Source organism: Pinus tabuliformis, chromosome 1_1 (genome assembly GCF_031772625.1).
Source record: "Pinus tabuliformis cultivar Carrire ecotype Pingquan chromosome 1_1, CPIR1, whole genome shotgun sequence".
Taxonomy (NCBI): domain Eukaryota; kingdom Viridiplantae; phylum Streptophyta; class Pinopsida; order Pinales; family Pinaceae; genus Pinus; species Pinus tabuliformis.
Window position 1 is genome coordinate 303118904 of NC_142297.1, and position 288358 is coordinate 303407261.

Below are 288358 nucleotides of genomic sequence, written 5' to 3' on the forward strand. Positions count from 1 at the left end.
GAAAATCCTTAGATCCATCAGACCCCAGCCCCCGAGCTTTTTTGGCAATGTAAGGAGATTCAGTTTTGTTAGGTGGATTTGGCCTCTATTTGCTTTTGCACCGCAAATATAGTTGGCGGAGATCCTCTTCATGGCATGTATGATACTGGATAGGAGGAGATAAAGATGGGCCCAATATACCGCCATTTGCATCAAGACAGATTGGGTGAGGATGACTCTACCTCCCAATGATAAATATCTATTTTCCCACAACGAAATCTTGCTATAAAATCTCTCTACTAGCCTTCTCCAATCATTCTTTGAATAAGCCTTAGCTTTTATGCGGAACCCCAGATACTTGATTCCATCGGACAATGGTCTTGTTTCTATCCCGAAGAGCTATGCGATCCATAAGGTCATGTCCCAGTCAGTTCCATTGTGGTACAGGATCGATTTGGCCTTGTTAATAACAAGCCTAGACGCCTTTTGGAAACGGTCAAGAATATTCTTAATGCAAGCCCAGGATGCTTTTGACAACATTGCAAATAACAGGACGTCATCAATGAACAGATTATGAGAAATGAAAATATGCTTGCATATCTTGACCGAAGCATACGCTTTTTCCTCCACTACTTGGTTGATGTGAAAAATCAAGGAGTTCATAGCCAATATAAAAAGGAGAGGCGACAGTGGGCAGCCCTGACGAAAACCCCTTTCTGCTCAAAAATATGAGGAGGGAACACCATTAAAAATGACAGCAAAGTTAACATTTTCTATACATGCCATAATCCATCGAATAGGGCTGGGCTTCATACCGATTTTCGCCAAGAGACTTTGCATAAATACCCAATCCAATACATCATAAGCTTTCTGGAGGTCGATCTTCATAATAGCAGCTTCTGTTTTATGCAAGAACATAGAATGTAAGCATTCCTGTGTGCTAGCTACAACATCTAAAATATTTCGGCCCTTTAAAAAAGCATGTTGATTTGGAGATAGATAGGATGCCAGCGTCACTTTGATTCTTTCAGATATGATCTTTGTAATAATCTTGAATGTAATGTTGCATAAGGAAATCAGCTGAAGTCCCGAAAAGTTTCATGCTCTCCCTTCTTTGGGATAAGAGCAATCAGAGTGGAAGAAGTGTGGTTGTGAATACAACCCGATATTCTGGAGGCTTCCACGATACTGAGCAGATCGGCTTTGAAGAGGTCAAAGAAATGGATCAAGAAATAAATTGTCCATCTGTCAAGATCGGGGGATTTGTCTTTCTTGAAAGACTTCATAACTCCGAGAAGTTCATTTTCAGTGACCCGCTGGAACAGAGCTTTATTCTTCTCCTCATCAAACATTTCCGGAACCAAGTCGATGCCCCAAAGAATATCCCTGCAAGCTATATCTTTTCTACTGCAGTACTGTTCCTTGAAAAAACTAACTGTCTGTTTCGTGATATCCTCCTGTGAAAACACGTACGCGCCCTTATCATCCTTTATTTTCCATATTGAGTTTTTGGCTCTCCTTGCATTAGCATAGTTATGGAAAAACTTCTTGTTTTTATCTCCTTCCTGGATCCATAAAGCTCCGCTTTTGAGCCTCCATTTTGCTTCCTCCTTTTGCAACAGATTGAATTTATCCTTCTCCAAATTCCTTAATCGGCACTTCATCTCAAAAGAGCACGAGGCATATTCTGTTGATCCCAGCAGCAAGTCCAGCTCTTTTTGAATCCTCTGTAATTCTTTTCTATCTTTCTGACGCTTGAGAATCTGCCATTTTTTCACCTTTCCCCTGATCTCGGCCAATTTTTCTCTGAAAGTAGAGAAAATGAGGAGTTTGTCCCTTTCCTTAATCTCTTTCCATGCATTTTGAGTGTATTCGTTGAAGGCAGAATCCTGGAGGAGACCTCTGTCAAACTTAAAAGAGTAACCCAATCTGAGTTGATTTCCAGGCCATGATAATAGAATGGGGCTGTGATCGAAGATCATAATATTTTCCACAGATAAGCTTGGCATACCCAATTTTTCAAGGATGCTGCTATGTACAAAGAACCAGTCTAATCTTTTTGCTATATAGGCCTTGTCGGTCCTGCCATTTTTCCATGTCGGTTTCATCACCCCAAGAGTAATATCTACCATATTCCTATTGAGCATCTCTATATTAATGAGATCAGCAAGTACATTGTTTAACTTCCCCTGGCCCCATACCTCTTCAGATCTCAGAGCAGCGTTTAGATCGCCAAAAATAAGGAGATGATCGATGTCAAACAGATCTGTTGCAAAAATGCTTTTCCAGAAGGGAACACGGTTTTTATATGGTGCATAAATATTAAGAAAATTGATGGGAGATTCGCATCCTCTGATAGAAGCCACTATAATAATCCCTGCACAACACTTGTACGCCTTAGCTCTTACACGATTTGGATCCCATAGAGTAGCCATGCCCCCTAATAAACCACGAGCCTCTGTAGCAACCATGTACCATGTAGGGGGCATTTTCCTGAAGTATGTTAAAGTATCCTCCCGGCTATGCATGGTTTCCTGGATGAGGATTATACCAGGCCTGGAATGAAAAAAGAAATTTTTTAGCGTTATGAATTTGGGATCAACGCCAAGACCCCTAATATTCAGAGATATGATAGGGATCATTTTGATGAATGGCCATCTAGACTTGCTCTAAGTGGCTGTGAATCAGAAATATCATAGATAGGCACCTCAACCAAAGACAAATTTCTAATTCTTGCATCAGTTACTGTAGTTCTCCCTCTAAAGTGTTTACTGCCACCCCTACTCTTCTTCCGGACCGTAATACTCCTTGATGAATTCGGACTGATGTCTCTAGCTCGATGGATTTCGAATGAAGCAAATGATCCAGATCACTGTCATAAAGATTGACAGGCGATGAAGCAGGGGAATTTAGAGGGGTAGGCACGACACACTGTTCTTTTCCTCTATTGAGGCCCAGTCCAGAGCTATCAGGTTGCGACAATGATGATGAGATAGGAATGGGAATAGTACCCACAGAAAATTCCTCCCCCTTCAATATCCGGAGATGAGAGTCAGGTAAAAATTCCTTCTGATTCATGGGGCGCGGCGATGGGACAGGCATATCCTCTCTTGGCTCGGGAATGGGGGATCTTTGGATCCGAGACAAACTGCAATTGACAGGGCTTATTGAAGTATTTGGACATTCAGGAAAGGACTCTAGGGGCACGGCCGGATCAACAGATTGATCACGAGGGGGCTCAGGATCACTGGGACAGTGAAGCGGGATACTCAGGGAGGATGGAGGAGATGGTGAATCATGTCCGAACGACTTTTTCCTATCCCGTCTAAAACCATAAAATTTGACACTGGGACAGTTTTTGACTAAGTGGCCCATTTTGCGACAAGCAGCACACCTAAAAGGAATACCCCAGAAATCCAATCTTTGATTAATAATCTGATTTTTCCAACTAATCTCAATATGGTCAGGATAACCACCCCTAAATGGCTTTTGAATGAGAATCCATGCGATTCTTTTGTCCTTTTCACCCAAGCACCATGGATCAACATAGATGAAACGTCCTATAGCATTGCCAATCACCTCCAGAGTTTCACTGGACCAGAGCTCTAGGGGAAGGTTGGGGCATTTCACCCATATAAGATTATTCATGGGGGTATTTTTCAAAGGATTAAAGCCGATATACCATCTGTACAGAGCAAGAAAACTCCTTTTGAAAACCCATGGCTGACTCTGGATGGCTTCGGCATCAGCAGCACTTAAGAAGTGGAAACAATACCACTCTCTCATAAGACTTGATATGACCGGGACGTAGCCAATGACTGGTTTCCAGAAGTTAGCCAGCCATTTCCTCATGTCAGAATCAGACATTTCAGGGAAATGCCACTTTCCAATAAGTGCCAAGTTCTGTAGGCTCTCTATTCTATCGTCTAACTGCGCATGCTCAATTCTTATCGCCGGCAGAGGGGGGGAAGTTTTGGCAGGCTTGTGCAGCTTATTATAGTTGTGACTTTTACCCCCAATGCTTTTACCTCGATGTGACATAGATGGTTTGACCACCAAGTCATCTAAAGTTGATCTCCAATCCCCTGCCAAAGCAGCAGCACCCCAGGCTTGTTCAGCCTCCACGGTGGCATTGATAAGGTCTTCCGTGGCGATGGCGTCAGAGACCCCCTCCATGCACCGCCAAAAAATTCCCTCGAGATATGAGGACAATCTAGATAGATCCAATTCCAGAAAAGTACCAAAAACTAATGGAACCTGCCAACCGAAACCTGCCTCGTCCTATGGGAAGTAAATATCAAAGCGGATGCGGGTACAGAATAAGGACTATGAGAGAGAGATATGCAGGGCAATTCATAAAAGATCCTTCTGCAAATGATGTCCTGAGAGTGACATCTATTGCCACCCAGGATCCCAAAAAGGATATATCAAGGATTTAGATGTAAGGGCACGTACAGGGATTAACTCAAAACATAATGCCTAGACCAATTTAAAAAATCCGGGGGAGGACGATAACATGACCGGTCATCGGAAAAAATTCCGAAGGGGAGGAAAGACCAAAGAAACCGGGACTCGATTCCAAGACCTCTGGAAAAACACTATGTGCTATGAAGAAGGTTCATCACAGTCCAGACAGCAACAATAAACCTTAAAGATGCACCACCAATATCCTATCTTAAACCTTACGTCTGTGCAAGGTTTATATATGACAATTGAATTTCTAAGTCTAAGAAAAATAGCTTTTATCATCCTGAAATTTCTTCATCAAAACCAGAGATAGGCATAGTTGTTCATATAACACTTAATGTAGAAAAACTGAAGCTAGGACGAAAACCATACATCTTCCATGAAATTCAAATAACAGAGAAAATAATAATGTGAAAGACGTGTAGCAGAGATAAAGAAATAAACAGTCACTCACCTGAAGCGAGAGCCAAGACACCCCGAACGTGAGCTCCAGATGAAACAAACACCAGACGTCCAGCCAGCGTCGCAATAAAAGATAATATTTATGAAGAGTATAGGATTAAAGGGGCCATGCTGCGCAGGAGCCGAACGCAGAAGGGAGGCATAAAAATTGGTCTGCGCAGGAACCGGTATAAGGAAAAAGGAAGATGGGTGACGGAAGATGACCAGCGCAGAGGCGAAGCACAAAAAGGGTGGCGGAAAGACCTGTGCATAAGCTGGTTAAGGAAAAAAAGACATAAATTTTTACTTGTAGCTGAACGCAGAATGGATGGGCTGCAAAAAGGCAGAAAGGTGACGGACGATGACCAGTACAGGGGACAAGCACAGAAAGGGTGGCGAAAAAACATGCGCAGAATCTGGTTAAGGTAAAAAGACAGAAATTTTAACTTGACCCAAATATAGACACCTACACCCAACATTCGCTCCGCATGCATGGGGGACGTGTCGATGAGATGAGGGCCCTCGCGCAGGCCATTGATTGGTTCATGCTTTGCCGGAGGTTGGACGTCTCAGGCCAGGATTGGGTAGCTTAGGATCCCTTGGTGCTGGTGGCTCACCTGGTTCCCACGTCGCAAGCGCTCGCTCCGCTCTCCCTACTTGTCAATCCTCGACATTGTTGTTATCTCGATGTCAAATATTAAATTGTTATGCATTTATAATTAAATTTAAATATAGTTATGGAATCATTATTTTAATTTATATGGTAAAATGGATGTTATTTATAACTACTATTTATATGTTATTTATTTTAATTTAAAATGTATATTATGATTTTCTTTCATCTAAAATATTAATCATTAATTTATTAATTAAGGAATTTAGACTTCTGTGATCCATAACATTGTTTAGATAATCTTCGGCAAAATCACATAACCAATCTTTTGTCGACGCGTTTCGAACCAACCAGTGTGGTTCATAGGCAGGTTTGTCCTATTATTATGAGTGTTTAAGTCATTATAGGTTTTGTTTTAGTTTCGGGCTTCCTGGTGTATTACCTTAACTTGTTTTTGATTCTATTGGGCAATTTATAATTAAATTTGATTTTTTCCATATTTCATCTTTAGAATCGGGTTTCCCTTTAACTTATGTCTAATAATTAATTTTTGGAAGAATTAATATTTAAATATATATATATGGATTATTAATGAATATAGAATATTTAAGGGTATATTATGATATACCAATATTATTAGTGTTAATATATTTAAACTTGAAATATTGAATTAATACTGAATATTTGACCATTTGTTTAATAGATATTTACGATATACCATTATTATTAGTTACACTTTGATTATGGACTTTAACAACCCTATAATCTGATATTTACCTTAAGGAGCTAAATTCTAGGAATAATTATGATTTGGTTGGAATTATAAATTATCAAGTAGATTATTTAATAAACATATATAACTTACTAAATTTAAATTTGAACAGACCATTATATTTAAATAATAGATAAAAATAATATATTCTAAAGATCTATCTTACCATTATTACCAATTACCTAATAGTGTTTATTACTTTTTTAGAAAAATATATTGGAATAATATCAAATATAAATAAATGTGAAATGACTAATATAACTAGATTATTAAGATATGGTATTACCTAGGAATTCTCTTAATATTTAATATTAGATTTATTTATTTTTAAATTAACTCCGTTATTAATTTTTTTTTTAAATATTAACTAATTTGACTAGGGTCATTGGTCAAAATTAGCCGTTGGAGTCTCTGCACCTCTATTTAATCAAGCTTAGCTAGATTGGTTCTTCAACTTGTCCTGACGATGAACCACACTGGTTGGTTCGAAACGCGTCGACAAAAGATTGGTTATGTGATTTTGCCGAAGATTATCTAAATAACATTAATTTATTAATAAAAACAAAATTACAATATAAAAAGATTGAATTTAGAAAAATATTCGTCTAATGTCTGCACATCTATCCTAGAGTGGGATGTATAGTGCCCGTGGGCACAATGATATCAAATTGAAATTACATTAAATATATTAAATTGGAATAACAAAGTTTATTGAGTAATTAGTTTATTTTTTTAATTTAAGTTTTAGAAAACAATTGGAAGAGAAGGTATTAAATTTTAAATATAAATTTGATGTAGTTAGTAATATAAATTAATGTAAAAAAAAAAAAAAAATATTAATTTAAATAATTTAGTTTTTCTAAATCATTTTAGAATTAAAATGTTTAAATATATTGTACCTTAAAGTTCTAAGTTAATTTTCTTTTATACATATATATAATATTAGCATCGTTAATATTATTTTGTTGTTAGGGTTGGTAGATCATCCTTTTTCATTAGTTTAGAAAGAAAAATTACACCATATAGATTGGCTAGGTGGCCTCAACTTGCCTAGTGGGAAACCAAGTCTATTGGCCACTTATTTGCATTCTATGTCATCTAGTAACAAAAGAGCTACAATATTTATATCCAAAATATATAAGTCTCAGATTCATGTCCATACTCTAGATATGTACCTACACATATACTTGCATATGGAAATGTAAAAGCTATCCGGATATATAAACAAACCTAACAAGAGAGGTTTTTTAGTCATGTTATTCAGCAGAAGCTGATTGTACTAGGGCTGGGTTTTTGGCATTCGTTCTTGGCAGCTCGGTCTATTCCAAGATACAAGGGATGTGCCTCTCAATTCTACCTAGTCTAACATCCTGCTTGTGCAGTTGAAACTGCACCTTCTGGAATTCCTGTTTATAATTTGGCATGCCTTGGATAATGATAGCCATGCCCACCGAAATCTACTCCACAGACTTACCCAGCATGATTTTCATCAACCAGCATAGATATAGGGTCTTCTTGAATTGAGTGATTATGTCCCTTGTGTTGCCACAAGGGTTCTCCAATACTCGATTTTTGTATTCGTCGCGCTTTCCTGTTTAACTTCTTCTTCCCATTCCTCTATAATTTCATGAATTCCTTCATTTCTACTTTCACGATATGCCTTTTCCGCCTCACTAATTAGTCTTTCCATATATTTCCTACCTTTGTGGACCTCAGACATGCCCGGGTCCATGTCCCTTCTGGTCACTTGGTCCCATCTTCCATGACCACAGTTTTTCGCAGGACGATCGATATTCTCATTGTCCCAGCCCTGTTCATTGCAACAAGTCATTAACCAATGATAGTTAAACGTAATATAATCGAAGTCTTGCACCTCAGTGTTAATATTACAACTTGCCAACCTGCCTTGTTCCTCCCCTTCCCCATCAATTATAGTGCTAGTCCCTTCGTGGTCATAGGTCAATTCCCTGGAGGGGGCCGACCCACTACCATCCCTAGTGGTAGCCCTTCGCCGTAAACACCTCCTCTCGGCCTCAAGCAAGTTAGCTTTCGCTCCCTAGTTACAGGTTGGTGAGTGCTGCCTCTTTCCCTCATTCAACCAATCAAGGAAAGCATACCCTTTCCCCTCTGCCCAGGATGCAAACAAAGCACCCAACCCATTCATCCCCGCATCCCTGAGCCCCATGATGCCGCCATCGCCTATCTTCCTATCATATTCAGCTCCGTTCCCTTGCCAGACTTCCCACCCATAATTCTTGACCTTTACCCTCCTGCTGAGGTTTCTACCTATCTCCCTACGGCTACACATGCATCTAAAGCAAGGGCTATCACCCAAATTGTGGGTGGGTTGGAAAACTCTACCCCCTGGGCCTGTCTCTCTACCTAAACCCACAGGACCCCTTCGAGCTGCACCACTCGGCCCTCTGTCCAGTATCCCCAGGATTCCCATGCAGGAAAGAAGGATTTCGAAGCTAAGGGAAATGGATATAATACCAAGCGGGTGCAAGAGATAGACACAAGACCAGGCAAATGGCACCAGCCTCCACCCCCAATTCTTCCAACGATGCTCAATTTCACAATTCTCACCCATAATACTTCCCCTCTCCCTCAAACGAAAACCAGAACAGGTCAACATTGTAAGGGCTGAGAGATATCCGAATACATACCAGTTAACTACTGCAAAGAGCCGATATGCTTGGTGCTACGGTTGGCATCACAGAACCCATCCGTTGCACCCGTCTCCCCATCCACGAGTGATCCAAACAACAATACCCGACTACCTCCCTTCCAAACAACAATACCCGACTACCTCCCTTCACTGCTGTTAAGGCCAACACTATCATAACTCTCATTGCCACCTTTTCCATCTTCCTTGCATTGCATCATGCAAAGGGCCACTACACCCATCACCTCGAGCGTGTTGGGGGTAGTGGTACTGTACTCAGGGGTACAATTCATTAATCCTTTACTCGACTTCCCAACCACCGACTCGCACCCCTATTGGGGTATTAACATTGTTAATATTATTCATATTACTAAAGGGAATTAAATCTAAAGAAGGAGGATCTCATTTTTTCCACCAACATAATAAATAAATCCCATTGATATGCTACTTTGTTAAATAAATTTATAGCATTAATCATTATAAAAAAACAAAACCCTAAAATGATAACAAATTTTATGTTTGTATTTCCATGGCTATGACTGATTTCCTAACTTAAAGATGATCACAAAGAACAATTGTCTTTTATGTAACTTATGTTGTGAATCAACCAATCATGCCTTGAATCTCTTCATTCAAGTTTTGCTGAAGGAATCCAACTTCGTGAAGAGTCCAACTTCATGAACTTCTTCCTGGTTGGAATTTTATTGCTTAATGACTTGCTAAATAATAAATTCAAGAGTGTGGATAGATTACGGACCTTTCTTCATTGAAGAGTGCGTAGTGCTCTTAGTGGTTATACTTGAATCGATCGTGTGTAAGCATGGACGGATAGGGAAACTACCCAAAGAAAAATAAGCGATCTCATTACAGCATGAAGATGAGGTGAAAATTCTGTTTGTAGTAAAATAAAAAAGAGGTAGAGAAGCTAAAGCTATTGGGGTTTTGGTACCCGTAGTATTGGGCCAAGGTACCAAATCAGGGTCAATGTTTCAATATTATATTGGGGTTTTTTATTACTTCCCATTTTACCAAGGTGGATATAAGTGCATTGGTTTCTCTATTCTCAATAAAATGAATGTGATAATTAATCTAACAAAAATATAACAATAATTATTACAATTAAATAAAAATATTAATTAAAAATATTAATGTGTTTAATATAGGTTATAATAAAAACTTATTGTAACATGAAAAAAAATATTAATCTTATTGTAAAATGGATTATTTTGCTAAATAAAATTTTTTTATACATTCATTTCCCCATCTAATCAGAATATGAACTTATTAGATTTGGAATAATTTCAAATTCCTAAAAATTGGTGGGGAGGGAGCCATATGGCACGAATATAATTTAATTTGAGAAAAAAAATCACACATCCTATTGTAAAATGGACCATTTTTCTAAATAAAACTTGCATATATATATATATATATATATATATATATATATATATATATATATATTAATTTCCTCATCTAATTAGAATATGACCTTATTAGAATTGGAATAATCCCAAATCCCTAGGAAATTAGTGGGCAGGAGCCACAAGGCGCAAATATAACTTTTTAAATGTATTAAAAATAAATGCAACCTAACAAACTTTGTAGCACACTACAACCGTTGATAAGCACTAAGACTAAACATAGGCTGAACATATTCCCTTGATAATAAGCATTAAAACTAAACATATGTTAAACATATTCCTTTGGAATCAATCTAGACTATCAATTAAAAAAAAACCAACAAATCCTCATCCACCTTAAATTGTAATAAAAAACTTTAGACAATTACTGAATTATAATTTTAATCCATTCTTCCGTTACTACATTTTCCAAAAACCACTGTACAAAGTTAAAAAAATAAAAACTAAAAAAATAACCTAACGAAACAAACCCAAAAATGCCTCTCTAACATGATTTTAACTTTTCAAATTCCTTGATCTTTTGGTGCAAGGCAACACAAAACTAATACTATCAATAAATCACAACATTGCCCATTAGAGTGAATTGATACATTGTTTGTTACTTCATGGTCCATGATTCAAGCAAGTACAGTGATTATCATGAGTACATTTTATGGGAGTATTTCTTTTCTGTGGTAATACATCAAGCCTTTTTTTCCCATTATTACGTCGCTATTTTCCATGGCCCAGTGTAAGTAATAATGTTGCTAGTTTTCTTCTATCAAGTTTAACTCTTTTACGTGATAATTATCACGGGTTTTGGTGGTTTAAAATGCTTTCTATATATAATAATATATTAAATTATATTTGAAAATTTTTGTATTTTTTCTAAATTTATCTAAAATAACATAAACATACTAAAAAAAAATTACATTAGGTTTTTTGATCAAGTTGTGGTCATTGTTTAAAATTTAATATCTTTATAGGTCGGTTTTTCTGATGTATGACTATGAATATGTATTTTTGTTGGAGATAATGGAGAAAGTTAAACCTAGAAAGCTGTTATAGTGATGATAGGATTGAGACTCTAACTTTAGATCTCAGATCCTAATATTCAAGGAGTGGTTCAAACCACCTCATTATGTGAAAGCCTATATGTGCTAGGTTGTTCTCCACATATAAACATAGCGTGTATTGCATGAGTGTGTGTACACTCTCCAGGTATCTCACTTGGAGAGCCATTTAATTAATAGAACATTGAATTTTATCATGGTATCAGAGCTACAGGAAGGAGAGGCCTGTATGCTGAGTTGAGGGACGATACATAGTCGTTAGGAAGTTGAAGAGTTATTGCGACAGTACTGTTGATCTCTTCACGTGAATTTTATTTTTCGCATCATCACAGGATTGTGATGTACTTCTGCGACGATCATCGCAAGAATCCCATGTACAGCTGCGACGATCATGCTAGCTGTGCTTTTTTTCTTCTTTTAAAGGGATGCGTGTATCACAAAGCCGCGTGGAAAACTTCCATTGCAGCGTGAGAGGACTGTGTTGTGATGTGGAGGTCAAGCCGGAGGCCCACTTGTGTTAGTTTCAATCCACGAGATCGCAGCACCAGAGATCGGAGCAGCGGTGGCATCTTGAGTCTGTGGTGGTGGCCTGCATATCAGAATCCCCTAAGACGCTTGGTCTGAAGCAGCGGCTCCCTTGAAAGAGGATTTCCTTTGTAAAGCCTCATTTTCCATGTGTTGTGGTCTTTGCCTTACAGTCAGAGCAATCTCATTGACAAGATGATTTAAAGATATGTATTTTTTTTCGTTGTTGAAGAGATCTGAAAAATCAATTGGGATCTGAAAACCAATTGGGTAAATTTTCTTGAAAATTATTATATGCCACAGAAAATGCGGTATTTTTTTCTTTTCATTTGAACCCATCTTCAGAAATATGTGCATCAGAATTAGATATTGATAGTGTTTCCAGCTTGTAAGAGGTCGTTTAGTTACTCGTCGCCAGAGCCGAGGGCACTAAGACCTGTGTGGCATAGAAGCCACAGTCTACAAGGTTCTACAGTTGAAGAGCTGCCAAAGGGAGAAGTTTCCTGCTTGTGAGGTAATAGGGTTGTTGGAGCTCGTTAGAGGACTGTGTGGAGTCAAAAAGAAATCTCAAAGCGAGATAAGTTGGACTGTTTTCAATATGGCTGCACTTTTAGACATATTTGATCCTGATGATATCTTTTTCATAAGGCATAGTGGTTTTATTAATGACCACGATTATCAAGAGATTCTATATGTTCTGAAACAACGTGAGACTGAAAACTCACGAGTTGTTTTTCAGGAAGAATGTGAAGAGGAACAAAGTGTTGAAGATCAATGGGACGAGTCAGATGAAGCTGATTGCAAAGATGTGGCAGAAGAAAACAAAACTGATGAGAATTTAAATTGTAATGATCCCATATTTGATTGTGAAACTGAAGATGCAATGATGGGTGATGAATGTGTGCCTGTAACTGAAATTTGTGATGATGAAAACACATCCATTATTGTAGAACCTGAAAGTTTTCCTGATGCAGAAATCAAGTTTGATGAGATTTATATACCTCATGATGAGTGGATCAATTTGATGATTGAAGAACATCTTATTGATGAATTACTGTTTGGTGAGAAGAAAGGCCTATCCTCACATATAGATCAAATGCAGAACATGCCTGCAGCAGCAGAACTGAGTGAAGAGGCTGAAGGCATAACTGTGACAGCAGAAAGGGATAAAGTAGGGAGAGATGGTGAAATGAAAGCTCTCTTGAAGGAGCAGGAAGATGAAAGTAAATGTGGTCCTCTTTATAAATCTAACATCGTTTTTTGTGCAGATGTTGGGAGGCAAGAAACAACAACGAATTTTGAAGAAGAATTGAAGTTTCTTGAAGCATGGCTAGAAACACCATGTCTTTATGAAGTTAACAAAGAAGTTGCATTAATGAATGGTGAAGACATCATCGTTGATGTTCAGATAGTTGACACCAGAAATAGTGAGAAGGAAAATTCTCCTATCCAGCCTGCCATAATTTTGAGAAGGACGAGAACAAGAATTCAAGTGTTCCTTCACAGGGGAAGAAATGAGGTGAAGATACATCACTATCTCATGGCGAGGAAAGTGAAGATGAAGCCTCGACTCAAGATGAACAAGCATGGACTCTCAAGCAAGAAGACAAAAATGAAAACTCTGTTACCAAGTTTTTTCATGTGTTTAATTGTAAGCCTAGCTGAGACTAGACCAACAGGCATGTGTTATTGTTCAATACCCTTTCTCCATTAAGGGGGAGTGTTGGAGATAATGGAGAAAGCTAAACCTAGAAAGCTGTTATAGTGATGATAGGATTGAGACTCTAACTTTAGATCTCAGATCCTAATATTCAGGGAGTGGTTCAAACCACCTCATTGTGTGAAAGCCTATATGTACTAGGTTGTTCTCCACATAGAAACATAGTGTGTATTGCATGAGTGTGTGTACACTCTCCAGGTATCTCACCTGGAGAGCCATTTAATTAATAGAACATCAAATTTTATCAATTTCCACTTTGCATAGAAAACCAGTGGAAGCTATCAAGCGTGGTTAACAGTGTAGAAATTATCTGGTAGCGTGGAAATTTTACCACTGTTATTTTTTTTCTCGGGGCGTGGTGGAAGGGAATTTCATTTGTGGATATGGTTGAGAATGTACATCAAGATCAATATGTGGATGGGCATTATCAAACATTTATTAATACTTTATATTGTTAAAATATTTTAATATTTAGAAAATTATATATATATATATATTAATGTTTTTACGCATTTTAAGTTTTATAATGATTTTAACATTGATTTTTATTAAAAATATCTTTCTTAAACTTATAGAAAAAGTGGAGAAAAAAATATTATCTTTTTATATGAAAAAACATTTATAAGGAAGATGTCTTTATGTAATATTACATTTAAACATAATAAAATAATATTTTAAATATTTTTAAGTTGACCATAAAAATATATAAAGTAATCAAAAATATTTTTTCCCCATTGTACTTTATTCAATTTTTAATATAGTATTGATATATAGTATTTAAATAAATTAAAATCCATATGAATTATAAATAAAATATTTAAAGATCATAGCTCTTATTTTATTAATGCAAGAGTATATGTAACATTAAAAAAATTATTAATAACAAAAATGATTTAATGCAAAAGATATAATAAGTAAATGAAAGTTTGAAAATAAAAAATAAAAAATAAAAAATTAATGGTTAAAACATTTCATTGGTATGTTTTTAAGGTGAATGACATATGTAATTCATTATATTGATAGGTGTTAAGTGTTTTTTAATGAATTTTAATAAATTGGTATGCCACATTTAAAAAAATATTAATAAAAAATCAAATTTCATGTAAATATCTATTTATTTATTGAGAGATTGTCCTATATTGTATAAAGCAAATGAAAAGAAAATATTTTATTAGTGTGTTACTAAAAATGAAGCTATGTGTAATTCTTTACATGTTTAGCATGGAGTTGACACATGACATATATAAATAACCATCATAAATCCATATTAACTCAGGATCTATCAAGTAGAGGAAGATATTAAATCTTTCAAGATATACACGTTTTTTCAAATTTTATATTTCAAAAAATGTTTACACCTCAAACAATTTAATCCCTCTCACTTGATAAACGAAATTAACATGGAATTTAATCCCTCTCACTTGATAAACGAAATTAACATGGATATATGAAAGTGATAATATAAAATCATATCATATATATTAATATAATATAACCGAATAAGGTGAAAATTATTTAAATAAAATAATCTCACACGATAAAAATAATTAAATCCAAAAATAAAAATGGCATAAAATAAAAAATATGGTAAATAGCTAATTGGTATAAAAGAATAAAAGTAAACATGAAACCATTAAATAAAGAGATCTCCTCTTCTTCCTATCTATTCTACACTAGCATGTTTTATGAAAAGTTGGACAATTTTTTCATTAAGCATTTGAAAATGCGGATTATCTCTTTTATTGAGGAATTGATTTGGTTTTGGCTATGTAATTATCTATAGTTTGAGTCCCATTGCTTTATTAAACAGAAAAATTCTTACAATTTTATTTTATGGTTGATTGGTCCGCTGGCTTAACTAAGCTTTACGCTATGGAACCATGCTATTTTCCTACCTCAACCGGATGCAATGACAAAGCTTACATACGTCGAGATTCACTATTTGAGGAACATATGCAACAGACAGTGGCTGCTACACAAATCTTTCAACAAAAGCCTAGAAATACACCTCAGGGAGAGCAGAGGCCGGATAGATGAGACATTCAGAGAGAGAGGGGCTAGGTTGAGCCATTCACGCTGGTCAGGTAGTGCCTTTCAGGAAGGGGAGGGGCAACAGTTCAATCGGCATTACACACCCTAGGGAATCCAACCCCAGCACTAGAACGGGGGACCCTTACCCCCTTGACCTGGGGAAAACCCAGGAAGGCCACTATCCAGGCGAATCAACTATGTGCAGTGAACGACTATGTGCAGTGTTTTACTATGTGCATGCAGTGAACAGCGACTATGTCAACCCCGGCATGGTACGGTACAGTACGGCACTATGAGCGACACTGTTAGTGAATCACAGCTAGCGATACCATCACACCAAGAGCGATTTCAAACAGCTCATTATATACGATTCACCATTGGAGGATCATACGTAATACATAGCCATACTAGCAGCCTCACATAAACACCATAAGCCATACAGCCCATAGCTATACATAGCCATATATCGCCATATAGCATATCGAGCATAGCGTAGAAAATAGAGTATATAAAGAACAGGCACGCCGCGCGTTAGAAGTTCCACTGTAGTCATGCCACTTCGCCTCATAGACTCTTTAGACTTTCTCTTGCGGAGCTAGGAAATCTTGTACGCGCAGGAACCTGGGACACCCCACTAAGCGGTAGATAGTCATTCGTGTGCCCTCCATCTTCTTCTTTCTTCTTCTGTAGGAGAAGCAAAGATGGCAGCATCTATTACAGGTGCATATCCAGTTCCATCTCTAGGGCCATAGCCCGTTTCAGAAACAAAAAGCATATCAATATCCAGCAAAAGATCCCGAGACAGGTGAAACCCAAACCTTAGATTCTCTTTCGTCCCTCTATGTCCGGCCGGTTTCATTATCTTTCCTCTCTTTATGGGAGGGAAACTCTTTTCATTCTTTTACCAAAATGGATGAATGAAGCATCCGACGAATAGATAGAGGGGGATTCGTTTTATATATGTGTAATATGACATATATAAGGAATGATGAGCCAGCCGCCAGCGTGAAGCATGTGTAGCAGATCGAGAAGTTGAACGGCCAGCAAACTCAGAAGACATTAAGTCTCGATCAATCAATCACTATCTGGCATCAGCTATGTTCCTTCCTTGCGGGCACTACCGGAGACTAGCACTCTGCTGTGTGTGTCTGGCGCATGATCCTCCTCGACAGGTGCCTTGTAAGTAAGCATTGTCGAATCATCCCTTCAATCCAAGTTGATGTAGTAACCTTGTGATCCGTACCGGTAAGTGAGGAGGTAGGGTCGAGGGTAGATACCAACATGGGGGGTTTAGATTATACCTTGCATTGGGGCGCTATATTAGCCCACGTATTGGGACGTGATAGAACTTGAAGTATAAAGAAAGCTCTAAGCATCAAGTGCATCAACAACCTGTATCGACTATTGTCTATCGGCACTGATCGGCACTGATCTACAGCTATGCTCTCTCCCGTGTTCGGCTAGCGGCAGCTCACACACTGTTCTGGGGTCTCGGCTATCGGCAGACTGGCAATGACGGGTGAGGATGGGCTATTGGTTCACAGACAGATAAGTAATCCATCGGTTCGCAAACAGACAATAAGAATCAATCGATCGGTTCACCGAATCATTGGGGCAGGAAAGTGGATTTTCTTCTTAATAAACTATACCCCTTTACAACGTTTCTATATTATAGCTGAGCATAGCCAATAGCTGTTCCAGATAGGTTTAGATGCCGCTACTCAATGACAGGTGGTGATTCGATGACAGGATTTCAGTACTCGACACTTGGATATCGACTGCATCAACACTTGGGATCAACTTTTGGGATCGGCACTCCTGGGATTTCCTACCGGCATTGACACTTCCCTGTGTCAACCAACTGGGGGGAATGTCAAACTGTGACTGATGGTGTCTCGGCTCTCGGCACTGCTCTTAAGGCACTTCTTCCTGGGCACGTACTGATTGTCAAAAATGGCCTATTGGGCTTATGGGGCACGTATAACTGGGCACGAAGAACACTAACTTAAAGGTCACATGGGGCTATTGGTGAACAGTGCATTCATTCATTGCTGGGAAAATGGGTGTAACATAATCTCTCTCGTCCGGTGGACCACCTCCCCCACACATCCGATCCATCCAATCCATCCGATCCATCTATCCCACCAGCTTCGGCCCCAGCTAACAAGCTCCCCAGCAAGCTCCCCACCCAGCAAGCTCGACCAACAAGCCAGACCACGTAATAAATCCTAGCGAGGCCACCTCACTATCTTGGGCGGGCCCCTACCCCAAAAGAGCACCCCAGGCCATCAGGTTTCATATTGTTTAGTCTCGTATGTACAGTTGAATCAGTCGATGAACTGCTAAGAGCAAAGATGGAGGCAGGCACAGGTGACCAAGTGGCAGAGGTGAGGTACACAGCTTACTTGGGTTTTCGTGGCGATCAAACGCATTATTTAGGCCATTTCAGCGATTCAAGTAATAAGCCCTCCACCCCGAATCTAGCCCTTTGGCCCACACCCAGATGAACGAATAGGTAGGTAGGGTGAGTGATGCTCCTTCAATCGAGAAGGGTTCGGGATAAGGTCATCAACAAACGAATGCGGTTATGGATAGGTAGTCGAGAGATAAAGGAAAGATGGGTACAATGAAAATCAGATTGGCTGGCTAAGGTTGCAGAACAAATACATATTGGTTGGAAGAAGCGGCTGGTCGGGCCTTTCTCTTCATCTTTAGAGACCGGGCTAATACTTTTTTTCAGCCCTGTCGGAATATATCACTAACGTCACAAAGCGGTTTCGCATTCAATAGTTACTTATGCACCGCGAGCTAGTAGGTCACCTCCTCTCGGGCGGGCATGATCGATCCTAATCTACTATTTCGTTCGTCGAGCCTACGATTCCACTCCATTTCCACTGCGCGCCCTCCGCTTCCCGTTCCAAGCAGTATTTAGTGTTGTTCGTACAATTCTACATAACACCGGTCATAATTTGTGTAGGCTTGAGCGAGCATAGCGAAGGGTTCTCCTTTTCCCGTAACGAGAAGGTTATACCTTCTTGAAAGGTTTCAGGGATCAAGGAATGAATTGATTGAGCGAAGGACCCTCCCACCTAGTTACCTGGCACGCTAACTCTGCTTTACTATAACGTTCGCTAACTAATGGAATAGAGTGTGTTGGTAAAAAGAAGGTGGGTGGGTTGGTTGGGTGATCGTACTTAAGTAATGCAAGTAAGCAAGGCGCGCTAGCAATGTTTCAAAGTGCCCATCCAAGAAGCCCTTCCTTCAAGGATAAGGGGTCTTACTTTATGAAACCATGTGGCACTTTTTCAGGGTATTTGTCTGTTAAGAAACAAAAGATGAGGATCGCAAAGAGAATCTAATCCTAAGGGTAGAGTATAAATCCTATCTATTCAGAAGAAGGTGCGCAACAATAAGATTCCCGTAAGAAGGTACCAGGGGGCAGACACCCAGGGGTGGTTCCGGTCAATCCAATAAGCATTCATTCATTAAGTGCTATAGGGAGAAGGCAGGTCTAGGTCTTAATGTGGTTAACTATGCAGGTGGAGGCATGAAAAGAAAGGTAGGTCTATTCCTCTCCCTCACCCATATGAATGAGTGAGCCCTCCTTACTCTCCCTGGCTTTAGCCCCTCCCCCCCCATTCAGGCACTATCCTGCCTGAATGGCTCACCCATATGAGCCATCCTTCCTCTCCCTGGCTCCTCTGCCCCTCCCCCCCCCATTCAGGCACTATCCTGCCCTGCCTGAATGGCTCAACCTAGCCCCTCTCCCTTAGGTTTCTAGGCCTTTTTTGGTTCATACAGCCATTGTCAGTTGCATATGATCCTCAACAGGTTCATCGTATCTCAGGAGCTGTAGTAACTCGCTCTTGGTGTGAGAAGGTCTCACTTAGCCCTTTCCCACGCACATAGCCATGGTCCCATGCACATAGCCGTCGTTCACTGCGTATTCGCGCCCCTTGCTTGCTCCACCCACGAGCTAGGCAACTCACTGTAGCAACACGTCCAGCCATTCTATTTCCTTTCTGATTCGACAATGCATAATGACATATATAATATATTGGGATTGGGAAGCCACTGCTGCTCGAGCAAGTCAGTCATCTGATTTCATTTGAATGAGAAGGGAACGAACGACTATACTTGCGTGATTCAATTTACTTATTTTTTTTGACTTAATTTGGGGGGCAAATAAGTAACTAAAAAAGAGTTCGACAGGCTCACGATGGCGGCCTTAACAGTCGAGCGATGGCGGCCTTTTAGTTCTTCAAGTTCCTCTCCTTATCAGTCGAGCCCCTCACCCATCGGAATGAGTGAGTGACTCCGTACTTCAAAGTCTTCTTGAATAGAGGAAGAATATCATAAGTAATGGTATGCCTACCTTTATTCCATCCAAGCTCTTTTTGTAGAAGAGGAATAAGGTAAGGGATGGCCTGGTAAAGATAAGGACCTTAGGGGCTATGGTTCCCCTACGGAACCCTTACTTAACGAAGAAAGGAAGTATTTACCTACAATAAATAACGTCCAATTGCCCGGCCGGAAATAAGAAAAGGCCAAGGAGAAAGAAAGTAGTACACAATACCAAACTGTCTCAAATCCGCCTATATAAAATACGCCTATAACGCCTTATTTACTGTATCAAATACGTGCCCTCCTTATTTATTTATGTAAGTAACGTGTGCCTTGCCATGCCGTAACGTGCGTGTTTCCGAACGAGGGCCTTGCTCTGATGAGCTTATTAACCAGACACGTGCATGGCCAATCCATCCATCGATGGTTGGAAAGTGAGGTCAAATTTCATAAAAAGAGCCATTGAAGCGGTTTTCTCAAATGCCTTATAAAGTCGAGTTCCCCGCCCGTGGATAGGAACGGGTGGAAACGCCTAAAGTGCAAGCTTTGGTCTAAACCCTTAGTAGTGCTTCCTTCCATTAGATCCGGCATCTCTTACCGGCTCTTATTGTCTTCGGTTTCTTGGATCCTACCATCTCGAAGTATTCCAATTCTCTGGGATCCGTGGGACAAGGTGGGACTCGCACGCCTTTCCTTTTGGGTGGTTTCGGTTCTCTGGGCAATCAGTTCCCTTTCCAGGCTTGTCCATTAACCGGATTCCCCTCGGGGGATACTGATAACCCTCCTTGTCACCCTTCCACAAGGATTCACGTGCTTGATTCTAAATATTGATCCCAAACCCCCTCTCCCCAACATCCATCTGATCCGTATACCTAGTAAATGATTCCCCCATAAGGAGCATCGATTTGGGAATATCAGATGGAAGGGCTCCGGTTCACCCGCACGGTTAGGTGTGACCTTTGGAGACTGTCGCGGACGACTATAACGGCTTAATAGCCCCTCTCCGGAGTAAGCCTAGTTCAGATGCATTTGTGGCGAGCTAGAATTGATTCGGTTTAGAGCTCTCTCCATGGATTGAAGTGCTAGACTGGGGAAGCATGCCCCTTCAAGTTGAGCCGTGGACAACCCGGGAGACTCATCCCTGTCACTCTGGTCTAGCTCAGCGTTATGTCTTATCCGGAAGACCATACAGAAGGCATGAAGTACATTTTCTCCCGGGGTGGTTACATTGTTTTGAACCGAGAAACAGAGAGAAACGTGCCCCCCAGCGCCCACCTAGTATAGATTCTTTGATTCAGAGATCTGAGAGAGATGTACTACCTTTCCAGCTCTCGACTGAGAGATCTGTACTACCTTTACAGCTCTCAATCAGACCGAAACCGGCTTTTCGGGGCCGAAGGACCGCCTGCCTTTCATGCTTGGGCAACCCAGCATCACGAACAGACGGAAAGGTGGGTACCTGGGGATTCGAACCCCAATTCACCCTTATTGAAAGAATAGAATTCTAACCTAGAGGTGAATTCATTTTACTTATTGGGTGGGGGGGCGGTGGTCGAGCCATGCTTACGCATCCTCTCCATAAAAAAATACATCGAATTCTTCCTAGATGTCATATATGAAAATGAAAAGAAAGTGATGGTCCGGAGGGTCTTGCGCTTCCGAGTGCAAGGACCCGACAGGGGGCTCGACTGATAAGGAGAGGAATTAGATCATTTTCTTCTTATTTACGCGAATGTACTTATTTCTCCCAAAGGAGATAGTCTGTGAAATATGATCAAATCACGAATTTCGCCATTGAATTCAAGATTGGGACTGGAACTCTTGGTTGACCTAGTACCGGAGGAAGGACTTCCGTTGTTATATACGTAATTTCGCCATAAAAAAGATGAGACAAATATTACGTTGCCGTAACAAATTCACAAATCTGCTCTGCACCCGGGACCCCTATAGGTTCTTGGGAAGACTTGGTGAAGATTCTGTCCCCCTAATGCATACCCAGGTAGGCCCACCAAAAGCATACCCAGGTAGGCTCACTATACAGATGCATAGCTCAGGTAGGCCTATAACCTACCCCTAACCCACGCAGGATGCGTCCCCTGGTATGTAAGGTTCTATTGATTTTTATACTAATTATTTAAAAATAGGAAATGAATCAAAGTGGTAATAAGTTTTTGTTTTTAATGAAGGAATGTATGAATAGAAAGGTAATTTAAAAATAGATTTTTTAAAAAGGGGCCAGTTTCCTTGCAGAATCAATATATTAGGTTATTTGTACAAATATTTACATATATTTATGTCACATCAATCACATCCATCAAATACACATATTGCTGCACAGCAGCATCACAAATTGTGGATCGAATTTGGGCGGGGAGCGAGTCAGCCGTCAGACCCGCAGTTGAACCATACACTCGCGTGCAATTTAAAAATAGATTATCTTATGGTATTGGTGGAAGTAGATTCACTTCATCAAATAGCCCGGTATTGGCGAAAGTAGGTTCGCTTCATCAAATAGCATTGGGCTAGTTGGAAGAACCATTTGTCATTCCCTAATTGTTGATATAAATAATAATAATAATAATAATAATAATTTAATATTTGATTTGAAAATTATCAAATCAAAATAAATATTTAATTCAAAACTATCAAAATCCAATGTTGATTTCTATATCAATTATTAACATTAATTTATATATACGTAAAAATTTAGCCATGACTATTTAACTGTGATTTAAGCAAATGTAAATTCCCAGTATAGGTTATATAACTATGATATTAAATTGAAATTGCATTTATATGTATAATAATAAATATTATAAAGTACGTATAAAAGTGTTATTGAGTAACTAGTTTAATTTTTTTAAATCAAGTTTTAGAAAATGCAATTTCAATCATCTTTTATGTAACTGACCCATCTTTTGAATGAATGAGTAATCCTTGAATGACTTCATTGAGGTAAGCTTTGTTGAAGAAGTCTCACTTCATCAACTTCTTCCTGGTTGGGATTTTGTTAGTCAATGTCTTGCTAAATATTTACTATGAATACAAGAAAATAATAAATTTAGAGATGGATAGATTACTGACCCTTCTTCATTGAAAAATACTTATCGCTCCTAGTTGTTACAGGATTGAATCAATTGTGTCTAAGCAAGGACTGATAGGAAAACTACCCAAAAAAGAATACGTGATCTCATATTACAGGAATGGAGATTATCTGAAAATTCTGCCTTCAATAAAATAAAAAAGAGGTAGACCTGTGAAAGCGTTGTAATCCTTGCTGAAAGAAGTTGCCATTATACAGCTTTGACTCCAACTGAAACTATTATGGTCCATTCTTCCGTTTCTCTCCACAGGAGTTAATGGCTGTTGCTGTTCTTGATTGTAAGGCTTGAATGTCGTCGCATGCATATATTCAGTTTGCCATGGAGAGGGGAGAAAGAGCTGGAGTAGTTGGTCTCACAAAGCTGATCTATGGAATTGTTGAGGCATTCGGGTCTGTCTTTTCTCCTTGGGGGAAACTTCTTCGGGGAATCACTCCAATGTCAGAGCCATAGACATTGGAGTCATCTTGCAATACCTTCAACAATGGGACGTTCGAGCTTTTAATTATCACAATTCGGAATTAAGTTTTAGTTTTAGAAATTCTTGCCAATGGTTTGAATTTTATTGTCTTTGTTTGCGGATTTTTATTCCATTTCTAAGTTTAATCATTAATCATGGGGGATTTTCTCTTTGTTGGTTTTCGGATTTTTATTCCATATCTAAGTTTAATTGTTTAATTATTTTGGGAATTTTTTTTTTTTTTTTTTTAATTAAATTCATTTATTTTTCTTTATCTTTCTTTCTTCTGGTTCCTCTATTCTTTTATTTTGTTACTAAAATGGAAAAACGATAAAACGATAAAAGACAATTAAATGAGAAATATTTTAACAATTAAATGAGAAATAGAATTTGGAAGTTTCACAGAAGAAACCAATAAAGCTAAAAATACACAAGAAAATAATGAAAAACATAAAACAAAGCTTTCTTCATCATCGGTAATTGTAAACACATTATGAAAATGAAAAAATCACACTACAATGTCATAAATTCACAATTTGAATTATGATAATTCAAAATATGATAATATGTGCGTACCTGTAATTCAAAATATAATCAAACGTGCGTATTTGTGTGTTATTCTCTATATAAATTATTGAAACCAAGTTACCAAACATAAGTGAAAATTTTTACAACACCACACAGGGCTTAATCCATGAGTTCTATATGTGAGTTGGTGGTGATATTGTAAAATTTGATTCCATAACTTTCTTTTCATCAAATGATGAGAATCCTAACCCACTTTATAATATAATGAAAATCTAAGGACAAACATGTTGAAGGAAATGCAACTAGGTTCTTCATAAATATACTTTTGATATTTGTATTTATTCAAGAAAAAAAATATTTTTTTTATAATATATGTCAATGAGTTTCTTGCTCATTGAAGTAGGTCCATCACATGTCAAAGTGCTATAGGTGAGTCAAAGAGTCAAAAGAATTATGTTCAAGACCTTACTGGTATGTTACGTTATGTATATTTATGTATAAAAGTCAAAGAAGACACCTCCAAGCAAAGTCAAGTATCCTCCAAGAAAAGACATCATCAAAAGAAGCAATGGAAAAATTAAAAGCACCTACTGCAGCAAAGAAAATCAAGTCGGCATCAAAGCAACAAGTCGGCCTTCAAGTCAGCCTAAAGGAGGGACAGACCTCTATATATAGAGGTTGTCCACTCCCTCAAAAGACAACACACCCCCTCTGAAATATGCGAAGGTATAAGGCAAGAAAAGGATAACAAGAGGACAAGAAAAGGGTCTCTAAGGTAGTGAAGAAAGGAAGAATAAAATCAAAGTGTTAAAGGGCTAGTTATAGCCACACGTGCGAGGAAAGAAGAGTTGTCTCCACGGTTATGACAATTGTAACTTACAGTTTACCATATCTCATTATTTGGGGTTCAAACTAGGACTAAAAGGCTTCTCTCTCAACTGTGGCAAAAAGGTATGCAAGCGAAGGGAGTAAGAGAAGTCTAACATAGTTCTTGTGACGAGATTCCCTCACACATGTGGAGAATTAGGGTTGCATTGTTGCTGCTCTAAGTCTGCAGTACTTGCAAAAGAAGGCTCAGTTGAGAAGAAACAAAGTCATCTCCTGAAGTTAGAAAGGTTCCATCATAAGCGAAGGAAGAAAAAGGTCAAGAGACATTATAGAGCATATAATAAAAGGTCTCTATAGTTGCGAGAAGAAGTGTCGAAGGAAGAAAGATAAAGTGCTGGAAGGAGGAGGACAAAGTGTTGTAAGAAAAAGTAATCTTGAAATAACTTGACTTGTGCTTGAAGGATCTTCTAGTGAAGGGTTTAGGGTTTGGCATTGATCAAGAAAGAAGCTTCAATAAGAGAAAACTTACCAAAGGGTTTTCCTCTCAAGAGAAGAGAGGTTTTGGCCCTGGAAGAGAGCCAACATCTTGTGTTATTGTTCTTATGTTTTGATAGAATTTTGATGAAGTACACACACATGCATTAATAAGAAGAAGAAGATTAAGCTAAAAATAAAAAGTAAAAAGACTCCACCAATTGTTATAAAGCAAAGATGAATCACACTACACCTAATTTTCCCTAGATTCTTCAACATCGTATCAGAGTTAAGGTGACACATCAAGGAAAGGGCAACTCAAGAACACTCATCAAGGAAAGAAATCTACAAGGTCGAAGCATCAAGCGAAATCTACTCAAGGAAAATAAGGCGTATCACCTATCATTCATCAAGAAATACTACATAGCAAGAAGCAGAGCCTTACATAAAGACACCTATAATGAAGAGCATATTGAAGTAGGACCTACATCAATCTACAAGTCATCAAGAAAATCTCATCATCAAGCAAGTCCACTTGGAGAAGGAAACTTGAAGAACATCAAGATCCTAGGAAAGACAAGCCATCAAGATATATCAAGTAAGTATATGTTCCCTTTTGAATATACATCAATGCCTTTTTGCAAGGAAAGCAAAAAAATGGTAGGTACCAATAACTTTCTTGCATGGAAGAAGAGGATTGGTTTACTTCTCAAGGAGAGTGAGCTCCTAGAACATGTCAAAGGTAATATCTCTATCCCTGCTAAGAAAAAAACTGAAGCCTTAGCTAAGTACAATAAGGATGAGACAAGAGCTCAAAGGATTCTAATAGAGTCAATCAAAGACTCTCTCATTCCTTATGTCTCCAAATTTAAAACATCAAAAGAAATTTATCATAAGCTAGTAGAGCTAGTCTCGGTATCCACAACCAGAGAAGTAATATCTCTAAGGAATGAATTGTACAAGATGAAGATAACAAAGGAAGGAATAGCTCCCTATTTCATGAAAATATCTAAAATGAGAGATCAACTTCAATATCTTGGGGAAGTCATGTCTAACATAAAGATGACAACTGTAGTACTCAATGCTCTACCTGAGAATTGGGGCAACTTCACATCAAGCATATATGCCAAGAAGGAAGCAACCACACTCAGTGAAATGTGGTCTCTATGCAGGACAAAGGAAACCAAACTTAAAGAAAAGGAAGATGTGGGATCAAAGGAGCAAGCATTCAGTACCATGCCCAAAAGAAAGGGTAAATTTGGTCCACGAAGAACGAACAACAAAGACATGTCCAAAATACAATATTTTGGATGCCAAGAATATGGAAACTACAAAAGTAATTGTCCTAATCTTAAGAAGGACAACAACAACAAAAGGAAAATGGAATAAGCTCATGTGACTCAAAAAATGAAATAAGAAAACAAGAAGCAAAAGAAGGAAGATCCTCAGGATCTCTACTATGACTTGGTCAAACTCTTTACTTCAAGTATTTTTTTCAAAGTTTTGAGTAGGATAGGAGCATGTAGAAATAAAATAAAGTTGCATGGCTAGAAACATCTTCTAGAATCTAGAAGCATGAAATACACAGAGTTCTAAATACTCATGAAGATGTAGAATTTATAATGAGAATAAAAATGCATGCGTAGAAATATATTCTAGAATATAGGAGCATTGTAGATATAGCTCAAGATATTCATGTAGAAAGAGCATACCTAGTATAGGACCTCATCCGCGCTGAAAGGAAAATTGATCATGATTAAGAATCTTAGAAGACATCTATCATCAAAAAGAAAAGAAACTTTTGCAAGGCAAGGGTATTTAAGATCCTATGATGGAATCTTCAAAAGAGGGTTCATAAACCAAAGAAAATGTCTCATTGGGAATCCCATTCATGGGATTCAAGAAAAGGATGATATGTAGGAAAGCTAAGATGAAGCAAGAAGGACCACCCCAATGACAACCAAATGAAGCTAAGATGATCAAAGGAGAATCAAGATGAGGTATGTATGCATAAAAGTTTAATCATGTTATGATTTGTATATTATTGAGTCATGGGAATAGTTCTATAACTGATCAAGTATGAAAGAAACTCTTTCACCAAGAACATGCTCGAAGGCATGTACTACAATCCAATGAATGTGAACAAAATAATATGATCACATAAGGAGTATAATATTGCTGACTACGAAGCAAGAAGAAATGCTAACTAGTCTAGGAAGTAAGCAATGAAGAAACACTCTCACAAGAAGCATAAGATGGTTGACCCATCTATCTAAGAAGAAGCGAATGAAGAAAGATATCAAGCATGTGAAGAACACCATGATCATCGAGAATCACTATCTGACAATATACTCTAAATATATCTCCTGAAAGAAGGAAGAACAACTCTGACAAAGGAAGGAAGGACCCTTGACACCTATTAAGGCCTTAGACATATGAAGATTCAGATAAAAAATTCTACTCTACAAATATGTCGTGATGAAGAAGCCATCCAGCAAAAGGAAAAGTAATGTTGAAGCAATATTAAGATCAAGTCATGATGGGATACAAGGTCGAAGCATGTAAACAAGCAAGTAAAATGAAGCATCCATGAGAAGAGAATTATGAAGCATGGACATATGACAAAGGAGTAGCCATATGAAAAGAAAACCTGATTTATGGCAAGAAATACACTTTCCACGAAGGAAGTAATGACATGAAAAACCAATAAGGAAAGTTATTAATGGATGGTTCCCTACCTAGAAGAAGTTCAAATAAATATGACATCAAGCAGCTGAAGGACCCATGAAGAAGAAGCATTTTATGAATGAAAGAGTCCCTAGTTAAGAAGGAGATCTGACAAGTCCCTAATCAAGGGGGAGTTTTGGATCTCCCATGATTACAAAGGACCGACATTTGTGTTTTTCCATCTCATGGGTCATGCACTACACCAGGACGAACATCCGTAAGTCTAGATGAAGGCCATGAATGGAAATATAGACAGAACATAGACACAACATTCTTGTCTTCACTTGGGAAGAAATAATGGGAGGATTGGGCAATCATATTGCATCTGATACTCTTTGAGGATGTGTAGGGCATCCAAGACAAGAGTAGGCAAGAGGACCGGTATTCTTTGAGGGTTGGAAACCGAAGATAAAAATAGTCCTAGAAGGTCATACTCAGAGAACACCAAGGTGGGTATGTACCTTGAGAGACAATGATGAAGGTGTCTCTAAATCATTGGTCTCGCCAGCATTGTAGCTCATGATCTTATGAAGAGATGGATCTGTTAGTCAAGGCCTTGTACTACGACAATGTTGATTGATATGATGCTATAACAGATGGATTGCAAATCTTCTTTCCCTTATGTGAATTCTGGAGAGATTGATAGTAGTCAAACACCTTGTAATGTCATATGAATAACTCCCTAGTTAAGAGGGAGTGTTGAAGGAAATGTAACTAGGTTTGGTCTTCATAAATGTACTTTTGACATTTGTATTTATTCAAGAAAATAAATATTATTTTTATAATATATGTCAATGAGTTTCTTGCTCATTGAAGTAGGTCTAGCACATGTCAAAGTGCTATAGGTGAGTCAAAAAGTCAAAAGAATTATGTTGAATACCTTAAGGGTATGTTACATTGTGTATATTTATGTAAAAAGTGAAAGAAAACACCTCCAAGCAAACTCAAGTATCCTCCAAGAAAAGACATCATCAAAAGAAACAATGGCATCGTTAAAAGCAGCTACTGCAGCAAAGAAAATAAAGTTGGCCTCAAAGCAGCAAGTCAGCCTTCAAGTCAGCCTAAAGGAGGGACAAACCTTTATATATAGAGGTTGTCCACTCCCTCAAAATACAATGCATTCCTCGCTGAAATCTGCGAAGGTACAAGACAAGAAAAGGGTAACAAGAGCACAAGAAAAGGGTATCCAAGGTAGCGAAGAAAGGAAGAAGAAAACCAAAGTGTTAAAGGGTAGTTATAGCCAAACATGTGAGGAAAGAAGAGTAGTCTCTGTAATTATGACAGTTGTAACTTAAAGTTTACCATACCTCATTGTTTAGGGTTCAAACTAGGCCTACAAGGCCTCTCACTCAAGCATGGAAGAAGGGTATGCAAGCAAATGGAGTAGGAGAAGTCTAACATAGTTCTTGTGAGGAGATTCCCTCACACGTGTAAAGAATTAGGGTTGCATTGCTGCTATTCTAAGTCTGCAATATTTGGAAAAGAAGGCTTGGCTGAGAAGAAACAAAGTCGTCTCTTGAAGTTAGAAAGGCTCCATCACAAGCGATGGAAGAAAAAGGTCAAGGGACATTCTAGATTGTATAATAGAAGGTCTCTACAATTGTTGGAAGAAGTGTCGAAGGAAGAATGATGAAGTGTTGGAAGGAGGAGGACAAAGTGTTGTAAGAAAAAGTAATCTTGAAAGAACTTGAATTTTGCTTGGAGGATCTTCTAGTCAAGGGTATAGGGTTTGGCATTAATCAAGAAAGAAGCTTCAATAAGAGAAAACTTACCGAAGGGTTTTCCTCTCAAGAGAGGAAAGGTTTTGGCCTTGTCAGAGAGCCAACATCTTGTGTTCTTGTTCTTATGTTTTGATAGCAGCTTGATGAAGTAACACACATGTATTAATAATAAGAAGAAGAAGATTAAGCTAATAAGAAAAGGAAAAAAAACTCCACAAATTGTTATCAAGCAAAGAAGAATCACACTAAACCTAATTTTCCCTAGTTTTTTCAACAAAACAGAGCATTGAAGATGATGACATCATAAACAACATTGATGCAGTATGAAATAATGAGAAACCAACACATGTAATGAAACATAATAACACATTAAACATTATATCTAATTATTCAACTTTATAAATAAAAAAAATTAAATATGTTTTTTAATGACTTTGAAATATCATTAGAAATTGTTGGAATATAATATATAAGCTGGTTAAATTTTTATAATTTCCTTCGAACAATTTCATGATTTTGAATTTAATTATGTATTATAAATATATTTTAGATCACAAAATATAATAATGCAATTCTAATGAAGAAATGAACAAATAACATTTTACCAAAAACAACATTAATATAAAAATAAAAATAAAAAGGGAATGTAAAATAATGTAAAAACAAAAATAACAAAAAAAAAATATGTTGCATAAAGGGATGCTTTTCATCTATATACTAGTTGAAATTTCAAGGCTTAAACTGCTAACTTTCCCTACTTATATAGGATGTCCTAACTTAAGTTATATAGTATATCCCATCACCTACTTCTTCATTTTATAAATTTGTCCACAACTAGACAGATGATGTTTTTTGCAAACTGTTTGATTAATGTCACTCGAAAAACAAATAAATCATGAGTTGTTTAATTATCTTACCAAATACTTACAAAGCTATTTGACTGGGGGTGTGAAGCTAACTATGGCTCCTTTCCATACTCACTTCCTCCTCTCTTATTCTCGTATCTTAGCTATGCATTGGTTTCACCTATTGAACCTGTTTTCCTCTCAACAGTTTAAATTTTCCTCAAAACTTTCCTTACCAGAAAAGGAAACTAGTTTGCATGAAGTGTGTTTTGCATTCAGTTTGATTTTGGAAAAAGAGTTAATAGAACCTTGCGTGAGTTAGGATAGGAAACTATGAAATGAAGGAGAAACCAAATCATTGCAGGGAGAACCAAAGAATGTTTTGTATCAGTTCACTGTAAGTAAAAAATAGTTTCATGAAAAACTAGTTTCTCACCGATAAAAATGAGAACAAGTGTAGAAAATGATGTTTTATGTGTCATATCATTTCTATTTCTTTTTTTAATGGAATGGTGGCTACCTCCCTTTTTTTTATAATAGAACTCTCAAAGTCCGCCTGGTTCCTTTTTTCCATTCTAGGTTCACTCTCCTATACATTTCCCTTCTACCACGCACTTTGGTTCTTTCCACCCCAGCCATTTCTCAACTCTTTTGTAGCCATAGCTTATTCACCCTATTAGGAAATTGTTCCTTTCACCTAGCTTGTTAGAGTGGTCCTTCTTTATTTCCCCACCCCCCATTTTATTCCCTCCATCATCGTTAGATGGAGATCATTAGGGCCTCAACATAATGTAGATGGTGACGACCTGATCTCACCCCCCCTTCTAATACTAGTACATCTCTTGTTCACCACACATCAGGCCAAGTATCTACTATGGTAAACGTGTTACTCCATATGGACATAATCCTTGTAGCTATCCAAAGGGTTATTTCTGATGTGGAGAACAAGTCAAGTAATCTCAAGGATTCATCCTTTACGAACACATAGAGAAGGAGAGAACATAATGGATACCTGATGTTGGGAATTCTTCCAAATCTGGAACAACCTCCTATATGTAAATTGTCATTCTGTACTGGAACATAAAAAATAAAAACCCTTATGGGAAGAGTCCTCATAGAAATTGAATACACACAATAAGAGTAATCATATGCATGATAGAGCTACTCGAGAAAGTTGATAAACTTAATAGAAATTTCATACTTCTTTCTAAGAACCTAAAAAATGTGGATTTTTCCTCATTCGACATTGATAGAGAGCCACATCCATTAGATCCAGAGGATATATGTGCATAATGAAGACCAACATGCCAACATTGTGCCTCAACGCTCTACTTTAATGTTGTTTTAATGTTTTTAAGTATAGTATGTGATTTTTATGTTATGATCCATTCAAGTTTATAGATAATTTAAACTTATGTCACTGGTATAATTTCCCAAATAACATACCAATAAAAAAATGATGAATATATATTTTTGTTTTTTAAAATAATATGAATAATTTTCTCTTTTCCCAAAAAAAAAAAAAGTTAAAACTTTTACTCTAAGCCGTAATGTTCTAATTCAAGGTGACACAAGCTAATACTTCGAAAATTAGAGTGTCTATCTTCATGAATTAATTTATACACAGATGGTTACTTCATAATTCATGCACTTATAGTAATTATCATTAGTCCACTTTATTATAGGTGTAAACATTTCCTCAAGTTCTACACTCCAAAAAGAAGGTTTACGCCTCGAGGGATTTGATCCCTCTCGACGCATGATAGATCCATTGTTAGATGGATCTAAGTTGGTTCCAATTGAGGGAAACAATGTCACATTTTTAGATTATCATTATTATGTATATTATTGAGATTAACTTCAAAATTCACATTATGTTTTCTTTGCTTGGCATGACCATATAATTCTCTTATTTAATTTAGTCTATGTTGCTTGCCTTTAATGGTTTGTACTTCTGTGCTTGGATGCTTTGAGTGGTTTGTGTATTTGGATTTGGATGATAATGTTTTTGAATGTTACAGTTGTTGTGTAATATATTTATACGTGTATGTAATTACTTATTAGTGATTAGTTGGTGATGAAGAAGGGAGACAATCTAGTCAATATTTTGTAGGAGGATTGATACTGCACACTTATTTCATTTAAGTTTAGGTATCACAACTTCTGACAACTAATTAATTCTCAAGAGTGTCCCTCCAGGTATTACTAAATATATCTTGAAGAGTAGTTTGAATAATTTATTACATCAAGATTACTCTCGAAATATTTTTTTTCTTTTCTAATGTTTGAAATAATTTATTTCCTTCAAGAATATTTTGATAATTTTTTATCTATAGTCTATTTAGCAAAGTCAAGAAATAATATATTTTTGATTTTTTTGAATGAGTGGCTAGAATTATAAAATATTTACATTATTTATTTCTCCAAAAAATTATAGCAACTCCTTCAAGAATATTGATTTGTTTTGAATGTTTGTAAATATATATTTTCCTCTTATAAATATTATGAATGCATTATTATATGCAATTATTTATTAGTAATTTTGAATATATGTGATTTTGAATATGTTTTGAATATATGTAATTGCTTATTAGTAATTAGTTGGTGATCTAGAAAGGATGCGATGTTGTTAAGGTTTAATTTTCACTTTGCGCAAGGATTGATTTTTCACATCTATTTCATTTCGGTATCGCAAATTTTGATAGCTAATTAATTCTAAATAGTGTCCTTTTAGGTATTACTATCTATATCTTGAAAATATTGTTTCTTAATAATATAAAATGTCAATATTAACAACATATAATGCATCTAATGCAAGAAATCAAATAAGATTAGAAAAAATCTACACTAAAAGAAATGCATCTAATGCAAGCAATCAAATGAGATTAGAAATAAACATTTACACCGAAATCAATGCATTCAGTGAAAGCAATCAAATAGGATTAGAAATCCAAATCTACACTAAAATAAATGCATCTAGTGAAAGCAATCAAACAGGATTAGAAATAAATATCTATGTTGAATTCAATGCATCTTGAGAAAGGAATCAAATAGGATTAGAAATCAACATCTACACTGAAATCAATGTATCTAGAGAAAGTAATTGAATAGAATTCTAAGAAAACATCATCTACACTCAAATTGATGATCTAGTGCAAGAAATATTCTTCCCTCTCTCTCCTTTCCATCTAATCTTGAAAAATATTTTTATTACTTTACAGTTTCAAGAGTAACAACATCCAATCCATGTAATGTGAGCAATCAAATAGGATTAGAAAACAACATTTACACTGAAATTAATGCGTCTAATGCAAGCAATCAAATAAGATTAGAAATCAAAATCTACACTGAAATCAATGTATCTAGTGAAAGCAATCAAATATAATTATAAATCAACATCTACATGGAAATCAATGCACCTAGTGAACGCAATCGAATAGGGTTATAAATAACCATCTACACTAAAATCAATGCATCTAGAGAAAACAATCAAATAGGATTAGAAATATACATCTACATTGAAATCAATGCATTTAGTGCAAAGAATCAAATATAATTAGAAATCAAGATCTACACTGAAATAAATGCATCTAGTGCAAGCAACCAAATAGGATTATAAACCATCATCTACACTGAAATGAATGCATCTTGTGCAAGAAATTTGCTTCCCTCTATCCCCCCTCCATCTATATTTATATCTCCCTTCATCTTTCCTTCTTTGTCTCTCTATCTCACTCCCCCCCCAAACACACACACACTCTCTCTCCATATATATCTATCTCTCCCTCCCTCCCTCCCTCTCTCTACCTCTCTCTTCTTCCCTCTCTTCACCTCCCATCTATATCTCTATCTCCTACCCCCTCTCCTTCCTCTCTCTATATCACCCCCAAAGCATACCCACTCTTTCTCCATATCTATCTCTCTCTCCCTATCTCTTCCTCTCCCTCTCCCTCTCTCCCCCTTCTATTTATCTTCAATCTTGCTCTCCTCTCTTCCTCTCTCTCTCTTCCTTATCACTCCCTATCTCTCTCCACCTTTCTATATATATTTATTTCTTCTTACCTACCTCTCTCTCCCCCTCCAAATCACTCTCTCTCCCTCACTCTCTCATATCTCTCATTTCCTCTCTCTCTTCCTTCCTCTATGTCCCTTTCTCTCCCACCTCACTCTATCCCCCACCATCTCTCTCTTCTCCCTCCAACTCTGTCACGATCTGTCCCCCTCTCTCCTCTCTCATTCTCTCCCCCCTTCCTTCCATCTATCCTGGTTTGTCTCTCTATTTCACCCCAAAACATTCGCACTCTCTCTCCACTTTTCCCTCTCTTTGTACTTATTATTCACTCCCTCTCTCCCCCTCCAAATCCATCTCTTTATCCCTCCCTCTCTCCTCCTCTCTCTAGTCCTTCCCCTCTCTCCCTTTATCTCTGATCAGGCTCATCATTCGATAAATATATGGACCTTAATACACCTCCAAGCTTACTAAAATAAGCTCTTATCATAATTCCTTACATGTTTTAGTTATATTTTGCTTAATGAGATTAGTAAAAGTAAGATGTTATGTCTAGTGGTCTAATGTGCATTTATTGCATGTTTTTTTGGAGCAAATTATGGAAAATTATGGCTAATTAAGGTGCAGGAACTCGAATGAGACAAGAAGGAGATATTATAGGAGATGGATCTTACTCATTAAATCCTCACCCATTCGAAGATCCCTCAATCAAATCACACTAGCTCAGATTTGCAGGTAGCTGAGTCATGATGATCATTGGCAGTCGATCTAGTGATAGTTAAGAACTATTTTATCTTGAGATTGGGAGCCAAGCCTCTCTAGATTTAAGGAAGTTGTTGGAAACTTCAGTTGTATAAATAAACAGGCCTAGAGCCTCATTAGGATTCAATTTTTTTTATGCAAGATAACTAAGAAATTTCGAGTTCAATGATTGTGACAAAACAATGTCATGTATTTTTTTGATATGTTAATGAAAATGAGAATTCCCTTGATCCAACACTGAGTTGACTTAGAGGGATGAAGCTCATTCAACCCAAAAAGACAGAATTCTGGTTTCTTAGAAATTTAGGGATTTTCTGTTAATTAGGCCAGCATCTTTCAGTTTTCAAAGATAGGTTGTAGTTGTCATTTCTGATATCTTCATCTTTGTATTATATTTCATGGTGTTTTCACAATAGGCTGCAAGCATTTCCATGCATGAACTAGGCAAATAAATGATGAAATTCTGCTTTCCTATGTTGATGTAAACCTCTCTTGTTTTGACATGATTTATGGGTAAATGCCAACAATGATGTGTATATTGCAGGAGTTTCAATAGTGCAGGAAGACCTCATATCAGTAGCCTCAGCCTAACCTTACCCATCCATGATCGCCAAAAGCCACTAAGTCCATAATCTGAGTTATCATTTCACAAGGACAACTTGCCATGCTTGTTGAGCAAATCCAACCATCATACAACTTTGGTTTGAGTTCTGAGGGAGTCCTAACCACTTCCTTGCCTTATTCCTTCCCTCACTCACCTTCCCTAAGCCCCATACCACTATCCAAATCACTCCTTATGCTTTCAGCTTGTTCCTGTAGGAAAATAGGGGATCTTGTAGGTGAATTAGGACATCCTGTAGACATCCTGTAGGACGACCTATAGTGGCCTGTTTTGAGCCCGATTTGTGAGAAATGCATCACGAAAGATAGGAGAAGACCCCTTCTTTCCTCCGAAGCCTTCTGACCCATCACAACCATCTCTCTCCACACCTAACCCACCTTCCATACAATCAAGAAGAATTAGCATTCATGTTTCACAAAAAAAAGACAAAAAGAAAAAGGTTGTTATGCTTATTCATGTGCACAGCAGTTAAGTGTTTGATTAGAATAGGTTGCATTCTTATGTTAGTTATAATTTCACATGTGTTAGCCTAGAATTCTTCTGAAGCACGGTATCTTAACAAGTAGCTAGATGAGTTGTGTGTTTTGAGCATCTATTTCAGTCTTTCTTTATTGTAGTAGATAGCATTTCAATTCTTTCAATTAGGGTAGAATTCCCCTTTCTCAATTGGTAATCAAACTTCTTATGAATCAATAGAAGGCTAGTTTGAGAATCCCTAGTGGCCTATCTCTAGCTCAGTAATGGAAAAAGAGTGAACCCATTGCATCTACTTGTGTATACAACATTGTCACCTTCAAGTTTGTATGAACCCCGGGTTGATGAAGTAAAGTTGGTAGCCCCAGGAGTTGCAACATTCTTGCTGCAATACTGGTGCTCATCAATCTCCTACATCCCTCTCTCTCCCCCCATCTCTCTCTCTCTCTCTCTCTCTCTCTCTCTCTCTCTCTCTCTTTGCCTTATAACCTTGTCACTACCTCTCTCCCCCCGCTCTCTCTCTCGCTCTCTATCTCCCCTCCAACCTTGTCACTATCTCTCCCCCTCCATCTTTGTATCTCCCACTCTTTCTCTTACCCTTATATCCCTCTCTTGCTCCTCTCTTTCTCTCTTCCTCTCTATCTTCATTCCTCCTCTTCTCTCTCCTTCATTGTATCTCCTCCTCTCCCTTGTCATTCCCTGTATCTCTCCACCTCTATCACTCTATGTCTTTGTTCTTCACTCCATATATATCTAGAATTAATATATATCATGACATATTAATATATATTATAATATAAAAAATTTAATATTATATTAAATTTAATATTGCATTAATCCAAATTTATTAAATTTAATTATATTAATATTAATATTAAATATAATATTAATATTATAATATCAATATTAGATTTAATGATGTTTTTTACATGGCACGATAACAAAATGTATAATAAAAATGCATTAAATTAATATTTTTAAATATTACAACTTTGATACAGAAATATTTATGTCTTTAAAGATTTTAATATATCTTTGTGATATGGCTTTTTATTTTAAAGATTCATGTTACAAATGTTTAGTTAAAAGAAATATTAAAAGATTTTGGAGCAATGTTATCAATTCTTTGTGTTGAATTAACCCTTTTTCGTTTTCTTTGAGAAATGACATTGGCTTTAGTAAAGAGTAAAAATATTTAAAATTTTACTTAATTTAGAATTTTAATGTGGTAAAAAAAAATTTTAAAGGTAAATTTACGATCCATTCAAATTGAGGTATATGATAAAGGAACTATTAAAATCATGAGATAAGTTACTATCCATTCAAATAAATAGTTATATTTTAATAATTAATCTTATTCCATTAAGAATATTAAAAAGTTATATATAATTTAAGATTGGCCAACATTAGCGAAAACTACTTTTATTAATTTTTGAGGACACGACATACTTACCCATTGGGGTCATACTGGGTTGTAGAATGCACCTCTCAGTGCAAAAAGTTGTGCTTTATGCTATATTAATGTGCATGTATACTAGATGAAAAAATTAAAGATAAGTAAATCTAGGTGTGATTTATGCTATATTAATGTGCATGTACACTAACACCACCCTTAAGCATAACTTAGGTGAATATGATGCAAGATGGATGAGTCTAGACAATAAGACCATTTTAGGTACCCATATATACAATGGATGAATGAGGAAAGAGGAAAAAATCAATGGGAGCCAACCCCCCCCTCAAAATATGATGCAAAATTAAAGGAAAAGACAATTCCTAGAGAGTTGCGTCCTTCACCACCAAACGATCCCGTGGAAAGTAAAACATATGCTTAGTAAAAGTCTTGGTAAAGATGTTGGAAGTCTATACATAACTAGGACAATATTGTAAATCGATGGTCCCATCATGAATCAATCCTATAATGTAGTGCATGTCGTACTCAATATGTTTGGTCCATTGTCATTACATTGGAACTTTGAAAAACTTTATGGTACTGTGATTGTCGCATCGTATCAAAGTCAAATGATCGATAATGACACCAAAATCAGAAAGGAAATGTTACAACCAAATGGCCTAAATGGTGGCATTGACTACTCCTCTGTACTCGACCTTTGTTGATGATAACGCAATGACGACATGCTTCTTGCTTAACCAATAAATTGGGTCAAACTCAAAATAAGTGCATAGATGGAGGTGGACTACTCTACAAATGGATCAGGAGGAAGAAGTTTCCCTTTCAAAAGTAGTGGTATCAACTTCCATGTTTGGATCAAGGATGGATTCTGCTTATCCATGGTTGCATGCCAATATGGATTCCCTGCAACTTCAACTTGTGTTTGACGATCAAATTCATGTACGATAGATTCATGTATGAGAATGCCTTACTCTAGGGATGCATGCATGTGAAAGTATGGATTTAGAGATGCATGCATGTGTAAGAATTCCTTCCTCTCTATGGACACATGCATGTACATCCATAGTATTATAGATGACCCCTTGGATGCATGCATGGCCATGCATGACTCTGTGATTGAGAGTGTATGTGGGGTAGCATCAAATTGAACCTCACTATATCTACATCATCAACATCATCAACATCATCAATAATAGAGGAATTAAAGTCCTCTTCTATGATTTCAAAAGTAGTGTCTCCATCTATAGTTGATTTCCCATCAATAGTGGAGGAAGATATTTCCTCTTGTGTGACATCTTCATTATTGAATGGGATAAAATTTTCATCTGTAATAGCTAAATGAGCAACAGAAGAAGCAAATTCTTCATGTGCAATGTTGTCTCGATTATATATGTCAATATTGTTGAAAACTTCTTCACCAGTTTCATGCCTTCTATGATAGATCAAGCTCTCTATCTCCAAATGGTATTCTTCGATATAATGTTCATCACCATATAATCCTTTCAATGTAGTCCATATTTCATGTGACAAATTAATATTTATGATCTAATAACTAATACCACGAGACAAAGATAGACACAATCTTACATATTCCATGTCAAATCTGTTAAGCCAATCGAACATTGGTTTTGTCTCAATTCCCGTGACTATCTAGTACAAGCCTTTGCTCCTAAGATGAAGCAATATCATCAAATTCCATTCATAGTAATTGTACGGAGTGAGAATCACAGAAGTTGGGAATTCCATTATTTCACCAATTCAATTCTCTGACAAATTTTGACACCTTTAATTTGTGTAAAATTATGTCACTTTCAATCTCCTAGTAGTTTCGAATGCTTTGATCTTCAACCCTACAAAAAATTGTTCATGCACCTTCTCTAAGGCCCTCATCAATCTGATACCATGCTAAATTATTATAGCATGCACAGTTAAAGGCCTAACAGGAGAATAATGCAATAAAATTGTAAGAATTAAAAAAAAATAGAAGAGAGAATGAATTTTGTATAATCACTTGTGATGAAAGAATCAATACATAAAGAAGCTAAGTTAAATTTAACTACATGCAAGCACTAAAGCTATGTAAAGCTAGGTAAAAATAAGTGTTCTTTATGCTATGTTACTGTGCATGTACACCACATGAAAGCACTACATATAAGTCAAATTAAGTATGTTTTATGATAATTTAATGTGAATGTACACCAACAATGACAACCTCGAGTAATGCAGGAATTTGAAATCTAAAACACTTGTTAAATTTGACAATTTATGCAATTATAGTGCCCATTTTGATCGTTTTAACAAAACAATGTTGACGAATCAAATCTTGTTTAACTATATTTGACAGGGAAATCACCCCACCATAAGTAATTTTCCCATCAAACTCCATACCTAAGTGTACATAGATGAGGTATATGGTTCATAACAAAAAAAAACCCATCCCATTTTTCTTCAAGGTGTCTTATAGTGCACTCTAAGTGGTACGAGCGGTTAGGTCTAACAATTATCATTTATGACATATTACTCTGGCACGAGCAGATGATGTAGAGAATTCGTCCTCTAAATTTCATCTGGTTATCAATATTTGTGGAGATATAGTTCCATTACTGCATGTGGGCAGCATGTGCCAACCCTTAGATTTAGCCAAGTAAAAAATCCAATGGGTGGCATATACTACCCCCATGCATTAATAGAGCTATAGCTCCAAAAATATTGGTTTCGCTTTCATCTCACCCTGTATTTGAATTTCAAGTTCGCTCTATAGTCGGGCTCAGAATTCCAAGCTCATCCTATAGCTAGGTACAACGGTTGTTCTTTTAAATGAGCATTTAGTTTATTTGGATTGTTGTTTCATTTAAATTTTACTCTACTCTAATGTTATTTTTATGGGGGAGGGGAAATTAATATTATTAAATTCATTACCTAGAATGTAAAATTTACAAGTCATCAAATCATTCATGGTAAGAGACAAATCCTTGTCAAGTGAACTGGAATCCATTTTTAACAGGGAATATTGTCTATCAAATTAAAAGAAATGAGAACAACATTGATAAAATAAAAATTATATAGAGAATGAACCTTGCTCCCATTATTATAATACTGATCAAAGATTAAAAATTATAGAAGTCATCATTGTAGTTGCCAGTGAAAAATCAATTGATTAAATATTAGTAATTTTACCAATAGTTTAAAATAATTAATTAAAGGAAAATAAAATGTGTAAATTTTCGAAATATTTGTGTAACTTTTCACAGCTCAAATTATCAATTGATTAAATATTAGTAATTTTACAAGTAGCTTAAAATAATTAACTAAAGGAGAAAAAATGTGTAAATTTTCATAGTTTGAATTTGTGTGGTTAATATTGCTTCCAAAATGAATCATATGAATTGTGGAAATATCCAATGTTTTTAATAAACCTTTCATTTATAGAGTATAAACCTTCCACTTAACAATTGGAAAATATTGAGTTTATATTACTAATTTGTTTTCTTAAATGATAGACTAATGAAAAAAAATTGTTAATGTATATTTGTGCTTTTAAAAATAATATGAACACTATTGTTAAATCAAACTCAAAGCCTTATAGTCAGTTTTTGCTCTCAAGTTATTTGTTGTAGCTCCGTGATTGGTTCACTCCTTCTCCGGGACAGAGGTTGATAATTTCATCATTTCCGGTCTGCCGGTTTCTTGTCTCTCATGATTGTACTATATTTTACTCAATAGAAATAGTTTAATTTTACTGAGAAAAAAAAAAACTCAAAGCCTTATCTTCTAGTGCAAAGTGACACAAACTAATTGTGAATAGATTATAATGTCTATTTTCCTCAATTGATACATTGATTGTTACTTAATGATTCATGCACTTATAATGATTATTATTAGTCCACTAATGATTATCATTAGTTCACTTTATTGAATTTTTTTATTTTTGGTGGTAATAATTAAACCATTTTCCCCATCATTGTAGGTATATCTTTTTTCCCATTCTAATTAATAATGTGTCTATTGTCTCCCCAATGGGGGTGCACGGATCCCAGGATAATGTGTATTGAGGAGATATATTGAGCCCATACAGGCATATCATATTTCAATAAGGAAAGCATGGGGATTTATTCCCCTGCATAAGCGTGGGAGATATTGCAATTGAAAAGGTTGGCAATAATTGAGTTTAACAATTTGGCTTTAAGTTCTCTATGTAATGGAAACTATGGGTATCGACAATGTGTTTTTTCGTTTGTGGAGTTGTCTTCTCTATCTAGGGAGGGTTGGCACTCTGGAGGGCGCTCAAGGTATGCAACTTGTTGGAATTTACCTTAGTAATTTGGTGACATTGGAATTTTGGTTGGATGATATCCTGGGTGGCATCCATTGGGAGGACTTGGTGAGTGTGACTCTCTGTAAATTCCCCTCAGTGTTCATGGTTTAGTTCAAATACCTCATGGTGGCTCTAGATGGTAATCTTGTTGATTTTTTCAGAAGAAAAAAATGACATACTTTTTTTAGTAAAAATTAGTTAAATATGCTTTATATTGTCTATGATGATCCGATTTGTATCCCCAATTACAATATCCCTCAAAAACGTTCTATGATAACATAAAGTCTACTTATTTGTCCCTCTTTCTGTTAAAATAACTTTCTAATACATATTTTTATCTTTAGCATTACATCCATTCCATTTCATCGTAAGAATCAATTTTTTCCTTAAAAAAATGCAAAACAAGACAGTTGACCAACAAAAAAACAAGACAATTGATCAACACAAATTTTGTAGGATCTATCTCATTGTATCTATAGAATTTTGATAATCACTGAATTTTGTAGTGTTCCATTGACAAAACTTGAAAATTTGATCTTTCTTGGTGATCCCGAACACCCTTCCTGTGAAAAATAATTCAATACTTTGTTCTGCTCCCTATAGATATAGGCGGCAATCTCCTAAAATTCTTCTCCAGTGTCCTAATACATTGCATCCAATTAGAGATTAACATTGGTTCAAAATGTGAAAGCCTCGGAACCTAGTTAATGATCACTTTTGAATCTCCAAACACATCTATGTCATCAATGTCAAGCCATTTAGTACATATGAGGACTCCCCAAACAACTATAAGCTCAACGCGAATGTTAGTACCAGTGCCACTTGCCCACTAGAAATGGTAAAACATTCCAGGCCTTAGGACAATATAAGCTCCACAGCCAAAAATCATTCCTAATGATGCACTGTCAAAGTATCTGATTGGGAATCTAGAACCAACCTCCTTAAACTTGATAGATCTCTTAGCCAGGATCTTCTTTCTTGGGTCTATCTCCTTAAAAAAATAAACAATCTTCAAACATGTGCCTCTCACAATTGTCTCAATGTATTAAAAAATATTTGCATTTCGGCTTCTTCATATTCCCCAAAGAATATAAAAGGATAGAGCACTATATTGTTTATATTCCTCAAACCAATGAGTGATACATTTCTCAATCGAACTCGTACCCCAGACCGTAAGAAGATTGAGCATATGCATAACCATGCACCAAACATAAATCATGAAAGGACATGTGAGAAAAATATGTCCCACATCCTCATTATCTGTCATGCATAAATCAGATCTTCAAGGTCTTAAAAGACCTCTTTTAAGGAGAATTTCCCAAGTGAGAATCTTGTTACATAAAACCAAGCATCAAAAACACTTTAATTTTTTTGGAATATCCCATTTCCAACATTTCTGAAACCATTAATAGTCATCCTTCGAGCTACTATCTAGAAAGACCACAGTGTATATCTATTTTACTGAAATTTTTCCCTTATATACATGACCCTCACATGACCTATGATCCCCTTCATTAGATAAAGTAATAACTACTAAGCTTACCTATAAAGTATTCTTATCCCATTCACTAGATAAAGGTTCTGTGAGGCCAATCTCTCTAGCATTGAGCCAAGAGTGTGAAACAGGAAAATAAAAATAATCAACATAAATTTGGTTAAGAAATAAAATACCAATGTTATGTATATGCCTTAGAAGAGGGGAAAATAGCGAATGGTCACCAACCAAACCTTTAATTGCATCCAATCCAATCTCAACCTTTGTACCTGAACCCACCTCCCATATTAGACTCCCAAGTAACCAATGTTTTATCTTCATCATACTCCACCAAATATATGATATTTCCTTTTTCATGTGCTCCTTCTGTGATCTAAATATCATTTTTTTTTTTAATATTTCTCATTTATAATTTGTTGCCATAAAACCTTTGTTGCTTAAATGCCTCCATAAATTCTTTATCAGCAATGCCCTCTTGAAACATTTTGTATCCTTTGTACCCCAACCACTGGCTACCACCTTACAAGAAATCATGACAAGGCGAGCAAAATGTATTTTCCTCATGTTACCCGGCCCAACCCAAAGAAACTTGGTAATGATAGAGTTGATTTTACGAATGACCTCTTTTGGCATATTTTAGAGATGCATCCAATACACTGATATATTTTGTAAAACAAAATTTGTTAATACACACCTCCTACCGAAAGAGAGCCACCTATTTGTCCACAAAGTCAACTTCTTTTCAAGTTTTCTAAACATCCAATCCCAATCCTTATTTCCATAATTGTTTTCTTTTAACATAAAACTGAGATATCAAAAACCATCATGCATAGAGATCATACTTACCTCATTTATTCTAGTAATCTCCATGATCGTTGCCTCATATTTGGATGTCGATATCAAATTTCATTATTTTTGTTCATAAATAAGCTTGATGCCTCAACAAAAGAAAAAAGAATCTATTTAAAGTATACCATTATGTAACCATGACCTCTCCTATGAAGAGGAAATCATCCACAAACATCAAATGTATAAGGATAATGTTCATTTTCAACCTACAACCTTTAATTAAGCCCTTAGAGTGGTGATCCTCAATCATCTCGCTCAGTTAGTCAATAACTAGCGGAAATAAAAGTGGAGACAATGCACATCCCTGTCTGAGACCCCTCAATGGCTTAAAAAATGTTTTAGGGAGGCTATTAATGAATGACCACAAAATTAACTGAAATAAAACAATCCATTATCCACTCTATAACCTATACTCTGATCCCAATCTTATGGAGAATCAACCATAAAAATTCTCAGTCCACACTATCATATGCTTTAACCAAGTCTATCCTAAACAAGCATGCTTCCATATTATGGGAATTAATATAATCGAGACATTCTTGAATCATAGCAACTACATCTTGTATATGGATCTGGTCTAGAAAACCAAAGTGCTTCGAAGAAATATGTTTTGACAAAGTGGAATCAAACCTATTAGTAAGTAATTTAGAAATTATTTTGTACATCAAGTTAGATAATGGAATGGGACTGAAATCCACAAAGGTAGAAGGCCTCAAAATTTAGGAATAAGGGTAATGAATGTGGCATGAATAGAGCCTGCAAACGAGCATAGAATATCGGATTACCATTCCGCCTCATGAAGATCATTAATCATTAGATAGAAAAATGTAAAAATAAATCCACACACCATCCATTTGTACCAAGGCTTTTATCCCTGGAACATGCTTTCAGGGCCTCTACTACTTCATCCTTAGAAATTGGCCTCCCTAAGTGATCACTATCCTTGACATCAAATATTCTTGGAAAGTGGTGAATGAAATCCATTTGATTCAAGTATAGTTTTAACTTTCTCTTTCTTTGAATTTTTTTTCTAAAATAATTCACTGCCGCTTGTTGTCTTTTTTATTGTGATGTGATATATTTACCCTCTCCATCCCAAATGCCCTAGTATAAATTTTCCTTTCTTCTTTTTGATGCATGACTATGAAATAACCTGGTATTTTTATCTCCTTCCACCATCCAAATGACTCTGCTCTTCAACCATAATTCCTCCTCCTTCATCTTAAAAAATTTCCTCTTTCTCTCCTTTAAAACCAATAATCTCTTTTTTGTGATCTCTGAGAAATAATATGTGATCTGACGGGTCATTCAAAGTCATCATTTCATAGTCTATGTTGATCAATTCTAAAAAAAATTCCTTTTTTCCTCCTTTTCCAGCTTTGAATTACCTTTTTTTTAATAATTTTAGTTTATAATTGATAGCTTCCATCCTGTTATGCACCGGAAAAGTGAGAGGCTTATTCCAAGAGGTTTTGACTAGATCATTGAAATTCTTTTTTTTTTTAACCAAGAATGGTTAAACATAAAAAGAAAATCCTTTCAGTCATTTTCACCTGACCACATTAGGAAAACAGGATCATGATCAAACATATTTGAAAAAATAACCCATGAGTTAAAATTTATCAGGGTGCCCTCCAAATCTAATTGAATAAAGAAATGGTCCAATCTCTTTGAAATCACTTATGTCTTGATATGACCATTCCTCCCTGTGGGTTTATTTGAGAAAAAGATGATTTCCTTCATCATATTTATATTAAATAATTTCTTTAAAATATGTTCCCAACATATCTACCTTTCTCTTAGTCCCCCAAACCTCATCAAAATCCATAGTCACATTAACATTTCCAACGAAAATTAATGAACTCAAATCCCTCGAACCACATTGATTGATATGATCCCACAAATATTTCATTTAGAATAAGGGGAATATATATTGATAATGCATAAATGAGTAGGAAATCCTATCAGAATGATCCCTGCAAAGGAAAGAAATTCCTGAAGGTTAATAAGTTTGGGATGCTAGATGGCCGCCAAAACCCTCGAGTGGGTAGATGCATTGGTCACGCATTTATTACACTCAAGGCAAATTTTTAACAGTAGATCCCATGCCTTCTCTCAGTTAACCATCGTCTCCTGGAGGACCATAACAACAAGTGATGGGTCCCATCAATAGGTATATTATAATCCCATTCAACCATCCTCCAACCTATAATTTATCATTTTCTCACATTAATGAACATCGTTTTGGCCATAATGTATTTAATACTAACATTAAAGTATGTTTTCCATTCTTCATGGCCTAATGTGGTTAATGTGTATGAAAAAGAGAAAATTTTAGTACATTTATGATGTAGATCCACATTGGAGGAATCCATAAGAAGTGTAGGAGGCTTCTCCCCGGTATTTGCTCTCCTTTGGCTTGAAGTGATCCTTAGAATCACTCGTTTAAACTCATCTACTACTCGAGGTCTACTGGCCGCCAATGAACTCAAGTGAACGCGAGGATATAAGGGAGATAAATCCATTTTTTTATAATTTTTGGAGTGAAGAAACCATCCTTCCAAGGAGGTTTCCACTTAGTCCTCTTTGTATAAATAAATAGGCATAAGGTATCACTAGGATTGGAATTTTTTAGCAATGAAGAGCTATCAAGCACTAGGAACCTGAGTCTATCATTGCATGATAAATTTGAACAACATTTTATGTCAATGAAAGTATATTATCTCTTCACATCTGTTTTTTTTTCATAGGGTTGTGTCCCCTTGTATTAGGGCCTAACCCAGTGGTTCTAGTTCCTCTTTATGTGTCTTATTTATGCATTTTTTTAGTGTCAACATTTCCTTCCTTATTTGAGTAGGAGTTATTTGCTAGAAAAGTTGTGGTTGTAGGCTTTATTACCACCTATCTTGTGGGACGTGTGGTTGAGGAGCCTACAACAACAAGCAAAAATATGTGACTACTTTCGTTAGCAATTTTCTAGGCTTTAGTTCATTACCTCTTACATAATCTATTTCTGCAATCTAGGAGTTAAAATAATCTTTTTCAAGTTTTCATGTATGTAGGTTAGGTTCATGTTGTGAGGTTAAATGGTTCTTAATGAAATAAAATCCTTCTTTGTTCGATTTCATAAAATTTGAGTCATCCTGACGCATGTCAAATACATCTAAACATAGGGCCTGCAATAATAAATGACACATTATAATACCAAAAATATACTCAAATTTACCTAATAACAAAATGCATATAAAATCCCAAAATAATTAATTAATGAAAATATTTACAAGAGAAATCATGGCCCAATGACTTGCCTCTCATTCCTCACACTCACTCACACACTTCTACATCTTACTTGCCTCATGGGTTGTCCTCAATTTATAGAAATGGATTAGAACCCATGTAGGTTCTAGATCCCTAAACAAACTCCAACGATATCTCTCTTGATCTCTAAAATCTCTCATCCAAATCCTTATCCCTAGATAAGAGCTAACTAATCCATAATCCTCTCAAACCTTCCACATTACTCTAGAATCTTCTCTTATTTACAAGAATTAGCATTCTCTCTTAAAAACTATATAAAAATACAATAATTATTTAAATCCCCACTTTACAAACTAACTCCTCTAGTAAACAAATGACCGAGGTTAGATGCTCCTACATCACATCCTTTCTTGCTTAGCTCATTTTGCTGCAATTTGATTATCATTTTAAGTGCAAGAAAATGGATTGTTGTTGGTCTACAGGTACTATCAGTGGCTTGCAGGGTTGGCACACTCATCCTACATCCCCCTTGTCATTATCAACCCCTTCTTGGTCATCCCATATTGCCCTCAAAATTCTTCCATTGATACCATATTTTTGGGTTATTTGAGGGACACCGTGTGCATTTGGTTTTGTGCAAGATGGGCCTCTTAGAGGCACTAGGATTGGAAAAGGCCTCACGCATACCTCCTATACCCTTACCTACACTTTCCCATCTTCAAACCACATTTTCCATGCTCACAATGCTCATGCGATCAATCCTCTAGCAAAACAAGGCAATCTTGTGGCATGCTCTAGCAATCCTATAGCAGTCCCTAAACTAGACCATATTTGACCAAAAGCTTGGTTTTTTCCCCTTAGTCTTGAATAATGACCCCTAGGCTCTCAATCCATGATTGAGGAGGGCCTAAGACAAATTTTAACTTGTCTTTTTCTTACTTCAAGCACAATTTTGCAGTTAGGATTAGGTCAGAGATTTCTAAATTGAATGATAATGATGATTTTCTCATGAAATGCATATGAGCTATGTTACTCTAGTCAAGTTCCTTTGAACACATTAATTAAGAGCGTGAATTTCCAATGTAAATTATATTAGACTTATTTCTCAAATTCATGCTCTTATAATTTCAATTACAAAGTGTTGTTCTTGCATAGGATTGGTTTCTTTTCAAAGCAACTTTTCACATTTTTCAATTAGACTAATGATTCACATTGTTGCAAGTAGCACAAGATTTACATTCTGCAATTAGACAAGTACTTTTCATTCCTGCAATTAGCATAGCCTTTACATTCTTGCAACTAGGGTTAGACTTTACATTTGATGAATGACACTTTCCATTTCTGCAAGTAGAGCAATTATTTTTCATTCCTGCAGTTAGAGTAGAACTTTCTTTTTCATGCAATTCCCTTCCTTGAGCTAGCTAAAAGAGTGGTCTTTTGTATGCCTTGATCTGGTCCATTGATTGAAGGTGGCATGAGTATAAATTTACCTACTGTGCATACAACATTGTGACCCCTTAAGTTTGTACGAACCCTCTGGGTTGATAATCAAAGTTGGTAGCCTTGGGAGTCTCAAAAATCTTGTTGTGATACTAGGGCTTGTCAACAAGTATCTACAATTTATTAAACAGTAAAGGGAATGTATTTTGAGGTCGATCTTAATCCTATTGAAAGAAATACTGATCATTAAGGTGGGAAAGTGATTGGTGAAATCCCTCTAAGGACCAAGGATTTGGAGAAATCAAAGACCATAATTTCTTCAGAAAGATGCCAATGATTGATGGAATGAAGATAGTTCTTCCTCAACCTCAAGAAAGGACAAGTTTAACGCAAAGGTTAGTGGGGAGCAAGAGGACACCTTTTTAAATTTTGTACCCTCTTTTTTACAGTAGTCACATTCTTCCTCAAATTACGGCTTACAATAGCTACATTTGTTGGGAAGAAAGATTTTTTGATGGTCAAATTTTACAACCCAACCTACTCCATCTGAGACAATAAAACAAATTATGAATCCTAAAAAATAGGAGAGGAGAGCCTCCCTTGGAATGACCTAAATCTAATAGGAGGAGAGAAAGGTTTCCTAAAAAAGTGTAACCCATCTTCCCCTTCCCTGACTATTTCAATAGAGGGAGACTCAAGGTAAGTCAGGATTGATCCACCAACAACTGCGTGAGGGATAGAGTCATGAGACAAAGCATTAGAAATACCCTATTTTCCAGATCGAATACTAGGGTTTACACACGTGGAAGTTTTAACATTATTATGAACATCATGTACCAAATGATTTAAATCCATTTTATCATAAAAACCATATGATATTGAATCATCATTATTTGAAGATGGATCATATTAAGGGTTACCTATACCCTTTGTTCCGAGATTATCCATATGACAATGCATATCCCGAGAATGGTGATCCTTTTCCTGTAACCCATAATCACCTCACTGGGAGCTAATCTTGTTGATACTATTCCTTTGAGAATTTTACAGCTTATTGTGTGGGTAATTTATGTTCGAATTAAAATTTGGGGGTGCCTTCAAGTGGTGTTAGTCTTGTTTCCTTACTTTTCTTTGTTGTTGAGATTTGTTGGAGATAAGGGTGTATTTTGGTTCCTTCAGGTGTCAATGGGAGGCTAGGTAAGATGTAATTCGCATTTTGGAAGTGCTAGTTGGTTCAATTTCATGTTTAATGTTTGTTAGTCCTATCCTTCGGATGATTCCATGTTTGGGCAGCCTTCTCTTTTACTTTTCTATGTCAGAGGCCGTGGCCATGGTTGCGACTTTCGTGCCTCTTGGTGTCTCATTGGCTAGGGAGCATTATGGTGTTCGGGTATAGAATTAAGACACATTGTCATGTCTTAGTATCTTTTTAACAGTCTCTATCTGGAAGAGGGAAGCTGGTTCTACGTGGTGGTGGGGGCTATTGACAATTGGGTAGTCATTTTCAATGATGATATGCCTCCTATGTAGAAGAGTGGTAGACGTGCCTCTATCAATCAAGGAGGGAGGAGAGTACTCTCGTTGGGGCTCCTCGCGATGTGTAGAAAATCTTGTATATTCGCAAGCTCATGAAATGTACTAAAGCACAAGACAAGAATCTACTTCTACTTTCAACCTGCGGAAGCCAATAGATCAATGAAAACAATACGAACAAGAAGAAGATAAATAAATGGAACATAACACAATATGTATCTGGGGAAGCCACTTCTCAAAACCCTTCTATTTGTATTACATATATAAGAAATATGAGTGAAGATACAAAGCTTGTTTTCACAAGAACAATTCTACACAAGTATGCTCAACTCTCTTAGCTCACAAACTAGCTCAAGCCAAATCCTTAGCCTATTCAGCAACTCTTGAATACCATAATCTCTTTCGTAATTCCTAGGATGAATAACCCATATTTAAAGGGAATTCATGCTTCCAAAACTGTGCAATCCAAACATAGGTCCTTCTCTGATGGCATGCATGATATTACAACTTAGTAAATCACACAACTAATAGTACATTGTCCTTGCACTTTAGTCTCAACTGGGTCTTTCTCAGAATTGACATGCATGAGTTTCTGATGACGGTATATTCAGTTAACTAGAGTGACACTTATGGATGCACTAGTGCACCAAATAACTGTTAGCTCTCTATTGGTTCCATAAACAGTTTGGAACTAATTTAGGTGAACATAACTCAGTAAACTGAGTGATCTAATTACATATTACAATTAAACTCATCCCGGACCCCTAAAATTTAGGGAGAACATATACATGACTTCAGAAAGACTTCCAACTGGAAATTCCTAAGCTAATTAAGCGAATTAAACTTAATTAACTATTTACAAGTTGCTATGAGAATAGAATTCGATTTTAATTCTCGGTTTAATTTAAGGACAAATGAAACTGGAATTTCTTGTTGCCATTTCTCAAAACTCCCTCTCAACAAGAAAGGGATTATGAGCTACCCCGATCCCGTCTCTGTGAAACTCAAATTTACATCTTCACAATGCCTTTATCGAAATGTCAACATCTTGCTCCTCCATGGGAATGTACTCTAACAACATGATCTGCCTCAATACACAATCTCTGAGATGATGATAGCGCATATCAATATGCTTTGACCGATCATGAAAAATTGGATTTTCATACAGTTTGACAAAACTCTCATTATCGTAATAAATCGCAGTTGGATCCATCTGCTGACTAAACAAACCAACCAACATCTTCCTCATTCAGATGCCGTCACATGTTTCCTGACTCGCATCCATGTACTCTGCCTCTCCCAAACTGAGTGCAACTAATCTTTGTTTCCTACTATACGAAGAAATTGTCGCTGACCGGAAGACCCCTCTTGATGTTCTCTTCCGGTCATATGGACTCCCTGCCCAATCTTCATTGGTGAAGCCTTGAAGCTTCACTCCCTATGTCCATCTGTACCATAATCCATACTAAGAAGTGCCCCTGAGGTATCTAAACACATGCTTTGCACCTTAAAATACAGCTTGGTAGGCCTAACCATCGCTTGACTAAGTTGGTTAACTTCATAAAAAATATCTAGTCATGATTTCACCAAGTACATGAGTGAACCCACAAGCTTCCTGTAAACAACAGCTTCCACTACTTCCCTTGAAGTAGCATCCCCATTCCTCCAGTTACTTGCTAGAGGAGTCTCCATGTGTTTGTTGCTCCCCATGCAGAATCTCTTGAGTATCTCATTGGCATACTTTCCCTGAGACAAAAATAACTCCCCATCTCCCTACCATACCTCCATGCCAAGAAAGTAATGCATGAGCCCCATGTCCTTCATCTCAAGCTCTCTTGCAAGGTCCTCATTGCAATATTTGATTAGTTGATCATCACCTGTCAGTATGAGATCATCAACATAAAGTACAATGATCAATAGCTTACCTTCCACCACTATGTGGTACAGGTTCGCATCCACTTCCCTCTTTGTGAAGTCCAACCCGATGAATTACCTATCTATCCTAGTGTACCCAACACAGGGTGCTTGCTTAAGCCCATACAATGTTCTCTTGAGCCGACGCACATGCTAGTCACAGTCAAAGGTCTCAAAACCTTCAAGCTTCTCTATGTACACCTATTCCTCAATCATGCCATTAAGGAAGGTTGTCTTTACAAGCATCTAATGTATCTTCCAATCCATCTGTGTTGATAGTGCCAATATAGATCTGAGCGATGAGTACCTTGCAATAGGAGCAAAGGTATCATCATAGTCAATCCCCTCTACCCATGAAAAGACATGGGCCACAAATATAGCCTTATGATTCTCCACACCACCATCTGTAGCTAGCTTTACCTTGTAAAGCCAATGGGATCTCACCATTGACTTTTCCTTTGGTCTCGGGACCACATCCCAAACATTGTTACGAACTATGGATTCATACTTCTCAACCATGGCATCAACCCAAAACAGCTATTGCATTGCTTCCTTAAAGTAATATGGCTCTATCACAGCACATTCGCTCATAAGAGCCATGTACCCAGTGTACCTCTCAGGTGACCTCCTCTTCCTACCCTAAGAAGTGGGTGCTCCCACATTCTCCTGTGCATCATCCAACAATTTGTGAGCATCTCTAGTGCACACTCTTCCCTCTCTGGAAGACTCTGCCCGAGTGGATGTCTCCACTCCAGGATCCTCTACATGTGGTTTCTCCACATCAATCTGAGGCTCTTCAACCTTAGGGTCTAAAATCTCCTCATCCACTTGTAGCTCAATCTCCCTCTCAATGAAAACTCGCATGGCCTTCTCCTCATCGAACCTAACATCCCTGCGAACCACTTCCATCTTGTTGATTGGAAAGTACACCCGATAGTTGTGAGGTGTATTAGTGTACCCCACAAATATCCCCAACTCTGTTTTTGGCTCAAGATTCTTCCATGCATCTTTGGTCACATGGAAGTATGTCGATGACCCAAAAATCTTGAAGTGACCAACATCTGGCCTCTTACCGGAATAAGCCTCCTCTAGTGTCTTCATCTCAAGTATTTGATGTGTGTTATGGTTATTAACATAAATTTTTTTGTTGCATGCCTTAACCCACAAGTGTATTGGTAGGCCCTGATCATGCAACATCACCCTCACTGCCCCTACTATGCTTTTGTTATTCCTCTTGGCCACCCCATTCTATTGAGGGTTATGGGGTGCTGTCAACTCTAGTTTAATCCCTTCCACTGCATAGAAGTTCTTAAACACATTTGGGACATATTCACAACCGTTATCACTCTGCACAACTTTAACCTTCTTCTCTGAATCTTTCTCCACCAATGCTTTAAACTCACAAAACTTTGTGAAAGTTTAATCCATTTTTTTGCATGAAAAATATCCATCATTTTCAAGAAAAGTCATCAACAAATATAACATAATACCTGTGTTTGGTCGTGGATGCTGTCGAGAATAGTCCACACACATCTAAATGGACTTTCTCTAGAATATCCTCTGCTCGACTATCTTTGTCGCAAAAGGAAGACTTGGTGTACTTTCCCAAAGTGCACCCCTTGAATGTATCAAATTGCTCAAGCATACCTTTGGGAAGACTGGAATAGATCTGCTGCAATATCTTCAAAGCCCCATGATGCAAGTGGCCCAATTGCCTCTGCCACAACTTGCCAACGCATCAGATCTACACCCTTTCTACTTTTGTGCTCAAATCATCACACTCCTCTACTTCCAGCTTATAGAGATTCTTCACCTGAATCCATATCTTCTTTACTTGACTCGTGGCTATGTTTTGAAGGAAGGCATTTCCTTTAAACAAGATCACATCATAGCCTCTATCCTCAAGCATGGTAGCAGATACCAAGTTCTTCTTGAACTAGGAACATACATAACATTCTTCAAGGTGAGTGGATCCCCATGCTCCCTCTGAAAATTAATCGTGCCCAATCTAATAACACTATACTTCCCATCGTCACCCATCTCGATATGCATCTGGATATCTTTCTCCTGTAAGTCACTACATAACTCTTTGTCGCCAGTCATGTGGAATGAATCTCCGTTGGATAAGTACCATACTTTTCCCATCATTGATGACACCATGCATGCAATGAGGAAAAATTCCAATTCGAATTGAGAGGCCAAAGCCTCACTCGCCACTCCTCCTGAAGAATTGTTCTTAGACTTCTTAAGTGGAAAATTTGTAGTAAAAGGGCTCAACTCATGATAATGAAAGCACTTAACTTTTGTTGTGTATTTCTTCTTATCTCCATGATAAGAATATGATTTTTAATGGTAAGCTTTCCCTTTCCCCTTCTTCACCTTAATCTCTAAGGCACAGTTCTCTTCATCATTAGTCTTTGATGAAGAGCCATCCCTGGTGTTCCTCCTGATCTCCTCCTGCATCAAATCCGACCACAGTCGTTCCAAATCTGGCAGGTTCTCCCGACCATTGGCAGATTCCTGATAACTATGCCAACTCTTCGGGAGTCCTGGAAGAGGAAGTCTCACCATATCATCCTCGACAACCATGATTCCAACAATTCCAAGTTCATCATGACACTGAGTGAACTTGGTCAAGTATTTTGGAATTGTCTCGCCTTTCTCCATTTTGATTTTTCAAAGTTTGTCATTTATTGTTAATTTCATTTGTTCACTTCTGTTATGATACAAGTCTGTGAATGTTTTCCACATAGTATGCAGAGTTTCCTTACCATGGATACTTGAGACAATGTTGTCTCGAACTCCCTCAAGCATTATCCCCCTCGCCTTCACCACACACTTCTTCCATTAGACCAAATTTTGTGCATCTGATGTTGTTGGCTTAGGAATTTCTTGATCAATGATTTCCTTAAGCCATTATCCTCTAGCACAGGCTCCATTTTGTCCCTCCAGGCTATAAAATTCAAGTTTCCTTCCAAGGCATACTCAAGCCGCAAACCGTAGAATGCCATCTGCCGAGCTTGAAGTATGTATTGCAAATTCGAATTTTACCTGTAATCCAAAACTCAAAACTTTACAATCTCCTCTAGTATAATGTTCTAAGATCCAATACCATGTAGAAAATCCTGTAGATTCTTAATCTCATGCAATGGACTAAAGCACGAGAAAAGAATCTACTTCTACTTTCAACCAACGGAAGCCAATAAATTGATGAAAACAATAAGAACAAGAAGAAGATAAATCAATGGCACATAACACAAGAAGTATTTGGGGAAAGCCACTGCTCAAAAACCCGCTATCTGTATTGCATATATCATAAATATGAGTGAAGATACAAAGTTTGTTCTCACAAGAACAATTCCACACAAGTATGCTCAACTCTCTTAGCTCAGAAGCTAGCTCAAGCCAAATCCTTAGCCTATTCAGCAGCTCTCCAAGCCCCTAATCTCTTTCGTAATTCCTAGGATGAATAGCCCTTATTTAAAGGGAATTCATGCTTCCAAAACTATGCAATCCAAACATAGGTCATTCTCTGATTACATGCATAATTTACAACTCATTAAATCACCCCTAATCTCTTTCATAATTCCTATGATGAATAGCCCGTATTTAAATGGAATTCATGCTTCCAAAACTGCGCAATCTGAGCATAGGTCATTCTTTGATTGTACGCATGATATTTACAACTCAGTAAACCACAAAACTAATGGTACATTGTCCCTACACTCTAGTCTCAACTGGGTATTTCTCATAATCGACATGCATGAGTTTCTGATGAGGGAATCTTCACTTAACTAGAGTGACACGTGGATGCACTAGTGCACAAACTCACTGTTAACTCTCTATTAGTTCCACAAACAGTTTGGAGCTAATTTAACTGAACATAACTCAGTAAATTGAGTGATCTAATTACAACTCACAATTTAACACATCCTGGAACCCTAAAACTTAGGGACAACATATACATGACTTCAGAATGACTTCCAACTTGAAATTCCTAAGCTAATTAAATTAATTAAACTCAATTAACTATTTACAAGTTGCTATGAGAATAGAATTCCATTTTAATTCTTAGTTTAATTCAAGGACAAATTAAACTGGAATTTCTTGTTGCCATTTCTCAACATGATGCTCAATCACCTCGGATCCTCCTGCTCCTCGGTCCTTCTCTCATGGTTAGACAAATTCCCATCGTCATAATGCTTTAGATTCGCTAGTTCAATGCCTCCCCTTGAGCATACAACAACTCAACAAAGTTTGATAGGTCACCTCCAACTTACTCATTGGCAGCTTCATGATGAGTTTGCAAGCCTTTGGCGAAGTTAATGTCGCTTATTGGAGAAACTGGAGCGTTTGGATGACACACTGACCCACAAGGAAGGTCACATGCACTGTGATTACAAGTTGCCTTTGTCTCCTCGAGCAAATGCAGATAATCCAACTCCAGCTAACTCAGACGAATAAAAATTATCATTAGGTGTTCATTGTAATGAGTGTATTTTGGTTTTTTTCATGTTATTTTTTGGTCATCTTGGGTCCTATCCTTATTATCTCAATTTTTGGGTTTTGAATTGTTGACTAACAATTCTGGTAGGGAATAAAAACGAAAAATTTTGTAGATGTATTGCAAATTTTGTAGATGTACTTGGAAAATTTAACTTTAAGAATTAATAAAAAATTTAACTTTAAGAATTAATAAAAAATTATAATAATAACGATATATAACTATTTTTTATCTATATAATTTACTTCTTTTATGTTTTAAAGTTATTTTTAAAATTAATTTATATTTTTTTAAAATTTGATATATATATAGATATACACACTAACTAAATTATATAGATTTTATCCATTCAAATATATGATTTTAACTAATCTTTATCCAATTTTCAATCCAAATTAATCGTAATATTAAAAAAACACTACAGTTTTCATTTCTTTTTAATTCCATTGGTGCTTTTCCCTCCTCCTTCAAAATTTAACATTGTTATAGGTCTGTGTTCCTCGCTGTTACATGAATGACTATGAATATGTATTTTCAATTTGTCACAAAATAAAAGGAAACACTCAAACGTGGCTAACATAGAAATTTCCTGCTAATGTGGAAATCTTAGCACTGTTATTTTCTTTTTGAGAAAAAGTGGAGTGAAGCGAATTTCATTTGTGGATGCACTTCCGTATGTAGGGAGGGATACTGGGGGATATTTGGGGCGTGAATTCTGGCTGTGAAATGAGTTCCGTATGTCGATATTTATCGACATGTTGTTGGTACTTATTATTCAGTAGATATATATATTTTTTGTGTAGTCTATCGAAGCGGAAGAGTTGCTGGGAAATTTATGGAAATTTTTGTCATATTTAGAAAAAATCTGGCAAGGATTTTTGTAAATCCAAGTTATAGTTGTTAAACTTCAAAATTTTAAGTGACTTGGACGTTTTTGATGTTGCTAAATCCATTTCCACCAACAAAAATAGGATTTTTTGAATTTTTTTGCCCAGATTCCGACCACTTTTAATAGTCCTCCAACTCCTATATTTTTGTGTGAAACAACTCAAGAAAACCATGGTAGTCCACGATGACCATCCATATATTACTCAAAATGAAAAAATGACCATAAAATCACAATGGATGACAATGAAAAGGAATGAAATGAGGGCAATCATCCATATAGGAGGGAATTGTTTTAGAATTTTTTAGTCATATTATTATTTTTTGTAATTTAAAATTATTTTTTACTCATAAATATTTAAATTTTAGAAAATTAATTTAAATTTGTGGTTCCAACACATCACTGCATAGTTATAAACGAATTCTAAAAAAATATACTTAAAAAAACTCCAAAACCTATAATAAATAAATTATAATAAACAAAAACCCAATTCCATTTTTCAAGGTGCAGTACAGCGGCCAGCCTTCTCTGAGTTGTACGACCGTCCGCATCTGTCAATTACGAGAGTCAACATCTGTCAATTATGTACGAACAGATGAGGTATAGAGTTCGTCCTCTGGAATTTGAAGTTCGCGAATCGCCGACGTTAGTTTTTCGGGGTGGTACAGGGGGAGTTAATATTATTAAAATATAAATTCATTACCTCTAATGTAAAATGTGTAGCTCATCATCTCAGCCATGGTGAGAGACAAATCCTCGTAGATAATGTTGCCGATCCATTAAAAAATTGCGATAAACATGGTTCCAAAAGATGCAAATAATGTGACTAGAAAATAAAAATTATATAGAGAACGAACCGTGCTCCCAATTATTAGAGTTATTAATCTATGATTAGCAATTAGCGAAGTCATCATGGTAGAGGTAATTGTAAAATCAATTGATTGAATGCCATTGGTTATATCAAGGGTTTAAAATAATTAATTATAACAGAAAAAATAGATTTGAAAAGGTAAGTTTTTATAGTTTGAATTCATGTTGTCAACTTGTAAAATGAACCATATATAGTGTGGAAATGTCCAAAGTTTTTAAGAAACCACCCGCCTAGTAACAAATCAAGCTATTGAATACTACTTCCTATTATAAAATTCTATAACCTAATTGTATACAATATATTATTATAAAATTGTTGTATTCTAATAATGGGAAAAAAATATTAATTTGGTATTAAAGCAAACAATAATAAAAAAATAGATGTGACGAAGAGAGGTTATTATATGAGAATAGTATTATGTTGACGGTGATGGACCTGCCAACATGTAAAAGGATTTCTCCGGTAAGAAGTCCCCATTAGACCTCAAGCTATTTGGTGTAGGAGTCCCAATAGTGGGTTGTGCAATAATGCCTTGACCGCGGTTTTACACAGAGGCAAGTAATATGTCCATGTTGGTAGCAAGGGTGTGACATATGTGGTAAGTCAAGGAAGGTGCATGAACGGTCCTAACACACGGAAAGTGAGGTGAGTGCGCCCCTTGGAAACCTGTGATAGCATAGAGTTAAGAAGGGAACACACGAGCAAAGATGCATCACAACATGGAAGGAAAGTTAGCTAGCAATCCAAAGTGATGGTTAAACCAACAACACATTTCAGAAAGATTCATACATACATATACAAAAATAGCTACACATGCATGCATAAGCAAATAGATACATATATCATTTAGAGTACTCAAGATAGTTGAAATACAATACAACATATGCATGAAACATGTTGGCTCTATTATATTAAGAAGTGTAAGTTCTAGTCATACAATACATCCATGTCTAACCACTAGTTTCGACAACGAAACGTTACAACCACAACCGCGTGCTCCTCCAAAGAGATATACTAGCTCTGCGCAGTGGAGAAGCCAAGGCTCATTACAATACTTTCCAAGCTTTCTCTAAGAAATTCCTATTGGAAGCTTGGCTGACCAAAAGCCTCAACAATGAATTATGAGGGACTATTTATAGGAAAGGGCAGGGAAAATTTTAAGAACCACCCTAAATTTATATGTATAATAAATGGGCAAATCCCCATGATACATAGGAAAAATGGGAGGCAATTTTATCAATAATATAATATGAATATATATATATATATATATTTGGCAGATCTCTCACTAGATTATATTATCCTGTAAAGTCATGGCGAATCTTTTACTGAATTATAAAATCTTGTAAGATCTTGGAAAATCTTTCACTGAATAATAAAACATTGTGAAGTCTTGGTGAATGTTTTGTTAATGTATGAAACCATAAATGATAATAGGAAAACATATTCATTACACTGTAATATAACAACATACATGTTTGGAAAAAAGAAACATAATTTTTTCTTCCTACAAACAATGTTGCAAGTTTCAGTGGCTGTGTTTGTCAAGGTTCTTGCTATAAATTCTTTCATATCCTTCTATTAGTTTTGATAATATTCCACAACAAAGTTTTTGTAGGTGTTGATCTTGACCACTAGTTCTGTCAAGGTAGGAGAGAGTAATCTTTTCTCTACCACTTTTGTCAAGCTATTAAATTTCTTTCTTATTCTATAGACTCCGACTGCGAGATAAAAAAAGCACATCAAGTTTGTTTACCCCAACACGCTAACAAGTAGCAAGCCCCAACTATATAATATAAGAAAGTAGTAGGTATCCCAAAGGCCTAAAGGAGGTTTAATGGAAAGAAATGATAGTTGTCAGAAACCTTCCAATCAATATATAAATATATAAATGTAGAATTATTATTATTTTAATTGGAAATATTCAATTAAATAATAAAATTTAATTACCTCTCTCCCAATCTAAATTGCTTATTAGCATAATTCACTACCTTCATACGTCTTGCATTTTTTAACAGCGTTGTAACATTTGGATTAATTTCCTTTTTGGTGCACAATCTCCGCCTTTTAGGACAATTGAGAATGTTTGAAAAATGGTGGGAAATCTATGGAAAGATTGATAAGATTTCAATGTTTTGAATTTTTTTTTGTTAAATCAGAAAAACCAATATTAATGGAGATATTGATGTTTTTTACTAAATTTTGTGAAGTGACTAAATGTAGCTTTAATGATCACCTTAAGATGTTTTTTACAATATAATTTCCTAAGTCTATTTAATATCTTCATTATCATAAAAACCAATCTATATCCATCTTAACTCCACATCTACCACTCTTAGAGGGATGAAATCTATTTATCCCTAAGATGGATCTAATCTGATAGAATTTCCCCTTTAAATAGTCTATGCTCACATGAATACCATGGTATTACCATGGGTTAATACCATGGGTTATCATAAACCTGGAACTTAAAAACTACTATTAGTAATTTATAAAAATTACTAAAATTAATAATTGACTTTTTATTTTTTTTTAATTTTAACCAAAGTTAAAATGTTTAAGTGACATTAAATTAAAAGATCCATTTTACTCTTAATCTACCAAGCCCCGAGAGGGATCAAATATTTTTTCACTCTATGCTAGTTTGCATATCACGATACTTGATCCCATGGATCTATGCTGGTTCAATTCCCCCTTTAAATAGGCTACATTCCACGTGAATACCATGGGTCAATACCATGTGCCATCTTACTTTTATTAATACTAATATTAGGGTTAATAATGTTTTTTTGCATGGTATTAATAATAATTTGGTCCCTCTCGGGGCTTAGTAGATCCAGAGTAAAGAAAGATCTATGCTGGTTTAATTCCCCCCTTTAAATAGGCTACATTCCACGTGAATACCATGGGTCAATACCATGTGCCATCTCTATTTTTATTAATACTAATATTAGAGCTAATAATGTATTTTTGCATGGTATTAATAATAATTTGGCCCATGGTATTTGGCCCATAGGCTTCAAATAATATAACGCATTTCTTTAGTGTAATATAATGTGACTTATGGAGTAAATATAGAAAAATGTTTTATTTATTTACCACATCTCTTGTTTATTTATATTTTTATTTATTTACCATACCTTTGGAGTAAGTATAAAAAAAGGTTTTATTTATTTGCCATACCTCCATTTTATTTATACTTTTATTTATTGGGACCAAATACAAGCTCCCAAACCACCTCCCAAACGAAGCGAATTGGGTCAAATGAGTCTTTTCATAGTTTATCCGCCTTTTTTTGGGCTAAAATGAAAAAAAGTAATTATTTTTTAAATAAAAGTTGGGCTAAATATATGAAATGGGTGTTTTATAAAAATTTTGCCCCTCTAAAATGAAAATCCCATTAAATTTCGCCGTTGGGTTAAAATTCGCCCCTAAAATCAACCAGGGCAAAGAGTGGGGTGATCCTTGACATTCCCCTTTGTGACCATTCATCTATCCTCACAACTCTTCAACTACTCTATGACTGTTACATTCAACTATCAACACTTTAACTTCCACTTGACAAGATGATACATTACAATGCACATGTACCCATGTGAGACAAAATGGTTTGACCAAGACATCATTGACACTCGGACCGTTGTGATGAGACCAAATCTTTGACTTCCTTGTGTTGGTTGAAGGTGGTGAGCTCATGCCAAGCTTGGTTGTCCGTGATGGTGTCCTTGCGCTCAATGGTGACATCTTGTTGAAAGAAAACTCTTGCCTCCGTTGCATCTCTGTACACTAATATGGCTCCTCTGTCCGACTTGTCTGATAACATGCGCATGGTTGTCTTGAGTGTCTGTGCTCATCTCAAGGTATGTGCTGGTGACCATGCGAATCAACTTGTCGAAGTACATGTTCAGCTCCAGTCAGACTTGCTTCTTGTCTTTCCCTCGCTGAGTGTGCCAAATGGATGGGATCGCATGTGTGTGCAAAATGACATGCATGTTGCTGAAATCCCTTGCATGAGATTAACAACACTGCTCACGTTGTTTTCTTTGTGCCAACTACTGGGATGGATCTATAACTTGTATGGGCGCAGTTTCATTCGTCTATGCATGTTGCACCCCCTGATGTACCTGCTCCTATTGCAACTCATTCTCTCACATGCACATCTCCTGTTCTTACTTGAGTTGTTGCTTCAACACATGCAACTCCTTCTCTGTTCGTTTCTCTGCCCTTGCATGATCGTCTTGTCATGCCATCACCTCATAGCCTCGATCTCTAAGGTTTTTTCCGTCATGAGTAGATCTACATTGAACTTGCAGCTTTTCTATGCCTCTATGATGTCAACAACATTCCTCTTCCATTCGTCGCGTACAGGTATGCTGCCTTCTGTTGCTGCTGATGGTGTTTCTCGTTGTGATGCTACTGCCATATCATCTTGATGTCCTTGTCTACGAAAAACTTGATGTCTTCATAGGTAGGAAAGCTCATAGACACTTGCTTGGCTGCAACCCCTATTGTGCTCTCAACGGTGTCCTTTGACTCTACTTTTTTGAAGGCCATTGTACTTGTGCTGCTGAGAGACATATGAACACCTGTCATGCCTAGAGACATAGCAATACTCATGGCAAGCAATCTGTCAGTTGAAAACCGAAATGAACATGAGAACTGACTTGCAACATCCCTATGTGACTGATCATGAAGGTTGTTTCCGCTAGGAGGTCAGGAGGCTGACTGTCAAAACTGCATAAGACATAGGTCGAGTTGTTAGGAGACTGACTCACTGCTAGAACTGCATAATGCACAACCCAACCAAGCCTGTTAAGGATTAAAACTACGGAATACACAATTTTAGTCAATAGTGACATGCAACCAGCAAACTGCATTGTGTAGTTTCTGCGGCCAGTAAGACACTGCTTCCAAGAATTGTGCAATGTAAGTCTGGAGGTCAGTGTTGGGCCAAACTTGCGTAATTTCTGGAGGGAAGGTAGGGCCTTCGCTTACGGAAATGCACAGTGCTAGCCAGGCAGGGAACGGTCCAGGGCAAGGCAGCCCAGATCTGCCGATGGGCGACTGAAAACATGAGAAGTCTGGATGCATGGTGAGATGAGTGCAAACAAGAGTGAATGATCATTCATGCAAACAACAAGTGAAGGATTCAAAAAATGGGAAAGCATGCATGTGTGTGAAGCTAATAGCCGCAACGACGACCATCCATGCAAAACAATGTCATGCATGCGACAGCAGTGAGATGCGAACGAAAAATGAAACGGTGCTTCTACAAGCTAACATACATCAAAATGACAGAAAGAGCTCACTGAAATCAAGAAGACAACACTCACAGGAAGCGAAACACAAAAAGAGACACAAACGCAACGAAAGACATGAAAAGCGGGCTTACCCCCAAAACAACTGAGCTGAATGTATCAACGACTCCTAGATTCAATGTGATGTTAGAGCTGTGAGAGCTTTATAGTGTATGGTTGATGAGTTTTGATAAAACCAAGGTTATGAAGCGCATGCCACAAATATAGGAAAAGTGATGCTTGGTGGGAGGTTGCTGAAATGATCCTTGCATGTAACCTCCAGCTGTTAAAAATAGATCCATGAATCAAGGGATGCCTTTGCATGTTGCCTTGGGAAAAGTAGTCCATTCATGCAAATCAGTTTTTCTCGATCCTGGAGGGAACCGCTCAACCCGAAGGTACATATATCGGTCTGCAAGCCTGGGATGGAAATCTATGCAATTTCTGGGGTGAGCAGAGATGTTTGTCCTAGAGGGATTGCACAATTTCTAGGAGGAATAAGGGACTGCCTCCTAGGATTGCGCAATTTCTGGGATGAGCAGCTGTACTAGGTGGATTTGCAGAATTTCTGTTAACTGCTGGGCTAGTTGTCCTAGAGTAATTGCACAATTTCTTAGCTGGGAAGCTAACTGCTGCTTAGAATTGTGTAATTTTCAGCTGAGTAGTCCTCCTGGGCTGGATTGTGCAGTTTTTCTAGTGAAGGTTGACAGGCAGCATTGCGCAATTCTGGAGCCCAGCAGGTTGTGAGCCAGGATTGCATAATTACTTGAGAAAAGGCTTGTTCCCCTCCATAATTGCACAATTTCTTGAGGGAGCTGGTTAGCTTGCTCCTGGACCAAGTCTAGAGAAACAACCTGTGAGGGGGATGCAACAAGCTATCATGCACAGGTTGGCCATCTTCTAGAAAACCACTGAAGCTTGTGTACTTCACACTGCAAGACATGCTGCTAAAGATGGTTAGTAGCGAGGCTCCAAAATGAAGCTAAGGCAAAATTTTGTAGGGTGGTTGTAGTGGCTACAACACTTATGGACACACTGGTAGAACTTGAGCTCTCTGAATGGATCTTTTTCATGAAAAACAAGTCTAACACCTCTGGAAGTATTGTTTAGTTATCAATTCGTCTTGGTTTCCACACTCACTTGATTGTAAGATCTATCATCTGTCAAGCCCTTGGCTGATCAACACACATTCAAAGCCAAGCCAACACATTTGTTTTGATTGGGGATGAGGGGTATATTGGTGCGCAAGCAGTATAGTAGTCAGAGTTTTAATTTCATCTCTGGTGTTGCTCCACTGCCAGCAGGCCTGGACAGTACCTCGGCGGAGTCACGCATGAACACAAGCATCGATCCGCTGCTAGCGAGCCTGGTTAGTACCTCGGTAGAGTTTCTTGCATCACCTCTCTGTGCAGGAAGCTTCTCTCTTATTTCTCCTTATTCATTCCTCATTTTTTTTGGAAACTTTTCACTTTTTCACTTTTTCATTTTTCATTTTCATAATTGTGCATAACACTTATTCATTTCAGAGGCGGAAGAGGGATCCCGACTTATTGAGAGAAGAAGAGGTTGTTCCTTCAAAGAAGTAGTTTATGTATACCTTTGATGTGCTTGTTAAGGTTTTCCCCCTCACCTTACTCTACTTGACTGAGCTGACAAGGATTAACCCAAAAACAACCGACTAGAGTAGGTGATACTAGTTAGTGTGCAAGCGTTGTGTTCTCACCAAGGGTCACTTTGAACAGTATGTATTTTCCATTGATGTATCATGGATTGAAGACAACAAGTTATTACATAACAGAGCAGACAACATATACATAAATGTTGATGGATATACAAATCCTCTTGTACTTTACCTAGCTTGTTTCAAGAGTCACACACGGTTCATACGAAACTAACCTACGGACAATAACAAGCAAACAAACCAAAAAGCAAAGCAAGTTGTAGAAACAAATGTGAAAGCGAAGCGAGTAAGCAAACAAACAAGCAAGCAAACAAACACACAAAGAAGGAAGAAAACATGCATGCAAGCAAACAACTCAAAAGAAAACACCACTCTTACGCCTAAGCTAAGAGTGCATGGGCCTTATCATGTGAAGTGATATTTCCAATGCATCCATAGGCGCATTGGTTGACCCATGTTGGTGAAGGCATGGTTTGCGAATAAGACAAATATGTGAACCGGAAAACAAGAAATATATAATAGTGAAAACAAACACACTCCAAGTTTACAAGCATCCACAGAACAAAAATGAGTGAAAGCGCATGACATGCACTTTGTGGACTTGCCATGGTGTTGTGATACACTGCGTGCAGATGTTGTGTGTATGCATTCTATTGACTGTGAGATGCAAGAAAACATGAGAAAGGTAGACCACTTAGCTTTTGTAAGTGTGCTTGTTGTGTAAGATTCCCCCAATGCATTACCGATGGGACCGTGTAGTTCGAGTGGAGGAAGTGAAATCTGAGTGTTATATTGATCTTGAATGAAAAGCAGAGATCGATGAGGAGCCTTGCGTGTTTCAACAATTTCCTGATCAGGAGTGGAACCAACCTCAGGATAGTGAGGACCTGACATAACCATCAGCTCAGGCTGAAGTGCCTTGACAGTTCGTGGGGTTTCGAATTCATTGACAGAAAGATCATCATAGACCAGTGTCATAGACAGATTAACAACAATTGAATCAACATCGTGATCGAATGAAGAAGTGGAAAGATCACGAAAACCAAGATCAGAAAATTCACGATGTTTGTTAGCATCCTCATGATTTGTTGAATTAGGTAGAGGGGTAGATGAGAAGCAAATATTTTCACCCTCTATGTTTTCAAAAATGACAGCTGATAGATTGGATGGATTTCTAGACGAAGATGCGTCCTCTCTGCACTATAATGACAAAATTACATCCAACGTGTCCTGTGAACGATCAGAAGTAGAAACATCTAGAAATGAGTTTTCATAGGAGAAATCAATAGTGGCAAAATCACAAGGGATGTCAGGATAGAGCGGGTGAGGCATAGATGGAAGGGATTCATCCTTCACTGTGGGTTATTCTTTACATTCCCCCACACACTCAACATGAATGATGGTGCAGGTTGGCTGCACAACACTAACTCCATCAACAACTTGATCCTTGTTCACAATAGGTGAGGAGTCCGGAATGGAAGAACAGAAGACAATACAATCTAAAGTATCAAAAGAACGTGGGGATGGGGGTTGAGGGAACGAATCCACGTGACAACGAACAAGCTTGCGAGCCAAATCTGCACAAATATTAAGAGCAGGTGGGGTGGGAGGATGTGACAGTTCAACAGATGTGTATGCATAATCTCCCACATCACTTTGCAGTAGTGGAGCTGTTTGATTAGGTGAAGGCGGACAATCACTTTTGACATCAACTATGCCTGCCTGTGATTGTGCAACTCCATCACAGAAGTGTGCTGAGCGGGATCCGATTGATTTCAATAATTGTGGATTTTCGGATATGTAAATAAGATACTCAAATATTTCATCGATAAATTCCCAATCAATTTCATCTTCGGGAAATCAGTATGTGAGATTACAAAAGCGTGTGTAAAATTGTTCAATGGATTCATCAGGTGCTTTTCATAATTTCATAATTTCTTGATGGATTTCTTTACGGTTAAAGTGATTGAAAGAACAATCTATCTCTGCAACCAAAGGAACAAGAGAATGAATAGATTTTTCAGGCAGCGTGGCACACTAGTGCATTGGGTGCCCTCGAAGCATGTAAATGAATAACGCGTAGGTCATGTAATCTTAAAAGGTTCCATGTCTTTCGCATGAGCCTACAACGTCGACCATGTGCCTAACCAAGACTATGTGGCCTCCACCATCGTATGTTTTATTTGGCAATTTATCCGAGAGATTTTCTGAGATAATGAAGTCATTTCCATAAGACATACACTCCGGAAGAGAAACTTTATAGTTATTCATGATAGATATGTAGAGACTCCAAACATATGTGAGGACTCAGGTTGTCATCTGGCACTCCTTCTAGCGCAAAAATGTTGACGGTGCTGGACCCGCCAACATATCAGGGGATCTCCTTGGTAAGAAGTCCCAATTAGACCTCAGACCGTTTGGTGTAGGAGCCCCAACATTGGGTCATACAGTAATGCCTTGACCGTAGTTTCGCATAGAGGCAAGTAAGATGTCCCTATTGCTAGCAAGGGTGTGACATATGCAGTAAGTCAAGGAAGGTGCATGAACGATCCTAACACATAGAAATTGAGGTGGGTGCACCCCTTGGAAACCTGTGATAACATGGAGTTAAGAAGGGAACACATGTGCAAAGATGCCTCACAACATGGAAGGAAAGTTAGTTAGCAATACAAAGTGATGGTTAAAATAACAACACATTTCAAAAGGATTCAAACATACATATATAGAAATAGCTACAGATGCATGCGTAAGCAAACAAATACATATATCATTTAGAGTACTCAAGATAGTCGAAATACAATACAACATATACATGAAACCTGTTGGTTCTGTTATATTAAGAAGTGTAAGTTTCGGTCATACAATACATCCATGTCCAACCACCAGTTTTGACAGTGGAACGTTACAGCCACAACCGCTTGCTCCTCCAAAGAGATATACTAGCTCTGTGCAGTAGAGAAGCTAAGGCTCATTATAATAATGTCCAAGCTTTCTCTAAGATATTCCTACCGGGTGCTTGGTTGACCAAAAGCCTCAACAATGAGTTATGAGGGAATATTTATAGAAAAGGGTGGGGTGACACTTGACATTCCCTTTTGTGACCGTTCATCTATATTCATGACTCTTCAACTACTCTATGACTGTTACATTCAACTGTCGACACTTGAACTTCCACTTGACAAGACGTTACATTACAATGCACATGTACTCATGTGAGACAAAATGGCTTGAGCAAGCCATGCAAGACATCATTGACACTCGAACTGTTGTGGTGAAATAAACTCTTTGACATCCTTGTGCTGGTTGAATATGGTGAGCTCATGTCAAGCTTGGTCGTCTGTGATGGTGTCCATGCACTCAATGGTGACATTCTGCTAAAAATGGATTCTTGCCTCCATTGCATCTGGGTACACTGATATGGCTCCTCTTTTCGACTCGTGTGATAACATGCACATGGTTGTCTTGAGTGAAACTAGACCAGCAACATACTAATGCAAAGTGTCTGTGCTGATATCCAAGTATGTGTTGGTGACCATGTGCATCAACTTGTCGAAGTACATGTTGAGCTCCAATTAGACTTGCTTCTTATCTTCGCCTTGGTGAGTGTGCAAAATGGGTGGGATCGCATGCGTGCACACAATGAAATGCATGTTGCTGAATTTCCTTTCATGCGATTAATAACACTGCTCACCTTGTCTGCTCCGTGCCAGCTGCTGGGATGGATCTATAACTTGTATGGGCACAATTTCATCTGTCTATGCATGTTGCACCCCCTACTGTACCTGTTCCTGCTGCAACTCATTCTCTCATATGTGCAGCTCCTGTTCTTCCTTGAGTTGCTGCTTCAACACATGCAACTCATTCTCTGTTCCTTTCTCTTCCCTCGCACGATCGCCTTGTCGCGCCATCACCTCATAGCCTCAATCTCCAAACTTGCTTTCGTCATGAGTGGATTAACTTTGAACTTGCATCTTTGCTTTGCCTTTATGCTATGAAAAACCTTCCTCTTCCATTCGTCACGTGTAGATATGTTGCCTTTTGCTGTTGTTGATGGTGCTTCTCGTTGTGATGCTGCTACCATATCATCTTGATGTCCTTGTCTACGAACAACTTGGTGCCTTCATAGATAGGCAAGCTCATAGACACTTGCTTGGCTGCAACCCCTATTGTGCTCTCAACGATGTCCTTTGACTCTGCTCTTCTAAAGGCCATTGTACTTGTGATGCTGAGAGACAGACGAACGCCTGTGATGCCTAGAGACATAAATACTCATGGCAAATAATCTGTTAGTTGAAAACTAAAATGAACTTAAGAACTGACTTGCAACATACATGTGTGACTGATCATGAAGGTTGTGGTAATTTCCGCCAGGACGTCGGGAGACTGACTGCCAAAAATGCGCAAGGCATAGTCCGGGTTGTTAGGAGGTTGACTGAATACTAGAACTACACAATGCATAGCCCAGCCTGACCTGTTGAGGACTAAAAATAAGCAATGTTCAATTTCAGTTAGCAGTGACATGCAACCAGCAAACTACATTGCGGAGTTTCTGGGGCCAACAGGACACTGCCTCCAAGAATTGCACAATGCAAGTCTGGAGGTTAGTTTTGGGCCAGACTTGTGCAATTTCTGGAGGGAAGGAAGGGCCTTTGCTTCCGGAAATGCGCAGTGCTAGCTGGGCAGGGCACGATCCGGGCCAAGGCAGCCAAGACCGACCGACAGGCAACTGAAAACATGAGAAGTCTAGATACATGGTGAGATGAGTGCAAAAAAGTGTGAATGATCATTCATGCAAACAACAAGTGCATGATTAAGAAAACGAGAAAGAATGCATGTGTGTGAAGTGAGTCGCCGCAATGACAACCACCCGTGAAAAACAATGTCATGCATGCGACAACGATGATATGCAAACAAAAACTGAAATGGTGCTTCTACAAGCTAACATACATCAAAACGATAACAATTGTTCACTGAAATCAAGGAGATAAACACTCACATGAAGCGAAATAGAAAAAGCGACAGAAACGCAATGCAAGACATGAAAACTGGGCTTACTAGCAAAACATCTGAGCTGAATGTGCCGACGAATCCTAGATGCAATGTGGGATGTCAGAGCTGCAAGGTCGATGTGAGGAATAAGCACTTTAGCATCTAGTTGAAGCGTTTTGATAAAAATGAGGTTGTTACGCGCATGCCACAAATCTAGGAAAATCGACACTAGGTTGCTAAAATGATCCTTGCATGTAACCTCCAGCAAGCAAACCAGTTGTGCTTGGTCCCAGCGGGAACCAATCAATTTTGACTAGCTGTTGGGCTGACTGTCCAAGAGAGATTGCGCAATTTCTGGTTTGAGCAGTTGACTGCTGCCCAGAATTGCACAATTTCTGGGTTGAGTAGTCATGCTGGGCTAGATTGCACAGTTTTTCCAGTGAAGGTTGACAGGCAGGATTGCGTAATTCTGGAGCCCAATAGGTTATCAGTCAGGATTGTGCAATTTCTGGAGGGAAGACTGGTTCCCCTCTAAAATTGCGCAATTTCTTGAGGGAGCTGCTCAACTTGCAGATGGACCGAGTTCAAAGAAACAACCTGTGAGGCGGATGCAACAAGTTATCATGCACACACTGACTATCTGCTAGAAAACTACTTAAGCTTGTGTACTTGACAGTGAAAGACATGTTGCTGAAGATAATTGGCAGGGAGGTTCCAAAACGAATCTAAGGAAAAAATTTGGAGGGTGGTTGTATCTGCTACAACATATTACTATTAAATTAGCAATTAATAATATATCATATTAAGGTATGCATTTCAACAATTTTATTAATATTTTATGTTAGTATTATTAGTGTTGTTATGTATTAACAAGTTAATGTTTTTGCAATAATAATAGTTATATTATTATTATATTTTAATTAAGTAATGTTTTTTAATTTATTAATATAGTGTTAATTGTTATATTATTTTTATATGTTAATAATAAAGAAAGAGAAGAATAAAACGATGGAGTTATGATTAAGTTCAATTATGATTATTTTATTAATTGTTGTTGTTATTAGATATTAAAGTATTAATCATAGTTACCAAATTCGGCCGTACTGCCGAAAAAAATTCGAAAGTTCGTTGATTCGATTCGATTTGCGAATTAATTCTAAAATTAGTGTTCGATTCGGTGCACTAAATATCACGTTCAGGATTAAGAATCCACGCCTCTGACGAAAATAGGAAATTCCAGGAATTTACCGCTGACATTGCTTCCACGTTCAGGATTAAGAATCCACGCCTCTGACGAAAATAGGAAAGTCCAGGAATTTACCGCTGACATTGCTTCTGAGAAAAGAAAATATTATACTCTTAAACTGGTTCTTAGCCCACACTTCCATAACTTCATGAAAGGCCTCGTCTAAATAACTTTTTACATGCAATCAATGAGTGGTTTAATGCGTTAATGTTATTGTACATTTCTAATAGAGATTCTAGTTTCCAATTTATATTTCAAAACTTATTTTAGATTTAGGAAATAGCATAAGAATATGGTTACTAAATGATAATGTTACTTGTCAGTTTATGCAATAAGAAATTTACAGTAAATTTAGCAAGTTTTTAATGAAATATAAGTATAATATATATATAATTTGTAAATTGGTAGATTTATTAAATTTAAAGAAATATATTTTAAAAATAGAAATATTGCATAAATTATATTAGTAAAAAGCAGAAACACTGCTTGAATTATATTAGTAAAAAACAGAAATACTGCTTGAATTATATTAGTAAATGGATTTTTTTAATTAAGATTTTAAGTATTAAAGTATACATGTTAACATTTTTTATTATTTTTAATTAAGTATTAAGTATTAAATCATACAATTAACATTTTGTATTATACTAAATAAAAGATGTTGTTACTATACCTTATAAATTAGAGGGGAGTTTGGTTTGAAAAATAAATAATTAGCAATTGATAATATAAGCACATATTTTTAAAGACTGTTTGCACACACTTAATATACCATTTCATTATGAACATAAAATACTTAATAATGTGGAATTTATGTGGTTCATTGTAATATATTATTTCTTGAAAATTCACTCTATATTGAATGTCATAATTTGTAGTGCAAGTGGGTGAATGAATCAATACAAAAGTTCTTAAAACTTACCATTTTACTTGCTATTTTAAATATAAAACAAAGCTAATTGGTTCAATATATAATTTTATTTGTAATATTTATAATTGAAACAATTTTAAAAGAGTTTTTTTTGTTTTCAATGTTATAATTGTATACTTAAATTATTTAAAATATTGGAATAAGAAGTATACTGTCGAATTTTTCCTGTATTAAATTTTAAGTAACCGAATTTTTTCGGTACCGAATCGAATTCGAATTCGAATTCGAACTTGGTAACTATGGTATTAATTAGATAAAAATATACTCAGTGGAGGGGGTGCAATTAGATTTAAAGAAAGTGCAAAAGAGAAAGGAAAGAAGTAGAAAACAATGAAGAAGGATAGAAAAAATGAAGAGAAAGAATTAAAACGAAAAAGGGGATGACAAGACTAGGTGGTATTTCTAAAGAGATGTGTTAGAGTTATTGTTGTTAATTTGTAGTTATCACCATTGAAATCATTAGAGTGTTTTTCAATTTTGACGATATATCTAATCATGTGATAAAAAGACAAACTTTTAGTATTATCAAATTTAATAAGATGCCTAGATTTAAGATGCCTAGATTTAAGATAATCTTTAGCAATACCAAATTTAATTAAAAAAATTATTTGGATGGTAAATATTATTTTTTTAATATATAAAATGATTATAATTAAGATCCATTAAAATAAGATGCCTAGATTTAAGAGAATGTTTAGCAATACCAAATTTAATTAAAAATTATTTAGATGGTAAATATTATTTTTTTAATATATAAAATGATTATAATTAAGATCCATTAAAATAAAATATATTTTATAAGATCTTTGAAAAATTAACAATTGTTCTGATTTTTTTAAAGTTTTTTTGTTTATATATATTTGAAAAGCATTAACCAAATGTTGTAAAAATCTCTATAATTAAATTAAATAAAAAGAACAATATCTCTGTATAAAAATCATCCTCAGCTTTGATTTTTTTAATAAGATTGGTTTAATACTTACAACTCCATCTTCTACTCGATAAGGAAAACCAATATGGTACAGTCTTTTCAAAGAGTTATCTAATATTTCTCATTCTCAACTTTGATTTTTTTAATAAGATTCGTTTAATACTTTCAACTCTAGGAAAACCAGTTATCTAATATTTATATGTATATGTAGTCTATGTATATTTATATGTATAGTTATCTAATATGTATATGTAGTCTTTCCAAACAGTTATCTAATATTTATCTTCTCTTCTTCCATGATTCTTGATGCCAAGAGGTAATATACATATACATGCGCCTCTTCTCCTATAGCCGGACTGCTCAACTTGTAGTTTGTTTGACACTGGATGGCTTCCACACTAGATCAACCAATATTACTCTGAAAGACCCAGTAAAAGGAATGCCCCATAAAAGGCATGCATGACACGAGCCTCCCCATTACAGACCCCCAAAAGACGCCTGCTTCTGCAAATTCAAAATGATGGATGCAACTTGACATCGCCACAGAATCATTCAATGCCAGTAGAGAGGGCAGTGAGATACGTAGAGACCACAGAATCATTCAATGCCAGTAGATAGGGTAGTGAGATACGTAGAGACCATTTCTGTGTAGTTAACAAAACAATTCTGCTGTTGTCTACTCTTCCAAATCACTTACAATATTTAAGCTGCAACGACAACGCCAGTGTACAACTAAATTTTGTTAGATAATAAACACAACAAATTTCCTCTATTATAAAAATATTTATAATGATAATTCCATTGTAAATATCACGAAATTGCAATAGTAAGAAGGATATGACTATTTATTAAGAGTTTATAATCTGTAATGAATAGTAAGAAGGATATGACTATTTATTAAGAGTTTATAATCTGTAATGAATAATTGGGCAAATATTTATGCAATAAAAAGATAATTGAAAATTTTGTAATAAAAAACTAAATAGAGTTTTCGAGTTTATATAAAAAACAAATAAATAGAATTTTTAATTTATTTTAATATAGTATAATATTTTAAAACACATATTGGCTAAAATGCTGATAGCTATTTTTGAAGAGAGAAATAGCTGTTATATAAATTTTCCAAATCTATCACGAGAACTTGAAAGAATGACCTTTAACATGGAGAAAGAACCATATAAGTCCAACATCTTAAACCTAAAAGATGAAGTGCTAAAACGTTTTCAGCCCCCGTCATCAACTTCCTATATACGCAACATTTTACATAAGATCCCTAAACCATCATTTATTTTGAGAAATTTGGTATTTCAAAGATGAACCAAAATCACTTTATTAATAAAATAAGTATATCATTTTAAGATGTTATTCTTAAAGTGTTTTGTTTTTGAACAAGGTGAAATGATTTTATATATCAGGCAGAAAAAAAAGGAAGTGGATTCATTCAATGTATAATGTAAGAGTAAAAGTGTATATTGATATGTGACGTTGTCTAGAATGTAGATCAAGACTAATGATTATTATTAAGCTTTTTGTTAACATTATGTTTTTTTTTTCAAGTAATTTAGGCATTGGTGAGGAAGCTTTTGTTAATATTATGTTTTTTTTTGAAATTTTGGTATTGGTGAAAAAAACATCTAAATAGGGGGTAAATGAAAAGTGACTTAACATTTAGTAGTTTTTAACAATGCACTCCATCACCATCTATCCAAGACTCCTACACATAAAGCCAAGTCTCATAAAATAATGTAAAAATCATCAAATATATATTCATAAATTATATTATCTCCACAAGGCATTTATTAACACTTTTATATTATGTTTGTAAAATATTTAATATTTAGAAAATATACATTCAGTTTTGTCATTTTATTTTAAATTCTTACTCCTATTTTGGCTTTTCAAGAAAAAGGTGTATGGATTTTTTTTTAAAGATACTTGTCTAGAGCAAACAATTATAATTATTATGTTTCTAATTACTATATTTTCAATAAAGACAAATAAATAATTGTAACACATCACTATACTATATAAAAAAAAAATTGTTTTATTAAATTATCTCTTAGTAATATTGAATATTACCTTAATCTCTTGCATTTATATCGAATATTAACATAATCTCTTGCGTTTATTTCACTGTAATGTCCATGCATATAATTGAAAAGATTCAACTTGATTAGAAAGGGTTATTAAACTGTGAATTTATGGTCGTCCGACGAACTACATGAGCCACTAGCTCTGCCCCACCAGGCACTTGCTTGAAAACTGTGGCAATAACACCACCCAGACATCGTGTTGTGATGTGGCACTGCTGCTTGAGGTTCAGCGTTAATGCTGACAACCAGGCCTGCTGCTAGAGGGCCAGGGCATTAATGGAAAGGTTTTTCCACCGTAAGATCCATGGTGGATGGATTCGACGGTTCCAACACTTCCTGCTAACCCTAAGCATCTCCTCCATCTGTCAAACTCGCTCATTTCTCATTTGGGTGTGGAATTTCCCGAGTATTGTGGCTCTGCAACTCTGTTAAGGTCAGTAGGGAATACTATGGCGGTTCTACGAATATTTTTAGGGTTGATAGGGGGCACCATGCTGGCACCAAACCTCCATGTTTTGTCGTCCTCAGGCGAGCTCTTAGGTAAGATTGTAAGGGTTTCTGCTATACTCTGAACTCAGTTTAATTTCCTCGTTTCGAACAAAAAGATGATGAAGGTTACTTATGTTGTAGGTGTGCTCTTCGAGTGCTACCTCGTTCCTCCAGCCAAATCACAAAACATGAGGAAGGTCTTTCCTCCGAGGTAAGGGCTTCAGGTTTGCACTGAGAAATCCTTTGTTTCTTTTTTTGTTTTTCCTGTAGAGAGGGTTAACTATCTCATGGTGACTATAGGTCTTTGGCTCTCCCTCACCTAGAGCGACTCTTTCTCAGGTAAGAAGGAAACTTAAAAAAATGTTTTGGTCTTATATCTGGTTTAAAAATTGTTCACGAAATCCAAGGTTTAATCCTCTGGTTTTCCCTTGCAGGTAAACCCTCTGTCCAACGTCTTTCTTGAAGCGTAGTTGTGGAAGGCACCCTAACAGCGTACTCATCTTCTGTGTCTTCAGGTTGGTCTGCCATGAAACCCTCTAACGACATTGGAAAGGGGAATTTTACTTCGTTTGTTTTGTCTACTGTTGAAGTAGTTAAGGGTTTTTATAATTTAGTGGATGAGAGGGTTTACTGGCTTTAAGTCCATCTCGGCCAAACCTTCGTTGCATAAATAGTTTTTAGCTTCCCTTAAGAGGGTTGCCTTGATGCACAGCTTGGCTATTTGCTTTTTTGGTTGTTTATGGGTGCTCAACTTGGCTGCGCGATATCCTCACTGTGTATTTATATTTATGACTCGAATGGTTTATAAATTATAATGTTGTACTCGGGATATTGTTTCTCTATTTATTTGAAGTTTAATGGTTTCATTTAAACTCTGTTGATATGAGGTCGGTTGGCTTTCAGTCCTTCCTTCTAGATTGGACAAAGATTTGAAATGGACCATAAGTTTTATGTCATGATTATATATGTATTCAGCATTTTGATTGATGATTAAATGGAAGAAAAGTCTGATAGCTTTGGACTGATTGTCGCCCTTCATATGTTGAAAGGATTCCAATGTTGTTTAATTGTAGCGATAGGGTTCCATCCGATTTATGCATTACATTAATATGATTTATGGTTCTATTCTCAGATAGTTGTTGTTTCTTGTTATTCTTAAACTTATTTCTATTGCTATAATCTCAGATTTGCTATGAGAAGGAATTATCTTACAGGAATTTTGAGATTGTTTTCTCTATCATTGCTTGAGACAGTAGTGTGCTGTTTATCTTATGTTCCTATGAATAAACAGTTAAAGCTTAGAATGAAATTAATAGTATCAATATTTTTCGGTCATCTGTTTAATAGATTGTATCATTGCGTTACCTCAACCAAGAGAACATAATCCTAATAAAAGATAGAATATCCTTACTACTTTTTTATTCTTAATACAACATAATGTGCTTAAACATTTAACTATAACAATGATTTTATGTTCCTCATTGAAAATAATGCCTTTCTAGGAATTAAATAATAAGCCCAGAGTTGGTCACTTATCTGTTTATGATTGTTTTAGAGTTGTATAAATACTTTCTGTTTTTCTAGAAGGTCTCACCACCCAGTGATGGAGCTGGCAATTACGTTCAGCGTTCCCCTATGAGCACTTCCTGCTCCTGACAATTACTAAGCGTACACAATCTAGTATCTTGGGCTTCAGGGCTATTGTCCAGCCTCAAGTCGCATATGAGTTTGACTATTAGCCATAATTTTGTTTCCCACTCGTTACTTGTGTCGAGCTTAAGGAAAAATCTGAGTAGCCTCCCCTCCTTCTATCTGTCTCCCTTTCTCCATTCTTTTCCCTCTTTTGGGGAGGAAAGGTGGAAACTGTCTCTAACTGTCCAAGGAGTTATGTAACTGGTTTCATTCACTTTTCTTAACAAATTGTTTAAATTCTTTAGATAAAAAGATTATAATGTTCTGGCTTTTCCAGCCTTAATTATTTAACAAATTGTGTTAAGAAAAAATAAAAGTTTTTGAAGTACTGCATAAAAGTTGGTAACAAAAATAGATTCTTGTGTAACAGAGGGTGTTATATCTTCCCCCCCTATGAGGAACACCGTCTCTAGTGTTCTTTTAAGAAAATAATGTCGGATAGGCTTTCAGCATGGTCTCTTATTCTTCCCAAGTAGCCTCTTTCGGGCCAAAGTGATTCTGTTGCACTTTAACCTGGACGATGGCTCACTTCCGCAAGGTGGTTTCTCTCCAATCGAGAATACAAAAAGGTAATGCCATAAAATCTCCCTCTGGTTTGACCTGCACAATTTACAATTTGTTGTTAGAATTGTACCAAAACAACAATTCAATGTCACATATTCAATTGTTTTATTATATGTATATTTTTCGAGTTATTTATATGATGAGGGTTGTATACATATTTTTTTAGCAAAGAGACATGGAAGACATTTTGGACTCGGATGTGGCCGGGGAGTGCTAATTTCTATGCCATTGGTCCAATTCATTCTAGTATTTGCAACGGTCCACAGTATCGGGGTTCCAGGTTGGCACAACCCTTCTGCGATAAAGTGGTTTTCTGGGGTTTAACTTTCAAGTACACATGATCCCCAAACTGAAATTCTTTATGAGTCCTTTTTTTATCTACATAAATCTTTTGCCTATCTTGAGCGACTTTTAGGTTCTGGCAGATCTTTTTCATTGTGGCCTCCATTTTAGCTAACATATCAGGACCCAATGCTAACTTATTAACCAGGCTATTCCAATCTATGGGTACTCGACACTTTATTCCATACAACACCTCAAAAGGGCTCATGCCTAATGATTCTTGATGGCCATTATTATAGGCGAACTCTACCATATGGAGGTAGTCCTCCCACTTGTGTAGTTGTTGCATTACAAACATCCTTAACATGTCTTCCAGGACTTGATTCACTCATTATATCTGGACATTCATATGTGGATGGTAGGAAGTTCTGGATTCAATTTGAGTACCTAACCTAGTAAAGAGGGTTTTCCAAATGTGGATGTAAATTTTACATCTTTGTCAGAAATTACTACCCTGGGTATCTCGTGTAATCGAAAAATTTCCCTCATGAATATATCTATGATTTCTATAGTCTTGTAGGTCGATTTCACAAGTATGAAATGGGTGGTTTTTCTTAGCTTATCCACTTCAACCATAATTGAGTCATGCTTCTTCTTAGTGCGGGGTAGTCCTGTGATGAAATCTAGAGTGACCGTTTCCCATTTCCACTCAGGGATGGGTAACGGTTGTAATAGGTTAGCAGGATGTTGATGCTCTACCTTCACCAACTGACACTCTAAACACTTTGATAAGTATTTTGCAACATCTTTCCTTAAACCTGGCCAGAAATAATTTTTCTTGATGGCTAACAAAAGTTTCTAGTATCCTGGGTGAGCGATGTAAGGCTTCCTATGAAATTCATCCAGTAACAATTGTTTGACAGAATTTTGGTTGGGAACATAAATCCTGTTTCTGAATGTTAAAAATTTATCAAAGGTTATAAAATAATCAGACTGTTTCCCCCTCTTTTGATCCTCTGATGCTTGCTGCCAAAGGAATGCGTATTCTGGGTCTTTGAGGGATGCTTCCTTGATGATTTCAGGAAGGTTAGATTGTATTTGACTGAATTGTATTTCGTAGACACAATGCATTTTCCTACTTAATGCGTCGGCCACTCGATTCTCTTTTCCTTTAAGGTGCTTCATTTCGAAGTCAAATTCACTCAAGAATGTGGTCCACCTAGCTTGCCGAGCATTTAAACTAGATTGGTTAAAGAAATTTGTTAGGCTACTATGATCAGTTAATAACATAAATTTCTTTCCTAGGAGGTAGTGCCGCCACATTTTAAGTGCGTGCACTACTGCGGTTAACTCCAGATCGTATGCAGAGTATCGTTGCTCATAGTCCTTCAGTTTCCGTGATTCATAGGCTATGACTTTTCCTTCTTGTGTTAATACCCCACCGACACCCTCCTTACTTGCATCTGTGCATACCACAAATGATTTTTCCGGATCTTCTACCTTTAGCACCAGTGCAGTGGTAAGTAATTTCTTTAACTGCTCAAAACTTCACTGACAATCCACTATCCAACGCCCCTTTTTCTGTAGCAAGGTCATAGGAAAAGCTATTTTTGAAAAGCCTTTAATGAATTGGTGGTAATAACCTGCCAAGCCCAAAAAGGATCTAATGTCAGCAACATTTTTCAGAGTTGTCCATTCCATTATAGTTTTGATCTTTTCTGGATCTACCGCTATTCCCTCAGCTGATATAACATGGCCTAAGTACTGAATCTAGTCTTTGTAAAAATCGCACTTGCTATACTTAACATACAACTGATTGTTTAGAAAAATCTTTGGCGAAATCACATAATTGATCATTTGTCGACGCGTTTCGAACCAACTAGTGTGGTTCATCGTCAGGACAAGTTGAAGATACAGATCCAGTATAGCGAGTTAAATAGTCCAAGCAGAGACTCCAACGGCTAAAAAGACTAACGGCTATTTTTCAACTTAAGGACCCAGTCAAACCCCTTTAACTAAATTAATATTAATATTCTTTATAATTATTATTATACTACTAGAGCTAAGTAAACTGGGTAAAAATTAACTAGATCAGAGGTTATTAATCTATTTATATATTTAATATATAATTATATATAATATTTTTCAATACCTAATATAATACTATATTTAATATTTAGTTTTTAAATTATTAGAAAACTATAATTTTTACTAAAAATTGAATTAGATCAATGATTAGTTATCAAAACTAAACCATTTATTTATTTAAAATATATTAATTTTATATATATATATATATATATATATATATATATATATATATAAAAGTATATATATAAATTAATATATTACCATACCTAACATTTTAATATATTATTAGAATGTTAGGTATGGTAATATATTAATTTATATATACTTTTATATATATATATATATATATATATATATATATATATAAAATTAATATATTTTAAATAAATAAATGGTTTAGTTTTGATAACTAACCATTGATCTAATTCAATTTTTAGTAAAAATTATAGTTTTCTAATAATTTAAAAACTAAATATTAAATATAGTATTATATTAGGTATTGAAAAATATTATATATAATTATATATTAAATATATAAATAGATTAATAACCTCTGATCTAGTTAATTTTTACCCAGTTTACTTAGCTCTAGTAGTATAATAATAATTATAAAGAATATTAATATTAATTTCGTTAAAGGGGTTTGACTGGGTCCTTAAGTTGAAAAATAGCTGTTAGTCTTTTTAGCCGTTGGAGTCTCTGCTTGGACTATTTAACTCGCTATACTGGATCTGTATCTTCAACTTGTCCTGACGATGAACCACACTAGTTGGTTCGAAACGCGTCGACAAATGATCAATTATGTGATTTCGCCAAAGATTTTTCTAAACAAACGTTATGGATCACAGAAGTCTAAATTCCCTTATACAACTGATTGTGTCAAAAAATCTGCAAGACTATTCTCAAGTGATTCTCATGCTCCTCTTGATTTTTTGAATAAATTAATATATCATCAATAAAAATCAGTACAAATTTATCTAGAAAAGGCTGAAAAATGTCGTGCATCAGGCTCATGAAAGTGGTTGGGGCATTGGTAAGGCCGAAAGGCAGCACTACGAACTCGTAATGACCATAACGAGTTCAGAATGCGGTTTTGCAAATGAATTCATCCTTTATTCTAATCTGGTGGCAAACAGACCTTCGATCGATTATTGAGAATACGATAGCCCCATGCACTTGATCAAATAAATCGTCAATATGAGGTAAATGGTACTTATTTTTTACAGTCAGTTTATTTAGTTGACGATAATCGATGGATAGCCTTAAGGTCTCATCCTTCTTTCAAACAAGCAACACAGGGGTTCCCCAAGGAGATACACTAGGGTGAATGTACCCTTTATCTAAAAGTTCCTGAAGCTGCATTTTGAGTTCTGTTAACTCTGGAATGCTCATGTGGTAGGGAGCTTTCGAAACAGGAGCTGCTCCAGGTATTAGTTCAATGGTAAAATCAATATCACGTCTAGGTGGCAATCCAGGGATGGATTCAGGAAACACATCCACAAAATCCTGAATTACAGGAATATTCTCCAATGAAGTCATCTTATTTTTGTCATTAGAGTATCCTACTTGGACAACATAAATCTAGCAGCCCTTTCTAATGCATCTTCCTAGCTGGTTAGCAGTAATAGGACGTAATTTAATGTTTTTCTTGATTCCTTGAATTTCCTTTCTTTTCCCCGACTCTGTGAGGTAGCTTACAGATTTATCTTTACAATCCACTAGGGACCAACACCCTTCCAACCAGTCCATCCCTATTAGTACATCGTATGAACCTAAGGGAAGTATATTTAGATCAACATGGATGGGTTGTCCTGAAACTGTTATAGGGCAGTTTTCTGTTTTCGCAGATACCTTTCTCTTAGTTCTGGTGGCTAGCTGAACTAGCCAAGATTTCTTAAATTTGCTGCTTGGCAGCTGACATTTCTCTACCACTTTGGGACTAATGTAACTTAGGCTAGCACCCGGATCAAATAAAATAGAAACAGGTTGATCAACAATCATACCTTCGCACTCGATCATGGTGGGCTGGTATTTTTCTTGATGATCGTCCAAAGTGGCATTAATTCTGGGCATAATTCTTGCTATATCTCCAACTTTAGAGGCTTCTTCCATATTTCAAATTTGCTTTGTTCAAGCTTTTTGCGGGCAGTTCTTGTAGTAATGAGATTCCCCACATCCCCAACATTGTAGAGGTTGTTTTGGTGGTTGATCAGTCGCATGTTTAATAATTCCGTCTGTTTGTCTATTTTCGGTGTATGCTGGGACCTTGGGCGGGTTCCTCGTAAACTTCCCAAAAGTTCTTTGCTGATTACTCCTTCCATTTACAACTTTCTGTTTTCTATTTGGGGGTATATTCTTCATTCTTCTACCTGAAGCTCCTTTGGGTGCTTCACTTTTCTGTTTCATTTGCTGATAACAACTATTGGTTTTACGTACCCCATCATCCATTGTTCTATGACAGTCAAATTCTAACTTTTCCTTCATAAAATTGGGTAGACTGCTAATAAACCACTGAATTTTGGATTTTTCCTCTTGCATGTACGGGACATATCATAATAGGGAGGTGAATCGATTAACATATTCACCCATGGTGAAGGTCCCCAACCTTAATTCATGGAACTCCTTTACTTTTTCATAATAGTAAGGTTCAGTCAAATATTTGTCCTTAAAATGTTTATGGAATTCTTGCCATGTCAGTTGTTCTTCATTAATCTTTCTCACAATTTTAATTTCTTCCCACCAGAGGGTGGCCTTTCCCCTTAATTGGGAAACTTCCAATTGTGCTTTAAGTTTGTCAGTATATTCTTAAATCTGAAAATATTTACGCATATTAGTCAACCATGCTTCAGCTACCTCTTTAGATTCTCCTTCGAAAAGCGACAATTTTATTTTTTTGATCTCACCTTGTAATTCCATCTTCTATCTTTTGGTCTTTCTTTGGTCGGAAACATTATTTGAATGCCCCTCTTCATCCTTCTTATGTCCCTTTCCTGATTCTGCATTTTCCTCACCATGGTGGGTTGTTGGGGTCCTCTCTCTATCCTTTGTACTGGGGTCTGGTCCTTGTTGATTCTGTCAGTCAGATAGACTTTTGTGAATATTTTCCTGCTCCCGCCTTAGTGGTTCGATATCTATCCTCAAATTCATCATTTATGTACGTAGTTGTTGCATAGTTTCAAGCAGGGCAGCATTGGCTTGCTAGGATTCTTCTCCTAGTTGTATCCATATATCCAGATTGGCCTCAATGTAAGGCACTTCCGGCTGGTTTGGTAATCTGGGGCTCCTTTGCATTTCTGTTCGTTGGTGCTGAATTCTGTCTCTATGTTGACATTTACCAAAATCAATTGTTTATTACATAGGTATAAGTATTATGTAACTTAATTAAATGTGTAATACCTATCCCAAAAGTCTCAGTGTGAGAGCTTTGGCTCTAATACCATTTGTAACCCTCATCGCTATACTATATAAAAAAAATTGTTTTCATTAAAATGTCTCTTAAAGTAATATTGAATATTATCCTAATCTCTTGAATTTATTTAACCGTAATGTCCATGCATATAATTGAAAAGATTCAACTTGATTGGAAAGGGTTATTAAAGTGTGAATTTATGGTTGTTCGGTGAACTACATGAGCCATTGGCTCTGCACCACTAGGCACTTGCTCGAAAACTATGGCAATAACACCACCTAGACAACATGTTGTGATGTGGTGTTGCCGCTTGACGTTCAGCTTTAATGTTGATAGCCCGGCTTGCTGACAGAGGGGCAAGGAATTAATGGAAAGGTTTTTCCACTTAAGATCCATGGTGGATGGATCCAATAGTTCCAACACTCCTTGCTAACCCTAACCATCTCCTTCATCTGTAAAACTCGTTTATTTCTCATTTGGGTGTGGCATTTCTCGAGTATTGAGGCTCTGTAACTTTTTCAAGATCAGTAGGGAATACTATGGCATTTCTGTTAACATTTTCAAGATTGATAGGGGCACTAGGCCAACACCGAACCTCCATGTTTCGTCGTCCTCAGGCGAGCTCTCAGGTAAGATTGTAAGGGTTTCTGCTATACTCTGAACTTAGATTTAATTTCCTTGCTTAGAAGGAAAACTACTAAAGGTTACTTATGTTGCAGGTGTGCTCTTCGAGTGCTACCTCGTTCCTCCAGCCGAATTGCAAAGCACGAGGAAGGTCTCTCCTCCGAGGTAAGGGCTTTAGGTTTGCACTGAGAAATCCTTTGCCTTTTTTGTTTTTCTTGTAGAGAGGGTTAACTATCTCATGGTGACTACAGGTCTTCGGCTCTCCCTCACCTGAGGTGGCTCTTTCTCAGGTAAGAAGGAAACTTAAAATGTTTTGGTCTTATATCTGGTTAAAAAATTGTTCACGAAATCCAAGGTTTAATCCTCTGGTTTGCCCTTGCAGGTAAACCCTCTGTCCAATGTCTTTCTTGAAGCGTAGCTGTGGAAGGAACCCTAACAGCATACTCATCTTCTATGTCTTCAGGTTGGTCTGCCATGAAACCCTCTAATGACATTGAAAAGGGGAATTTACTTTGTTTGTTTTGTCTACTATTGAGAGTAGTTAAGGGTTTTGATAATTTAGCAGATGAGAGGGTTTGTTGGCTTTAAGTCCAGCTTGGCCAAAACTTCGCTGCGTAAATAGTTTTTAGCTTCCCTTAAGAGGGTTGCCTTGATGCACAGCTTGGCTATTTTCTTTTCTGGTTGTTTATGGGTGCTCAACTCGGCTACGCAATATCCTCACTGTGTATTTATATTTATGACTCAAATGGTTTATAAATTATAATGTTGTACTCGGGATATTGTTTCTCTATTTCTTTGAAGTTTTATGGTTTCATTTAAACTCTGCTGATACGAGGCCGGTTGGCTTTTGGTCCTTCCTTCTGGATTGGACGAAGATCCGAAACAGACCATAACCGCTCTGTCATGATTATATATGTATTCAACATTTTGATTGATGATTAAATGGAAGAAAAGTCTGATAGCTTTGGACTAATTGTTGCCCTTCATATGTTGAATGGATTCCAATGTTGTTTAATTGTAGCGATAGGTTTCCATCTGATTTATGTGTTACATTAATATGATTTATGGTTCTATTCTTAGATAGTTGTTGTTTCTTGTTATTCTTAAACTTATTTCTATTGCTATAATCTCATATTTTCTATGAGAAGGAATTATCTTACAGGAATTTTGAGATTGTTTTCTCTGTCATTGCTTGAGACAATAGTGTGCTATTTATCTTATGTTCCTATGAATAAACAGTTAAAGTTTAGAATGAAATTAACAGTATCAATATTTTTCGGTCATCTGTTTAATAGATTGTATCATTGCGTTACCTCAACCAAGAGAACATAATCCTAATAAAAGATAGAATATACTTACTACTTTTCCATTCTTAATACAACAAAATATACTTAAAGATTTAGCTATAACAATGATTTTATGTTCCTCATTGAAAATAATGCCTTTCTAGGAATTAAATAATAAGGTCAGAGTTGGTCACTTATCTGTTTATGATTGTTTTAGAGTTATATAAATACTTTCTATTTTTCTGGAAGATCTCACCACCCAGCCATGGACCTGGAAATTACGTCCAGCGTCCCCCTCCGAGCACTTCCTGCTCCTGACAGTTACTAGGCATACACAATCTAGTATCTTGGGCTTCAGGACTATTGTCTAGCCTCAAGTCGCATACCAGTTCGACTCTTAGCAATAGTTTTGTTTCCCACTGGTTACTTATGCCCAACTCAAGGAAAAATCTCAGTTGCCTCCCCTCCTTTTGTCTGTCCCCTTTCCGCATTCTTTTCCCTCTTTTGGGGAGGAAAGGTGGCGACTGTTTCTAACTGTCCAAGGAGTTATGTAACTGTTTTCATTCAGTTTTCTTAACAAACTGTTTAAATTATTTAAATAAAAATATCATAATGTTCTGGCTTTTCCAGCCTTAATTCTTTAACAAACTATGTTAAGCAAAAATAAAAGATTTTGAAGTATTGTGTAAAACTTGGTAAAAAAAGTAAATGCTTGTGCAAGAGAGGGTGTTACAATAATAAGTTATGAGTATTGATAATGCAATTAATGTGTATTGTGAATTTCTAGAATATTTTGGAACGTGAGGGATATGGATGACTTGAAATAATTGATCTCACTCATATCATTTGGATTCTGAAATATTTTAGGAATTCACAGTCGAGTATATTTCAGGAATTCAAAATGAGTTAAAGATACTCCTTTGCTTGGGGTAGCTAAATTGACAATGGTGGTGGAAATGAAGATGTAATCTGAGAAAGAAAAAGTAATAAAAATAATAAAATTCAATTTTTTATATTGCAATTTTGTTTTTACTAATAAAATTAGTTATAACTTTTCAAATAAAAGAAAATTATAATATGCATATCATATTAAAATATATAACTAGTAGCTATAAATTAAGATGCATTTAATCCTTTAAATTAAAATAATGATTCCATAAGTATATTTAAATTTAATTAATAAGCACATAAAAGAATGAAGACTAAAACTAAACTTACAATACAACAATATTTTAAACCATAAATATTCACAACCGCTTTTCCATAGATATTATTAAATTGTAAATAGACTTTGTTACAATACAATGTGCCAATACCATGGCTCATCAATACCACATGCCCAAAAACCATATCTCATATCACAATCAAAATATTTTATAAATATTTTTATTTGAATTTAATTTTATAGATTTTTACATTTAAATATATAAAAAAATATTAAAATTACTTTTGAGATCTATCTAATCCTTCTATCACATTAAAATATATAAGCTATATATTAAGATCCCTTTTACCATATAGATTAAGATAACAATTTTATAATGATATTTGAATTTTATTAATAAACACAACAACATAATATTCACATAGTAAGATTCTTAACTATGAATAGTCACCACATGCCCAAAAATCATCTGTCATTATACAATCAAAATAATTTACATTTTTTTTTTTAAATTTTATTTTATTACATTTTTGTGTCAAGAGACACTCTCCAGAAAAAAATTTAAGAGATATTGTAATGTCCTATAATGTTTTTATATCATATAAACATTTTAACTTAATAAAATTACATTAAAAAAAAATAAAAAAAAAATCATTTATTATAATTATCAATTAAAACATTTTAGCTCAGGAAAATTACATAAATGTAATAATTAAATTATATTTGACAATGAATGGCTTCCTAACTAGATTAAATATTGTTTGACCACGAATGCCTTCCAAACTAGATCAAAGTAAAACTTCTGCCCCTAAAATGCAAAATATGAGCCTCCCATTAACAGACATTAATTCGTCTGCTTCTGCAAATTCAAAATGATGGATGTAACATGACATGGCCATTGAATGACTCCTCTCCAGTAGAGAGCATCGTCAGATACACACAAACCTATTCTATGTCGTTAACCAAATAATTCGTTAGGTCAGGATAGGTTGTTGTTATGTTAAAAATAAATTTCAATAAAGTTTTAAAATTAGAACTGTTGTTGTTCTACTCTTCCAGGGCACTTACAATCTTTAAGCTGCAACGACAGTGCTAATATTCAACTAGGTTTTGTTACATAATAAACACTAATCATTTTTTCAATAAAAATAATTCCTATAAAATTAATTCTAGTATAAATAATACTATATTGCAATAGCCAAATTAAATAATTAAATAATGTGGATAATATTTATATATTCTAAGAAATGCATTGAAAATTTTATAATATATGAAAAAATGTAAATAAGTCTTTCTTTTAAAAAGGAGTATGCTTAATATAGGGTTTTATGTACCCTGAAAGTGGAAGCTTAGAAGGGTGATTATGGCACTAGCTAGATCAAGGTGATTTTCACTTAATTTGGTCTCTTGGTTAGCTTTATGAGCGACCCTTTGGGGAGCAGTGAAAAACCTTTGTTTTGAAATATTGTTAATGGAATAAGGGAGAAGTTAGACGATGTTGCAAGCTCATTTGGAGGAAATGTCGACAATGGGGAAATCCTAGTTTGGGAGCTTAATAGCAAGCTCGTTTGAAAGGAAAATGTCTTCATAAAGCAACTTCAAACCTGGAAATTGTTATTCCTAATAACTAGCTAAAGCAATCCAGGTAGTTCATGAAGGATCATGCTTTGATCTACAAGTTCATGGGCATCTGGCCCAAAGAATAGGACAATGTGAAATGGATTCATCTTAAACGGAAGCCAATGGGATTCATGGAATTGAGATTGAGGGACAAAGGATTCTTCATTGTTATCTTTATAGATCTAGAGGATATAAAGGGGGTCTCTGAAAATGGTCCGTATTTTATGAATAATGCGGGAGCTTTCATGAGATTTTGGGAGGAATGTTACAATACATAGAAAGAGCAGTTCTTGGTGGCTCTAATCTGGGTATGCTTATTTTCCCCACCAGATGACTTCTATGAAAAAAATATTTTTGAAAGAAATAGTAATGCCATTGGAGATTTTGTGGAAATGTTGAAGATTATGACGAGGAGAAGGATGCTTCCTATGCCAGGATTTGTGTATAAATGAATATCTCAAAACCCCTACTGGAATTGATAGATATGGAGTACCACGATGAGATATGAACCCAAACCTTAGATTACGAGCATGCCCATTTTAAATCTTGTCGTTCCAAGGATATGGAAAATTAATAAGGGCTTGCTTGATCATAATTGTTGAACTCCACGCAAGCGAATCCCAGGAGAATTCAAACAACTTTTAGGAGGTCTCTTATAAGAAAGGAAAAGAAAATTTCCTTCAGCAGGAAAAACCCTCGTAGGAACCTAGGGATTCGACATACAAGGGTGATTCTAATGCAAACCAATTTATAGTCTTGAATCAAGAGGGAACATATAAGGACACGGGGAAAGAAGGGAAATACAAACCAAAAGATCATCTTATGGAGATGGAAGGTTAAGAAGGTGGAAAAGAGGATAACCCTTCAAAGCGTAAGCCTGAGATAAAGGCAATCGGCAACTCAAATCTTAAAGAATTTCTTACCAATACAAGCATTATATTGGAAGTGGAAGATTGAAAAGAAAATTTAAATGTAGACGAGAAAACAATGCTCGAGTTTCTATAAACTTGGGAAAGAAAAGAGGAAAAGGAAATTTTGATTGAGCAACTGCAACATGTCTTACATATATATGACCATTGGATGATGAATAATGCCCAATAAAAAGGCGGCTTTGTCTCTTCACATATGAGGAAAGGGTTGTTTCAATTGCATAAATCTAAGAGTTAAACACAATCGATCGAAGCATAAAAGTGCAAAAGTCAACAAGGGAAGTTCTTAGAGAAGCAAGGGTATTCCTACTAAACTCAGGTTACATTAATAAGATCAACATTTTATAGAAAAGGAATCAACACTAACATGGAAACAAGTCCAGAAGCAATAGAAGAAAGAAGAAATCCAGTACAATATCAGGGAAAGAGGAAGTTGTTAACATAATAGAGGGAGAAGAAAGCTGCATAGTCAAAGTGGATTCAATCTTCATGCAGGTAACTTTCACAGCAAAAGCAAAAGGAAGCATTGGACACAGGAAACAGAGTGGAGGAAGAGAGAAAAGAATAGGTTGCAGGTAGCAGAATTGAGATCGCAACAAATAGAACAAGAATCGAAGGAAGAATGGGAAATGGGGAGGAAATAAAGAGAAGAGAAGCGGAAGTAGAAACAAGAACAAAGGCAAGGTGCGATGATAGAGGAAACAACCCTCATACAAGTTGATGAGTCAGAACAACAAATAGTTGAGGAAGACAGTGAACAGATGTAGGATTGGGAGCTTTCTCAACAGATTGAGCAACTCATCGAAGCGATAGACATGGAGATGGAACAAGAGCCACAAAATGAAGATATTGACTTGATGTTGAGAGCACTAGAGGTCATCTCTCTCAGTCTCCACCACCTCCAGTGTCAGAACCTATCCCGAGCGAGTAAGAAGACATTTTTTTCCTTGATGATGATTCGGTCATGGATGTGTACAATCTATCATTTGACGAGTTGCAAAAGAAGATTGTATATATGCGGAGGAATCAATGTCTGGATGATCATGCGTCACCTACATTCATTAAGGAAAGGGTGATAGTGCTAGACACCAAAAAGAATCTAACTTCCCTTACCAGAGCCAGCTTGCCCTATGCAGAAGAAACAAACTCAAATGTTAAGTACCTGACATCTGAGAATGAGCAATTGGCAAAGAACTTGCAGGCTGCAAGGAAAGAGGCAGAGCAACTTCAAGCACCAACAAAGAATGTAGTTTCTGCAATGGAGGAGATGAAGGAAGTGATATTCGCTAAAGTATTAACACTTGAGGGTACCATGAGGAAGCTCTATGATAGATTTGTCATCGTGCATAAATAATTTTTCCATACTCATGGCCTACAACAACATAGAAAAGAGTTTGTTGAAACTTCAAGAGAATACATGTTGCCATCGACCATGTACAAGAGTGGACAATACAGTACAAAGGGGCCCCACTTGAATTATTAAAGAAGATGAAGCCACATGCAAAGCTCAAGAAAGAAAAGGTATGGATGTTGATCCAGAACTATGAGCAGCTCACCTCATTCATCAACAGCATACATGCGTCATATGTGTGGTTGTACATTAGTTTGGATGTCATGGTGAAAACACAAAAGGTCCCATCAATCGGTTCCCTCACCAAGGCTAAAACAAAGAACCAAATCCGGCTTGTTACAGGGAAAGGTGTCTATATAGAACTGCTCTATCCCACTAAGGTGTGGCAGCTGCCTTAGAAACAAACAGAGAAAAACTACTTTTGTATTTCCTTTATGAATTATAAATAGAGAGGAATAGAAAGACCAACCTCTGTCTTGCGCTAATCCTTCGATCCGATCCCTCTCTTCTTTGATAGTCCCCAGCTACCTGCTCCCTTGCACGCCCAGCTTCATAAAGTACCCGTAAGATCACAGAAGCATAGCACTATACAAAGACATGGATCTATAATCATAAACAATCTAGGATCAAATGTAAATTGACCATACAAATGTAACAAGCATCAATGATACAAAAGCATGGAGGAAAACTCAAATAGCTTTTATTGATAAAACAAGAAAAGATCCAGGAGGAGTTACAACTGGTTGTTCTGACCCAGCATCAACCTCCCAGCAAAGAAGCCCCTCTTCACCTCAAACAAAGCTTAGATCACCCAACAATCTGATGTTTGTCTCTAGAAACCAACAACAATTCCTTACAATATGCAAATTCTAGCCTCCGGATCTCTGGGATGAGGGATCCATATATAGATATCTGTAAGGGGGATGAGTCAGCTTGTGATTTGATTAGTGTCTTCTCTCTGATAGTTCTTGCTTCCACTTGGAGACTGAGGGCCTCTTACTCATCCTTGGTCGAATTCAGTGAGGCAAGTGTCATAGGAGAAGATTCTGGAAGTTTCCATTGCCTCTCCACCTCGCGGAATGACACTGCCATTTGTCATTTCTCGCCCATCGCACCCCATAGAAGGGACTTTTGAAATGCAACGCACCCTCATAGTGTGGGTGAGATGCAATGCACCTAGCCAGTGGAGCAGCTGCAATGATCCTATTTTGACCAATTCTGAGTAGTTTGTCATGGAGAAATTCTGGGAGAAGCTGTAATCTGTTGACCTTGTTCCTTTAGGGGTTAGAACAACACTTTTAGGGACTTAGGAGCCCTTGGTTTATGGACATTTCATGCTTGGGGTTGCAGGGCACAAAAATGTCTATAACAGTTGCCCCCTAAAGTATGAGGCCGTTAACCTTTTGGTGTCGGGTGAAATGCTTTATTATGAGGATCCGAAGTTCTTTCAATGCTGGGAGGAGACCTGTAATAAGATACAATACAATACATTATCTTCATACTATTTTCATGATCTAGCTAAGGCGGGCATTCCCATGCTCAACTTTATAAATTCATTTTCATGTACATAGGACAGAAAATCGTCCGAGTGTAGACTGATGATTCTAGTAGAGCCATCATCCTTTTGATAGGATGATTATCTATGCTGCAATGATGTACATTTAATGTCTTTAACTCCCTGAATATATATCGTAGCCCGGATGGATGAAACTAGATCCGGGGTCTTCAATCTCGTCCAATCTTCACTCAAAGTACAAGTCGATCCATGTGAGAAATGTTCTGAAGTCGAACATGGAAAGACATCGCTTGATTACCAGTCAATGATGTAAACTGTTAACAAGTGCGAGAGGAATCACCGATAATGATAATAACCCTCAAGGTACTGCAGTACAATTCACGTGGTGTGAATAAAGGACTTGGGGTCGAACACCACGCTAAATCTTTTGGTTGAAGGCCATTGATGTAAACCTGTCGCCGGAAGTGAGAAACTTGCCATTGAGGCATGCAGGCTTCAAAGTACTGAATTGGGTGTTCCTAGATCAACTTCTTGGATAATGAGCTGATGTCGACAAGAAGTGATCCGTCACAGGAGGGCCTTAATGAATCCCACATCAATGACACAGAACGGAGCAAATGATTTTAATGGAGATGAAAACGATCTGGTGATATAAGGTTTAGGTTGGCGGTCATGAAAGAATGGAGTACAATGTATGGTAGTGGGTGAGACATAGGTGAATTCTCTGAATGACTTCTCTTGAACATATCGGCTACACTGATGTGATGGATTGGTAGCATTAACCCCAAATGTGGATGGTATGGCGTGACCGGTGAATGAAACAACCCAGCCCGACTCAGACACGGAGCGGAAGTGTCATGTTCAAGAGCGACTTGCTACCAACAAAGTTTCTTTGAGTTTTCTTCCCAATTTTTCCCCAATCATTGCTGACCAATACCTCTTTATTTTTGTCAAGCTTGAGGAGGATAACATATGCTTTTTCTATAATTTTCCCTTCAGGCAAACCCATCGCTATGTTTTAACGAGCTTAGCGATAGTGAAACTCGTTCTCGTCTATAGACAAGTTTGTCACTATTAATCTTTTTAATGAGTTTAACGACAAAGATAACTTGGTCCTTTTTCAATTTTAGAGAGTCTGAAAAGGAACGTATAGGTAACTCCAAAATTCATTTTTTGTCATCTAATCCCTTAAGTCTGAAAAAGTATAAAACAATACAGAAGGGATGAATTTTCGATACTTTTAACGAGCCGAACAAAACAAGCGCTCGATCTTTTTGTGTAATAATCCCTCAGGTCCAAAAAGATTAAAATCTAGAGGAGGGATAGCACTTCCTGTCCCTTTAACGAGCTGGAGAAGCCAATGGCTCGGAAATCTTTTCATATTTTACGAGTCAGTTGGAAAGAGCTTAAAGGAGACTCGTCTTTTGAGGAACAAGTGATAAAACGGGTAGCAGCTGATTCCAGGTAAGGTTTGGAATTTTCCAATCACGGCAGTGTCACAAGGATGGCTAGTGAGATCACTCTTCGCAGCTGTTCCTCAAAATGGGTAAACAATCAAATGGAGGTGAATGATCGGCCAATGAAAAAGTGGAGGTGACGGTGCAAACACGACCAAGGATTTAATGGCTGAAGTACTACATTCACGATGGTTATTTACCGGGGAATAGTTCATTTTTTAACGAGCTTAAATGCGGGTGGAAACATTTGCTCATGTCTTATGTTTAATTTTAAACGAGCTTGAACTATGTGCTAAAACTGCTCGATGCGGGTTTATTTTTTAACGAGCTTGAACCTTGCGGTAACACTGCTCGATTAATCCAGTCATGTGATAAGAATTTCTCATATAAAAACGGCAACTTTTAGAGATTTTCCCCACATCCTTTCTTTATGCAAGTTAGGAAACGACCAATCCTATGAGTTTAAAGGGTTAGAGGTCCTAAAAATTTAAAAAATAAATAGTCGCTCTTCGCTTGCATGCCAAAAGGCTTGCATGCCCCCAGGTATAAAACAGAGTTTCAAGGTTACCCCTTCTTTAGTCTGTTAAAAAATTTGTTTTACTGAGAGAGGCCTACCTCTTACAAGTTACCAAAGATAGTTCTATTTACGGCGTAAACAAAACACTTCTCCGGCGATGTCTACCGAAATAAACAAAGGTGAGCAGCGATGCCTGCCAACTCACATAACTTTGACAAGAGGATCTTATTCCAGTCCAACTCCCTCTTCCAATCACGGATGGGAGTACGGAGGTCATATTCTCTCGCGGAAACCTACCCTATACCCGAAGTTTTCCTGCCGAAGCAGACCAGGGTGCATGCCCCCTGGGTTTCAGTCATGTCCTCTCGAATCACTCGCGCTCATCGGGTGGACGGACTGGAGATTGAGACATTTCTTGTGTGAAAAGACCATTTAGGGATGGTATATGACTATTTGCTATGCGTGATCCAGGAAATGAAAGCTGGTCTACGAGCTTGACCACTCTTCCTTCGTGCGGAAAACACATCACTCTAAAGAGTGATGAGACAATAGCTCTCATGCAATAAATATAGTCTCGTCCAAGGAGTAGATTGTAATCTAGGGGTCCTTGAACTACTATTATGTTCATGTGAACGGTTTTCCCTCTCAATGTTATGGGCACATTGGGAAGGATCCCTAACGGTCGACTAGTTCCTTTATCAAAACCTATTAGATTTCTCATCTCAGGAAAAAGCGATGGCGAACCAAGCGCTTTCCAAGCAGTTGAGGAAAGGATACTCACAGAAGGCCCCTCATCTATGATGGTACCAGCCATAACCATTCTATATATTTGAACAATAATTCGAAATGGTATACTGGCCAGTAAACGGGGTCTGCCTAGTTGATTCCAATCGAAGGAGACAACTAGGTTGCTTGGAGGTGGGACCGAATAGACGGCCGGGTACGACTCTGACGAACTTCCTTCCTGCGGTAAAGGAACGGGTAAATTGTCCCCATGTTCGTTGGAGTCTGTGCTTATGAAAAGAATTTGGACGGTGTCATCCTTGTTCTCTTCATTGACTGTATCATCTGAAGATGGAACCTCTAAAGGCAAGACCGGGTCAACTGCCACCTCGACCTTTTGACTTTCATCTGGTATGGATTTAGATGGTTTATCTTCAATGATAGGTGCTTCAGCTGACCACCTGAGCGGGCCAGCCGGATTTTCAACTAGTGACGGACTCGGCAAGAGTTTTTTATATCCAGGAGGAAGTCGTAACGATGAAATCGAAAAATCGTCCAAAACTCTTTTAGCTTCGTCTAAGAAGGGACAATGGTGGACGGCATGATCGCCTTCGCACAGTTTACAAGGAAATCTATATTTTCCTTTTTGTCCTGGGGCTTCACTGTCACTAGTTGACGGTGTGTTTTCAACATGATCATCAGAGGTTGACGACACCAGGTTGTGCAAACGAGGAGACCAGTCCCTTAAGATCCGAGGGATGCAAGGACAATCTCTGTGATAGTGGTCTCCTTTGCAAATGACACATGGCGATTTAGGCCTGGTCGGTGCAGTGTGTGGATTTTCGCTAGATGACACTCGTTTGCCCCCATTCGCTTTTGGCTTCTTCTTCTTCTTCTTCTGTTTCTTCTTATTTTCCTTCTTCTCCTTAGGTACTTGATTTTTGGCTTTACCAGCCCCATCAAGCGAAGATGAAGGAGGAGAGGAAGAATTGGAGGAAGTAGAAGGTTGGTTGGTAACTCTGAAGTCGTCTAATTGCTGATTCGATTGTTCAGGAATTGTGGTGTTCTGATTGACAGAGGTCAAGAAAATCCATACAGGCAAACCAATTGTCAGTCCTGGAAGCGACAATGTGGCCATATGGGGTGCACCAACATCTCCCCAAGAGGAGAAGGGACTAGGATTTACTCCAAGGGGAATTCCTTGGTTGGTGGATTCCATTTTCTCAACCCAAGATCAACGTAGGAAAGGGGTAATGAATATTCCGTTTAAAATAAATTTTAGACGCTTTGACACAACTTGTTTTTTCAGTTTTTAAGAGTCGAGAAAAAACAAAAGATGACTCTAGTCACCTTCGATTTTTAATGAGCCTGAAGTGACAAGTGCTCAGATGGACCTTTTCCGTTAAGGAGTCTGAAAAGGAACGAAAGGGATTGCTCTAGAAATCTAGGTAGAGGGAGTACCAAACCAATCGCAAAACTGCAGAATATTTTTTACGGTACGACAGTCAATCTTCCTGAATGTTGTGTTCAGTGCATTGCGATCGATAGGGTGGCAGACACGGCTTACTATGGATAAAGGATTTAAGCCTATAGGGGTCTCCCAAAATATACTCGATGGTACGTGGGAGCACAAGTTCGTAATGGCACTTATTGTCTCAAAGTGGAGGAATCACCCAACCATTAGTGAGAACAACAGTTACCAGGCTTTACGACGCCGTAATACGTCTCTAGCCTAGACCTCTAAATGCTGTGCGTTAAGTTCCAAAGCGTTGTTAGATTCATTGAATTTATTTTAAGTTGATCTTGTTTATGAAGTTTGCCTTTTGGGTTCACCACGAGATGTATATGTAATTCCTAAAATGCAACCTAAGATGATAAATAAACTTTTTATCTCCTTTATGCAATGAAAATCCTAGCTACTAGGGAAAAGAAAGACAAAATCTTTTCACAAAGAGCAAAGAGCACACTGTAAATGCACCTTTCCTAAATCAAGCCAATCAGACTGTCTATATGCAAATGCACATGCATGTATTTGTTTTCGAATTTCTTAGTATATGGATGCTAAAAAGAAAGTTGATGCACAAATCTGAATTTCTTCTCAAGCGACAAATATAAACAAGTTTCTTTTCGAAATCAAAAAATGGAGACGATTACGACACCTTACGATTTTGAAATGAATACTTGTTTTTGACACTAGAAAATTACAAATTCAGACCAAAAGCAACAGTAACAGGATAATCGACCATCAACAACAATCAAACTCTTTCCTAGGACTGAAATTAACACTTACGACAATTTCAAATCAAAGGACGACAGTACCATTATGCTACTTTTGCAAAGGAGAACTGTAAATGATTCAACAAACACACAAAAACATCTACAGTTCTTTTGTACAAAGGAGGCGGAATAACAGTAAGGAAAAGGAGTTTCAAACAGACATATACTGATCACAGGTAGCAAAATTCAGGAATAGAACTGGAACGAATGATCCACAGAAACCACAACTGCACAGAGCTAGTCTGATCAGCGCACCTGTAACACAGAGAATCTGAAATGCAACACAAAAAGTCCACTCGGGAAGTGCGCTGAAATTCAAAATCTCTGAACAGTACCTGCGCTGGGCCAGAAACGAGACTCTGTCCAGTCTCCGGGTCACAGTTTGCAATTCAGTTCTTGGTTTTTGGTCGAGTAAAAAGCAATCAGTAATGCAGGAATCAGGGGTAGATCTAAGGAGGATCTAAGAGCTATCACAAGGGCAATTAGGTAGTTTGTGAATTAGTTGTTTAAATCATAAACAGATCCAGTAGATGGATTGAAGTAGTAGTTGTCTACTTTGCATTTGTTATGGCAAATGCAGTTCGAATGCTACTTATAAGTTTATGAAACAAACAACAAAGATTGATAAACAAACAAACTAATTATGTCCCCAGCGGGGTCGCCATTTTGTTACAGGGAAAAGTGTCTATATAGAACTGCTCTATCCCACTAAGGTGTGACAGCTGACTTAGAAACAAACAGAGAAAAACTACATTTGTATTTCCTTTATGAATTATAAATCGAGAGGAATAGAAAGACCAACCTCTGTCTTGCGCTAATCCTTCGATTCGATCCCTCTCTTCTTTGATAGTCCCCAGCTACCTGCTCCCTTGCATGCCCAGCTTCACAAAGTACCTGTAAGATCACAGAAGCATAGCACTATACAAAGACATGGATCTATAATCATAAACAATCTAGGATCAAATGTAAATTGACCATACAAATGTAACAAGCATCAATGATACAAAAGCATGGAGGAAAACTCAAATATCGTTTATTGATAAAACAAGAAAAGATCCAGGAGGAGTTACAACCGGTTGTTCTGACCCAGCATCAACCTCCCAGCAAAGAAACCCCTCTTCACCTCAAACAAATCTTAGATCACCCAACAATCTGATGTTTGTCTCTAGAAACCAACAGCAATTCCTTACAATATGCAAATTCGAGCCTCCAGATCTCTGGGATGAGGGATCCATATATAGATATCTGTAAGGGGAATGAGTCAGCTTGTGATTTGATTAGTGTCTTCTCTCTGATAGTTCTTGCTTCCACTTGGAGACTGAGGGCCTCTTACTCATCCTTGGTCGAATTCAGTGAGGCAAGTGTCATAGGAGAAGATTCTGGAAGTTTCCATTGCCTCTCCACCTCGCGGAATGACACTGCCAATTTCTCGCCCATCGCACCCCACAGAAGGGCCTTTTGAAATGCAACACACCCTCATAGTGTATTTGGGTGAGATGCAACGCACCTAGCCAGTGGAGCAGCTGCAATGATCCTGTTTTGAGCAATTCTGACTAGTTTCTCATGGAGAACTTCTGGGAGAAGCTGTAATCTGTTGACCTTGTTCCTTTAGCGGTTAGAACAACACTTTTAGGGACTTCGGAGCCCTTGTTTTATGGACATTTCATGCTTGGGGTTGCAGGGCACAAAAATGTCTATAACACGGCTATAGATAGATGAGTACATGGATCAACTAAGACAAGAGGTCACCAGTTGAGCACACATAGCATGTAGAAGTACATTGGTGGTATCGTCATGGTCAAGACCATGTTGCACATGCTTCCGAATGAGTTGGACACAAGTTCCAAGGCCATATACCCATATGCTATGGAGGCAAGATTCTGCTATCAGAAACACATAATCGAGCAGCTTGGGGACATCATCATGCAGTACCAAACTTGGCATTAGTATGTGATCGAGAAGCATCAAGTGGAGTTTGCTGAGTTGGTCTTTCCCTAAACTTCGAATTCATAGTGTTTTGTCTTGTTAGGCTATCTATAGCCTATTTTGTATCACATGGGTATATGTGAAAAATGTAATATTATTTTTAAATATGTTGTAAGTGAAATTCCAAGTGTCATTAGTGGAATGTGAAAGGTCATCATGTTATGTAATGAGTTATTTTAAAAGAAGTTGAAGAGTCATGAGGGAAGTAAAAGAGTCACAAAGGAGAATGTCAAGGTTCTTTATAAATAGAGCCTCTTGAATCATAGAACAGGCTTTTTGGAGCCAAGATTTTGGCTAGGCTTAAGCTTATAAAAGGCTTGGGAGTATTGTGATGAGCCTTGGCTTATCCACAGTGTAGAGTGTATACTTCTTTGGAGGAGCATGTGTTCTTGACTATAATGTTCCACTATTAGAGTTAGTGGTTGTCAATTATGTATGTATGGATGGAACTTTCACTTATAATAATAATATCAAAGCCAACACGCTTTCATGCATATGTTGTTATTGTAGTTAGACTATTCTGGTTTCTCTAGCAATGTATGCTATTTAACTTACACATTTGATTATGAAATTCTTTGTATGAAATCGTACGAATCTTGTTGAATGTGTATAGTTGGATTAACCCATCACTTTAATTTGTGGACTATTCCACATTTTAGTTTATAATTTCATTCCTCTCGTGTGTTCCTTTAAATTTGTGTACTATTACAGGCTTCTAAGGGGCACACTTATTTTCCCCTTCGCGTGTTAGAACCTTTGCATCGCACTTGAATCCCTATAGGGTCACACACTTTCTCTCACCTAAAGTTATCATACTTACCCCTGTGTGCTACCACAGTAAAGGCATTACATTACCACCTAATGTTGGGACTCCTACTCCAAATGGTGTGAGGTCTAGTTGGGACATCGTATCGGGGAAATCCCCTGAATGTTGGCAGGTCCAACATCATCAACATTTATGGCACTAGAAGGAGGGCTAGATGACAAGTTGAGCCCTTGAAGTTTGTTTGAATTTTTTCACATCTTTCATGAATTTTGTCCAAATCACAACCCCAACATGTTTCTTTAACTTTCTTGATTTTGATCTGCCGGCGAGCATTATAGATGACGTGTCCAAATATAAGTTCAATGGTGACAATGGAGCACACTTATTCAGGCACACATTTACCTTCGCTAGCTTCTGTGATAGGCATGATGTCCCCTCAGATGTAATTGCCTGTGGGTTGTTCTCTTTCACGTTCGAAGGGTAGGGAAAATAAATGGTGTCACAAATTTCCCGTGGCCTCTATACACACTTTTGATCACATGTTCAAATAATTATGTTGTTCTTTCATTCTTTATGACCATAAAGAACTTAATCAAAACAATTTAAAATTATGAAAATCACTGGATGATTCTCTTGAGCACTTTCACCATCTCTTTCTTCATTACTATTTTGAATTTCTTGAAGATGAAGTTGACTGGAATTTTCTGGAGGAAATATTTTAGTATCTTGTTCACGTTTCTGAGAATCCACATGTGTTAGAATATTTCAAACCTCTCCCAACCTTACTATTAGAGGTTCAAAATTTGAGATGGACAAGGTTTCTGTCCAAAGTGACCCTCCGTCCTCTTCTCATCAAACGACTCTAGCTCTATAGGTTGAGGTGGAAGAAGTTGAGAATCCACCTGTTGATCTATCACCATCTCCTCCCACCCCACCTGGTAAGGTTTTTTGCGCAGATTTGGACTGTAACCCCTATGGTTCTCATGTAGTCCTATCTCCTCATCTCTATCATTTGGTTCCTCTGATCCTATGGATTTTGGTGTGTTGTGTTCATTCATCTTGTGTTGTGTTCATTCATCTTAGATCTCACATGTGATGCTCACGAGGATAAATTTTAGGATGGAGTTGGTGTTTAATAGCCAACTTGCGCTATGATTTTTTATGAGCATGTGTGGGAGTTTGAATAAGAATCGGCGATGAAGGAAGACCTCATTTTGTCCACACCCCGTCCGCTGTACCCTGACATCTTCCACAATTCTTCCATTTTTGTTCCATCTTCTGAAAATTCATTCCCCGATGTTTCCATTTGCAATCGTTCATAGAAAATGTGGGATGCTAGTTTTTCATTTTATTACGGAAATGACAAATATCTCTTCCCAAATCTAGTCAATCTCTCATCTTACCTTTCTAGAAATATAGAGGGTGAAACTGCTCTTTTTTCATCACACCCTCTTTATGATTCGTCAAATCATGAGGATGTTTTTGTCCATCATCATGAATCTTTTGATCGTGGTTGTCATGATATTTTCGTTCATTCATTTGATCACATTATGATTTTCCTACTGTTGATTTTTCTAAGCCATCGACCTTTGATGATCCACATTTTGATCAATTGGAAACTCCTTAAGTTGTCAAGGCACTTCAAGCTGATCTGATGGTTATGTCAAGTTCTTGTAGCCTTGTGTTTAGTTATACTTTTGATCATCAATCTGTTGAATATTTCCAATCTCCTCATCACTCTCTTGTTTACACTTAAAATCAATATATCTCGTATTTTTCCCATCCTCCACCAGAATCACACGATCCTATCGCTCATGCATTGGAGGAGTCTTATGTAGGAAGCACTATTATGAAGCATCATTTTTCTTCTTTCTTTATTTTTTTTTGTAATTCAAGTTTAAAGGTGTGTACATGATTTTCTTCCATGTGCAATGTGATAGGGCACCATGATACGTCTGCAGAGTGCCTTTCATGCGATTTCTGTTTTTATTTTTCTGTGGATGCATTCAAGATTTGAACATTTGGTTTACATTGTTGTATATTTCTTGTCTGTTGGTTTTCTTGCATATTTTTCTTTTTGACGATGCTCTCGCCAACATGGGCCAACCAATGCGCTGATGGATGCATTGGAAGTATCACTTCACATGAGTTAGCCTATGCTCTTCTTAGGTTAGGGGTAGGAGTAGTGTTTTCTTTTCTTGCTTGTTTCCTGATTTCCTTATCTTATCTTGATTTGTCTTGTTTCTTTCCTTTGTTTGTTTGATTTTGCACTCGTAGGTTAGTTTCCGCATGAAACTATGTTTGGCTTCTTAGACAAGCAGGGTGAAATCCAAGAGGAACTTGCACAACTATCAACTCTTGGCTATCTTTATATTCCCTCTCTTTATGTCAATGTTGCATTTATTCTAGTCAATAATACCCTAATGGAAAATACATTCCTTTTAGAGAGATTCATGGAGAAAACATGATGCTTGCACTCTTAACTAGTACCGCCTAAGCTAATCGGTTTTATATATTCGGCTAAACCTTGTCAAAACTGTCAGGTAGAGTAAGGAGAGGGGGAAGAACTTAACAAGTATGTCATAGGTATATATAAGTATCGTTATTTGAAGGGAAAACCTCTTCTTCTCTCAATAAGTAGAGATCCCACTTCCACCTAATGAAATAAATAAGTGCCTATGCACATTTCTTTGAAAAATTAAAAAATGAAAAAAATAAAATGAACGGTGAAAGAAGAGAAATGCTTCCTGCATAGAGAGGTGAGGCAAGTAACTCTTTTGGAGTACTATCCAGGCTCACTAGAAGTAGAGAAATGTTTTTGTTCCTCAAGGGACTCCATCGGGGTACTATCGAGGCCTGCTGGCAGCAGAGCAACACCAAAGATGAAACTAAAATTCTATTTAATTTATTTTAATATAGTATAATATTTTAAAACACATATTGGCTAAAATGCTAGTAGCTATTTTTGAAGAGAGAAATAGCTGTTATATAAATTTTCCAAATCTATCATGAGAACTTGAAAGAATGACCTTTAACATAGAGAAAGAACCATATAAGTCCAAAATCTTAAACCTAAAAGATGAAGTGCTAAAATGTTTTCAGCCCCCATCATCAACTTCCTATATACGCAACATTTTACATAAGATCTCTAAATCATCATTTATTTTGAGAAATTTGGTATTTCAAAGAGGAACCAAAATCACTATTAATAAAATAAGTATATCATTTTAAGATATTATTCTTAAAGTGTTTTGTTTTTGAACAAGGTGAAATGATTTTATATATCAGGCAGAAAAAAAAGAAGTGGATTCATTCAATGTATAATGTAAGAGTAAAAGTGTATATTGATATGTGATGTTGTCTAGAATGTAGATCAAGACTAATGATTATTATTAAGCTTTTGTTAATATTATGTTTTTTTTTTTTTAAGTAATTTAGGCATTGGTGAGGAAGCCTTTGTTAATATTATGTTTTTTTTTTAAATTTTGGCATTGGTGAAAAAAAGACCCAAATAGGAGGTAATTGAAAAGTGACTTAATATCTAGTAGTTTTTTAACAAAGCATTCCATCACCATCTATCTAAGACGCCTACACATAAAGCCAAGTCTCATAAAATAATGCAAAAATCATCAAATATATATTCATAAATTATATTATCTGCACAAGGCATTTATTAACACTTTCATATTATGTTTGTAAAATATTTAATATTTAAAAAATATACATTCAATTTTGTCATTTTTTAAAAAATTCTTACTCCTATTTTAGCTTTTAAAGAAATAGGTGTATGGATTTTTTTTTAAAGATACTTGTCTAAAGCAAACAGTTATAATTATTATGTTTCCAATTACTATATTTTCAATAAAGACAAATAAATAATTGTAACACATCACTATACTATATAAAAAAAATTGTTTTATTAAATTATCTCTTAAAGTAATATTGAATATTACCTTAATCTCTTGCATTCATACTAAATATTAACATAATCTCTTGCGTTTATTTCACTGTAATGTCCATGCATATAATTGAAAAGATTCAACTTGATTAGAAAGGGTTATTAAACTGTGAATTTATGGTCGTCCGACGAACTACATGAGCCACTAGCTCTGCCCCACCAGGCACTTGCTTGAAAACTGTGGCAATAACACCACCCAGACATCGTGTTGTGATGTGGCACTGCTGCTTGAGGTTCAGCGTTAATGCTGACAACCAGGCCTACTGCTATAGGGCCAGTGCATTAATGGAAAGGTTTTTCCACCGTAAGATCCATGGTGGATGGATCCGATGGTTCCAACACTTCTTGCTAACCCTAAGCATCTCCTCCATCTGTCAAACTTGCTCATTTCTCATTTGGGTGTGGCATTTCCCGAGTATTGTGGCTCTGCAACTCTGTTAAGGTCAGTAGGGAATACTATGGCGGTTCTACGAATATTTTTAGGATTGATAGGGGCACCATGCAAGCACCGAACCTCCATGTTTTGTTGTCCTCAGGCGAGCTCTCAGGTAAGATTATAAGGGTTATTATGCTATACTCTGAACTCATTTTTAATTTCCTCGTTTCGAACAAAAAGCTACTGAAGGTTACTTATATTGTAGGTGGGCTCTTCGAGCGCTAACTCGTTCCTCTAGCTGAATCACAAAACACGAGGAAGGTCTTTTCTTCGAGGTAAGGCTTCAGGTTTGTATTAAGAAATCCTTTGTTTCTTTTTTTGTTTTTCCTGTAGAGAGGGTTAACTATCTCATGGTGACTACAGGTCTTCCTCTCTCCCTCACCTAGAGCGAATGTTTCTCAGGTAAGAAGGAAACTTAAAAAAAATGATTTGGGCTTATATCTGGTTTAAAAATTGTGTACGAAATCCAAGGTTTTAATCCTCTGGTTTGTCCTTGCAGGTAAACCCTCTCTACAACCTCTTTCTTGAAGCATAGTTGTGCAAGGCATCCTAACAGCGTACTCATGTTCTATATCTTCAGGTTGGTCTGCCATGAAACCTTCCAAAGAAATTAGAAAGGGGAATTTTACTTTGTTTTCTTTGTCTACTCTTGAAAGTATTTAAGGTTTTTGATAATTTAGTGGGTGAGAGGGTTTACTGGCTTTAATTCCACTTCGTCCAAACCTTCGTTGCATAAATATTTTTTAGCTTCCCTTAAGAGGGTTGCCTTGACGCCCATCTTGGCTATTTGCTTTTTTGGTTGTTTATGGGTGCTCACATCGGCTACACGATATTCGCACTGTGTATTTATATTTATGACTCAAATGGTTTATAAATTATAATGTTGTACTCGGGATACTGTTTCTCTATTTATTTGAAGTTTATTGTTTCAATGGTTTCATTTAAACTCTGTTGATATGAGGCCGGTTGGCTTTCAGTCCTTCCTTCTAGATTGGACAAAGATCTAAAATGGACCATAACTGCTATGTCATGATTATATATGTATTCAGAATTTTGATTGATGATTAAATGGAAGAAAAGTCTGATAGCTTTGGACTAACTGTCGCCCTCATATGTTGAAAGGATTCCAATGTTGTTTAATTGTAGCGATAGGGTTCCATCCGATTTATGCATTACATTAATATGATTTATGGTTCTATTCTCAGATAGTTGTTGTTCTTGGTTATTTTTAAACTTATTTCTATTGCTAAAATTTGAGATTTGCTATGAGAAGGAATTGTCTTACGTGAGCTTTGAGATTTTTTTCTCTGTCATTGCTTGAGACAGTAGTGTGCTGATTATCTTATGTTCCTATGAATAAACAGTTAAAGCTTAGAATGAAATTAACAGTATCACTATTTTTCAGTCATCTATTTAATAAATTGTATCATTGCGTTACCTCAACCAAGAGAACATAATCCTAATAAAAGATCGAATATCCTTACTACTTTTTTATTCTTAATACAACATAATATGCTTAAACATTTAACTATAACAATGATTTTATGTTCCTCGTTGAAAATAATGCCTTTCTAGGAATTAAATAATAAGCCCAGAGTTGGTCACTTATCTGTTTATGATTGTTTTAGAGTTGTATAAATACTTTCTGTTTTTCTAGAAGGTCTCACCACCCAGTGATGGAGCTGGCAATTATGTCCAGCGTTCCCCCATGAGCACTTCCTGCTCCTGACAATTACTAGGCGTACACAATCTAGTATCTTGGACTTCAGGGCTATTGTCCAGCCTCAAGTCGCATATGAGTTTAACTATTAGCCATAATTTTGTTTCCCACTCATTAGTTGTGTCGAGCTTAAGGAAAAATCTGAGCAGCCTCCCCTCCTTCTATCTGTCCCCCTTTCTCCATTCTTTTCCCTCTTTTGGGGAGGAAAGGTGGCAACTGTCTCTAACTGTCCAAGGAGTTATGTAACTGGTTTCATTCACTTTTCTTAACAAACTGTTTAAATTCTTTAAATAAAAAGATTATAATGTTCTAGCTTTTCCAGCCTTAATTCTTTAACAAACTGTGTTAAGAAAAATAAATGTTTTTGAAGTACTGCATAAAACTTGGTAACAAAAATAAATTCTTGTGTAACAGAGGGTGTTATAGCTTCCCCCCCTATGAGGAACACCGTCTCTAGTGTTCTTTTAAGAAAATAATGTCGGATAGGCTTTTAGCATGGTCTCCTATTCTTCCCAAGTAGCCTCTTTAGGGCCAAATTGATTCTGTTGCACTTTAACCTGGATGATGGCTCGCTTCCGCAAGGTGGTTTCTCTCCAATCGAGAATACAAAGAGGTTCTGCCAGAAACTCTCCCTTTGGTTCGACCTGCACAATTTACAATTTGTTGTTAGAATTGTACCAAAACAACAATTCAATGTCACCTATTCAATTGTTTTATTACTTGTATATTTTCCCAGTTAATTATATGTTGAGGGTTGTATACATATTTTTTTAGCAAAGAGACATGGAAGAAATTTTGGACTTGGATGTGGCCGGGGAGTGCTAATTTCTCTGCCATTGGTCCAATCCGTTCTAGTATTTGCAACAGTCCATAGTACCGGGGTTCCAGGTTGGCGCAACCCTTCCACTGTAAAGTGCTTTTCTGGGGTTTAACTTTCAAGTACACATGATCCCCCAACTGAAATTATTTATGAGTCCTTTTTTTATCTGCATAAATCTTTTTCCTATCCTGAGCGACTTTTAAGTTCTGGCAGACCTTTTTCACTGTGGCCTCCATTTTAGCTAACATATTAGGACCCAATGCTAACTTATTAACCGGGCTATTCCAATCTATGGGTACTCAACACTTTATTCCATACAACACCTCAAAAGGGCTCATGCCTAATGATTCTTGATGGCCATTATTATAGGTGAACTCTACCATATGGAGGTAGTCCTCCCACTTGTGTAGTTGTTGCATTACGAACATCCTCAACATGTCTTCCAGGACTTGATTCACTCATTCTGTCTGGACATTCATATGTGGATGGTAGGAAGTACTGAATTGAATTTGAGTACCTAACCTAGTAAAGAGGGTTTTCCAAAATGTGGATGTAAATTTTACATCTCTGTCAGAAATTACTACCCTGGGTATCTCGTGTAATCGAAAAATTTCCCTCATGAATATATTTGCGATTTCTATAGTCTTGTAGGTGGATTTCACAGGTATGAAATGGGTGGTTTTGCTTAGCTTATCCACTACCACCATAATTGAGTCATGCTGCTTCTTAGTGCGGGGTAGTCCTGTGATGAAATCTAGAGTGATCATCTCCCATTTCCACTCAGGGATGGGTAACGGTTGTAATAAGTTAGCAAGATGTTGATGCTCTTCCTTCAACAACTGACAATCAAAACACCTTGATAAGTATTTTGCAACATATTTCCTTAAAACTGGATAGAAATAATTTTTCTTGATGGTTAACAAAAGTTTCTAGTATCCTGGGTGAGCAATGTAAGGCTTCCTATGAAATTCATCCAGTAACAATTGTTTGACAGAATTTTGGTTGGGAACATAAATCCTGTTTCTGAATGTTAACAATTTGTCAGAGTTTATAACATAATCAGATTGTTTCCCCCTCTTTCGATCCTCTGATGCTTGCTGCCAAAGGAATGCATATTCTGGGTCTTTGAGGGATGCTTCCTTGATGATTTCAGGAAGGTTAGATTGTATTTGATTGAATTGTATTTCGTAGACACAATGCATTTTCCTTCTCAATGCGTTGGCCACTTGATTCTCTTTTCCTTTAAGGTGCTTCATTTTGAAGTCAAATTCACTCAATAATGTGGTCTACCTAGCTTGCAGAGCATTTAAACTAGATTGGTTAAAGAATTTGTTAGGTCGTTATGATCAGTTAATAACAGAAATTTATTTCCTAGGAGGTAGTGCCGCCACATTTTAAGTGCGTGCACTACTGCGGTTAACTCCAGATCGTATGCAGAGTATCGCTGCTCATAGTCCTTCAGTTTCCGTGATTCATAGGCTATGAATTTTCCTTCTTGTGTTAATACCCCACCAATGCCCTCCTTACTTACATCTCTGCATACCACTAATGATTTTTCCAGATCTTCTACCTTTAGCACAGTGAAGTGGTAAGTAATTACTTTAACTACTCAAAAATTCACTGAAAATCCATTATCCAATGCCCCTTTTTCTGTAGCAAGGTCATAGGAAAAGCTATTTTTGAAAAGCCTTTAATGAATTGGCGGTAATAACCTGCCAAGCCCAAAAAGGATCTAATGTCAGCAACATTTTTCGGAGTTGTCCATTCCATTATAGTTTTGATCTTTTCTGGATCTACCACTATTCCCTCAGCTGATATAACATGGCCTAAGTACTGAATCTGGTCTTTGTAAAAATCGCACTTGCTATACTTAGCATACAACTGATTGTCTCACAAAATCTGCAAGACTATTCTCAAGTGCTTCTCATGCTCCTCCTGATTTTTTGAATAAATTAATATATCATCAATAAAAATCAGTACAAATTTATCTAGAAAAGGCTGAAAAATGTCGTGCATTAGGCTCATGAAAGTGGTTGGGGCATTGGTAAGGCCGAAAGGCAGTACTACGAACTCGTAATGACCATAACGAGTTCAGAATGCGGTTTTGCAAATGTCTTCATCCTTTATTCTGATCTGGTGGTAACCAGACCTTAGATCAATTTTTGAGAATACGCTGGCCCCCTGCACTTGATCAAATAAATCATCAATATGAGGTAAATGATACTTATTTTTTACAGTCAGTTTATTTAGCTGACGATAGTCGATGCATAGCCTTAAGGTCCCATCCTTCTTTCGAACAAACAACACAGGGGCTCCCCAAGGAGATACACTAGGGTGAATGTACCCTTTATCTAAAAGTTCCTGAAGCTGCATTTTGAGTTCTGTTAACTCCGGAATGCTCATGTGGTAGGGAGCTTTCAAAACAGGAGCTGCTCCAGGTATTCATTCAATGTTAAAATCAATATCACGTCTAGGTGGAAATCCAGGGATGGATTTAGGAAACACATCCACAAAATCCTGAATTATAGGAATATTCTCCAATGAAGTCATCTTATTTTTGTCATTAGAGTATCCTACTTGGACAACATAAATCTGGCAGCCCTTTCTAATGCATCTTCCTAGCTGGTTAGCAGTAATAGGACGTAATTTAATGTTTTTCTTAATTCCTTGAATTTCATTTCTTTTCCCCGACTCTGTGAGGTAGCTTACAGATTTATCTTTACAGTCCACTAGAGGCCAACACCCTTCTAACCAGTCCATCCCTATTAGTGCATTGTATGAACCTAAGGGACGTATATCTATATCAACATGGATGGGTTGTCCTGAAACTGTTATAGGGCAGTTTTCTGTTTTCGCAGATACCTTTCTCTTAGTTCTGGTGGCTAGCTGACTAGCCAAGATTTCTTAAATTTGCTTCTTGGCAGTTGACATTTCTCTACCACTTTGGGACTAATGTAACTTAGGCTAGCACCCCGATCAAATAAAATAGAAACAAGTTGATCAACAATCATACCTTCGCACTCGATCATGGTGGGCTGGTATTCTTCTTGATGATCATCCAAAGTGGCATTAATTCTGGGCATACTTCTTGCTATATCTCCAACTGTGGAGGCTTCTTGCATATTTGAAAGTTTCTCTGTTCAAGCTTTGTGCGGGCAGTTCTTGTAATAATGAGATTCCCCACATCCCCAACATTGTAGAGGTTGTTTTGGCGGTTGATCAGTCGCAGGTTTAATAATTCCATTTGTCTGTCTATTTTCGGTGTATGCTGGGACCTTGGGCGGGTTCCTGGTAAACTTCCCAAAAGTTCTTTGCTGATTACTCCTTCCATTTACGACTTTTTGTTGTCTATTTGGGGGTAAATTCTTCATTCTTCTACCTAAAGCTCCTTTGGGTGCTTCACTTTTCTGTTTCATTTGCTGATAACAGATATGGGCTTTTCGCACCACATCATCCATTGTTCTAGGATAGTCAAATTCTAACTTTTCCTTCATAAAATTGGGTAGACTGCTAATAAACCACTGAATTTTGGATTTTTCCTCCTGCATGTACGGGACATATCATAATAGGGAGGTGAATCGATTAGCATATTCACTCATGGTGAACGTCCCCAACCTTAATTCATGGAACTCCTTTACTTTTTCATCATAGTAACGTTCAGTCAAATATTTGTCCTTAAAATGTTTATGGAATTCTTGCCACGTCACTTGTTCTTCATCAATCTTTCTCACAATTTTAATTTCTTCCCACTAGAGGGTGGCCTTTCCCCTTAATTGGTAAACTTCCAATTGTGCTTTAAGTTTGTCAGTATATTCATAAATCTGAAAATATTTACCCATGTCAATCAACCATGCTTCAGCTGCCTCTTTAGATTCTCCTTCGAAAAGTGACAGTTTTATTTTTTTGATCTCACCTTGTAATTCCATCTTCTATCTTTTGGTATTTCTTTGGTCGGAAACATTATTTGAATGCCCCTCTTCATCCTCCTTATGTCCCTCTGCTGATTCTGCATTTTCCTCACCATGGTGGGTTGTTGGGGTCCTCTCTCTATCCTCTGTACTGGGGTCTGGTCCTCGTTGATTCTGTCGGTCGGACAAACTTTTGAGAATCTTTTCCTGCTCCTGCCTTAGTCGTTCGTTATCTGTCCTCAAATTCATCATTTATGTACATAGTTGTTGCATAGTTTCAAGCAGGGCAGCATTGGCTTGCTGGGATTCTTCTCCTAGTTGTATCCATATATCCAGATTGGCCTCAACGTAAGGCACTTCCGGCTGGTTTGATAATCTGGGGCTCCTCTGCATTTCTGTTCGTTGGTGCTGACTTCTGTCTCTATGTTCACATTTACCAAACTCAATTGTTTATTACATAGATATAAGTATTTTGTAACTTAATTAAATGTGTAATATCTATCCCATAAGTCTCAGTGTGCGAGCATGGGCTCTGATACCATTTGTAACACTCATCGCTATACTATATAATTTTTTTTATTGAACTGTCACTTAAAGTATTACTGAATATTATCCTAATCTCTTGCATTTATTTAACCGTAATGTCCATGCATATAATTGAAAAGATTCAGCTTGATTGGAAAGGGTTATTAAAGTGTTAATTTATGGTTGTCCGGTGAAACTACATGAGCCATTGGCTCTGCCCCACCAGGCACTTGCTCGAAAACTATGGCAATTACACCACCTGGATAACATATTGTGATGTGGTGCTGCCACTTGAGGTTCAGCTTTAATGCTGATAGCCCGGCCTGCTGCCAGAGGGCCAAGGCATTAATGGAAAGGTTTTTCCACCGTAAGATCCATGGTGGATGGATCCAATAGTTCCAACACTCCCTGCTAACCCTAAGTATCTCCTTCATTTGTAAAACTCATTTATTTCTCATTTGGGTGTGGCATTTCCCAAGTATTGAGGCTCTGTAACTCTGTCAAGATCAGTAGGGAATACTATGGCGTTTCTGTGAATATTTTTAGGATTCATAGGGGCACCATGCCAACACCGAACCTCCGTGTTTCATCGTCCTCAGGCGAGCTCTCAGGTAAGATTGTAAGGGCTATTCTGCTATACTTTGAACTTAGTTTTAATTTCCTTGTTTTGAATGAAAAGCTATTAAAGGTTACTTATGCTGTAGGTGTTCTCTTCGGGCTCTACCTCGTTCCTCCAGCCGAATTGCAAAACACGAGGAAGGTCTTTCCTCCAAGGTAAGGCTTCAGGTTTGCACTGAGAAATCCTTTGTTTCTTTTTTTTTTGTTTTTCTTGTAGAGAGGGTTAAATATCCCATTGTGACTACAGGTCTTTGGCTCTCCCTCACCTGGAGTGGCTCTTTCTCAGGTAAGAAGGAAACATAAAAAAATTGTTTTGGTCTTATATTTGGTTTAAAAGTTGTTTACGAAATCCATGGTTTTAATCCTCTGGTTTGCCCTTGCAGGTAATCCTCTGGTTTGCTTTGTCTACTATTGAAAGTAGTTAACGGTTTTGATAATTTAGTAGGTGAGAGGGTTTATTGGCTTTAAGTCCAGCTCGGCCAAAACTTCGCTGTGTAAATAGTTTTTAGCTTCCCTTATGAGGGTTTCCTTGACACCCAAGTTGGCTATTTTCCTTTTTGGTTGTTTATGGGTGCTCAACTCGGCTGCGCAATATCCGGCTGCGCAATATCTGCACTGTGTATTTATTTTTATGACTCATGGTTTATAAATTAATAATGTTGTACTCGGGATATTGTTTCTCTATTTATTTGAATGCTGATACGAGGCCAGTTGGCTTTCGGTCCTTGCTTCTCTATTGGACGGAGATCCGAAACAAACCATAAGCGCTCTATCATGATCATATATGTGTTCAGCATTTTGATTGATGATTAATTATAAGAGAAGTCTGATAGTTGGACTAACTGTTGCCCTTCATATTTTGAATGGATTCCATTTTTGTTTAATTATAGCGATATGTTTCCATATGATTTATGAATTACATTAATATGATTTATGGTTCTATTCTCAGATAGTTGTTGTTTCTTGTGATTCTTAAACTTATTTCTATTGCTATAATCTCAAATTTTCTATGAGAAGGAATTATCTTACAGGAATTTTGAGATTGTTTTCTCTATCATTGCTTGAGACAGTAGTGTGTTGTTTATCTTATGTTCCTATGAATAAACAGTTAAAGTTTAGAATGAAATTAACAGTATCAATATTTTTTGGTCATCTGTTTAATAGATTGTATCATTGCGTTACCTCAACCAAGAGAACATAATCCTAATAAAAGATAGAATATACTTACTACTTTTCCATTCTTAATACAACAGAATATACTTAAATATTTAGCTATAACAATGATTTTCTGTTCCTCGTTGAAAATAATGCCTTTCTAGGAATTAAATAATAAGCCCAGAGTTGGTCACTTATCTGTTTATGATTGTTTTAGAGTTGTATAAATACTTTCTATTTTTTTGGAAGGTCTCACCACCCAGCCATGGACCTGGAAATTACGTCCAGCATCCCCCTCCGAGCACTTCCTGCTCCTGACAGTTACTAGGCATACACAATCTGGTATCTTGGGCTTTAGGACTATTGTCCATCCTCAAGTCGCATACCAGTTCGACTGTTAGCCATAGTTTTGTTTCCCACTGGTTACTTGTGCCCAGCTCAAGGAAAAATCTCAGTAGCCTCTCCTGCCTTCTGTTTGTCCCCCTTTCCCCATTCTTTTCCCTCTTTTGGGGAGGAAAGGTGGCAACTGTTTCTAACTATCCAAGGAGTTATGTAACTGTTTTCATTCAGTTTTCTTAACAAACTGTTTAAATTCTTTAAATAAAAATATCATAATGTTTTGGCTTTTCCAGCCTTAATTCTTTAACAAACTATGTTAAGCAAAAATAAAAGATTTTGAAGTATTGTGTAAAACTTGGTAAAAAAAAATTAATGCTTGTGCAAGAGAGGGTGTTACAATAATAAGTTATGAGTATTGATACTCCAATTAATGTGGATTGTGAATTTCTAGAATATTTTGGAATATGAGGGATATGGATGACTTGAAATAATTGATCTCACTCATATCATTTGGATTCTGAAATATTTTAGGAATTCACAATCGAGTATATTTCAGGAATTCACAATGAGTTAAAGATACTCCTTTGCTTGGGGTAGCTAAATTGACAATGGTCGTGGAAATGAAGATGTAATGTAAGAAAGAAAAAGCAATAAAAATAATAAAATTTAATTTTTTATATTGCGATTTTGTTTTTACTAATAAAATTAGTTATAACTTTTCAAATAAAAGAAAATTATAATATGCATATCATATTAAAATATATAACTAGTAGCTATAAATTAATATGCATTTAATCCTTTAAATTAAAATAATGATTCCATAAGTATATTTAAATTTAATTAATAAGCACATAAAAGAATGAAGACTAAAACTAAACTTACAATACAACAATATTTTAAACCATGAATATTCACAATGCCTTTTCCATAGATATTATTAATTTGTAAATAGACTTTGTTACAATACAATGTGCCAATACCATGGCTCATCAATACCACATGCCCAAAAACCATATCTCATATCACAATCAAAATATTTTATAAATATTTTTATTTGAATTTAATTTTATAGATTTTTACATTTAAATATATAAAAAAATATTAAAATTACTTTTGAGATCTATCTAATCCTTCTATCACATTAAAATATATAAGCTATATATTAAGATCCCTTTTACCATATAAATTAAAATAATAATTTTATAACGATATTTAAATTTTATTAATAAACACAACAACATAATATTCTCATAGTAAGATTCTTAACTATGGAGAGTCACCACATGCCCAAAAATCATCTCTCATTACACAATCAAAATAATTTACATTTTTTTTTTTAAATTTTATTTTATTACATTTTTGTGTCAAGAGACACTCTCCAAGAAAAAAATTTAAGAGATATTGTAATGTCCTATGATGTCCTTATATCATATAAACATTTTAACTTAATAAAATTACGCTTAAAAAAAGTAAAGTCATTAATTATAATTATTAATTAAAACATTTTAGCTCAAGAAAATTACATAAACTTAATAATTAAATTATATTTCACAATGGATGGCTTCCTAAATAGATTAAATATTGTTGGATCACAAATAGCTTCCAAACTAGATCAAAGTAAAACTTCTTCCCCTAAAATGAAAAATATGAGCCTCCCATTAACATACCCCAAAACAGACATTAGTTCGTCTGCAAATGATGGATGTAACATGACATGGCCATTGAATGACTCTTTTCCAGTAGAGAGCATTGTCAGATACACAGAAACCTGTTTTATGCAGTTAACCAAACAATTCGTTAGGTCATGATAGGTTGTTGTTATGTTAAAAATAAATTTCAATAAAGTTTTAAAATTAGAACTGTTGTTGTTCTACTCTTCCAAGGCTCTTACAATCTTTAAGCTGCAATTTCAGTGCTAATATTCAACTAGGTTTTGTTACATAATAAACACTAATCATTTTTTCAATAAAAAAATGCCTATAAAATTAATTCTAGTATAGCCATATTAAATAATTAAATAATTTGGATAATATTTATATATTCTAAGAAATGCATTGAAAATTTTGTAATATATGAAAAAATGTAAATAAGTCTTTCTTTTAAAAAGGAGTATGCTTAATATAGGGTTTTATGTACTCGGAATGTGGAAGCTTAGAAGGCTGATTATGGCACTAGCCAGATCAAGGTGATTTTCACTTAATTTGTTCTCTTGGTTAGCTTTATGAGTGATCCTTTGGGGAGCAGTGAAAACCCTTTTTTTTGAAATATTGTTAATGGAATAATGGAGAAGTTAGACGACGTTGCAAGCTCATTTGGAGGAAATGTCGACAATGGGGAAATCCTAGTTTTGGGAGCTTAATAGCAAGCTCGTTTGAAAGGAAAATGTCTTCATAAAGCAACTTCAAACCTGGAAATTGTTATTCTTAATAACTAGTTAAAGCAATCCAGGTAGTTCATGAAGGATCATGCTTTGATCTACAAGTTCATGGGCATCTGGCCTAAAGAATAGGACAATGTAAAACGGATTCATCTTAAACAGAAGCCAAAGGGATTCATGGAATTGAGATTGAGGGACAAAGGATTCTTCATTGTTATCTTTATAGATCTGGAGGATAGAAAGGGGGTCTCTGAAAATGATCCATATTTCATGAATAATGCGGGAGCTTTCATGAGATTTTGGGAGGAATGTTACAATACAGAGAAAGAGCAGTTCTTGGTGGCTCTAATTTGGGTATGCTTATTTTCCCTACCAGATGACTTCTATGAAAAAAATATTTTTGAAAGAAATAGTACTGCCATTTGAGATTTTGTGGAAATGTTGAAGATTATGACGAGGAGAAGGATGATTCCTATGCGAGGATTTGTGTATAAATGAATATCTCAAAACCCCTACTGGAATTGATAGATATGGAGTACCACGATGAGATATGAACCCAAACCTTAGATTACGAGCATGCCCAATTTAAATCTTGTCGTTCCAAGGATATGGACAATTAATAAGGGCTTGCTTGATCATAATTATTGAACTCCACGAAAGCGAATCCCAGGAGAATTCAAACAACTTTTAGGAGGTCTCTTATAAGAAAGGAAAAGAAAATTTCCTTCAACAGGAAAAACCCTCGTAGGAACCTAGGGATTCGACATACAAGGGTGATTCTAATGCAAACCAATTTATAGTCTTGAATCAAGAGGGAACATATAAGGACATGGGGAAAGAAGGGAAATACAAACCAAAAGATCATCTTATGGAGATGGAAGGTTAAGAAGGTGGAAAAGAGGATAACCCTTCAAAGCGTAAGCCTGAGATAGAGGCAATCCACAACTCAAATCTTAAAGAATTTCTTACCAATACAAGAATTATATTGGAAGTGGAAGATTGAAAAGAAAATTTAAATGTAGATGAGAAAACAATGCTCGAGTTTCTACAAACTTGGGAAAGAAAAGAGGAAAAGGAAATTTTGATTGAGCAACTGCAGCATGTCTTACATATATATGACCATTGGAGGATGAATAATGCCCAATCAAAAGGCCACTTCGTCTCTTCACATATGAGGAAAGGGTCGTCTCAATTGCATAAATCCAAGAGTTAATCGATCGAAGCATAAAAGTGCACAAGTAAACAAGGGAAGTTCTTAGAGAAGCAAGGGGATTCCTACTAAACTCAGGTTATATTAATAAGATCAACATTTTATAGAAAAGGAATCAACACTAACATGGAAACAAGTCCAGAAGCAATAGAAGAATGAAGCAATCCAGTACAAGATCAGGGAAAGAGGAAGTTGTTAACATAATAGAGGGAGAAGAAAGCTGCAGAGTCAAAGTGGATTCAATCTTCATGCAGGTAACTTTCACAGCAAAAGCAAAAGGAAGCAAAGGACACAAGAAATAGAGTGGAGGAAGAGAGAAAAGAATAGATTGTAGGTAGCAGAATTGAGATCGCAACAAATAGAACAAGAATCGAAGGAAGAATGGGAAATGAGGAGGAGATAAAGAGAAGAGAAGCGGAAGTAGAAACAAGAACAAAGGCAAGGTGCGATGATAGAGGAAACAACCCTCATACAAGTTAATGAGTCAGAACAACAAATAGTTGAGGAAGACAGTGAACAGATGTAGGATCGAGAGCTTTCTCAATAGATTGAGCAACTCATCGAAGCGATAGACATGGAGATGGAACAAGAGCCACAAAATGAAGATATTGACCTGATGTTGAGAGCACTAGAGGTCATCTCTCTCAGTCTCCGCCACCTCCAGTGTCAGAACCTATCCCAAGCAAGTAAGAAGATATTGTTTTCCTTGATGATGATTCGGTCATGGATGTGTACAATCTATCATTTGACGAGTTGCAAAAGAAGATTGTAGAGATGTGGAGGAATCAATTTCCGGATGATCATGCATCACCTACATTCATTAAGGAAAGGGTGATAGTGTTAGACACCAAAAAGCATCTAACTTCCCTTACCGGAGCCAGCTTGGCCTATGCAGAAGAAACAAACTCAAATGTTAAGTACCTGACATCTGAGAATGAACAATTGGCAAAGAACTTGCAGGTTGCAAGGAAAGGGGCAGAGCAACTTCAAGCACCAACAAAGAATGTAGTTTCTGCAACGGAGGAGATGAAGGAAGTGATATTCGCTGAAGTATCAACACTTGAGGGTACCATGAGGAAGCTCTATGATAGATTTGTCATCGTGCATAAAGAATTTTTCCATACTCATGGCCTACAACAACATAGAAAAGAGTTTGTTGAAACTCTCAAGAAAATACATGCTGCCATCGCCCATGTACAAGAGTGGACAATACAGTACAAAGGGGCCCCACTTGAATTATTAAAGAAGATGAAGCCACATGCAAAGCTCAAGAAAGCAAAGGTCTGGATGTTGATCTAGAACTATGAGCAGCTCACCTTATTCATCAACATCATACATGCGTCATATGTGTGGTTGTACATTAGTTTGGATGTCATGGTGAAAACACACAAGGTCCCATCAATCGGTTCCCTCACCAAGGCTAAACAAAAGAACCAAATCCGGCTATGGATAGATGAGTACATGGATCAACTAAGACAAGAGGTCACCCGTTGAGCACACATAGCATGTAGAAGTACATTGGTGGTATCGTCATGGTCAACACCATGTTGCACATGCTTATGAATGAGTTGGACACAAGTTCGAAGGCCATATACCCATATGCTATGGAGGCAAGATTCTGCTATCAGAAAGACACAATCGAGCAGCTTGGGGACATCATCATGCAGTACCAAACTTGGCATTAGTATGTGATCGAGAAGCACCAAGTGGAGTTTGCCGAGTTGGTCTTTCCCTAAACTTCGAATTCATAGTGTTTTGTCTTGTTAGGCTAGCTATAGCCTATTTTGTATCACATGGGTATATGCGAAAAATGTAATATTATTTTTAAGTAAGTTGTAAGTGAAATTCCAAGTGTCATTAGTGGAATGTGAAAGGTCATAATGTTATGTAATGAGTTATTTTAAAAAAAGTTGAAGAGTCACGAGGGAAGTAAAAGAGTCACAAAGGAGAATGTCAAGGTTCACCCCACCCTTTTTTATAAATAGAGCCTCTTAACTCATAGAACAGGCTTTTTGGAGCCAAGATTTTGGCTAGGCTTAGGCTTATAAAAGGCTTGGGAGTATTGTGATGAGCCTTGGCTTATCCACAGTGTAGAGTGAGTATACTTCTTTGGAGGAGCAAGTGTTCTTGACTGTAATGTTCCACTATTAGAGTTAGTGGTTGTCAATGGTGTATGCATGGATGGAACTTTCACTTATAATAATAATATTAGAGCCAACACGCTTTCATGCATATGTTGTTATTGTAGTTAGACTATTCTGGTTTCTTTAGCAATGTATGTTGTTTAACTTACACATTTTCTTATGAATTTATTTGTATGAAATCGTACGAATCTTGTTGAATGTGTATAGTTGGATTAACCCGTCACTTTAATTTGTGGACTATTCCACATTTTAGTTTGTAATGTCATTCCTCTCGTGTGTTCCTTTAAAGTTGTGTACTATTATAGGCTTCTAAGGGGCACACATCCTTTTCCCCTTCATGTGTTAGAACCTTCGCATTGCACTTGAATCCCTATAGGGTCACACACTTTCTCTCACCTAAAGTTATCATACTTACCCCTGTGTTCTACCACAGTCAAGGCATTACTTTACCACCCAATGTTGGGACTCCTACTCCAAATGGTGTGAGGTCTAGTTGGGACATCGTATCGGGGAAATCCCCTGAATGTTGGCAGGTCCAACATCATCAACATTTATGGCACTAGGAGGGATAGATGACAAGTTGAGCCCTTGAATTTTGTTTGAATTTTTTCACATCTTTCATGAATTCTGTCCAAATCACAACCCCAACATGTTTCTCTAAGTTTCTTGATTTCAATTTGCCGGTGAGCATTATAGATGACGTGTCCAAATATAATTTCAATGGTGACAATGGAGCACACTTATTCAGGCACACAATTACCCTCGCTAGCTTCTATGATAGGCATGATGTCCCCTTAGATGTAATTGCCCGTGGGTTGTTCTCTTTCACGTTCGAAGGGTAGGGAAAATAAATGGTGTCACAAATTTCCCGCGGCCTCTATACACACTTTTGATCACATGTTCAGATAATTATGTTGTTCTTTCATTCTTTATGACCATAAAGAACTTAATCAAAAGAATTTAAAATTATGAAAATCACCGTATGATTCTCTTGAGCACTTTCACCATCTCTTTCTTCATTACTATTATGAATTTCTTGAAGATGAATTTGACTGGAAATTTCTGGAGGAAATATTTTAGTATCTTGTTCACGTTTCTGAGAATCTGCATGTGTTAGAATATTTCAAACCTCTCCCAACATACCTTACTATTAGAGGTTCAAAATTCGAGATGGACAAGGTTTCTGTCCAAAGTGACCCTCCGTCCCCTTCTCATCAAACGACTCTAGCTCTATAGGTCGAGGTGGGCGAAGTTGAGTCCACCTGTTGATCTGTCACCATCTCCTCCCACCCCACCTGGTAAGGCTTTTTGCGCAGATTTGGACTGTAACCCCTATGGTTGTCATGTAGTCCTATCTCCTCATCTCTGTCATTTGGTTCCTCTGATCCTATGGATCTTGGTGTGTTGTGTTCATTCATCTTAGATCTCACATGTGATGCTCACGAGGATAAAGTTTAGGATGGAGTTGGTGTTTAATAGCCAACTTGCGCTATGATTTTTTATGAGCATGTGTGGGAGTCTGAATAAGAATCTGCGATGAAGGAAGACCTCATTTTGTCCACACCTCGTCCGCTGTACCCTGACATCTTCCAAAATTTTTCCATTTTTGTTCCATCTTCTGAAAATTCATTCCCCGATGTTTCCATTTGCAATCATTCGTAGAAAATGTGGGATGCCAGTTTTTCATTTTATTACGGAAATGACAAATATCTCTTCCCAAATCTAGTCAATCTCTCATCTTACCTTTCTAGAAATATAGAGGGTGAAACTGCTCGTTTTTCATCACCCCCTCTTTATGATTCGTCAAATCATGAGGATTTTTTTGTCCATCATCATGAATCTTTTGATCGTGGTGAAACTGCTCGTTTTTCATCACCCCCTCTTATGATTTTCCTACTGTTGATCTTTTTAAGCCATCGAGCTTTGATGATCCACATTTTGATCAATTGGAAACTCCTCAAGTTGTCGAGGCACTTCAAGCTGATCTGATGGTTATGTCAAGTTCTTGTAGCCTTGTGTTTAGTTATACTTCTGATCATCAATCTATTGAATATTTCCAATATCCTCATCACTCTGTTGTTTACACTTAAAATCAATATATTTCGTATTTTTCCCATCCTCCACCAGAATCACACGATCCTATCGCTCATGCATTGGAGGAGTCTTATGTATGAAGCACTATTATGAAGCATCATTTTTCTTCTTTCTTTATTTTTTTTGTAATTCAAGTTTAAAGGTGTGTAGATGATTTTCTTCCATGTGCAATGTGATAGGGCACAATGATACGTCTACAGAGTGCCTTTCATGCGATTTTTGTTTTTATTTTTCTGTGGATGCATTCAAGATTCGAAAATATTGGTTTACATTGTTGTATATTTCTTTTCTGTTGGTTTTCTTGCATATCTTTCTTTTCAACCATGCTCTCGCCAACATGGGCCAACCAATGCGCTGATGGATGCATTGGAAGTATCACTTCACATGAGTTAGCCTACGCTCTTCTTAGGTTAGGGGTAGGAGTAGTGTTTTCTTTTCTTGCTTGTTTCCTGATTTCCTTACCTTATCTTGATTTGTCTTGTTTCTTTCCTTTGTTTGTTTGATTTTGCACTCGTAGGTTAGTTTCCACATGAAACTGTGTTTGGCTTCTTAGACAAGCAGGGTGAAATCCAAGAGGAACTTGCACAACTATCAACCCTTGGCTATCTGTATATTCCCTCTCTTTATGTCAATGTTGCATTTATTCTAGTCAATAATACCCTGATGGAAAATGCATTCCTTTTAGAGAGATTCATGGTGAAATCATGATGCTTGCACTCTTAACTAGTACCGCCTATGCTAATCGGTTTTATATATTCGGTTAAACCTTGTCAGATCTGTTAGGTAGAGTAAGGAGAGGGGGAAGAAATTAACAAGTATGTCATAGGTATATATAAGTATCCTTCTTTGAAGGGAAAACCTCTTATTCTCTCAATAAGTAGAGATCCCACTTCCACCTAATGAAATAAATAAGTGCCTATGCACATTTATTTGAAAAATTAAAAAGTGAAAAAAATAAAATGAAGGGTGAAAGAAGAGAAATGCTTCCTGCATAGAGAGGTGAGGCAAGTAACTCTTTTGGAGTACTATCCAGGCTCACTAGAAGTAGAGAAATGTTTGTGTTCCTCAAGGGACTCCATCGGGGTACTATCGAGGCCTGCTGGCAGCAGAGCAACACCAAAGATGAAACTAAAACTCTGGCAATCTATTTTACTTATGCATCTATATACCCCTCATCCCCAATCGAAACAACTAAGTTAGACTTGGCTTGGTATGTGTGTTGTCAATAAAGAGAATGGTATGGGCTAAATCTTTAACTCAAGCTGAGTGAAGAAGCTATGATGATCAAAGAACTGAAAAATAATTTTGAAAGAGTTAGACTCACTTTTCATGAGACAAGGTCCGTACAAAGAGCTAGAGTTCTACTAGTGTGTCACCAATGTTGTCGTGGATACAACCACCCTCGACAATTTTTCCTATGCTTCATTTTGGAGCCTTTTGCAATGATCCAAGTAATTTTTCTCTGATTGAGCCTCATCCTTTGCATCATGGCTTATGTTTTCTTACCTAGTTTATTTTCTAACCCACAAGTCGATCTCTGCTTAGAAGCTACTTAGTGCATGAGCTAGAGAGTTGCTTGGTTCCTTCCCATAAATACGTAATCTCTGTGGGAAATGCAAGGAATATTTTCCCTAAAAATCATAAATGAAAAAAGGGAAAAAGAATCCCTAGAAAACAGGGATCTATTTTCAGCAGTCCGAAGTAGGCACTTGAGCTATTTTGGAAACTGCCACTAAGTGTCATTTTTTCCTTGATTTTTGGCATTCGCGTCATGAACCCTAAATTGACCAAATATATTTAATAGGCATTTCCAAAGATCATTTTCATATTCTATCTTGGAGCTCTAGAAGTCCCTAGGAGATTAAATAACCTTCGGTGCGATCATCGTCACTTTTCCGAGTGAGTTTTTCTTTTCTAGTCGTTTGCCACTTTTCTTGTCACTTTTTCTTGTTTAGTTTGTGAGAGGGTTGTTTCACTTGTTTCTATGAATGAATGTTGGCGTTTTAACTTTTTTTAGCTTATAGAAGTTTTGTTTCAAGTTTTAGATTTCCTTTCCCAAGTGTCACATGTATTTTTCCGTTTTTGCACTAACGATTTTTGTTGCAGTGACTCCCTTCACATGCTTTGTTTTCCTTCAATTTGATTGGATCCTACACTTTTTTTACTTGCATGAATAATAATTTAGTCATATCTTCACTCAGCATCACATCATCCTTTCGATCTACTCAATTTCAAACTCCCCTTGGGCAGATTTGGGATCCCCTTACCCAGATCTTGCACTTCCTTGCATGCACTACACAATCTGGGAGCTCAAGGCCTTCGACTTGGCCTCTGGAATTGCATAGAGCCTGTCATAGCCTGGCTCCAAATATGCACTACGTAGTTCTCGGAGCCAATCTCCCAGCTTGACCACTGAGATTACACAATGCACAGTCTCTCCCAGGCCCTCGCCTAGACTGAACTGCGCATTACACAGTTTCACTCATTAATCATCAACACTAATTGCTGGGATTGTGTAGTGCATAGTTACCATAGTCATTCAGTCACCCCTATCAATCAAATTTGTACAATACCGCTTATCAGATGCCCTCATTTTTCTTGATCATGTTGTGAAGTTAGATTTGCAAGAGATAATGTTTTCTTACCATGAGTGTACTTTTTGTCCCACGGGTACCACACTCATAAAGAACTTCCTCTAGTGGCCATTGTACCATGGAACTAAAGAGAACTTCTTCAAGAGAGACCACTAAAAGTAGTATTTGGGAAGTAATTGATTAAGCGCCAAGTGCCAGTTAACTTTCCAATATATGCGGACACGCAATTGTTCATAGAAATGGAGTCAACACTAACATGGCAGTAAGTCCAACTGTAGTAGCAGAAGGTAGCAATCCAGTACAATATTAGGGAAAGAGGAAGTTGCTGACATAATAGAGGGGGAACAAATTTGTAGAGTGAAAGTGGCTTCAATCTTCATGCAAGTAGCTTTGGCAAAAAAAGCAAAAGGAAGTATAGGACATGGACAACAAAGCGAAGGAAGAGAGAAAAGCAGTGCTTGCAGGTAGTAGAACTAAGATCACAACAAGTAGAATAAGAACCTAAGGAAGAATGAGATTTGAGGAGTAAAGAATGAGAAGAGAAGCATAAGTAGGAAGAAGAACAAAGGCAAGGCACGTTGATAGAGAAAACAACTCCCATATAGGCTGATGAGTCAAAACAACCAGCAGTTGAGGAAGATATTGAACAGATGCAGGATCCGGAGCTTTCTCACCAAATTGAGCAACTAATCGAAGAAAAAAATATGGAGATGGAATAGGAGCCACAAAATGAAGATACTAACCTTATGTAAAGAGCACAAGAGGGCATCTCTCAGTCTCCACCACCTCTAGTGCTAGAACCTATCCCAAGCGAGCAAGGAGATATTTTTCTCCTTGATGATGATTCGGTCATCGATGTGTACAATCTATCATTTGATGAGTTGCAGAAGAGGATTGTACAAGTGTGGTGGAACTTCACGGATGATCACACATCACCTGCATTCATCAAGGAAAGTGTGATAGTGTCAAACACCAAGAAGCATTTGACTTCCCTTGTCGAAGGAAGCTTTGCCTATGCAGGAGAAACAAGCTCAAATGTTAAGTACTTGACGAACTTGTAGGATGCGAGGAAAGAGGCAGAACAACTTCGAGTACCAACGCAGAATGCAGTTTCCACAATGAAGGAGATGAAGTAAGTGATACTCATTGAAGTATGAACACTTGAGGGTACCATACGGAAGCTCTATGATGTATTTTTCACTTTGCATAAAAAAGTTGTCAATGTGCATGGCCTATAGCAGTAAAGCAAAGAGTTTGTTCAAACTCTCAAGAACATTAATTCTTCCATCGCCCATGTATAAGAGTGGACAATGCAGTACAAAGGGGCCCCTCTTGAATTAGTAAAGAAGATGAGGCCACACACAAAGCTAGAGAAATCAAAGGTTCGAAGGTTGATCTAGAACTATGATCAGCTCGCCCCATTCACCAATAGCATACAGGCCCCAAATGTGTGGTTGTACAATAGTTTGGATGTCATGGTGAGAATGCACAGGATCCCATCAATCGGTTCCCTCACCATGGCTAAACAAAAGAATCAAGTCCAGCTAGAGATCGATGAGTACATGGAGCAACTAAGACGAGAGGTCACCATGCAAGACTTGGAGATGAGTGCACATAACATGCAAAAGTACATTGGTGGCCCCATCATGGTAACAACATGTTGCACATGCTTTAGAACGAGTTTGACACAGGTTCCAAGACCATATATATGGATGATATGGAGGCAAGAGTCTGCTATCAGAAAGACACCATCAAAAATTTTGGCGACATCATCGTGCAATACCAAGCTTGGCATCAATATATGACTAAGAAGCACCAAGTGGAGGTTCCCAAATTGGCCTTTCCCCAAACTTCAGTGTCATAGTGTTTTGTCTTGTTAGGATGTCTCTATCATATTTTGTCTCACATGGGTATGTGTGGAAGATGTAATATTATTTGTAAATATGTTGTAAGTGAAATTCCAAGTGTCATTTTCGAAATGTCAAAGATCATCATGTTATGTAATGAGTTATCACTTACAATCTTTAACCCGCCATGGCAATGCCCACGTTCAACTAAATTTTGTTAAATAATAAACGTTGATAATTTTTCTATAAAAATATTAATAACAATAAATTCATTATAAATAATAACGAAATTGAAATAGCTACAAGTATAGGACTATTTGATTAAGAGTTTATAAGTCATAATATATAATTTGGAAAATATTTATGCAATTTTAAAAATAGATTGATTTTTTTTTAATATTAAAAAGATGATGTTTTTATTTAAATAGGTTTATTTAATATAATATAATACTTTTGTAAAATATAAATTGGTTATAATAGTAGTAGCTATTTTTGAAAAGAGAATTTTTTAAATAAATTTACATAAAAACATTACAGGAAGTTGAAAACATAGTCTTTTAATATTAAAAAAATAAAACCATATAATTTCAAAAACTTAAACCACTAGATGATTATTTATTTTGAAAAAGTTGATATTTCTTTGATGAACAAAAATCCCTTTATTAATAAAATAAGTATTTCATTTTAAGATATTATTAAAGTCTTTGTGGAACAAGGTGACATGATTCTATATATCAGTTCAAAAGGTGGAGTTATTCAAAGTATAATATAAGAATAAATTTGCATATCATCATCTTATGTTGTTGAGAATGTAGTTCAGAAGTAATAATTATTATCAAGAGCTTATTAACACTTTAGCTTATTAAAATATATAATATTTTGAAAATATACATTTAATTTTATGATTTTTTTAACAATCATGTTTATGAAAAACATCTACTCTCACCTTTAAAGAAAAAGGTGTATGGATAATATTATGTTTCAAATTACAATGTTAATCATATTTATAATATTTATTTAATTATTATTATTATATTATATGATTTAATAATATTATTTTTTAATAATTTTTAATTACCAATAAAAATTTAAATTAATATAATATTATATTGGTATTTAAATATGAATGGGAAAAAATGTGATTAATATTAGTAAGCATATAAATTAATTTCATAATTTCTTTAACAATGATGTTTATGAAAAACATCTACTCTCACCTTTAAAGAAAAAGGTGTATGGATAATATTATGTTTCAAATTACAATGTTAATTATATTTATAATATTTATTTAATTATTATTATATTATATGATTTAATAATATTATTTATTTAATTATTTTTAATTATCAGTAACAATTTAAATTAATATAATATTATATTGGTATCTAAATATGAATTGGAAAAAATGTGATTAATATTAGTAAGCATATAAACTAATTTTATGATTTTTTTAACAATGATGTTTATGAAAAACATCTACTTTCACCTTTAAAGAAAAAAGTGTATGGATAATATTATTTTTCAAATTACAATGTTAATCATATTTATAATATTTATTTAATTATTATTGTATTATATGATTTAATAATATTATTTTTTAATAATTTTTAATTATTAATAATAATTTAAATTAATATAAGATTATATTGGTATTTGAATATGAATTGGGAAAAATGTGATTAATATTAGTAAGCATATAAACAAATAACGCATGTAAAAAATTATAAATAACTTATCAATAAAATTAAAATTAAAAAAAAATCATTGTAATTTAATATAATATAAATTTGTAGATGCTAATGCGTGTATTGTTAAGTCACTATATAATGTGAAAGTCACTCGTTAAAAAATCCATGGGTAAGAATCTAATCATGTTTAAATGAGTGCCACACGTAATATAACACAAATTTAAGAATATATATATATAATCATATATTATGATGATGATGATGATGATGATGATGATGATGGTTAACGTCTACTGAGACCAAACAATGATCTATCGGACCTAAATAAACAAATTATTTATTTTGATTTAAGATTTTATTCCTATGCTCAAAAAGCTTGGAGAGAAGCTTCCCGAGCTCACTATAATTTTGACATTGTAAAAGTCTCGGAAGGTCAGTATTGTAACAAAGATTGTGAAATTGAGATCTAATGTGGTTGTACGCAGGGCACTCTAAGAGGAAGTGGTTTTCATCCTCGATGCTCTTATTCTCACATATATGGTAGATCCTTTCCATCCATGGTGTTTTAGGAACTGCCCAACGACCTGTTTCACTATGGAGCTCATGAGAATTCGTTCTAATCTTTGCTATATTAATTTTCTTCTTTGAGATAGTTAAAATAAAGAGATATTTTTTATCTTCTAGGGTGGGGTTGATGACCTTCTTATAATAACTTAATTTTCTTTTAGCCACTAAATCTTTCTCACACCACAATTTTTCTTTGAACTTAGAAGTAACAATATCTTTAATGTTATTTATGTTTTGCAATGGATCATTCTCATTGATCTCCCAATAGTTTAACCAGGCCCTTGTGTCTTTATGCCACCCTCGATTGAGCCTTAGGTGGTTTTGGCTGGAATTTAAAGCTAGCTTAAGAAGTCTATGATCGTCTATGTTATTGAGTTTGTTCTTGTGTAATAGAAACCTAAGCATAGCTAGGCTCTCAATAGGGGAAAGACCTGCTTCTATAAGGAGAATAGGATAGGGTGTATTACTTTTAATTTTCAGGTTATAAGTTATAAAACGCTTCTGGATTTGCTCAATCTTTCTCCATGATTCTCTGGAGATGTTGCAACCCCAAACCTCACAGCCATATAAGATAACAGGAGTGACTAAAGTTTCAAAGAGGAACTTCTTTTTATCCCACATTACGAGGTTTGTTATTTTACAATTATTTTCAAGACCAAAATAAGCTTTCCACCCCCCATTAATCCTTTTCTCAATGCTATGGTTCCAGTTGAGCTTGTGATGGATATCAATTCCTAGGTACTTGTAAGAATACACTTCCTCCAAGTTATTATTGTCGTACATAAAATTAGCGTAAGTGTCCTTCTTGGATTTGATAATCATAACTTTTGTTTTGTTAGTGTTAACAGTCATACCCATGGTAGAGCAGAAATCCTTAAGAAGCTTGAGTTGCTTATCAAGATCAGATGGGCACCTTGCCAAAAGAAAAATATCGTCAGCATAGAGAAGAAGGATAACGACTAACCTAGCTAAGATCGTGCCATCACATCCTGCTTCCTCTAAATAGCCTTCGAGCTTATCGATGTAAATGCCAAATAGGGTAGGGGAGAGGGGAGAGCCTTGTTTAACTCTGATGTTACACTTAATATCTTTCGACCACCCCTCATTGCTCTTTAGCTTGGCAATTACATTCTCATATAACCTTATAGCAGCAGCTCTCAACTCAAGAGGAACCTTTAGCTCTTCTAACCTATTCCAAAGGTTGTATCTAGGAACCGTATCGAAAGCCTTTCTAAAGTCCACAAAGCAACAAAACAAATTATATTTATCATTACGACATTCCTCCGTAATGATCCTAAGCGTAACAAGGTGGTCTGTTGTTGAGTGATGCCTTCTGAATCCTGCTTGGCCTTTAGCCCGCTTACCTTCACTTTCAAGCCATATGCTTAACTTCTTTTCCATAATACTACCATATAACTTGGCTAAGAGAGGGCTGATCATAATTTTCCGATAATTAGAGGGGTTATTTGTATCCCCACTTTTAAAAATAGGGATAATGAGGCTCTCAGTCCAAGGTTTAGGGAACCCTTACTTGACTACTTGATTGAAAAGCTTGTGGATGTGGGGGATGAGGACAGGACCTCCAATTTTTAAGATTTCCGCCTGGTAACCTTCAATGTCCATAGCTTTCCCATTAGCAAGGCGATTAACCCCAAACTTAATGTCTTCTAAAGAGAAAACTTCTTTCGTTGTGAGCAGGGTTTCCAAACTATCCATGACATTTGGAGATTCATAAAGCTTTTTAAGATAGGAATTCCAATCGTGAAGAGCAATTTTATTATTATCCTTAGTCTTCCTAGTCAGAATCTGCCTCCAAAATTTCTTCGGAGCTACCCTAGAGAGGTGTAAGAGATTCTCCTGTCTTTGACGAATGTACTGCCTCTTTTTCCTTTTAGTTAGGGCTTTGTATATTTTTATCTTGTCCATTTTAAGAGATTCATCGACAGCTTCCTTAATTGCTCTCCTCGTACTTTTACAATCTTTGTCATACCATGGATTGGTTTTGCTATTTCTTTTATTATTTGAAACTTCAATTGAGAACTTGTTAATAGAATATGAGAGGGTTGTAGTAAAATTATGATAGAGGTCTTCTATGTTGTGTATACTAGATAAAGGAAGCAAATTAGTTTTTAATTCATTTAGAAAGAGATCATTTTTATTTCTATCAAATATTAAGTTCTTTTGGCTGTAAGTATTATTTTCTATGGGAACTCTATGCATGACAAAATTGAGAGTTATAAGTAAAGGCCTATGATAAGAGTCAGGTTCATGGTCGTTTAAGATGTCAAAATTTATTATTTCGTTGTATAATGGGAGATCGGAAATAACGTAGTCTACCACGCTACTACCAAGTCCGTGGATGCAGGTCATCTTGATGGAATTGGGCCACTTCTTTAGACCATTGCAAATTATGAGATCCTGAGCACTACAGAGCTTGACTAGCTCCGATCCAAACAAATTTTCCCTGAGGTCTTTAGAGCTCCTTTTGTACCTATTAGCCAGAGTAGGGTCTTCGTCTAACCAAAGAGGATTAGGGTTGGAATGATTGCTTAGAATAATAGCTTGGTTGTTTGAAGTTCGAGCATTAAAGTCACCTATTAAAAGGATATTACCGTCATTCCTTAGGCTCGAAATATCATTCTCTAAACCATTGTAAGGGTTAGTTTTATCTAGATTCTTCTTCTTATAGAAGTTAGAATTGATGGGGGGAAATAACATATTGCTATGTAGGACATTTTATTATTAATGTCTCTAATCTCTATCCAACTATATTGGTTGTGAGGGTCATTTTTATAAATCCTAACATGGGGGGAGATGTTCTTCTTAATGTAACAAGCTATTCCCCCAATGCCTCTACGGGAGGATCGCTTGTTCCAGGTAGACCATAGTGTAAAGCCATCTATGCTAGGGACCTTAAATTCTTCGTGCTCCCAAGTTTCAACACGCAAAATAATATCAACGTCATTTGAAATCCAACTTAGCTTGGGGCCTTTATTCCATGGGAAGCCCCGCCAGTTCCAAGAAAGGATCTGAAGCATGTGTAATTGCTATTGATTACTATCTTTTTGGTTTCTATCTCGAATAAAGGCTTTTCTATTTCTGATTATTGCCCATTTTCATTCCTTTCTAGATTCTTTTACCTTTTGAACCTCCTTTCTTAATTCTGCTTGATCTTCTGGAATGAGATATTCATTTATGAATATTCTCGTTCCTTTTAGACTTGAGGTTTTACTAAGTATGTCGTGCTTATGATCAGTGGAGCTCACCTTTATGCGGATTAGTCTTCCTTTATTCTCGGTTAATTTCCCCAACCTTGTTGCTTCTGTGAGACACATTGTTTCAATTTGTAATCTATTATGTAATTCTGTCTGGGCTAAGGCTAAAGTATCCTCATCTACTTCCTCTTTTAAACCGAAGATTATAAGGTTCAAGGTCCTTTTGTTATGTTCGTGGTCTAATTCTATTAATTTTTTCATTTCATCTTTAATTGGTTTGATATCTAACTTATCTACCACATTATTTAGGGTGAGGCGGCTATTAAATTTTTCTTCTAGTTCTTTAATCACGTATTTCATTTTAAGACTCTCTAAAGTATCAACATCTCCTTGCTGGGATGGTTGGTTAGCATCTTGGTTTTGTTTGCCTATAACCTGCAATCTAGTCTCCATTGCCTCCATTTTATTCTCCGGTAGTTCTATTTTATTTTCTATTTGTTTTTGGATCGTGTCTTCAAGATATGCAAATTTATTTTCCAGCATGGCTTCTAAGTCCTTTTGTAGCTTGGCTTCTCTTTCTTATCTACGTTTCTCTAAAGGCTATATATTCATAAAGGCCTTGTAGAGTAACTCTGCTAGGTCTGCCCTTGGTAATCTTTGGTAACTGTGGTGAAATATTCATACTTGAAATTATATGAGCAAACATGTATTAGAAAAAGAAAAAGATAAGGAATGTGTGCACCTAATATCAGCAAACCTAACTGCAGATCGCCCGTGCCCACCGCAGCCCGCAAACTGAAGAATATATGCGAAGAATATATAGAGTACGTTTTTAATTCTTTCACCGAGCCTCAGAACTCTTTCACTGAATATGAGAAGAATATATAAAGTACGTGTTTAACTCTTTCACCGAGCCTCAGAACTCTTTCACCGAAGTATATATAAAGTATGTGTTTAACTCTTTCACCGAGCCTCAAAACTCTTTCACCAAAGAATATATGCGAAGAATATATAGATTAAGAATATATGCCAAGAATATATAGAGTATGTTTTTAACTCTTTCACGGAGCCTCAGAACTCTTTCACGGAAGAATATATGTGAAGAATATATAGAGTAAGAATATATTCCAAGAATATATAGAGTATGATTTTAACTCTTTCACCGAGGCTCAGAACTCTTTCACCGAAGAATATATGCAAAGAATATATAAAGTACGTGTTTAACTCTTTCACCGAGCCTCAGAACTCTTATTATTTTTTAAGATCCACAAAACTACCTCAGAACTCTTTCACCAAAGAATATATGCGAAGAATATATAAAGTGCGTGTTTAACTTTTTCATCGAGCCTCAGAACTCTTTCACCATAACACCATCATCATCAATAACATAATGAGATTAAAAGAATTAAGTAGAATGAAACTTGCATAAACATGTCTTATTAGAAAGAGACCTTTGTATAGTTGATGATTGTTGAATCTTTAGAGTTTATATTGTATGAAAGGAGCCAAAGTAATAACAAGGTTTTAAGTATTAGGTTTTTTCAATTTCTTTTTAACTAAAGCAATAACAAAAAACTTAGGATAATATATATTTTTAATTAAAGTAGATTTAGAATTATAGTTTTTGATTAATTGGAAAGAGAACATTTTGTATTTTATTATAAAATCCCGTGAAAGAAACTATGCAATAGTTCTAGTTGAACATTAAATTTAAAGTAATTCAAGTTCATATGAGATTACAATTTTTATTATTGATTATTAATATTAATAAAAGTTAAAAAAAATAGAAAGTAAAATTTATTTCTTAGTTGTTATAATGCTTCAAAAAGATACCCCTTTAATTAGCATATGTGAAATGTTGTAGTGAAGTGTTAAATAATTTAATAATAATAATAATAAAACATAATGTAGAATCAATGAAAAAATTAATTAGAGAGCAATTTTATTTAATTCAATTTGTTCTATTTTGTTTATCAATAAAAATTTTAACATTTTTGTTGGGAAGAAATTTATAAAATGCCAATTACTACACGATTTCATAAATTTATGTTTAAATTTGATTAATAAACACATAAAAACTCAATACTTATATATATATTGAAATTTTATTATAAAAAATAGTTTTCATTTAAAAATATCTTATTTCTGTAAGTAAGATTAAAGATGAATGTATGCTAACCATGATTAAAAAATGTAAATGCTCAACAATATTATATGTATAATAATAAAATTTTGTTTAGTAACTAATTTATTTTTTTAGTAATTAAATTTTAGAAAGCAATTTAAAAATAATGGAATTAAATTCTAAGTATAAATTTGATATTTTCATTTGAATTCAAAATATATAAACTAATTAAATTTTTTTTTATTAATAATATCTCAACAAATGAAATGTGGGGTGAGGTGAAATGCTCGTTTGAATGCCAACATGATTTTAACTTTCCAGATCCAAGCCAGTCCTAGGTTTCACAAACTAATACTCCCAATAAATTGCATGGGATACACGGTTGATTGTTACATTGATTGTTACTTCGTGAGTCATGGTATCTCTTTTCGGTCGTAACACATCAACGGTTCTTTTTTTCCGTTATTGTGGCGCTATTTTCCATCGAGTGCATTCCTTCGCAAGTGTTGCTGATATGACATGTCTGTCTATGAATATGTATTTTTCACTGTGGGGGCAAAAATAAGAGGAATCACTCACAAGTGGCTAACAAGATTTTCTGGTTGTGTGGAAATTCTAACACTGCAAAATTTTCATTTTCTTGGGGGGCGGGCTTGGAGGGGAATTTCATTTTTGAATCGATTTCTGTACGTCAGAATCTTGGAAGGCTGGGGTCGAGTGAATTTGACTTGTGGGTATGGGTTGAGATGTTGGGATTAGTGATGATATATATATATATATATATAAAGAGACTTAAGGAAAGCCATTGAAGTCGCACAAAATGCGTGGGTGTCAAGAATTCTATTAGAAACAATGACCACCGTCATGTCAAGAGCTAAGTTACACTGACCACGCTCATGACAAGTGACGATGTGATGCTGAAAATAATGATAAAAGTAGATCAATTGTATCTTGGGTGTACGAATAAAACCCCACTTTTCAAGTTGTAGCAAAAATTTCTCTAAGTGGTACGAGCATATACATCTATCCTGTATTACTCAGCAATCTGTTACGAGGAGATGAGGTATACAGCCAGGGTTGCAATTACAAGTTCACGTTGCAGCAGGGTTTGGATTTTCAACCTTAGTTTTGTTTGTGAAATGAAAATTTAATGAATGTTAAATATGTTGAATGATTTTTAGTTTATATTTTATTAGCAATAATCATCTAAGTAGAAGTTGTTGATACCTTATTTTTCTTTTTTCTGTTTTGTTGGGCTAAAGTGATAATAATTTTTCTTTTTTTCCTGTTTTGTTGGGCTAAAGTGATAATAAGTTTTTTTCATTTTAATTAATAAAAATATAAAAAGAAAATTATTAATAATAGTGAAAGTAGATTAATAACTATTACATATTGTTTGGTTAGTTGGAAATAGAATATTTTGTGTTTATTAATTTTTTTTCTCATTTTAATTATTGAGAATATTAAAAAGAAATTAGTATATTGTTTATTATTAGTGAAAGTAGATTTAAAATCATCAAATAGTATTTGGTTAGTTGGAAAGAGAATCTTTTGTATTTTATGATTTTTATTTTTATTTTTTAATTAAGAGGAACTTGGCAGCCAAACAGCGAATAAACCTCCACCGTCTAGTGTCTCTCCTCTCTTCTATTTTTTATTAATAGTTTTTTTTTTTTTTTTATATAAAATACCATAAAAATATTTGTAATAACTTGGGTTGAACATTACATTTAAGTTTTTTTTTTCAATGATAGTTATTTTATTTAATATGACGAATGCATTTTTATTATTAATTATTAATATTAATAAAAAACTTAAGAAATAGAAAATTGAGTTTAATTTTTAGTTACTATAATGGTTGGAGATGATTTTCTAATTAATATATGGGAAATATCATAAATGAGTGTTGATGATGATAATGATGATGATGATGATGTTAAATCAATTAAAAAAAGTAATAAAATAGTAATTAGGATCAATTCAATTTGTTATATTGTAATTTTAATTTTATTAATATGATTATAAACAATTTTTGGAAAAAAACAAATCATAATATGCATATATCATTAAAAGAAATTTAATTACAAGAATTTAATCATATATAACTATAAAATTTCATAACTCTATATTTAAATAATCAATAATCACATAAAAACTAAATAATTACAATATATCCATAATTATAATGTTTTCTAATTAATGTTTTTAATATTGTGTATATACCATTTAAAATTTTAATTAAAAAATTGTAATAATAATAGTAGAGAGAAATACAATTTTTTTCTCAAATTTTATAGTTAAAAATATGTTTTGATCTTATGATATTTGATTTCTCTAAATTTAAATATTGTTAGTGCTTCTTAGATCCAAAATTAAAATAAATAAAAAATATAACTACTTAACGATATTAAAATGCATTTACATCTATTAACAAAATTTATTTAATAACTAATTTATATTTAAAAAAAAAAAAATTTAAAAAACCAATATATAAATATATATATATATATATATATATATATATATATTATCTATGATTTAAACTATACAAATTAATCAATTAATTAAAAAATTGATGAATCAAATTTTTAATAACGTTTTCAGGCTAAAGGATCTGAATCTATCCATAGTGAACCTATCTAAAAGAGTTCCTATTTCATCAAAGACATGTATAAAATTAATAATTTTACATCGTTTTAAATCCAAGCTCAACTTTGTATAACCTTAATATGGTCTAAATTCAATTATGTATAACCTTAATATGATAACCGATTTGAATTACCTCAAATGTATATGCTTATATTTACTGCGTAATTATTGATGGACCTATCAACGATGGGACATAGAAAAATGGTTAATATCTTCAATAAAGAAAAACAAATACTTAATAATAAATTATGAGTATCGATACATTAGCGACCGATTTTCACTTGGAAAAGATACATGTTGCTCTTAGTGGTTACATACCTGAATCGAGTGTATTGGTACGAAAAGATGGATAGAAGACTACCCAATGTGATGTTTTTTTTATAATTCTGAATTACTGTAATTAAATAGTTCCGAATTTATAACACAAAAATAATATTCCTAAAATAGAATATGTGTTGATTTTATTTATAATATAATATGATTTTTAATTTTTTTTTTTATCATGGTTTCAGAGTAATGTTAGAGTAAGCATATTTCATGAAATTAAATAGTTATGATGAGTTATCTACTCATATTTTTGTTGAAAACAAAATCTTAAAAAAAAGGGCCAAAAGGGTATGAGGAATAGGCGAGAAGGAGGAAAAAGTATAGAAGTGGCAATTAGTCGATGGTCAATGGCCAGTGGAGTCTATCTTGGATGACCAGTGGAGTCTATTTTGGAGTTGTGGCTCAGGATTTATGGCTAAGTTTGCTAATGACCAGATAGCTTGGTAGAAACCGTAAAAGACAGTTTTCGATACTGCCTCAGGGCATCTAGTTTAGGGGGAAGGTGTAGTCATGACTGACCTCACGGTTGGTGGGTGGCCTCATGGTTGGTGGGTGGAGTATTGCTCTTCCCTATGGTTTGAGTTTTGTTCAAAGAAATAGGTAAGAAGTTCTTCTTTGTATTTACTATGACGTGAACATTGTGCAAAGAATGTTCATTGTTGAGCATCTAAAAGTATGTTCTTATTTTCCTATGTATTTATGGCAATGAGACACTAGATATATTCTATCCTTTTGGGTAGTTAGATACCCATTATAGTTGGAGTTTAGAAATAACAACTATTAATTGATACTTTGGTGCTTGAAATCAATAAGAAAATAGTCGAAGGATTTTTTTTATTTATTTTTTTATGTTCATTACCATAGAAACAAACCAAGTACATAGAGAATGATAGAAAGCAAAGAAATCTTTCTACATCACTCAAGATCTAAGAACCAAGATATTATAATTTAAACTGAGGAAAAAGATACTTGCAGAACATTAAAAGTATTGGTTACCAAACAAATATCAAGAATTAAAATCAAAAACATCCTCTAGGTAGAAGGGTGCCCTATTCACATAAAAATTTATTTCTTTCAGCCACATGGGCCAAGTAAGTAACAAAAACTGTAAAATACATAATTCCAAACTTGAAACTTAATATCGCATATGGATCGAGTTTCATTTAAAAGAGTCACAACAATAGTCAATATTACTGTAGCAAAGAACCATGGAAAATACTCGAATATGCTAAAGATTAATCTGGAAAATTTAACAGAGCTTGTAAAACAGAAGGCACAATGAAACCCTCCTATTCACATAAAAATATCTTTCTTTCGGCCACATGGGCCACATAAGTAACAAAAACTATAAAATACATAATTTCAAACTTGAAACTTAATATCTCATAGGGACCAAGTTTCATTTAAAAGAGTCACAACAATAGTCAATATTACTACAACAAAGAACCATGGAAAATACTCGAATATGCTAGATATTAATCAGGAAAATTTAACAGAGCTCGTAAAACAGAAGGCACAATGGAACCCTCCAAGATAACAATCAAAAGAGCCTACATAAGTCATTAAGGACTGCGAAATGTCGCGAACAATCCAGTTATATAGTAAAAAATATTAAATATTGAAACAGAGACAAATATCATTTCGTGACACGTTAAATTAAGTTCAATAGTAAAAAAATATTGAAGCTAGTAAACCCAACAGGGGTTTCACCATATATCCCAAAAATTAAAGCTACAAGTTAAATATAAGAGGGTTTATAGAGTAGCAACCCAATAGTTTTAATTTATAAGGATAAATTCAGAAAAAATTAAGTAAATAAGAGTGCAATCCTTCTGCTATGGAGTAATTATGCTAGACAATTCAGTATTAAAATGGTGTAGAACATAGGGTTGAAGCCAACTATATAAGGCATCCATCGTTCTTGAAGGATGGAAATTTTGCAATCCAGACTTGGTTATAATCAATAATGGAAGCGAACTCGATGGATGGGCTTCGCCCGGAAACCCTTCCGACTAAAGAATCTTGCTCATTTACGCTACTTCGTTCTACTACCAATGTCTCTACCATCAAATAACAACCAAAAACAACTTTGGTAAGTGGAAAGAAAGACCACGATGCAAGGAAGTTCAATGAAAATTGAATCTAATAGATTATACCTGATTCCTGGAAGATTAAGTTAGGTTGCCATTAAAATCAACCCTTTATTCCCGTGTGAAAGGGTTTCACTGCAAATATTGTGCATAGATAGTAAATTGGGAATATTGAGCCGCAGGAAAGCACTCTTACGTGTAGTGGAACAACGTACTTTAAATGTCATAAGGGGTTCTAAGATAATGGAGTGGATACCTGTCTCTTGACGAAAACCTGCTCTGCAACCATGAACCCAATTGAACATAAGAGTAACAATAGTGTGACAACGACACGGGGGTAGGGTAAATGCCACATAAACCTTGGGAGAAATCATCAATGTTCGTTGAAGGGACCAAAAGATACACTGTCAATGAAGATCGCATATCGAGGGGGCGGTACAACGTATGGTATCAACTGTAAGCAATGAAAGCCTCCAGAATTCCATTTCCACGAGGAGCTATGGGGGTTAGGTTAGTAGGTTTTTTTTTTTAAATATCAACTTACAAAACCCAATGCAAATATTATGTGAATCATAAGGCGTATACAAAGCACAACTATTGAAAACAATAAATATGCATTTGTTAATGTTCTACACATAAATTCTGGATTGGTATTTACAAATTATATGGTATAGGGAATGTCAACCATGCGATTATTTTACCTCATATATTTCCATCTTAGTTAGATATAAAAAATAGCGTATATCTTTTCTTATTTCAATGTAAAAAAATTGTTTGGATAGTGTATTGTTTAGTGGATACATGACAAGTGGTATCAGAGTAAAGGTTCCACACTAAGGACCTATTTGGATGTTACGAAACTTGTCTTGTGTGTGTTCAACGAGACCCAATACCTAACACGACACAATACCGGTAGAAGAAACTAATTCTGAGTTATTGATTCAGCTGGAAAGAGAATCTCATAATAGAGCGGCTATAATGACGGAAACAATCCAACAATTTTAAGCAGAAATGGTGACTCTCCAAACAGAAAATGAATGACTTGTATGGGAACATGAACGGATTACCAAAATCCTAATGTATAAGTAAAATCCTTGAAATTCAAAACCAAGTTCTGATAATGGTAATCGTGGTGAGTCTGTTGGTTCCCTATAATACTAGTGATTACCCCATTACTATTGTAGTTATACCCCTTATTAATATTGTTGTGCCCCTATTGCCCCCATATTGTTATTATTGTGCCCCATAGAATCTCTCTATTGTTATTTTTGTGGCTTTATATTATTATTGTTAGGTCGGCTGGATTATATTGTGACTCCTTAGACTCCTATATATAGAAAGGAGGTTTCGTCATTTGAATCATCAAAGAATTGTTCATTTATGTAACGTACAGGAGGTTTCACCCTCGAAGAGGCTGAATTCTAAGGCGTTGATCTATCTTTTCTATCTTTTCTTGAGCTGGTTTTATAACATTTGGTATCAGAGCTTTCGATTCTAGGGTTTTGCTGCTCCAAAAAGGTCATCGTGGCATTTTTGCTATAACCTTTTTTCTGCGACGTTTCAGAAGTTGCAAAAAAAAAACCATTTGAGAAGAAATCACGCTGAATCTCGGGTCCAAATTTCAGAGATTTTCGTGCTATATTTGCAGAGATATGATCTGAGGAATTTGGTCTTTTTGCAGACTCCTGAATTACATTCCAAACAAGTGACCTGGGGAAAATCGTCATAACTTTCTCTCTGGGGATCGGATTGAAATTTAGTAAGAAGGTACAGAAAGAGGACAGACTGTAGTTTCTCGTATGCATTTTTTAGATCCAAAGGTTGAAACAGTGACTCGTGCACGTCGTACAAGTTCGCTACTGAACTAGTCTATAATCAAGTCACTGTGGGTGATTTCCCATAACTCTTCCTTGGAGAATCCAATTTGGGTCATACTTGTGGCATTAGAAAGAGGACACAAAGGGCTACTACAGGGCACAAATTCAGAACTAGATGATCGGAAAGTACAGAGATACATCAGAGGCAATATCGAGCTCCTACAAAGTGAAAAAAGGTGTGTAGATTTTCTTAAATTTTTTGTTAAGCTTGGTTTGAAAATTTATTTTGAAGGAATTCAAAGGGCATAATAGAGCATTGTTATCGGTAACTGATGCCTCGAGGAAAGAAAATTCAAACACCTAGTAAGGAACCTGAAAGCTCTAGCATGACTCATGAAGAAGAAGAAGAAGAAGTGCTATATGATATATCAAAATTACAAGAACAAGTGCAACAAGTGTCACTTGCACAAAAAGCAACAGAATCTAAGATGGATGGTTTAAGGAAAGATGTAGAAGCTAAGATGGATGGTTTAAAGAAAGGTGTAGAAGCTAAGATGGATTGTCTAAAGAAAGGCGTAGAAGCTAAAATTGATGGCATGGATGATAAGAAGGAAGAATTGAAGATAAATATGAATAAGTTGCTACAAGAAATGGTCACTAAGGATGAAAGGGTACTAAAGGAAACTCATGATGAGAACAAAAGAAATGTTAATCATGATTCCATAGACTCTAATGTTGGATCGAAGACTCACCATATTCCAAAAATCGATATGAGGAAGTTTGATGGCAAGGATCCCGCCACATGGATATTACAGATGGAGCAATTCTTCGATCTCAATAATGTGCAAAACACACAAAAGGTACGTATGGAAACTTTATATTTGGAACCAAATCAGTTTGTATGGTATCAATGGCTTTGCTCTCGTAAACAATTTATCACTTGGGCAATTTTTACGAAAGAATTGATAGCACATTATCCAGATACAAAAAGCAACACTTTTTTTAGCCAATTGATAAGTCTCAAACAAAAGGGTTCAATAATGGAACACATTGAGGAGTTCCAAAAATTGAACATAAGGGTAAAAGATATTCCAGAGGAGCATAGGATTGATGTGTTCATAGGGTCTTTAAAGGATAATATCCAACATGATGTTCGCCTTTGGGAACCTGATTCATTAGAGAAGGCATTCAGGTTAGCAAGAAAAATGGAAAGCAAAATTATGGCAACCAGGAAGCATACCACTCACAACTATAAAGACGGAAGTGTTGTTGCCCCTAGTCTTCCACAACCTATAAGGTTGACACCACAACAATTGGAAGAAAAAAGAGCAAAAGGGCTTTGTTACACTTGTGATAGCAAATACACTAAAGGTCATAAGTGTGCTGAGAAGAAATTATTCTACATAGATTGTGAAGAGGAAGAAGAAAAGGAGCAAGAAAGGTCAAAAGAAGAGGATATACTCCAGGAACAAAGCCTAGATGAAGAACAAATAAATCCGACCATATCTTGTAATGCATTGGTGGGAATTACCACTCCTCAAACCATCAAGATAGAAGGACAAATCAAGAAGAAAAAGGTAATAGTGTTGATTGATTCAGGAAGCACCCACAATTTTATTCATTGTAAGGTAGCAAAAGAATTGAATTGCTTCCTATATCCAGCACCAGAGTGTCAAGTGATGATTGCAAATGGAGGAACAATAAATTGCTCTGAAAAGTGCCATAATATCAAGCTATCCATGGGAGAATATGTATTGACTAGCCCAATGCTTTCCATTCCAATGGGAGGTGCTGATGTTGTACTAGGAGTCCAATGGCTACAATCCTTGGGTACAATAGCTTTTAATTTTCAAGAAATTTTCATCAAATTTTCTACGGAAGGAAAGGAAGTTGAATTAAGGGGTATTGCAGGGAAACCAGGAAAGATAATCAGCTCTAATGGTATGACAAAGCTTCTAAAAAAGGAGCAAAGAGGTGTAATTGCACAATTATGTTCGCTAGATGTTTCCACATCAGAATCATCTATTTCTCCAGATCTCCAAAAAGTCCTGGACAATCATTCCAAGGTATTTGAGACTCCCAAAGGTCTCCCACCTATGCGTGATCATGATCATGCTATTCATCTGATTCCAGGAAGTGTTCCTCCAAACATCAGGCCGTACAGATATCCCTATGTCCAAAAGAGTGAAATTGAACGTATGGTTGCAGAAATGCTAGAGGCTGGTATAATTCAACCGAGTCAAAGTTCTTTCTCTACTCCAGTAGTATTGGTGCACAAGAAGGATGGATCATGGCGCATGTGTCCAGATTATAGGGAGCTCAACAAGCTCACTATTAAAGATAAGTTCCCCATTCCTGTCATTGATGAATTACTGGATGAATTGCATGGATCAATTTACTTCACCAAGTTGGATCTTCGTTCAGGATATCATCAAATCAGAATGAAGATTGAAGACATTCCGAAAATAGCATTTAGAACTCATGAGGGTCATTATGAATTTTTGGTCATGCCTTTTGGCCTTACCAATGCACCTTCAACATTTCAAGGTTTGATGAATTCAATTTTCAAACCATTCCTTAGAAAATTTGTGTTAGTATTTTTTGATGATATACTAATCTACAGCAAGTCTTGGAAGGATCATGTTGAACATGTTGACAGGGTGCTACAACTATTGGAGGAGAAACAATTATATGCAAAAAGATCCAAATGTTTCTTTGGAGTCCAGGAGGTGGAATATTTGGGTCATATTGTATCTCATGAAGGAGTTAAGGTAGACCCTAGCAAAATTAAAGCCATTAAGGAATGGAAAATCCCCACATCCATAAAGCATCTGCGAGGATTTCTTGGGTTGACAGGGTATTATCGCAAGTTTGTTAAGAATTATGGGAGAATAGCAGCACCTCTAACAACATTATTGAAGAAAGATGCATTTTCATGGACTCCGGAAGCAACAAAGGCCTTTGAACATCTTAAAGAGGCAATGTGCCAAGCACCGGTCTTAGCTACACCGGACTTCACAAAAACCTTTATTGTGGAATGTGATGCTTCAGGAAATGGAATTGGTGTTGTTCTAATGCAAGATGAAAGACCCATTGCTTTTGAAAGTCGTCCAATCAAGGGAAAGTTTTTAAGCAAAGCTATTTATGAGAAGGAAATGTTGGCAATACTCCATGCACTTAAGAAATGGCGACCCTACCTAATGGGAAGACACTTCAAGGTAAAAACGGATCATGATAGCCTTAAATACTTTTTAGAACAAAGATTATCCTCTGAAGAGCAACAAAAGTGGGTCACAAAGATGTTGGGTTATGACTTTGAAATCATCTACAAAAAAGGGAAGCAAAATGTGGTGGCAGATGCACTCTCAAGAAAGGATGAGGATGTGGAAGCATTGTTGTGCGCCATTTCTATTATCCAACCAGATTGGATAAACGAAGCAAAGGAGGAATGGAAGAATGACGAAGAAGTGTGGGCACTTATTCGAAAGTTACAACAAGATTCCAGTACGTCTGATACATTTAGCTGGCAAAATGATTCGTTATGGTACAAAGATCGCTTATACCTCTGTAAGAATTCCCAACTAAAACAAAAGATTCTTATGGAATTGCACACTTCTCCCTTAGGAGGGCACTCAGGATTTTTAAAAACTTACCACAGGGTTAAGAAGGAATTTTTTTGGGATGGCCTTAAATCAGATATTCAAAAGTTTGTGGCGGAATGTTTGGTTTGCCAACAAAATAAAGTTGAAACAATTAAGACACCGGGTCTATTACAACCTTTATCCATTCCAAGCCAACGTTGGGAGGAGGTTTCAATGGATTTTATCACAGGTTTACCCAAGTCTGAGGGAAAGAGTGTCATCATGGTGGTAGTTGACAGACTTACCAAGTATGCACACTTTTGTGCATTATCACATCCATTTAAAGCCAGTACAGTTTCTACTGCATTTATGGAAACAATTCAAAAGCTACATGGAAACCCAAAGATTATTGTAAGTGACAGAGATCCCATTTTCACTGGAAATTTTTGGACATAATTATTTTCTTGTCTTGGTACTCAGTTAGCTCATAGCTCATCTTATCATCCTCAATCTGATGGGAAACTGAGATAGTAAACAAATGTTTGGAAGGATATCTTCGTTGCTTTGTATCTGATAAACAGACACAATGGGTCAAATGGTTGCCTCTGGCTGAATGGTGGTATAACACTTCCTTCCATACAGCAACAAAAATGACCCCATTTATGGCACTTTATGGGTATCAACCACCATCCATCACATCATATTTAAGAGAAAATTCTAAGGTTCAGGCAGTGGAACATCACATCGAACATCAACAAAAGTCCTCCAACTCTTAAAGGATAACCTCGTGTTGGCACAGAATAGAATGAAACAACAGGCAGATCAACATCGCAGTGAAAGAAGTTTTGATGTAGGTGATTGGGTATTCCTATGGCTACAACCATATAAGCAAATGTCCCTCAAGCAAGCTAAGAAGGATAATAAATTATCACCAAAGTATTATGGTCCGTACAAGGTGTTGCAAAAGATTGGTACTATGGCATACAAATTGGAGCTTCCTGCAGCTTCTCGATTGCACCCAGTTTTCCATGTTTCATGTTTAAAGAAGGTTATAGGTGACAAGCTACCAGTTCAAACAATATTGCCAGAACTTGACGAGGAAGGAAAAATTATATTGGAACCGGAAGCAGTCATAGAAACAAGAACTCGACAGCTACGAAATCGATCAATTTTAGAGTATCTTATCAAGTGGAAGAACTTATGCGCTGAAGATTCCACATGGGAGGATGAGAATTTTATGCAGAAGTATCCAGAACTACTCAAGCGTTGAGGACAACACTTTTTTGAAGGAGAGGGGCATGTTGGCTCCCTATAATACTAGTGATTACCCCATTACTATTGTAGTTATACCCCTTATTAATATTGTTGTGCCCCTATTTCCCCCATATTGTTATTACTGTGCCCCATAGAATCCCTCTATTGTTATTTTTGTGGCTTTATATTATTATTGTTAGGTCGGCTGGATTATATTGTGACTCCTTAGACTCCTATATATAGAAAGGAGGTTTTGTCATTTGAATCATCAAAGAATTGTTCATTTATGTAATGTAAAGGAGGTTTCCCCCTCAAAGAGGCTGAATTCTAAGGCGTTGATCTATCTTTTCTTGAGCTGGTTTCATAACAGAGTCTAACCGGAGACAACAGGACTCTATGGTAGAAGGGAGTGAAACTCAAGAGTCCAGAGGTGGTCATAAAACACAAGATAGCAACACTGAGGTGACCTCTGATAGTGATGAGTGTAAAAATAAAAATAAGAGACATAAGGTGGAATTACAAGGAGAATTTAAAAAGATTCAACCCCCAAGCTATGATGGTGAAATATAGGTAGTTGTTGAGTCTTAGTCAATAAAATTAATGAATTACTTTCAAATTTATGATTATGATGAAAATTTAATGGCCCAGTTAGCTGTTTATCAATTACGGGGAATGCCTACCCTCTGGTGGGACGAAATAAAGGTTGTACATGTTCTTAATGAGCAATCAATTACCTTGAATGCATTTCATAAATATTTCCAGAACAAATACATGACAAAATGGTTCTATGACGATAGAGCTAAAGAGTTTCATGAACTACGACTGGGACAGTTTACCATGGATGAGTATGTGGCCAAACTTACCACTTTGTTGTGATATGTACCATATTTATGAGAATAAAAGCTAAGGTGTAGTTATTTGTCAATATTTTGTTGGTAGACATGAAGAAACGACTGGAATTTGAGTACCCCAAAACTATGGATGATGTTGTGGAGAATGCTAGAATCTATTACTAGCAGATGCAGAAAAAGGACATTAACAAAATTTGGACAACAAACAAGGGGCAGAGGGCACCACCGAATAACAGAATTAATTGAATAGGTAACCTCTGAAAGACAGTGAAAGTACAACAGTAGAAACCCATAGAAAGAGATCTGTAGAAAACCTGATTCACAAATGAAAACAAGCCACTGAATCCATCCAACAAAGCTAAAGGCGAGCTAGGACAAAGGCCACCACTATGGTATTGGGCTTGTGGAGAACCTCATTATATTAAAAAATTTCCAATCGTGGGAGGCGGAAGCCAATAGCAAACCTACAGGAGGAATCAACAATGGGTGATATAGCAATAGAAATATGTAAGATTAATGCAGCATTGGAAGACCGCCAAGCAAATTATCAACCCAACATTATTGAAATGGAAGGTAAAATCTTTAAACATGATGTTTTGATTTTGATATATCTTGGTGCCAATCTAAGCTACATAAGTCCTAGAGTAATAGATCTATGTTAGTTACAAACTAAGAAATTTAAAAATCCCTGGATAGTTCTCACCACAGGAGCTAAGTAGCGGGTGTGAACAAAGGTAGAGGATTGTTCCGTTGAAACAACAAATCAAATCATTAAGGTGAATTTAAATATTTTACCTTTAGGTTCATATGACATTTTAATAGGAATGGACTAGATGGAAGCTCATTGGTCTTTAGTAAATTGTAAGGAAAATACTGCCAACATTTTGGATGATGAAGGTATTAGAAGAGAACTGCAGGGTATTAAAAGGCCAGTACAATTAAGACCCATCACTACTTCCTAGCTAGCGAAGTGTTTGAGAAAAGGTTGTCGTATCTATGCAGTATGAGTGGGTTACGCTAAAACTGATAAGTTAGGCCCTGCGTTGAAGAATCTACTGATAATTAAAGAGTTCGTAGGTGTGTTTCCTAAGGAAATACTGGGGCTTCCACCTAAAAGGGATATTGATTTCATCATAGAATTAATGCCTAGAGAAACCCTAGTTTCAAAGGCTCCTTATAGGAGAGTGTGCCCAAACTTATAGAATTGAAAATACAGCTCCAAGAACTGTTGGATGAGAATTACATATGCCCCAGTGTGTCACCTTGGGGAGAACCAATGTTATTTGTAAGGAAAAAAGATGGCACCTTGAGATTATGCATTGATTATCATCAATTAAATAAATTAACCATTAAAAATAAATATCCATTACCTAGAATTGATGACCTATTTCATTAGGTCAAGGGTGCTAAGATATTTTCGAAGATTGACCTAAGATCAGGGTATCATCAAATTTGAATAAAAGAAGAAGATATTGAAAAGACTGCTTTTAGTACCAGTTAATGGCACTATAAATTTGTGGTCCTACCTTTTGGACTGACCAATGCCCTTGCAAAATTTATGAGTTGGATGAATGGAATATTCCATCCATACATGGATAAATTTGTATGAATATTTATTGATGATATATTAATTTACACAAAAAAAATAGAAGATGTTAGGCCCCTATACTACTAGTGTATCCCCTTATTGTTATTAGTACAACCCCCTTATTATATTGTTGTACCCATGTAGTCCCCATATTGTTATTATTATGCCCCATAGAAGCCCACTATTGTTATTATTATGCCCTTACATTATTATTGTTATGTCGGCTCTGATTATATTATGACCCCTTAGACTCCTCTATATAGAAAGGAGGTCTTGTCATTTGTATCATTAAAGAATTGTTCATTTGTGTAATGTAAAGGAGGTTGCCCCCTCGAAGAGGCTTATTTCTAAGGCGTTCATCTATCTTTTTGTGAGCTGGTTCCATAACATTTGGTATCAAAGCAGTGGATTCTAGGGTTTCGCTACTCCAAATAGGTCATCATGGGATTTTTGCTATAACTATTTCACTACGAAGTTTCAAAAGCTAAGAAAAAAACCAATTTGAGATGAAATCGGTCTGAACTTTAGCTCCGAATTTTAGATCCTGTATCACTATATTTTCGGAGATATAGTCTGAGGAAGTTAGGGTTTTTGCAGACCCCCAAATTACATTCCAAATAGGTGACCTGGGGAAAATCATCATAACTTTTGTTTTCAGCATAAGATTGAAATTTTGTAAGTTTCAGAAAGAGGATGGACTGTAGTTTCCTGTTTATATTTTTGAGATCTTAAGGTCAAAATAGTGACACGTGGCACTTCATACAATTTCTCTCTTCTGAAAAGGTCTATAATCAAGTCACCATGGGAGATTTGGCGTAACTCTTCCTTCGAGAATCCAATTTGGATCAGACTGGTGGGATTTGAAAGAGGATGCAAAGGGCTACTGCAGGTCGTGATTTCAGAACTAGAAGATCTGAAATTACAAAGTGACAGTCATTTCAAGATCGAGCTCCTAAAATCAAGACAAAGCGAAATGAGGAAGTTTGATGGCAAGGATCTGGTAAATTGGATACTACAGATGGAGAAATATTTTGATCTACATGGTGTATCACTATTACAAAAGGTATGTACTGCATCTAATTATTCAGAACCGAATCAATTCTTATGGTATAAAGGGCTTTGTTCTTGTAAACCACTTGTCACGTGGTCAATTTTCGTGGAGGAAATGATAGCACAATATGAGGATACAAAGAGAAACTCCTTCTTTAGCCAATTGATAAATATCAAACAAAAGGGTTCAATGGAAGAGGACATTGAAGACTTTTAAAAATTGAATAGAAGGGTAAAGTATATTCTAGAGAAGCAAAGGATTGATGTCTTCATAGGGAATTTAAAGGATAACGTTCAACATGAGGTTCGTTTTTGGGAACCTGATTCATTGGAGGAGGCATTCAAGTTGGAAAGAAAAATTAAAAGCGAAATTATGAAAAGAAGGAATCCCACCACTCATGACTATAATTATGGAAATGTTTCTTCTCCTAGCCTTCCACAACCTACAAGGCTTACACCACAACAATTGGAAGAAAAAAGAGAAAAAGAGCTTTGTTACAATTGTGATAGAAAATGCACTAAAGGTCATAAGTGTGCTGAGAAGAAATTATTTTACATAGAGTATGAAGAGGAGGAAGAAAAGGATCAAGAAACATCAAAAGAAGAGGATATACGCCAGGACCCAACACTAGAGAAAGAAGAAATGAATCCGAACATCTCTTGTAAAGCATTGGTAAGAATTACCACTCAAACCCTCAAGATAGAAGGACATATCAAGAAGAAAAAGGTTCAAGAAGTGAAAGATCACATCGAGAAAGAAGAAATGAATCCAACCATATCTTGTAATGCATTGGCCAGATTACTACTCCTCAAACTATCAAGATAGAAGGACATATCAAGAAGAAAAATGTTCAAGAAGTTAAAGATCACATCGAGCATCAAGAAATGAATCCGACCATATTTTGTAAAGCATTGGAAGAAATTATCACTCAAACTCTCAAGGTAGAAGGAAATATCAAGAAGAAAAAGGTTCAAGCAGTGAAAGATCACATCGAGCATCAACAACAAGTTCTCCAACTTTTAAAGGATAATGCCACTTTAGTCTAGAATGGAATGAAAAACCAAGTATATCAACATCGCAATGGAAAATGTTTTTATGTAGGTGATTGGGTATTTTTACGATTACATCTCAAGCAAGCTATTTATGGGAAGGAAATATTGGCAATACTACATGCACTTAAGAAATGGCTACCTTACCCAATGGGAAGACACTTCAAGGTAAAAATGGAACATGATAGTCCTAAATACTTTTTAAAACAAATATTATCTTTAGAAGAACATAAAAAATGGATCACAAATATGTTGAGTATGACTTTGACATCATCTATAGAAAATGGAAGAAAATTTTTGTTGGAAATGCACTCTCAAGAAAGAATGAGGATGTGGAAGCATTGTTTTGTGCTATTTCTATTATCCAACAAGATTGGATAAACGGAGCAAGGGATGAATGGAAAAAGGACAAAGAAATGTGGCCACTCATTCAAAAGTTGCAGAATATCCTAGTTCCAACAATATTGCCAGAACTTGACAAGGAAGGAAAAGGCATATTGGAACCTGAAGCATTTATAGAAACAAGAACCCGACAGCTACAAAATCGATTAATTTCAGAGTATCTCATCAAGTGGAAGAACTTACCCGCCGAATATTCCACATGAGAGGACAAGAATTTTATACAGAAGCATCAAGAACTACTCAAGCGTTGAGGACAACACTTTTTGAAGGAGAGGGGCATGTTAGGCCCCTATACTACTAATGTAACCTCTTATTCTTATTAGTACAACCCCCTTATTATATCGTTGTACCCATGTAGTCCCCATATTGTTATTATTGTGCCCCATAGAAGCCCACTATTGTTATTATTGTGCCCTTACATTATTATTCTTACATTGGCTTTGATTATATTATGACCCCTTAGACACCTATATATAGAAAGGAGGTCTTGTCATTTGTATCATTCAAGAATTGTTCATTTGTGTAATGTAAATGAGGTTGCCCCCTCGAAGAGGCTTATTTCTAAGGCGTTCATTTATCTTTTATATCTTTTTGAAAAGACTGCTTTTAGTATCCGTTAATGGCACTATAAATTTTTAGTCCTACCTTTTGGACTGACCAATTCCCTTGCAAAATTCATGAGTCGGATGAATGGAATATTCCATCCATACATGGATAAATTTGTATGAATATTTATTGATGATATATCAATTTACACGAAAAATATAGAAGAACATCACCAGCATCTGCAGATTGTGTTACAAGTCCTAAGGGAACACCAATTGTATGCAAAATTCAGTAAATGGGATTTTTTCACAGAAGAGATACAATACTTAGGACACATTGCCACTCAAGAGGGCATAGTGGTGGACCCAGAGAAAATTAAATCCATCATGGAATGGCCCACCCCCAAAAATGTCACAGACATACGATTCTTTCTAGGGTTGGTTGTATATTATCACCAATTTATAAAATGATTTTCGAAGGCATCCTACCCATTGACCCCATTGCAGAGGAAGGGAAAATATTTTAATTGGACTGAGGAGTGGCAACAAAGTTTCGACCAGTTAAGACACTTGTTAACTATCGCGCCAGCCCTTCGAAATAACTGACCCTAGCAAGGAATTTTTGGTGTGTATTGATGCTTGCCAAACATGAATCAGAGGCGTTCTCATGCAAGAAGGTTGTGTAGTGGCATATGAGTCATGGAAATTAAAGGACCATGAATAACACTATTCATCTTATGATATAGAAGTCACTGTAATAATTCATGCATTGAAAATGTGGCGACCCTATCTATTGGGGAAAAATTGTATTCTTATGATAGGTCATAATAGTCTTACAATCTTTTTCCATCAACCAAACTTGAATGCTCAACAGGCACGGTGGACCATGTTCCTAAGAGAATTCGATTTTGAAATTAAGCATTTGAAAGGTAAAGAAAATTGGGTTGCTAATGCCTTAAGTCGAAGATTAAATTGCATCTATGAAATTTCTTGTAGCATAACTAAATTTGATTTCTCAAAACAAATCAAAGAGGCTACCTTGAAGGACCCATAATATCAGTTTTTATGGCAGCAAGTAAAATAGGACAACAGTTCTAAAAGAAATCTAGGATATGATGTCAACAATGATGACATGTTGTTGTATAAAAACCGCATTTATATACCAAATCAACAAATTGTAAAAATATTTATTTTTTATGAATATCACAGAAAACCATACACCACACACCGAGGTTATCAAAAACTAATTACAACAATAAGAAAATATTAGTTTTGGCTAGGTATAAAATCTGTAACAGCCATATACCTAACACAATGCTTAGTTTGCTTCATCATTTACCCATTACTGAGTGGAAATGGGAAATTGTAACTTTAGATTTTATCACTAGAGTGCCAAAATAAAAAAGACATAATGACTCTATAATGGTAGTGGTGGATACTCTGAGCAAGGATGTTCATTTTATTCCAGTTCAGTCAACTTAGAAGGCTCTGCAAATAGTTGACATTTTTATGAGAGAAATTTTTAGGTCGCATGGGATTCCTAAAGTAGTTATCTCAGACCGTGAAGTAAAGTTCACCTCCGCATTTTGGAAGACATTATTCACTAGCCTAGGTACTCAAGTACAGTTCAGTATTTCTTACCATCCACAAATAGATGGACAGACTGAACGCATAAATAGTGTGCTTGAAGATATGCTTAGAATGTATGTAATGCAACAACCCACAAAGTGGGAGGAATGCGTACATCTAGTGGACTTTGCGTACAATAATGCTTATCATGCATCATTGAAAATGAGTCTATTTGAGGTATTTTATGGAAGAAAGTGTTGAATTCTAGTTAACGGGAATAGGCAGGAGGATAAATTTATCTTGGGACCAGATATGCTAAAATATATGGAGACTATAGTGAAAAGAGTACGGTCTAACTTGAAGACCGTGCAAGGCCAAGAAAAGAGTCATGCTGACTGAAAGAGCTCCATGTGGTAAATCATGTTTATTTAAGGGTAAAACTAAAAATAAGTACTGTAAGTTGAAGTGGATATTCTAAATTGGCCCCACGGTTTTGCGGACCTCTCCAAATCATATCAACTATCTTTCCCTAGACATATTCGTGTTCATAACATATTTCATGTTTCCTTACTAAAAAAGATATATACATGATCCTAACCATATAATTCATTGACAAGATGTTCAGGTAGAGTAATTAAATGAATTTAAGTTCCTCTTTTAGATATTTGGTAGTCTTACCATTATCAACCTAATGTGAATGTATTGAATGGAGGTTGAACGGAGGTTAAACCAAGCGAGGAGTTCATGGTCGAACCCCTGTGTATTCTTGATCAAAGAGAAACATTATTACGGAGGCGAGTTATCCACTAGGTTAAGCTGCAATTGTAGCACTTTAGCCCGAAAGAAGCTACCTAGGAGGATGAACAAGTCATTCAAGAATGTTTAGTGTTAGATTGTGAAGAAAAATCTATGGAATGCTCAATTTTGAATTGTGAAAGACTTTGTGGATAATACTAATGAAATAAAACAGTTGAACTGGTTGAGCTAGTTACAGAGGTGTGTAATCGTTAAACACAATACTGCTCAGAGAATTTTAATGAATGGTTAATACACTCCCTTTATCAATTTCCATAAACTTGGGGCTTTCCTAATTGGGTAGTAGTTGGTTAGAATAGGGTCATTTAACTAGTCCATGAAAGACCATAACCCGTTAGCCAGTTTGGAGAAGATAAGGGAACTAGGAGAGTTTAGAAAAGATAAGGGAACTAGGAGGGTTCCACATGAGGAGCGAGGAGTTGTTCTAATCCTTACATCTTGTACTTAATGAAATATGGATAAAACCATTTAGGTTGTACCATAGGAGAGAAATTAACTTTAAGGGTTTGACCAATGGAAAGTTGGAAACTAATCACTAAAATTATAAACTTCAGGTGAATATAGTCCTTGATAAAATATCTGATAAGTGAATTCTTTAACAAAGTAGCTTCATATAAGAGTAGCGAAATCTTTAAACCTAACAACATGCATAACAAAAACAATTCAGGAGCCGAAGCGGAGGAGGTTGCCGAGAAAGAATATTAATGAAAACGGATCCTTGATAAAATATCTGATAAGTGAATTCTTTAACGAAGTAGCTTCATATAAGAGTAGCGAAATCTTTAAACCTAACAACATGCATAACAAAAAAAAAATTAGGAGCCGAAGCCGAGGAGGTTGTCGAGAAAGAAGGAGGTTGAGACCTGGCAGCCGAGAAAGAACCGACAGCTTGGTATGGTCCCCCTTTGGAACTCGGTTTCCAATTAAATTAACATGAAATAATAAACATAACATGGCATAGAAAACTATAGAGTTTTATGAATTACTAAGTTATGCTTCCTTAATGAAAAGGGAAGAGAAATTGTAATGCCGAGGGAAAAATGGTACAAGCTGTAAATGCAAAAACCATTACCATGCCATTTCATTACAAGAAGCAATAACTATGGGAAAAGGGCCAAAATCTCTATAGCCTAGAACTTACACTTCCAAGACAGAGTTACCAAAATTAAAGGCATGAAAATAAAATTTAAGGAGATTTAGTGGCTCCAAATTACTAGTGGGAGCCCATAATTCGGTTCAAACTTAAAATCATTTGAAATTAGAAAATAGTTACGTTTGCAAAGTAATTCAACTAGAACCAGTCAAAGAATGGGAGAAGAAACCCCAACACTTCAACTGTAAGACATAACCATGGGAATCTACATGAGATTACTCATACCCAACTATTTAATTGCTTGTGAGAGGGCACAAAAACTTGGTTAGGTTCATTTCCAACCATGTAAACAAAGAATGCGGGAAGCGAGGTCTCCTACGAAATTACCTAGAAACCCTGTGAGTTTTGTGAAGGCCCTGAACCCTATCGGCGGAGTAAGGAAGATGAAGGAAACCTTGGACTTAACCTAGAGATGTTGACAATCGCATTTTTAAGAACCATCAGAATTAATCAGAATTAAAAAGATTAATGTGGGAAAACCTTGGGGAAAAGTATAATGGGGAATTAGCAAATAACTAGAAACACCAGTCCAAACCCTTACTCTGGGCACGCTAAAGTGCAGAGACACCAAGTGTGCAACGAGACGGGTATGTGGCCAACTCTGCAGGGAAACCTGTAGAAAAACAAATTAATCAGAGATTGTTTAGAGATTCATAGCAAATTCATTAAGGGGAGAAGCCACTGGGTTTACTATCATTATCTCTGGGAAGCCTGGAAAGGCGTAAAACCCTGAAAAGCGACGGGGTTATAGTTCAGTTACCGTAACCTCCCAAGGAAAAATCATGGTCTTTGGATATCGAGTTGAGCCATGTGGATATCTCCACCTGTGCGCTCAACGACCGGCATCTACGGGTAGTAGATGCGTCCATAAAGTTCTGCGTTAAGCTCCAAATTATAATAATAACCAGTTAAAAGAGTGGTAAATGGTGTGCCGCGTGGAGAAGCCATGATAATGATAATGGTTCCAATTCCAAAATCTAAACCCATGTTAATTGTTCCAATTCCAAAATCTAAACATTGAATATATTTGACATATTTAATTAAAAACAAAACGAGTGTAAACTGTAAACTGTAAAGACCTAAGTGCCGTCAGAATAAAGTCACCATGATATTTCGTACTCAAATATATATATTTTTTTACTATAATAATTATGGCCTAGCTGTGGTAATTGAATGAGTGTAATCATGTTACATGTTTCGTTAAACCTAAAATTCAACAAAGGTTCAAAACCATAACTGCTTTTGTTCTTCTCTTCCAAATCACTTACAATCTTTAACCCGCCATGGCAACGCCCACGTTCAACTAAATTTTGTTAAATAATAGACATTGATAAATTTTTTATAAAAATATTAATAACAATAAATTCATTATAAATAATAACGAAATTGAAATAGCTACAAGTATAGGACTATTTGATTAAGAGTTTATAAGTCATAATATATAATTTGGCAAATATTTATGCAATTTTAAAAATAGATTGAAATTTTGTAATATTAAAAAGATGATGTTTTTATTTAAATAGGTTTATTTAATATAATATAATATTTTTGTAAAATATAAATTGGTTATAATGATAGTACCTATTTTTGAAAAGAGAAATTTTTAAATAAATTTACAAAATTATATTACAGGGAGTTGAAAACATAATCTTTTAATATTAAAAAAATAAAACCATGTAATTTCAAAAACTTAAACCTCTAGATGATTATTTATTTTGAGAAAGTTGATATTTCATTGATGAAAAAAAAATCCCTTTATTAATAAAATAAGTATTTCATTTTAAGATGTTATTAAAGCCTTTGTGGAACAAGGTGACATGATTTTATATATCAGTTCAAAAGGTGGAGTTATTCCATGTATAATATAAGAATAAATCTGCATATCAACATCTGATGTTGTTGAGAATGTAGTTCAGAAGTAATAATTATTATCAAAAGCTTATTAACACTATAGGTTATTAAAATATCTAATATTTAGAAAATATACATTTAATTTTATGATTTTTTTAACAATCATGTTTATGAAAAATATTTATTTTCACTTTTAAAGAAAAAAGTGTATGGATAATATTATTTTTCAAATTACAATGTTAATCATATTTATAATATTTATTTAATTATTATTATATTATATGATTTAATAATATTATTTTTTAATAGTTTTTAATTACCAATAACAATTTAAATTAATATAATATTATATTAGTATTTAAATATGAATAGGGAAAAATGTGATTAATATTAGTAAGCATATAAATTAATTTCATAATTTTTTTAACAATGATGCTTATGAAAAACATCTACTCTCACCTTTAAAGAAAAAGGTGTATGGATAATATTATGTTTCAAATTACAATGTTAATCATATTTATAATATTTATTTAATTATTATTATAATATTTATTTAATTATTATTATATTCTATGATTTAATAATATTATTTTTTAATCATTTTTAATTATCAGTAACAATTTAAATTAATATAATATTATATTGGTATCTAAATATGAATTAAGAAAAGTGTGATTAATATTAATAAGCATATAAACTAATTTTATGATTTTTTTAACAATGATGTTTATGAAAAACATCTACTTCCACTTTTAAAGAAAAAAGTGTATGGATAATATTATTTTTCAAATTACAATGTTAATCATATTTATAATATTTATTTCATTATTATTATATTATATGATTTAATAATATTATTTTTTGATAATTTTTAATTATCAATAATAATTTAAATTAATATAATATTATATTGGTATTTAAATATGAATTGGGAAAAATGTGATTAATATTTTTAAGCATATAAACAAATAACACATGTAAAAAATTATAAATAACTTATCAATAAAATTAAAATTAAAAAAAAAGTCATTGTAATTTAATATAATATAGATTTGTAGATGCTAATGGGTGTATTGTTAAGTCACTATATAATGTGAAGGTCACCAGTTAAAAGATCCATGGGTAAAAATCTAATCATGTTAAGAATGAGTGTCACACTTAATATAACACAAATTTAAGAATATATATATATATATATAATAACATCATCATCATCAATAACATAATGAGATTAAAAGAATTAAGTAGAATGAACTTGCATAAACATGTCTTATTAGAAAGAGACCTTTGTATAGTTGATGATTGTTGAATCTTAAAAGTTTATATTTTATGAAAGGAGCCAAAGTAATAACAAGGTTTTAAGTATTAGGTTTTTTCAATTTCTTTTTAACTAATGCAATAACAAAAAATTTAGGATAATATATATTTTTAATTAAAGTAGATTTAGAATTATAGTTTTTGATTAATTGGAAAGAGAACATTTTGTATTTTATTATAAAATCTGGTGAAAGAAACTATGTAATAGTTCTAGTTGAACATTAAATTTAAAGTAATTCAAGTTCATATGAGATTATAATTTTTATTATTGATTATTAATATTAATAAAAGTTAAAAAAATAGAAAATAAAATTTATTTCTTAGTTATTATAATGGCTCAAAAAGATACCCCTTTAATTAGCATACGTGAAATGTTGTAGTGCAGTGTTAAATCAATTAATAGTAATAATAATAAAATATAATGTAGAATCAATTAAAAAATTAATGAGAGAGCAATTTTATTGAATTCAATTTGTTCTATTTTGTCTATTAATAAAATTATTAACATTTTTGTTGGGAAAAAATTATAAACTGTAAATTACTACACGATTTCATAAATTCATGTTTAAATTTGATTAATAAACACATAAAAACCCAATACTTACCATGAATATATATATCTTATATTCATCTAAAAATATAAGATTAAAAATATCTTATTTCTGTAAGTAAGATTAAAGATGAATCTATGCTAACTATGATTAAAAAAATGTAAATGCTCAACAATATCACATGTATAATAATAAAATGTTATTTAATAACTAATTTATTTTTTTGGTAATTACATTTTAGAAAGCAATTTAAAAATAATGGAATTAAATTCTAAATATAAATTTGATATTTTCATTTGAATTCAAAATATATAAACTAATTAAAAAAAATAAATTTATTAATAATATCTCAACAAATGAAATGTGGGGTAGGGTGAAATGCTCGTTTGAATGCCAACATGATTTTAACTTTCCAGATGAATTGGATGGGATACATGGTTGATTGTTACCTTGATTGTTACTTCGTGAGTCATGGTATCTCTTTTCGGTCGTAACACATCAACTGTTCTTTTCTTCCATTATTGTGGCGCTATTTTCCATCGAGTGCATTCCTTAGCAAGTGTTGCTGATATAACATGTCTGTCTATGAATATGTATTTTTCACTGTGGGGGCAAAAATCAGAGGAATCACTCCCAAGTGGCTAACAAGATTTTCTGGTTGTGTGGAAATTCTAACACTGCAAAATTTTCATTTTCTTGGGGGGCGGGCTTGGAGGGGAATTTCATTTTTGAATCGATTTCTGTACGTCAGAATCTTGGAAGGCTGGGGTCGAGTGAATTTGACTTGTGGGTATGGGTTGAGATGTTGGGATTAGTGATGATATATATATAGAGGAAAGCCATTGAAGTCGCACAAAATGCGTGGGTGTCAAGAATTCTATTAGAAACAATGACCACCGTCATGTCAAGAGCTAAGTTACAATGACCACGCTCATGACAAGTGACGATGTGATGCTGAAAATAATGATAAAAGTAGATCAATTGTATCTTGGGTGTACGAATAAAACCCCACTTGTCAAGTTGTAGTAAAAGGCTCTCTAAGTGGTACGCCCATATAGATCTATCCTATATTACTCAGCAATCTGTTACGAGGAGATGAGGTATACAGCCAGGGTTGCAATTACAAGTTCACGTTGCAGCAGGGTTTGGATTTTCAACCTTAGTTTTGTTTGTGAAATGAAAATTTAAAGAATGTTAAATATGTTGAATGATTTTTAGTTTATATTTTATTAGCTAAGTAAAAGTTGTTATACTTTATTTTTCTTTTTTCAGTTTGGTTCGCCTAAAGTGATAATAAGTTTTTTTCATTTTAATTAATAAAAATATTAAAAGAAAATTATTAATAATAGTGAAAGTAGATTAATTATTATTACATATTGTTTGGTTAGTTGGAAATAGAATATTTTGTGTTTATTAAGGAATATTAAAAAGAAATTAGTATATTGTTTATTGTTAGTGAAAATAGATTTATAATCAGTTAGAAAGAGAATCTTTTGTATTTTATGATTTTTGTTTTTATTTTTAATTAAAAGGAACTTGGGAGCCAAGCAGCCAATAAACCTTCAAAGTCTAGTGTCTCTCTTCGTCTATCTAAATTAGATCCCAATCAGGGGATTTGAACCTTGGATCTCTTAGTTATCCATACTCACATTTTTTTGATAGCCAATTGAACCATCCCTAAGACTTCTATTTTTTATTAATAGTTTTTCATATACAATACATAAAAATATTTGTAATAAATTGAGTTGAACTTTGCATTTAAGGTTTTTTTTTAAATGATAGTTATGTTATTTAATATGAGGTATGCATTTTTATTATCAATTATTAATATTAATTAAAAAATAGAAAATAAAATTTAATTTTTAGTAACTGTAATGGTTGGAGATGATTTTCTAATTAATATATGGAAAATGTCATAAAAGAGTGTTAATAATAATAAAGTAATAATAATAGTAATGATGATGCTGCAGCTAAATCAATTAGAAAAATAATAAAATAGTATTTAGGATCAATTCAATTTGTTATATTATAATTTTAATTTTATTAATATAATTATAGTGAGCTCGGGAGGCTTCTCTCCAAGCTTTTTGAGCATAGGAATAAAATCTTAAATCAAAATAAATAATTTGTCTTTTTAGGTCCGATAGATCATTATTTGGTCTCAGCGTACGTTAACGATCATCATCATCATCATCATCATATAAACAATTTTTTGGAAAATAAAATCATAATATGCATATATCATTAAAAGAAATTTAATTACAAGAATTTAATCATATATGGCTATAAGATTTCATAATTCTATATTTAAATTTAATCAATAATCACATACAAACTAAATAATTACAATAAATCCATAATTATAATATTTTTCTAATTAATTTTTTAATATTGTGTATATACCATTTAAAATTTTAATTAAAAAAATTGTGACAATAATAGTTAAGAGAAATATAATTTTTTTCTCAAATTTTATGGTTAAAAAAATGTTTTAATCTTATAATATTTCATCTCTCTAAATTTAAGTATGGTTAGTGCTTCTTAGATCCAAAATTAAAATAAATAAAAAAATATAACTACTTAACTATATTAGAGTGCATTTACATCTATTAACAAAATTTATTAAATAACTAATTTATATTTTTATTTAATAATTAATTTATATTTAAAAAATAATTTTAAAAAACTAATCTAAAAAAATAAAATATAAATTTAATATCCTAACTATGATTTAAACTATACAAATTAATTAAAAAATTGATGAATCATATTTTTAACAACGTTTTCAGGCTAAAGGATCTGAATATATCTAAATCTATCAATAGTGAACCTATCTAAAAGCGTTCCTATTTCATTAAAGACATGTATAAAATTAATAATTTTACATCGTATTAAATCTAAACTCAACTTTGTATAACCTTAATATGATATAAATTCAATTATGTATAACCTTAATATGATAACCGATTTGAATTACCTCAAATGTGTATGTTTATATTTACCTGCGTAATTATTGGTTGACCTATCAACGATGGTACATAGAAAAATGGTTAATATCTTCAATAAAGAAAAACAAATAATTAATAAAAAATTATGAGTATCGATACATAGTGACCCATTTTCACTTGGAAAAAATACATATTGCTCTTAGTTGTTACATACTTGAATCGAGTGTATTGGTACGAAAAGATGGATAGAAGACTACCCATGTGATGTTTTTTTGGTAATTTTGAATTACTGTAATTAAATAGTTTTGTTCAGAATTTATTAGTGAAGTATGCTTAAAAACACAAGGATAATATTTGTAAAATAGAATATGTGTTGATTTTATTTATAATATAATATGATTATCTCTTCTTCTTTTTTTAAATCATGGTTGAAGAGTAATGTTAGAGTAAGTATGTTCCACAAAATTAAGCAGTTATGAGTTATCTACTCATATCTTTGCTGAAAACAAAAGCTTTAAAAAAAGGGCCAAAAGGTATGAGGAATAGGCGAGAAGGAGGAAAAATTATAGAAGTGGAAATTGGTCGATGCTCGATGGCCAGTGGAGTCTATTTTGGAGCTGTGGCTCAGGATTTATGGCTAAGTTTGGTAGTGACCAGATAGCTTAGTAGAAACCGTAAAAGACGGTTTTTGATACTGCCTCAGGGCATCTAGCATAGGGGGAAGGCACAGCCAGGACTGGCCTCATGGTTGGTGGGTGGCCTCATGGTTGTTGGGTGGAGTATTGCTATTTCTTATGGCTTGAATTTTGTTCAAAGAAATAGGTAAGAAGTTCTTCTTTGAATTTACTATGATGTGAACATTGTGGAAAGAATGTTCATTGTTGAGCATCTAAAAGTATGTTCTTGTTTTCCTGTGTATTTATGGCAATGAGATACTGGTTATATTCTTTCCCTTTGGGTAGTTAGATACCCTGTAGAGTTGGAGTTTAGAACTAAGAACTATTAATTGATACTCTGGTACTTGAAATCAATAAGAAAATAATCTAAGGATTTTTTTATGTTCGTTACCATAGAAACAAACCAAGTACATAGAGAATGATAGAAATCAAAGAAATATTTCTACATCAATAAAGATCTAAGAACCAAGATATTATAATTTAAACTGAGGAGAAAATACTTTCAAAATGTTAAAAGTATTGGGTACCAAACAAATATCAAGAAGTAAAATAAAAAACATCCTCTGGGCAGAAGGGTGCCCTATTCACATAAAAATATCTTTCTTTCGGCCACATGGGCTAGGTAAGTAACAAAAACTGTAAAATACATAATTTTGAACTTGAAACTTAATATCGCGTATGGACCGAGTTTCATTTAAAAGAGTCACAACAATAGTCAATATTACTGCAACAAAGAACCATGGAAAATACTCGAATATGCTAAAGATTAATCAGGAAAATTTAACAGAGCTCGTAAAACAGAAGGCACAATGAAACCCTCCTATTCACATAAAAATATCTTTCTTTCGGCCACATGGGCCACATAAGTAACAAAAAATTTAAAATACATAATTTCGAACTTGAAACTTCATATCCCGTATGGACCGAGCTTCATTTAAAAGAGTCACAACAATAGTCAATATTACTGCAGCAAAGAACCATAGAAAATACTCGAATATGCCAGGAAAATTTAACAGAGCTCATAAAATAGAAGGAACAATGAAACCCTCCAAGATAACAATCAACAGAGCCTACATAAGTCATTAAGGACTGCAAAATGTCGTGAACAATCCAGTTATATAGTAAAAAAACTAAATATTAAAACGAAGACAAATATCATTTCGTGACAAGTTAAATTAAGTTCAACAGTAAAAACATATTGAAGGTGGTAAACCCAACAGGGGTTTCACCATATATATCCCAAAAATTAAAGCTACAAGTTAACTATAGTAGGGTTTACAGAGTAGCAACCCAATAGTTTAACTTATAAGAATAAATGCAAAAAAATTAAGTAAATAAGAGTGCAATCCTTCTGCTATGGAGTAATTATGCTAGACAATTCAATATTAATATTTTGTAAAACATAGGGCTAAAGCCAACTGTATAAGGCATCCATCATTCCCAAAGGATGGAAATTTGGCAATCTAGAGTTGGTAGAATCAATAATGGAAGTGAAATCGATGGATGGGATTCGCCTAGAAACCCTTCTGATTGAAGAAGCATGCTAATTTACCCTGCTTCGTTCTACTACCAATGTCTCTGTCATCAAATAACAACCAAAAACAACTTCGGTAAGTGGAAGGGAAGACCATGATGCAAGGAAGTTCAATGAAAATTGAATCTAATAGATTATACCTGATTCCCGGAAGATTAACTTGGGTCACCATTAAAATCAACCCTCTTTTCCTGCATGAAAGGGTTTCACTGCAAATACTATGCATAGATAGTAAATTGGGAATATTAAGCCACATGAAAACACTCTTACGCGCAGTGGATCAACATACTTTTAAAATTCATAAGGGTTTCTACGATAATGGAGTGGATACCTGTCTCTTGACGAAAACCCGCTCTACAACCATGAACCCAATCGAACAGAAGAGTAACGACAATGTGACCGTGATAGGGGGGTAGGGTAAATTCCACATAAACCCTGGGAGAAATCATCAATGTTCGTTGAAGGGACCAAAAGATACACAGTTAATGAAGATCGCATATCGAGGGGGCAGTACAACGTATGGTATCAATTGTAAGCAATGAAAGCCTCCAGAATTCCATTTCCATGAGGAGCTATGGGGGTTAGGTTAGTAGGTTTTATTTTAAAAATATCAACTTACAAAACCCAATGCAAATATTATGTGAATCATAAGGCATATACAAAGCACAACTATTGAAAACAATACATATACATTTGTTAATGTTCTATACATAGGTTCTGGATTGTTATTTACAAATTATATAGTATAGGGAATGTCAACCATGTGATTATTTTAGCTCATATACTTCCATCTTAGTTAGGTATCAAAATATAATGTATATCTTTTCCTATTTCAATGTAAAAAAATTGTTTGGATAGTGTATTATTTAGTGGACACATGACAAGTGGTATCAGAGTAAAGGTTCCACACTGAGGACCTATTTGGATGTTACGAAACTTGTTTTGTGTGTGTGTTCACAAAGAAAGAGAGAAAGAGAGGGAGAAGAAGACAAATTATCTTGAGGAGGAGAAGTGGACTCACCTCTACACTCTCAACGAGGCCCAGTACCTAACATGACATAATACCGGTAGAAGAAACTAATTCTGAGTTATGGATTAAGCTAGAAAGAGAATCTCATAATAGAGCGGCTGTAATGATGGAAACAATCCAAAAGTTTCAAGCAAAAATGGCAACTTTCCAAATAGAAAATGAATGACTTATACGGGAACATGGATGGATTATCAAAAGCCTAATGGATAAGTAAAATCCTTGAAATTCAAAACCAAGTTCTGATAATGGTAATCGGGGTGAGTCTCACTAGAGACAAGAGGACTCTGTGCTAGAAGGGAGTCAAACTCAGGAGTCCGAAGGTGGTCATAAAACACAAGATAGCAATACCGAGGCGACCTCTGATAGTGATGAGCGTAAAAATAAAAATAAGAGACATAAGGTGGAATTACAAGGAGAATTTAAAAAGATTCAACCCCCAAGCTATGATGGTGAAACAGAGGCAGTTGTTGAGTCTTGGTTAATAAAATTAACTAATTACTTTCAAATTTATGATTATGATGAAAATTTAAAGGCCCAGTTAGTTGTTTATCAATTATGGGGAATGGCTACCCTCTGGTGGGACAAAATAAAGGCTGTACATGTTGTTAATGAGCAATCAATTACCTGGAATGCATTTTAGAAATATTTCCGGAACAAATACATGACAAAACGGTTTTATGACAATAGAGCTAAAGAGTTTCACGAACTATGACTAGGACAGTTGACCATGGATGAGTATGTGGCCAAATTTACCACTTTGTTGCGATATGTACCATATTTACGAGAAGAAAAAGCTAAGTTGTAGTTATTTGTCAGCATTTTGTCAACAGACATGAAGAAACGACTGGAATTTGAGTACCCGAAAACTATGGATGATGTTGTGGAGAAGGCCAGAATCTATTACTAGCAGATGCAGAAAAAGGACATTAACAAAATTTAGACAACAAACAAGGGGCAGAGGGCCCCACAGAATAATAGAAGTAATTGAACAGGTAACCTCTGAAATAAAGTCAAAAGACAACAGGGGAAACCCACAGAAAGAGATCTGTAGAAACCCGATTCACAAATGAAAACAGGCCACTAAATCCATCCAACAAAGCTGAAGGCGAGCTAGGACAAAGGCCACCGCTATAGTATTGGGCTTGTGGAGAACCTCATTATATTAAAAAATTTCCACATCATGGGAGGCGGGAGCCGATAGTGAACCTACAGGAGGCATCAACAGTGGGCGATATAGCAAGGGAAATATGTAAGATTAATGCAGCATTGGAAGACCACCAAGCAAATTATCAACCCAACGTGATTGAAATGGAAGGTAAAATCTTTAAACATGATGTTTTGATTTTAATATATCTTGGCGCCAATCTAAGTGACATAAGTCCTAGAGTAGTAGATCTATGTCAGTTACAAGCTAAGAAATTTAAAAATCCCTCGATAGTTCAACTCACCACAGGAGCTAAGCAGTAGGTGTGAACAAAGGTAGAGGATTGTTCCATTGAAACAAGAAATCAAATCATTAAGGTGAATTTAAATATTTTACCTTTAGGTTCGTATGACAATTTAATAGGAATGGACTAGCTGGAAGCTTATTGGTCTTTAGTAAATTGTAAGGAAAATATTGCCAACCTTTTGGGTGATGAAGGTATTAGAAAAGAACGGCAGGGTATTAAAAGGCCAGTACAATTAAGACCCATCATCGCTTCTTAACTAGCAAAGTGTTTGAGAAAAGGTTGTCGTATCTATGCAGTACGAGTGGGTTACGCTAAAACTGATAAGTTAGCCCTGAGTTGAAGAATCTGCCACTAATTCAAGAGTTCGTATATGTGTTTCCTGAGGAAATACTGAGGCTGTCACCTAAAACAGATATCGATTTCATCATAGAATTAATTCCTCGAGCAGCCCTAGTTTCAAAGGCTCCTTATAGGATGAGTGTTCCCGAACTTACAGAATTGAAAATAGAGCTCCAAGAACTATTGGATGAGAATTACATATGCCCCATTTTGTCTCCTTGGGGAGAACCAATGTTATTTGTAAAGGAAAAAAGAGGGCACCTTGAGATTGTCCATTGATTATCGTCAATTAAATAAATTAACCATTAAAAATAAATATCCATTACCTAGAATTGATGACCTATTTGGTCAGGTCAAAGGTGCTAAGATATTTTCGAAGATTGATCTAAGATCAGGGTATCATCAAATCCGAATAAAAGAAGAAGATATTGAAAAGACTGCTTTTAGTACCCGTTAATGACACTATAAATTTGTGGTCCTACCTTTTGGATTGACCAATGCCCTTCCAACATTCATGAGTCTGATGAATGAAATATTCCATCCATACATGGATAAATTTTTATTAATATTTATTGATGATATATTAATTTACTCGAAAAATCTAGAAGAACATCACCAACATCTGTAGATTGTGTTACAAGTCCTAAGGGAACACCAATTGTATGCAAAATTCAGTAAATGGGAATTTTTCAAAGAAGAGATATAATACTTAGGACACATTGCCACGCAAGAGGGCATAGCGGTGGACCCAGAGAAAATTAAATCCATCATGGAATGGCCCACCCCCAAAAATGTCACAGACATACAATCCTTTCTAAGGCTGGTTGTATACTATCACGAGTTTATAAAATGATTTTCGAAGGCATCCTACCCCTTGACCTCATTGCAGAGGAAGGGAAAATATTTTAATTGGACTGAGGAGTGGCAACAAAGTTTCGACCGGTTAAGACACTTGTTAACTACCGCACCAGCCCTCCGAATAACTAACCCTAGAAAGGAATTTTTGGTGTGTATTGATGCTTGCCAAACATAAATCAAAGGCGTTCTCATGCAAGAAGGCCATGTAGTGGCATATGAGTCATGGAAATTAAAGGATCATGAATAACACTATTCATCTTATGATCTAGAAGTCACTGCAATAATTCATGCATTGAAAATGTGGCGACACTATCTATTGGGGAAAAAGTTTATTCTTATGATAGATCATAATAGTCTTACCAACTTTTTCCATCAACCAAAATTGAATGCTCGACAGGCACGGTGGACTGCGTTCCTAAGAGAATTCGATTTTGAAATTAAGCATTTGAAAGGTAAAGAAAATTGGGTTGCTAATGCCTTAAGTCGAAGATTAAATTGCATCTATGAAATTTCTTCTAGCATAATTAAATTTGATTTCTCAAGAAAAATCAAAGAGGCTACCCTGAAGGAACCAAAATATTAGTTTTTATGGCAGCAAGAAAAACAGGACAACAGTTCTAAAAGAAAGCTAGGATATGATGTCAACAGTGATGACATGTTGTTGTATAAAAACCACATTTATATACCAAATCAATAAACTGTAAAAATATTTATTTTTTATGAATTTAAAAGAAAACCATAAGCTGCACATCCAGGTTATCAAAAACTAATTATAGAAATAAGAAAATATTAGTTTTGGCTAGGTATGAAATCTGTAACAGCGATATACCTAGCATAATGCTTAGAATGTCAGCAGTTGAAAGCTCAGCACCAGAATCCAACTGGTTTGCTTCATCCTTCACCCATTACTGAGTGGAAATGGGAAATTGTAACTTTAGATTTTATCACTGGAGTGCTAAAATAAAAAAGATAGAATGACTCTATAATGGTAGTGGTGGATAAACTGAGCAAGGATGCTCATTTTATTCCAGTTCAGTCAACTTAGAAGGTTCTGCAAATAGTTGACATTTTTATGAGAGAAATTTTCAGGTTGCATGGGATTCCTAAAGTGGTTATCTCAGACTGTGAAGTAAAGTTCGCCTCCGTATTTTGGAAGACATTATTCACTGGCCTAGGTACTCAAGTACAGTTCAGTATTGCTTACCATCAACAAATAAATAGACAGACTGAACGCATAAATAGTGTGCTGGAGGATATGCTTAGAATGTATGTAGTGCAACAACCCACAAAATGGGAGGAATGCATACATCTGGTGGACTTTACGTACAATAATGGTTATCATGCATTATCGAAAATGAGTTTATTTGAGGTATTGTATGGAAGAAAGTGTCAAATTCTAGTTAACAGGAATAGCCGGGAGGATAAATTTATCTTGGGACCAGATATGCTAAAAGATATGGAGACTATAGTGAAAAGAGTACGGTCTAACTTGAAGACCGTGCAAAATTGAGAAAAGAGCTATGCTGACTAAAAAATATCTTATCGAGAGTTCCAGGTGGTAAATCATGTTTATTTAAGGGTAAAACTAAAAAGAAGTACTCTAAGTTCGAGTGGATGTTCTAAATTGGCCCCACGGTTTTGCAGACCTTTCCAAATCATTGCATGAATCGGTTTGGTAGCATATCAACTAGCTTTACCTGGACATATTCGTGTTCATAACATATTTCATGTCTCCTTACTAAAAAAATATATACATGATCCTAACCATATAATTCATTGACAAGATGTTCAGGTAGAGTAATTAAATGAATTTAAGTTCCACTTTTAGATATTTGGTAGTCTTACCATTATCAACCTAATGTGAATGTATTGAATGGAGGTTGAACCAAGCGAGGAGTTCGTGGTCGAACCCGTGTGTATTCTCGATCAGAGAGAAACATTATTACGAAAATGAGTTATCCCCAAGGTTAGGTTTCAATGGTAGTACTTTAGCCTAAAGGAAGCTACCTAGGAGGATGAACAAGTCATCCAAGAATATTACCCAAACCCGTTGTGAGGAGAGTGAACACCGGGGATGATGTTACAATCCAGAGGGGAAAGATGTAATGACTCCTGGTAATTCTGAATTACTGTAGTTAAATAGTTTGGTTCAAAGTTATCAGCCAAGTATGGTTAAAAGACAAGGATAATATTTATAAAATGGAACATGTGTTGATTTTATTTATAATATCACATGATTATCTTTTTTTTGTTAACTATGGTGGGAGTGTGATCGTGACCGAGGGGGTGTAGAGTATATGCCACATAAACCCGGGGAGCAATCATCACCGTGCGTTGAAAGCGCCAAAAGATAGATCATCGATGAATATCACATATCAAGGCGGGAGTAGAGCGTATGGTATATAACTGTAAGTAATCGAAACCTTCAAAATTCCATTTACGCCACGAGCTAGGTGGGTTAGGTTAGTAAGTTTTATTTTAAAAAGATCAACTTACAAAACCCAATAAGAATATTATGTAAATTATAAACCATATACAAAACACAACTAAACACAACTATTGAGAAAAATACATACGCATTTGTTCATTTTCTATACATAGATTCTAGATTGGTATTTACCAATTATATGGTATAGGGAATGTCCACCATGCGATTATTTTACATCATATATTTCCATCTTAGTTAGGTATGAAATTATAATGTATACATTTTCCTATTTGATGTAACAAAATTGTTTGGATAGTTTATTATTTAGTGGATACCTCACAACCCACGTAAAAGTAAATAATCTCACATTATCTCCATAGAGATTGGCTGCAAAATTCTGCGTTTGATTAAAAATGATAAGTAAAGCGGTAAAAGCGTAACAATTATGGGTGAAACGAGTTGCCATAATATAATTAATAAGTGTGTTTGTATGGTAATTTATAAGCATTTTATTGTAGTATTCTATAAGTGTGTTTGCTTTATAAGCATTTTATTGTAGAATTTGAAAATATTTCAGAATTTGATACACCAAAACAAAATAATTATTTGATTGTGTTCTTATTCCTCATATTCAAATATATTTCCAAAATCTACCAACTCCATTCTCATTACTTACTTTAGGATAGAGTGTGAGATAGGTGAAACGCACTTTAAATGTCAACCGGATTTTAACTTTTCAGATTCAAGCCAATTCAAGGTGACAAAAACTAATACGCCCAATAAATTACACTGTTGATCTTCCTTGAAATGAACATTGATTGTTACCTTGTGATTCATCGTATCTCTTTTCGGTCGTGACCCATCAATTTTTTTTCCCATTATTGTGTCACTATTTTCGGTCGTAACCCAAATTTTACGCCTCCGGCGTCAAAAATTTACCCATTATTGTGTCTGGCTGATGTAACATGTCTGTCTATGGATATCTATTTTTCACTGTGGGGTCAAAAATCAGAGGAAACACTCACAGGTGGCTAACAAGATGACCATTTGATTTTATTTGCTGCACTGCAGAAATTTTAGCACTGAAAAAATTTCTTTTCTCGGGGGGCGGGCTTGGAGGGGAATTTTATTTGTGAATGGACTTCCGTATGTCGGAATATTGGAAGGCTGAGGAGGCGTAGATTTGAGTTGTGAATATTTAAGTTGAGATGTTGTTGAGAGTAGTGATGGGAAATTGAAATCGCACAAATTACTTGGCGGTCAAGAACTCTATTACAAACAATGACCGCCGTCATGTCAAGGGCTAAATTACAATGACCAGGGTCATGACAAGTGACGATGTTGAAAATAATGATAAAAATAGACAATCATCCACCGAAAGTGTATGAACATCAATGGTAGAGTCTCGGAAATTCCTATTTCCACCACAGATTTTTAATAAATGCTTTCTGACATGTGCGCGGGATAAGGAAATATAACGCGCCCGGTCATGTCTGGAGGAGAAAAAAAAAACGGCGAGCGTTATATTTCCCTATCCCCGCACATGTCAGGAGGCATTTATTAAAAATCTGTGGTGGAAATAGAAATCGCCGTAGAGTCTCGATTGTACAGAGCGTCTAGATCCTTTATTACTTGGCAATCTGATACGAGGAGATGAGGTATCCAGGTAGTATTGGAAATTTAAGTTCAGTTTTCAATAAGTCACTTTTATAATTTATTTTGATTATGGATTTAGCAAGAGTCCGGAGATTAAAACTCAAAAAAAGATTATATATATATATATATATATATATATATATATATATATATATATATTAAATTGTATTTTTCAATACATAAATTGATTTAGTTTTCTGAAAATCTTTTGAATGTATGAAATAAAATATCTTAATATACAATTCCAACACATATTTGTTTTATTCGAAATTAAACTCTATTAAAACAGTAAAAATGTAAAATAATGATAATAGAAATGCTATAATGATAAAATTTATTTTTCCAGTTACTTTATATAGACTTATTATTATCATTATAAACCATATATAGCATATAAATTGTTGGCATTAAAATAATTTAGTTAACATAAATTTTGAGATATTTCATTTATGGATTATATTGTTTTGATTACAATTTTTTTCTATTAATATATTTTTAAATACATTTCAATATTATTTTAAATCTTTTTACTTTCAATTATTTATTCTCTTTGCACATTGAAATATTTTATTGTGGTTCATATATATAAATATATGTTTATGCTTTTCTAAGACAATATTAAAATAAATTAGATAACATGGATATTAAAATCATTTATTAGGTATCTAATTGAAATATGAAAATACAAATAATATCAATTTTATTTGTTTTTCATTTTGATTACATTAAAAGAATTTTAGAACATATCAAATTATTTTATTTCATATGGACGTGGAAATATTTTCTTTATAACTAAGAGTAAGAGTAAGATGCTTCCTTTTATGATGTTGTACTATTAACGACCAATAAAGCAAGCACAATTAGAGTGAGACTACATTTTATAATTCTTTAAAGTAAAACAAAACTAAATATTTATATTTGTTTTCTTATTTTGATTATAGTCAACAATTTTTTTTTTAATTTAAAGAATAATTTTTATTTTTTATTTTAAAAGGGGCACCTGCCAACTCCACATTTAGCATGAACAATTACATATCACCCTCATAGTGGGTTGTATAATGAGTTATCCAGTGGGTTGTATAGTTTCAATTTGTAGAATTACAAGTACATCCCGTAGTTAGATTTAGAAATGAGCTTACTCTCTTTGTGGAATTACAAGTTCATCCCTTAGTTAGATTTAGAATTGAGCTTACTCTCTTTGTGGCTCTAGTAAGGTTACGAATTTCAAGCTTTGGAATTACAAGCTCATCCTGTAGTTAGGTTTGGAATTGAGCTTACTCTATTTATGGGATGAAATTTTGACAAGTGTTAAATATATTGAATGGTTTTTAATTCAAATTTTACTACCAATAACCACAAAAGTTGTTGATACACAATTTTTTCCTTTTCAAAAGTTAAAGTATAATATTAATATATCAACCACTTTGATCTAAGTGGTTGTTGCTAGTTGATGTGGAGGTGTGTGGGGAGGAAAAGTATGGTAGAATATACTTGACCATCATTGATAGCAATTGACCATGTTTGGCTAATGGTTAACCATGGTTGAATATCATTGATGAGGGTTGAACAAGGTTGACTATGGTCAAGAATATTTGAATATCATTGATTATGGTTGATGATGGTTGACAAGGTTGTCTATCGTTGACCATGGATGTCTATGGTAGAATATGGCTGGTCACTTGTAGACCATGGTTAATTGTTGAAGACAATGTTGACCATGGGTGGCAATGGTCAACATATGGTTGACTAAGGTTAATGGGTGTGACTATGGTTATATATGGCTGAAGAAAGTTGGCTATAATTGGGTATGGTTGACCATGTTTGAATATCGTTGACCATAATATGGTTGAATATGGTTTCTAATGGTTACCCAAGGTTCCTTATAGTTGACCATGGTTGACTGTGATTGAATATGGTAAATCAAGGTACACCATGGTTAATTATGGTTCGGCATTCTTGACCAATATTGGTTATGTATGGCCATGGCTAATTATGTTTTACAAAGGGTGACCATATTTAAATATGATTGACCATAGTTGACCTTGTAAACTGTCATTAACTATGTTTTACTATGTAAACTATGTATGACCATCATTAATCATGCCTGACCATGATTAACTATGTTTTCCATGAAAGTTGATAATTGACTATGGTTGTCCATGGTTGAAAATATTTGACCATGATGACCAGGTTATGTGTGTTTACTAGGGTTGAATATTATAGACTATGGTTGACTATGGTTGTCCATGGTTGCTTATGGTAGATCATGACACCCTTATGTGACTATAGTTGATAATGGTTTACCATGTTGACTATGGTTACCTATAGTTAATAATGTTGATTATGGTTGGCTAGGTGTATGAGAGTTGTATATGGTCAATTATGGTCAGTTACAAATCACTATGGTAGACCATGGTTAAATATGGTTACCCATGTTTCTCCACATTTAACTATAGTAGACTATTATAAACTGTAACTCACCTACTTACCCATGCTAATCATGTTTACCCAAGGTTCTTTTTGGCTGACTATAGTTGAGTATGGTTCATCGAGGTAGATCATAGTTAACTATGGAAGACCATGTTGACCAGGGTTTATCATAAATAACCATCAATGGCTAGGTTTTACCATGGTTGACCAATCTTTCCCATGTTTCTCTATAGTTTCCCAATTCTTATAATTTTCACTATGGTTGACCATGTGTGACCATACAAAATGTGTATGACCATGTATGACTACAGGTGACATTCATCAAGGGTTATGTCATCTTGCAACATTCCTTAAGGGTTATGTTCTAATGGAATATTATTGAATGGCTTGAATATTTTATGATGCATTGTAATATTCATTTTATTTCATTGTAATATTAATTTTATTTCTTTTTATTTTTAGGTTATGTCTATTTAGAACATTATGAATTTTTTAGTTTTTCCTACAATGAAATCTCATAATGTTAACTTGAGTTGATACATATCACCTTCCAACCCTTTAATTTCTCAAATGCATATCATGCAATTAATTTTCAAAATTTTTTTATTTTATTATATTGGATATTCCATTAATAATTTTATGGTATTTTGGAATATAGCTTAACTTCTGTTATAATAGGTACTGAAAATCCCTTAGTTTCTCATTCAATTTTGAAGATTCCTTCTTAGAATTTTGAGCCTTGACTGTAATTTGAATTAGAAATTGGTTGATTTTGCTATTTGTTTCAAATTTCATATCTTTAAATTGATCTTCAAATCCCTTCAATAGCATATTTTGTAAATATAGGAGATGTTCTGACTTGTAAGAGTCAATGTAACAAAATCATGAAATTGTCACAAATTTCATAAAATGAGTCTTTTTCTTGTGAATCTAAAAGTTTGTTGTCATATATATGAACATGTTACTAAGTTGGTAACCAATTCAAATTCATCAAATAAAAGTGGGTTTTTGAACATATTACATCTAATTAATAATTAGACATCTATAAAAATGACATTACAAGGATGAGACTCATAAACATCATGACACTTCCACATATATGGTTGTCCTACAATAATATCACAAGATTGTAGTGGGGAAAAATTACACAGTATCTCATCTACAAAGGGATTGATGTCACACTATAGGTCGCACTATTGGTTGATACATATGTCTCATTCATTGCTCCACCAACCAATGGTTTATAACTCAGGGTGTAGTATTATAAACAACTTCAATCCCTTGATGACCTTGGCAAAGAATAGGTTCCTTTGGCTCCCACTATCAATAGTAAAATGTATAGGTCCCCTTCATGCACATCTATCAGTGGAAGAGGCATCCCCCTCTTCAGGCTCCTTTGGCTCCCACTATCAATAGTAAAACATAGTGGTCCCCTTCATGCACATCTATGAGTGGAAGGGACACCTCCCCTCTTCAAGCTCCTTTATCTCTTCTAGCTGGATATTTTTAGTTGAAATTGTAGCACTAAGCTATGCATTGATGATCCACTTTCTTTTATGCCATTTTAAATTAGAATTAGAGACAAAGCACATTTTTTTCCCTTCAATCTCCACCATCAATGATTGTTTCAAGTGACATTCATCATTGTTATGATAGGGGATTCTTGGACACTCGTACTACTTTCTAGACTCATTTTTCAACTTCCTATTACACTTCTTTCCCTATCACTTGGGGTGGTTTTCTTGAGGTTGTATCTCCCTAAATCTATCCCTTATTCTTCGAGTTTGGGTTATCTTTTCTAGGCCTTTTTCTACACTAGAATTATATACCCAAACTCCTACGCATTCCTATTCTTAAATTTCTACTCAATTTTGATAACATATGAGTAAACAACTCCCAATTAGGATATTTCCAAGAAATCCATCTTTGTTTTGTTATACTTGTGTAAACCGCTATAGTACTTTAGAATCAAGTTTCACTCAAAGTATCTACCACCCATAATTAAGTGCAAGGTATGCAAAATACAGGTGTATTCTAACACCTTTTTGTATCTCTAGTCACATAGTCATCTATCTCTTGTACGGGTCATCATAGTTCCCTAGAGGATTAAATTCCTCCATGAGGGCAGCAAAATAAATTCCCATGTGGATCTTGCCTTGAATATTGAAGACTCATATTCCTTTTGTCTCTCCCAATAACCTTCCCCCCATACTTGACTGGGGAAGGGATTTTACGAGCACAAAAGTGAACTTTTCATTGTCATAATTTTTTTTGGAAAGAGTAATAGTCCTCGAATGGATTTAAATTTTCTATAAATAATCTAAATCTATTTGGCCTTCAAATAAGTGGATATCAAGTTAACTTGTGCTGTGGAGGATGTCACACCTTTGAAATGGACACTTGTGGAAGGTGTGTCGATCATTGATGGAAGTTTTTTAGGATATGGGTGAAATTGTGCATCATCACACTCATGTCATGTGAGTGCTTGAGAAACAACATGATAGGATCTCTTTCTTTGTCATATCTCTTTTTTTTTTCCATGGGACGTTCTTAAATGAAACTAGCTTGAGACCCAACTCTATGTAGTCTGATCTCGTCGAGGACATGTACTGAGAAACAAGAAGTTGCATATTGATAGGATCTCCTGCTTTGTCATATTTATTTACTTTTTCCATGGGACATTCTTAAATGAAACTTGCTTGAGACCCAACTCTATGTAGTCTAAGCCCCAAGGGTTAGCTCAATTGGTCAAATAAGTGCCTTGCCATTTGGGAGGTCACAGGGTCAATTCTCCCCAAATCCCTTGGGGTTAGGCCTAGCTATTGGTCGCGGGGATATTTCCATGGACGTAGCGGCCACCCAATGACCGCGAGTCTCTATGAACCACACCTGAATGAAAAAAAAAAAGGAAAATAATTAAACCATAAATTAACCACATACCCATGGATAATTTTAATAAAAAGCATAGTAATTTCTTGAAATACAAACTTGTACATCAATTTCTCGAGGGTGTAAATTTTTCACACAATCTTTGTTTTGCGTACACAATAATTTGTTAGAATGAACTATCTCAAGATTACAACTTTTAACCAATGCCAAAACATGCCATGGCAACCCCTAGCCCCGTGAAATGTCATTTAGGGCTTCAAAACCACTTTAGATGTTTGGGACCCAAAAGACCAAAAGAAACTACTAAAAAATAAAAGATCATTAAATTAGTGTAAAAGATAAACGCCTATCATATCTTCTTGGATCATTTTTTTTGAGAAAATTAATATTTTGATTATAAAACGAAAATCCCTTATAAAAAAAATGAAATAATTTTTGTTTTTAAAATATTATTCTTAAAGATTTTGTAAAACAAAATAGAATGATGCTATATTTTAATTGAAAAAATAAAAATTTTAAATGTGTAATGAAAAAATAAAAGCGTATATTAGCACGTGATGTTGTTCATAATGTACATCAAGATGAATAAGTGAATGGGCATTATCAAACACTTATCAATGCTTTACATTTTGATAGTTAGAAAACTATATATGAATTATATTGTTTTTTCACTATCTTAATTTTATGGTGATTTCAACATTTATGGTTATACAAGAACATTTTAATTTTATGGTGATTACAACATTTATGGTTATCAAGAACATTTTAATTTTATGGTGATTTCAACATTTATGGAAAGAATTAAATCGAATAAAAATGGCAGGAGGGGTTAAAAATATGGTGAGTAGCTGATGGGTATAAAGGAAAAAATAGTGAACATCAACAAACTAAATAAAAAAACTCTTTTTCTTCCCATCTATTTCACACTACCATGTTTTTGGAAAATTTGAACAATTTATTTTTTGAGGATTGGAAAATATATCTCTTTTTATTTTATAGATTTGTATATTAATTATTTAAGAAGGGAAAAAGGCTCTAAATCGTAATAAGTTTTTATTTTATTTTTTAAAGGAAAAATTAATCTAAATAAATTATTATATTTATGGATGGAAATAGATCTACGAGTATGCAATAATATTGGGTTAGTTGGAAAGAGAACGATTTGTTTTTCCCTAATTGTTTAATAATTATAATTTAACATTAGATTTGAAAACGAGTAAACATATATATATTTTTTTAAATATTAATTATTTTATGAGGGATTAAATATTTTTTCATTCTAAAAAAGGTTTGGTAGATTTCGAGTTAAAATGGATCCAGGATAGTTTAATTTTTCCCTTTAAATAGATTACATTATGATGATGATGATGATGGTTAACGTCCACTGAGACCAAATTGGTCTATTGAACCTATAATTTTCTTACTTTCTAATTGTCTGGCTCCTCGTTTTTCTTGGCAAGGTTGGTGTTGTAGCTTTCTTTTTTTCCTCTACCGTCTTCCAACTTTCTTTATCTTGCATCTCCTTCATCTCTTGGGACATTGGTGTCTTAGCTTCGCGATCTATTGTGTTGGTCCTTTTGAAGATAGTCGGAGAAGAAGTTTGGTGTAGGAGATCTGCTTTTCTGTTAAATGAAGATTTATTTTGTGTGGTATTTGAATCCTCATAACTGTTGATGCTTGAGGGATTGTCGAGTTCACTCTTTTGTTGTTGGGCGGGGCTTTCCCCCTGCTTGTCTTGAGAGTTGTTTCTTTCTTGCCTGATTTCTTGTGATTCAGAGTTTTCTCGAGAGTATTCTTCTTTGATGACAATGTAGTGTTCTTTTTGTGCTCCTTCCCACCATGTAGATCTGTGGTGATTTTTTCTAGCATAATATTTCTGGGAGGCTTTTGGGCAGTTTTTAGCTAGGTGGCCTGTCTCAAAGCAAGATCGACATCTGAAGAGGACACTTTCATAATCGAGTTTCTGGTTCCACACATAGTCTTTACTTGTTAGGTGTATTTCAGCTAGGAATCCAGTGTTGAAGTCCATTTCCACACAGATGTGTGCATAGGTGGTTCTGGAACATTCCTCTGTTTCTGGGCACTTGCAGTAAAATTTCCCAATTGCATTTCCAATGGCTTTTAGCGAAGAGAAATTCCAGAGACGTAAGGGCAGGTTTGGCAATCTCACCCAAACTGGTGTTGAGGTTATGACTGTTGTTGAGGGATCGAATGATGGGTTTCATGGCCTCATGAATAGGCTTGATTTTTCCCAAAACCAAGAGCTAGAATCTAGAATACATTGTCTGCTTTCAGGGTGTTCAAAATCTACTATAAAGAAAACCCTAGCACAGGGGTAGATATTAATTGCGTCAGGAATTAGGGGCTTCCATACTTCTGAGATCCAGCTATGGAGAGCTGTCAACCATGGCCAAAAACCATTGAAACGAAAGATTAGGGCACTTTTAGAGAACTTCAAAGCCTCATCGAGTGAGGCCTGGACCACCTAGAGAGTGGGAGCTGGGGCTTCACTGACGATATGGGCAGGAGCTTGGCCCCCAGAGGCGGACGAAACTGAGCCAACAACGATTTTCGCGAAGCTGGGAGCCATCTGGGGAATGTTCTCCTGGGCAACCACAAGATCGACAGATGTAGCACTAGTGCTGAGGACTGCAAAAGGCCACAGAAGATTGCCGAAGGGAAGTGAAGAGCCGTAGATCTGAAGCGTGGAGAAATGCAGAATGAAGAACTGAAGAACCACAATGTGAAGATTTGAAGAGACGTGTGAAGATCTGCGTGTTTGAAGAGTTGCATGAAGATCGCAGATCTCAACCTGATCTATCCGCAGATCTTAGCCTGATCTTCACACTGAGATCTATATATTAAATGCTTATAGCGTTGGGCCACAATATCCAAAAGGATTGAGAACCACATACCACCTGAAATGAAAGTCAAGTTTCGCACTAAAGGAGAGATCTATATCCAAACGTGTTCCATGTATATACCCCATGAAATAATAATAAGCCAATAATTCATACTTTTGAAGCAGCGTGAAGATCTGAAGGGCCGCATGAAGATCTGCGTGTTTGAAGAGCCGTGTGAAGATCCGCAGATCTCAGCCTGAGGTGAAGAGCCGCTGATCGCATAAAAGCCGCGTGAAGATCCGTAGATCTTAGCTTGAGGTGAAGAGCCTGAGGTGAAAATGCATTATTTTTATTTGTATTATTGTTTTATTTTTATAATATTATCTTTATTATTTTATGTTGACCCAGTTAAAAGGTTTACATTCCATAAATCTTTTATTTTATTTTAATTTAATTTATTTTTTATTTTTATGTAATTTGATATAGTCAAAATGTTAAACAAGATATTCCTTTACAATATCTCTACCATAATTTGTTGGGGAATGTCTTTCCATGTAATAAAATTAGAATAAAATATTTATAAAATATGTTAATTTTGAAATGAGTTATGGTTTTTGGGTATGTGGTATTGATAAGACATGGTATTGGCCAATCATATTGTAATAAAGACTATTTACAAAGACTATTTACAAGTTAATAATATCCATGACAAAATTGGGTTATTGTAAGTATTAAGTTGTGATTTACAAAATACAATTAAATAAAAATAAAATAAAATATTTATAATCTTTTGTTCTTTAATTGAGTTAAGGTTTTTGGGTATGTGTATTCATAAGCCATGGTATTGTAAAAAACCTATTTAGAAGTTAATAGTATCCATGATTAAATGAGATAAATAGTCACAATAAAGAATATTGTTTTATTGTAAATATTATTTTTTTTATGAGCTTATTAATTAAATTTAAATACAGAATCACTATTTCAATTTATATGATAAAATAAATGTTAATTTAAAATTTTTATTTATTTTAATGTGAAATGTATACTCTAATTTTATTTTATCTAGATATTATTTATAAATTTATTAATAAAAAAAATTACACTATAAAAAATAAAAATAAATTCACATTAACATAATTATTTAGAAAATATAAATATTTGATTAAAATGAAAAGAAAAATAACTTTATGGGCAAAAACAAGTTGCCATAATATAATTTATAAATATTTTAAATTTAGATATACCAAAACAAGATAATTATTTAATTTTATTCTTATTCCTCATATTCAAATATATTTGCAAAATCAACCATATGAATAAATAACATGAGGCTTTCCACCAACTCAATTCTCATTACTGGCTTTAGGATAGAATGTGAGATAAGTGAAATGCTACTTTAAATATTAACGTAATTTTAACTTTCCATTCAAGCGAGTCCAAGGTGACAAAATCTAATACTCCCAATAAATTACATGGATACAATGTTGATCTTCATTCAATCCCCCATGCGTAAATCCCCCATACTTAAATGTTGATCTTCATTCAATGAACATTGATGGTTACTTCCTTATTCATGGTATCTCTTTTCAGACGTAATCCATCAATTTTTTTATTTGTTTTTCATTATTGAGTTACTATTTTCATCTAGGACATTTTTTACCCTAATGTAATACGCCGGGTTGATATAACATGTATGATTTATGGATATTTATATTTTATTTAGGTGAAAAAGGAAATATTTATAGGTGGTTAACTAATATATATGTATTTTAAATACGGATTTATATGAACAGAAAGGGATCAAATTTTTTCGCGTGTAAATTTTTCTACAGTGAAAAATACAATGTGTTATCTTTTATCATTTAAATTGTATTTTTGAAAGTTAAATAGAGTATATATAGGACCAAATAAAAATTTTAACCATAAAACTTATTTTTTTCTATAAGTACATATATATGAAGTTGATATCGACATAGATTAGTTCGCATAGATCTTCAGATAATTTATTTAAATATCTTGTTGAAATATTTTTGAAGAGTGTAAAATGTAAAAATATTATTCACACATTTTTTTATTTTTTTTTATTTCTAATTACTTTACCGCATTTTTTTTCATTATTTTTCTATTTAGAACATAATTTGTTCATTTTTCATTTCATTTTAAAGGCCCTCTATAGCCAAGTATAGGGTGGATGGGTGAACGTTAGATGTGTGTTAGATGTGTGAGCTTATTTTAGATAAAAGAAAATATAATATGCATATCACATTAAAATATCTAACATATAAATAGTACGTATAAATTAACATTCAATTTACCACAACCATTTTTAAATTTAATTAATAAGGGGATAAGAATATAATATTTACAATATAATAAGATTTTTAATCATAAATATTTAGCATGGATATTATTAACTTTTAAATATGCTTTTTTACAATACCACTGGCCAATACCCAGAAGAGAAAGATAGAGTGAGGTAGGGAGAGAGAGGAGGGAAGAAAACCATAATACCATGGGCTAATACCATGGTTTATCAATACCATGGGCCATCTAGACTTTTGATTATTATGTTATGGATCTCGTTTTTTAATTATTCTGGTATATACCATGGGCCAGTATCATGGCTTATCAATACCACACGTCCAAAAACCAAAACTTATTTCAAAATCAAAATATTGTACAAACACTTTATTTTAATTTAATTTTATAACATTTTTTAATTAAATCTAAAACAAAAAAGGTTATAACTATTCTTGAGGTATATCTAAACCCTCCATCCTCACGGTTACTAATGATATTCCCATAGATATTAAACTGAAGTTTTAATAAATTAAAAGTGAGAATACTTTTATATATACATATGTGAAATTTATATAATATAAATAATATTGTAAGAAACCGAGATAGATATGTGAAATTTATATAATATAAATAATATTGTAAGAAACCGAGATAGACTCATCTTAACCAGAAACTGAAAAAAAAACAAATAAAATTATTTTCCTATTTTCTTGAACACCTTATATGATATTAATCATATTAATCATTTTAAATGATGTTAATCTAAATTCGATTTTTTATAGTCTTAAGATGATAACCTATTTTAATTACATCTAATGTGCATCTTTATATTTACATAGCTAATTCAACTCTATATGTTTATATTTATGTAGCTAATTCAATTTTGTATAACCTTGAGATGATAATTGATTTGATTTTCCTTCCATGTGTATGTTTATATTTACTTAGCTAACCATTTATTGACCTACTGATGATTGATGGCCTAACAAAACGAAAAAGATATTGCTCTTACATGTTACAGACTTAATCGATTGAAAGGATGGATCAAGACTACCCAAATAAAAATACATAATATCACATTATCGCCATGGAGATTAGATGAAAATTCTGCGTTTGATTAAAAAAATGAGAAGTAGACCTTTAAAAGTGTTACAATTATTGGTGAAACAATACATTTTTTTCAGAGAGAATAATCAACATGTATATTATATTAAGGAAATATAATGAGCTGAAACATATAAAGGCGCATTAAGTCAGCCAAAAAACATTCCTAATGACAAAAGAGGGACAGTCTCTGCGCCTATAATAAGACAGATACCGCTGAAAAGAGGTCACAGACCATACCAGAAAACAAAAACCATCATAACCATAATCACAATGGCCATCCAAAAATAAAACAGAGTGTAGAGAAACACATAGGAATAAGCAGAACCATATAGAGAGAAAAGAACATATCAATCCGAAGCAGTCTGAGCAGATATGGAGACCAACACAGAATCAATTGGAGCATTTGACTCCTGAAAAATACGGGCATTTCTCCACTTCCAGAGAAACCAGCAGGTAAGTATAAATATCGATCTCCAAGCTGGACGCTGATCGCCCCACCACTGGAAAGCATCCTGTACAGAGGAGAAAACTTGATGAGGAAAACCATAAGATAATGAAAGGTCATACCATATTTTGGCCGATGCCGGACATTGGAAAAACATGTGGATATTTGATTCAGGCGCTTGACAGCACATGACACATCTACCAGGACCCGTCCACCCTTTTCTTTGCAGTACCTCCCATGTGAGGTTTCTATTGGAGAATACCAACCAGGAAAATAAAATAGCCTTGAGCGGGCACGGAGATTTCCAGAACTTTGAAGGAAAAAAAGGCATAGGAAGCGGCTGCAGAGTTGAAGAGACAGCTGCATATAAATCTTTTACAGAGACAGGCAGAGAGGAGCGCGACTTCGACCATACCAAGACATCATTAGTCCCAGACTGTTTAATTCCTGTGTTTTCAAAACTCTTTACCGCCGATTGCCATAGATGACGCAGAGAGGAAGGCAGATTGAGATCATCAGCGCCCATCCAAACAGGGGTCGATGAGGACCATGCATGAATCAGCTTGTTCCATGTGAAAAGACCCCGGGAGTGCAGGAAGGAGATAAGATCTGGAGAGAGGGATCCTTCCAAACCATGAACAGTGGGGTCCAAACCAATAAGAATACTGGAGCCCGTATTAATGCGCCATCTAAGGAAGACAAAAAAGAGCTCCTGTATCTTTCTGAAGCCCAGCCAAATAGCAGATCCCCTGATGAGCCCAATGATTTCATCAGATACCAGTATACCAGAGGCTTACCTTGGTGAAACAATACATAATAATATGGTTATTTACTTGTATGATAATTTTTTTACAAGTATTTCACTTTATTTCCAAAATATTTCAATTTTTTTAATCACAGCATTTTTGATTTTGCTGTTATTCCTCACACTCAGAAATAAAATCCACCATTAAAATAACAACATTCACATTACGGTTACTACCAGCTTCACCTAATTGCTGTTTTTGTTCTAGGATGAAATGTGGCGTAGGTGAAATCTACCAAAATGATTTCAACTTTTCGGATTCAATTGAGTCCAGGGTGTCACAAACAAATACTCCCAATAGATTACATGCGATACACTGTTGATCTTCCTTGAAATGATGCATTGATTGTTACTTCGTCATTCATGGTATCTCTTTCCGGTCGCAACATATCAACTGTTTCATTTTTCTCCCATGATTCTGCCGCTATTTTCCATCGAGTGATTTCCTTGTTCAAAATTTAACACGTCTTGCTGATATAACCTGTCAGTCTATGAATATGTACTCTCGACTGTGGGGACAAAAATCAGAGGAATCAGTCACACGTGGCTAACAAGAGGGGCATTTGCTTTTATTTTCTGGTAGTGTAGAAATTCTAACACTGCAGAATTTTCCTTTATTGGGGAGCGGGGCTTCGAGGGGAGTTTCATTTGTGAATCGATTTCCGTATGTCGGAATCTGGGATGGCGGGGAGGCGTGAATTTGAGTTGTAGATATTGGTTGAGGTGTTGTTGGGACTAGTGATGATATATATATATATACACGTGTGTGAAGAGCCCTGAGAAAGCCATTGATGTCGCACAAATTGCGTGGGTATCAAGAACTCTATTACCGTCATGTCAAGAGCTAAATTACAATGACCACGGCCATGATGAGTGACGATGTGATGTTGAAAATAATGATGAAAAAAAAGACAAATCATCCACCAAAAGTATCTGAAGATCAATTGTAGAGTCTTGGGTGTACGAATATGAGGTATAGGGTTCGGCCAAAACAAAGCCCCACTTTTGAAGTTGTAATAAAGAGCTCTCTAAGTGGTACGAGCATATACATCTATCCTATATTACTCAGCAATCTGTTACGAGGAGATGAGCTACAGAGCCAGGGTGGGAATTACAACTTCACCTTGTACCCGGGTTTGGATTTTCAGCGTTAATTTGTTTGTGAAATTTCAATGATTATTAGTTTAGATTTTATGCGCAATAAACATTCATGTAAAAGTTGTTGATACATTATTTTTCTTTTTTCTATTTTGTTGAGTCAAAGTGATAATATATATATATATATATTTCATTTTAATTCATATAAATATAAAAAAATTAATACATTGTATATTAGTAGTGAAAGTAGATTCATAATCATCAAATAGTATTTGGTTAGTTGGGAAGAGAATCTTCTCTGTATATTATTAGTGAAAGTAGATTCATAATCATCAAATAGTATTTGGTTAGTTCGAAAGAGAATCTTTTGTGTATATTATTAGTGAAAGTAGATTCATCAAATAGTATTTGGTTAGTTGGAAAGAGAATCTTTTGTGTTTTATTATTTTTATTTTTTAACCTAGAAGAACTTTGCAACCAATTTGAAGTGTGCATCTCTTAGTTAGCACATGGTCACATTATTTTGATAACCAATTGCACTACCCTTAAGATGTTTTTGTTTTATTAATCTTTTTTATATAGAATACCATAAAAATATATGTGATAACTTGAGTTGAACATTACATTTTTTTTTTTTAATGTTAGTTATTATATTTAATATAAGATATGCATTTTTATTATCAATTATTACCTTAATAAAACTAAAAAAAAATAGAAAATAGAGTTTAATTCTTAGTTATTGTGATGGTTGGAGATGATTTTCTAATTAATATATGGGAAATATAGTGTTAAATTAAAAATAATAATAATAAAACATATTCTAAATCAATTAAAAAAGTAATAAGATAGTAATTAGAATCAATTCAATTTGTTATAGTGTAATTTTATTTTTATTAATAAAATTATAAAAAAATTATTTTGAATGAAAAAAAATCATAATATGCATATCTCATTAAAGGAAATTTAAATACCATAATTCATATATATTGGTATAAGATTTCATAACTTTATATTTAAAAATAAACATATAAAAACTAAATACTTCACGAGTTTCTAGTACTTATTTCAGCTTTGCCCAAATTTACATGAAACTTCAAATTTGGAGCCACAATAATAAAATATATTAAAATTTAATATATATTAAAAATAAGTAAAATAAATAATTTATTTCCATCCAAAACTTGCCAATCAAATTCCGTCCCAACAAAGAAACACGTCTAACTCCCAAACCCAAAAAAACGTTGTTATTAGTCAATTATTATGTGATTTCATGCAATGCTATATTATATTCAACTTCGAAAATCAATTTTGGAATTAATAAAATGAAATTAAGACACACACTAATCTTTCTCTTTCTGAGCATCACTGTAATTCCTTGAATCTTATCATTAAAGCTTCAAGATAGACTGTTGAAATTCAAGATTTGCAATCTACTAGATAATGACTGACAATTGTCTATATTGTATTGAAACCTTTGCTACATCTCCACATTTACGTTATATTGTGTTGAAACCTTTGCTACATCTCCACATTTATGTAGTTCATGCAGTCCACCTCTGTGACTTGGCATGTATCACTTAGAAAATAAACAAATGCTACCTTCCCTAGTCAAAATAGGTACCCGAAACATCAAAATCTTCTCAAAAGTAACCAAAACTTCAAAATATATGTTGTAGTGAAGCTCCCGAAAAAATCCAAAGTATCCATTGAAGCTCAGGATGATTTTGCAGCATTTCCTACTAGCTCACAAGCTCTCAGGAGTAGGGAGAGTGGGGTACTTGCTCTCCAATGCCTATGTAAACCTATAATTATATTTTTTAATTAATTTTTTTAATGTTGTATATACATAACATTAAAAAATTTAATTAAAAAATTATGACTCTGAATTTAATAATAGTTAAGAGAAATACCATTTTTTTCTCAAGCTTTATAGTTAAAAAGAGGTTTTTATCTTATAATATGTGATCTCTCTAAGTATTGTTGGTGCTTATTAGATCCAAAGTTAAATAGAAAATGTAAATACTCAATAGTGATGATGATGATTAAAGTCCACTAAAACCAAAATTGCCTATTAACTAATTTATTTATTTAATAACTAAATTATATTTTTCATTTTTTTTTAAAACAAATGTAATTTTTTTTAAATAAAATCTAAATATAAATTTAATATTCTCACTCAAATTTAAACCATAAAATTTATTTTAAAAAATCAAGTTTGTAAGACTAAAAATCTGAATCTATCTAAATCTATCTTATAGTCAACCTATCTAAAAGAGTTTCCCTATTTTATTAAATACATGGTGTGACATTAATCATTTTACATCATATTAAATAGTTTTCCTATTTTAAATACATGGTAGGGCATTAATCATTTTACATCATATACAATCTAAATTCAACTTTGTATAGCCTTATGATGATAACCAATTTGAAGTACCTCAAATGTGTATGTTTATATTTACCTAGCTAATTATTGATTGACCTAGTAACGATTGATGGCCTAAGTTAAAGATGGTCAAATAGAACAATGGTTAATATCTTCAATCAAGACAAACATATAGTAAATTATGAGTATCGATACAATAGTGACCGTTTTTCACTTGGAAAAATATATGTCTCTTAGTTTGTTACAGACTTGAATCGATTGTGTATTTGTAAGAAAGGATGCATAGAAGACTACCCAGATAAAAAAATAGAAAATCTCACATTATAGCCCTAGATCAAAATTCTGCGTTTGATTAAAAATGACAAGTAGACCTGTAAAAGCGTAACAATTATGGGTGAAACGAGTTGGCATAATATAATTTATAACATTGATTGTTACTTCGTGATTCATGATATCTCTTTTCGGTCGTAACCCATCAACTCTTTTTTCCCATTATTCTGTCACTATTTTCCAGCGACTGCATTCTTTACCCAAATTTAACACGTCTGGCTGATGTAACATGCCTGTCTATGGAAATCTATAAATCAGAGGAAAGTCATTGAAATCGCACAAATTACGCGGGTCTCAAAAACTCTATTAAAGACAATTACCACCGTCATGTCAAGAGCTAAATTACAATGACCACGGTCATGACAAGTGACGATATAATGCTGAAAATAATCATAAAAATAGACCATCATCCACCGAAAGTGTATGAAGATCAATCGTAGAGTCTCGATTGTACAGAACGTCTAGATGTATCCTTTATTACTTAGCAATTTAGGAGATGAGGTATACAGGTAGGATAATTTAAATTTATGTTCACTTTTCAATGGATAAATTTTGGAGTTAATGTGAGAGATTTTTTTTAATTATGTATTTAACAAGAGTTGAGAGATTAAATTTTTGAGATGTAAACTTTAAAAAAAATTACATCTCTAAAAATTAGAGAGATCACTTATAGATAATGGTTAAGATTTGGCACATGGAGTAGGCAAGGATGGGAATGCCCTTCAAATTCAATCGGATTTGGCATGAAGATTCAGACATTAACAATATGATTAGAGAATTTTGGACAAGACACAGAGATTCGGAGGCCTCCCCTATGTTGGCGATCTTTGGGAAGCTACATTCCCTCAAATCCACGGTGAAGGAATTGGAACGTGGGAAAAAAAGAAGATGAATAGAGAGCTCATAGACATCAAAGAGGAGTTGGCTAGATTAGGAATGTTTTAGAATTTGGGATGCCCATCTGCAGACCTCTTACTTAACATCAAGAAACTAGAGGAAAATAAGAAAAAGATTCTACACATATAGGAGGTCACCTGGAGATTGAAGAGCAGGGCACTATGGATTCAGGAGGGGGAAAAAAACACCAAATTCTTTCATAGATACGCAAATCATAGAAGAATGGTGAATACCATTTGGGACATCAAGCATCCAAATGGTTGCATGGTATATGACCTTCCAAAGATACAACAAGTGGCAACCACATTCTTTCAACCTGCTTAATAAAAAGTGAGATGTTGAATGCATAGAAGAACATATTTGGGGTACTGATTCATATCCTACCATGTTTGATGAGGAGAAAAATGAAGAATTATACAAGGCTGTCAATTTGGAGGAGATACATGTTGTCCTTAAATCATTCACCAAGGACAAATGCCTTGGCCCAAATGGCTGGATAGTGGAGCTATTTTTTCATTTCTTTGACATTATGGAACCAAACCTACTAAGGATGGTTGAGAAGTTGAGGTTGGGGGGACACATAACACCTGAAATCAACTCCACATACATTGCTCTTATTCCAAAAAAGATTGATACGGGACCTTCAACGACTATCGACCCATCTCATTATGTAATCTAATTTATAAATTGATTTCCAAGATCATAGCTCTCAGAATCAAGAACACTATGTCCACTTACATTACACAGGAGCAATATGGATTCCTACAGGATCAACAGATTCATGATGTTGCTACTACAATGCAGGAGTGTCTACATTCGATACACACTAAGAAGTTGAATGTTGCTGTCATAAAGCTGGATCTCCAAAGGGCATATGACTATGTCGATTGGGCATTCCTACATATTTTTCTACACAAAATCGGCCTCCAAGTACGCAACACTGAATGGATCATGGCTTGTGTTACTAATGTTAGATATGTAGTCATTATTAATGGTTTTTCCACAAGATATTTTGGAGTTGACAGAGGTTTGAGGCAAGGTTGTTCGCTCTCCCCACTTCTATTCATTCTTGCCATGGATGGCCTCAACCATAAAATTAAAAATGCGTGTTTGGGGGGTGAATTCAATGCTCTCAAAGTGGGCAGAGGCATCAACATCTCACATAGTTTCTTTGTAGATGACATTCTGATTTTTGGTATGTTATCGAGGATGGCATGGGCATCCTTACATTATATATTTTACAGGTTTTGGAGGGCTTCGAGAATTCTTATGAATAAGCATAACTCTCTTATTCTATTCGGGGAGGGATATATGGAGGATATAGAACACATCAAAAACATCTTTGGTATGGAGGCTAAACCGATTGGTTTTGGAATGAAATATTTGGGATAAGACATTAAACCAAACAACTATAGAATTAAGGACTCACTATGGATCGTTGAAATATTTCATAAAAAATATTCTACATGGGAACACAGAGGTCCTACACTTGGAGGCAGGGTTACTCTCACTTAGGCAATCCTGCAACAACTTGTGGTATATTGGGAACACTTATACGACCTCCCTACTTGTATTATTCAGAAAATTAATAGAATAATGGTGAAATTTATTTGGGCTGGTTGAGGGAATGCTCATAAATTCCACCATACCAGATTAGATAAGATCACCAAGCCAAAGAGCCACGGGAGATGGGTTTTTTTGAACATCAAATTATTTGGTTGGGCTTTGCTCATTAAAACATTATGGCGTGGACTGTTTGGTAAATGCCTATGGGGGATGCCCTTCGATCCAAATACCTCCAGGGGATCAAGGCCACACACTGGATGCGAGAGGGGCTTGTTAGGAAACCGATTGGTTCCACTATCTGGATTAACTTAAACAAGGTCAAATACTGGCTACTTAAGAGGACATGCTAGATTTTTGGCTCGGGAAGGGATATTATCATTGACAGCGATTGCATACCTGGAAAAAACATGTAAAGTTTCTTCTCAGATAAGCTCACTTGTTGCTTAAATAATAGAGGATATTTCTACTTGCATCAAGCTATCAGTTCATGGACTGGCACCATTATTGTATGGAAGAAAGCAAGGGAAATCACACTACTAGGGGATGTGGCTAGAAATCGAGAACAAATTCTGACAAAGTTGCGCCAATCTGGTATTTGCTGGGCAAAGCTCGAGATCGGATGGGTTGGGAAGGGATTATGAAGTGAGGGTCTATCTCTTTCTCGGACACCTATTAGTACATGAGCACATGCATTCATAACACACAAGAGGTATGTTGGTTCACTATATTTTTTAATATTAAGATTCCAATTAAAATCACCTTATAAACCTGGCTATCATGGAAGAACAAAACCATCACATGGGACAATATGAGGAAGCATAACATCTAGGGTTCAGGTATATATGTTTCATGCAGGCATAAGGAAGAAATCGATTCACATATCTTAATATTTTGCTCGGTGGCTATCTAGATCCGGTAAGAGATCTCCGGTAAACTCTCTTTCCCTTATATTAATCATGTCTCGATTGAAAATTGCTTGTTATGGTGGAGCAGGAATACTAGTCCATGGAGGACCATCCTTCTAGTGACTTTTTGGGAAATCTGGAGATCTAGGAATTTTATTATAATTGAAGGGAAATCTCTCAACATGGATCAAATTGTCAGCACATTTTATCTTTGACGATACCGCTCTTTGTTTCCATTCCTCGGCCAAATCATGACAATTTCATAGCTATTAGGCCGATAAAATCCTAACCAGTAGCTTCTTTGATGGCACAAAACAAAGAGGTAAGTGTGGATGTGGGGTTTGGATCTTCTTTGAAAATAACCAGCAATATAAGATACATTGGGGAGGAGGCAAAGGAACCAACATGAAAGCAAAACTGATGGCCCTATGGGGGCTTCTATGGTTCACAAATTTTCTAAACATTTTGAAACTAAAGATTTTTGGGGATTCATAATCCATCATTAACCATGTGTTGGGAAATTCCCATATTCAACACCCACTTCTACAATACTGGCTCCAGAATATTGAAAATCTCATGGGCACTTTTTAGGAGGTGTCCATTCAACACATTCACAGGGAACACAATTCCATTGTTGATGCCATGTCCAAGCTTGGTATCTCTGCTTCTCAAGATGGTCTGCAGATTGCGCTGGAGATGGAGGGTTGTTCCTACGATGCTGGAATCCTTCCTTTCCTGTGCAGATGGTTACACTTATATTTTCTCTATGTTTGTGCAACTATGGTTTCCATATTTTTCTTTTCCTTTCATATGTTTGGACATTCTTACTACATGTTGTTTTGGACTGGAGAATGGAATTTTTGAGATTGTTTTTTTTGTTATATGCTCTCTAAGAATTATATGTAGTTCATAATTGGATTGTATCCAATTAGGGATATAGGCTAGAAGTTTTAATGTATGGATGGTGGCACATTGGCACTACATGATGCTCCCAATAATCTCGATTAAATGTGTTGGTTTTTGTTTTAATAAAAAACCAACATTTTTTTCACACTGAAAAAAAGAGGAGCAATAATCTCGATTAAATGTGTTGGTTTTTGTTTTAATAAAAAACCAACATTTTTTTCACACTGAAAAAAAGATGACTATATATATATATGTTCATTTTTTAAATTGCATTTTTCAAAAGATAAATGGATTTAGCCCCTTAAAAATCTTTTGAATATTAACATACAATTCACATATATTTGTTTTATTCAAAATTAACCCTTACTAAAATAGTAAAAATGTAAAATAATGATAGTTGAAACACTATAACAATAATAATTTAGTTTTTCAATTACTCTATATTATTATTATTATTATTATTATAAGAGTTAATATGTAAATTGTTGACATTGAAATAATTTAGTTATCATAACCTTTAAGATATTTTATTTATGCATTATATTGTCCACATTACAATTTGTTTTTCTATTAATATATTTTCAATAGATTTCAGTATTACTTTAAATTTTTTACTTTCAATTATTTATTATCTTTGCACATTGAAATATTTTATTGTGGTTCATATGTATAAATATATGTTTATGTTTTTCTAAGTTAATATTAAAATCAATTAATTGACATGGAGATTAAAATTATTTATTTACTTATCTGATTGAAATATGAAAATATAAATAATATAATTATTTTTTTGATTATATTAAAAGATATAAAATTATCTTATTCCATATGGACATGGAAATATTGTATTTATAACTAAGATTAAGAGTTAGACATCTCTTTTGCATCGTGTTGTAATATCAATGACCAATAAAACAAGCACACTTAGTAGGAACAAGCACGAATACGTTTTATAATACTTTTAAGTAAAACAAATTGAATATTTATCTATATATATATATATATATATATATATATATTATTTTGTTTTGTTGGGTTGTGTTATATTCTTTCCACCACTAACCTAAGTAGTGAACCGGGGGGTTAGAGGGGGGACAAAGCCCCCCTTCATTGTGTGGATTGCGTAGTGCGGGGTCACAGGGGGTGGCACCCCCCCTGTCTGGGGGGTTTGAGGGGGGCAGGTAGCACCCCTCTACGTAAAATTCTTTTTGGACCCTATATTAGGTTGGGCGAACCTACCGATGGTTTTCGGTCCATGGTTTTGGACGCCATGGTTTTCGGTCCATGGTATTGGATGCTTCAACATGTATAAATATGTATTGTAACATTGAAAGAAACATAATGAAAAATCAAGCTAGTAGTCCCAGTTTTGGGATCCAGGGGAGAAACTCTGTGTATATGTGTTTTGTGTGTTATGCTCTTGCATTTTTTATTTTATGTGTCTTAGAATTCTGTACAGGGTTAAAACCTACATGTTTATAACCAACATTTTTTTAAATTTAGAGAATATTTTAATTTTATTTTAAAAGAAACATATGTCAACTCCACATTTAACATAAACGGAATTATATATCACCCTCATAATAAGTTGTAGAATAAATTACCTTATAATAAAATTTGGAATTTCAAGCTCATTCTGGAATTTGATATGTGAATATTAGTTGAGATATTGTTGGAATTTGATATATGAATTTTGGTTGAACTCCTAATAAAATATATATATATGAAAGAGACTTTAAAAAGCCATTGAAGTCGCACAAATTACGCAAGTCTCGAGAACTCTATTACACACAATTACCACCCTAATGACAAGTGACGCTTTGATGCTGAAAATAATGATAAAAATAGACCATCATCCACCGAAAGCGTATGAAGATCAATTGTAGAGTCTCGATTGTACGGAGCATCTACATCTATCCTTTATTACTTAGCAATCTGATACGAGGAGATGAGGTACATTGGTAGGATTGGAAATTTAGGTTTAAAGTGAATTTTGGAGGGATTATTAAAGATTTATTTTAATTGTGGATTTAGTAAGAGTTTAGAGATTAAATTTCTTGAGACTCAAATTTCTGTGTTAATATAAAATGCAAAAAAAATTGTATTTTTTTATAATGTAAAATTTAAAAAAATTGTATTTTTTTATAATGTAAAATTTAAAAAAATTGTATTTCTAGAATTGAGTTTTTTGAAAATCTCTTAAATACATAGAATAAAATAGTTTAATATACAATTTTAACATATATTTGTTTCATTTAAAATTAACTCTTTATAAACAGTGAAAATGTAAAATAATGATAATGAAATACTAAACCATATATAAATTGCAAATTGTTGACATTGAAATAATTTAGTTAACATGAGTTTCTATATATTTTATTTATGGATTACATTGTCCACATTACAAATCTTTTTTTTATTAATATATTTTTAGATACATTTCAATATTACTTTAAATCGTTTTACTTTCAATTATTTATTCTCTTTGCACATTGAAATATTTTATTGTGGTTCATATATATACATATATGTTTATGTTTTTCTAAGTTAATATTAAAATAAATTAGTTAACATGGATATTAAAATGGTTTATTTATGTATCCAATTGAAATATGAAAATATAAATAATATCAATTTTATTTGTTTTTTATTTTAATTAATTAAAATATTTTTAAATATATAAAATTATCTTATTTCATATGGACATGGAAATATTTTATGTTGTAATATTAACTATTGATAAAACAAGCAAACAAACATAATTAGAGTGAGACTACCTTTTATAATAATTTTAAGTAAAACAATATAAATATTTGTATTTTTTTATTATTTTTATTATGGCCAACATTTTTTTTTATATTTAAAAAATATTTTATTCTTATTTTAAAGGGGCACGTGTCAACTCCACATTTAGCATGAACAAAATTACATATCACCTTCATAGTAGAATGAGTTATCCTATAGTAAGGTTTGGAATTTGAAGCTTTGGAATTACAAGTTCATCATGTAGTTAGGTTTGGAAGTGCTCAAGAATAGTTGAATATCATTGATTATGTTTGATGATGGTTGGAAAGGTTTCCCAAGGGTTGTGTATGGTTGACCATCGATGTCTATGGTAGAATATGGCTAGTCACTTGTATATCATTGTTAATTATTAAAGACAATGTTGATGATGGGTGGCCACGGTCAACATATGGCTCACTATAGTTAATGGGAGTGACTATGGTTATATATGGTTAATGAAAGTTGGCAATGATTGGCTATGGTTGACCATTTTTTAATATCGTTGACCATAATATGGTTGAGTATTGTTTATAAGGGTTACCCAAGGTTCCTTATAGTTGGCTATGGTTGATTGTGATTGAATATGGTCGATCAAGGTACACCATGGTTAATTATGGTTCATCATTCTTGACCACAACTGACCATGTAAAATCTCATTAACCATGTTTTACCATGTAAAATATGTAAGAACATCTTTGATCATGCCTGACCTTGCTTAACTATGTTTCCCATGAAAGGTGATAATTGACTATGGTTGTCCATGGTTGATAATGCTTGACCATGATGACCACGTTATGTGTGTTTTCTAAGGTTGACTATTATAGAGTAAGGTTGAATATGACTATCCATGGTTTCTTATGGTAGATCATGATTGACTTATGTGACTATAGTCGATAATGGTTGACCATGTTGACTATGGTTACATATGGTTAACAATGTTGATTATGGTTGGCTATGTCTATGAGAATTGAATATCGTCAATTATGGTCAGTTACAGATCACTATGGTAGACCATGGCTAAATATGGTTACCCATGTTTCTCCACATTTCACTGTAGTAGACTATTATAATCTACAACTCACCTACTTACCCATGTTAATCATGTTTACCAAAGGTTGTTCTTGGTTGACTATAATTGAGTATGGTTGATCAAGCTAGACCACAATCAACTATGGAAGACAATGCTGACTAGGGTTTATCATAAATAACCATGGATGGCTATATTTGACCATGGTTGACTGATATTTTCCATGTTTCTCTATAGTTGACCAATTTTTAGAATGTTCACTATGGTTGACCATACAAAATGTGTATGACCATGTATGACCACAAGTGACATTCATGAAGGGTTATGTCATATTGCAACATTCCATAGGGGTTATGTTTTAATGCAATATTGTTGAATAATGTTATGAAACCAGCTCAAGAAAAGATAGAAAAGATAGATCAACGCCTTAGAATTCAGCCTCTTCGATGGGGAAACCTCCTTTACATTACATAAATGAACAATTCTTGGATGATTCAAATGACAAAACCTCCTTTCTATATATAGGAGTTTAAGGAGTCACACTATAACGCAGCCTACCTAACAATAATAATATAAAGCCACAAAAATAACAATAGAGGGATTCTATGGGGCACATTAATAACAATATGGGGACAATAGGGGCACAACAATATTAATAAGGGATGCAACTACAATAGTAATGGGGTAATCACTAGTATTATAGGGACCCAACATGCCCCTCTCCTTCAAAAAAGTGTTGTCCTCAACACTTCAGTAGTTCTGGATGCTTCTGTATAAAATTCTCATCCTCCCATGTGGAATCTTTAGCGGATAAGTTCTTCCACTTAATAAGATACTCTGAAATTGATCGATTTCGTAACTGTCGAGTTCTTGTTTTTGTGACTGCTTCTGGTTCCAATATAATTTTTCCTTCCTCATTAAGTTTTGGCAATATTGTTTGAACTGGGAGCTTGTCACCTATAACCTTCTTTAAACGTGAAATATGGAAAGCTGGGTGCAATCGAGAAGCTATAGGAAGCTCCAATTTGTATGCCATAGTACCAATCTTGTGCAACACCTTGTACGGACCATAATACTTTGGTGATAATTTATTATCCTTCTTAGCTTGCTTGAGGGACATTTGCTTATATGGTTGTAGCCATAGGAATACCCAATCACCTACATCAAAACTTCTTTTGCTGCGATGTTGATCTGCCTATTGTTTCATTCTATTCTGTGCCAACACGAGGTTATCCTTTAAGAGTTGGAGGACTTGTTGTTGATGTTCGATGTGATGTTCCACTGCTTGAACCTTAGAATTTTCTCTTAAATATGATGTGATGGATGGTGGCTGATATCCATAAAGTGCCATAAATGGGGTCATTTTTGTTGTTGTATGGAAGGAAGTGTTATACCACCATTCAGCCAGAGGCAACCATTTGACCCATTGTGTCTGTTTATCAGATACAAAGCAATGAAGATATCCTTCCAAACATTTGTTTACTATCTCAGTTTGCCCATCAGATTGAGGATGATAAGATGAGCTATGAGCTAACTGAGTACCAAGACAAGAAAATAATTATGTCCCAAAATTTCCAGTGAAAATGGGATCTCTGTCACTTACAATAATCTTTGGGTTTCCATGTAGCTTTTGAATTGTTTCCATAAATGCAGTAGAAACTGTACTGGCTTTAAATGGATGTGATAATGCACAAAAGTGTGCATACTTGGTAAGTCTGTCAACTACCACCATGATGACACTCTTTCCCTCAGACTTGGGTAAACCTGTGATAAAATCCATTGAAACCTCCTCCCAACGTTGGCTTGGAATGGATAAAGGTTGTAATAGACCTGGTGTCTTAATTGTTTCAACTTTATTTTGTTGGCAAACCAAACATTTTGCCACAAACTTTTGAATATCTGATTTAAGGCCATCCCAAAAAAATTTCTTCTTAACCCTGTGGTAAGTTTTTAAAAATCCTGAGTGCCCTCCTAAGGGAGAAGTGTGCAATTCCATAAGAATCTTTTGTTTTAGCTGGGAATTCTTACAGAGGTATAAGCGATCTTTGTACCATAACAAATCATTTTTCCAGCTAAATGTATCAGACGTACTGGAATCTTGTTGTAACTTTCGAATAAGTGCCCACACTTCTTCGTCATTCTTCCATTCCTCCCTTGCTTCATTTATCCAATCTGGTTGGATAATAGAAATGGCACACAACAATGCTTCCACATCCTCATCCTTTCTTGAGAGTGCATCTGCCACCACATTTTGCTTCCCTTTTTTGTAGATGATTTCAAAGTCATAACCCAACATCTTTGTGACCCACTTTTGTTGCTCTTCAGAGGATAATCTTTGTTCTAAAAAGTATTTAAGGCTATCATGATCCGTTTTTACCTTGAAGTGTCTTCCCATTAGGTAGGGTCGCCATTTCTTAAGTGCATGGAGTATTGCCAACATTTCCTTCTCATAAATAGCTTTGTGTAAAAACTTTCCCTTGATTGGACGACTTTCAAAAGCAATGGGTCTTTCATCTTGCATTAAAACAACACCAATTCCATTTCCTGAAGCATCACATTCCACAATAAAGGTTTTTGTGAAGTCTGGTGTAGCTAAGACCGGTGCTTGGCACATTGCCTCTTTAAGATGTTCGAAGGCCTTTGTTGCTTCTGGAGTCCATGAAAATGCATCTTTCTTCAATAATGTTGTTAGAGGTGCTGCTATTCTCCCATAATTCTTAACAAACTTGCGATAATACCCTGTCAACCCAAGAAATCCTCGCAGATGCTTTATGGATGTGGGGATTTTCCATTCCTTAATGGCTTTAATTTTGCTAGGGTCTACCTTAACTCCTTCATGAGATACAATATGACCCAGATATTCCACCTCTTGTACTCCAAAGAAACATTTGGATCTTTTTGCATATAATTGTTTCTCCTCCAATAGTTGTAGCACCCTGTCAACATGTTCAACATGATCCTTCCAAGACTTGCTGTAGATTAGTATATCATCAAAAAATACTAACACAAATTTTCTAAGGAATGGTTTGAAAATGGAATTCATCAAACCTTGAAATGTTGAAGGTGCATTGGTAAGGCCAAAAGGCATGACCAAAAATTCATAATGACCCTCATGAGTTCTAAATGCTATTTTCGGAATGTCTTCAGTCTTCATTCTGATTTGATGATATCCTGAACGAAGATCCAACTTGGTGAAGTAAATTGATCCATGCAATTCATCCAGTAATTCATCAATGACAGGAATGGGAAACTTATCTTTAATAGTGAGCTTGTTGAGCTCCCTATAATCCGGACACATGCGCCATGATCCATCCTTCTTGTGCACCAATACTACTGGAGCAGAGAAAGAACTTTGACTCGGTTGAATTATACCAGCCTCTAGCATTTCTGCAACCATACGTTCAATTTCACTCTTTTGGGCATAGGGATATCTGTACGGCCTGATGTTTGGAGGAACACTTCCTGGAATCAGATGAATAGCATGATCATGATCACGAATAGGTGGGAGACCTTTGGGAGTCTCAAATACCTTGGAATGATTGTCCAAGACTTTTTGGAGATCTGGAGAAATAGATGATTCCAATGTGGAAACATCTAGCGAACATAATTGTGCAATTACACCTCTTTGTTCCTTTTTTAGAAGCTTTGTCATACCATTAGAGCTGATTATCTTTCTCGGTTTCCCTGCAATACCCCTTAATTCAACTTCCTTTCCTTCCATAGAAAATTTCATGAAAAGTTCTTGAAAATTAAAAGCTATTGTACCCAAGGATTGTAGCCATTGGACTCCTAGTACAACATCAACACCTCCCATTGGAATGGAAAGCATTGGGCTAGTCAATACATATTCTCCCATGGATAGCTTGATATTATGGCACTTTCCAGAGCAATTTATTGTTCCTCCATTTGCAACCATCACTTGACACTCTGGTGCTGGATATAAGAAGCAATTCAATTCTTTTGCTACCTTACAATGAATAAAATTGTGGGTACTTCCTGAATCAATCAACACTATTACCTTTTTCTTCTTGATTTGTCCTTCTATCTTGATGGTTTGAGGAGTGGTAATTCCTACCAATGCATTACAAGATATGGTCGGATTCATTTCTTCTTTATCTAGGCTTTGTTCCTGGAGTATATCCTCTTCTTTTGACCTTTCTTGCTCCTTTTCTTCTTCCTCTTCACAATCTATGTAGAATAATTTCTTCTCAGCACACTTATGACCTTTAGTGTATTTGCTATCACAACTGTAACAAAGCCCTTTTGCTCTTTTTTCTTCCAATTGTTGTGGTGTCAACCTTATAGGTTGTGGAAGACTAGGGGAAACAACACTTCCATCTTTATAGTTGTGAGTGGTATGCTTCCTGGTTGCCATAATTTTGCTTTCCATTTTTCTTGCTAACCTGAATGCCTTCTCTAATGAATCAGGTTCCCAAAGGCGAACATCATGTTGGATATTATCCTTTAAAGTCCCTATGAACACATCAATCCTATGCTCCTCTGGAATATTTTTTACCCTTATGTTCAATTTTTGGAACTCCTCAATGTGCTCCATTATTGAACCCTTTTGTTTGAGACTTATCAATTGGCTAAAAAAAGTGTTGCTTTTTGTATCCTCATAATGTGCTATCAATTCTTCCGTAAAAATTGCCCAAGTGATAATTTGTTTACGAGAGCAAAGCCATTGATACCATACAAACTGATTTGGTTCCAAATATAAAGTTGCAATACGTACCTTTTGTGTGTTTTGCACATTATTGAGATCGAAAAATTGCTCCATCTGTAATATCCATGTTGCGGGATCCTTGCCATCAAACTTCCTCATATCGATTTTTGGAATATGGTGGGTCTTCGATCCAACATTAGAGTCTATGGAATCATGATTAACATTTCTTTTGTTCTCATCATGAGTTTCCTTTACTACCCTTTCACCATTAGTGACCATTTCTTGTAGCAACTTATTCATATTTATTTTCAATTCTTCCATCTTATCATCCATGCCATCAATTTTAGCGTCCATGCCATTCATCTTAGCTTCCATGCCATCCATCTTAGCTTCTACGCCTTTCTTTAAACAATCCATCTTAGCTTCTACACCTTTCTTTAAACCATCCATCTTAGCTTCTACATCTTTCCTTAAACCATCCATCTTAGATTCTGTTGCTTTTTGTGCAAGTGACACTTGTTGCACTTGGCCTCATAATTTTAATATATCATGTTGCATTTCTTCCTCTTCTTCATAAGTCATGCTAGAGCTTTCAGGTTGCTTACTAGGTGTTTGCATTTTCTTTCCTCGGGGCATCAATTACCGATTCAAACTAATTTTTCAAACTAAGCTTATGCAAAAATTTTAAAAAAACTACACACCTTTTTTCACTTTGTAGAAGCTCGATATTGAATCTGATGTATCTCTGCAATTTCGAATCATTCAGTTCTGAAATTGCGACCTATAGTAGCCCTCTATGTCCTCTTTCCAATGCCACTAGTCTGATCCAAGTTGGATTCTCCAAGGAAGAGTTATGCACAATCTCCCAAGATGACCTGATTATAGACTAGTTTAGTATAGCGAACTTGTACGATGTGCCACGAGTCACTGTTTTGACCTTTGGATCTAAAAATGATATACAAGAAACTAAAGTCAGTCCTCTTTCTGTAACTTCTTATGAAATTTCAATTCGATGCTCAGAGAGAAAGTTATGATGATTTTCCCCAGGTCACCTGTTTGGAATGTAATTCAGGAGTCTGCAAAAAGACCAACTTGCTCAGATCATATCTCCGCAAATATAGCGCGAAAAGATCTGAAATTTGGATCCGAGATTCAGCACGATTTCTTCTCAAATGGGTTTTTTTTTTTAGCTTCTGAAACGTCGCAGAAAAAAGTTATAGTGAAAATTCCACGATGACCTGTTTGGAGCAGCGAAACCCTAGAATCCAAAGCTTTGATACTAAATGTTATGAAACCAGCTCAAGAAAAGATAGATCAACGCCTTAGAATTCAGCCTCTTCGAGGGGGAAACCTCCTTTACATTACATAAATGAACAATTTGGATGATTCAAATGACAAAACCTCCTTTCCATATATAGGAGTCTAAGGAGTCACAATATAACCCAGCCGACCTAACAATAATAATATAAAGCCACAAAAATAACAATAGAGGGATTCTATGGGGCACAGTAATAACAATATGGGGACAATATGGGCACAACAATATTAATAAGGGATACAACTACAATAGTCATGGGATAATCACTAGTATTATAGGGACGCAACAAATAGTCTGAATTTTTTATGATGTATTTTAATATTCACTTTATTTCATTTTATTTCTAAGTTATGTTTATTTAGAACAATCTGATTTTTTAGTTTTTCCTACTATGAATTCTCATAATAGTAACTTGGGTTGATACATATTTCACCTTCCAACCCTTTAATTTCTCAAATGCATGTCATGCAATTCATGTTCAAACAATTTGTATTTGATTATATTGGAGATTCCATTAATACTTTTATAGTATTTTTGAATCTAGCATAAGTTTTGGTAGAATTTGTCTTGAAAATCCTTTAGTTTCTCATTCAATTTTCCAGCTTCCTTCTTAGAAATTTTGAGGTTTGACTGTGTATCTTGCAATTCTATAATTTGAATGAGCAATTGGTTGATTTTTCTATTTGTTTCAACTTTTGTATCTTCAAATTCCTTCAATAGCACCTTTTCTAAATGTAGGAGATATTCAGACTTATAAGAGTCAATGTAAAAAATTCATGAAATTGTCACAAATTTCATAAAATGACTCTTTTTCTTGTGAATATCAAAGTTTTTTATAATATATATGAACATGTTACTAAGTTGGTGACCAACTACAATTCATCAAATAAAAGTAGGTTCTTTCACATATTACATCTAATTAATAATTAGACATGTGTAACAATGGCATTACAAGGACGCGACTCATAAATATCATGGTGTTTCCACATATATGGTTGTCCTAAAATAAAATAACAAGCTTACAGTGGGGAAACATCACACAATATCTCGTCTATAGAGGGATTGATGTCACATGATAGGTGGCCTTGTTGCTTGATACATATGTCTCATTCGTTTCTCTACCAACCAATGGTTTATAATTGAGGGTGTATTATTGCAGACAAATTCAATCCCTTGATGACCTTAGCTGAGAATAGGTTCCTTTGGCTCCTACTATCAATAATGAAACATAGTGGTCCGCTTCATGCACATCTATAAGTGGAAGAGGCACCTCCCCTCTTCAAGCTCCTTTATCTCTTCTAGTTGTACCTTTGCAGTTGAAATAGTAGCACTAGGTTATGCTTCGATCATCCGCTTTCTTTTATCCCATTTTAAATTAGAATTAGAGAACAAGCCCATTATTTTTCCTTTAAGCTCCACCATCAATGATTGTTTCAAGTGGAATTCATCAATGTTATGTTAGGGGATTTTTGGAAACTCATAGTACTTTCTAGACTCATTTTTCGACTTCCTATTACCCTTCTTTCCCTGTCACTTGTGGTGGTTTTCTTGAGGTTGTCTCTCCTTAATTTATCCCTTATTCTTTGAGTTTGGGTAATCTTTTCTAGGCCTTTTATTATACTAGAATTATAGACCCAAACTCCTGCTCATTCCTCTTCTTAAATTTCTACTAATTTTTTTATCACATATCAACAAGAAACTCTTAATTAGGAGATTTCTAAGAAATCCATATTTATTTTGATATAATTGTGTAAACCACTTTAGTACTTTAGAATCAAGTTTCACTCAAAGTCTCTAACACCCATTATTAAGTGCAAGGTATGGAAAATATTGGTGTACTCTAACACATTTTTGTATCTCCTATCACAAATTCATCTATCTCTTGTACAAGTCATCATAGTTCCCTACAGGATTAAATTTTTCCAAGAGGGCATCAAAATAACTTCCCATGTGGATCTTACCTTAAATATTGAAAGCTCATCTTTGTTTTGTCTCTCCCAATAACCTTCCCATAAACACTTGACATGGGGAAGTTATTTTACGAGAAAAAAGGTGATATTTTCATTGTCATAATTTTTTTGGAAAGAGTAATATAACTCTAATTGATCCAGGTGGATCCAGAAATAGAAGTGGCCTTAAAAATAGCTCAAAAATAAAAGTCATCATATGGAAGTGAAACTAGAAGTAGATTATAGTGCTCATTACCTTCATTCCAATGGTGTGAACGACACCCAAATCCAAGTTCATATGCTCAAGTTATAGATGGTCAAAGTTCTAGTCAAACTTGGCCAAGTGGATGCACTAACGAGGCAACAATTTGGTAGAGTCACGGTGCACAAAATCCAGCCATCGGAGCGGGAGAATTTGTCTAATATCCCTTATTTTTCAGCGAAACAATTTCAACTATTGTTTCGATAAAAAACAATATATATATATATATATATATATATATATATATATATATATATATATATATAGATATATATATATATTTCTTGGGGAGGCGGGCTGTCAACCCCAACCCCCCCAACGGTCATTACCAATGAACCAATATAGTATATAATAATAAAATAATGTGTATTAGGTGGTGGGACAACCTTGGTGGACCAACCCAACCCCATTTACCGATGGAACTGTGTTATATAACCCCCACGACCGAATCACATGTGAATCCAAATGATGACTGCATTATGTTAACCGCCAGCCCGAATCACTAACCTCTAGTGTCAACCTTACGGTTGGGCCAACCATCCATGCCTTGGCCAATCTGCTGCCGAGTATTAATTAACCTATCACAAGCCATTCAAATGGGGGACCGGTGGTAGAAGAGTGGAGGGGAACCTTGAGCAGATAAGAGGGCCAGAACCGTGAGCTCAGGAATCTCTTAGATGCTAAGAATATTATCTTGAGGGCCAGAGGTGCCATTAGCCGAATTAGACAATTTTATAGTTGATTTTATACATTTTCATGCCAACAATCCAACCTTGTAGTCTGTCTCCCTAGCTTAGGACTCCATTTTCAGGCTATCATTCAAATTGGAGGTATAAGGGTCAATTTTGTAAAGTTACTTTTAACTGATTTCTTTGATGCCACTTAATGAAAGAAGGCCTCCCCACATCGAGCAAGGCCTAAAGACGTAGCCCACATTGCCTAAACTGCGTAATCAAATCGTTTGTGTGCTTTTGATCTCATGTTTTCTTATGATTTCAGCTTATTTTTCATCTGGTTAAGTAATTGGTTATATATTCTCTTTTATATGCAATTTGGAATGCATTCTTGAAGTTAAAATATATAGATCAAGTTCTGTATCAGAGAAGGTCTTCTTGATGCGAGTTGCATGAGTGAATGCTAACCAGGAACAAGCTCCAAAGAGGTGAAGGAAAACTTAAATCCTTTGATCCCGAAGCGGGGCGTGCACCACGAAGATGAAACATGGCAGATGAGGAAGCTCGATTGGAGGAAGAGCGAAATTATCACAAGATCTTCTTCACCATGGTAGAGAAAGTTGACAAGTTGTTTGCAGAATATGAGAAGACAATCAAGCCTGAGAAGAAGGAACCAGATGATCATGCATCAGTAAATCATGAAGGTGGAGGAGAAGAGCCTCCTCCCTCTTTGTCCTCCAGTGAAAGTTCTTCTTCTTCATCTTCTCATCATTCTAACATGAATCAGAGGAATGCATCTAAAAATAAAATTTGATTTGCTTATATTTAATGGAGAATATAATGCAGAAAATCTACATAACTGGATAAGATAGGTTGAAGTGTATTTCCGCACATAACAAATCAAAGAGGATGAAGCCAAGATCCAGCTAGAATCCCTTTGATTGAGTGACACTGCTCTCATCTTGTAGAAATTCAAACTGCAACAAGGTGGTAGGTGTAGTCGTAATATTCTTTCATCTTGGTCCAAGTTCATTTCTTCTTTAAGAGGAAAATTTTACCCATTGGATTATAGATAGAAGGCCATGATGGAATGAAAACATTTGAAACAAACCAAAGGTCAAACTATTCATAATTTTATAGAGTTTAGAAAATAAGCATTATCATTGAATATTCCGCTAGACACTAATGAGACGTTGATGAAATATATTGGTTCTTTGCATAGTTATTTGCATAATCCATTGTTATTATTTAAACCTCAGTCTCTTAATGAAGCTAGCGTGAAAGTTGTACATCTTGGAAGTAGGGAGAAGCATGAGCAAGATGGTCCGAAGAAGGCAATAGTAGCCAAGAGAAGAGAAGCAATTCCCTCTTGTACTCATTGTGAGCAAGAAGGGAATGATAAGGAGAATTGTTGGAAACTACATCCAGAATTGAGACCTAAGAGAAATGACGAAAAATAGAAGCATAAGACAGTTGCAATCGTGAAACAAATCCAAGAATCTAAATCATAGGATGATGAGAATATCACAACTGCAAGATTTGCAGGCGATGGACCAATTGACTTGGGATTAGACTTAGGTGACAAAATGAAGATTGCAACTCTTGGGATTACAGTGGATGGACTCATCTACTTGGGTTCTAATTTAGACAATGAGACAAATATTTCAGCAGATGTTGTGCCAAAATTGAAAAGGACACGAAATGTAGCATGGCTCCAAGAACTCAAAGAAATCAACCAAAGCATCTAGGCAGAGAATGTTGAACTAAGGAGACTCCTACAAGAATAAGAGAAGGAGAAACAAAGGTTGCAAAATCAATTACAAGCCAAGGGGGAGGCCTTGGATAAGTTGCAGCATGACAAGCCTTAGGAAAAAAGTGATTCATCAATTTCATGTAATTTTTATGATGATGATTTCGCTACTTTTGAGAAACATACTATAGGAATTGGATCAAAATTTTTGAAGAAAATGGGGTATCCTAAGAAGGGGCTCTTCATCAATGGCCAAGGCATTATGAATCCCATCAAAGTGGAGGAATTCTCTTGTTATGTAGGACTTGGATATGTCAGACAATAGGTTGGGGAATGCTCCAAGGAAACCAGTGACCAACCAATGACAGACGATGAAAGCACCTCATCACATTCTGGTGATATTGAGGATATCACAAGCACTTATCATAGGTGTACCAAGAGAAATAATTCGAAGACGATCCATAAACTTTGGAGGAGAAATAATCATTGTAGTTACTACAATGAGGATGGACACCAGAAATCCACGTGTCAGACTCTCCAAGCGTAGAAAAAACCTATGAAGAAACCAGCTGGTGAATATGTTCAACAAGCGAATGCACCATAGGAAGATGACCCATTCACTTTTTTGAGTAAGAGATAGTTTTACTAGGTATAGTCACTTGTGATGGCCACAATTTTTAAATCGTGCATTATGAGAATGATGATGTGTTTTCCATCACTTATTAAATCAATGATGATGTTTTGGGCCTTTTGTTTGTAGTTGGGCTATTGGTTTCTATTATGTAAAAACTTGACCAAAGAATGTGTGTTATAAACTTTTTGCAAGTATGGGGTTGTTTGAGTCATGTGTGGTTTTGTATGTGATTTCAAAAAATGTACTAGATTTGCATGTAATGTAGATGTTAAAAGTGAGGCTTGACGGGGACACAGGTAGTGCGTAGGATGTGGTCATGCTTTTGGAGGACCAAAAGCTCCTCAGTGTGGAGGAATGATCCAAGTGGATCCATTAATAGAAGTGGCCTAGAAAGTAGCTCAACAATAAAATTCATAAGATGGCAGTGAAACTATGACGAGAACATATTTCTCGTCGCTCTAATTCCAATAATGCGAATGATGCCCAAATCCAAGTTTGTATGCTCAAGTTATAGCTGGTCAAATTTCTATTCAAACTTGGCCAAGTGGCAACACTATCGAGGAAAAAATTTGGCAGAGTCCCAACGCATGGAATCCGGCCACCAAAATGCACGAATTTTTCACCCCTTTAATTTTTCTAATACCCATTATTTTCCGCGAGAAAAATTTCAACTAATACCCATTATTTGGGGGTGCAGGCTACCACCCCCACCACCCCCCAATGATCATTACCAACAGACCAATATAATATATAATAAAACAAAATGTGTATTGGGTGGGCAGGCAACCCCCGATGGACCCATTTCAACCTTGTTTACTAATGGAACTCTGTTATATAACCCCCACGACCAAATCACATGTGAATCCAAATGGTGACCACAATATGTTAACCCCCAACATGAATCAGTAATCTTCGGTATTAAAAATAAATGAAGCCACATTAGTTAAACGATGTCACACTAATTATAGGGTGGGCAGGGTTTGAACCTTGTCCACCCCCACCAAATCTACCAACCTTACCATTGGGCTAATGGCCCATGGCTTGGCCAATCTGCCACCAAGTATTATTTTACCATTTATAAGCCATTTGAATGAGGGATCAAAAGTGGAAGTGTTGGCTTAAAGGGGCCTGACCTAGGTTCAGAGTTAGTTACACCAAACAAAACCCTACACTACTGTCCCTTTCAGCATCAATCTGTGTAGCACGGACTGAAGTCTCACTCGAAGCAGTATGGGGGGCTACTGGAACCAAGTTTCTACATCTAGAGATCAGTTTGATGTATATTTACACCCTAGATATGCCTCCGTGCAAATCTACAAGCCCTTAGGGATTGGAACTGCAATTCCCTTCGAACCTCCTCTAAACCTCCGCGAAGGTCTATGACTGGCTTTTGCGGGCCCTGAACAGGAAAATTAGCTACTTACACGCACCATAGATTATCCTTAGATTAGTGTGTACTCAAATCTACCTAAGTGTTCAATAGCTTTAACAGAAAATTTTATGATCTTTATGTAATCACTTAGCATTAATTTTGTTCCATTAATAAGGCAGGTCAACTAAATTTGCACATCAATACATCATTATTTTATAAAAACATCATTTCATCACAACATATTTCGCAATCATACATAACAAAAATAAAGAGGTAAAACACAGGAATTTTTGCAACAATCTTCTTTATTGATCTTCAATATAGATTTACAGACTCAAAACTTCCCTATGCACTCAGCTGCAGGGGTCTGGGCACTCAGCGGTGGACTCTACTCTAGGCCTCTACAGACTCAGCTACAGAGCCTTTCCCCCCCTTTAAGACTTACTTGTCTGTGCTAACTCTCTAGACTCCTTCTGTCGTACCCATACACAAATACATAGATCTGAATTAGACTCTCTAAGAAACTCCTATTTATATAATACCATGGTCCGCGGACCATGGCAAGATCTTCCAAAACCAACTCAAGTTTACATAAAAGAGGGTAAAAAAACATTTTGACTCTTAACTAACTATGTGCTCAGCGTCCATAATTTGTGGAGACTTTACATCTTTTTACATCAAAACTTGGGCTTTTTCCCCAAAACTGACCCAGGGGACCCCATCCCAATAGGCCCGCAACACAAAGGTCGTGACACACCCTTGAGTCACTCGGCTAGCGTGGTGATCTTGCTGCGAAGATCCCCAAGCTCCACCTGCACGACTGCTACTTCAGCCACACTCTGCGTGGTGGCCTACTTCACTTGTTCAACCAGCTACTCTATCGCTGGTCCTTCGTCGGCTCACTTGATCTTCTGCTATGTGAGTTGCAAGTTCATCAAATTTTCCTGATTGTTGGATGAGACTTGGTAGGCTTCGTCCAACCAAGGACCCAATCGTGCCTTAAGCACTACCTCTTTTTTCTGCACTACTTCCACTTGTGCAAGGAGCTACATTGCCTCCTACCACTTGGCGAGGCGCTGCACTGCAGCAATGGAACGCGTCGTCGCCCTAACCTCGTCATACTGTTGCTGGAGCTCGCGGATATCTATACTCAATATCTGCACAGTGGGAATCTGTTATCACCTCAAGAAACTCACCTAGGTTGTAAATCAGTGATGCTCAGGAACATTAAAAATTCAACAATTATGTTGGATAAGATGATGGATAAATGGAAGATGTGCAACACTTTTAAGCCAGATAACCACTCCTATTATGATTTGCCCCGGACATGGGTGAAGATCCCCAAACTACAAGGCTTTCAACCACCAACTTCTCACGGTTTAAGCTAAAAGTGATGATGGAGAAGACTGATTGCACCAGCATATGCACAGAGATCTGTGATGGCTAGCTGCAATCAGTTAGAGGATCTGCACGACTATTATTCAACAGACAGTGAGGATGACAGCTCTCTACTATTTGAACAACAGCAACCTGCAGAACTACTAAATTTTAACATAGAGGTGGGATGACAGCCCCTCGGATGCCAAATATTCACAGCACATTACAAAATGCAAAGCAGGTAGAGCCTAGAACATAGAAGAAGTGAAAAGCGAGCAGGTGATAGCAAAAGAAGCGTGTATTAATGGAAATCAAGACCAGAAGCTGCAGGTCTCATAGTATTAACAGTCTCCAGAAGTTAAAAGGCTACAATAAGCTCTCATTCATCAAACACTCATCAAATCGATTACATCTCTGTTCTGGGTATATATGGTGTTTCATTAAAAAATATCTCTGCTAACCTACGCGTGGAGGGATCATAATGGATCACCAACCGCTCTAACTGCTTGGTATGGGTCTCTGCCATAGCGTGACTATGTCAGTAACAAAATTGATCTTCTCTGATATTCTGTTGTCCTTCTCTAGCAGCTGGAGCATTAACTGAAAGATGCCCCATAACTGATAAATGCAGTGATTTGCTCGAGGCTATCCTTTCCAATCTTCGGCCACTCTGTTAGTTGAATGCGGCGGTTGAAAAATAACTGCGCTGAGTGGTAAACGCTGGCCGCCTTCGGGAGCACAGGACAGGCTATGGACAAGGGCAACATGGAGGAAGATCCATCGTTGAATATCGTGGATCGACAGCGAAGAGCGCTTTGCAATGGCTACCGGGAGGAAACGGGAACAACGAAACTGAGCCGTTGGATGAAACAGACGGACGACAGATATAGCTCAGCGGGAGGAAACAGGTGGAAGTGGGATCAGCGATTATCGTTGGATAAAATGAATGATCGGCGGATGAAGGGATACATTATCGGGAAGCGCAAAAGGCAGAAAGATTGAGTTACACGCAAATACACTGTCGCAGGCAAAAGCGGACTTGAAATTTTATACAAGGGATCAGTGAGTCGCATCGGATCCAGCAGCCAATATCGCATCACTATAATGTAAAAGACCTTGTCGTATTGAAAGCACCGATTGCGATGGTGCTATAGACCTGACGGAGTCATTAACAGTGGCTTATAATCACATCGAGTCCGATGTGGGCGGTCAGCAATCGGCAATCGGTGAGGCTGAACCAGACTTGCTGAAAAGCTCCGATTGTGACCTGCGACTAGCCCACGGACCCGATAGAGGTTTTAACCATATTTAAGACAGAAGAAGGGGCATCGCGATATCGCATCGGCGGGACCCAAGGGGTGTAACCTTTATTCATATCCGATTGCCGATAGCGATAAAGGCCTGGACCTGATACACCATTGCACAATCATTTATCATAATATCGCATCCGAGGGGCAATCGACAATCGACCATTGGTGATTGCTAGACACCTGACTTATGAGAGACCTACTGAAAGCTCCGATAGTGATGAGGAGTGAAAGCGCCAAGGATATATGGTAGGGTCCTATGGAGGCTTTGCGCTTCACAATTAAGGGTTGGGGCTAAACAAGGGCTTTGACGGATTTCGGAGGGATTTAAACGGGGAACGAAGAGGCTACAGAAGATAAAAATAGAGATAGCAGGGCTATGGAGTAGAAGGGACATGAAGGGGACGGGAAGAAAATACTGTTGCGGGCTAGCTTTCTGAGCATAAACACATGGCCGATCTAAACATTGGTCCTCCAAATACTGAAGTTTGTAGCAGAGCTAACACTTGCTCCTTCTGGGCATGAGATCCTCCCTGCAGGGTCTCAAGAACTGCAGACCAATGCCTTCCTACAAAACAAGCTTTAAAAACATTTGCCTAATGTCCATTGGGCATGGAGTCAACTAAGCATACAACATAAAACTGTAAAAGAACTTAATTACAAACATATAAGCCTGAAAAAGCAAACTTCAAAATTTGCCCATTTGCTGGGCCACCAAAATTGTTTCTCCTGCTCTCAACCCGGTTCATCATATATCAGCAGGACGGGATTAATTTGATCATCGACCTCAAACAGTTTAGGACATTTGAGCTTATTGGGTAGAGATGATCTATACTTCATTCCCTCTCTATATGTTCTCGTCCTTGGATGTTCTTGACAGGAGCTTCTGTACACCTGCTGAATAATTATCGCTGTTGTGTACTTATCTTTGTCTTCTGTGGTCTGCACAACTAATATGAATGAGGCACCATTGAATTCTTGTGCAAGAGACATAGAGACGACATTTGCCCCTGAATATTTCTTTGAACAATCCTCATCCAAGGAGGATTCCCATGATTGAACATTTTCTTCCTCTGTCATCTGGCAAGCTGCCCTCTCATTCAGTGTGGAGGCTATCTGAGCAGACATTAGAATATCAAGACTGAGATGATTAGCTTCATCCTTGAGCATTAAATTACTCGCTGCCTCAGTGTTCAAGGAGCAACTTTGAGGGAATTCTACTTGAGCAGACAGAGAAACATAAGATGATGGGGAGCATTCTTCTCCTTTCTTGATTACTGGTGCGGGGACATCGGCAGGTTGCTCAAATTGCAGATCTGCGTAGTCATGGGAAGTTGAGCTGGCTTCGGGCTCAGACTCTTTGAGGATGGAAGCATCTGCTACTAGCTGCCTCCGCTGATAAGCTTGTTGTTCTGCAGGTACAACAAACTGATAAGCAACACCTCTGGATAAAGCTTCTTCATAAGCAGCTCTGGTTAAGAAGGGGGCATTGCCCTTGTCTTCCAAACCATGGACCTCCTCCTCTTCATCAAACTGATCTTATTCTGAATGCTGCGCAACTCTTAACCTGGAAATTTCAAAGGCCAATAGCTCTATCATCCTGGCCATTTCGTCGATCTCATGATCTGATGATGATGAGAGCCCATCCCTCTGCAAGTTTCCAGACTTAGTATTATCATAGAGCAGATCTTCCTTATTCCCCCAGTAGTTTAAAAATTCCTCATCTAGGGCCTCAATGTCTGCAATAGACCTAGGGGCTAGTTCATTGAACCATTTTTTAGCATCTCCCTCTAGGCTTTGGATAAACACCCTCATCCATACATCCTCTTCATAGATGTCCAGGTTATCAACATAATTATAAAAAGACTCGAGGTTCTCTTCTGATGATACTCCTTCTGTACCAGTAAACTTAGGCATGTATTCTTGATAATCTCCTGCAGGCATGGCATGTAATGGGACAGGCAAGACTAGGGGTCTATACCTAGCAGCAATGATTTTTTCTATTTTTGTGGGAGCTTGCTGGCTTGCCATGACTGAGGTATATGAAAGAATACTGGTAGGCTTAGAGGAAATAATCAATAAAAAGACATTTATTTTTACGCTGATAACCTAGATATCAATGAAAAGGTTGACAGAAACAGAGGAATACGATGGACAACATGGAAATATTCTTTCAACTGAGGTCCGAAAGGGAACTGAATGGGGAAGGAGCTGAATGAATCTCTGAAGGAAATACTTCAACAGCAGAGATACATAAACTTCTTTAAGGCTTACCTGACCCTGATGCTCCTTCTGTAATATTTTCTTCTGCTTAACGGTCTTCTCAGGATCAAGAACTGGTCAGCTAGTGATTTCTGAAGATTTTTCCGAGCATGTTTCATGAAATGCGCCAGAGCTTCAATGTGGAGTCACCAGAGGATGGCCTTCCTCCAGTGGAGTCGCCAGACAGATGATTACAACCAAAATCTGTGTTCAAAACTTTGTCTGTCATCAAAGTTTGAAGCTGTGTCGTTCTCCCAGGGAAGCTGAGCTTCGATTCTCCTCTCCCCGGCAACGGCGCCAATTAATGTTATCACCCCAAGAAACTCACCTAGGTTGTAAATCAGTGATGCTCAGGAACATTAAAAATTCAACAATTATGTTGGATAAGATGATGGATAAATGGAAGATGTGCAACACTTTTAAGCCAGATAACCACTCCTATTATGATTTGCCCCGGACATGGGTGAAGATCCCCAAACTACAAGGCTTTCAACCACCAAATACTCACGGTTTAAGCTAAAAGTGATGATGGAGAAGACTGATTGCACCAGCAGATGCACAGAGCTCTGTGATGGCCAGCTGCAATCAGTTAGAGGATCTGCATGACTATTATTCAACAGACAGTGAGGATGACTGCTCTCTGCTATTTGAACAACAACAACCTGCAAAAAATTTTCAATGAACTACTAAATTTTAACATAGAGGTGGGATGACAGCCCCTCAGATGCCAAATATTCACAGCACATTAACAAAATGCAAAGCAGGCAGAGCCTAGAACATAGAAGAAGTGAAAATCGAGCAGGTGATAGCAAAAGAAGCTTGTATTAATGGAAATCAAGACCAGAAGCTGCAGGTCTCATAGTATTAACAGTCTCCAGAAGTTAAAAGGTTACAATAAGTTCTCATTCATCAAACACTCATCAAATCGATTACATCTCTGTTCTGGGTATATATGGTGTTTCATTACAAAATATCTCTACTAACCTACGCGTGGAGGGATCATAATGGATCACCAACTGCTCTAACTGCTTGGTATGGGTCTCTGCCATAGCGTGACTGTGTCAGTAACAAAATTAATCTTCTCTGATATTCTGTTGTCCTTCTCTAGCAGCTGGAGCATTAACTGAAGGATGCCCCATAACTGATAAATGCAGTGATATGCTCGAGGCTGTCCTTTTCAATCTTCGGCCACTCTGTTAGTTGAATGCGGCGGTTGAAAAATAACTGCGCTGAGTGGTAAATGCTGGCCGCCTTCGGGAGCACAGGACAGGCTATGGACAAGGGCAGCATGGAGGAAGATCCATCGTTGAATATCGTGGATCGACGGCGGAGAGCGCTTTGCAATGGCTACCGGGAGGAAACAGGAACAATGAAACTGAGCCGTTGGATGAAACAGACGGATGACAGATATAGCTCAGTGGGAGGAAACAGGTGGAAGTGGGATCAGCGATTATCGTTGGATAAAATGAATGATCGGCGGATGAAGGGATACACTATCAGGAAGTGCAAAAGGCAGAAATATTGAGTTACACGCAAATACTCTGTCGCAGGCAGAAAAGCGGACTTGAAATTTTATACAAGGGATCAGTGAGTCGCATCGGATCCAGCAGCCAATATCGCATCGCTATAATGTAAAAGACCTTGTCGTATTGAAAGCGCCGATTGCGATGGTGCTACAGACCTGACGGAGTCATTAACAGTGGCTTATAATCACATCACGTCCGATGTGGGCGGTCGGCAATCGGCGATCGGTGAGGCTGAACCAGACTTGCCTCGATAGAGGTTTTAACCATATTTAAGACAGAAGAAGGGGCATCACGATATCGCATCGGCGGGACCCAAGGGGTGTAACCTTTATTCATATCCGATTGCCGATAGTGATAAAGGCCCGGACCCGATACACCATTGCACAATCATTTATCATAATATCGCATCCGAGGGGCAATCGGCAATCGGCCATCGGCGATTGCTAGACACCCGACTTATGAGAGACCTGCTGAAAGCTCCGATAGCGATGAGGAGTGAAAGCGCCAAGGCTATATGGTAGGGTCCTATGGAGGCTTTGCGCTTCACAATTAAGGGTTGGGGCTAAACAGGGGCTTTGACGGATTTCGGAGGGATTTAAACGGGGAACGAAGAGGCTACAGAAGATAAAAATAGAGATAGCAGGGCTATGGAGTAGAAGGGACATGAAGGGGATGGGAAGAAAAGACTGTTGCAGGCTACCTTTCTGAGCATAAACACATGGCCGATCTAAACATTGGTCCTCCAAATAATGAAGTTTGTAGCAGAGCTAACAGGATCTTCCTGTAGGGTCGTCACAACTTCCATGGCCTTTTCAAACAAAGTTTTGCAGTCAATGACTGTGACATCCACAGTATCTATCCCTTCCTTGATGGCAGCGCTGCATTGTTCCCTGACCTTGGGAGGAGTGGAAGGATGTGACTTGAGTTCCAGCTTCGTGATTTCCATATTGAGTTCAAATTTAACTCTTGCCTCCTCTACATTTGCATCACAGAAGCCCGTAACAAGCTTCCGAATCTTGGCCTCTAGTTGTGCATCTTCAGGTATGTGCAACTCCGACATTGTTTTGCATGCCTCTGCAACTGCTTCTGCTAACTAGGCACTCTGCGCCTAGATTTTATCCCTTTCCTTTAGGGCCTAGATCTTCTTGGTGAACATTTGTTCATTGTTCACCTTGTACTTGCTAATTAAAATGAGAGCGGACTTCTCCCGTGCTCTTAATTCCACTGCCACTTATGTCTATAACGCGTGAAGATATTTGTTGGGGAGTGGTAAAATATTGAGGCCAATGTTCTTCAGGGTTCTACCAATGATCTTGTCATCGACCGATTTCATGCTCAGGGACCCTTCTGGAAGTGAAACTATCTTGAGGTCCATTGTCCTAACGAGTTCGACACCCTGACTTGTCCTTGGTGCCAGGCTTGTCTGTGTGGCACTTACCTGACCTGCGCCCACCTGTATTCTACTCGTCTGTATGTGCAATTCACGGAAATCCTTCTGAATATTACTGATGACTGCATGTGTTGTTGCTTGAATCGCTGCAATAGTTTGGTTGTAGTGTCACGCACTTTCTCCCTGATCTCGTCGAGATCGTCCTTTGTTAGCGTAATGGGATCCATTGGTGGTTTAGTCACCTTAATATTCTTCCAGGACCCCTCTTGTTGTTGTTCTTTGTGCTTCCTTACCTGAAAGGGGGTGCTCTTCCCCTCATCGCCTCCACTGCCCTACCCCGACTACCCTTACTCCTCGGTTTCAAGCGAAGGAGATTTGCCACTTTGCGGAGTTGTGATGCTCTTGTTTATCTTGTTTCTTTTCGGTGCATTCCTCTTCCGTTTGGGCCTTCTCTTCAACCTCCTTCTTTCATTGCGTGGCCAATTTCTGTGCCGCTTGCTTTGTTGCATCCTTTGGCCTCTTCTCCGTTGAGCTCCCTGTGCCTTTGTTGGTACTTGCACCCAATTTGGATGGAGTATGCCAATATGCTAGCCAACACTTGATTACCTCCTGTATGACATCCTCGGTAACTAGGTATGGAAGATCGAACCACTTCTGCTGTGGGTCCTTCCATGCCCTTATGTAAGCGCGGTGGAAGTCTGCCTTGAACTCAGCATATTAAGATAGTTGTTCATACACAGTTGGGGACAATCATGGGAGCTAGTTGATCGCCATGCGGAAGCTCGAATCCATCAATACCTAGAAAATTTTCATTTCAGTGACTCGCGCGGGGTCCTTCATGGCCTAGAGGGAGGCAAATTGTGCAACTTCTCGCAATTCGACCTCCACGGGAGGAAATTAGTTGTCCTCCGACAGATCCCAAGCAACTAGCATGATGGAGAGTAGCAACCACGTGTAGTGGAAGGTCTTGCTCTCATCTTTGGCCTCATGATAATTTGCAAGGAACTCACTACATAAGTATCACGACCAGTTGAACTGCACGCCCTCTGCGCATTATGCAGCCAATGACACCACAAGCGCCAAAACCTCGTCTGTGTGGCACTTCCTCATAACCTTGCCGGCTAGTATCTGGGTGGTAATTTTTACCATGGGATCATTGATGGATGTTATGGAGTACCCATGCAGCTTCTTAATAAGCTCGAATTTCTTCTTCATCCACTGTGACAAGTCTCTCTCACTTGTCTTTCTGCCAAACTCCTTGGCCGGATTCAAACCTTCATGCGACAGGTGCATGATCCTGTGTATGAGCATATTTGTGATGGAGATAGGTGCTCCAAGCCATAAGAACCCATCATGCACTAGAGTAAGCAGATGTTGTATACAGGTGGTATTAATGTTGGAACGGTGGTAGTGGGGCACCCACAGCAGGTTCAACAATCCAGATTGCTCTACTCCGCGGATCCATTCAACTGACTCCAACTCAGTGATCCTTAAGTCTTTGTAGTATACTCACCTCATATAATTCTCTTTCGCGAGGTGGGGGAACCTCTCATGGTTAGCCAGGTCCCAATCTTTCATCTTTAAAATGGGAACCTGCGCTAGGCGCAGACCTTCGAAGGTTATATTCTTTGGCAATAGGGGCATATGAATGACAAATTTATCTGAATCTGGATCCTTAGTGAACTTCGCCTTCCCTTTACATGGAGGGATATAGTCCAACAACTTGGTGATGGGCTTTGCTCCCTCAACATCTATATCTTCATCTCCTTCTTCAGCCTCCAAATCTACAACCTTCTTAGGCTGCTTACCTTCTTCTACGCTTAGGTAGCAGACTGCTTCCTAGGTGACTCACACACTGGCAGCGACCTCTTCTGTTTGTCTTTCTTCGAATTTTGGGTCTCTCTCATAGGTGTAGGATTTAGCCTAGGAGACCTCCGCACCATAGGCACAAGAGCGAGAGCCTCCATGCTCACAACTTCTGGAGAAGCTCTTTTGGAGGCATTAGTTCCTCCAATGCTTGCAGTCTTAACGGGACCTGGTCATGACATAATGTAGCAAATGAATTTCTTGTCAAACTCAGGAAGTTTATCAAACGTGGGGCTTGTAATCCAAGCTTCAAATAACTCACGATTCATAAGCGACAGACAACACAGCTCAAAAATTCTAAGGGTGCAAAGTGTTCTCGGGCGGACTAGCACACGTAATTTATAGGAGAATTCAAATTCAAATCTGACCGTTCCTCCAAAAATTCATCAATTAATGCTAATTTGGTGGCAGATCTCCAAAGATTTCAGCCTTAAATGACACCCACCCTCTCCTCTTAACCATCTTCTGGATGTCAAATCATGAACAGTGACTCTAACAGTCATTTTCTGGCTGTGCTGCATGGTATCTCCCTCCATAGCACAACTCCCTTCGCGTGACTTCTGGTACTATGACATCACCCTATTTTGCACAGATCCCTTGTCTTTTAGTCCCCAAAACTAGGTAGTGTAGTTTATAGTTCCACGCTCCCTTACAGCTGCCTGGAGCACTAAGGCTGTTCTGCCATCATATAGTCATTGACCCAGATCTCCTGTATATGGCCTCAACCAACTTCCATTCACCCTTCCCAGAAAATGTTTTCCATTCAGCTTTGCGAGTTGAACTGCACTTCCATATGTAATATCTTTGATGACATATGGCCCAAGCAAGTGAATATGAAACTTTCTCAGAAACTTAGCGAACTTACTATCGTATAATAAAACCAAGTCATTTAACTTAAACATGCGCAACTTGATGTGTCGATCATGCCATGCTTTCTCTCTTTCCTTCTGGACTTACTGATGGAATCCAACCAAGAATGTGTCCTCTTCGAGCTCCATTAACTGTGTGAGCCGCTCTTCCAAGGCTCCGTAGTCTGCCATCCCTGTGAAAACTGTTATGCGCAGACTAGGCACATGTATTACATAGGCATGACAACGTCTATGCCATAAACCAATTGGAAAGGTCTCTGACCTATTAGCTTTTTCAAGTAGTCCTATAAGCCCATAATATTGTTGGTACGCACAATCCCAATCATTCCACTACGTGTTGCAAATCTTTGTCAACACATTCTCCAGGATCTTATTGAAGGCCTCAACTACTCCGTTAGCTTGAGGATGATATGGTGCACTCTTCTGATGATACACCTGGAACTCTTCTGTCAACCCACTGATTGTTTCGTTGAGGAAGTGCATACAATAATCACTCATTAATAATTTTGGACAGCCAAATCTGGTTAACACGTACTCAAACAAGAATTTAGCTATTGTGGCTCCTGTACAATACTTCATAGGTTGTGCCTCCACCCATTTGCTCAGGTATTCTGTCGCTGTGATGATATAGCGTGCCCATGTCTTCTTACTTGGGGGCTTAATTGGTCCTACAAAGTCAATAGTCAATTTCTCAAATGGTTGTAATGAAACTTGAGGATTCAGAGGCAAATCATCCCTTCACGATGACCTGCATGTTCTTTGACATGCATCACACGCCCTACAACATGCTTTGGTATCCTTATGTAATGTAGGCCACCACAAACCTGCATAGAAAGTACTCCGTGTTGTTGCTTTCCTGCATAATGTCCTCCCGTAGCCCCTCCATGAGCTTCAGCGAGAATGCTATTTTGTTCAAAATCAAGCACATACCATTGACGTATCTCGTCTGATCCCATCTTATACAAATGTCCTGCAATTACGTAGAAATCTGTCGCGCGCACTACTAACTCTTTCTTCTGCTAACTGGTGTATCCTTCTGCAGTCATTCATGTAGTCAAGAAGTGGATAATATATGCAAAATGGTTATCTACTACATGCACCATGAAGATTTGCGCATCCGGCAGCCCTTCGTCCAAATTAGTTGGCTCCTCCCCTATTTCAATCCGCGAGAGATGGTCAGGTCTTGCATTCAACCTTCTTGGCTTCACAATTACCTCAAAGTCATATTCATGAAATAACAACAACCATCTGCATATTCCTCCCCCCCAACACAGGCTTGTTGAGTAGGTACTTCAAGGGGGACTGGTGTGTGTACAACTTGAAATGTCCACCCAATAGATTGTGTTTGAACTTTTGGAGTGTGTACACCATAGCCAATCCTTCGTACTCCGTCGTTGAGTAGTTCTTCTCATCTTTTGAAAACTTTCTATTAAAAAATGCTATAGGATGATCCATATCCCCTTCACGAGCCTTTGTCAGCACTGCTCCCACCGCAATACACATGGCGTCAACATGCACATGGAATTCCTTCTTCAAATCCGAGAAGACTAAGATCGACACGATGACCATATTTTCTTTTAATACATCCAGATTGCGCTGGAACTCTTCATCCCAATAGAATTTAGTGTCCTCCTTTAATAGTTTCTCCACAGGCGCGGTATTATGAGCATAAGCTTTGATGAATTTTCGATAATATCCAGTATGGCCCAACATTGCGTGTAGCTGTTTGACACTCCTTGGGGCCTTCAAATTGACTATCACCATGATCTTGGCAGTGTCCACCATTAGTCCTTTCTTGCATACCACATGACCTAGGAAAATCCCAAAGGGGACAAAAAACAAGCACTTCTTCAGGTTCAACATGATTTGATATCTTCAACGTGTATCCAACATTAGGCGTTGATTGACTACATGGTGCTTTAATAACCCAAACACTCTCTAGTCATCAAAATATACCTCTAAGAATTTGTGAATAAACTCCTTGAACGCTGCGATGACTACTCGAGAGAATATCGTCAGTGCATTCTTGAGTCCAAACGGCATCACAGTATACTAGAAACAATCACATTATGTCGCGAAGGTTGTTTTTCTCCTATTCTATAGCGCGATATTAATTTGATGGTATCCAAAGAACCCATGAGTGAATGAGGTTTCCTACCCTCCAACATTATCCAGGACTTCATCAATAAATGGTGTTGGAAAAGGATCATGGACACAAGCATAATTAAGTTTCTTGAGATCTACAAAAATTCGTATTTCTCCCTTCTGTTTCTTTTCCTGAACTAACATCGGGCTCACCGAGTTAGATTATTCAACAGGTTCAATGATGCCTGCTTCTAGCTTCTTATCCAGCTCTAAGAAAACCTTTTCTTTGTATTTGGGATTAAGGCGATATGGCCGCTTGTTAATAGGCTTCATGTCCGGCTTCATGGTAATGTTCATCACGCCCAAGTCACCTATGATGCCTTTCAGGTCTGAAAATTTTGTAGGAAACAAATCCTGATACTGACAGAGCAACTTGACAACCTTATCCAATGTGGCATTCTCCGAGTAATCCCCAATCTTTGAAAATTTAGGCTTCACTTTAGTACCGATGTTTACTTACCTAGTCTTCAATGGCACAGTCATATCTAGTTTCTCTATCTACAGACCTTCGACCTCGCTGTGGCCTTCCACTTTTGGGATATTGATATTTCTTGGATCCTCATCCTCCCCATCATCAGTCACATTATAGCATTCCACCGCATGGTGCAACTGGGTGCTCCAATCTGGTTGAACCAATTCCAAAGGATCCTGTGAAATTCTGAAGATTGCTGCCTTAACCTCCTGCAGAGCTTCATCAATGCTTTCAAACCCATCCTCAAAACTGAAGGTCATAAAAAAGCCTTCCCTTAAGATATCCCACTTTGCGGTGCCATGGCGGAGCTCCATTTCTAGATACCAATTCATAGGTATTATATCCAGAGTGTGACAGAATAAGTGCACCCACTATGGCTGCGGCTTTGTTCCATAAAATTTTGTCCATTTTTATAAATGATAGCGGAGATCATTCCTCCCATTGTATTTCTCAGTTAGCTGAACTTTTGGGCGACCAAATCACAACCTCATCATTCTCCTATAATCGCTTCATTCATTAAAGTTGTCTTTGTGAGTACCCCACCATCATTCGGGGTTAGCACACAGTGCCAAATATAGCGGTTGAAAGCAATGATCGTCTGGGACTTATTTTTCAAAAGCGTTCAAAAACTTATCTACATCAGTAAAACCATCCTAATATGGAAGATTTCTTACCTCCAACAACACACAGCACAACGATTTAGTCATCTTGTTGCAACGCAATGTAGATACTTGATGCAACCTGTTCTGCCAGTACTCCAATTCTTCATCTAAATCCGCTGTACAAGAGATTTCACAGTCCCATGCACTCTCTCCGTCAGCCATTGGATTAATCCAGTGTTGATTTCGCACTGTTATTTTGTAAATCTGGTCTAAATCATCATCATTTTCTTCATAGTCGCAGACCGGTTCATTATAGCGTGGTCCTTCTGTAGGGTCCAATGGTACTACAATGCAGAGCTATTTCCTTTCAAACAGCATTATCCGCTTCTTCAAGTTGATGACCCCATTCATACCAATAGCCCAATCAATTCCAAGGAGCATGGGGTATGGATTGTTGTCATCAACATTTTCTATCACCTCAAAGTCAGCCATCGCGCTCACACCTTCTTTATCTACAGTGACTCCGTGTAATCGTCCCATAGGGATAATCTTCTGTTGGTTCACCATTCTCAACTGAATCAGAGACCACTATAGTGCAGGCCCCCCTATTCTCTCCCATGTCTGTTTAGGAAAAATATTTGCATCAGATTCCAGATCCAAAATAACTTGGTCTGTCTCATAGTCTCCTATTTGTGTAGTGAGTCTCATCTCGCACCCTGTTCTTGTCTTATGTTTACCGATTTTTCGGACTACGCAGTGTCCTTCAGGAGCATTTTCCTTACCCGCACACTTATTTATCAACTCCTGTATCCCTTTCATAGCCTTGCTATCACGCAACAGTTTCATACAAATCTCTAAGAAGGTGGTAAGCACAGAGGGGTCAACTACTGTAGGCGCGTCAGTTTCTGGAGTTTGTCTTGACTTCTTGAGATAGAGGTTTCAGTGAAGCTTTTCTTCGCCTCCATAAATGTTTCCTTTGTGTGCTCTAGATGAAATCCAATCTCCTTTTCTGGGGCCTTGTAGACCTATCCCTCCTCTTCAGGTTGTTTCACTTTATCGTCACCAGTCATGATCCCGCTTCTCAGCACGATATTCACATTTGGATCCTCTTCACGAGGCTCAACCCTCATCATCTGTAAGTTCTGGGTAGGATGTTGAGGCTGGGCCTTCTTCTCCTACATCTTAGCTATCAACAAAGGGCATTCTTCGATTATGTGGTCAAACTGAGTGAAGTATTGGCATGACGGGCGTGTTTGACTCATACACTCCCATGCATAGTGTCGTGGTGTTTCACAATTATAACAGATGATCTGTCCACGACCTTTACCAGGTCCTCCCCCTCCTTGGCCTCGTCCGTGCCCCTGATATCCTCATCACATTGCACCCTGATTTGGAGGCCAAGTTTTTTCTTGCATTTGATACATAGGCATCCTTTCCATCACCAATTTGTAGCTATGGTAGTGGTACTCATCGTGGCCCATTGATTTGTAGAAATCGCAGAACAATTGTTGTGGTGTATGTACAAACATTTGTAGCAAATGACAATTATCTGTGACATGTTTTTTGGCCACATGACAAATAGCGCACCATAGCGTGTGCCCCATACTTGGCCCTGCTAGAGCTTCTTGCCTTAGGGGCATTGACCCTCCTCCTGCGATATAATTTGCGAAGGCAGGGCAACGATCCTTATCATGCCACTAGATTTTACACTTGAGGCACCATACTTCTTTGCACACCTCTATCCTGGCCTCCTTTTCTTTATTCAAGCTATGCAGTTCCAAATAGAGGTTCTGCAACTACGAGTGAATTTGCTGGACTCCCAAAGATGCACCCTGAATAGGTGTTTAATGTAATCTCATTGCGATTTCTAGATTTCCGCCTGAGTTCCTATCTTCTGCTACGATAAAGCAATCCTTAGGTGGGGCAGGAGCGAGGCTATAAACCACTCATGGTGCTGAATATCTGTGAGATGCATATTAGCTTCGCAGATCACGCGCTTCAATCTTTGATCTAACTCCCAGGGTGTTTCACCAGCCCTCATCATGATTTCCTTAAATCTAATTACTGATTGCGAGTCAGACTTAGCTTTACCAAATTCTTTGTTAAAAGCGGCTTGAGTGTCTGCTAATGACACCAACAGATTATCGGTGCAGTACTTAACGTACCATGTTAGCGAGCGATCCTGCAGAACGGTAACCAACTACACCTTATTTATATTATCATCCATAATCTGTTGTGTTGTCCATATAGCCTTCACAACAAACCAAAACTGATCCAGATCCTCACTTCCTAAGCCCTTGAAAACTGGAAACTTCATGGTATTTGACATGTTAAATGATAGTGGTGGTCATGGTGGTGGCGGTGTGGGCGAAGGTGTATGTTGTGGAGGTGAAGGTGGAGTTGGAGTGGACGGATGATGTATTCGCGGAAAACCCTACCTTATCAACTGGATAACACTCTACGGTGCGGCTTGTACTGCTCCCTCGTCGACACTTGAAGGAGGTCCAATAAATGGGATATATTCAGGACTTTATTTTTCTTGGTTTCTAAAGCTTCGTCCACTTCACGTAGATCCAAACATCAAGGCAATGGCGTAACCCATTTTTCACATAAGAGCATCTTAATCCATGTATTCAAAGATATCGAATACTTACCTTACGATCCTTTCAATAAGAATCACTCTACTTCGTTGTAACTGATTGAGGTGTCAACCACGATCTCTGTAACAAATCCTCCTATAACCCGATCAAACCAATGGTCCATAGTGCACACGATCTTATCTTCAGAGGTTTCAAACCTTCACACTAGCTCCAGAATCCACACTATTGGACCATCAAGCCTCCACCTTCCTTGGTCGTCTACCAATTTAGCTATCCACTCATATAGTTCAATCGGGAAGTTGCAGAAGAATTTTTTTTGTATTTCTGTGTACAAATCTCTATCGAGCCATTGCTCTTTCATCAGGCGCAAATTTATGTTCTCTTGTGCTGCGAATTCGTGGATTTTCCTATCCAACCACTTCTCAATTTCCTTTTTGGTCGAATTCTAGTGATGTGACATCACACATCTCTTTATTCAGATCTTGGTCCTGGCAACTGAACCATTTGTTGGCGTAAGGGGGCCTGACCCAAGTTCAGAGTTAACTATGCCAAACAAAACCCTACACTACTTCCCCTTTCGGCATTAATCCATGTAGCATGGATTGAAGTCTCATCCGAAGCAATATAGGGGGATACTGGAACCAATTTTTCACATCCAGAGATCAGTGTGATATCTTTTTATGCCTTAGATCTGCCTCCACGCAAATCTACAAGCCCTTAGGGCTTCGCACTACAATTCCCTTCGAATGGTCTCTAGACCTCTGCGAAGGTCTACGACTGGCTTTTACAGACCTTGAACAGTAAAATTAGCTACTTATGCACACCATAGATTATCCTTAGATCAGTATGTACTCAGATCTACTTAAGTGTTTGATAACTTTAACAGAAGGTGTTATGATCTTCGCGTAATCACTTAACATTAATTGCGTTCAATTAATAAGATAGATCAAGTAAATTCGTGCATCAATACATCATTTTTTTATAAATACATTATTTCATTATAGCATATATCGCAATCATACATAACAAAAGTAAAGAGGTAAAACACAAGAATTTCTACAACAGTCTTCTTTATTGATCTTTAGTATAGGTTTACGGACTCAAAAATTCCCTGCGCACTCAAATGTAGGGGTCCGCACACTCAGCTACAAACTCTACTCTAGACCTTTGCGCACTCAACTGCAGAGGCTTTTCCCCCCTTTAAGTCTTACTTTTCTGCGCTAACTCTCTAGACTCCTTCTGTCATACCCATATACAAAGACATAGATCTACCTTAGACTCTCTAAGAAACTCATATTTATACAACCCCATGGTCCGCGAACCATGGGTAGATCTTCCAAAACCGTCTCAAGTTTACATAAAGGAGGGTAAAAACCCCTTTGGACTCTTAACTAACTACGCGCTCCATGTCCATAATTTGTAGAGACTTTACATTCTTTTACATCAGAACTTGGGCTTTTTCCCCAAAACTGACCTAGGGGATCCCATCCCAACAGGAAGACTGGAGCAGAACCTTGAGCGGTTAGGAGGGTTGAAACCCTGAGCTAGGGAATCTCTTGGATGCTAAAAATATTCTCTTAAGGGCCATAGGTGCTAGTGGAAAAATTGGACAAGTTTATAGTCGATTTTGCATGTTTCGCACCAATAATTCAGCCATGCAATCTGTCTCTCCAACCGAGGTGTCTATTTTTAGGCCATCATATGAATTGGAGGTATAAGGGTTGATTTTATAAAGTTGCTTGTAACTGATTTCTTTGATTCCACTTAATGAAATAAGGCCTCCCCACTTTGAGCAGGGCCAGAAGACGTAGCCCAAATTGGGTGAACTCCGTAATCAAATCATTTGTGTGCTTTTGATCTCATGTTTTCTTATGATTTCCACTTATTTTTCATGTGGTTAAGTACTTGGTTATGTATGCTCTTTTATATGCAATTTTGAATGCATCCTTGAAGTTAAAATATTTGGGTTTAACTTTTTCTCTAAATAGTCTACATGTATTTGGCCTTCAAATAAGGAGATATTAAGTTAACTTGTACCTTGGAGGATGTCACACCTATGAAACAACCACTTATTGAAGGTGTGCCGATCATTGATGGAAGATGTTTTAGGATATGGGTAAAATTGTCCATCATCGCATTCATGTCATGTGAGTGATTAACAACAACATGATAGGATCTCTTGCTTTGTCATATTTATTTTATTTTTCCATGGGACATTCTTAAATGAAACTAGCTTCGGACCCAACTCTATGTAGTTTGACCTCGTCGAGGACATGTACTAAGAAACAACAAGGTTCAGATTGCTCTAATATCACTGATATTGGTTTTACAAGGAATAAAATGAAAAATAGGAAAAAAAATGAACCACACACACATTGATAATTCTAATAAAGAGCATAGTAATATCATGAAAACCAAACTTCTATTAACAAACACAATAGTAGAATATTATAGAACACAAACTAGGTAGAATGGTGGTAGTTATTATTGACGAGAGAGAACGAAACTACGTGCAATCATAAAAACTATCACAATAGGTCAAATGAATGACCTTTTAACATAAATAAAGAACCCTAGAGGTCCAAAACCTAATCCTAAAAGATGGAGTGAGAAAAGGTTTTTGGATCTCGAGGTGATTAATTGGTACATCAACTTTTGCGATGGTGTAAGTTTTTGATACAATCTTTGTTTTGGTACACAGTAATTCGTTAGAATAACTATCCAAGGATTACAACTTTTAATAAATGTAAAAACATGTCATGCCAACCCCTAGCCTTTTGAATTACTAAAAATGTCATTTAAGGCCTCGAAATTGCTTTGGATATTTGGGACCCAAAAGACCAAAAAAAACTGTTAAAAAACAGAGAACCATTAAGTTAGTGGAAGAGATAGGTGGCCATCATATCCACCTGGGTCATCATTTCTTTTTAGAAAGCTAGTATTTTAATAAAATACAAAAATCCCTTAAAAATAAAATAATTCTTTTTTAAGATATTATTCTTAAATATTTTGTAAAACAAAATGGAATGATTATTTTAATTCAACAATTAGATATTTTTAAATGTGTAATGAAAGAACCCGGATGCGAGTGATTAAGTTGCAATTAATGGAGATAAGACAGGAGAACGGCAAGTGGCCGAGCCACATGGCCACCCGCGTCCTCCTCCATGCCAATTTATGGCATAAAACTGTCAACCTGCAATCACCATTAACCTGGTGCTCAGATCGAGATGTCTGCAGCAAGCTCAAAGACATGGCTAATGCAAGCCAGAATTCATTCTCCCCTTCCCCGCTCAGATGCTCTTGCCCCCCTCATGCAGAGGAGTCGAGCACCTGCACTATCACAGGGAGACGCTGCTGGCTTCTCAGCTGTGTGGATTTGGGGAATGGTTTCCATTTCACCCAAACCACTCACTGTGCTCTAAATTCCACCCAGATTACCTTTGCTTCTCGACTAAACAGCTCCAGTAATCCCAGAGTGACCCCTGCTTCACTTGTTGCTCATACTGATAATACCACTGCCATCCTAGCCCACACCACTAATCGCCAACCTGCCAGACAAGCCATGCCGAGGCAATGCCATCGGATGCGCAACAGACGTGGTAGCAGTCGCGACCGAAGCACTCGCCCCACCTCTACGCCCACCCATGAACCGGAGACCCCTTCCTCCTCACCCTTTTCTAATCAATCCAGAGACCATCTATTTGGCAGATATCCACATACCCGCAGTGGAAGAGATCGGGTACAGGAATATGGTGCCCAAAGAATGAATGCAGCTACCCAAACAACAGGCCCTCCTGACCCCCCTCATCCTTCCTACCACACTACCCAATTCCGTTTCCACAGCATGTTGCATCGTCTCGACATTACCGCCACTATCACAGTGGTTTTCAGAGAAGAATTGCGTCCGCAAGATGAACAGACTGCTAAAACCCACGGACTTGGGCCAGAGAGAGGATAGACTAGTAGGCAATTGAAGGCTGAGGAGATGCATGACACAAGTAGACCAGAAGACACGGACAGGAAGATTGCTAAGCTCAGGCACAAAGATGGCCATGACAGCACTCTGCATGGCAAGGAGATTGCTGGAGGCAAGCATGTAGTGGATGGCAGCCTGAGCGGCACGCAAGAGGTCGGTGGCAGCCAAGGTGCCACGACTGCAGCGGTGGATGAGCCAGTGGACGAGGATGACTACAGTTGTCGTGTCGTGGAGGAGCCTCCACCAGATGCCTAGTGGGCTCAACAAGACATCTGCTCGAACCGCCAGGTCATCTAGTAGTTTTTTTCATGTGGTTTTATCCTAATGTTTTTTCAATCCATGTGGTACATTTTGATTGGTTCTGACTTAAGACCCCTGTGTGGGATTTCTTTTGTTTTTGATTATGTTATGGGACCCCTGTGTGGGCATTTGACATTTGGGTACACTTGGACTGGTTTCCCCGGTGGGCAATGACGTTTTGGTTTTTTGCTTACCAATGACATAACTATGTTTAGTACCGCAAAGGCCAGAGCCTCGTTGTATTTTTATCTTTTTCTTTAATAGAATAGCATTACTTAGAAAAAAAATATGTGTAATGAAAGAATAAAAATGTTTATTAGCATGTGAGGTTGTTCTGAATGTACGTGAAGATGAACAAGTGAATGAGCATTATCAATCACCTATCAATGCGTTACATTTTGATAGTTAGAAAACTATATACGAATTATATTGTTTTTTCACTATCCTAGTTTTATGATGATTTCAACGTTTATGGTTATGAAGAACGTTTGTGTTTACCTTTGAGAAAGTGTGTATGGAATAATCTAGTAAAATAAAATAATTAAATTGAATAAAAAATGCAGGAGGGGTTAAATCTAATTAAATTGAATTAAAAATGCAGGAGGGGTTAAATCTATTGTTAGTAGCTTATAAAAAAAATAGTGAACCTCAACAAACTAAATAAAAATAGTTCCTCTTCTTCATATCTATTTTACGCTAGCATGTTTTTGGAAAATTTGGACGATTGGAAAATGTAATTCTCTTTATTTAATTTTATTGATTTGTATATTTAATTTTATCATTTTATTGATTTGCCTATTTAATTTATAATTTTATTGTTTTGTATATTAATTATTTAAGAAAAAATAAGAGTCCAAATGGTAATAAGCTTTTATTTTTATTTTTTAAAAGAAAAATTAATCTAGATAAATCATTTAATGGAAGTGATGGAAGAGGGTTAATCACTCTGGGTTAGTTGGAAAGAGTATTCATTTTTATTATAAATTATTAATATTAATATATAAATAAATAAAGTTTATTTCTTAATTATTTAAGTAGAAGTATTAGTTTAGATTCATTTTAATTTCGGAACTACCAAACGTAGAAAGGGATTAAATCTCTTTTTATTCTAAAATATGTTTGATAGATTTCCAGTTAAAATGGATCAAGGATAGTTTAATTCTTCTCTTTAAATAGGATACATTTTATATAAATACTATACGTTTTGAATACCATGTGCCATTTTTATTTTATTTTTATAAGATTATCTTTATTATTTTATTTTATTTTATTTTGACCCTATTAAAAGGTTTACATCCCATTAATCTTTTATTTTAATTTAATTCAATTTTTATTTTATGTAATTGATTTAGTCAAAATGTTAAACATGTCATTCCGTTACAATATCTCTACGATGATGGGTTGGAGAAGACCTCTCCATGCAATAAAATTAATATAAAATATTTACAAAATAAGTTAATTTTGAAATGATTTATGGTTTTTGGGTAAGTGGTGTTGATAAGCCATGGTATTGACTTGTGGTATTGCAACAAAACCTATTTACAGGTTAATAATATCCATGATTAAGAATATTGTTATATTGTATGTTAATTGCAAGTATTAACTTGTGATTTACAAAATGCAATAAAATAAAATTAAAATAAAATATTTATAATTTTGTGTATGTGTATTCATAAGCCATGATATTTTTCCATGATATTGTAAAAAACTTATTTAAAAGTTAATAATATCCATGGTAAAATGAGGTGAATATTCATGGTTTAGAATCTGTAAATATTAAATTTTTATGAGCTTACTAATTAAATTTAAATATGGTTATGGAATCATTATTTTAATTTATATAGTAAAATGGATGTTATATGTTATTTATTTTAATGTAAAATGTATATTGTGATTTTTTTTAATTTAACTTTTCAAAAAACAATTGGAAGAGAAATTAAATTTTAAATATAAATTTGACATAATCATTAGCATTCGAGTAACATAAATTAATGTAAACAAAACTTTTAAGAAAAATCAGATTGATTAATAATAATTAATTTAAATAATTTAGTTTTTCTAAATCATTTTACAACTAACAAAGTTTAAAATTTCTCTCTCTAGCGGGTAGGCTTATTTTAGTACAGGCAGTCCTTTGTCAATTGTCTGTCTACTGGGCACACATTTTTTATCTTCCGAGCAGTATTGTTAATCAGATGAACAGGCTGATTGCAAACTTCCTTAGGGGAGGGCATGCAATTCAGACAAAAATCCGCCTTGTCAAAATAGAATCTATCGCTGCCCCAAAAGGTATGGGTGGGTGGGGCCTGAAGAACATCCGTACCTTTGGAAACGCATTGCTCTACAAATCTCTGCACAGAGGCATTTTCGGGGACGGGTCGTGGAGTATTCTCATAAGGACAAAATACCTTAAAGGTAAACCTGTTGAATTCTGGTATAGGAGGCAATCTTTGGGAATCAGAAAAGGCTCGCTGATCTGGAATAGTTTTCGCAAAATACAATCCCTCTTCATGAGAAATTTCTGCTGGACCCTATATTCTGGAACCAACATCCTTATTACCTTCGATTCCATCTTATCTGGAAAAGGGTTCTCTTTTCCACATTCGCTGCTGCTCGAATTTCACAGGCAGGGGATTTTTACATGGGATAAATTGATTAGTGGGTGGTCATATGCCTCACCGATTTGGAAGGAAGGCGAAGACCTTCATCTTCCTCAACAGCTGTTGCCCTTATGGAGGATGGAAATACAACGACTTATTAGTTTGGGGGTCTCCAGGACAGGCGATCGTGATTGCCTTGTTTGGTCCATCCATAAGCCGATCACTGTAAAGAACATTTATGAAGATCTGTTTTCCTATGGTACAAAGATCTCACATCCTCTTTTTCCTACCTGCTTCTGGAAAGCTACTTGTCCGATGAAGATGATTATCTTTACCTGGTTGTTATTCTGGAATAAGAACCTCACTTGGGAGACACTGCAAAGGAGATGCTGGCAGGGACCCAGCCGATGTTCGATGTGCCTGAATGCTTCGGAAACAAACCTGCATATGTTCTTCCATTGTCCATCGTCACTTCAAATCTGGTATGATTTATCTATGCATTTTGTTTTCCCTCTCATCCGTTTCTCGTCTGTACAGGAAGGAGTTCTTTGGTGGAGTGGGCAACCGCCCTCTAGGAGGTCGCTGTTCATAATCACCTGTTGGCATCTATGGATCTGGAGGAATGCACATATTTTTCAAGACGCTAAGGAGCCTATCCAGGCTATCTTCCAGCGTATACTGGCCTGTCATGAGTCCCTCCATTAAAAGCTTTTTGTATTATCATGCTTCTCTTTTGATGTCGTAGTCCTAGATCTGCTCCTGGTCTCTGTTGGTCTGTATGTCTCTATGCCTCATGATCCTGTTGAACATGGTTCCTTCATATCAGTTGATTGGGCGCAACTGTCATCTTGGTGGTCTGTGTTTTTGGTACAGTTTTATAACAGTTTTGTAAAAGTTTCTGGGTCTCAAATCTGGGAGAAGTTCTGTCTCTTCTCAGTGTCATTTATGTCGCTGTCCTGAATTCGATTTCGGTCATTCTGAAAATGATGCTTAGGCATTTCTCATGAAGGTAAAGAATGAGGGCTGGGCTTCTTGCCGTAACAGCCTCATACAGTTTTTTGTATCTAGACCTTTATATATCCTTAATATAAATATATGATGTTTTTTTCTTCTGAAAAAAAAAACAAAGTTTAAATATATTGTATCTTAAAATTCTAATTTAATTTCTTTCTTTTAAACATATAATATTAACATTGTTAATATAAAAAAAATTAAATCTAGACAAAAAAAAATCCCATTTTTTCCACCATTTTAATAAATAACCCTAATTGACATAATACTTTGTTAAATACATTTATAACATTAATCATTATAAAAAAATTAAACCTAAAATGATAACAAATTTGAATCACCCCTCCAATGTATCTGTTTGTATTTCCATGGCTAACTATTGATTGACCTACCAACGATTGATTGCCTAACTTAAAAGATGGCTACACAGAACGATGATCTTTTATGTAACTTGCCCATGTTTTGAATGAATCAATCAACCCTGGAACCTCTTCATTCAAGCTTCGCTAAGGAGTCCAACTTCATGAATTTCTTCCTGGTTGGAATTTCATTGGTTAATGACTTGCTAAATATCTTACAGTAAATACAAACAAAAGATAAATTCAAGAGTGTGGACAGATTACTGACCCAAAGAATAAAGAGTGTGGATAGATTACGGACCCTTCTTCATTGAAGAGTACGTATTGCTCTTAGTGGTTAGAATTGAATCAATCGTGTGTAAGCATGGACGGATAGGAAAACTACCCAAAGAGAATTAGCTGAAAATTACAGGCATGAAGATAGCTGAAAATTCTGTTTTTAGTAAAATAAATGAGAGGTAGAGCAGCTAAAGCTATCGGGGATTTTGGTACCTAGAGTATTGCGCAAGGTACAAAGGTACCAAATATATTGGGGTGTTTTATATCAACATTTATATTGAGGTGTTTTATATCAAAATTTATTGGTTTTAGTAAATTTCTAAATTTTTATCATTATTTTGATAACATGGTTACTTTTATGTTATTATTTTTTATTTTTTTACCATATAATGAATTTATAAGTGTTTGGAGTAATCTAAGGGAAGCCCAAGATCAATCTTCGTTGCTGCCACTATAACACCAAGAGTATATTAGACAACTTGCAAGCCAGATATACCAAATTCTTATGATTTAGCAAAAGCCAAAACTCAGTGATAAAGGGGAGTCTACTCCTTGAGCCGACACTAAATGAAATTTGAACCACCATCTGGTAGGCCTACCTCTAAGACATACCATTAAACCACACATCCCTATATATATTACCACTTCTATATCACCAAAATATTTTCCAAAAAAAACCAACTATATAAATGAAAATAAATAAATAAATAAAATAACTTAACTAAACAAACCCAACAAAAATAACTATCAACATGATTTTAACTTTTCAAATTCAAACCCAATGAAAATAAATAAATAAATAAAATAACTTAACTAAACAAACCCAACAAAAATAACTAAAACCCAAAAAACCCTTAATCTTCTGGTGCAAGGTAACACAACACTACTACTATGAATAAATCAAAATGCCGATTTTGAGTGAATTGATACATTGTTTGTTATTTCATGGTTCATGATTCAGGCATGTATATTGATTATCATTATTCCACTTTATTGGAATATCTCTTTTCGGTGGTAAGACATTATATTGGGGATTCTGGTACCTATAGTATAGGACCAAGTATCAAATCAGGGTCAAGGTTCCAATATTATATTGGGGTGTTTTATTACTTCTAATATTATATTGAGGTGTTCTATTACATCAAAATTCACAGGTTTTAATAAATTTCTAATTTTTCACTATTATTTTAAGAGTATTTTTATTTCCATATTATTAAGGTGAACTTCAGAATAGTGATTTGTCCCTTCCTACTAAAATAAAAATAACAATACTCTAACAAAAACATAACAATAATTACCAGAATATAACTTTTAATCCTGCTGAAACTGTTATGATCCATTCTGCAGTTGCTATTTACCCCCTCCCTCAAAACGACTATACACTAAATAAATAAATAAAATAACCTAACAAAACAAACCCAAAAAAACTGGCTAACATGATTTTAACTTTTCAAATTCAAACCCTTAATCTTCTGGTGCAAGGCAACACAAAACTAATACTATCAATAAATCACAATGCCGATTTTGAATGAATTGATACATTGCTTGTTACTTCATGGTTCATGATTCAGGCAGGTATAGCGATTACCATTAGTCCACTTTATTTGAGTGTTTCTTTTCGGTGGTAATACATCAAACCTTTTTTTTCCATTATTACGTCGCTATTTTCCATGGCCCAGTTTAAGTAATAATGTCGCTACTTTCCTTTTATCAAGTTGAACTCTTTTACGTGATAATTATCACGGATTTTGGTTGTTTAAAATGCTTTCTATATATAATAATATATTAAATTATATTTGAATAATTTTGTTTTTTTTTTAAGTTTATCTAAAATAACAAGAACATAAAAAAATTACATTAGGTCCTTTTCATCAAGTTCCAGTCATTGTTCAAAATTTAACATCCTTATAGGTTTGTTTTCCTGATGTGACATGTATGGCTATGAATATGTATTTCCATTTTCCACTTTGACTTTCAATTTCCTGGTAGTGGGGAAATTTTAGCACTGTTATGTTCTCGAGTACCGTATGGTTGAGAATGTACATCAATATCATCAATATGTGAATCGACATTATTAAACACTTATAGACATAAAAAAAATTTAATATTTGGAAAATTATAAAGAAGAATTATAATACTTTTTTGTAATGATTCAACATTGATTTTTATCAAGATAAAATAATAAAGTGTATGATTTTTTTATTTCAGCGAAGAGAGGATACTATGATTTTATGTCATATTATATTTTAAAATAAAGTTATATATATATATAGATAGTTTATTTTAATTTTAATATAGAATTGATATGTGGTATTTAAATAAATTAACATTAATATGAATTATAAATAACATATTTCAATATCATTCATATCTAGAGAAAGAGTACTATTTTATTTTATTAATGTAAGTGTATATGTAACATTTACAAAAAAATTTATTAATAACAAAAATAATTTAATGCAAAAGATATAATAGGTAAAGTAAATGAAAGTTAAAAAAAATAAAAATAAAAATTGATGGTTAAAACATTTCATTAGTGTGTTTTTAAATATTAATGAGATATGTAATTCATTTTATAGATAGGTGTCTTTTAATGAATTGACATGTAACATTTTAAAAAATTTACTAATAAAAAATAAAATTCCATGTAAATATCTATTTATTTATTGAGAGAGACTCTGCCTATATTGTATAAAGCAAATTAAAGGGAAATTGTAGTTTAAAATATTTTATTATTCTGTTACTAAAGATGAAAGCTATATATAATTAATTTCATGCTTAGCATGGACTTACACATGACATATATGTAAGTAAACATCATAGATCCATGTTAACCTAGGATCTATCAACCACCAAGAGAGATTAATTTCTTTTTCTTCAAATTTTTTATTTTATAAAAAATTTTCACCTCTAGCAATTTGGTCTCACTAGACACTTTTTTTTTTTTTTGGTCAAGTAAGAATGGATCTTTCTATTAACCGAACAAGTACATTATATATGTTACAGGGTAAACCAAAATTCCTTTCGTTTACCAAATAATGGTCCACATAACCTATCAAAAGTTTTATTGGCATTAAGTCTTTAAAACTCAGAACCATTCCCTCTATCAGAAAATAAGGATTACACAGGAAATACACAAACCCGACCCGCAACCCATAAGGTCAGATTTCAAAAATAATACAACCGCGACCATAAAAAATGGCAGGTCCACACAACCGCACCTCCACCATTGATCTACCCCTCATGGATCCAACGGTCCACGCTGATTTCGGGTGGACAAGTAGCACGAGGATTAACCGCTCAAAAAGTGGTTTCCTCTCTCCTCCTCGCTGCTACGTGTCGCTTGAAGAGTGGAATTGGAGGCCAACCATGAAAAACCGGTTACCACTCAAACCCCGCTCGAAATACCACTTATGGTTCGAGAAACCATTCCTGTGCGAATAAATTTGTGTGCTCTTTCGCCAAGCAACAGACAAACAGTTTAGGCTTCCCTATCCTCCCGCCTGTCTCCTAATCCTCTTCGATCCATCCTATCAATGCATTGCTCCCTGTCTTTGGCAACTTGATAGAGATTTTCCTCTAACAGTTTACCTAAGGGTAACAACTCCCAAACGTGCCGAGCATCCCTTTCCTTATTAGTCACTCCTTCATTCGCCAAACGATCAGCTAACATGTTAGATTTTCTTTTCACATGGACAAAGCTTACAGTTTTTAAGGTTTGCAGGTGGGTGTAGATACGGTGAAAGACCTGCGATAGCCTCCAGTGTTTCGACACTTTGTCTGGTGATGTGCCATTACATATTCTCTTGGCCGCTCTAATAATCAATTCTAAATCTGCTTCAATGATGACATTATGTGAATTTGAATCCACCAAGATTTCCAAGAATTGCTCTAGGGGCATGAATTCTTCCATGTTATTAGTGGCCTTCCCCAAGTGGCCATGAAATATCTTCTTTATTTGACCGTGTTCATCTCTTATAGCACCCCCAAAACCAGCTAACCCCGGGTTGCCCTTAGAAGCTCCATCTATATTGAACTTTAAGAAACCATGTGGAGGAGGCTTCCAAATATTTATATCTACATTTGTTTGGCTCAAAGCCTTGATTATGCCCTGTGGGCTTATAGACTGGAGACCCAAATGAAGTAGAATGATCGCATCTTGGGGAAAAGGAGGGTCCTTAGGAAGTGTCCTCAACAAGCTACTGACTGTGTCTTTAAGCTGCCTTAAAATTTGGTCAATTATTTGTTGGGGCTTGCTTGCTTTGTTCCTCAAGATCCGACTATTGAGCTCTTTCCAAACAATCCAAATGACAAATCTTGGAACCATAGTCCAGGCTTTATCAATGATTTCATTCCCTGAGAAATTTTTCCTCCAATTCTTCAAAGTGTTGGAGATGTTGAGTCTGTCCCTATCAGTGTACCTAATGATTTAGGCCACCCAATCCCACACAGTGGAGGTAAAAGGGTATAGGTTGAGAAGGTGATCCATTTTCTCCTCTTGTGAGCCATATAGGTAGCATTTGGATGGTCCAATGAAGCCTTTTTTCAGTAGATTCTCCCAAGTTAATATTCCCTTGATGAACTAGCCAAATAAATAATTTTATTTTCATCCAGTGAGGGCTCTGCCAAAGATTCTTCCAAACTTGATCAGGGTTTAGATAGTTAAATCTTGTTACTACCTATTTAGCTTCTTTGAGTTTAAAGTTTCCTTCGGTGTTCTTTCTCCATCCTAGTTGGTCAGGCAAGGAGGATACTAGAATCCTCCTATGTTCTATATCCTATGTAAGAGAGTCTGCTTGGGCCTTCAGATGACTCTCTTCACTGTAGCCTAGATCCTTCCAAGATCTCCATTTTCCATTGTTCATATCTTGGTCTCAAAAGTATTTAACCATAGGTAGACCTTTATTGTCTGTGTCATTCTTGAGAGCTGCTAATTCATCCTTATACAAGTTGGGTTCCTATTGCTAGTTGTCCTCCCAAAATCGAGCTAGGTTCCCAGCTCGAATTTCCCAGAAACTATGTTGTTGAACAATACCTTTATTTTCCCAGGCAAGGTTCCAAATGTGGGAGCCCTTAATATGCCCTAACATTCTAATGTGATCCTTCTCTTGCCAATGCTTGGCATATTTTTGTTTCCAAAGCTTAGCCCAGGGAGTTGTCGATTCCTTGATCCACCTCCACCAGAGTTTAGCTCCTGAAACTCTGCTTATGGTTTCAGGATCATGAAGCCCCAAGCCACCATGGCTCTTGGGTTTGTAGATCTTGTCCCAGGAAACTAAAGCCCATTTCTTTTTCTCTTCTCCTCTGCCCCATAAAAAGTCCCTTTGTATGCTCGTGACCTGTTGCATAATTCATTTAAGAGAAGGAAGAGTTGAGAACATGAACATGGGAATGGCCTATAGGACAGCGTGTGTGAGCACAAGGTGCCTCACTAAATTTAAAGATTTGCATTTGCATTTTCTGATCTTTTCCTGAAGTTTATTTATAATTGGCTCCCACACTTCCTTGCTCAGAGGTTTATTTGTGAGAGGTATGCCCAGATACTTAGAAGGTAGCTGGTCCCTTTGAAACCCAAGAATTCTGGTGATATTTCTTTGAATAGCAATGTCAACGTTAAAGAAAAAAAAAATTGATTTGTTGAGGCTTACCTCTATGCCAGTAGCCATAGAAAATTCATTCAAAATATGTTTGATCGTTCTGGCTTCCCTGACTGTGGGTATGCCCTGCAGCAGTGTGTCATCCACAAATTGTTGATGAGTGTTAGCCGCTCCACCCAAGGTGAATTTGATGCCCTAGATTCTTCCTTTAGCATTTGCCATTTTAATCACTCTGCCTAGCCCTTCCATCATGAGAACAAAGAGGAAGGGTGAGAGCAGATCCCCTTGTCTGAGCCCTCTGGAGGGTGTGAAGAGTCTTGAAGGAGCGCCATTAATCAGGATGGAGAAACTAGTCGTGGTAACTAGTGCCATAACCCATCTTATCTAGTTTCTGTCGAAGCCAAAGGCTCTTAGAAAATTTGCCCTTATATAAGACCAACTTATCTTGTCGTAAGCTTTTGCTAGGTCCAGTTGAATGATCATACCAGCTTATTTTTTGCTTTTGAGAGAGTGAACCACCTCATGAGCATGAATAATATTATTGAGGATTTGTCTTCCTTCCACATAGCCCGTTTGCTCCTCTGAGATGAGAGCCGGTAAAAGGGGCTTGAGTCTATTGGCGATCACCTAGGAAATAATTTTATACACCACATTACATAAGGCTATGGGTCTGAAGCCATCTGGTGTCATGGCTTTTTCCTGTTTTGGGATCAAAGCTATGAAGGAAGCACTAAAAGCCTTCAGAACCTTTTTGGATCTTCTTGAGTCTTCCACCACCTCAAGGATATCTTGTTTGACTGTTTTCCAACATGCTTTGAAGAAGTCTGCATTGAACCCATCCGGGCCTACAAATTTTCCATTTTGCATTTCATTGATCACTTCACTGACCTCCTCTTCCATCACTGGCCTGTTAAGATTGTGGTTATCTTCTCTGGTAACCAGTTGAGGGATATAATGAGTGGAATGGTTGATGAACTTGGATCTATCCCCCAGAGGCTCCTCTGCAATACTGAGGAAATGTTGTACAAGGAGACATTCCATGTCTTTGTGAGAGACGATTTCTCTCCCTTGAGAGCCTTTGAGATTTGTGATTTTGTTGTGTGCCCCGTGATCGATTGTGGATTTATAAAAGAACTTCATGTTTCTTTCTCCCTCTCTAATCCACTGTATCCTTGACTTCTGTCTCCAGAAAATCTCCTCTTGCAGGCACCGATCTTCCCATTCTTCTTGCAAAGAATCAGCTAGCTTTTTCCGTTCCTTGGTAAAGCCCTCTGTGATGTTGATCTGATTGATCTCCTAGAGTTTCTTCTCAGATTCTCTTTTGGCTCTGAAGATATTGCCAAATTCGTTTTTCTTCCAATATTTAAGGTTGGAGTTGATATGTTTCAGTTTCTGTTGGAGCAGGAACATGTTCTAGTGTCTTGAATGTTTAGATCCTCTCTCCACCATTTGTCAATATTATTGGTGAATTTAGGTTGAGAGAGCCAGGCATTCTCAAACCTGAAAGGTCTGTTTCTTGGTGTGCCCATAAAAGTGGCTTCCAGCTGTACATGCCAATGATCCGAACCTCCAAAGGGAAGAACAGAAGTTGCTATGGCAGGGCCTGAGAGAAAGAGGTTCTCTGAGATAATAAATCTATCTAGTCTAGATGCGACTTGTGAAGCCCCTCCCCTTTTGTTGTTCCAGGTGAAGAATAATGTAAACTTTAAAACAGGAACTATAAAGTCAAAACGGGAACTCTGGCCAAAAAACCCCGAAGAAACATAAAATACAATGTTAAAAATGAAAAGTGTTGATGCTGGAATAACACCTTTTTTTCTTGGGTAAAATTTCAGCATGTTTTAAAAATGGCGGTGAAAACGAAATTTTTGCGCAAAAATTGTCCAAAAAACACTTTTTTTCTTGGGTAAAATTTCAGCATGTTTTAAAAATGGCAGTGAAAACGAAATTTTTGCGCAAAAATTGTCCAAAAAACACCCTCAAAACGAAAAGTGTTAACGTTGGGAAAACGCCTCTTTTTTATTTTCAAATGTAAAATTTCAACATTTCGAAATAATGGCGTAAAATATTTTATCATGACCCCGAAAAACATTAAAATTTAAAAGAAATAATGAAAACATAAAATAAAATAAAAATTTAAAAAATTTAAAGAATGAAAAAACACAAAACCAAAAAGTAAAAAATAAAAAAATAAAATAAAAAATAAAATTAAAATGAAATAAAATAAAATAAAATAAAATAAAATCAATCATAAAAATGTAAAAAAAACACAAAAATAATGATAAGAATTAAAAAACAAAAATGAAAAATAAACATTATAAACAAATAGATTGTATTTTTTTTGAATTATTGATCGGAGAGTCCACAGTTTTTGTATTTTTGTACCGACGTTTCGAATCCCAAATGGGATCCATCTTCAGGATAAGAGAATGATGATGACAGAAGAGTAGCTAAGAAGTAATAATAAATAGTGATGAGGAAGAAACAATTGGAATAACCTACTGTCGGCTGAATTAATAATTTTTATTATATTTAATTTTTATTTTTATATAATTTAATTTTTACCAATTGATTTGTTTTAATATATAATATTAATGGTTTTAAATTTTATTTAGTTTTGATATAATATAACTAATTTTAACATGAAATTAATATTAACTTAAAATGAAATTGATTATTACCTAAGGGAATTTTAAATTACAATGGAATTAATTATGAAACTAGGGAGAAATTAATTCTAAGTAATTTATTTAAATTTTTATTATTATTAAATTATTATTATTAATTATTAATTAATTATGTTCATTATATTCCTATTATATTAATTAATTTGATATTAACCTAGGGAATTTTTAATTTATTAATCTTAATTATTAATTAATTAATAACTAATTAATTAGTTACATTAATTATATTATTGATATATAATTAATATTAATAGTATATATTATTAATATATAATTAATATAAATTAATTATTATTAATTGTATTATTACTAATAAATTAATTAATATTAATAAGATTAATTATTATTAATAAAATTAATTATTAATTATATTATTATTAATATAAAATTAATTATATAAATTAATTATATTAATTATTATTATTAATTAGTTAATTGTTTAATTATATTATTATTTCTCAATATATTAATTGAATTATTATTAATATTAATTATATTATTAATATTAATTTGATTTAATATATAATACTAATTAATATGAGATTAATATTATTATAATATTATTATATTTAATTTTTGTTTTTATATAATTTAATATTAATTTTTATTTTTAATTTTTAACAATTAATTTGTTTTAATATATAATATTAATGAGTTTTTAAATCTTTATTTTGTTTTGATATAATATAATTAATTTTAACATGAAATTAATTTGTTTTAATATATAATATTAATGAGTTTTTAAATCTTTATTTTGTTTTGATATAATATAATTAATTTTAACATGAAATTAATATTTAACCTAAAATGAAATTGGTTATTACTTAAGGAAAATTAAAACTGAAATGGAATTAAATATGAAACTAGGGAAATTTAATTCTAAGAAATTTAATTAAATTATTAATATCATTAAATTATTAATATTAATTATTAATTAATTATATTAATTATATTATTATTATATTAATTAATATGAAATTTTATATTAACCTAGGGAATGTTTAAATTATTAATCTTAATTATTAATTAACTAATAACTAATTAATTAGTTACATTAATAATATTATTAATATATTATTAATATCAATAGTATATATTATTAATATATAATTAATATTAATCAATTATTTATTATTAATTATAATATTACTAATAAATTAATTAATATTAATAAAATTAATTATCATTAATAAAATTAATTATTAATTATATTATTATTAATATATTAATTAATATTAATAAAATTAATTATATTAATTAAATTAATTATTATTATTAATTAATTATTTAAATTATATTAATTATATTATTATTTCTCAATATATTAATTATATTATTATTAATGTTAATTATATTATTAATATTAATTTGATTTAATATATAATATTAATTAATATGAGATTAATATTATTATAATTTTACCTAGGGAATAATAACCCTAAAGAGAAATTGATAATAATCTAGGGAAAAATTAATACTAGAAGGGAATTAATTTACTAACTAGGTTTAATGAATTCTAGAAATTAATTTATTAACTAGGGTTAATCGAAATTCTATACCTAGATCTAAAAGAAAACAAAGACTGAAGACACAAGAAGGGAGGGGGATAACTTACCTGTTGAGGTCCTTACCCGGGGGTGCGCTTGCGATTTTTATTTCCTTGATCAAGGGAAGCCAGCTGCCGCTAATCTCCAAGCCATTATCTCTGTTTAGATTATGAAGATGTTTGATAATTTCAAGCGCTTCTCTCATCTTTCGTCTCTGTTGTTGCTCCTCCCTAGCGATAATTGATGCGCCTTCAAGACATATATGATGTTTAGTTTTTAAGGAGTGCTCAGCAAGGGCTGAAGTACGAGATCTTTCGCTCTTAATATCTGCGCCATGTTCCTTGAGTCTCGTCTGGAGGGATCGACCTGTTTCACCAATGTAGCATTTTCCACACGAACACTCTATTTTATAAACTCCTTTAAGCTGTTGTTTGTCGATATCATCTTTAACGGACTTCAAACTTTGTCTGATAGTACCTGGGGCTGAGAAATGAGTGATAATGTTTTTCTTTTTTAGAACTTTGGCGATTTTGTCCGTAATCCCATGGATATATGGTAGAAAAACAATACCACAATTAGGCTCGTCCTGAGCCTTAGGCTCATGAGACAACAGTTTTCTTTCCGCTTTCTCTATCGCCTTTTTAATTTCCTGCTCCTTGTAGCCTATACTTTTAAAAGTTAAGATTAGATGCTTCTTCTCTTCTTCCAGGTGTTCTGAGTCGGAAATTCGAAGGGCTCTGATGGCCAGCGTGTTTAGAACACCAACCTTCTGCGCACGGTGATGGTGGGAATCAGCATGGAGGTAATTCTCTGTGTGGGTTGATTTCCTGAAAACCTTATGGCCCAAAGAGCCATCATCCTTTCTGATGATTAGGACGTCTAAAAATGGAATGCTCTTGTTTTCTTCTAAAAAAATAGATTGTAAAAAAAAAATGGAAAAATAAATAAATAAATAAATAATCTTCTAAACCATAAAAAAATGGCAAAATGAAAAAAAAAAACAAAAATATGGAAAAGAAAAAATAACATTTAAAATAAACTTAAAATTAAGTAGGTAAACAAAAAAAATAAATTAAAAATAAAAATAAAAAATTAAAAACAAACTAGATTTAAAAATATAGAAAATTAACAAAAAAAATATTAAAAACTATTAAAATTAAGATTAAAATGTTGATTACTTTAAAAAAACAAATATAAAAATATATATAAAAAAGACAAAAATAAAAAATGTTAAAAAAAATTATCTCATAAACCATAAAAGAATTTGGAATATATATATATGAATAAGTAAAATTAGAAAAATTGAAAAAAAACATTAGCAAAAACTAGGAAAAAAATTAACGAAAAATAAATTAGAAAACTAGTAAAATTAATATTTAAAAAAACAAAAATAAACTCAAATTATTAAAAAAAAAACCAAAAAATATTAAAATTATTTTAAAAAACCAAAAAAATATTAAAAAAAACCAAAAAAAATTTTAATTTTAATTTTTTTAAAACAAATTTTTTTATTTAAAAAAAATGGTTATTATTAACTTTTTTTTTACACTTTTTTCCTTATTTAAAAAGAAATCATTAAAAGATTTTTATTTTTTTTTTAAACGATTTAAAATTTTTAATCTAAAATTGAAAAATAAAAAAAAAAATTATTTAAAAAGAAAAAAATAAAAAATTTAATTTTTTTTTGGATTTTTTTAAAAACGTATTTTTTTTAATAATTATTATATTAATTTGTTTTTTAAAACATTTTTTTTTTATTATTTGAAAAAAAAATCATTAAAAAAATTAAAAAAAATTAATTTAAAAATTAAACATTTATAAAAATTATTTATAAAATTTAAAACAAAACAAAAAAATCATTTTTTGCACCCCCTGGTTGTCCGTGGTGGCGTGGCTGTGGGCGAAGTGTCCTGTGTGCAAGCCCTCCCCCACGGCCGGCCACTGGGGGGGGCGTAATCGTACGCCCGCCCCCCGACCACCCGTATTGGCTCGACCGTGGGTGGAGGGCCTGTGCGCAGGACCCTCCGCCCACGGCCGCGCCACCACGAGCGGCCGGGGGGCGTAAAAAATGTTTTTTTTTTAAATAATTTTTATAAATGTTTAATTTTTAAATTATTTTTTTTTTAAATTTTTAAATTTTTTTAATGATTTTTTTTAAATAAGAAAAATAAAATGTTTTAAAAAAAATTAACATAATAATTATTAAAAAAAAAATGTTTTTAAAAGAACCCATTAAATTTTATTATTTTATTTAAATAAGAAAAATAAAATGTTTTTAAAAAAAAAATTAATATAGTAATTATTTTTTAAATAAAAAAAATTGCTTTTAAATAAATCCATAACTTTTTTTATCTTTGTTTTTTTTTTTTTTTTAATAATTTTTTAAAATTTTAAAATTTTAAATTAAAAATTTTAATTCGTTTAAGAAAAATTTAAAAAAATTTAATGATTTTTTTTTTAATAAGGAAAAAAAAAATTGTTTTAAAAAAAAGTTAATAATAATATTTTTTTTTAATAAAAAAAATTATTCAATAAAAATATTTAAATTTTAAATTTTTTTGGTTTTTTTAAAATAATTTTCATATTTTTATTTCTATTTCTATTTTTTATTTTTATTAATGTCTATTTTCATATTTTTATTTTTATTTTTTTAATATTAATTTTACTAGTTTTGAAATTTTTTTCGTTATTTTATTTTATTTTATTATTATTAATTTTTAAAAAAAATATATATATATATATTTTAACTAGTTTGTTTTTAATTTTTTTTTCCTTAATTTTTGCTAATTTTTTATATTATGATATATATATATATATATATATATATTTTTTTTTTTTTTTTTCGAAATTCTTTTATGGTTTATGAGATATATTTTTTTTAACATTTTTTTTGTCTTTTTTATATATATTTTTATATATGTTTTTTAGAGATAATTATTTCATGTGTATTGAAAATTTAATTAACGATGTATAAATATGTAAAATATCAAAAATGCAAAATATCGACCTTCTTCTTTAAATATGCAAAACAATAAAAACCTCATTACAAAAAAAATAAAAATAAAAATAAAAACAAGAAAATATGAAGAAGAAGGCCATTTCCAAAGTTATTAAATTTACAAAATAATTATTTATATTTCACACATTATAAAAAAAAAAAAAAAAAAAAAAAAAGCCTTTGAAAAAAGGGGCATGGTGTAGAATTACCACTTTTTTAAATCAACATCAAAATCACTACGATTTTAAAACGCAATGTACATAAAAAATTTATAGTACCAAAAACTATGCTCTAAAAAAAACATGTGTGTTCTACATCACCCCTCTTCAAAATCAGTTCACTTTTTTGCTATCTCTACAAAACGGGTAACAGTATCAGTTTCCATTTCAAAGTTTACATTGTTGAAGGTCCCATTTATTGTTCCAGTGTCCACTAACTCCATGTTCATTACGAAGTTTTGGAAGGCCATGGAGTCTCTGCCTAGCTGTCTGATACCGCCTTTTTTCTCTGTAAGATATCTTATCATATTGAAATCTCCTGCAATAATCTAGGGCATATTAGGGTGTCTTGCTCTTAGTTCCTCAAGGGAGGTGAAAAGCTTGAGTTTGTCTTCTTGGTTTTGAGGTCCATAGACATTTGTGATCATGTATATCTCCTTATCACCTAAAGGTTGACAAACCAAAGAAAGATAGTTCCTAGATGCCTCAACATCCAGGATTCCAAATTTTTGTGGATCCCACAGCGTGAGAATACCCCCCATTGAGTTTTTTTGCTTTAACCTCTAGATACTCATACTTGATTAGCCATTTATTATGAATTTCTCTAATCTTATCCATCGAACATTTTGTTTCCTGAATAAAAACCATATCTGGTTTTTCTTCTTTTATTCTAGTATTGAGATTTCTTTGTTTCCTTCGACTTCCTATGCCTCTAATATTCCAGGTTGTGAGCTTAATTAAGAAAGTTTTGTAAAGGTGTAACTGGTGAGCTCTTTCATCTTACCTGAGTTAATCAATAGTTTGCCACATTCGTTTAGCAACTCCTTTTGTCTTTTTCTTCCTCTTTTCCTACCTAGGTTCTTTGGAGATTGTGTCTGTGTCTCCTCCATCATTTTGACCCCTCTATGTTCTTGGCTTTCACGATTTCTTTTGACTCCAGTTCCCTTCGATTGTGATCTCCATAAGAAGAGTTATTGAACCCTGTCATATTCCTCTTTTGGCAGGTAGTCCACTCATTTGGTTGTCCATTGTTTTAGAAATTTCTCTAGATCAAGATTTTCCCTATTCAGAATCTCCTACAGTTCATGGTCCTCTGTTCCCGCCTCACTTGGAGTCATCTCATGGTCCCTATTTATCTCCATAATGTTTTCTATGATATCTTCCATGCTGTCATCCCTTTCCTTCTCAGTAATAATGTTCTCCATTTCCTGGTTTGTTTCTTTGTTTCCTTCTTCTTCTTCTAGGATCTTAAAGCTATTATGGCTCGGTTGTCTTTCCTAATTGATTTTCTTTTGCACCCTCTTTCAGCCTTTCCCTTTGCCCCCAACCTTGGTGAAACCCTCAAGATTTTTATCCACAGTGGTTTTCACATTTCTCTCGATGTTGTTTGTTGGGCAGTTTCTATATAGATGCCCATGCTCATGGCATTTGCGGCACCTAAATGGGATGTGCTTATAGTCCACTGCCTGTACCCATTCTTCATCATATACTTCTAAAATTATCGTGTTCAGAAGTGCTCCAGATAAGTCCATTTCCACACATATCTGGGTGAAGGAGGTGTATTTTCCTTTTAGAGTCACATCTGAGATCTTTAAAAAATGCCCCAGTTTGTTGCCTATTGTTTTCAGCGATTTCAACAGCCAATAATCCAGAGGAAGGGAGTATAGTCTGATCCATACTGGTACCAATGTAAATGTCTCATTTTCCGGAACAAATTTCATTATCCATGGCCGCATGTAGAGGTCTGTAGTAGCATAGAAATAAGGTCCTCCTTCAAACACTCTGCCTTTATCCTCTAGACTTGTGAATACTACTGTGAATAAGCCTTTAGATCCCAATTGAAGGTGTATTTCCCCCTTTGGATTCCAGTGGCTCCTTATCCATACATGCAGCACCCTCTCTGTCGGCCATATTCCCATGAATTTGCAGACGACCGCATGTTCCATCATATGATCCCTATGCGCTTGTAGCGTAGGGTCGCTCAAGATGACCCAACGAATGATGTTCGACTTAGGTTTGTAGACCCCAATTGTCCTTATAGGAGTAGGTTTTTTCTTGCTATGCCCTTTCTCTTTTTCCTTACTAGCTTCCTGTTGCTCTCCTTCCTATTCATGAGGTCTGTTTCCACCCAATGTGTCTGTGTTACTTGCCACTGTTGCCTTTTCCAGAGGCTTCTTGAAACACTGCTTTTCCGCATCTTTGCTTTTATCCGTAACTACTTGACCGTAGGAGGAAGAAACACTCCCCTCTCCCCGTCCCGCCATAGTGCCCAACGTCAAAACCCTAACCCTAGAACAAGTTGTAGAGCTTCCCGCATCCAATTACAAAGTCTAGTCTCACTAGACACTTGATAAAACATCTATACTAAAATGATAATATAAAATCCTATCATCTATATGTAAATATAATATAACTTAATAAAATAAAAAAATTTAAACAAAATAATCTAATATGATAAAAATAATTAAATCCAAAAAAAATTACAGAACATTAAAAATATGATTGGTAGCTAATTGATATAAAGGAATAAAAGTAAACCTGAACCAACTAAATAAATATAGCTCTTCGTCTTCATATCTATTCTACACTAGCATGTTTATGAAAAGTTGTCCGCGATTTCTTCCATGATTGGAAAATGTGGATTATCTCTTTTATTTAGGAATTGAGTTGGTTTGGGGTACGTAGTTGTTTATAATAGTTTGTTTTTATTTGTATTATTTATTTGACACTAATACGTTTTTGGAAAATTTGGACTATTTCTTTTCTTCAATATTGGAAAATGGAAATTAATTTCTTTTTTTATTGAGAAATTGATTTAGTTCGGCTTATGTAGTTATTTACAATACATTAATTCCATTGTTCTATTAGAAAAAAAAACTTTGTACAGTTTTGTTGATTTGTAAGGACTTATATTTGATATTTATGTAAAGTTTTATTGCTTTGCTTACTTATTATTTAAGAAGATGAAAGGAGTCAAGGGCGTAATAAGTTTTTTCTTTTATTTAAAAAAACATTAATGAAAAAATTATTTTTAAGATAGATTATTCTAGGGTAATGCTGGAAGTAGGTTCACTTAATTAAATAGTAGCATTGGCTTAGTTGAAAAGTGAATTTTTACTAATTGTTGATGCGTATAGAAAAGGAAAAAAATAAATAAATCTTTGATTAGAAAGTTATCACAATTTTTCTCTTTAATGTTAATTATTTTATCTAATATGAAATTTGAATGTTAATTTCTATTATTAATTATTAACGTTAATTTATATATGTAAAAATTTATATGGTAACTATTTAACTTTATTTACAGAAATATAAATGTCCAATATAACTTATATAACTATGATATTAAATTAAAATTACATTTACATGTATAATAACAAAGTTTTATTGAGAACTAGTTTATTCATTTTTAAAGTTAAGCTTTAGAAAAGAATTTGAAGAGAAGGTATTAAATTTTAATACCTTCACTTCCCATTGTTCTACATGTAAATGCAATTTCAATTATCTTTTATATAACTGGGCCATCTTTTGAATGAATCAATAAGTCTTCAATCGCTTCATTCATGTAAGCTTTGTTAAAGAAGTCTAACTTCATGAACTTCTTACTGGTTGGGATTTTTTTTGATTAATGTCTTCCTAAGTAAATTGGTTAATCCCCTCATTCATCTAAGCTTTGTTAAAGAAGTCTAACTTCATGAACTTCTTACTGGTTGGGATTTTATTGGTTAATGTCTTGCTAAGTAAATTGGTTAATCTCTGGCTAAATATTTACTATAAATACAAGCAAATAATAAATTTTACTATCAATACACGCAAATAATAAGTTCAGAAATGGATAGATTACTGACCCTTCTTCATTGAAAATACTTATCGCTCTTAGTTGTTACAGGATTGAATCAATCGTGTGTAAGCAAGGACTGATAGGAAAATTAGAAAGTACTGATATGGAAAGAAGTTGCCGTAAGTTAGCCCCAGCCACCATTCTCTTCCCTCCCTCATGGTTAGATGCAGATCATCAGGGCCTCAACTTAAGGTAGATGGTGATGACCTGATCTCACCCGCCTTTCTAATCTTAGAGCATGTTATGTTCACCACACAAAAGCCCAAATAACTACTATGGCAACCATGGAACACCACATGGACATAATCTGTGCAGCTGTCCAAAGACCTATTTCTCATGAGGAGGAACAAGTTAAGTAATCTCGAAGATTAGGAGAGAAAGAAATGGAAAGATGATGTTGGTAATTCTATCACAGTTAGAACAACCGCACATAAAACTTTAATGGGAAGAGTCTTCAGAGAGAGAGAGAGTGCAAATGCACGTAATTTTTTACTCACAAAATAGAAAACAATATTAATAATAATAAAAAAATAAAATTATATTATTAATGTGTGATTTTTGAAATCTTGATTTGTGTTATTTAAACTAGTTTATATATAGATTCAACATCCTCCGTGGGACACTTTGATTATGTAGGATTACTCACTAAACTTGTGATTTCAATAAATTCCTCCAAAATTTTAGAAAAATTAAACAAAAAACACACCAAAACAATTCCAAAATATCTCACTAAAAACAACTCCAATAACAAACTATTACGGAAATTATTATTATATATTTATGTTTTTCAAAACTAATATAAATACTTCTCTCTTTCCAAAAACAAAATAAGAGTTTAAAACTTTTAGTCTAAGCCTTAATGTTCTAATTCAAGATGACACAACCTAATACTTCGAATCATTAGCCCACTTTATAATAGGTATCTATTTTTGGTGGTAATACATCAAACCTATTTTCCCATTATTGTGTGGCTACTTTCCATCTGCGCTATTTTTCATCTACTTAATTCTCGTATGTTTTACCGTGGTTTTAAAAGTTAAATTATAGTTTTTTTTGGGATAGTTTTTTAAAATTCTGAAAATCACGACACTGTGACCGTAAATTATATACATTTTATTAATTCAAATTCATGATTTCATGATTTTTTATTTAATTAAAATTAAAATTAATCTTAAATAGAAAACAACCAATTAAAAAAAAAATACAGTAACGCTTTTCCATCATGTTTCATAATTTAACATCCTTATAACCATGTTTCTTGCAACAATAAAAAAAAAAAACAATGACGATTAAATTATTAGAGCTCGCACAAATAAGGATTTCAAGAATAATGGCATAAACTTGTAATAATTGAGAAAGATTGGAAAGGGAATGAATTTTGTATATTCACTAGTGATGAAAGAATCAATACATAAAGCAACTAAGTTAAACATAACTACATGCAAGAACTAAAGCTAACTAAAACTAGTTGTGCTTTATACTATGTTAATGTACAAGTACACTAGATGCAAGCACTAAATCTAAGTAAAGCTAAGTGTTATTTATGCTATATTAATGTGCATGTACACTAACCCCCCCTTTAAGCATAACTTAGGTGAATATGATGCAAGATGGATGAGTCCATACAATAAGCTCATTTTAGGTACCCATATGTACAATACATGAAACAGGAAAGAGGAAAAACCCAATGGGAACAAACCCTCCCCCCTCAAAATATGATGCAAAACTAAAGGAAAAGACAATTGTTAGGGAGTTGTGTCCTTTATCACGAGACGATCTCGCAGAAATTAAATCATCTGTTTAGTAAAAGTCTTGGTAAAGATGTTGGCAGTCTATAAAGAATTAGGACAATATTGTAGATCAATGATCCCTTCATGAATGAATCATCTAACGTAGTGCATGTCATACTCAATATGTTTGGTCCATTGTCATTGCATTGGATCTTTGCAAAACCTTAGTATACCGTGATTGTCACACCGTATGAAAGTTGAATGATCTCTAATGACACCAAACTCAGAAAAGGAAATGTTGCAACCAAATGGCCTGAATGGAGGAATTGACTATTCCTTTGTACTCGGCCTCTGTTGATGATAATGCAATGACAGTGTGCTTCTTGCTTGACCAACAAATTGGGTCAAATCTCAAACTAAGTCCATAGATGGAGGTGGTCTACTCTACAATTGGATTAGCAGGAACAAGTTTCATTTTCAAAAGTAGTGGTACCAACTACCATGTTTGGATCAAGGATGAATTCTCCTTATCCATGGTTACATGCCAATATGGATTCCCTGTAATTTCAACATGTGTTTGACGATCAAATGCATGTACCATATATGCATGCATGAGCATGCCTATCTCTAGGGATGCATGCACGTGCAAGGATGGATTTAGAGATACATATATGTGCAAGCATTCCTTCCTCTCTAGGGACACATGCATGTACATGCATACGTGTTATAGATTCCCCCTTGGATGCATGCATGGCTTTGCGATTGAGAGTGTATGTGGGGCATCATCAAGTTGAACCTCGTCATATCTACATCATCAACATCATCAATAGTAGATGAACCAAAGTCCTCTTCTTTGCTTTCAAAAACAATGTCTTCATCTATAGTTGATTTCTCATCACCAGTGGAGGAAGAGATTTCCTCATGTGTGACATCTTCGTTATTGGATGGGATAAAATTCTCATATGTAGTAGCCAGATGAGCAACAAAAGAAGCAGAATATTCATGTGCAACATTGTATCGACAATATATGTCAATGTTGTTGAACAAGTCTTCATCGGTTTCATGTATGCTATGATATATCAAGCTCTCTGTCTCCAAATGGTATTCTTCGACATCATCTTCATCAAAATATAGTCCTTTGAATGTAGTCCATATTTCATGTGACAAATCGATATTTATGATCTAATAAAGAATATCACGAGACACAGATAAAAACAATCTTACATAAGCATGTTCAATCTCTTAAGACAATTGAACATCGTTTTTTTCTCAATTACCATGACTATCGAGTACAAGCATTTGCTCCTAACCTGAAGCAAAATCATTGGCTTCCATTCATAATAACTGTATGAAGTGATAATGACGGAAGAAGGGAATTCCATTATTTCACCAATTCAATTCTCTCACAGTTTTCAACACATTCAATTTGTGGAAAATTATGTTTCTTTCAATCTCCTAGTAGTTTCCAATGCTTTGATCTTCAACCCTGCAAAAACATATTCATGCACCTTCTCTAAGGTCCTCATCTCTCCAATACCATGTTAAATTATTAGAGCATGGATAGTTAATGATATAGCAGGAGAATAATTGCATAAACTTGCAAGAATTGAAAAGAATTAGAAGAGAGAATGACTTTTGTATAGTCACTTGTGATGAAAGAATCAATACATAAAACAGCTAAGTTAGGTTTAACTACATTCAGGCACTAAAGCTATGTAAAGCTAAGTAAAACTAAGTGTCATTTATGCTATGTTAATGTGCATGTACACCAAAGGAAAGCACTATATCTAAGTAAAATTAAGTATGTTTTATGATAATTGAATGTACATGTACAACAAAAATGGGTACCTCGAGTAATGCAATAATTTGAAATCTAAAACACCTGTTAAATTTTGAAATTTCTGCAATTCTAGTGCCCATTTTGGTCATCTTAACAAAACAATGTTGGCAGACAAAATCTTGTTTAACTATATTTGATAGAAAAATCACCCCACCATAAGCAATTTACCCATCAAACTCCATACCTAAGTGTACAGAGATGAGGTATCCGGTTCATAACAAACAAAAACCCATCCAATTTTTCTTCAAAGTGTTTTATAGTGCACTCTGAGTGGTATGAGCAAGTGTTGTATAAAACTCTTCTTCTGAGCCTCATTTGGATATCAATATTTGTGGATCTATAGCTCCATTAATGCATGGGGGAAGTATATGCCAACCCTTGGATTTAGCCAAGTACAAAATCCAATGGGTGACATATACTTGCCCCATGCATTAATGGAGCTATAACTCCACAAATATTGGTTTCCCTCTCATCTCGACCTGTGTCTAAATTTCAAGTTTGCTCTATATCCATACTCGGAATTTCAAGCTCATCCTGTAGCTATGTACAATGACTATTCTTTTGAATGCATGTTCAATTTCTTTGGACTATTGTTTCATTTAAATTTTACTCAAACTGGAATCCATTTTTAATGGGTAATGTTGTCTATCCATTTAAAATAAATGAGAACAACATTGATAAAATAAAAATTATATAGATAAAAAACCTTGCTCCCATTATTAGAGTTACTTATATAAGATTAGCAATCAGTGAAGTCATCATTGCAGATGTAAATGAAAAATCGATTGATTAAATATTAGTAAGTTTACCAATAGTTTAAATAATTGATTAAAGGAGAAAAAATTGTGTAAATTTTCGAAACATTTGTGTAAATTTTCACATCTTGAATTATTAATTGATTAAATATTAGTAATTATATGAGTATCTTAAAATATTTAATTAAAGGAGAAAAAATTGTGTAAATTTTCAGAATTTGAATTTATGTCATTAATATTGCTTCCAAAATGAATCATATAAACGGTAGAAATGTCCAATGTTTCTAATAAACCTTTCACTTATAGAGTATAAACCTTCTACTTAATAAATGGAAAATATTGAGTTTATATTACTAACCTATTTTATCAAATGATAGACTAATAACAAAAATTGTTAATTTATGTTTGTGCTTTTAAAACTAGTATGAACATTATTGTTAAATCAAACTCAAAGCCTTAATCTTCTAGTGCAAAGTGACATACACTAACACTGTGAATAAATTATAGTGGCCGTCTTCCTCAATTGATACATTGATTGTTACTTCATGATTCATGCACTTATAGTGATTATTATTAGTCCACTAGTGATTATCATTAGTTCACTTTATTGAAGGCATCCATTTTTGGTGGTCATAATCAAACCTTTTTCCCATTATTGTAGGTATCTCTTTTTCCCATTCTAATTAATAATGTGGTTATTTTTCTCCCCGATGGGGGTGCAAAAATCCAAGGATAATGTGTATCGAGGGGCTATCTTGAGCATATGGTATTTCAATGAAGGATGCACGAGGATTTACTCCCATGCATAAGCGCGGGAGATCTTGCAATCACAGAGGTTGGAATTAATTGAGTTTAATAGTTTGGTGTGAAGTGATATATGTAATGGAAACTATGGGTATTGATAGTGTGTTTTTCCATTGGTGGATTTGTCTTCTCTGTCTAGGGAGTGTTAAAACTTTGGTGGCAACTCGAGGTCTATGATTTGTTGGAATTTACCTTTCTACTTTGGCGACATTGGAATGTTGTTTGGATGGCTTTGTGGGTGGTGTCCATTGGGAGGAACTGACAATTGTGACGCTCTATAAATTCTCCTTAGTGTTTGTGGCATGGTTCAAGTACCTCTTAGTGGCTCTAGCTGGTAATATTGTTCATTTTTTTAGAAGAAAAAATGACACGTTTTTTTAGTAAAAGGTAGTTACATATGCTTGATATTGTCTATGATCATCCTACTTGTATCCCCAATTACAATATCTCTCAAAAAAGTTCTATGATAACATAAAATCTAATTATTTGTCCTTTCTATTAAAATATCTTTCTAATACATATCGTTATCTTCGTCATTACATCCTTTCTATTGCATCTTAAGAATCAATTTTTTCTTACAAAAAAATACAAGACAAGACAGTTGACCAACAAAAAATAAAGACAATTGAAAAACAAAATTTTTGTTAAATTTGTCTCATTGTATCTATAGAATTTTCACACTCACTGAATTTTGCAATGTTCCATTGATAAAATATGAGAATTTGATCTCTCCTGGTGATCTTGAGCACCCTTCCTTTAACAAATAATCCAATACTTGGTTTTTCTCCTTGTATATATGGGCGAGAATCTCTTAAAAGTATTCTCTAGTGTCGTAATACATTGGATTCAATTAGATATTAACGAAAGTTCAAAATGTGAAATCCTTAGAACCCAATCAATGATCCTGTTGGGATGGGATCCCTGGGGTTAAATTTTGTATTTCCTATTTTGTAAAAAAGTAAAGTCTCCACGAGTTGTGGAAGTGGTGTGCGAAGATAGTAAGAGTCAAAGGGGCTTTAGTCCCTTAGGATGTTACATGTCAAGAAGGTTTTGAGATCCACCCATGGTCTGTGGACCATGGTATCGTAAAAAGAAAGGCTATAAAAAAAAGAGTCATAACGAGTCTAGGAAAGGAATAATAAAGATAGAATATCATTGTTTGGGAAAGTAAGCTAAGGAAGTAAAGTTTGTTTCCTGTAATTAGGCGAAAGGGAAGGCTCTTGCAACTGAGTGCATAGGGAAGAAGAGTCTATATTTTGAAGATCACATCTAATAAAAGACAGTTTTGATCCATACCTTGCGTATTTGCTTATCTGTATTTATTTATGCAATTTATGTGTCTTCGCTCTGTATCTGAAAGTATATGAATAAATGTTTCTCTAATATGTGAAAGTGGTAGATCAGTATAAATTATGCATGTTATGACTAGTTAATGACCTTCGCGAAGATATAATTGTTGTGTATAAGATTTATTGCTATTAACTGTTCCAGAATGGTTAGGGTTCGCGAAGACACGACTAAGCCCTAAAAGCCGTAGAAACCCATCACACACACCTCTGGATGCAAAATCCTAGTTCTTCCATTCCCCAATACTGCTTCGAGTGAGACTGTAGCCTGTGCTACGCGAGTTGTTTCCGAAAGGGCCAATAATTTAGGGTTTTGTTGGTTAGCACAACCAACGTTGAACCTGGGTCAGGCCCCATCAAGCCACCAAATGTTTCTCTTGAGGGGGGAAGATCTGGAGATGGTTGTTGCTCTTTCGAGAGTACGATTTTAAGGTGATTGTGAAGCCCAAACGATTGAACGTTGGTCCCAATCATCTATCCCGGATTGAGACTAGTGGTGAGCCTTCTAGTTTGGAATAAGGGTTCCCGATGTGCATCTCTTTGTTGTTCATGTCGCAGATGATCACTTTTCTGATATAATCCAGTTTTTAACAACTGGAAAAACCCTAGAAGGATATTCTACATAGTAGAAGAAGGAGTTGGTGGTTCGCATGGTTGATTTTTCTTTGATCGCTGGACACTTATATAAAATGGGTTCTGATGAAATATTGTGCTGATATGTTCCAGAGTTTGAACGATCAAACATCCTTGGAGAAGCACATGGAGGAGTGGTGGGAGGACACTATGCAGGCAGAGCGACAATTTAGAACATCTTGCACATGGAACTTTGGTGGCTAACAGTGCATAAGGATTCTAACGCATATTGTAGGACATGTGATGCTTGCAAAAGGACAGGGAGGCCATCATGGAGGGATGAATTTCCCTTAAATCAATAGGTAACTTTACAGGTGTTTGATAAATGGGCGATTGATTTTGTGGGTTTGATCCAACCACTAGGGAAAAAGACCAGAGTGCGATATATTATTATAACAATTGAATACTTGATGCAATGGGTGGAAGCACAACCAATAATGGATTGTAGCGTAGCTACCACTGCGAAGTTTCTTTTTTAGTTTATCTTGTCCCGATTTGGCTACCTATTGTAGCCACTACAACACCACCCAAATTTTTGGGCATATTCAAAATTTTGGGTACCCCACCACTCGCCCCAAGCTTTTAGGGTTTTGATAGGGCCCCCAACCAATTTCTCATCCCGCAAACTTGCCTATCCAACCCATTTTGTGTGCCCTCTCCCATTTCGTACATTGCATCTGCACACCATGTTTTATCTCAAACATATGCCTTAGGACCACATTAGGGTTTCGAAGATTAATGGCTTTATTAATGCATCAAGAGCCTCATAATTTTGGAGGCCATCTTAGCAAACATACATGTAATTTGGCTTTCCTTACGATGGACAGTTTTGAGGTTTGGGTGAAACCCTAATTGGGAAAAGGTGATCTCCCTCCTGTTTTGACCTAATTTGTATCCCGATGAGAGTGTGTTATATCGACATTGTCGAGCATCATGGAAGAAACTGTTTCATGTCATAGGACTTTAGGTTCATGATTGATTCCTCATCTCGGCATGCAAATTAGGATTTTTATTAAGGCTTTCGTTCCCATGGATATTTAAAAACCTATATCATGGTAACCTATAGTCCAACCATCATAAATGTTTCAATAGACTCGTTCTATGAGTGCATCACCCCTTGGGCATCATGCGTTATCAAAATTGATTGTAATTAATAAATCCATGAAAGCACCAGAATGTTAAGTTGGCCTCCAGACTTAAGCATGTTTTCATCAATCAATATAAAAGAAAATCTTAGTTGGGATCATTTATTGTTTAAGCTCCTCAAATGAATTAGTGTATTTATTCATTTATTTTTCACATGAAATTGTCACTATTGCATAATAGCTTATTTTTCATCTCATCTTCTTTTTCAGGATGCCCTGAAGGTACCACGAACCATGCTACCACTAAGATGCTCTAATGCCAGAATTCCTTAATTACATGGCATGGTGGATGTTTGAAATTTATAAATGGATTATGTTTTAGAGTTTGAGGCATCACAATGCACCCAAAAGTCATATGGGAGGTCTCTTCACTAACAAAGCCATAAGTATCCAACAAACGATCCAAAGCAAAGCATGGGGACGTAAAGAATAGAGGAGATGGAAAGCATATGATGTTGAAGGTGACATTGGAGGTGCAGATGAAAGAGAATGTTTGAGCCCAACTCGGGTGTTTAGATGTTAAGACGGAGTAGCACCTTTGAGAACAACTAAAAGGTCAAAGTAGTTCATATGTGTGATGGCTGTATTGTTTGATGAAATGAGCTTTGAAAGAGGATCCTAAAAAAAAATCAACATTAAAAAGGAAAGGCGAGGAGGACCTCTTAGCAACATTTAGCTCAGGCCCACATAATACGATCTCATGGATCCTGTTACACAGTAATTTGTCACTTTCCTTGTTACCCCTCTCCCGCACTTTGGAGGACTCATTCCGAGACCTGTGAGAAGTGACATAACTTGAAAACACTTTCATTATATTCCCCTAAGTATGGAATTCATATGCCCTGAAGACATCTCCTGCAGAATATCCTTAAAAAGTTTCCTTTTTCCATTAGCGCGGATCCACAGTGTATTACTCGCGCCAATGGGGGAAATCCTCCAAAGAGGGCGCGATAGTTGGCGCTCTATCTTAGAGCTATACTCGCACCAACCGAGTTTGGGAAATCTTTTTAACAAACGCACACGCGAAGGTTTTTTCCTTTCGACTCATGAAGATTTTTAAGGATAATGCCAATCCCATGGATGTTGTGATTAATCATATCTCCCTTTCCTCTATCCATAATAGCTTTTTGAGGATAAACCCGGTCCCATAGATGGTGTGATTGATCTTATCTCCTTCTCCTCCATCTATAAAAGCTTGTTCTATTGCATTTGACAAGCTAGTGGGAGCATAGGGAGAATTATACTTTGAGAAGTCTAAGAGATTGCTGTAAGAGTCTTCTTTGCATTCATAATCAAAGAGAGAGAGGCTTGTTCCCAATCCCGACAAGCTTTGCAAGACATATGTAGCTGATCACCCAGCCAAAGGAGGATTTGACATCAGAACTATGGTTGTATTCTTCTTTGTTGTTTATCAATAATAGATGACTATCGTTATGGTTCCACTCTTGTTGTTCATTGTAATGATGTTTGAGTTATATCTTTTCTGACCGATATATAATTGCATCTATTGGATTTTATGCTTGTATTTGTGTCGTTCTTTGCATGTGCAGGTGTCCATTCATGAAGATCGTGATGATCATGACCAGTTGGAGCAAAGGAATGGGGGCATCGACTCTTCTACAATACTAGCGTTGGAATCCAAGTAGGCTGTCATCATTTACCTTTAATTTGCAATTAGGGACCTGCGTGTTAGCATTGTTTGATTGTTGCTAGACCCATTTTGGGCCAGTGGGGATTGCATCTGTCCGCAGAGGGGATTTACCTCACCAACAGATCCCTTGTGCAATTAGCGGCGTTGTTTGAACCTGTGAAAATTTTTGTGTTCACATAGCCAAAGCAATATCGAAAACCCAAGTATCATGGTCCTATAGAGACTAAGGGAAGGCAGTTGGGTTCCATATCAGATGATGCAACGCCTTCTATGTCATAACCCATGAGCCATGTTTATTCATCAAAGTCGATTTTGAACAAACTCCTTCAGGTATTGGATGGACAAGAATGCTAGAAGGATGCATATACAAATGAGTATGAAAGAACATAAGAAGTAGTGCTATCAGGAAATATAGAGACAAATGCCCAGTGTTTGGGTGTTTACATATCGGTGGATACTGTCAGATCCACTGTGGCACAACATAGCCAAGCCAGCCTTCCAGTTTTATATGGTTGTAGAAGCTGAATACTGAAGCTGGACTTGTTTTTCTGCATTGTCACTGGTCGCAATTCCGTTTGCAAACCTATAAGTCACAGAATCACACTCTAGGAGAAGACAGGGAATGTGACCTACTATGAAACATGACTATGTGACCTCTCGGAAGTCACACCTCCACCAAAGTTGCGACATTGCACTACACAAGTGGCCAAAGGGTGCGACCTTCATTACAATGCAACCATGCGACCTCGCCAGTAATCGCTAAAAGCCTATGGATCAAACCTATAATTGATTGACAAAGGTCATCGTGTCTAGCACGCTATTTTTCCTTTTTTCCCTCGCCATAAGAGGCAAACTCGTCACTAACATATATACAATCTAGGTCGAAGTGAGTGAGAGATTTGGCAGTTGAAATATATTAGCGCAACTAGAAAGGCTAACACACAAGATAGCGATAAGACGAAGGAATTCATGTTGCAACGTCCAGAAGATTATTCCATTGAAGCTGACGAGCCCTCTAAGTTTCACACTAGCATTGAGATCCTCTGCAAGATAATGGTTCCTCATTAAGATCTTGGCACGACGCATTCTGTCCAAAGACTCCTTCGATTGCAACTCCTTTCAAGATCTTGGGAGCCTCTAAGTCACAAATTAGGGCCTCAACAATACAATATGACCAACCTTATTGCGACCAAGCATGGTCATGTCTTAATGCCTCAGTGAGATTTCAGAGAATGTGACCAGCCATGCCCTATAACTTTTCCACTCTTAGTAAAATTGCACTCCTGCATAGATCGCAAAGTCACATTTTCGAGCTTGAGGGGTGAAGCCATAAGCACGGCTAGTCATTATTTGCAAGCATGCGACCCCTGGTTGCAGAGTCGCACTCCAACATGCAACCAGAAATGCAACCCACCCTCTTATTCGACAACACGATTGCTTCGACAAAGCTATGACCTAAGGAACACACTTATACGACCTTTTGTTTTCCACTGACATCTTCCTCATGATAAAAGGAAATGGGAATAGGAAGGGCGCACTATAACAACAAGCAGGCCCGAAAGGTCGAATTCAACGTGAACAGACATATAGGTGCATGATATTACAGTCAGAGTAGCAAAGTTACAGGATAGATCATCTTCTAGGGAGGGATCTCATTGAGAACCTGACAGTATTGCGCTTCTCTAATCTTGTCTTTGTGCCTTTATGGAGCCGGAAATACATACGAAATGTATAGGTGATAGTATTAGAAGATTGGGGGATGGAAGGAAGAGGATGGTATTTTAAGAAATATGGAATCATCCGCGATATCATCCAAAGTCATATTTTGCAGACCATTTCCTTATTTGCTATAGGTCTTGATGGAGAAGATATTTAAAATGAAAATCTCTACAGGTTAAGGTTTTGAGGTTAATGAGAAAGCTACACCTTGAAGATTTTGTCCTTGGTTAGTATAAAGTGAGAGTTTTAAAAGATGGGGACAAATCCGATGTCCTCTTGAACAGACTTACTCCAACTTTCATAGCTGCAGCTTTATATATTGATAATGCATGCTGGGATGGATTCCCTTTCTTGATCAAAGCTAGAATGGGGCTTATAAAGCGTAGGGGTCTAAATTAATTACTTATTAATGTCATTCTTTCAATTACTTGATTATATTTCTGGTATTATTCTTTGTTGAAAAGTAAATATGACCCATTCCATTTGTTTGCAGATAGAAAGTTTGCATTGAAAGAGTTACGGCTTCCACAGAATCTACAACTAAGGTTTCAAAAAAATCGACATTGGATCGATTCAAACCCTTGAAATATAGTGGAAATGTCAAGAACACAACAACATAGGTGATTGGATGTAAGCAAGGTGCAAGGACATGTAGTCCAAAAATGCATGTCTTCGTGGTTTCTCAACAATGTTGGCAATGAGATCCAACACCAGGGTTCCTTCTCAGCAAGCTAGCTGCTCCCTTCCAAGTGTCGAGAACCTTTTAGTGAACTCAAAGGTGCATCACCAGAAAATTAATGAATGTTAGTGAAGCACAGTGGCAGGAAAACAAGACGGTTTCAAGACCAAGCATTTGCATCATTGTGAAATATGGGAAACAAGCATTTTAAGGTTTCCAATAACCCTCTGCACCCATCTCCTCTCTCTTTGTGTTATCATAATGTAAATTTCACCCACCATTATACTAGTAGGTATGTTGGGACTAATGTGAGCATGTAACAAGCATTCTTGGCTTGTGAAAGAAGTGAGGAAGCTCAAGAGTCAGGAGGGTAGGCGAAAGGGCATGGGGAACATCAAGAGTCATGGTAGGTGAACAGTCACTTGACCCTTATAAATGTACCCTCATACCTCATATTAAATAGAATTTTAGCACTTGAGTTGAGGTATAGATAGATAGTTGATGTATACTTGAGAGATAGGGTCACTCAGCTCTTGGTAGCTAGTAGAGTGGATCTGCAGTGGGTTTAGGGTTGTGACATCGGGGACGGTATGAACAACCCATGTTCCACTATTGGGTATTGACCAATTTCATGATATGTATTTGAAGTTGTACAAATATTAATAAGATTGTTTTCTTTTACCTTTTGCACTGATTCCCATGCTTACTCATGGTGGTTATATTAGATGTCTGGCACCTTCACCATATTTGTATGTGTGCCTGCATATACGCGAGATGTTATGTACTGATACATAATGGTTGCATTTATGTTTCGCTTCCTAATTTTTGTTTACTTGTCCCTTGCCATGTCGGTAACCTATGGTGAACTACTTTGCAATTGACCTCCCGCATGTTCCTATTTATTATGTCTGATGGGGTTTTAGCTCACTAATCCCTCTCATGGTTTATCTCTTCTTATAATTGTTGTGACTTGTTGGCACCTCTTTCTGCAATTTGTCAATCTTGGGCTGATTTTGTTTCGCTACCCGAGCACTTCATTCTTGCCCCAGTCTAGAATCTTTTGATAACCAAGAGCAAAAGACATTCATGGTGGCAGTCGGGCCCACATACCAGATGGGCCTCTTATCCCAAACAATGTGAGGTCTGATTGGGACCTCACATCGATGAGACCCCTTAGTCGTTGGCGTACATTTTGGTTGTGTCAACACTACCCTAAGATATTAATGAGTGAAAGGGGCATGCACTTCTTAAACGAAACAATTGTCACGATGTTTGAAGAATTCCAAGTTTATCATTAGAAGAGTATGCCTTACCAAACTCAAGCTAGTGGTATGGTTGAAGCCTTCAATAAAATCTTGGAGAGCTATTTGATGAAGGTTTGCAACATGAAACGAATTAACTGGGATGTGCACATACTGGCCATCCTGTGGGCATATAGAACCACTTGTAAAAAGTGCCTAGGCCAAAACCCTTTGAGATTGGTCTATGGGTAGGAGGTTGTGATTCCCATGGAATATATTGTGTCGAGTTTGCATATTTCAGCATTGGCTGATATGGTTAATCGCGATACTATGGACGAATATCTTGCGCAACTGATGGAATTGGAGGATGATCAGTTTTTAGTAGGATTTCACCAACAAATGCAAAAGGAGTGCGAAAAGACATGACATGATCGAAATATAAAGCAATGCATCTTCCAGGTTAATGACTTGGTATTATTATATGGCATCAAATTAAAAAAAATTCTTGGAAAGTTTCAAATGCATTGGATTGGACCCTATATAGTAAAAGAAATTATAGATGGTGGTGCAGTTCAGCTTGTGAAGTTGAATGGAGAATTGTTTCCAGGCAGAGTCAATGGAAGTCAATTGAAGTTGTACAAGGGTGATCCCACCCCTGCACAATGACTATATGATGGTGGGATAGTCTTAGTACTCCAGGTAGCTGCAAGGAAGTACGGGACTATAAACTACACTACCCAAAAATGGGAAAGACGAAGTAATAGGGCCGTGTGATGGAAGAAAGTAGGGCATGAAGGGGACATGCACCACAAAGGTTGTTGCTATGCAACCTAGTGAAAAAGTAGCCATTGGAAACACTGTATATGATTGGATGGAAACTTTTTCATTAGGAGAAGCAGGGAATGAACATTTACGGGGAAATACTTTGGAAATATGCCGCCAAAGATGCATTAATGATAGAAATTTGGAGGGAACGATTGGATCCAAATTTGAATTCGCCTATAAATCTGGCATGCTGCCCCACATTCAAACACTTTTCTTCCAACAATTTTTCCTTAAAATTTGTTACCAAGACAAGTGTTGTATGTCTAAGAAGGTTTGGGAGGACATTCTAGCACAGTCGGAGTTTGCCAACTTGCCTAATTGGCACTGTGAGATCATCTTTGAGAGAATGACTGCCACTCCCCCCAAAACAGAAGCAATGCCCTTCGAAGTCGCACTCTCAGTGGAAACAACACCCTCTGTTCCTATGAGAATTCTGACTATGGCACCAAGATATCCTAGGCCTAAGCCCTTTGCAACTGACAAGAAATAGAAGAAAGCACAATAGGTTCTGGTGAGGCAATCACCGTGAAAACATCTCGCGGAAATCTACTAGAAGGGTAAGATGGATAGAGCACAACAACCATATGAGCCCTTTGATTTGGATGAAGAAGAATGATGCAAAGGAATTCAAGAGATGGATGCTAAGGAGGATGACCCTATGACTCAGTTCCCAAAGTATATCCCACTACGCATGGCACAACTGATCTGTAGGTTTTGAAGTTGGAGTTCCATGAACATCAAGCAACAATTGAAGAGGCAGCTGAGTGATGTGAGGACGAGTCACCAAATTGTGTTGATGGCTAGTTGGGATAGGATCCCTAGGGTTAAATTTTGTATTTCCTATTTTGTAAAAATGTAAAGTCTCAATGATTTGTGGAAGCAGAGCACGAAGATAGTAAGAGTCAAAAGGGATTTAGTCCCTTAGGCTGTTAGGTATTAATAAGGTTTTGTGATCTACCCATCATTTATGGACCATGGTATTGTAAAAGGAAAGGTTATAAATAAAAGAGTCATAGAGAGTCTAGGAGATGAATAATAAGATAGGATATCATTGTTTGGGAAAGTAAGCTTAGGCAAGAAATTTTGTTTCATGTACTTATGTGAAGGAGAAGGCTCCTACAGCTGAGTGCGTGGAGACCTTGGTAAGTCCGCAAGCTAAGTGCACAAGCCCCTGCAGCTGAGTGCACAGGGAAGAAGAGTTTGTATTTTGAAGATCACATCTAATAAAAGACAATTTTAATCCATACCTCACGTATCTGATTATTTGTATTTATTTATGCAATTTATGTGTCTTCGCTCTATATCTGAAAGAATATGAATAAATGTTTCTTTAATATGTGAAAGTGGTAGATTAGTATAAATTATGCATATTATGACTAGTTAATGACCTTCGCAAAGATATAGTTGTTGTGTATAATATTTATTGCTACTAACTGTTCCCAAAGGGTTAAGGTTCACGAAGACAACACTAATCCCTAGAAGCCGTAGGAACCCATCACATAGAACTCTGGATGCATAAACCTAGTTTTCTCATTCCCCAATATTGCTTCGGGTGAGACTGCAACATGCGCTATGCGGGTTATTGATGAAAGGATCAACAATTTAGGTTTTTGTTGGTTAGCGCAGCCAACGTTGAACCTGGGCCTTGCCCCATCAAGCCAACAAATCCCTTTTGAATAACCAAACACATGTATCTCATCAATGCCAAGTCATTTATTGCATATGAGGACTCCCCAAACAAATACAAGCTCAACATGACTTTTAGTACTAGTTCCACTTGTCCACTAAAAGTGGTAAAACATTCCAAGCCTTAGGACAATATAAGCTCTACAACCACAAATCATTTATGATGATGCCCTATCAAAGAAACCGATTGGGAATCTAGAACCAACCTCCTTAAATTGGATATATCTCTTAGTCAGGATCTTATTTCTTGGGTTTATCTCCTTAAAAAAATAAACAATCTTCAAACATATGCCTGTCATAATTGTCTTATTCTGTTAAAAAATATTTGCATTTCGGCTTCTCCATATTCCCAAAAGAATATAAAAGGATATTTCACGATATTTATTGTATTCCTCAAACCAATGAGTGCAACATTTCTTAATCGAACCCGTATCCTAGACCGCAACAAGATTGAGCATATGCATAACCATGTAGCCAACCGAAATCACAAAAGGACATGTGATAAAAAGATGCCCCACATCCTCATTGTCTCTCATGCATAAATAACATATCCCAGGTCTTAGAAAACCTCTTTTAAGGAGATTTTCCCAAGTGAGAATCCTATTATGTAAAACCAACCAACAAAAGCACTTTAATTTTTTTGGAATAACCCATTTCCAATATTTTTGAAACCATATATAGTCATCCTTCGAGCTATTATCTAGAGAGACCGGAGGGTATATCTATTTCACTAAAATTTGTCCCGTATATACACACACCTCACATGATAGATGATCCCCTTCCTTAGATCGAGTAATAACTACTTAGCTTATCTGTAAAATATGCTTATCATGTTCACTAGATAAAGGTTCTGCGAGGCCAATATCTCTATCATTGAGCCAAGAGTGTGAAACATGAAAGTAAAAATGTCAACATAGATTTGGTTAGGAAATAAAATACCAATGTTATCTATATTCCTTAGAAGAGGGGAATATATCGAATGGTCACCAAAAAAACCTTTAATTTCATCTAGTCCAATCTTGACCTCTGTACCTAAATGCACCTCCCATCTAAGACTCCCAAGTAACAAATTTTTAAACATCATCAAAGTCCAAAAAATATATGACGTTTCATTTTTTCATGTGCTCCTTGTCTAATATAAATATCATATTTTTTGTTTTTTAGATATTTCTCATTTATAATGTGTTTCCATAAACCCTTGTCACTTGAATCCCTCCATAAATTCTTTATTAGTAATGCCCTGCTGAAACATTTTGTATCCTTTATACCCCAACCACCGACCTCTGGCTTACGAGAAATCCTGATAATTCGAACAAAATGTATTTTTCCCATGTTACTTGGCCCAACCTAAAAAAATTTGGAAATGATAGAGTTGATTTTACGAATCACTTCTTTTGGCGACTCTTAGAGATGCATCCAATACACTGATATATTCTGTAAAACAAACTTTATTAATATCAACCTCCCACCCAAAGAGAGCCACTTATTTGTCCACAAAGTCAACTTCTTTTCAATTTTTCTAATCATCCAATCCCAATCCTTATTTCCATAATTGTTTGGTTTGAACATAAAACTAAGATATCAAAAACCATCATCTAGATAGATCATACTTATCTCATTGATTATAGTAATCTCCACGATCGTTGCCTCATCTTTGGATGTCGATATCAATGTTGATTGCTTTTGTTCATAAATAAGCTTGATGCCTTGCTAAAAGAAGACAGAATTTATTTAAAGTATACCATTATGTAACTGTGACCTCTCCCATGAAGAGGACATCATCCACAAACATCAAATGTGTAATGATAATGTTTGTTGTCAACCGAAAACCTTTAATTAGGCCCTTAGAGTGGGCATCATCAATCCTAAAGTTTAGTCTATCAATAAATATAAGAAATAAAAGAGGAGACAATGCACAATCCTGTCTAACACCCCCTAATGCCTTAAAAAATGTTTTAGGAAGGCCATTATTAAATGAACGCAAAATTTGCTGAAATAACAAAAGCTATTATCCACTCTGTAACCTATACTCTCATCCCAATATTATGGAGAATCAATCATAAAAATTCCTAGTCCAAAAAATCATATTCTTTAACCGAGTCTATCCTAAATAGACATTCTTCCATATTATGGGATTTAATATAATGAAGACATTATTGAATGATAACAACTGCGTATTTTATATGTCTCTGGTCTAGAAAACCAAATTGCTCTAGAGAAAAATGTTTTGACAAATTGGAATTGAACCTATTAGAAATTATTTTAAAAATCATGTTGTACACCGAGTTACATAATGAAATGGGCCTGAAATCCACAAAGGTAGAAGGCCTCAAAATTTTAGGAATAAGGGTAATGAATGTGGCATTAATAGAGCCTGTAATTGAGCATAGAATATGGGATTCCTCTTTGACCTCATGAAGACATTAATCATCAGATGGAAAAAATATAAAAATAACTCCACAGACCATCTATCTGTGCCAAGGATTTTATCCCCGGAACATGCTTTCAAAACCTCTATTACTTCATCCTTAGAAATTTGCCTCCCCAATTCATCATTATCCTCGACATCAAATATTATTGGAATGTGTTGGATGACATCCATTTGATTTGTATAGTTTGAACTTTCCTTTTCTTTGAATCGTTTGCTAAAATAATTCACTGCCTCTTGTCATTTTTCTGATTTTGATGTGATATATTTACCCTGTCGATCCCAAATACCCGAGTTGGAATTTTTCTTTCTTATTTTTGATGCATGACTATGAAAGGAATTGGTATTCTTATATCTTTCTGCCACCCAAATGGCTCTGCTCTTCAGCCGTCATTCCTCCTCCTACATCTTTGAAATTTGCCTATTTCTCTCCTCAAAAACCAATAATCTCTTCTTTGTGATCCCTGATAAATAATATGTGATCTGACAGGTCATTCAAAGTCATCATTTCATAGTCTATGTCGATAAATTCTCATATTAATTCCTTTTCTTCCTCCTTTTCCAGCTTTGAATTTCCTTTTTCTTTAATAATTTTAGTTTAGAAGTGATAACTTTCATCCTGCTATGCACCGAAAAAGTCAAAGGCTTATTCCAAGAGGTTTTGAGAAGATCATAAAAATCCTTTATTTAACCAAGAATGGTTAAACTTAAAAAGAAATTCCTTTCAATCATTTTCACCTGACCACATTACAAAAATGGGATCATGATCATAGATATTTGAAAAAATAACCCATGAGTTCAAATTTATTAGGGTGCCTGCCAAATCTACTTGAGTAAAGAAACAATGTAGTCTCTTTGAAATCACTTATGGTCCGATATGACAATTCCTCTTTGTGGGTTTCTTTGGGAACAAGATTATTTCCTTCATCATATTTATATTAAATACTTTCTTTAAAATATGTCCCCATCACATCCACCTTTCTCTTACTCCCCAAACCTCATCAAAATACATAGTCATATTAAAATTTCCAGCGAGAATTCATGAACTGAGATCCATCGAACAGCATTCATCAATATGATCTCATAAATTCTTTCGGTCAGAATAAGGGGCATGTATACTGATAATGCTTAAATGAGTATTAGATCCTCTAGGAAACCCTATCATAATGATCCCTGGAAATGAAAGAAATGTTTGAAGGTTAATAAGTCTGGGATCCTAGATGGCCGCCAACCCCCTCGACTGGCGAGATGCACTAATCACACATATATTCCACTCGAGGACATTTTTTAACAATAGATCACATACCATTATCCAGTTAACCATCATCTACTATAGGAGTAGGAGCATAATAGTAGGTGATGGGTCCCATCAAGAGGTATATTACAAGCCCATTCATCCATCCTCCAACCTATAATTTCTCCTTTCTCACATTAATTAACATATTTTTGGCCATAATGTGTTTAATAGGAAGGTTAAAGGATGTTCATCATGCTTCATAGCCTAATGTGGTTAATGTGTATGAAAAATAGCATTTCTTATTACATTTATGATGTAGAGGGACATCAAAGGCATCTAGAGGAACTGTAGGAGGCTTCTCCCCTGTATTTACTCTCCTTTGACTTGAAATGATCCCTAGAATCACTCATCTACACTCATATATTACTCGAGGTCTACTAGAAGCCAATGAACTCTAGTGAATGTGAGGATCTAAGGGAGCTATATCCACTTTTCTCCAAGTTTTGGAGGGAAGCAACCCTCCTTTCAAGGAGACTGCCCCTCAATCCTCTTTGTATAAACAAATAAGCCTAAGTGATCATTAGGATTGGAATTTTTGACCAATGAAGATCTATCAAAAAATAGGAGCTTGAGTCTATCATTGCATGATGTATCTAAACTATATTTTATGTTAATGAAAGGTATACTTTTGCTTCACATCTTAGTTTGTTGTAGGGGGTTGAGTCCCCTTGGGTTAGGGCATAACCTAGAGGTTCCAATTCCTATTTATGTATCTTATTTACGCATTGTTTTAGTAGCAACATTTCTTTCCTTATTTGAGTAGGATTTACTTGCTGAAAAGTTGTGGTTTTAGGCTTGATTACCACCTCTCTTGTGGGAGGTGTGGTTAAGGAGTCTACAACAGTAATAAAATATATGTGAATACTTTCCGTTCCAATTTTCTAGGCTTTAGTTGATTATCTCTTGCATACTTTATTTCCACAATCTAGGAGTTAAAATAATCTTTTTCAATTTTTCATGTATTTAGGTTAGGTGCATGTTGTGAGGTGAAATGGTTCTCAATGAAAAAATATCCTTGTTTGTTTGATTTAATAAAATTTGAGTTATCCTTTCTTGCTTAGCTTATTTCACTACAAATTGATTATCATTTTGAGTGAAAGAAAAGGGATTGTTGTTGGTTGTAGGTACTATCAGTGGCTTCCAAGGTTGGCACACAGATCCTACATCCCCCTTGTCATCATCAACCTCTTCTTGGTCATCCCACACTTCCCTCAAAATTCTGCCATCGAGACCATATTTTTGGGTTATTTGAGGGACATCGTGTGCATTTGTTTTTGTGCAAGATGGGCCTCTTAGAGGAAATAGGATTGGAAAAGGCCTCACAAAACCCTCCTATACCCTTACCTACACTTCACCACCTTCAAACTTCATTTTCCACCCTCAGGATGCTCACAGGATCAATCCTGTAGCAAAACAGGGCAATCCCGTGGCATCCATTAGAAATCTTGTAACAGTCCCTAAGCTTGACCAGATTTTCTCCAAAGGCTTGGGTTTCATCCCTTAGTATTGAATAATGACCCCTAGGCTCCGAATTAATGATTGAGGAATACCCAAGACCACTTTGAACCTTTGTTTTTCTCACTGCAAGCACAATTATGCAATTAGGATTAGGCGATGTATTTCTAAATTGAATGATAATGATGATTTTATTATTAACTGCATGTGAGTTATGTTACTCTAGTGAAGTTCCTTTGAGCACAATGATTAAGATAGTGATTTTACCATCCAAAGCAGATTAGGCCTATTTCTTTAATTCATGCTCTTAGGATTTCAATTACAAAGCATTGTTCTTGCATAGGATTCGTTTATTTTCAAAGCAATTTTTCACATTTTGCAATTATACTAATAATTCAAATTGTTGCAAGTAGCACAAGGTTTACATTTTGTAATTAGATAAGTACTTTTTGTTCCTGCAATTAGCATACCTTTTACATTCTTGCAACTAGAGTTAGACTTTACATTTGATGAATGTCATTTCCCATTTATGAAATTAGAGCAATTTTTTTTTCAGTAGGTTTTAACCCTGTACATAAATTACCTGCAGACAAATGATAAAAACATAAAATAAACAATGCCGAGAATATAAAACAAATACACACATATTATCGCAAAACTGGGACTACAGGATTGATTTTTTATTATGTTCCTTTCACTATTACAATACGTATATATACATGTCGAAGCATTTATAAACCCCAATCCATTAAACCTCAATTTGGACATAACCACAGTTCCCTTGACCATATCTCCACAACACCATAGAAATAAAACCATTATGCCCAAAACCATGTGAAAAACCCATGCGCAAAACCATAGGTAGGTCTGCCCACTAATATAGGGTTCAAAAAAAAAATTTGGGTCACTGCCTCAGACCATGTATAGGGGGGCTACAACCCCCCTTGTGACCCCCCTGTTGCGCCAACCTAATGAATGGGGGGGGGCTTTCACCCCCCCCTTTGATCCGCATGCACGTGCATCTAGTCGTTGAAAGAATGTAACACACACCCAACATTTTCATTCCTTCAGTTAGAGTAGAAATTTAATTTTCATGCAACTCCCTCCCTTGAGCTAGCTAAAAGAGTGGTATTTTTTATGCCTAGATATGGTCCATTTCTTCAAGGTGGTATGAGTAGAAATTGACCTACTGTTCATATAACTTTGTCACCTCTTAAGTTCGTATGAACCCCGAGTTGATAATCAAAATTCATAGCCTTGGGACTCTCAACAATCTTGTTGTGATACTGGGGCTCATCAACAGGTCTTTGCAGTGTATACTATAGTGAAGGGAACGTATTTTTGAGGGTGATCCGAATCCCCTAGTATTGAAAGACAAAATTATCATTAAGGTGGGAATGTGAAAGGTGGAATCGCTCTAAGGTCCCAGGATTCAGAGAAATCAAAGACCATGATTTCTCCAGAAAAATAACAAGGATTGATTTAATGAAGAGTCAGTTCTTCCTTGACCTCAACAAAGGACAAGTGTAATGCAAAGCTGAGTGGGGAGAAAGAGGACACTTTTTTAAATTATGTACCCTTCGTTTTTCTAGTAGTCACATTCTTGCTCGAATTAGGGCTTACAATGGCCACATTTGTTGGTAAGAACGATTTTGTAATGGTCAGAGGTTCAAATCCAGGAGAATCCATCCAAGACAATAAACCCAATTTTGAATCCTCAAAAATAGGAGAGGAGAGCTTCCCTTGGAATGACCTAAATATGACAGGGGTAGACAAAGGTTTCCGAGATGAGTGTAACCCATCTTCCTCTTCCCATACTATTTCAATAGAGGGAGACTCAAGGCAAGTTAAGATTGGCCCATCAACAATCGCATGAGGGATAGAGTCATGAGACAAAGCATTAGAAATCCCCTATTTTTTAGCTTGAATACTAGGGTTTACACATGTGGAAGTGTTAACATTATTATGAACATCATGTACCAGATGCTTTAAATTCCATTTGATCATCAAAACCATATGATATTGAATCATCATTATTTGAAGATGGAGCATATTGAGGGTTATCTAGACCCTTTGTTTCGATATTATCCATTACACAATGCATTTCCTCATAAGGGTGATCCTTCGCCTGTAACCCATAATCACTCTCTGGGAACTAATATTGTTGATACTATTCCTTTGAGCATTTTCTAGTTTATTCTAGGGGTAATTTATGTTCGAATTAAAGTCTGGGGGTGCCTTCAATTGGTGTTAGTTTCATTTCCTAGTTTTTGTTTTTTGTTGAGATTTCTTGGAGATAAGGGTATCTTTTGGTTCCTTCAAGTGTCAATAGGAGGATGGGTAATATGTAATTGCCATTTTGGAAGTGTTGTTTGGTTCAATTTCATGTTTGTTGTTCCTTGGTCTTGTCCTTCGGATGAATCTATGTTTGGGCAACTTTCTCTTTTACTTGTCTGTGTCAGAGGTGGTGGCCATAGTCGAGGCTTTCATGCCCCTTGGTGGCTCATCAACTAGGGAGCATTGTGGTGATGGGGTATCAAATTAAGGTGCATTGTCATGTCCTAGTATTTTGTGAACAATATCTCTCTAAAAGAGGGAAGTTCGTTTTGCGTAATGATGGCAGCTATTAACAATTGGGTGGTCATTTTCAATGATGTTATGCCTCCTATGCAAAGGGGTGGTAGACGCGGATCTACCAATCAAGGAGGGAGGAGAGTACTCTTGTCGAAGCTCATCGTGATTCCTAGTCACCTCGGATCCTCCTGCTCCTTGGTCCTCCTCTCATGGTCAGACAATTTCCCATCCTCATAGTGCTTTAGACTCACTAGTTTAGTACCTCCCCTTGAGCATACAACAACTCAACAAAGTTTGAGAGGAGGACCGGGATGAGTTCCTAAAAATCCTAGGTCACCTTCAACATACTCATTGGTAGCTTCATGATTAGTTGCCGAGCCTTTGGTGTAATTAACATCGTGCTCACTGGAGAAACTGGATTGTTTGAATGACAAATTGGCCCACAGGGAAGGACACATGCACTGCAATTACAGGTTGTCTCAGTCTCCTTGAGCATTACAACTTGCCTTTCTCTCTTGGAGTAGATATAGATAATCCAGCTCCAGTTAACTCGAACGACTAAGAATGATCATTGGGTGTTTGTTATAATGAATATATTTTAGATTTTTTGTCATGTGATTCTAGTCATCTTCGGTCCCATCCTTATTATCTCAATTTTTTAGTTTTAAATGGCTGACCAACAAATCCAGTGATAATGAAACCACAAATTTTATAGATATACTTGAAAAAATTTAACTTTATAAATTAAGAAAAAAACATTATTATAAAAAATTATAATAATAACAATAATATAACTATTTTATCTATATACTTTAATTCTTTTATATCTTAATACTATTTTTAGAATTAAATTATAATTTTTTTAAGTTTCATATATATACATTCACACAACTACACTAAGTTATATAAATTTTATCTATTTAAAAATATGATTTTAACTCAACTTTATCTAATTTTAATCAAAATTAATCTTAATATACAAAACAAAATTAAAAAAACCAACATATATATATATATACTTGCTGTTGCATGTATGACTATGAATATGTATGTTCAATTTGCCACAAAAATAAGAAGGAAACACTCAAAAACACTCAAAAGTGGCTAACATTGTAGAAATTTCCTGCTCCTGTGGAAATTTTCTCTACGAAGGGGAGTGGAAGCGAATTTCATTTGTGGATGCACTTCTGTATGTAGGGATATTGGGGGGCATGAATTCCAGCTGTGAAATGATTTCCGTATGTGGGTGTTTGTCGACATGTTGTTGGCACTAGTCATTGGATATATATTTTTGTTTGCAGCAACTGAGGAAAGCCATTGAAGTCGCACAAATTGCGTGGTACTATATGACGAACAATGACCACCGTCATGACCAGTGACCATCTATTATTGAAAATAAAATCAAATTGACAATGAAATCAAAATGATCATTGTCACGAATAATGAAGATGTATTATTGGAAAAAATAATAAAAAAGGATAAATCAGTTGACTAAATTGTTTTGGAATTTTTGACTAAAATTGAGTGAAACAATTTTTAGTCAAATTATAATTTTTTATAATTTAAAATTGTTTTTTATTGTAAGGATGTCATCAACTCACTCTAGAAAATCAAAATTATCTCTCTATTTTAACTAGCTGAAGAAAATTAATATAGCAAAGATTAGAACGAATTCTCATGAGCTCCATAGTGAAATAGGTAGTTGGGCAATTCCTAAAACACCATGGATGGAAAGGATTTGCCGTATATGTGAGAATACGAACATCGAGGATGAAAACCACTTCTTCTTAGAGTGCCCCGCGTACAACCCACATTAGACCTTAGTTTCACAATCTTCGTTACAATATTCACATTCCTAGCGTTTTACAATGTAAAAATTATAGTGAGCTCGGGAGAGCTTTTCTCCAAGCTTTTTGAGCATAGGAATAAAATCTTAAATCAAAATAAATAATTTGTTTCTTTAGGTCCGAAAGACCAATGTTTGGTCTCGGATGTTAATCATCATCATCATCAATTCAGTGTTATGAAAAATTTATAGATATTTAAATTTTAGAAAATTAACCCTCAAACTTATAATTCCAACCAATCACTACATAATTATAAACAAATTAGACAAAAATATATACCTAAAAAAAATCCAAAAATTTATAACAAATAAACTATAATAAACAAAAACCTAATTCCATTTTCCCATTTTTCACGTTGCAGTACAGCGGCCAGCCTTCTCTGAGTTGTACGAGCGTCTGCATCTGTCAATTGCAAGCGTCTATTTGTGTCAATTATGTATAATCTGGTACGATCAGATGAGATATAGAGTTCGTCCTACTCTCATCTCACTCAAGTTCGCCCTGCAGCAGGGCTTGGAATTTCAAGCTCACCCTGTCTCTTAAACGATTATGCAATTTGATTGGAGTGCTGTTTCATTTAAATTTTACTCGAACGTTATTTTTTTTGGGAGGGCGAGTTAATATTATTAAATTTATTAAAATAAAAATTCATTACCTAAAATTAAGTGTGTAGCTCATCACATCAGCCATGGTAGGAGACAAATCCTCGTCATGTCAGCTGGAATCCATTATAACAGATAATGTTGTCGATCCATTTAAAAAAATTGCGAACAACATTGATATAAAAAATAAAAAATTATATCTATAAACTTTGTTGCAAAAGATGCAAACAATATCTAGAATGTGATTCGAAAATAAAAATTATATAGAGCGAACCGTGCTCCCAATAGTTAGAGTTATTAATCTATGATTAGCGAATAGCCAAGTCATCATTAGATTGGCAATTAGTCAAGTCATTGTAGATGTAAGTGAAAGACCAATTGATTGAATACTGTAATTATATCCAGCCATCATTGTAGATGTAAGTGAAAAATCAGTTGATTGAATACTAGTAATTATATTAAGGGTTTAAAATATTTAACTACAAAAAATAATAAAAAATTGAGAAGGTAAGTTTTTATAGTTTGAATTCATGTTTTCAATTTGTAAAATGAACCATATAGAATGTGTAAATGTCCATTAAAAAAAGAGAAAAAAATTATTTGTTATCTATTAAAAGAACTTCTTCGTTAAGGAAGTTTGACTCCAATTTTATTAAAGCTAATAATCAGGAGAAATAGACTTTAGGATTAAGATTTGTATTTATTATAATCGGGAATATTAAAAAATTTGAATAAATAGATTATTTTAATAATTTATTTAATATTATTTGATTATTGGTCATCTCATCATTCTCTCGATTATTGTAGAGGAATGATGCAATAGTAACGTTGATATTTTTTTTTGCTTTATAGACTTTAGAAAATCTTTCAACATTGTTCATAGAGATAAGCTTCAGGAGAGACTTGAATAGAGGTTCCTCCTGAACTGAGGATTGTTGTGATCTACCAACGAAGTGCAATTTAAAGATATTAAAAACAATATCAGGGTTAAGTAAGGGTGTCCCCTATCCTTTACCATTTTTGGCATTTACATCGATACGCTGGAGGAGTGTCTGGAAATTGCAGGTTTCAAGGGCACCGAGCTTGGGGTATAATCATTACTCTTCTCTTTTATGCTAATCACATCATTCTTCTTGCAAAAATCCATGATATCCTAGAGAAGCAGCTTAAGACTCTTCATGTCCATTGTTCCAAGATGGGTATGACAGTTAATATCAACAAGACTAAAGTCATGATCATTAAATAAAAAAAGACCACCCATGGTAGTTTCGTCTATGATAACCATTGTTTAGAGCAGGGTTCCTTTTACAAATATTTGGTTATTGTCTTTCCTCATAAGCTCAGCAAGAATTATAACATCAAGAAATGGATTATTGGAGGTTGGAAAACTTATTATGAGCTTGAAAACAACTGTAAGTTGGTTGATATTTGTATTTGGAGTAAAAAAAATTCCTCTTTCAGACTCTCGTCACCCTTGTTGTCTTATATGAATGTGAATTTTGGGGTTCCAGTATATCCAGAGTCGTGGGAAAAGATTGAGATGAATCAAAAGCAATTCATAACCTACAACCTAAAGATCAAGGGAAATACTACCTATGCTATCCTCTTGATTGAATTTGGTCTCTCCCCCATTGAAAGTATGACTATATTTAAATACTTGATGTATAAGAAGAAGCTTTACAACATGGAATCCAAGAGGCTCCCAAATATTGCTTCTAGCTTTAGTCAAAACCCCCACCTTTACCTCAAGCACAGGTGGCATAAGGATGCCCAATCTTGGATCAACCATTGGGGGATTAAGTAGAGATAGTTGTGGGAAGAAAAGACAGTGTCAAAGATACTATTAACTCCAATGTTAAGGAAAAACTATGGGATGATAAAGAGTTGGAGGGTCAAAAGAAGCTAAGATACTATAAGGAGGTGATCAACCCCACCCTTGATAACCATAATTATCTCTCTCCATTGACCAACGCTAAAAAAAATTAACATCGCTAGGATAAGAACTAATTATTCTCATGAGCTTCGAAGTGAAACCAGGCAGTGGTCTACTCCCAGGGCTCGTTAGGATGATATAATCTATTTTGCTATACTAAGAAGGTGGAAGATGAAAACACTCCCTTTTAGAGTATCTAACTCTTACTCACATCTCCTCTCAATTCACTAACATATGCCACACTTCCAATCTTCTTGACATATTAAGCCAACCCAACCATTTCTTTGTCTTCTTTTTATCACAAAAACAAGATTTTGAGGAATCACAATTAGATTTTTTTTTCTTTTCTTGAGATTCGATAGACCGCATTGGTTTTAATGGGTGTTAATCATCATCATCATTATCAATATTAAATTAATTTTAATATTATAAAAAATATGATAATTATTATATAATATTAATATAATTATATTATATTATTAATATTTGTATTAGGATATTTCTTTGTTAGGGTTTCTCTTTTCAGTAACAAGTAAGAATAATTATTAAAATTAATATTTTTAATTAATTGAATTTATATTTAAGTTACTATTAATTATAGTAAAAGAGCTCACGTTAAGAGATTAATATTTTACTAACCAAAATTAAGGTTATTAATTAATTAATTATAATAATAATAATACAATTTTATCTTATGAATATTATATTATAAGAAAAGGTGATATTGGTATTAAACTTTTATTATTATTATAAGAGGATTGTATTAATACAATATATTATTATTATTATTAAAAAAAAATAGTATTATTATTATTATAGTCACTCGATTTTTTTATATGGATGTGAAGTTTGGGGTTGAAATATATCTAGAGACTAATGGAGAAATATTGAGATGATTCAAAAACAATTCATAATGTACAACCTCAAGTTAAGAGGAAATACTCCCTATCATATCTTCTTATTGAAGTTGGCATGTCCCACGTTGAAAATAGGAACATGTTTAGATATCTGATGTATAAGAAGAAGCTTTGCAAGATGGACTCCAAGAGGCTCCCAAAAATTGCTACTATCTTTTGGCAAAACCCCCACCTTTGCCTTAAGCGTGGGTGGTGTTTAGATATCTGATGTATAAGAAGAAGCTTTACAAGATGGACTCCAAGAGTCTCCCAAAAATTGCTACTAACTTTTGGCAAAACCCCCACTTTTTCCTTAAGCGTGGGTGGCATAAGGATGCCCAGTGTTGGCTCAACCACTGGGGGATTAAGGAGGAGATCATCATGGGAAGCAAGGATAGTGTCAAAGATACTATTACCTTCAATTTTAAGGACAAGTTGTGGGATGATAAGGAGATGGAGGGTAAAGGGAAGATAAGATACTAGAAAGAGGTGATCAATCCTGCCCTCGATAACCATAATTATCTCTCTGTGTTGACCAGTACTTAGAAAAAAATGAACATCGCTAAGACAATAAATAATTCTCATGAACTTTGAAGTGAAACCATGTGATGGTCTACTCCCAAGATTCCCTCGTATGATAGAATCTGTGAGAGTTGTGATACTAAGAAAGTGGAATAGGAAAAGCACTTCCTTCTAGAATGTTAACTAATTCTCATGAACTTCGAAGTGAAACCACGTAATGGTCTACTCCCAAGATTCCATCGCATGATAGAATCTATCATATTTGTGATACTAAGAAAGTGGAATAGGAAAAACACTTCCTTTTAGAATGTCTGGCTCTTAGTCACATCCACTCTCAACATCTACCACACTTCCAATCTTCTTGACCTATTAAACCAACCCAACTATAGTGATCTTGGAGCCCTTCTTTCCCTTCCTTTTGATCATAGAAACAAGATTTTAAAGAATCACAGTTAGATTCTTTTTCTTTCTTGAGATCCAATAAGACATTGATTTTAGTGGACGTTAATCATCATCATCATCATACCATCATCATTATTATATTCTAATAAAAAAGAAAAAAAATATTAATTTGGTATTAAGGGAAACTATAATAAATAAAATATGGCTGTAATGAAGAGAGGTTATTATATTAGGATTGTATTATTATTAAATTAGTAACCTATCATATTAAAGAATGCATTTTAACAATTTCATTAATATTTTTATGTTAGTATAATTAGTGATGCTATTTATAAAGAAATTAATATTTTTGAGGTATTAATAGTTATATTATTATTATATTTTAATCTAGTTTTTTTGGTTTGTTTATTAATATAGTGTTAATTGTTATAACATATAAAAAAAGAGAAGAATAAAAAGAAGAGTTAGGATAAAGTTATCAAATATTTCTCATTCTCAGCTTTGATTTTTTTAATAAGATTTGTTTAATACAGGAAGGCCAATATGGTACTGTCTTTTCAAACAGTTATCTAATATTTATCTTCTCTTCTTCCATGATTCTTGATGCCAAGAGGTAATATACATATACATGCGCCTCTTCTCCTAGCCGGACTGCTCAACTTATAGTTTGTTTGACAATGGATGGCTTTCCACACTAGATCAAGCAATATTACTCTGAAAGACCCAGTAAAAGGAATGCCCCATAAAAAGCATGCAAGACACGAACCTCCCCATTACACAGACTCCCAAAAGACGCCTGCTTCTGCAAATTCAAAATGATGGATGCAACTTGACATCGCCACAGAATCATTCAATGCCAGTAGAGAGGGCAGTGAGATACGTAGAGACCATTTCTGTAGTTAACAAAACAATTCGTTACGGTGAGGATAAGTTGCATTTACGTTAAACCTAAAGTTCAACAAAGTTTTAAAATTAGCCAGAAGGGTGTAGTTATTTCTGAAGAGGGAAATAACAGCTATATGGATTTGAAAAATCTATCACAAGAATCGAAAGAATAACCTTTACCGTGAAGAAAGAATCATATAAGTCCAAAATCTTAACTTTGAAAGATAAAGTGTTAAAAGGTTTTTGATCCCCAGTAATTAGTTGGTACATCAACTTTTTATATAAACAATTTTTTGCCTACAATCTCTGGATCATCATTCATCATTTATTTTGAGAAAGTTGGTGATTCATTGATAAACAAAAATCAGTTTATTAATAATATCATTATTTCATTTTAAGATATTATTTTTTTTTGAAAAAAGTGATATGATTGATATATCAACATAAAAATTGGATTTATTCAATGTATAATGTAAAAATAAGAGTTTATATTGACATATGATGTTGTCTAGAATGTACATCAAAACTAATGGTTATTATCAAAATTTTGTTAACATTTTTTTTTTCCTAATTTAAACACCTAAATAAGGTAAAGAATTGAACGTATAACTTAATTTCTAGTACTTTAACAATGCCCATCACCATCTATCCAAGATTGGTGGACACAAAACCAAGTCTCCTAAAATAATTCAAAAATCATCAGATATATACTCATGAATTATATTATCTTCACAACCCGTTTATTAACACTTTGTGTTTATAAAATATTTAATACTTAGAAAATATACCTTTGGTTTTGTAATTTTTTTTCAATTCATGCATCTATTTTCACTTTTAAAGAAAAAGGTGTCAGGATTTTTTTTTAAGGATACTTATCTCAAAACAAACATATTTTTTCCATTACAATGTTATTCATATTTATAATTATCGTAATATTTAAATAATTAAATATATACGGTTTAATAATATTGTTTTGCAATATTTTTTATTACAAATAACAATTTAAATTAATACAAAGAGTGGTATCTAAATATGAATTGGAAAAATATATGGTTAATATTATTATGCACGTAAACAGATAATGCGTGTAAAAAAATATAAATAATGTATCAATTAATTAAAATGTAACACAAATTTAAAAAGGGTAATCGTAACATAAAGTCATGATTTTTGACGGTTATGAGTCTATATTGTATGAAAGGAGCGAAGGCGATAATAATGTTTTGAGTATTAGGTTTTTAGTTTTTTTTTTTCAATATTAGATTAGAGTAGATTGAGAATGATTAAATAGTGTTTTATTAATTGGATGGAGAACATTTTTTATTTTATTATAAAGTATCATTTAAGGAAAACTATGTTATATTTTGAGTTTAATATTAAATTAAAAAAAAAAATTAATATTATATTTTAATTTTAATTATTAAAATTCATAATTTAAAGAAAAAATTAAAAATTAAAAATTATTTTTTAGTAAAGAAATATTTTTTTAATTAGTATAAGAGAAATGTTGTAATTTGAGTGGGTTTAATGAGAGCATGTATTATATCTTCGTAAACTTAGTAGTTAAATAGCTATGTGGAGGTGGGTCCTTTGTTCCACAAACAAAGGGGTCTCATACACCCATTTGAATTGAATAATAATAATAATAATAATCAAATTAATGAAAAAATTAATAAAATAGTAATTTGATTCAATTCATTTTGTTATATTGTAATTTTATTTTTATTAATAATTTTATTACATTTTTTTTAAGAAATTCATAAAATACATATCTCATTAAAAGAAAATAATGATAATTCATATTTATAGCTATAAAATTTCATAACTTCATATTTAAATTTAATTAATAATCATATAAAAATTCAATACTTAAAATAAATACTTATATATATATATATATATATATATATATATAATTAAACTTCTTAAAATACAATTTTTTTCACGAATTTTATTGTTAAAAAGTCATGAATTATAATTAAAAAGAAAAATTGAATAATCAACGATATTCAACTACATTTACACATATAGTAACAAAAACTTATTTCATAACTAATTTTTTATAATATAATTAAATTTGAAAGAACAATTGAAAAAAGAGTAGAAGTAACATCTAAATATAAATTTAATATTTTCACTTCAAATTTAAAAATATAAATTAATTTAGAAAAAAACTAAATTTATTAATATTAACTAACTCAACTTTTTATATATATATATATATATATATATATATATATATATATATATATATAACTGGATCTATCTAAATCTAGTATATATATATATGGGGATCTATCTAAATCTAGGTAAGAAGCAATTTAGCTTTAAAAAAAACTATTTTCAAAATGATATTAATCTAAATTCACCTTTTATAGCTTTTAAAATGATATCAGATTTGAATTAGTTCCAATGCGTATGTTTATATTTTCGTGGCTAACTATTGATGGACCTATTAATGGATTGATTTCCAAACTCGATGGCGAAATAGAATAATGGTTAATCTTCTGAATAAAGACAAAAAAATAATATATTATGAGTATGGATATCTCAATTTATTTTGATTGTGAATTTTTAAAATATTTTGGAATTTCAGGGATATGGGTGACTTCAAATAATCAACCACTTTTATATTATTTGGATTTTGAAATATTTTTAAAATCCATAATCTGAGTTAAAGATATTTATTGAGTTTTAAATTTTTTTTTATAGTATGATATAAAAAATATGTAGATATAGAAATGTAGATGTAATGTACAAAAGTTTATCAAAGTATTAATATGTTGAATTTATTTTAATATGTAAATGTCAATTTAATATGTTGAATTTATTTTAATATGTAAGGATTCGTAAACATTTACTTGTCTACTCAATTAGATAATTATAAAAAGTTGAAAAATAGTATAGACTTAAGAGGAGATGTTGTCGGTACAAAGTTAAAAGTAATAAAATAATAAAATTCAATTTATTATATTGCAATTTTGTTTTACTAACATGCATATCACATTAAAATATATAAGTATTTTGATTGTGAATTTTTAAAATATTTTGGAATTTGAGGGATATGGGTGACTTCAAATAATCAACCACTTTTATATTATTTGGATTTTGAAATATTTTTAAAATCCATAATCTGAGTTAAAGATATTTATTGAGTTTTGAGACTTTTTATAGTATGATATAAAAAATATGTAGATATAGAAATGCAGATGTAATGTACAAAAGTTTATCAATACTTTTTAAATGTCAATTTAATATGTTGAATTTATTTTAATATGTAAATGTCAATTTAATATGTTGAATTTATTTTAATATGTAAGGATTCGTAAACATTTACTTGTCTACTCAATTAGATAATTATAAAATGTTAAAAAATAATATAGACTCAAGAGGAGATGTTGTGGGTACAAAGTTAAAAGTAATAAAATAATAAAATTCAATTTATTATATTGCAATTTTGTTTTTACTAACATGCATATCACATTAAAATATATAAGTAGTAGCTATAAATTAAGATGCATTTAATCTTATAAATTAAAATAATGATTCCGTACACATATTTAAATTTAATTAATAAACACATAAAAGATTGAATACTTCCAATAAACATACAATACAACAATATTTTAAACCATTGATTACCATAGGTATTATTAACTTGTAAATAGGCTTTGTTATAATACATTTGCCTAATACCATGAGTCATCAATACCACATGTCCAAAAATCATCTCTCATTTCACAATCAAAATATTTTATAAATATTTTATTTGAATTTAATTTTATAACATTTTTACATTTAGATCTATAAGAAAAAGTATTAAAATTACTTCTGATATATATCTAAACCTTGTACCGGTCTTTGGCAGTCCACAGGGTCGTGGATAAACACTGATTGTTCTGTTAAGGCACTCCTTATTGTTAGGTCACATGTTCAATTCCCTACCCCGATAGGGTGGTATATTGGACATGTTAAAGATGTTGGATCTTGGATAGACCAGTAGGGGTGATATATTGGACATGTTAAAGATGTTGGGTCTTGGATAGACATTTATCGCTGTGTTAAGGCACTCCTTGATGTGAGGTCACCGATTCAAAAATTTCCCCAATAGGGGTGATATATTGGACATATATTGGACATGTTAAAGATGTTGTCCTGTCAAGTTTACAAAAAAAGATATTTAAACCTTCTACCACATTAAAATATTAAGGTATAAATAATAGCTATATATTAGGATACATTTTACCATATAAATTAAAATAATAAATTTTTAACCATACTTAGGTTTCATCAATAAGCTCAACAACTTAATACTTACAATATAATAAGATTCTTAACCTCGATAGTCACCACATGCCCAAAAACCATCTCTCATTTTATAATTAAAATATCAGAAGACACTCTCCGAAAAAAATGGAAGAGATATTGTAATCTTCTATGATGTCTTTATGTTATATAAACATTTTTTACTCAACAAAATTACATAAAAATAAAAGTAAAAAAAAATCATTAATTATAACTATTAAATAAAATATTTTAACTCAGTCAAATTACACAAAAATTAAATTAAATTAAAACAAAAATAAAATTATTAATTAAAATGATTAATAATTTATAATTAAATTAATTTAGATTTATCTTATTTATGGATTTATCCAATTCTCAGAAATCTCTAGATTAATCAACACATCACTCATAGTTTTTCACTAAGAAAAAATACTTATTACTCTTAAATGAATAAAAAGACTACCCAAATAAAAATATATAATCTCACATTAACCCCATAAAAATTAGTTGAAAATTCTGTGTTTGATTAAAAAAAGACTAGTGATGTAAAAACATAACAATCATGGGTGAAACAAGTTACCATAATATATTTCCAATAGATAGTAATATAGTTACTTTTTCACAATTTTTTATATTTTGAGAATATTTCATAATTTAATAGGCAGTAAATAATATATTTGATTTTGCTCCTGTACTTCCTATTCAAAATCTTTAATTAAAGTAACATCATCCTCATTGCTGTTTTTGCTTTAGGATGAAATATTGCTTTAAACGTCATCATGATTTAAATTTTCGAGATTCAAACCAATACAAGGTGACACAATCTAATACTCCACATAGAATACACTGTTTATCTTCCTTGAAATGATGCGTTGATTGTTACTTCGTCATTCATGGTATCTATACATTCATGGTATCTCTTTTCGGTCGTAACACATCAACTTTTTCTTTCCCATCGAGTGCTATTTTTTCTTTTTCCTTTTTATTTTTTATTTTTGTGCATTGAAGTCGCAGAAATTAGCTCGGTGTCCAGACAATCATCCACAGGGCTATGAAGATCTATTATACAATTTCCAGTGTAGGGACATGGGCTATAGAGTTTGTCCCCAACAAAAATCTATTTTTCATAAGTGTATTATTATATATATATATATATATATATATATATATATATATATTTATATATAATGATATTAGTAGTGATACTATTATTTAATTTTAATGAAAAGATGGAAAAATATTAGTATGGTATAAAAGGTAATAACACTGGAAAAAAATATAGGGAAGATGAATAATTATATTAGGATTATACTATCATTAAATTGGTAATCAGTAGTATATTATTGTTGAGTATGCATTTTAATAATTTTATTAATATTAAAAAGTTATTAGTATTGATAAATTATTAATATTGATAGGTTAGTATTATTAGTGTTGTTATATATTAACATATTTATATTTTATAAGATTAATAATCATATTATTATTATATTTTATATAAATGAGTTGGTTTTATTATTTTTATATTTTAATAGTAAAGAAAGAAAAGAGAAAAAGGAACCATTAGGATAAAGTTTAATTAAGATTATTTTTATTTAATATTATTATTGTTGTTAAATAATATTAAAGTATTAATTATATAAAAATATATCAAGCGATTTATCATATGATAATCTTAGGGAGCAACTTGTCATTAGGATTTGAAGAAAGTGTAAAAAAGAAAAAGAAAGAATGAGATTACGATGTGAAGAAAGTGTAAAAAAAAAAAGGAAAGAATAGGACAATAATGAAGAAAATGAACATGCAATGTAGAAGGATTGGGAAATTAAAGAGGGGAAGAAAATGCAAGAAAATAAAGACATTGGACCCCGAACAAGAGAAAGAAGTAGAACCAAAAGAAGTGGGGGTTGCTAAAGAAAGGTGTTAGAGTTATTGTTGTGAATAGAGGAGAAATAGTAGATGGAGGTTTCATAAGTGATTTAATTTCTATCCATTTTACTGATTATTTTTAGGGTGTTCTAAATGATGCAATGATAATAAAAAACAAAGAAAATAAAATTTTAAAATTATCTAAATTAATGAAGCATTTGAATTTATGAAAATATTTAACAGTCATAAATTTAGTTAATAAATTTGGTTGAATGGTATATATATATATATATATATATAAAAGATCCACTAAAATATAATATATTTTATCTAGTCTTCAGAATATATAAATTCAAGAGATCGTTTTAAATTTTTTCCGTCTACATTTCTATAATTTTAATAAATTAAAAAGATTTAATATATATATATATATA

The 288358-nt window shown here is 35.2% G+C and overlaps 1 protein-coding gene across 1 annotated transcript; it reads right to left on the bottom strand.

The window, feature by feature from the left end:
- Positions 1–1055: 1055 nt before the first annotated feature.
- Positions 1056–2507, bottom strand: LOC149212757 (uncharacterized). The gene has a single exon (XM_089388806.1). It carries the CDS (start codon positions 2505–2507, stop codon positions 1056–1058), a length of 1452 nt encoding a protein of 483 aa, XP_089244932.1.
- Between the last annotated feature and the right edge of the window lie 285851 nt (positions 2508–288358).

Excerpts from the sequence above, each read along its gene's own strand:
- LOC149212757 (XM_089388806.1), bottom strand. The coding sequence starts at position 2,507 with ATGCATAGCCGGGAGGATACTTTAACATACTTCAGGAAAATGCCCCCT.